We start from the raw sequence: 217,661 nt of genomic DNA on the forward strand, positions 1-217,661 counted from the left end.
ACATTGCAGGGGGTATTTGGAGTGATTCTTAAAATACATTTTAGGGTTCTCTGTTAGGGCAATCTTGAAAAATGGCATTTTAAGTTCATAAAAATATACTACTTTATAAAGTCATTTTAAGTATACAAAAGTACACTCTCAAGTATACAGCAAGTACACTCATCAGTAGGGCTGGGCGATATGGCCTTTTATAAATACCGCGATATTTTTAGGCCATGTCACGATACACGATATATATCTCGATATTTTGCATTACCCTTGAATTAACACTTTGATGCACAAAATCACACCAGTATGATGATTCTATATGTCTACATTAAAACATTCTTGATCATACTGCATTAATATATGCCAATTTTAAACTTTCATGCAAAAAAGGGGATATCACAACTAAGTCAAAGTTGACATAACTGTATTTATTAAACAACGAGTGGCTCAAACATAAAATTGTCAACAGAAAGTGCACGTTCTGTGCAAAATTGTCACAGAGACATTTCAAAACAAGACATTAGTGCAGGATGCAACTCACATGGCATTTCAAAACACAAAATTAAAGTGCACTTTTTGTACATAATGCCACTACAATATTTTAAAACAAATAGTGCCCTTTTGTGCATGTTGTCATTAAGATGACATTTCAAAACAACACTAAATTTAAGTGCACCTTTTGTGCATAATGCCACTAAGATATTTAAAAAAAAAAAAAAAAAAAAAAAAAAAGTCCGCGAGTTTAACGGTATGGTCATTTTCAACACCGCACAGACTACAAGCTGCGATATATCGAGTATATTCGATATATCGCCCAGCCCTACTCATCAGTATACTACTAGTGTATCAAGTCTATACTTCTAGTCCACATTTTAGTTTATTTAAGTATACTTTATGAAGTCATTTTAAGTTTACAAAAGTACACTTTCATGGATACAACAAGTACAGTCATCTGTATACTACTAGAATACTTGGTATATACTTCTAGTCCACATTTTAGTTTATTGAAGTATACTTAGAGTATACTTTTATTTTTACTTGTTCTACTAGTTTACTTTTTGTTAAACTTTAAGTATACTTGTACTTTTGCTGTGCACATTACTTGTAGCATACTATCTATATATACTTGATATATACTTCTTAAAGTATTCTTAAAGTTAACTCATACTGTACGTACACTAGACTGCAATGTACTTACAAAATCACAAGACAGAATGTTGACAACAACTATGATACATTTATATAACATTTTAAAACATACAATACAGTGTATTTACAAATGCCCATTTAAATCATTAAAGATGTGCATTTAAAAAACAAAAAAGCCTCTATCAAATGAAGTCCTTTGCTAAAAAAAAAGAAACAAAGAAAGGAAAAAGTGCACATTTGCATGTAAAAATGTAAACATAATAGTCTTTCCAAGATCAAGTCCTTCTTTGTCAAAAATGGTAAAGGAAAAAGTGTGCGTTTGCTTGTAAAAATGTAAATAAGATAAAGCTGAAGTCCTTTCTTGTCAAAAAAGGTAAAAGAAAAGTGCACATCTTTGCAACAAAAAATGAATAACTACATAAAGATAATTAAAACTATTTACTGTAAACTTTTAAACTCCAGCACTATATGATCTTGAACATGTAAGTTTATAACAGGGGTAATACCTCAAAGCAAATGTGTGTAGTGAAAATCATTATTAGTCTGCTAAATTAAATGTAAGCACAAGTCTTGACCTTATTCTGCACTTGGATCAAGATATACTAAATATTAGTACTTTGGGCAGAAAGAAGTAAAAAAAAGAAAAGTATACTAATGTACATGTATAAGCTTCAGTATTAAAGTACAAGTCTAAGTCTAAGTAATAATGTAATTAGTCAAAGACTATTCTTTATGCTTTTTGGTATAAGCCAAGTATACTTCACTAAACTTTTCTCAAGTATATAAAACATAGTATATAAAAAGTATACTGCCTCAGTTTTAGTATAAAATAAGTACTGTATACTTGTAGCACACTTTAAACTAATTTTTGCTAAGGGTGATTTTTTGTTTTCTGTACTCCCTTATGTTTTTTTTTTTTTTGTTTGTTAGTTTTTCTTGGTTAATTGAAGCCCACACCGTTAAAATATGATAATTAATCCCAACATTATACTGAGAGGTCCTCGTTTTGTTAATTATTTGTTGAAGTCAGCAATGATATTGTTGGTTAGATTTAACTGAATGACTGTATAATAGGTTGGTTCGTTGAGTGTTTAAGCTTCATTCACCCCCGGGGCGTCGGTCAGGACACAATAACGAGAGCTTGAATGGATGAAGTTTAACTATTTAGTCAATAGTTGCAGGCACAGGTGAATAACAGGCATGAGGACGGATGAAACAATGGGTACAGCTCTGAACAGGTGTATGAGTGTGGTTGTCCAACAATGACGCACACCAACACTTGAACACTGCACAATGGACTTTAAAGAAGAAGAAAACTAACTAACCGGAGTTTACTCTCCACTGCAGATGCTAATGATCAGTGCTCATGCTGTTATGACTTAGCCTAATAACTTAAAACATCTAGAGCCTTTCTAACAGATATTCTGTATATTTATAGTAACTTGGACAGGATTTGAGCATTGATTTACACATTTGTGACATTTTGTCCTTTCTCCATTTTGTAATTCTTTATTTTATCTGTTTTATAATTCTGTGGCATGATTTGCTTTATTAAAGTTGCATTTGAAATTAATAGAACATTTGTCGTCTTACTTGTAAATTAGTTGATTGATGTTTGCCGTACCTTTATCAATGTATTCATGTACCCTAGAGGTACCGTACAAGTACCCATGGTTGGAGAATTTCTACTGAAGTTGTAATTTTTCCCAAAACACCTTTTTCTGCTGCAAACAAATGTATTTGTGTATGAACTATGAAGTAGTGTCATGGTTTGATTCGTGTCCAACTTTAGACATTTTGGTCAAAGTATTTACATTTGGCACATTTTGTTGTAAAAAGTGCACTCTATGGGTTGAAACCCGTCTATTTCAATTATATTTTACTATTGGTTGTGAATGGTGGTTTGTGACAGTGTGGTGGCTTCTTAGGTCACAAACCATCACTGTTAGCCCCACCCCTTTTATAAACCTCTACAGAGTCACCTCTACAACTAAAAACTGATAGCTTTTGTCCATATGACCTCAGATAGAGATTTGGTGTGTGCAACTCTAACGTGGCAAAGATCGAAAAAGACGCAGTTATGAAGTATTCTGCATCAAATCAGCAACAGGCGACAATCCCACTGGATATAAATAAACAAACACCACATGGAAATACATATTTATTTATTCTTAGAGCCGTATTCTTACTATTGCAACAGTACATCTTACTATTGCTTCACAACGATAGAAAGAGCCGACGTTGAAGGATTAAAAACAACGTCAAAATGAACAATTGCTAGTTATCACTGTATGACACCTCCTGCTTAAAAAGAAACAAAACTTAAAAAACACCTTTTTTTCTGCTGAAAACCAATATATTTGTGTATTAGTATTTAAATTTGGCATATTTTGTTGTAAAAAGTGCACTCTGTGTATGGGTTGAAACCCGTCTATTTCAATTAAATTTTACTATTGGCTGAGAATGGTGGTTTGTGACAGTTTGGTGGCTTCTTAGGGCACAAACCACCACTGTTAGCCCCGCCTCTTTTATAAAAACTAGGACATGTAGACTATAATCTGCAGTGAGTAGTTTGGATTGAAAGAATAGAGTGAATAAATAGGTACAGTACACTGAGTATTGCATAGCTAGTTAGCATAGCATAGCATAGCATAGATTGTTCTTTGGAGATTTTATCGTATAGACTGGGCATGTCTTAACTGCTCCAGAAGCCCCGCCTACAATCTAGGCTTAAAAAAAAAATAAAAATTGAAGCCCACACACGTCAGCCTCAGGGTTTAGTTACTTTCTGAAACCCAAAAAGTCAGAAGTTTCGTGAGGCCTGCTTTCATGGTCTTCTGTGACCCTTCTGCTCCATTGAGCAAATATTCAGTCACCATTCATAATAAATAAATCCAAACATTTCGATCAATTCCATTAAAAGAAATGTATATATTTAAGCATTTAGGCATGTGGCCAAAGAGTGAGGATTAACATAATTACTGACTTAAGTTGTCAAACATCGTTTAATAATATTGCATTCAAGTTCCAGGATCTTTTCTATAAAACACAAAAACTAAATGTGCTTTATTCAGTGATCATTCCTCCCAGAGGTAGTGTCTCTTATGTTTTCAGTAGTAAATCCACTGGAAAGTTTCATTCTGTTTTTCTTCCAATGGACGTCTCCCAGGCATTGTCCGCTTGTTGCTGTGCGTTAGTAATCTTGACATATCGATCAAAGTCCTGCCTTTGGAACATCTTTGACGTGGAGCCTGTTTACGGTCCTTTCGTTTAGAAAAGTAGGGGTTGGGAGTCCATCTTCACGACAAACCTCCTGGGAAAGAAATCACTGCTGTGGGAATGTCACAGAGCTCAAAGTGGCACCTTGTAGTTGCTGTCAGGTAAAGATCATGCACATCCCGAGTGTCAGAGGTGAAAGTAACGGATTACAAGTACTCAAGTTACTGTAATTGAGTGTGCTTTTATGGGTACATGCACTTTTTTCAGTATATTTCTAAATCAGTTATTTTACTTGTACTCAAGTATGTTTTAAAAGAAGTAATTTGTTACATTTCTACACCCATTGTTACTGAGTAAAATTATTATTTTTTTGTTTCGTTTTAAAGTTATCAACGGACATTGTGAAGCTACAAAAAAATGAACTGACCAACCAGATTAAACGTAATGCGTGGTGGCAAAACAGCACTGAATGACGGTTATTTTCTCAGTTTTACAGTTTATAAATTTTGCTAATCTTAGAGCCTAAAAAAAATAATAACAACAATAACAATAACAATAACGATTTGAATTCTCTGGTGTTTGATTTTTTTTTTTTTTAATTGTACATTTTGACAGACCTTTTATTTAAATAAACTAAATTCCAATTGTGCAAGATTTTGTCTCTTCCTTTTTAAGTTCATACATGAGATATTTTAATGTATGTAAGGGAACCATGGCAAGATTAAATACCAAAAATAAACATGGGTGGTGAGAGTAGCTTGTAACTTTTACTTTGCGTACTATTTATTAAAATACTTTTTACTTGTACTTGAATATTTTATGCATGCCTTACTTGTACTTGAGTACAATATCTATCAAGTAACAGTACTTATACTTGAGTAGGATAGATCAGTACACTTTACACCTCTGCAGAGTGTCATATCAAGATGCTCTTACACAATCCTTAACACACACACAAGAGCAAGAGTTTAGTCCATGTAGAGTGCTCCACTAACCAGTCATCTCCAAAAAGTCAAGGCTTGCAGTTCCAAGGCCACGTATCCCTTCATAGCTTCAAACCATCGGCAACTTCATGCTTGTTAACGAACGCCACTGCAAACAAACCGTTCCCTGCTTGTGTTAACTCTTCACTCTGACTCCCCTCCTACCCTCAATTTCCACTCCCAGCATTATCCGTGTGTATTCATAGACCACGTAGGACACGCTCACAGCGGGAATGACTTTCAGGAGGTTGGGGGAAATTCCACGATAAAGTCCGGAGACACCCTCCTGGATCAAGATGTTGCGGAACAAGGCCAACATGGAAAGTTTAGGGGTTCCTTTAATGGAAGCTGGTGAGACAGGAAATGGGTTTCAGAACAAAGAGTGTAAAGAAATGCTAATTCATGAGGTTTATGCATTTTAAAAATTATTACTTCAAGTTTATCCAGATCATGTTTTAAAAAATATATGTATTTTGCGAACCTGTTAAAAAAAAAACATTTTTGGAAAACATATATTATAAATATGAAAAAAAAGAAGGTTGATACAATGGATCCAGTCTGGCCATCAACAAGAAAATGATCGTGCTCCAGCAATGGTTTTCAGTTTCTCTCTATATAAATCTTCTTTAGTAAACTACACAACCTCAGGTTTCTCAGAGGTTTAACATCTTACTTGCAGCTTCCTCAGTCACCACTGGTGTGTGAATGTGTTTCATTGTGTCAAGTGTTTAAAGACTAAGACTCCAGTAACCGAAGGGTTGGGTGTTCAAATCCCGCTCTATCCAAGACATTGTTGTTGTGTCCTTGGGCAATTCATTTTACCCACTTTGCCATTCGTAGTAATGGGTATGAATTGTGCATTAATGTTGGTGGTGGTCAGAAGGGTCGTAGGCGCGAAATGGCAGCCACGCTTCGGTCAGTATGCCCCAGGACAGCTGTGGCTACACTGTAGCTTACCTCCACCAGTATGACTGTGTGAGTGACTGGTGTGAATGAATAATGGTTTCTGTACGCGTTTTGAATCTCCTTGAAAAAAGCGCTATATAAATCCCAGCCATTATTATAATCACAGCTTTTCTCACCTTGTGCCTGCATTCGAGTACGAACCAGTGCCAGCGGGTAACTTGCAAGTTGTCCGCAAGTGCTGGACACAGCACCACATCCGACCAGTACCATCACGCCCGGGTCTACCATCCCCCTGTTTCTGTTCAGCCAAGAAAACTTTAAAGTCTATAGAATGAAAAAAGGTAATTAAAGAGTGAGCAGTGAGTGTTGCACAGTACAAAACCTTTTAAATGTCTCTCAGACCTCGTAAACGGCCAAGTCAATCCCAGCGTAGGGGACGATACTCAGCAGGTTAGGAATATAGCCCTTATAGAAGGCAGTGACACCTTCTCTCTGTAGAATCTGTTTGGCACAGTCTGTGATTCCTGAGTATTGACCTGTTTTTCTAAGGGTTAGACGAGTCTTTAAAACCTGTAAGAGGGGAAAAATGGAGGATGGATCAGATTGACGACATGTTATATCTCATTGGCGTAGAAGTCGTACTATGTATGTACAGTTGTGTGCGAAAGTCAGGGCACCCCTTTAAAAACAGCATATTTTATATATTTAAAAAGTTATATTCATATTTACTGTCTCTCTGGTATATGGGAAAAAAAAGACAATATTGTCAGGAAACATTAATGCATAGTTACATTTTATAAATTGAACAAAATTACAAAAAGGAAAAACATAATTTTGGCATGTGCAAAAGTCGGGGCACCCTACAGCATCAGTACCTTTAGTACTTAGTAACACCCCCTCTGGCAGATATCACAGCTTGTAAACGCTTCTCATAGCCAACAACAAGTCTCTGGATTCTATTATTTGGGATTTTTTCCCATTCTTCCTTGCAAAAGGCTTCCAGTTCTGCAATATTCCTAGGACGTCTTGCATGCACAGCTCTTTTAAGATCTACCCACAGATTTTCGATAATGTTTAAGTCGGGAGACTGTGAAGGCCATTCCAAAACCTTCAGCTTGCGTTTGTTGAAGTAGTCCATGGTGGATTTGGAGGTATGTTTAGGATCATTATCCTGTTGTAGAAGCCATCCTCTTTTCAGCTTTAGCTTTTTTACAGATGCTGTGATATTTGCCTCCAGAATTTGCTGGTATTTAATTGAATCCATTCTTCCCTCCACCCGAGCAATGTTTCCTGTCCCACTGGCTGCAACACAACCCCAAAGCATGATGGATCCACCCCCATATTTAACAGTTGGAAAGGTGTTCTTTTCATGAAATGCTGCTCCTTTTTTTCTCCAAACATACCTTTGCTTATTGTGGCCAAATAGTTCTATTTTAACTTCATCAGTCCACAGCACTTGTTTCCAAAAGTCATCAGGCTTCAGTAGATGTTCTGTTGCATATTTTTGACATTGTATTTTATGATGAGGTCGTAGATAAGGTTTTTTTTCTACAGACTCTTCCATGAAGGTCTTGTTTGTGCAAGTATCGGCGCACAGTGGAAGGGTGCACCACCACTGCTGAGTCTGCTAAATCTTCCTGGAGGTCTTTTGAAGTCAAATGTGGGTTTTGGTTTACCTTTCTGACCAGACTACGAGCTGTTCTCTCCGAGAGTTTCCTTGGTCTTCCAGATCTCTTCTTGACCTCCACAGTTCTCCTCACCTGCCATCTCTTAATTATGCCTCGCACTGTGGAAACTGCAAGCTGAAAACGCTTTGCTATCTTCTTGTAGCCCTCCCCGGCATTGTAGGCATCAATTACTTTCATTTTTTCTGTCTTACACAGCTTCTTAGAGGAACCCATGGTTGCTGAGTGTTTGTACAAGGTTTGTGGAGTCGCCGTATTTAAGAAACCCTCAAATTGGCACCAGCTGGCACTCCCTAATGACAATTGTTGACACATGCTTCAGGACCAATGAGCTGGTAGAGGTCTGAGCTTGTAAAAAGAATCTGACACTTCATTTTTGTAATTTTGTTCAATTTATAAAATAAAATGTAACTATGCATTAATGTTTCCTGACAATATTGTCTTTTTTTCACATATACCAGAGAGACAGTAAATATGAATATAACTTTTTAAATATATAAAATATGCTGTTTTTAAAGGGGTGCCCTGACTTTCGCACACAACTGTATTTTCCCTGTGGTTTACCTCCATTGGATAGATAGCTGTCTGAGCTGTTGCTCCTGCTAAAGAACCAGCCACAAACCTCTCATGAACCCTCAGATTTCTTGATTCGTTACTGCCACGGATTATGTTTTTGATCTGTGCAGCATAACAAATGAGCAAATTGGTCAAAGAAATACATTGCATCCGTCCTCTAGGCCTGCCTTATCCTGTACAGGGACAGTCACTGACATAGACACACCCCTAGACAAGTCACTAGCCTCACAAGGTTTTATTTCTGCAGTCAGATCTGAGAATTCTAAAATTTAAACATACATAATTTTGGACTGCAGAAGGAACCAGAAAACCCAAAAGAAACCCATCCCCCAAAGAGTTCACATTCTTGGACTGAGGAGCGAAATCCCATTACCTCGAGTAAATCAACGTTTAGACCGAATTATTACAACACATTTATATTCTACCATACGATTACTGGAAATCTTTATTTAAAAGGGGGTGGGAAGGTCTCCAGCAGACCTCCATGACTTTGAGCAGGATAAGCAGGTATAGCAGGTGATAAGAAGGCAATAAAAACAGCACATTCAGACTGTAACAAAAAAACAACATTACACTGATGCATGAACCCACATGACAGAGTGCAGATGGATAAATGAATGCTCAGCAAGGTTGTTTTTTTCACCTGTTCATAGGCTGTGAACTTGATGGCAGTCTCTGGGGCAATCTTTAAAACATTGACTCCATTTCCTCTCCACAATGACCACGGGCCTCCTTCTTTCAACATGAAGTTAAAACTGTTCTTCACACTCCCTCTGACATCAGATGAACCATGAACCTGATAGAGCATGGGTTCAATGTCAGACTCATCCATTCATTACAACCACGTTTAGATCGTTTAGATTTAGATCAAAACTATATCCCAGCCGACCTGTCGGAAGACTTTGATGCGATCCAAAGGTGCCGTCCCAGTCCGAGACACAGACCCAGCCATGGCTCCGGCCAACAGCTGACGCCACACGTAGCCGGACTTCTTCTCCTCCTCTGAGAAGTCATCAGGTACAGTGAGCTGCTCGCCAATGTCCAACATCTACTGATGCAACACACGGAAACATTTTAAATGAAGGCACACATACACCAATGGCCAAAAATGGGACTTTTTTCTGGGAAAAAAGTGTAGTTAATCAATCCATCTATTTGAGTGTAAACTGTTATCCATTTCCTTCTTCTGTCTGTCGTTAACTCCTCCAACACCGTTTGTCCGATTTTGACAAATAAGCTATCAAAACGTTCAAAAAATTCCTGAGATTTAAGCTTGTACTTTTATAATTTCTAACTTTTAAACTTTTTGACATATTTAATATTTTATGCAACTGCATTGACTTTTCAGCGTGGAGTGGAGAGCTCCAGTTTTTACCTTAAAATCTTTGCAAACAAATTGTCAACGTTTTCAATCTTTTTCCATCTTTTTTTCGATTGTTACAGATCCTTCAACGTATTTCAACAATTTTCATCATATCTTCTGCATTTATTCACAGAGGGTTCACTGGCTAGGCTAAAACTGGGCTAGCGCTAATGCTGGGCAAAAGCTAAGTTATTGCTAGGTTAATGCTATTGCTAGGCTACTGCTAGGCTAATTCTAGGTGAATGCTAAGTTAATGCTATTGTTATGCTAATGTTAGGTTAATGCTAGGCTAATGCTAGCTATTGTTTATAGCAGGGTAATGTTATGTTAATGCTGATGCTGGGCTAATGCCAATGCTAGGCTAATGTCAATGCTAATGCTAGGCTAATGCCAATGTTTATGCTAGGTTAATGCTAGGCTAATGCTAGGTTAAAGCTAATACTAATGTTAACTAATGCTATGCTATGCTATGCTAAATATTAATGCTTAGCAAATGCTAGCTAATGATAATACTCGATAATGTAAATGTTAATGCTAGCTAATGCTATGTTAATGTTAGCTAAAGCTAATGCTAGCAAATGCTATGCTAATGCTCGCTAATGCTACCGCTAGGCTAATGCTAATGCAGTGTTCGATGACGCGGACCAGTACCTGCATCCTCAGTAGCATTTTTTTAGGAAATGCAAATATTCTAGTTGAGGATGTTCCAAGGTATTGTGCATTTCACAATCTGATACAGTTACTAATGTGGATGCTTCTGTACGTGTTAACTCACCATTGAGCGCTTCCAATAGCGAGCCACTTCCTCCATGTTAGTCAGAGGGTTGAAAAGGAAATAATCTCGCCACTCATGCCAGTCAATAGTCATGGTACCATCCTTGTCCATGCTGGGTAAAGAAACAAACAAATTAAGCCTTCATGTTTACCATGTTGACTTTTTAACACAGTTTAGCCAGATGATTCCGGAGCAAAACAAACAAGTATTTGAATTCTGGGAGTAAATTGTAGTACATCAGGAAAATAATTGTATTTCTAACATCTCTGACATAAAATAAAAGTAGAAGTTAATGTTTGATTGATCTCTTAACAATAGCATTACTCTTACCGGAAAATACAACATTACCTGAGAATACAATAGACTAACAATATAAAAATCATTATGGAGAATAACTAATTTATGCAACTTTTTATAATGTTTGAATACAATGGGCTCAATTTCTCCAAGTTGGTTTTGTGACCTCAAAGCAAGAAATATGTGGAAGAGTTTTTCCCCCCAGTTGTGTGTGGTGCTTTGGTTGCCTTCCACCAACAGACATATTGTATGACAGCTTCATTAGTGTTTTTATATTCACTGTAGGAGTAATTGTGATTGCAACAAAGCAAAAAAAAAAGCAGATGATAGGCGATAACAGACCTCAGCAAAATGCGTGTTGCATCCTTCATGCTGACGCTCACACCCATGGAACGCAGACAGTCTTGGATCTCTGCTGCATCGATGTGACCTGGAAACACGGACGCAGCAAGTTATTATGAAACGTCATAAATGCACAGATTTATTTCTTTACTATGAGCATTCTGACCATCGCTGTTCTTGTCCACTCTGTGAAACATAAGTTTCAGCTGTTTTTCATGGGCCCGAAGATACTGGGTGAATTCCTCAAAGTCTAGCACTCCATCATTGTTGGTGTCTCCAGCAGCGACCATCTAACAGCACCGAGAGAAATAAAAACCAAACATTTGGTTACATTTGCCTGGAATTCGGAGTCGTTGTTTTGAGTTCATGGAAAGCTCAGAAGAGTGATATTCTACAACCTAAACCGTGAACAGATCAAGGTAAAGACAGCAAGACAGGACCTTCAACTAGCAATCCTTTGCTGATGGTAAATCAAGCATGGAAAACATCTGATATGTTTACCTCCTGCAGTGACACTCACAGGACAACACACGCAGAGAAAAACAAAGACATTCATGCACACATTTACTCTTACAGTTGATTTAGAGCAGACATGAGCAACTGGTGGCACGAGGTTCATGTTTTCTGCAAAGTCTATTTGCTGCAACTGATATCAAACATTAGTACTACACAAGAAAACACATAACAATCGACCATGTGGGAAGAGATCAAGTGCAGCAGCGCTGAGAGAAAGGTCAGCCATCTCAGCTTTCAAGACCCTTCTTCTTACGACTAAAATAGCCAGTGAGCTGCACTCCACTCTTTTCAAATCAAGTCAAAACATAAAGTGTTGGATGACGTCTGGCCGTGATTTGACAGAATTAGCAGCAGGTCAACAAATCGTGATGGATAAAAGGCTGTGGTGGTAAGAGAAAGAAGATGGAAAAAGATGGCAAATTATGACCTTTAGGCTTTTCTACTAAAAACAAACACCTGAGAGCCGAGGCAGGGCCTGTGTTCAAAATACCAAGTTATGCTGGTGATGTTCTTCCTGACTGCTGGAGTACAAACATACACTCAGACCCCGGCGCACAGAGTGGAATGATCAGAAGAAAGAGGATAAGATCTTACACAGAGTTAGAAATGTAAGAAAGGCGCAAAACCAATCCACTAAAACGTGATATTGCGTTTATTTTTTCTTAAAGGGGCAGTATTATGAAAATTTCACTTCATAATGGTTTTGCTACAGTGACATACAACCCTTTAGCCTCATTCAGAGGGCCAAAGTTGAAAAAGTCATGTTTCCTCCCTCCCTTGTTACTCCGCAATTTGTAAAAAGTCAGCTCCAGCAAGTTGGATTTTTCTCGCCTTATGACTCATAAGGTGGAAACTCCTCCTCCTGACTATCCTGGCTCCTCCTACCCTGCATAAGAATGTGAGCTTCTCCCTCTCAAACTACCTCACAGGTAAAAGAAACAGCAAAGGCAGGTTGATATTACAGTTAATATAATTACGTTCAGTATATAGATATTCCGAGGCACAGTGCGAGTGCTCACAATCAGTTTCATCACTACTATGTAGTTGGGGTCCATAATACTGGACCTTTAAAGATCGTTTTTTAAATTATGAGGCTTCTTTTTTAATTAGATTTAGGGTTTGCTTTGCTGTAGACTGCAATATCTACCATATGTTTTTGTATTGAGCATCTCTTTGTTTATTCCATGAATTTTTATTTTTGTGACATCCAAGGCCTGACTATGACTAACCTTCATTTTAATCTGTGATTTCTCACATCTGTATACCATGTTGGCACTTTTCGTCTTTTTCCCATCATGTATTTGTTTTTTTCTACAATCACATAATCCAAACCAGTCTCTCATTTTAGCAGTTTTGCCTTTTCTATGGTGTTTAGGCTTGTTTCTGTGAACAAGAATGTTTAATAAGTTTAATATCATTTTTGCATAACCTTTGTATCTCTCGATTATACTCAATTATATAAAGATAACTTTGGCAGCAAATGTAGTTTTAGTCCTTAGATTTTTCATTTTTCTCTTTCGACAAAAAAAAAAAACACCAGCAATAAGTCACTGGATTCCTCACCAAGTTCTCCTCTGTGAGTGGTTGGTTATAATGTGTCTGTGTCCATGGCAACACTTTGAGTTAAACTTTGTCATTATTTGTCATGATAATTTAACCTTATCTAAAACCTGACTCATTAAAATCTTAATTCGTGGTGAATTTTTTTTTCAAAACAAAAGATGTGAAGCAGTCAAGCATGAGGGGTCCAAATTTTTGATATGATTTGTCTTGCTGTTGGAACATAGTCTGTTTTACTATACATCTAAATTAATTTTGCATTAAATCCACATAAAATGAGTAATTCCAACTTTGGGCAGTGATTGCAACATATGGGAGAAAATTCTGTGTGGTACAGGAAAAAGACGGGTGCTCGATGTGACCGCCTAGACAAGAAACTGTAGCGGAAGTGGCCCCTATGTAGGATAGGGCCTCGGTCAGAGCCATTTGGACTGAGGTGGGAGTTAAATGACTGTAACCGAAGTAGCCCCAATGTGGTATGTGGAAACTTTTTTTTAACAAATCCCTTTAAATGTTGCTTAAATCCTACTTTTTCCAAAGATTTTTTAGAAAACCCTTGTTTTGCCAAGCCGGCCCGCAGCTCCATGATGTCAATGCGTCCATCTTTGTTGAGGTCGAGCTGATCAAACAGCTCTGCCCAACGCTTCTCTCTCTCTCTGTCGGAAACGGACGAATCACTGTCCTGACAGTGAGCCCAAGTAAAGGAAGTCCTCAGGGGTCCCATAACCAATCAGTCAGCTGGTGAGAGAAAAAGAAGAGAATCAACAACATATATTCATGTAAAAAACAAACAAATGTATACAACCTGGTATTCACATTTGAGGTGATCAATGTATAAGATCACATGAGTTCAGATTGGATTTCATCCCATGTGACAGTTTTTAATTGTTGACAAAATTTTAAATATGTTTTTGATGTCGTTTTTGTTGACAAATTTTTTTTTTTTTTTTTTTAAAGGTATAGTCTAATTATTGTCTTGAAAAGTATGACGGAAAGTTTTAGTCAACAAAATTAACACTGGCTCAGTCCTCGCTTTTTAAAAGACTTTGGTGTGGATAATAATAATATTCCCTCTTTATGACTTGTCTTTATGACTCCTTAAAATACGCCATCATAAGCCAATTTATTTACTGCAGTAATTATTCTGTTAATCATTTTTAAATGTGGTTAACACCCATATAACAAGAAAACATGATCATTTTGTAAAAACACTATGATGTAAAGTTTTCTGGTAACACCGCCCATCACTAATATAATCACAATTCCAAGTTAGTAAAATAAATCCAAACACGTCTTTTGGTAAAGAGGTAAAACGTCTTTTCAAACAAACTGAAATACTTTCCAAAAAACATAATTGTGTTATACTTTTTTTTTTTTTTAAGAAACGGCCAAGATGTAGATATTTTTATCTTAATCTAAAAGATAATGAACTGTTCAAAACGAGCTAAATGTCCTTTGTGTGAACACTCAACTCAGAACTGTTGGAGAGAAATATTTTAATTAAGGTTCAGTGCACCTTGTTTTACTACATAATAGTGTATTATTTAGAGCATTACTTCACAAACTAAAGCATTCATTTCCATCTCATTCAATAAGTAGAAACATAATCATACCTAATAGATGAAGAACACAGATTATGTTCTTAAAAAGTCTTATTGAGATTTCTGAAAAGAGAAAGTATGGAAAGCAGCGACTGGGTTTCAATAACAACATTTCACATCCAGAAAAGGAACAAAAAAAAAATGAATTTAATAATTTTAAAATCTAAAATTAATCATTTAGAAACATTTGGCTCCAAATATTAATGACTTCTAAGAGAGATTATGTGTCTCTAGAACTGCAGCTTGTGTGGTATTTCAGGTCTGAGAAGCCCTTTTTATTAAACGTGCCCCAAAAAGGGAAATAACAGGGTCACAGGAGGCCAAGCTTTACTGATGCACATAACGACCAAGAGCCGACTCATATTACTGAAGGTGTTAATGTTGGCGTTGGTATAAAGGGAACTCAGTGTGTGTGATGGATTCTATAACCACAGACTGTTCTGACGCAGTGTGTGACGGACGGGTCAGGTAAAGTTCTCAGAATCCGTTTATCCACATCCAATTTTCAACACCATCAGAGACCATAAATATCCTGTCGCGGAATTAAACGTGCCTTGTTGCTGTGGCCTTTTTAAGATGGATAATTTACTCCATTACTCAAATTAATGCAAAACACAACAGATGAGAATCCATGGAATAAATCTTTGCAGGTTTCTGATTCTGAATATATATTTTTAAAAATCACAAACTGAAAAACTCAGGAAAACAGGTGCCATGTTACTGCCTCCTACTGTTAGAAGTACATTTCTACTCCAACTCTTCAGAATTAAAACATTCTACATTCTTTGCAAAAACCTGAGACCCACTGAATACAGTTCTGCGACCCAAATTCCTCTCCCAACCCACCAGTTTAGAACCTGTGTGCTAGATAACAATAATTAAAAATTCAGTTTTATTTGTAATTGTTTTTTGTGTTTTCAGGTTTCCAACAATTCTCTCTTGAAAAAAGAATGTATGTGTTAGTGAAACAGCCTGACTAAATAAAAGTTCCATGAAGTTAGAGCTGGGCAATATTTTGATATTCAAGACATGTTGAGTTTTCTCTTTTACATAAAGGCTGACATTGTCATTATTATGACATGGTACCTGTCATTGGCATGAATAAGGTGTCATGAAGGCTGTCATTAAGTCCATGCAGGATTTTCTTTTTAAATTTCATTGAGGACTAATTTTTATTTAATTTTGAGAAATTATGAGAATTATTTTTTTTTTTTAAATGTCTTTTGAACAATTTCAGATTTAAAATGACTGCAAAGAAGCATGAGGAAATTGCAATCCTCCAAATATTGTGGAGTTTCATTAAATGAGTGTATTTAGAGGGACTGATGAACCTACAACTGAATTATTTGGTAATTTACACAATAATTAATGTTGAGTTTTTTTTTTTTTATTTATTTATTTTTTTTTTTAAACTTTCTCCTACGGGCCGAATTGGATGGCCTAAAGGGCCTAATTTGGCCCCTGGGTCATGAGTTTGGCAAAAGTGATCTGGACCAAAGCTATAGAAACAGTAAGGATTGCAGTTTAAACACACATGATGGATTTGTGGTTTTCAGTCTGAGTAACAGATACCACAGCACACCTTCGGTGGGCTGTTTCTGCAGCTAAACCCAGAACTATCCTGTCAAAGACTGTCAAAGACAGGATAGTTCTGATGCAAAGGTCCAAAAGCCTGATACCTGCTGTGTTTAGGTTTCCTATAGGATCCTGGTGGAGCTCCACGGTCCGTAGTGAACTAATCCTCAAAGTGCATGTCAGCACTCACACGCTCTGTTAGTCTGTCTGTACCGTGACGTAGTGTTTATCTCCAAAAAATCCGGAATCCAGAGCAGGACGTAGATGATCCGAGCCTCAATAGCAGCTCCGGGTTCGGGTTCAGGTCTCAGACCAGCAGCCCGTGGGTCCGTGCTGAGTCCAGCGATCTGAGACCTGCAGACAGACGGATGGACGGTGGTGGTGGTGGTGGTGGTGGTGGTGGTGGTCTGCGTCCCTCGGTGGTGGATCGTCCTGAGCACTGGGAGGAATGGGAGCTCTGGGAGCTGAGGAAGCAGGAAGCAGATTCTGAAACTGCAGGCGGGCCACACAGAAGTGTTGTGAGACTGTAGTAGTGCTGGGCAAAAAAAAAAAAAAAAACCCAAAAATAAATAAATCGATTTATCGAATTCGTAGATAATTAAAAATATTTTTATTTTGCAAATTTGAGTTAAAAAAAAAAATTCTTCCCCCGAGTAGGCTATATGTGTGCCACAGGCATGTTCAATGTTTTATTCGCACTATGCTGAGATGCTAAGGGAAGAGTTTATTATTATTTTTAATTGTAATGTTATATGTTATAAAATATGTAGTTATCTGATTTCTTAATCAGAAAACTACTTAAGCTACTGTGAAGTTGATGTTGCACTTTTGTTTAAACCTGTGTTAAAGCTTGAAATTGTTGAATGACAGAGCCTCATTTACCTTTTATTTTGGGATTGTTCTATGCATTTTAATGAGGACAATCACAGCAATAAAGTTGCACTTTTGACAATAAATATGTCTACGGTCATTTTTAAGTTCATTGAAAAAAAAAAATCGAAAATCAAATTTTTCTTTAAAAAATTGAAGATTTTTTTTAGGCAAAATCGCCCAGCCCGATTCTGTAGACTTCATGATGAGTAACATCATCTAATCACTGCAGATGATTTATTTACCTAATCAATAATACTCTATTAATGGGACTGATTGATACAAGCAATATCTAAAAACTACAGTTTAATTATTTACATTTTAGTTTAGCAATAGCTATAAACCAGTGTTTTTCAACCTTGGGGTAATGACCCCATGTGGGGTCACTTGGAATGTATAGTAAATAAAAAAAAAAAAAAAAAACATTATATTTTTCAATTTAAAAAACAACACACATTGATAAAAAACTGTATTCTGTAATTTCACTTCCTCAAATATGTATCTCTCTATAAAAGCAAGGAATCTGTGTTCCTCAAATACCTCTACGAATCAGGCTCAAATTGACCCGAGACTTTCAACATGGCTGCTGCTTGGTTCAAGCGTGCAACTCGGATTTGTCGCCCCATCCCCAGAGTCTATGGACTCAATAATTATGTCATCAGTCCTTGCTCTACAGTGATTATGTCATTAGTTGGAACATTGGTCCTACCCACAGTAACGATATCACATTTACAAATTCCGTGTACATCTAAATTAACTGTGTTGGATTAATGACACTAAACGAGTTTGGACAGAGTCTGTTCTGTTCTGAGGAGATCCACGAGGACAACAAACTGGAAACGGAATAGATGGGGTTCAACCCAAAACATATGAAAACACAATAGTGATCACTACACATTTCACAAGAAATCTAAATGTCCCTGACGTCCCACCTTCAAACACAACCTCATTTGGCCATCTATGAAAAAGCTACTTAATTAATAAAATACAGTATGAAAATATTTGTGCTGGCACATAGTGTCACTGTGTACAAATCCTGGTAACTATGTATTTGTAGCACATTATTATATGATTATAACAATTAAAAATTAATTCTAGAAATTTGTGATATTAAAATGGGGTCACGATTCAAAAAAGTTTGTGAACCACTGCTATAAACTGTACAGCAGTAGCATTCACTGAATTTGGACTATGTAAAACTTTGTCTCAATTTAAATGAAATTATATTCTATTTCTACGCTATAAACAAATACAATTCAGTTATCAAAAAATTGCATAAGTGCATTGTTATATTTCAGCATGTAGTTCTTATATTGCACATTTTCTAAAGGAATAAAAAAAAGCCTTTTAATCAAGTGAAATATTGTGTAACTTTACTCTGCCAGACATCTTTAAATGGAAATTAAAAATGTAATAATGTTTACATGGAACTTTTGTCTAAAATCCTGAACCTTTATTAAAAAAATAAGTTTGTGGAAGGACTTGAAGGTTTAAATTTATGTGATTTGTTTTATATTTGACATTTGAATAACTACAACTCACAGTAGACTAAGCAGGAAGTAGCACAGAGCATTTCTGTTAGTTGTTTTATTAAAACAGAGATCATTTAAACAAAGGTGAATGTATTGCAAAATCCCAAAGTGTATTTGAGAGGAAAAGTAAAGAGTTGCTTGAACTCCTGTTGTAGAATCAATAGTGTGTACTTTTTAAAATCCTCCATTTTTCCTCTTATATCCCAGTCAATCTTCAGTGGGCCTGCTGTTCTAAACCCAACATATTTTAAAGTATATAAACATGAGTCATACAAGGCCTGTCATTGTTTTATTGTAGTCTCATGTAGATAATAAAATAAATTCTCTTTCAAACAATCTGGACTTCTATTAAAGATAAATTCTGAATGTAACAAGAAAACATTATTCCTTTAGTTCATTCAGTTGCAACCTCACGACTCATAATGGATCGTGTTGTGTCTCTGGTGGGAGTTTGTGTAACATCCAGGATTGATAAATCACCAAAAACATCCAAATGAACACAAAAATGTGCTTTAATTGTCCATTTGTTGAATGAGTTCCTATTTGGAGCTGGATCCAGGATGAGCAGCTGCAGGTTTTCCTTTCTTCTCTGCTCCTTTAACCACAGTCAGTGGTTTGTGGAGGGAGGAGCTGGCCTTGTGGGCCACCTCATGCTCGATCTGGTTCCTGATAGCCACCTCCAGGCCCTTCAGGTAGCACGCCAGAAGGTAAAAGATACAGAGTTAGTGTTTGAAATGTGCAGACACACACACACACACACAAAAAGCTCTGCTGTCACACTTAGTGAAATGTGCTTTTACCTTCTTCAGCTTCTGTTGCTCAACCACCTGAGCCTTCTTAGGGGCAATGGCTCTCGCTTAACAAAGAAAATAATTATTTACTTTTTTTGGAGCATTTATAACACAGAAAAGTAGAGTAGCTTTACTGATCATGTAGTGGGGATATATAGTCATTGCAGCTCAGACAAAGTGCAAGAAAAAAAAGACAACAGAAGGCAACACACAGATTACCCAAAAGACACCTGAAAAATAGTGCAACGAAGGAAATAAAATAATTATTAGATACTATACAATAAAAAATACATTAAACATAAAACATACATATATAAACCCCAAAAAAATTAAAAAAGCAATGAAAAACAAACAGTCATTACTTAGTGTCTTACAATTATGAGATAGTATAATTGGTATCTCAAAATTATCACTTAGATTTTTTATAAATTATTATTTTACTTTTTCTATTTTTTCTTTTTTTAAACTGGCGATATTGGGCTTCCATAGAAAATCCACCTCACAATATAAAATTAATAAATAAAATAAAAATAAATAAAAAAAATTTTGACTTGTTAAAAAAAAATATATATATTCGAATGTAATTAACTTTAAATTAAAATGAAAAATTGGTGCGACATCTCCAGAAATCAATAACATGTAACGTAATATCCAAAAATTATAAATTGTGCAACGTGTGCGACGCTAATTTTATAAACGGACAACGTGCTTTGCAGCTCACGTCACGTGGTGTATGGCGTCTACGTCCTTTAAACTGTTCTTTTTTATTGTTTCTTTTCCAGGTGATATATCCGCTACTTACCTCCTTTCTTTGGTCCTTTTCGTTTGTTTACGTGCTGTTTTTTGGCTCCTGGGCGCTGAGCTTTAAATTTCTGTGAACCCTGAGCCATTTTTACAACACAGGAAGAAAACAACGCGATACTTCTTCGTGTTTGTTGATGTTTCGCTTTGTCGCATTACCGCCACCTGCCGGTTTAACGTCAGATTACAGCCAAACACAGCTCCCACACCTTATAATTTAATATTTATTAATTGATTTTTTTACATCAGGGAAAATGTTCATTAATCAACAGAAACAACTGTAAATAAGACAATGAGCTTGAGACTAAATTATTAATTTGTCATCCTGAATACATATGATAGATCAGTGTTTCTCAAATGGGGGTACGCAATGGCACGACAGGGGGCACTACAAAGAGAGAGAGAGAGTGGAAAATCAACAAAATGAAAGCAATGAAAATATGGTGTTTAATAATGTTTATTTTTAGTAAAAAGAAAAGAGCATGAGGTCAATTCTCTTCGTAAAGTTATCACATACTCTTACTTGGAGCTGGGACAATATACTTTATATTATGAAACATTACCTGTATTATTTTTGATATGGTGCAGTTATATAAAACTTAACACACATGGACAAATTTATCTGAATAGAACCATAAGCCTTAAGGCTTTAAAACTCCAAAAACCAATGGCTGCAAATGATTATAAATATTACCTGAATCTATAAAACCAGCGATTCTCAACTGGTCACTCAGGACCCAAAAGCGGGTCACAGACCTGTACTGGGTAGGTCGTGGACAGCTGGTCAAAAATAAATACTTAATGTCTCTCATATTGGACTTGTCTTTTATTTTGAAAGAAACTCTTCTTTTGACGGGCATGCTGTGGAATGTATGTTGCACAGAAAAATATATAGAAGCATGTTTTAAAAAAAGATTACATGTGTTTTCTTGAAAAACTAAATTTGGTTGGTAGAATTCTAAAAAAAAAAAAAGAAGAGAAAAGTGCATTGCGTTTTAATGACTGTGGAAAAATGTGGGTCCCAGGGTGAGACCAGTTGAGAACCCCTGTATTAGACGATCCATTAGATAAGGCACAGCTATACACACAGTAATCCCTTGTAAGAAAACAAACCAGATTGTGGTAGGAATCAATAGTTAAAACAAAGTCAAATCACTATTTAAAAATGGAAGCAGTTTTTTTCCACCGAAAACACGACACCACGCAGACGAAACCATTTGGTTTTCACTGATGTTTTATTCTTTTTTGATGTGAAAGAGAAACTTCTTATTCCATGACTGCACTTTACGGCATTATATTCATATACGTATATATAAAAAAAAGCAGTTTGAGCCGTTTTCACGTTACAAAATTAATCCCAGATCGAGTGATTATCAATATACTTGCACTTTAAAGAGGCTGCCTATAAACAACACTCCTTTCACAGTCATCGCAGGCCACATTAACCCCGTTATGGTACACCATTGTCAGCTTTAATCAGATCAATGGGGGAAACCAGTCAGTGGCGACACCTGATAATAAGCATGGTGAAATATACTTTAGTAAATATACACTTGCATTAGCCGCGTGTACAAACATGGCATAATGCAGGAATATTTTGGCCTAAATACGACCATCTCTGGCAAATTAAAAGTTGTTTAATCGAGACTTAATCAGTGGAAGGTGGAGAAATTTTGTAGAGATTTTGCTTCTACAGCCTCGCACACCAGTACTTGTGTTCATACATGTTTGACAGAGAGGTAGCGCGTATGGTCGAGGCCCTCCTCAGCTCCATCAACTACCAGACTAGTCACTAAAAATTACAACAGCATGAATGAAAACGACAAACCACAGCCAAAGAGTAATATTCAGGGTGTACAGGTGAACAGAAACCTTGGTATTCTTTCCCCAGTACGTGAAAGGAAATGATATGCAGCGGTTCCAACATCCGCTGAGTTGCTACATACGTCTGAACTTTCATCTAAAAAAAGTGACAAGATGAAACTGTACAAAAGTGGAGTTTTCTTCTTATTCTTTTTTTTTTTTAAATATGCAAGCGTACAACCTGCCAGGCATCTTTGCGAGTTGTGGTTGAATGAGTGACACAGGTGATGATGATGAGAATGGTGAGTGAAAGCGAGGTGAGTTTACATTAAAGCATTTCTAAACGGCGTGTAAGTGTAATCTTTGCTGTAAATCTGCTGGTTTCTGGACTGGATTGTGAAAATGTGCAGAAAAGTTTAAAGTTGTGCATGTGTTTAAAAGTTGTCTGTGAATCCCAGTAAATTTAAAATGTGTCTGGATTAGGGATAAAACATTAATGGTACATTAGCTTGCGAATTTTGAGAATATTAAAAATTAGGAACATTTCAGGGACGTATTTATTGGAATCAACAAAAATTTGAAAAATGTCTTGGAATTTTCAAAGTTTGAGACTTTCCATGGGAATTAACAGGAAAAAACTAGGAATTTACTAAATTTGGCCCTTAAGAGGGATGTTAAATATAGTTCTCAACCTATATTTTGGCATTATCTAAAATATCAGCATCAATTATTTAAAATTACCCCCAGTTCATGGTAAATTTCCAGCCCTTTGCAACCCTAATCTGGAAGTATATTTGGATGATTTCTAGCTTGTTGACTGTATTCCAGCTCTGAGATTATATTTTTATCAGACATTCTACCAAACTAAGTGGACATTCCTGTTTTTAATCATTTAAAATCAAAATTCCTAAATTAGGGAATATGGTATATTCCCTTAGCTCATGATAATATTTAAAGTTATTTAATTTTCACTATCCTATATTTATTAGAAAACATTTTTTTTTTTTTTTTAAATAACTCATTTCCAAGATGGAATCAGTGAATGTTTCCAATTATGGCATAAAAATAGTGTAGGAACTTTAGTTCTGATAATTCCCAGTTTTAAAAGGTGATGAACTGAAAACCTTTAGGGTTTAATTTGAATGTTTAGGTGGAATAAACGAAATAAATGCATCCAGTGGTTAACATGTGAACACGTTCTGAACACATTTAGCGTGAGGGAGTTGAATCCCAGATGAAAGAATTGAATAATGTACGTTTTTGATTCAAACATTTCAGTTTAAGCTTCTGCTTCCAACCTTAAAACAATGTATCCAGGGTAATGAAAAGCCAACTGTGGCCGTTTTTTTTTTTTTTTTAAATACACAAAGTGTCCACAGAGCCCACAATTAGAGGGTAGAGGCTGGGGGGTCGTCTTGTAATTCAAAGGTTGTGGGTTTGAACCCAGGATTTCACCTGTCCATGTGTTGAATTATGAAACCTAACATTGAGCTCAGGTAAACTGGAAAGCCTAAATAAGCTGCGAGAGTTAATGGGAAAGTAGACTGTGGGGGGTGGACTGGTGCCCTGTTTAAGATGTACACTGCCTTGTTTCTGATGTGGAATGAGATTAACACAGTAGACTCCTGTAGGGGTGCAAAACATGAATGAATGAAATATAGAGACAATAAAGTCCTTCTTTTGTGAACTGTTCCTTTAACCTTTAGCCACAAACTTATATAAACTTAGAGTATAAATGACAACTTCTGAGTTTCCATGTGTTCCATCTTCATATAACAGGAATGAACACGTAAACCGACCAGCTCTAACTACTGACAGGTGAGGTAGATAACACTAATTATCGATTCATAATGGATGAGTTCTTTAAATAGCAATAAAACAATACATCTTCAAAGGTTTGTCGTGTAAATTTGACATTTGACCAGATTGTGATCACTGTACGACAACAACACTGCAGCTTCTGGTGTGAATTCTGCTCTACATTGGTCAGATTGGACCTTTAAGTGCTCCAATAAAGGGAAATGAACATCTGACAGCAGGTGACAGGGTTGGGGTCAATTATAATTAATAATGAATTACAATTGTGGCATTATTTAAATTGTAATTGAAAAAAACTGCTTTTGTTTAAATCGTAATTGACATCAGAAAATTTACTTTTTAATAGTAATTGACATGGAAATCCTATAAAGATTGTCAATTATATTTGAGAACCATGTTACAGTTCTATGGCGTACACATCATGTAATGATCATGAAAATATGCTTCATATTAAGTTAACCTGTCACTTTTGTTGAGGATCATTTAAAAACATTAAAAAAATTAATTGACGGCTATACCGACAGTAAAAAAAAAAGGCTGAAACGATCACACCAAAAACATCAAAACCTATATTTTCATTGATTAGGAAGCCTAACAAGGTAACGCAGAGATGAAAAACTAATTATTGTACATTCTAAAGCTGATTTATCATAATAGATGCTAACAGAAAGCTAACACGAGAAGAAGGCTACGCTTTATGGGGGTTTATTTATATCAAGCTCTCTAATTGTACTTGAAATTTAATAATTAACGTAATTGTAATTGACTTTCAGCAGAAAAATTACAATTGTAAATTGAATTGTAATTGGAAAAATGCCAGTCCCTGTAATAATCATTGAGTTGTAATTGACCCCAACCCTGGCAGATCATTATGTTGTGCTCAATGAAAAGAGGAAAACAGGAAATGATGTGTGAAGGGTATTTCAGAGGCTGCAGCTGATTAATGACGACTAATTCCACTTGTTTTTGTTCGAAGATTCAACATTTAAATATTTCGTCTCCCACCACTGAGATTGTATATGGGCTAGAAATGGAGATACGTCTTTTCTGCACAAAACAGAGCAAATTAAATGTTAATATAACATTTTCGATGGCAGAGTTTAATCCAATAACAACACGTTGGGTCACAATAGTCGTACCTTTTAGTAGCAGGAGTTAGTTTTCTACATATGTACACACTACTGGCAAGAATATAAAATATCATATTTACAAGTGGATAGCAGCATTTTAGAGACTACTTTACAAATAAAGAATCACTTCCATTTTGATCTTGTTTGATTCCTTTGGGTCATCTCCTCTGTGATCACTCATAGAATTAGTTTTGCCGAATATGATTGAAGTTGTTTGAGTTCAGCTGAGCTTCTTCTCTTGTTCAAAACCTGGCCACAGAAACACTTAAAAAATGAGATAATGTGGAAAAGGAAACAGGCGTGTGTCTGTTTGACTCCCTGCTGTAACATTTGGAACATTTGCGTGTTTGTGAGAGACAACCAACAACCAACAGTGATTTAAAACCTAAAGTGAACCATGATGAGTGTCCTGTTATGAAATGAGTGTCTCTTAGCGTGTTGGGGTGATGCGTGTGGCGGGTGTGGCTTAGAGGGCCGTGAGGCGCCCGGTGAGCGCCGCCTGGAGCTCAGAGGGGAGGAAGACTCCCAGCTCTGTGATGATGCCGCCTGTGATGAGCTGGTGAGGGGTGACGTCGAACGCTGGGTTCCACACTTCAATACCTGCAGAACAGAGGACGGATCATCAACTTTAACACGCGTTTCCCATCATCTTAAATGGAGATCAGCAAAGGTCTGTGACAATATCAAGTTTAAAGGGTTAGGGCTGCCAACTTTGGTCATTTAGTCGACTAATTGGTCAATGCCATCGTGGTCGACCAAGACATTCATTGGTCGACCAGCAATGGTATTAGTTTCAATACCATTTAAAAAAGAAAAAAAAATGCAATGCACTTATATAGGTGATAAGGATTAAATATCAAATATAATTTATTCAATGCCTAAACATGATTCTATGTCCAACAACAGCTGTGTGTGTGAGTGCTGGCTGCAAAAAAAAAAAAAAAAAAAAATCAGAACAGAGGGAACAAGCATCCACTATTGAATCAACCTTTTTTCTGTACAAGAACATGAATTATCCTTATATTTGATAAGTGGATTTTGTAAATAGATCCACTGCTGTCTCTGGCGCCGCGGGGCACTCTGCGCACCTGTGTTTGACGTGCGTTTGTTTCCCTGTGCGCTGATCTGATGTTAACATCCTCTACACCTGCTCATTCATTCTCCATTTTTTTTTTTGGTCGACTAATTACTACATGTGCCATAGTCTTGGTCAACCAACCATTTCCTTGGTTGAGTACAACCCTAGTTAGGGCTGTCACTTTAACACGTTAATTGTGATTAATTAATTACGGGAAAAATGAACGCGCTAAAAAAATAACACTGTTAATATTATTATTATTTTACCACTCCAAACAGTGCGGAACCTTATTATTTCAAGAGTTCCTGGTATACCCATAATACACAATAACAGGACGGGAGACTGTCGAGCTGCTCAGCTTCGTTTGTGTTCGTTTTGGCTTTTAAAAATACCAGGATGGAAAACTAAAGCAAATTGTGCAAGAAAGAGTTGCCTTATCACCAGAGCTTTGCAGCCTTCACTATCATCTGTATGTAGCGGCTAGCACAGACAGCTAGCACGGACACTCGGACAGTGCTATCTGCTACATGGTGCAAGCACGCCATGTCTGACAAATGAACAAACTCACTGGATAAATATTATTATCTGAAGGAGAGAGAAAGGTTGGTGTCAGAAAAGTGTTCTCACTGTTTATGATGTGCTATCTTCTCTTACCTGGGGCGGCGATGGGGATTCCGTTTATACTGGTGAGCTCCTCGGGGGGGCGCACCTCGATGATGATGTCGCGGCCGCTCTCCAGGCTCAAGTCGCACGACGTGCTGGGTGCGGCCACGTAAAAAGGGATCCCGTGGTACTTTGCTGCGATCGCCAGCTGATACGTCCCCACCTTGTTGGCTGTGTCGCCATTGGCAACCACCCTGTCTGCTCCCACCACCACCGCTGTACGGGAACAACGGAAACATGGAAAGTAAAGATTAGTGATCAAGCAAGAGGAATTTTCTTCTAACGCATTAGATAACTCCTGAATCATACATTTCTCGTCAAATAATAATAAATTTGGACTTAAAATAAACCCTTGCATATTAAACGAAAGGGAATCTATTTAAATCTATGAACAAAAAAATGCCATTGATACGTTATTAAATTTTGTTTTGTTCTCAAGAATGTTTTAAAGGAAAATTTCACAAAAGACATGGGAACAATCAAAACGTATAGTTCATAAACTAAAACATCTATTTTCACTATATTTACAGAAAAAAACGTATTTTCCAGCATATAGGACGCCTTTTTTTTTTAATTAAACGTTGACGGTGTGATTTTTTACAGTCAGTCGTTCACATGTGTCTAGTGAAAGCGTCTGTTGGAGGCAGATTATATTCAATCATAAACAGTCACTACTACAACAGAAAGACTGAGCACTGTAACAGACACTGAACATCACAGTGAACTGAACGTTTAAATACGAGCTTTGGGTAATGTATGAAAAGTGAAAGCACAAACAGCTTTATTAACAAGACAGATGGTTCAAAATGCTGCAGCACGTGTACTGACTAAAACTAGGAGAAGAGATCACATTACTCCTGTATTAGCCTCTCTGCATTGGCTTCCCATAAAATATAGAATAGAATTCAAGATTCTTCTTCTCACTTATAAAGCCCTAAATGGACAGGCACCAGTCTATCTCAAGGAGCTTGTAGTGCCATACAATCCCCCCAGAACACTACGCTCTCAAAATGCTGGACTACTCGTTGTTCCATTCGTCTCTAAAAGTAGTATAGGAGGAAGAGCTTTCAGTTATCAGGCCCCACTTCTCTGGAACCATCTACCAACCACGGTTCGGGGGGCAGACACCCTCTCTACCTTTAAGGTTAGGCTCAAAACATTCCTCTTTGGTAAAGCTTTTAGTTAGGAACCAGCTCATAGCTCATAATTAAGATGCAATAGGCATAGACTGCCGGGCGGGTCTGGCATGCTCGGTTGGAGAGAGGTTGAAGAGGGCGTTAAGAGAGAGGTCATTTAGGTTAGAGAGGGACCGGAGAGGGTCCCATTCCTCTCTCAAACACTCCCTCTATGTCTGCTTCTTCCCTTGTGTGTTTGCTCCTGTACTCCTTCTGGCTTTTGTCTTGCAGGTCCGTGGGATCCTCAGTGGGGAGTTACAGAGACTCAGCGGCTCTGTCTCCACCCTTTCCTCTGCACACACCCAACACAGCATAACGTGGATGGCTGTTCATCATAGGAATGGGATCCACACAAGGTTCCTGCTGCTTAACAGAAGGTTTTCCTTGCCGCCATGATGTGGGTGTGGGATACATATGTATGTGTATATACGTATATATGCATATGTGTGTATCCATAAAATGAAGAGTCCGTCCTTAAGACTGCTCTACTGTAAAGTGCCTTGAGATACCATTGGTTATGATTTGGCGCTATACAAATAAAGATTGATTGATTGATTGATCATGCTCCGTATGCAGGACGTTGTCCGGGTAGAGGGAGAGAGTGACAGTTGAAGTCATATATCTGTTGAATAAATGTTTTTATTTTCTATGCCTGAAATAAGACGTTTGCTTAAATAAAAAACAAATAGCGGGAATAAATGAAAGTTTCTGGAGCGGGGAGTGATGCTGGCACGTATGCATTCAAAGTAAGAGTGTATAAAAAGTACAATAATGTTTAAAATGTAACATATCTCAGCCAGTTTTTAATAGGATTTAATGAACAGCATAAAGTTGTCAAATCACCACGTTGAGTTTGTTCAGAAGCAATCGTGTCCGACTCAGCGTCCGGACTCGACGTGATCACTCCTAGGGCGATAGTGCACGGTAAAAAAACGGACAGAGGGAGCGTGTATTATTAGTCTGGATGCAGAACAAAAGTGACCATGAAAAGCTGTAAATGGACTGATATGGAGACGTGGGGCAGGGAGGAGGAGACTTCATGTGGAAATGGAAACCTCTGTTAACTGGAGTACATCAGCACGCCAACCTGCCGGTTCTGATTGGCCGAGTCGTTTGAAGGGCACCATGATCAGCCAATAAAGTGCTGCCTATGTGACGGTGCGGCCTTTATGTGGATTATTGTTGGTAAATTGCAAAAATATTGGAATGCGGTCAATATTATAGCCTGGATAATGTGGTAATTAATAGATCTGTTCTGCAAACTGAATTTAATCTCTGAAACTCTAACAGTCTCTTTTGTGCTTTGCTTTTTTCACATTCTGTGCAGCGACCGTTTTATATTCTTTATCCTTTTTAGGTCACACAGATGGAAACAAAGGTATCTTTTTTATCTGTGAAGGAAGTCTACAGCTGCGTCACATTCAAAGTTTTTTGGTTGACTTGGCACATAGTGGCTTTGGCACACGTTAAAGGGGCGGGGCTATGTTATTGGAGAACTTACCGAGTCAAATCGTCTTATTGGCCTGATAACACAATGATGAGATTTGCCTAAAAGGTTATTAGACTGATAATTATCATGTTTCCCTCGTTTGGATAAAATAAAAATAGCGATTTCTCACCTGTGATGTTCATTTCTCTCATGGTGAGGGCAGCCATGCTGTCAGTAATGAGCGTAGCAGGGATTCCTTCAGCGACGGCCTCATATGCAGTCAGTCTGGATCCCTGGTTGTACGGCCTCGTCTCTGTGCAGTAGACGCGCTTCAGCCTGCCCAGTGAGTGTAGGCTTCTCACCACCCCTACACACACACACACACATTAATACAGATGCACCTCAATAAATATACAACTAATCCCCTGTGAGAGCACCACCGATCTCACCCAGGGCGGTTCCATATCCAGCTGTGGCCAGCGAGCCCGTGTTGCAGTGTGTGAGGATTGTCACCGAGTCCCTGGGGACGCCCGACAGGATGTGCTGAGCTCCATAGTTACCGATCTTCTTGTTGTCATTGACGTCGCGCTCCAGCATGTCTTCGATCCAGGCGATTACACTGCAGGAGGAAGGGGATTAAGAAAAGGCTTCCTTTGTCCCAATTATATCTGTAATCGTGTAACTGATAATTAATTACAATTATGGCTTAATTGTAATTTAAAAAATCTGTTGCTGTCATAATCATATATAAGTTTAGATAATTGACTTTGTATTTGTCATGAAAATGCCATAAAAAATGTCAATTATACTTTAACGCTAAACTGAGGAATATGTGGTTAACAATAATTAAAATATGTTACATATCAAGCTTTCCCACATTTTAATACTTTAGAAAAAATTAATCCAGGGCTACGCCAACACAATAAAGGCTCAGGCACCCACACCAAAATATTAAAACCTATATTTTTTTATTGATTAGGAACCTAAAAAGGTAACCAATAGATAGGAAATAAAATAGATATATATTTGTTTCTAAATCCCACCCCTAACCCAGTTCTCTCTTGTCATTTGCAGATGTGTTTTTCTTTCTGCTGTTGTTTTTCCTCATTTATTAATGTCCTACACTTTACATATTGCACTAAAATCCTATGTTAGTATTTAATTTTGTTCTTATACTGTGTTGCTGCAAATGTGTATTTCCCCTCTGGGGATCAATAAAGGTGTTTTCTATTCTGTTCTATTCTACTGCATTTGATTTAGGACTCATTATCAATTGAGATGCTAACAGGAAGCTAACACAAGAGGAAGCTCAACTTTTATTAGGTTATTTATTATTTCAGGCTCACTAAATGTGATCAATTGTAATTGAACTTTAGTAATTGAGAACATGAGGCATTTGGAGTTTAACTAAAAAACGTCCAATTGGTCAAAGCAGACATTAGTTCTCCTTTCCAAAATCGTTCAGCCTTAATAGGTACTGTATGTAATTTCCTCCATATGATAAATGTCTTGGACTTTTATATCATAAGTTGGGGGGTCCGGTTTTAACCACCTTAAAGTAATACACTTGAGGGCTGCTGTGAGCAGTATATTCAGCAGATATTTCCTCCCTCTATCATTTATGCCGTTGGGTGTTACGCCTAGAAGCACTTTCTATACTTGAAATACTTTTCTCCAGAATAATACACTCAACTTGGGACATGCTCAGAATATGTGAGTGTGGTTAACCACATGTGTCCCACACTTCCTCCAACAGAAGCTAGGACGTGTTTGTGCCATTTTCAACATTATTTCTGGAGTTCTACAGAAACAAAGCTCGTTTTTAATCTACCTTTCTTTGAGTGGCTCCGGGTTCTTCTCCATGCTCTCATTCTCAGCGAACTCCATCAGCTCGCGGGCGGCTCGGCCCATGTTGACGGCAGTGGGTCGGGCTGAGGTCAGGTGACACAGCGACTCCCTGATGAAGGTGACGGGGTCGTCGCCCCCGGCGCCGGCCCGCAGCTCCACCGCCAGGCTGAGGCAGCCCACGATGGCGATGGCCGGTGCCCCACGAACCTGAAGGAGAGCAGGAACAACAGTTATTTATGCTCTTTCAATCAATCTCAATCAATCAATCTTTATTTGTATAGCGCCAAATCATAACCAATGGTATCTCAAGGCACTTTACAGTAGAGCAGTCTTAAGGACGGACTCTTCATTTTATGGATACACACATATGCATATATACGTATATACACATACATATGTATCCCACACCCAACATGAATTCATCATGGCGGCAAGGAAAACCTTCTGTTAAGCAGCAGGAACCTTGTGTGGATCCCATTCCTATGATGAACAGCCATCCACGTTATGCTGTGTTGGGTGTGTGCAGAGGAAAGGGTGGAGACAGAGCCGCTGAGTCTCTGTAACTCCACACTGAGGATCCCACGGACCTGCAAGACAAAAGCCAGAAGGAGTACAGGAGCAAACACACAAGGGAGTAAGCAGACATAGAGGGAGTGTTTGAAAGAGGAATGGGACCCTCTCCGGTCCCTCTCTAACCTAAATGACCTCTCTCTTAACGCCCTCTCCAACCTCTCTCCAACCGAGCATGCCAGACCCCCCCCCCGGCAGTCTATGCCTATTGCATCTTAATTATGAGCTATGAGCTGGTTCCTAACTAAAAGCTTTATCAAAGAGGAATGTTTTGAGCCTAACCTTAAAGGTAGAGAGGGTGTCTGCCCCCCGAACCGTGGTTGGTAGATGGTTCCAGAGAAGTGGGGCCTGATAACTGAAAGCTCTTCCTCCTATACTACTTTTAGAGATGAATGGAACAACGAGTAGTCCAGCATTTTGAGAGCGTAGTGTTCTGGGGGGATTGTATGGCACTACAAGCTCCTTGAGATAGACTGGTGCCTGTCCATTTAGGGCTTTATAAGTGAGAAGAAGAATCTTGAATTCTATTCTATATTTTATGGGAAGCCAATGCAGAGAGGCTAATACAGGAGTAATGTGATCTCTTCTCCTAGTTTTAGTCAGTACACGTGCTGCAGCATTTTGAACCAGCTGAAGTGTCTTAAGCGACTTGCTCGGGCAGCCTGCTAAAAGAGAATTACAATAATCCAGTCTAGAGGTAACAAAAGCATGGACTAGTTTTTCGGCGTCGCCCTGAGACAGGATAGATCTGATTTTAGCAATGTTACGGAGATGAAAGAAGGCAGTTCTTGAAGTTTGTTTTATGTGAGAGTTGAAGGATAAGTCCTGATCAAATAGAACCCCAAGGTTTCTAACAGTTGTGCTTTGTGCCAGAGTAATGCCATCTAGGGCAGTTAGGCTAGCATAGGTTTCTCTAAGGTGTCGCGGGCCCAGTACAATGACCTCAGTCTTGTCTGAGTTGAGAAGAAGAAAATTTTGGTCCATCCAGGCCCTAATGTCCTTTAGACAGGCCTCAAGTTTAGATAGCTGATTTGTCTCACCTGACTTCATTGATACATACAGTTGGGTATCATCAGCATAGCAGTGGAAGTTAACAGAGTATTTTCTCATAACATTACCAAGGGGGATCATATAGATACAGAAGAGGATTGGACCTAGCACAGAGCCCTGAGGAACCCCGTAGCTTACTTTAGTGTACACAGAAGACTTATTATTCACGTGTACAAACTGGTACCTATCAGATAGGTAGGACTTAAACCAGTTTAGGGCAGTCCCTGTGATTCCAAGTAATTCCTCTAATCTCTCTAGTAGAATATAGTGATCTATAGTGTCAAAAGCTGCACTAAGATCTAATAAAACCAGGACTGAGAGTCGTCCTTCATCTGAAGCCCAGAGTAGATCATTAGTTACTTTAACTAAAGCAGTCTCTGTGCTGTGTTGAGCTCTAAAGCCTGACTGGAAGTCCTCGAACAGGCTGTTGTTTTGAAGAAATTCACAGAGCTGAGCTGCCACAACTTTCTCAAGAATCTTTGAAGTAAAAGGAAGATTAGATATAGGCCTGTAGTTTGCTAAAGTGCTGGAATCAAGAGTAGGTTTTTTGAGAAGGGGTTTGATTACAGCTACTTTAAAGGACTGTGGCACGTAGCCTATTGATAGAGATATATTTATTGTCTCCAACAAAGATGGGCAGACTAGGGGAATAACTTCTTTAAACAGCTTAGTTGGGATCGGATCTGAAAGGCAGGTCGATGGTTTGGAGGATGAAATAATAGAGTTAAGTTCCTGAAGTCCTATATGTGTGAAACAGTTTAGGTTAGGCCTATTTACATTTAATGGTACAGCAGGCCCAGGTGAAGGCAGGGAGTGGCTAATTTTATCTCTAATCTTGTGAATTTTATCGTTAAAAAATGTCATAAAGTCCTCACAGCTGAGGGCTAGAGGAATCATGGGCTCAATAGAGCTCTGACTTTGTGTTAGCCTGGCTACAGTGCTGAAAAGGTACCTCGGATTATTTTTATTTTCTTCAATTAGTGAGGAATAGTATGTAGATCGACTATGTCGTAAGGCTGTCATGTATTTACTATGGCTTTCTTGCCAAAGTATTCGTGACTCCTCTGTTTTATTGGAGCGCCACATTCTCTCTAATTTACGGGTTGTTTGTTTGAGTGTGTGAGTTTCAGAGCTAAACCACGGAGCTTTCCTCTGACGTTTAATAGTTTTTTCCCTCAATGGGGCAATTGAGTCCAAGGTGGATTTTAGTAGACTAGCAGAGCTATCGACAAGCAGATCCAGTTGAGAGGGGTTATAATTAATATCATAGTTATTTATTGGATGGTGCACTGAGTTTAAGGCAGCAGGAATGGCCTCTTTAAATTTAGCCACAGCACTGTTGGATAGATTTCTACTTGTAACTATTTTATTGCACAGTGCGAGATCCTCTAGGATAATGTTAAAAGATATTAAAAAGTGATCTGATAGCAGAGGATTTTCAGGGTAGACTTTTAGTTCATTAATATCAAGGCCATATGTTAGAACAAGATCAAGAGTATGATTTAAACGATGAGTAGCTTCATTAATAGTTTGAAAAAAGCCAACTGAGTCTATTAGGGACATAAAGGCTGAGCTCAGGCTATCACTATCTTTGTCCACATGGATATTAAAATCTCCTACTATCAGTATTTTATCAGAACTGAGGACTAAGTTTGATATAAACTCAGAGAATTCTGATAGAAATTCAGAATAAGGGCCTGGAGGACGGTAAATTATCGCAAATAAGACTGGCTGGCAGGTTTTTGATTCGATATGAGATAAATTTAGAACCAGGCTTTCAAAGGAAGTGTAACTGGCCTTTGGTTTAGGATAGATTAGGAGAGAGGAATGATAAATAGCTGCTACACCACCTCCACGGCCTATGTCTCGTGGCATATGAGTATTTAAATGACTGGGAGGAGTGGCTTCATTTAAACTAACATATTCATCTTGATACAGCCATGTTTCAGTTAAACAGAATAAATCAAGGTTATTTTCTGAGATAAGGTCATTTACTAGTAGAGATTTGGATCTCAGTGATCTAATATTTAATAGAGCACATCTAATGGTTTTATGTTTTGGTGTTTCTAGATTTGAGATTTTAATTTTTTTCAGATTTTTATAATTGATAGCTCTTTTATTTGATTTTATGTTAAAATCATTGTGAAATATGGGTCGGGGGACTGACACCGTCTCCATAAAATAATATTCATCACCATCACAACAGTTGTCATGGCGATGAACACAGCTATCCTGATAGCAATGGGAGGGAAACTGTCCTAAGGCAAGCGCAGAGGGGCGTGGAGGACTCCCCCTCTGTAACATGGTCTCATTCATGAGATGTCATAACAGAAGCTGTAGCTATCCACCTTAATGCTCCTGCTGCATCTTCTATATGAGTGTGTGCAACTTCCTGTTTGCTAACCGCTCAAATTCTGATAAAGAAAGTGGTCTTTGTTGGGTCTTTATTACCAAACACAGAACAACAACTTTCACTTCCTGCCTTTCAAAACAAGAGCTCAGGTTTTAAGATATACATAAATACAGTATATATATTTTTTTCTTTTTTAAAACAACAACTGGAGCTGAGCCAGATGTTTCCTTTCTCCGTTAAGCCCAATTTTACTCTGCACATTGTATTGTGATTAAATGAGAGAAACACATCACAGCAAATGTTTTTGACCTGAGAATTAGGAATATTGTGACAAATGAGTCAAATTTCATTGATTAATTGATTTTTATTTGTTCTTGGCTGTCTTCCAACATATACATTACAATATAAAGAATAAACATTCATTTAAACAAGCAAAAATAGAACGGGCTAAAGCAGTAACTGCTTATCAGTGCCCATCCACAAGCATGTTTGTGTAGAATATATATATATATATAGTTAATGTCTACTGTAAAGATAGTAATGTTAGTTTCAATTTATTTTTGGTGATTTTAGCTAGAGAGGCTTTTTTAGTTTTTTGTGATGGGGTAGGTGTGTATAAGCTTTAGCTTCAACCTAAACGCTTTCGGCTGATTAGTTAAACAATTGTGTGTTGTTTGTTCTGTTTTGGTTTTTTCTGAAGACTGTTGAAATAAAAAAATCAAATTCAAAATATATCTATGCCAGGGCCAACTAATGCTCTTACAATAATACATTTTAAACAGATTTAGCCCCTGTTTACCCTGTATTTTTAGTTTAAATCTGACAAACTAATGACTTCTCACTATTTAATTATACTAATTTGAGCTTCAACCCAGATTATCTTTCAATAATTTAGCAAATTAGGTTTAGCTGGGGCGACCGTGGCTCAGGTGGTAGAGGGTCGTCTTCTGATCAAGAGGTTGGGGGTTCGATCCCAGTACCTGACTATGTGTCGAAGTGTCCATGGGCAAGACACTGAACCCTAAGTTGCTCCCAGTGGTCGACTAGTGCCTTGCATGGCAGTCCTGTCCCACTGGTGTGTGAATGTGAGAGTGAATGGGTGAATGAGCTGATATGTAAAGCTCTTTGGGACTGCTTCAGTGTGGTTGTAAGGCGCTGTATAAATCTAGTCCATTTACCATTTAATGTGTGTTTAATGTCGGAGAAGATAAATTGTTTGATGTAATCTACTTAAACTCCTGTTTGAGAGGGGGAATGCACTGTACATTCATGCTTCTCAGTAACAGTAAAGAATAAGTGCATAGAACATGACATCGTAGACAACAATATAGAAAGAAAAAAATAAATAAAGAGGCACTGTATAAAGGAAATAAAAAAGGTCATGTGATGTGACTGATCCAAAGGCCACAATATAGGAATATCCTCTCAGCATTATGGACCAATCTGAAGATTAATTCAGTGAACATTGCACATTTTTCTTTCATTTTGTGTTTGTTTTGTAAATTATTAGAGTCTTTATTTGCATGTGTTTGGTCATTTTGCATGTTTTTAAAGTCATTTTGTGTATTTCTGTTGTCACTTTTTTTTGCCATTCTGTGTATTGTTTGTTGTTTTGTATGTTACGAGTCATTTTTTTGTTCTCGATTTGTTTACTTTTCTACTATTATAGCTGTATTCTGAATTTCAAAGTAAATTTGTCCAACTTTGTTGCCCCTGTGTGCAGTCCTTTGTACTTTTGTATATTTTTTGAGTAATTTGGCAGTTTTTAAAAAAATGCTTTTATTGTCATTTTGCGCGTTTGCGGACCACACAAAATTAAACCGAGGGCCGTCAGTTGCCCATGTCTGGTCTAGGTTAAAGAGGTCACAAAGCAGTCAGAATTTTAATCTTTAAATAAATTATTTATCAAATTGAATGAGTGGATAGACTTCTATGTAATATGTACACCTAATGCTGAATGTCGTAAAAAAAATTGATTTAATCAAATTTGTAGATAAAAACAATTTTTATTTTGCAAATTCAATTTTAAAATTTGTATTTATTTTTTTCAAGTTTTTTTTTCTGACTTATTTGCGTTCCGTCCTTGTGGGTTACCGTAGCGCAATGTGAGGATTGTTCTATGCATTTTAACTCTTGAGGACAATCACAGCAATAAAGTTGAAAACTGAATCAAAACTTGGATTTTTCTGTGTTGCGGCCCCCTCTAGGATGTGGGGTCAAGGCTTGAGGGGCCGCAACATAAACAAGACGCCACAGAGAAATCAAAGCTCTATCAAAAGTATTTATTAACAAAATTCTGAAAGTATCCACAGAACAAACTAAAACGGACTGGAGACCATGGCCATACTGAACATAAGTAGGGAGGACACTGGGCCAACCATATACAGGACCGTCGTCCCAGCGTCCACCCTCTAAACGACAAAAATATACAAAAAAGACTAAAACTACCTAAAGACGAAAACAGGACTACCAGAAATCTCCAGTCCAAACTGAAACAAACTTACAAACATCTCCATTGGGGAGCTGAAGAACTCTCCCCACATGTCTGCTGCTGGTCAGTTGTTGTGCCTTACTCCTTCTGGTCCTCTCAGCCCTTTATAAGCTCCTCCTCCCTCCTACCTGATTGCTGATGTGAGTCAGGTGTGTTAGGAGAGAGGCGGACGAGCAGGCTGAGAGGCCATGAGGCACCAGCTGTGACATTCTTTGAAAAAAAATAAATAAATCAGAGATTTTTGGCTAGGCAAAAATCACCCAACCCTAGAATTTACCAAATAAAACCATCAACTTCATTGTTTGTTGTAGTTTTTTTTGTTTGTTTTCGTACAATAAAATTAGATCTTTTCCTGTCAGATTTACAGTTATTTCAAATTATCAATCAAAAAAATGTTCCATATCCTTCCAGGAGTCTGACAGGGTTTGTGCTCACCACCATCTCCATCATCATGATGACATCATCACCCTCCTGCTGCTGATGATGATGGTGATGATGATGATGATGGCACATTCCTTCACTCACAGATCAAACAAGTATCTGCTGCTGATGAGAGTAGCAAGCAAAGCAGCTCTGGAGGATCAACATCTGGTTGACGTTTCCAGCTGTTGTGCACATGAACACTGTGCACGTGCTGAGTGTTTGAGTAGTTTAAGAGCAAAAAACATGGCAGAGGTCACTAATTATTCATCAACCACCCCTCCCTGAGACAGAGGAGGGGGTGGACTCATGAACCCCTGCTATGGGTTCCCCCAAACCAGAATACAGGCCGTGTGCGGACGGAGCACAAAGGAGCGTGCACGGTGAGGAGGGTGAGGGTGTGGGGAACCAGGGGAACCAGGAGCACCCCCACCCTCACCCTCCATCCTCCACATCCACCTACCTTCATGGACTTGATGGCCTCAAAGGCGTCCTGCACCGAGCGGATCTCATCGTAGACCGTCTGGTGTGGCAGCAGCAGCTGGTTGAGGATCTGTAGAGACCCGGTCCGGTAGCGGATCGCTTCCAGCGTCATGACCGACAGACGACGACAGGAAACCGGGAGGAGGAGGAGAAAGGGAGGGGGGAGAGAAAGAAGGGGGGTAGACCGGCTGCACACACACGCGCTTTTCCTACACGTTCGGAGACCTTCGTAGCGGATCTGTGACGGTTCACAGAGTCCGGAACCAGGAGCAGACGCAGATCCTCACAGCGACAGACACCGAACCACGTGTTCACCCGAGCAGGAAGCCCTCTGCTCCGAGGCCACGCCCACCTCCGTTTCGTCGGGTGTTAACCCCCAACAGCGCGCACACACACACACACACTCACACACTCACACACACCCTTTGTCTGGGGGAGATTTCTCGCTCTCAAACCTTATTAGCATAAGACCAAAGAGCTCGCGCTTCCCCCACAGCACAGCACGGACCAGGAGCGGGAAACATCTGAGACATCTTTCATTGTTTCCACACCTTCACACACCTTTTCACTTTACATCATCAATACGCCCTCTGTTGACCTCATTTTAATATTTTACTATATTTACTAATCATTTTATATCTTAACTCAGTGTTTTTCCACCAGGGCAGATGTTGGTGCAGGTCACCTTCATGGTCCACTGGTTCTTCACCTGGACTCAATCAAACCCTATGGGTTCGTCGGTTACAGTTCAGCAGTAATAAAAATGGATTCTGTGATATATCGCGATGTTTCTCCGCGCGATTATCGTATGATCAAAAAAGTCAATTGATTTTTTTTGATCGATTAATTTAATTGGGCTAACATATGCACACTTAAAAAAACACACAATTGAAGAACTTAACATAATTTGTTGTTGGAGCAAAAGTTAAACTTTTTTTAAAACTTAATATGACAGTTAGAAGAAAAAAAAACACCACTTGTTTTTTATATTGGTACTTGAATTACAGTTGATTAGTTACCTGTTACTTGTTCTTGCAAGTTTAAAAAAAAATTAAATAAATTGTATTTCTTACCATTTTGCACTTGTAAAGGGGAAATTTGTAAATATTGATGTCGCAATATATATCGTATTGTTTCGTATCGGGATATATCGTATTGTGACATTAATTTGTATCGTATCGTCAGATTCATGGCAATGCACACCCCTATTCAGCAGGGATAAATGTAAAAATGTGTTACACACATTACATTTCCATTGTTATTAGCTTAATAAAAGATAAATAATGCTAATGTTAAATTCTATTTGTGTATATATATATATATATATATATATATATATATATATATACAGTATATAGCATTTTGAACAAAGCAAAGAAATGGGCTCAGACTTATGTGTGTGTATCTGAATGAAATATATAGGCCTACTTACTGTATGTTTTGGAAAATTATATTTTTGGGATTTTTCAATTTAAAAAAACAAAAACAAAAAAACTGATCCACAATCAGTATATTGATCCCCTCTGGAAATCAATGGAAACTTCCATGTTGTAAGGTCAATCTTTGGTTAAAACTTTGTCAAAATGTGTTTAGTACAAACAGCTTTTAATAAAAAATGTGAAGTAAAGATAAGAACTGTTTGGTGCACCAGAAAAGGTTCCCCAGCAGCCAAACCTAGAGCAGCATAACTAGAGAAAGGCTCAGCGTAGCCTACAGAGGCATAACTATACACTTTATCTAATGATAAATCTTAAGTTTAAAGTTAAAACTGCAGAGCACAGACCTCTGGGTGCTGGTTCCATAAGTGAGGAGCCTGATAGCTGAACGCTCTCATTTCTATGCTACATTTAGTTTCTTTGGGAACATCCAGTTAACCAGCAGACTGGGATCCAAATATTTATGCCAATATTTATGTATATATATATATATATATATATATATATATATATATATATGATACAGTGATTTAAAATTTGTCAACATTTCTGGTTCATTTCAATAAATAATTCTCATGAAAAATTTCTATTTTTTAATATTTCCCAAGCTTAAGTTCCAGTGGAAATTTGCCAGATATTTTACGCCCCATTGCAACCCTACTGAGATATCTACAACTAAATTATTTGGTAATTTATGCCAGGGGTTCTCAACTGGTCTCACCCGGGGACCCACATTTTCCCACGGTCATTAAATTGCAACCTTTTTGTTACATTTTTTTGTTCAACCAACCAAAAAGTAGCATTTATATTTACCAACATAAATCTATATGTTTTGCTGTGAAACATGCATTTCACAGCATGCCAATCAAAAGAAAAGTGTCTTTCAAAATAAAAGACAAGCCCAACATGAGAGAGTATTTATTTATTTTTGACCAGCTGTCCGCGACCCACCCAGTACAGGGTTCGTGGCCCACTTTTGGGTCCCGACCCACCAGTTGAGAATTGCTGATTTATGCAATGATTCATGTTTTCTCAGTCATTTTTACTTTTCCCTGCGGGCCGGATTTGGCCCCTAAGTTTGACACCTATGTACTAGAGCTTGGTCCTAAAGAGCCTTCTTTACATGCTAACTGGAGGATTTTATATTCTATTCTAGATTTTACTGGAAGCCAAGTATGATCTCTTATACCTGTTAATAATCAAGCCATAGTTCAGAACTTTCAATAAGTTACTGGAACATCCTGAGAGTAATAAGTTACTATAATCTAGTCTAGATGTAACAAATATGCAGATTATTGTTTAGTGTCACTGCAGGATGTTCCTGATTTTAGAGATACAAAGTCAGTCGTTGAGACTTGCTTAATATGATACATAACATGTTTGTGTGAACAGTAAAACCTAGTGTCAAACTCAAGGCCCGAAGGCCAAATCCAGCCGTTTGGAGCATCCAATCCGGCCTGCAGGAGAAAGTAAAAATGACAGAAAAAACATTAATCATTGTGTAAATGAAACTCAACACTCTTGGTGCTAATATTGCATAATTACAGTCATTTTTAATGATGTTAAACTGTTGAGAAAAACAAACCCCTCAAAATTCTTACAAAATCCTTCAATTTTCCTCAAATTGTGGCACATTATTTCCCTTAGTTAAATAGAAATTTGTCACAAAATCTAGGAAATTTAAAATAAAGATTCTGTTGTGACTTATGTATATCACCTATTGCTGGATATTGCCTGTTTCTTACATATTTTGTATTTTATGTATACATAGAAGTGCAAACTAGGGCACAATAACGTTGAAATTATTTGTTTTTCCGCATCAAATCTGTGGCCCTCTTGAGATCAAACTGCTCTGTATTTGGCCCCTGAACTAAAATGAGTTTGACATCCCTGAGTTAAACCAGGTGGCTTTGACAGAACAAATCTGGGATTGTCTCTTCCGTTAATCACAGAACTTTATAGTTTGCTTTGTTTTAATTCTAAATCTTTGACATGATTCAGTCAAATCTTAGTACAATATTGCTGTTACACAAATACATCTTTGGATGATGAGAAATTACCTCAACCAACAGGTTTAACTCTAAAATAATTCAAAATAAAAATAAAAACATAAATACGACAGGAGACGTTGCTGCCAGTTCATCATTTAATTCATGACAAAACCAACCTCATACATGAGATTAAACAGCTTTAAATATCAGGCCACTCATCCTTTACCATTCTGAGCAGCACCAATCCTCATGGCTTAGTTTCAAAAATAGAGCGGGATGATATTCTTCTGTGTATATTATATTTGTACTGATTGCCCTTTAATGACTTAACGTTCATTAAAAAAAAAAAAAAAAAAAAACATTGATTACAGCGACAATACAACATTCCTTTCAAATGAATGAGCAGAAATAACACGGTAAACAAACAGGTGATTAAAACTCATGAAAAATGTTGGGAAAAGATGTGTGTGTGTTTTAAATGTAAAGGAGTGTGAGCCACCAGTAGAAATAGTACTAATTGGGTCTGTCCAAGTCCGAACTATTCACACACACACACATGCACTAAACACATGGAAGACACTTTAGAGGTGATTTGCTTGTTTCCATGACAACAGGACAGCCAAGGAGATGTAGAGGGCAGTGTGTGTGTCAGTTGCTTTCCTCCCAAAAATCAAACTAAAATATTCTCGAAAATGCCTTACACAGTAATGATCATACAAACGTAAAAAATAAAATAAAGCATCTGCTGTTAGTTTAATCATCATGAACTGCTGCGAAAAAAAAAAAAAAAACTCCCAGCGACACGGATTAATTCTGACTTTGTGAACCTAAACACTGTTATTGTAGCTTTGTTTATTTTAGATGAACTTTAAAATAACGTATGTGAACATTTGCATATATTTAGTAACTACTTAGTGATTATATGGACCTCTATTTTATTTATGTACAAAAAAGTGATTGCACCTTGCTGTTACCATGGGAACGGGATGCAGCCAGGTATGAGCACAAGGAATCGTGGGACGATGCTACAATTAAAAGAAGGTGATGTCACCTCATGCATAAATAATTACACATTTTGGCTTCTACTGTATGCTGGATTGGTGTAAAACATAGGCTATTAAGAAATGAAGCCTGCAGACGATGGTTTGTGGCAGTTTGTGCTGAACTGAGCGATTAACATTTTAACATTTGTTTCCTGTGAATATTCTTTACAATCAGGTAGTTTGATGTAAATCCAAAATGCTAAATGTGAGTAGGTTACTTTTCTAAATATAAAATATATGACTTAAAGCAGATTAAGTAATTAAATTACAGCTATGTGTATCTTTTTGGGCAGCAGACTGAGCTCATACACCATATAATGCACTGGCAGTTTACAGATTTAAGAGAGGTCATTTGCCTTTAATAAATATATGGCGTAGAGCTTCTTCAAGTACATCTGTGGTGCTGTAAGAAAAGCAAGAAGACGTGGGAATCCCTCGGACAAAATGTGAAGTGTAGCAGAGTGATAAATAAATACTAGTGCAACTGCAGCCACTTCAGATGATTTTTGAGGGAGAACTTAAGTGTATTTGCTACACGTCCATAACTGCAACATAAAATTCGTGTTGACTTCTTATCAAGACACTCAAAAGTCAGGGGAGAGAGTGTTACATAAACAGAGGATAAAAAGCCATATTTAACCTGGGATTATTTGTTAATGGAGCTAAGCAAAAAAAAAAAAAAAAAAAAAGGGTGGGATTATTGCAAATGGATGATTATCTCATGTGCCTCTGATCAAAAAACTATAAGCAGCCCATCATCAACACCAAAAAGTCAAACGTGTGTGTACATTACACACACACAGGGAGGTCTATATAAATTAGTCAGATACATTCCAGCAGGATTATTAGGATGGAAGAAATTAAAGGTCTCATAATGGGGATTTCCTAACAGCACGAGTTCGGACTTCTGGATTAAAAAGGTAGAAAGGGAAACTGCGAGCAGAAAGAAAAACAGCTGAGAAATAGGATGAAAAAATCCCAGCAAATCTGAGGCTCGGCCACATTCATGTTCACACCTCCTCTTCCCAACCCCTACAGGCGACTCAGCGTCTGATCCACTCGTCTCCTTGGTGACATAAACACTAATCCCTCATTATGGGATGTAGGCAGCTGTACCCCGAAGCTTCTCTTTTTTATTTCCATATCACTGCACGGCAAAGGGAGCAGATTACTGTAATCTGGGAACACTGGAGCAGACAGATTAGATTAAGCCCATTACACACACAAAATATGGAGAAAAGGGGTTAAAACACCTCGGTTCATTTTTCTAAACATTTCAGTGCACATTCACACACACACACACACACACACACACACACACACACACACACACACACACGCGGACAACAAAACAGTCAGAGCTAATGTGGAAGGTGAAAGTCTCACCTTAGATTATGAAAAACAAATGATGAATAATCACGTTTCTTTGGAGTCAGTTTTCTGTAGTGTTTCTCATGTTTGAGTGCAAATAAGTAAACATTTATTTCACCTCTTCCCAAATCTAAGCCCCATCCCCTATTTTAGGAGGCAGGAGAAAACCCAGTAATAGGAGTGACTCACAGTTTGTGAATCTGATTCGATCACGAGCAGCACAGTCGCACTGACGTTTGACAACTGTACACAAATGTAGTGTTGTGTACACCAGTGTGCAAAGAAAGAAGGAGTGTTAACAGTGCTCCAGGCCTATCCCAGAACCTTCAGTCTCAGCTCATCCTGTACGTTTTCGTCGTAGCGACTCCAGCTGAAACACAAAAAAACTAATGTGAGCTGAATTCAAACATAGAATAGACATCTCCCATTTAAAGCAAGCCAAGGTCAATTCTAATTACATAATTGGTAATTAATTACAAATGTGACATAATTATACCTGTAACTGTAATTGAAAAACATGTTGCTGTTGCAATTGTAATTGATATCAGATAATTGACTTTGTATTTGTAATTGGCATGAAAATTCTATGAAAATGTCGTTTACAATTTAATTAAATCATGTTAGTTCTGTAACTTAAACATACGTAGTTAACAATTATTGAAATATGTTTCATATCAAGTTTTCCCATTGCCTGTCAGTTCACAGATCATTTTACCATTTAAAAAAAAAAAAACCTCGGAGTATATTGACATAAAAAAGGCTCAGACGCCCACACCAAAAACATTAAAACCTACATTTCTCATTAATTAGGAAACCGAACAAAGTAACCAAATGGTGAAGAACAAATTGGATGGTAGATAATATTTTTTTTAGTGCATTTTACAGCTGATCTAAGGCATGGGTCAAACCCGACCCATTATTGATTGATTGATGTCTTTATTTCGAACATGTAAAATGCTAAAAGAACAACAGTTTAAAAACAATGATGAATTACAACAGCAGAAATAGAGCTTTGATGTGATCCACCAACACTTACAATCAACTTACATGTGCCAAAAAAGGAGTAGGAAGAAGTGTCGACTTATTTCATCCTACCCCATTAATCACTACCGATTTGACTTTTTTTAGGTACAATTAATAATACAATTATTTACCCATATCTCATTAAACAAACAATCTACATATTCACAAATACTCCATAGCTAATCATCAAAACAGAAAAAAACAACAACAACAAAAAACATTATTAGAGATGCTAACAAAGCTAACACAAGAGGCAGGTTACGTTTTATGGGATTATTTATTAAAGGATCAGTAATTACGATTCATTTTAATTGAACTTTAGTAATTGAGAACGTAATTGTAATTGACTTTGAGGGAGATAATAATAATTGTTATTTTAATTGTAATTGGAAAAAATGCTGTTCAACGTAATTTTAATTGAGTTGTAATTGAATATGGACGTATTGAAGCCAACCCTGTAGCAAGCCCTACCTCGCTTTCCACCATCTTCATCCTGCCTAGCGCATCCTTGGCAGCGTCCTGCATGAAGACAGAGAAACGTTGGTTATTTTATGAGGGGACACAAACAGAAACCAAGAATCCTGAGCTGAGATTTTCCACTCACCCTGTTGCCTTGGCTTGAATGTTTCTTCACAGACTCTGAAAGTCCCTGGATAAAGCGGCGCAGAACGGTTTCATACTCTGAACACGTGGCAAACACAAATGCAGGTTAATCACAGGTCAGCAATTTACATAAAGCTTCATTTTAGCCACGGTCAATTAAGAAAACTCTGACTCCATTTGTCATTCAAATAGTAGAAGGTTTAATTCCAGCAAGTTCTTTTTGTCTTCTTTTAAAAAAAAAAAAAAATGTTAAAGTTGATACCCGGAGTTTCAGAGAAATCTATGTTTATGTATGATTCTTTTGAAATTCATAAAAATACCAAACTAGTCTTTTACTATGGTCTACTGCCGGTGGTCATTCATATACATTAATGTAAATAAGTCCCTCCTTCGTCCAATAGACCCCTATACAAATGGAAACGAGCGCTGTGATCGCCCAGCCAATAGGCTTCGACTTCCTGTTTTTGAGACTGTCAATCAAAGTGAATGTGGAACTATGCACGGAAACAAGGCCGCGCGTCACAACAGCAAACAGGTGATCGACCGATGCGACTTTATTATGTTCCACGATGGGCGTGCAGAAAAGTAGAGGCGTGGCTTCTGGTAGATTGCAGAGGCAGTGGGAGGAAGTGGAGCTGTTGAGGGCGGGACATAGAGACGTTTCTCAGAAACTCCAGATATCAGCTTTGAATTTTCATTTTTTTCAGACTACTTTTTCAGGAAATTTACTTTGATCTCCTGACATGTTTCGGCTGCCAACTGTCAGTCTTCCTCAGAGGCGTCTGCTGATCGCTTTGATGTGTCATACTCATTTTGATGTCAGACTTAGTGTGAGTAGTACATTGGTATGCCATTTTGAACACAGCCTTAGTGGCAGAAATGTCTTTGTGGTCATTTATATAAACCTTCTTCAGCTTTAAACACACAGGATGTCCTTATATGTGGGCGTCACCATTTTGTAGATTTCAGCCAATCAGTGTTTGAGCATTATGTTGTTGTCATGTCAGGATTACTCTTTGTATTTCCGCTCCCATAGAAGGTCTATGGTGAAAAAGTATTTCAATCCGATGTTTCAGCGCTTAGCGACGCGTTATCCAGGTTCTTGGACGTAATTCATAAAAAATACCAGGAACAAGGAAGACACCCCAAGACGGGGAACTCTACATTACCATGGGAACCATTGGATGCCTTTAACCTCATCAAGCATGTGTTTAAAGTGCTTTTTATTGCTTATGCAGCTTCTTTATCGCCTCTCATTCCTACTAGTATAAAAGTTACAAAAAATGTCTTTCAGTTGAGCTGTCATTTGTCACTTAAGGTAATCCCATTTCCCCTTAAACCAAATGCATTATATCTGAAATTCATTTTTGAGATCTTACTATAATTTACTGAAATCCTAATGTGCCACATGTATGCATATATCAAACAAAAAAAAAAAAAATTTTGAAATGAAATTTTTTTCAAATGAAAATAATGACAATATAATGGTTAACTTATTATTATTTCATTGAGATTGTTGAGAATGAAGTGTTTTTTAAAGATGGAACGGGTTTGTGTGTGTGTGTGTGTGTGTGTGTGTGAGCTACCTGTCAGTAGAGAGGGAGAGGCCCGTTCCAGATGTGCTTTCTGCCAGTGCAGTCTGTGTGTCACCTCTTTGTGCTGATGGATGAGATCTGATGGTGGATCCCTGCGACTCTTCCTGTACTCTGCAAGCTGACAAACGTTACAGTGAGACATACGTCTGAACTCTGAAGAGTTAAACAGTGAACGCACACGCACACACACACACACAGGTACCTTCCTCTCCAGCCGCTCCTTGTCATAGTTCAGGAGGCAGAAGCTGTGGAGCTTGTAACGGGGCGGGGAGTGGTTGCCATGGCTGCGGCCAGGGGCTTCGTGTCTGGGTTTGGATCTTGGAGATGGCGCCTGGTCAAAATAACCCAAAAAAACCCGGTAAAAATCAGTTCAGTTTTTTTTACATTATGAAATAAGGTACATTTTGTGATGTTAATCACATCATAGGCAAATTAAAACATTATTTAAAAATGACTTGAACACGATCAGCTACTAAGTAAAGTAAAAATAAGTCTGAAGAGGAACAACCGATCCAAGCTCTAAGTGTTTGTAAACTATTATACCATAACCAATTTTCTCACTATAATTAGATCAGTTACGTACATGCACATGGTATTAAATAATTCACTAATGAGCAAAAATAACAGCTGATTCCTCAGAGGTAAGCAAAAAACATCCTGATTGAAAGGTTGATTAATGCTGGAACAGACAGTTTACGTTTTAAACACAAAGAAAAAGAAAAACAATGTAGGCGTTTGGATGTTGCTGAAAGGTCAGAAACATCGTCAATGAGCAACAGGGTTCTGGGTTTGAACTTTATCATCACCAGGGGGTCATTTTATGCTGCATGGGACTTTTCAATGTCAATAGTACAATAGCATGTTTCAAAGTAAATTGTTGTCTCCAAATGGTCTTCTAAAGATACATATAATAAACAATTTATCAAAACAGTGTTTTCATTTACAGTCATATCTCACAGAGGTTTTACAGACGCCTACAGTAAACAGCATTTTTGATAATTGTGATTAGGGTGACTTTATGTCCGGTTTTACACTCTTTTCACTCATTAAAATGTCCAGGTTTCCGGGGACCCGAGTAGCATCTAGGGGAACACGTTAATTTAAATGACCGTAACTTCGCTAATATTTGCTCCATCGGAGAAATTATATCAATTCAATCAATACAGCCTACACCTCATCACCTCCCCGTTTCCACAGACAGACAGAATAAAGCTCAGAGACAACAGACAACATGGAAGCATGTGATGCTAACTTTCACAGTTATTTATTGAAGTGTATATTTAATGATTTAATTATGTTCTGTAAGCCTTGAGTTTTTTCAACTTTTTTATTTCTAGGAGATGTTTCAAGAAAAGATTGTTATAATGCATAATAAAGGTGATTGACTTCAGTCATTATTTTTATTTTTTAAGTATTTGTTATAAAGAAAAAAATTGATTTTTAGACCTTATTGACAATAACAACTTATCTACTATTAGGGGTGTCCCGATCCGATATCGTCCAATATCAGCATGAAAACGAATATTGGATATCAGATTAAAATTTTTTTTTTTGCAATTAATTTTTTATTTATTTTATTCAAGTGTAGAATACTGTAGATATTATGTTGAAGGTTAAAATCTATGTCATTAATTCGTTAATAATAAATGGGTCAGTTTTTCTCATACCTACTGTTGCTGACTATTGTTCTCTGTTTCAGTAACATCACTTGATCAATCCTTTTCTAACATTCCTCACTACAAAATAAGTAATAAGTTTTTTTTTTTTTTTTTTTTTAAAATAATAAAATAACAATAATAATAGTAGGGATGCACCGAATATTCGGTAACCGAATATATTCGGCCGAATATTGCAAAAAAAAAAAAGCAACATTTGGCCTTCGGTGGAGTGAGTTAAAAGCAAGGCTGAATAGTAGCGTGTGACGCAATCAAACAACTTGCAAACTTGCAGTGATTTTGAGTCGGAAAAGTGAGTGCGCGTTGCTGCAGAACCAGAGCAGCAGCAGCAGCTCCTCCTTTCCGCACACAAACACAGCCAGACTCATTTCCGCTCTCCGTTGTCCGTCACCGCGTAAAAGTTGGAAGCCAGCCAATTCCTCAACTGACTACGTTGTTAGTGCTGCGAACCACAAATCCGTAAACATCCCCATCGTTTCCTCCTCAGTTCACAAGCAATGTCGGGTCTCGCTGCATAGGCTGGTGTAGCATTAGCACGGAGTGCTAACAGCTGATATGTGTGAACAACGGCCGTGACTCCGGTATTCGGCCAAGTGTTTATATTTTATTCGGCTTCGGCCACAAATCTTCATTTCGGTGCATCTCTAAATAAAAGTATGTATGATTCACGCCGATATCGTATTGGATCAATATTGGTAAATTGTATTTTGTCGTTGCATGGTAGATTCAAGAACACGTGGAGTACTTTGAGTATGAAGAGGTCGGCCCAAGTGTCCTCTTTTTGGAAAGTCAAAATATGGTCACCCTAATTGTGACTGCATACGGACTGATAATCTCATATGCATCAAAGGTTAACTGATATTTCTGCTCACCCGCTCCCTTGGTTTGTCTGGAGGTGAAAGCAAGGACACCGGCTCGAGGACGACCCACTTTTCAGTCACCGGCTGCAGGTCGACCCCTGACAGCGGCTTTCTCATCTTCGCCCTCACCTCCAACTTCCCGCCTGTAGCTCTACGACCATCCATCACCTACAAAACGCACACAAAAGTGGACTTAGAACTCACATCATATGGAGGTCTCTGAAGTAAGTGTAAAAACCTGAAAGGTCATAAAGTAATAGCAGTGGTGGGAGTCTAATGTCAGTGGGATTTCGCTTAGCAGGATACTTTCAGGGCTAATTTGGGTTTTCTGCGTCAGGTTAGTTAATAAATAATCACCCAGTATCAGTGCAGAATGACCCGTGAAAAGTGTTCATCCTTCAAAGGGGATGTAACAAAGAAAGTTTGGGAGCCACTGAACTAAATAATCCATCAATCAACCTTAATATTAAAACTCAAAGCATATGGAGGTTAAAACAAAAACTCAATAAAACCACATAAGATAGCTAAATAAATAAACAGAGATCAGTTTGAAATGCATGAGAAAGCTAAATATATAGAGGCATAATTACACCTTTATAACTATTGTCTACTTTTTCTGTGCAAACTGGAAACTCTGATTTGTTGTATGCCGTCATGTCATGCGACTTTTTCTTGTGAATGTGCAGTGAAGCAGACTGTAAAGGTCAGGTTAAATCAGTGGTTAGTGACCAACCTTTTTCTTGTCGTGACCCCATTTTTACATCACACATTTCTGACCGAGACTTTTTGTTCTCTAAAATTAGTTTTTTGATCATGTTTGTTATACTGTCTTATAAATACAGAGTAGAAAAGATTTCTGCACAAAGTAACAATAAGCGCCAGCTCAGATATGTTTATACTGCATTTTATTTTAACTAGATTTGTAATGAAGAACAAGTGAAAGTATAGAATACAGTTGTTTGAGTTTGTGTGGTGTATTCATTTGATTTTTTTTTTTTTTTTTAAATCTAAGCTCTTTGAGCTTTCTGCCTCTTCCTGTATTGTAGTTCTATTTCTGTGATATTGTGTTTTTGTAATTGTGCAAAAATAAAAAAATACATTTTTAAATAATATTTAAAATATATTAATTTATTTCACATTTTAAAATGTGTTTAAAAAATTATAAATCAAAAATGTTAAAATATTAATTTAAACATTTTTTTTTTTTCATTTTATTATTACGAGACATTTATTCCTAGGCAACCCCACATGGGGTCAGGACCCCAAGGTTGAAAAACGCTGGGTTAAATCATTGAGTTATAATCTGGCTTTGTGACGCCTCCTATTCAGACTAAGGATGCTGAGATACAGTCAATAGACAGAGAAAAACCCAGGGTATGTATCCACATGTGAGTAGTGTTAATGTCTGTGTGCTTTCCAGGTGTTGGACACTCACCTCAATGATCTCTCTGATCTCACAGTGATTTTCTAGAGCTTCTAGCTTCAGCTGAGCAGTGCCCACCACCTTGTCATTCTTAAACAGGCCTCTATGCACACACACACACACACACACGCACACGACTATTACACCAGCACTAAATGTATGCATCAAGGAAATTAACTGGTTATTGGTACAGGATAGACTTCTATATTCATTATTATGTTTCTTCAGAAATGTTACTGTCACGAAAACTTACCAACGCTACCAAAATAAAATGTTCAGCTTGGACTTACTTATTTATGCAACCAGACACGTTTCTGTAAATAAATGTATTTTACCTAAAGTAGCAACAAATCACATGAAAAGAACATTTGCTTACAGAGGAATGTATGAATGGAATCTACTTCCTAAGCAAATAGTTCTGATGGAAAACCATTTTAGATCCCAATTTTTTTAAATTTATTTATTTAATTATTATCTGTACCTTTGTGATTTAATAATGTTTTTATTGTGATTTAAATATGTTTTTATAATGCCAAAGATCATTTGATTCTTATTTTTTTAATGGGATTGTAATGTGTCTGTTAAAAATACCAGGCTATATTTTTATATTACTTGTACATTAAATGATAATAATGTTGAGAGCTGTTGTGCCAGTTATGTACTTTGAAGTCCAGGACTTAGTTTATTTTTGTGTAATTGTATTTTTCTACGGACCTCAGGAAAAATAGCAGCAGGTTTCGCTGTGGCTAATGGGGATCGTAATAAATGAACCAATAAAATACGAAGCTAAAAGGATATTTGAAGCATAAACTAAGAGGTTGCATGATGTTACCCCTTATGGATGATTTCAAACTTGATGCCTTTGGACTGAACAAGTCTTTTGAAACCTCGATGGGATCGGTTGATGTTGAGTCTGAACTGCTCTTTGAACTCTGGACTGTTGGTGTTCTTCACTGTGCTGGTTTTGTCCCTCTGCGCTTCCTCCTACACATACACACACACAAATGAATAAAACAGGGCAAATGATACACATAACAATAGGGGAGTCAAACATCTGCAATCAGTGACAGATTTGTACCGTGCTTGGAAAGGGAAACTCAAATTTCACGCTTGCATCCAGATCATTAGGGGTGACACCTGCAGGGAGAGAGAACAGTCTGCATGGTCAAAGACAGATGACACTGTGGAGTTATTTCTGTGTAAATTATGCTTTCAGGACCTGGAGGAGCAGGTAGGTTGACGCCTCGGATGATGTACAGTACCAGCTCGTTGTCGGTGAGGTTGTCGTTGATCCTACAGAGCAGAAAAACAGCCATGATGACTAACTCGAACCAAAAACAACACTGACACACAGCCAACAAACAAACAACGGTGACTTCTTGTCAATGAGTCACAGCCACAGGCCGCTCACTGCCAGCTTTGGAACCACTGGAACAGAGCCAGCGTGAGTCACTGGAAGTCTCACTGACTCATCCCAACACTTGGGGAAAGTGATGGTTAACATGACTAGATATGTTTTTAAATAAATCATTGACTTGGGCATATTTACAACATTTTGTCGAAAGGGGCATTCACATTGATAAAAATAAATCTGACATATTTACATCTGCATCATATGTTCATTAATATATACCGTCCCTTTTCTAAAGAAAACAAAAAGAAAACTGGCCTAAACATTTGCTAGTTTCAGCAGCTCTCTCCAACGTTCAGCTATATTAGATGACAAATGTAATTCATTTACACATTATTAAATCATAACTAGGGTTGGTAACCTCCCATGGGAATTGAGGGGAATTAATGGAAATCAACAGAGAGCTGACAAAATTTAAGGTTGGCCCTTTACAGTGATGTAAAATATAGTTTGGAGAATATATTTTAGCATCGTTTTGCATTAAATAAAGAGATTATAAGAAAGTATGCATGAGAATACAAAGAGGCCATTGGCTGAAAGGGGTTTGAACAGTTGAACAGGACATTTTTTGCTGTTATTATTTAATTTTATAAGGGCCCAGGCATTTAATATTTTACTCAACATTGATGGTTTTGTTCAGTGAAATGACTGATTGCTCAAAATTATAATCTAACATAATCTGTTCTTGAAGAGCAAATATTGGAAATCACATTTTTGACGTTTAAGATCGTATTCCTTTCTGCAAGTCCTGAAAAATATAATGATTATAAGACTGAAATAAAACTAATTCCAATAATGAAATTCCCATGAAAAGTTTCTATTTTTGAACATTTCCAAAATTCCTGAGCCTCAGTTCCCGTGGAAATTTACTAGAAATGTTCTGCCCTTTTGTAACCCTACTTAATCATACCTTAGTGCATAATTATATGTATTATATGTGCATACTATAATTTTAATGTACCTTTGGTATATTGTTTACCTTAGCCTTTATTGTATTTCGTAGGTTCAACATTTTATGGCATGTGACATGTCTACTCCTTAAACAGTGCAACTTCACACAACAACTTAAAGCAAAACTAAGTAACTTTTTCATCTTAATAAATCTTTTTCATAGTCCCTGTGAGGGTAATACAAGTGTTTATGGGGTGACTGGGGGGTCTTCCACTCCCCTCTGCAGTCTCTGGCCAGAAAACAGCACTTGCAACTTACCTGCTTCCGTCCCAGTGGCAGACGTACTGCTTTACGGCAGCCCAATACAAACTAATAGCGCGTTCACCTGCAGTCACTTCAATCGCACGTGATAAGTCGCTTGAACAAAGTGGTGCTATTTTATTTTTTTTGAACACTGGTGCTTTTTGATCACTTCATCACTCTAGTGGCGTCATTACCAGGGAACGTGAACCTGTGTGTGTCTCTGTGCAGCAGGGTGACAGGGGAGACCACTGGATAATCACTTTCCTTATCATAAACAGCTCAGTTTTTACCGTACAAATGAAGACACTAAAGGATGAGTTCACTCAGAATGTAGGCTTATTCAAGATGAACTGCTTTAATTTTGACCCAGTACGTTTAGGATGCCTCCCGCATCGCTGCCCATCTCAATGAACCGGGAGGGAGGAGGAGCTGCTGCCTCGGGGGTGCCGAGTGTTTACGAGAGTGACATAACCAAACGGGACCTTTAGGGGGAGCACTAAGCAAAAGTTACTTAGTTCTGCTTTAACAGATCCACCACGTTTTCCTTTTTGATACTGACTTGACAGAGTTGAAGGTCCTCTCTTCCGTATGGCACTTGGGCACTGGGTGGCCCTTGGCGTAAGCATCTCTCAGAATCTCTATGTTCTTCATACATTCCTCACATAGCTTATCAAACCTGTAGATGGATGTAGATAGAGCTCACATGCAGCACTCACATAAATTGGAAAATTCAGCTAAACATTAACATTTTTTCAACAAATATGCAATAAAATCAATGCCTTACTTCAAAGCCTCGGCCACGTTTCCCATGAGTGTGAACTCCTGAGAGAGCCGCAGACATTTCTGAAAGCCAAGATACGAAACAAAGAGGGTCAAACAAACACACGTCAGCGGCACATAATCACATTATCACACACCTCAAACAACCGGGATAGTGAAATTATGACGTGTGACATTTAAAGGTATGGTATAGTATCATCAGGTCCAAGGGTTTCAGACTCTAAAATGTTATAAAAGGTGTCAAAAAAACGTTTGGCTGAACCTAATCATTTTCTGTTGTGTTGTTTTTATCTGTGCAATTTATCGCTATTAATTCAAGATTTGTTGTTGTTGTGTGTATCTGTGTGTGAGTGTGTGTGTGTGTGTGTGTGTGTATATTCACCTCGTGCTGCTTTTTCAGTAGTTCCATGAGGCCATGGTACTTCTCACTGGAGCGAGGTGAGACTGGAGAGTTGCGAGATCGAGCCAGCGAGTAGTCGTCCTCACTGACTGGAGCGCCGGGAATCTAATACCAGAAAAAAATTAGAAGACTTTCTGTACAATGAAAAAACAAACCATTTACACCAAAAGCTCTGATGACTTATTCCACCTTTGAAAAACTCAATGACGTATTGTAACAAGAAATGTAAATGAAACAATTAGATAAATTACTGCTCGGTTTGTTTACTTTAAAGTCCGTGTAAAGTAGAAATACATTTGTGTGATGAATTTGTCACACCACAGAAACATGCGTCATTGACCACCCAGCCAAATTTGAAAAATGAAAAAAAAAAATTAAATTGCTAATTATATAAAATTTGATCTCAGAATCATGGAAAAACAAGCACTTCTCTCTATCAGAGAGAGCAGTGTGAAAGCGGCTCCAGCGTTCATACTGCTTCTCTCATTGGTTTTCCAAAAGTGCTCAGATCAGGACAAACGATGTGTCAGCGGAAAGGTCTGCTCCGCCCGAGTCCGAATATGTGCATTTCTCCTGGGTAGAGTCAGATCTGCATACACGTTTTATTCCCCAGAGTCCTAATATGTGGTTTGTTTGAGCTGGAGGCCGCGGAAGTTTGGTGTGCTTCAGCAGCAGGGTCGGGTTTATGCTAATGATGGCTCCGTTTCGTATGATTTTTGACCCGTCCATTAAATCCTGAACACAGAAATTTGAAACATAGTTTGTGAAGCCTAGCTCCACAATGAAATTATAAATGGTTGAATGGCTTTTCACATGTTTTAAGGAATTTATGACATATTTAATGTGTTTAGAAGAAAATGGCTGAATTTGCTTTACACGAACTTTAAGGGCTTCATTGTACGATTGTGTTATTTTCTGGTGATGAACAATGAGACAAACTGAGAGGGACACAAACACACCATACTGAAGCCCTGAGTCAAGCAGAAAAAGATGAAATATAGAAATATGAATTGCATATATGGAAAAATGAATTGTGAAAGCATGCTGAAAGCATATACGCCTGAACAAATACACATACAAAGTAAGAGGGAAGTGATTTGCTTTGACTCATTTATGTGTGAGGTGTTGTAACGCATAAGACACACCTCACACTGCTGCTGAATGTTCAACAAAATCTGCAATTCTTTATCATTTCTTCTATTCTATTACCTGTGTGTCAAGATAAGTAAGTTAGTAACCTTTGTAATGTCAACAGGAAGGCCAGACTTGGCGGCATCGATCATGGGGTCCAGTCCCTTGACGTGACGGAGGTGCTGCGCAGCGCCGCTCATGTCCTGCAAACAAAAAACGCAAAAAAATGTTTGATGCATGAACGCGTAAGCATATAAAGATGAGAGACAGACAAAAAAGGATAATGATAGCCTTAAGGATGCTTAGTGCAAAGTGAGAAAAAGAAGATTAAGAAAAAAGTACCTTCTTTTGTTTAGAATGTAGTGCTGCACGCAAAAATGCCTGTCGTCTTAGCAACAGGAAATCTAGCTGCTGCTGGGCTATAAAGGATGCATATGAGAGGAAACACTCATTAACTTCATATGAGACATTCTGTTTGTGCAGACAAGGTTCTGTACACATTAGGCAGACGCTAACACACACAAACGCACACCTTTGGCTCCCAGTTTTTGCGCTGAGGGGCCACCAGGGGCCGGGGGAGCGGGAGACTTTGCTTTCTGGGCAGATGGACGTACTGCAGGCTGCGGAAGATCAACACATTGTTAGATTATGGGTCAGGGTATGAAAGTAGAAATCGTTGTCAGAAACGTTTTTTGTTTGGGTTACAGGAAACCAAAAACAAAAAAAAAGATTTCAAAATAAAAGTCCAAATTTGTTTCTGTTTGTTTCCTTTTTTTGTTTGACTGTAATTGTTTAGGACATGAATAGGGATGTCACGTGACCAGGAAGTAAAAGTAAAAGTGTCAAAATAAAAGCCCAAGGAAGGAAGGAAGGAAGATAGATAGATAGATAGATAAATTTTGGCCTTTATTTTGATATGTCTTTTCATTTTTGGTTTCCTGTAACCCAAACAAAAACGGAAGTTCTCCCGTTTTATGGTTTGAAATGAAAAGACAAAAAAGGTGCAGTTTTTCCATTTTTCAAGCAGTTAAATCCTGTCTGACAATGATTTATTCTTTCATACTCTGATTATTATATCCATCATTCCTGATGAGAGCTGAGAGTGAAGGCGCTAAGGTGTTGTTATTAGTAAAGATACTATTGTTATCCTATTTTCTTCCATCACAGATTTTGGCACATTTCAACTCTCTAAGAGTTTGACCAAATTTTACAATTAAGATACCGTATCAGAACGTGTCACAGGGGTGCATGTACTTTTGTGATTTGTAACTTTTTGCAGTTTTTTTGTTCAGAAATGTTCCCATTAATTTCAATTAAGAAGTTCAGCCTTCGCAACTTGTTTTCCCTTAAGCTTTGAACTTCAGCTGTTCAGCCATTCTTCTTTTAGAATATTCAGCTGTCTGTCATCTTTCAACTGTTATCTTCATCTTTTCTCTATCTTCAAGTTTTTGACCTACAGCCCATAAAATGCAGTGACTTTTCAATCTGCATGGGTTTAATACAGGTAGAGCAAGTAGGTTTCCTTTTACAGTTTAAAACATATTAGGCTTTTTCAAGTGTTTTGAATGGCTGTCAGAGTGAAAGAGTGTGTGTGTGAATGTGATTGTTTTTATGTTTCAGAAGAATGTTGTTACACATAGGTTTAGAAAACTGATCAATCCTAGTCATTATCAACATACAGTTGATGGTTCTCCAGAATTCCAAAAAACTTCGGTGCAAATCCTTCAGTAAAGATTAATTCTTTAAATCTAATTTTCAGTTTGTGCAAAAAACATTCTGTGGGCCTGATTGGATGCCCCAATGGGCCAAATATGGCACCCAAACCTTTCTTTGCCACATTTGTTTTAGACTATGTGATAGATTGGTATCCTGTCCGTTGTGTAACCACCTTATATAGTCATGACTTTTACAGGATAAGCAGGTATAGAAGACAAATGACTGCCAACAGCATTTTTAAAATAAAAGAGAATAACTTCTGTTAATAAAAACCCATGAAATTCTTCCAAATTAATTTTAAATAATCCATGCAAATTCGACAAACAAGAACAGAATAACAGCCAATATTTCAACTCAACAAAAAAAAGCACCTGAAACTGAAATATAGTGTAAAAGTGAAATATGATCCAAGTTGTATTTTTGTCTGCATTAAATCGTCAAACTCACTTTGGCAGCTGATTTCTCTTCATCATCATCCTCTTCTTCTGCATCTGGGTCCTGATTGGCTATTTTCATGGCTGTTTCCAGAACTCCCACAAAGTTCTGCTCCTGAGTCCTCTCTGCACCCTGAAGTGGGGGGCAGCCTTGGAGGAAAGACACACTCGGTTTTACTTTACGACATTTCAGAGGACACTAACATACATTATTCTGTATATAACATCACTGTCATAATGTTACCTGGGGGCACAGGTAGATCAGATAAGTTGACATTGCGACCAGCTTTGAGTGATTTGATGGAATCCTGGTATTGCTGTTTAAAACATTATAAAACAACTGTTAGGGTTTCACATTAAAATATATACTATTACACACATATTTAGTTTACAAATTAAATTAGTTAAAAACAAAAGAATGGTAGTGTTGAAAGGAATGCATTTGCAAACACCAATCCTACCAAAGGAACTTAAAATCCATCAAAGACAGATTATTATGTTTATTTCCTTATCTGATGAGGAATTTTCAAATTGGAAAATATACAAAGGAGTACATTAATGTTTTCAATTACATTTATGTCTTCAAAATCATTATTTTTACCCTGAAAGACAATTATGTTCTCAATTATTAAAGAGCAATTACAATCAATCACAATTACTGACTCTGAAATAAATAACCCCATAAAACATCTCTTACGTTAGCTTTCTGTTAGCATCTCTTATGATAATGGGCCGGTTTTGACCCATGTCTTATATCAGCTGTAAAATACACTAAAAAACAGCATCCAATTTGTTTCTCATCTCTTGGTTACCTTGTTAGGCTTCCTTATCAATGAAAATATTGCTATTAATATTTTTGGTGTGGGCGTCTTTTTTCTGTCACTATGCACCTAGATTTAAATTAATTTTAAATAGTAAAATGATTCAAGAGAACAGACAGGTAAACTTGATATTAAACATATTTTAATAATTGTTAACTACATATGTGTAAGCCATAGAACTGTAACATTGTTCCCCAGGTTTGCGTTTCATTAAATTATAATTGACAGGTTTTTAAAAAAATAGAATTTCCATGACGATTACAAGTACAAAGTCAATTATTTGAAATAATTTCCAATTATGACTAAAACAGTGGCACTTTTTTCAGTTACAATCATGATTATGTCATAATTGTAATTAATAGTCAATTACACAATAATATCTATAACTGATCCAACCCTGACTAAGGGTTGTGTGTACCTTGACAATGCGCTGGTGCATGCGGGACTTGCGCTCATCTCCTTTGCTTTTGGCCCCCTCTGCTGCTGACTTATAGATGTCCATTCTCTGCTGCAAGGCTTCTGCCACACTGCTGGGGGCCGGCAGCTCTTCACAGAGCCACAATTAAAAAAACACACACACAAACATATGAATGAATTAGACTAAACAGGTACTTACGTGCTTAACTAATACAGATAATGATTTGGATTCAAGGAGAGTGACTTTTTTGACAACCCTAAGAACTTTACATCCATTTACACAACAGCCATACTGAATAAGGCACGTGTCAAACTAAAGGCCCGGGGGTCAAACCTGGCCCTTTAGTCCATCCAATTCGGCCAGCAGGAGAAAGTTAAAAGGGCAAAATATACATTTGTTATCTAAATGACTAAATAGTTCAGTTGTAGATATCTCAGCCTGACTATACAAACATTCAATGAAACTCCACAATAGTTGGAGGATCGCAATTTACCCCATGCTGTTAGCACATGACTGCAGTCATTTTAAATCCCAAATTTTTAAAAGAACTTAATTTTACTGAAATTATTTCACATAATTTCCACAAATTAATAACATTTATCACAAAATAAATGAAATTTAAAAGAGAAAATCCTGCACTGACTGACATCCGTCACTTAATGCCTGGATATTGTCGGTGCCTTACAAACTTTATGAATCATTTATACGTTGTGTAAAGTGCAAACTTGGGGACATTAAAGCAATTATCCGGAGGATGAAAAGAGAGAGAGAAAATTTAAATGCGAACATCTCGATGTCCCTCCCTAAAAAGCTCCACTTACTCCTCCTGCCTCTGCCAATCTACCAGAAGCCAAGTCTCTACGTTTGTGCACGTGCATAGGGTAACATAACAAGGTTGCAACGGGTAACATTGATAAATGTTTATGGGTCATCTTTATTCTTTTGGCGATGGACATTTCTGAGGTAAGAGCCTGTTTCCGTGCACAGTTTACGCACGCACATTCACTTTGATTGACAGTCTCTGCTACAGGAAGTCAAAACCTATTGGCTTACGATCGTGGCGCGATTTAGAATTTGTATAGGGGTCTATAGACGAAGGCGGGACTTATGTACGTTGAGGTATATGAATGACCACATGCAGTAGACCATAGTAAAAGACCAGTTAGGTATTTTTTCGCATTTCAAAAGAATGATACATAAACATAGATTTCTCAGAAACTCCGGATATCAGCTTTAATGTTTGAAATTGCTCGTTTCCCACTCAAAATGTGTGGCCCACTTAAAGATCAAACTCCTTAGTATTTGGCCCCTGAACTAAAATGAGTTTGACAACCCTGGATTAAGGAAAGCTCCATCTGTAGCCACAGGCCTGATGGGGTGGAATGTGAGAGAAGAACACCCTCTAGTTTATGATTTTGGCACAGTAAGACATTAGAGAAATGGTCACAATCATGCTAATGATTTTACTTAACATTTAAATGTTTTTTTTAATAAAAGAGGGCACCAGCAGTCTTACCAGCTACAGGAACCTGATCTGGGGTTGACGTAGGCGCTATAGGGGCAACGGGTTTGGTAGATGTCTGAGGAGTGGGTGCCCTGTGTTCACTCACCACATCTCCTGCAAACACACATATATGTTATTATTAAGTAAAGGAAAAAAACAGTTATGTGTCTTTCAGCACTCCTGACCAGGAGGAGAAGGCAGTGAGCTCAGGTTGATCTGTTCACCTCGATCCACAGCCTCAAGCAGCGAGTCCAGCTTCTATCGACGACATGAAAGAGAAAATAAGAGCACAAATAATTGTAAAGTCTCACATCTGGACAGATTCACTCAGATAAATAATGGTCACATTACTTTGGCTGTGCGGTAATGCTCTTTGGCCAGGTCAATATCTCCGTTCTGCTTTGCTTGAATGGCTGCTAACTTGTACTCCCTCTGTCTGGACAGAACTGCCTGCTTCAGCTCTAAAGGATGACAATTTAACAGCAGAAAGTTAGATTTAATGGAGAACAACATCAAAACCATCCCAACAACTCTTATGCCTCACTTTGTTATTTTTGGTTTCGCAAAGAACAAACAATTCCTGCAGATCCATGATCGCACAGGCTTAGTTAAGGTGAAGTTTTAAAGTTTGGGAGATCATGAAATTTAAAAGAACATTGATAAATGTTTCTCCTCTCACTCACTTTTCAAGTCTTTCATGGTTCATTAATTCTAAACCCCAATTTCCACTGGATGCGTAACTGCTGCGTAACAGCAACAGAGTTGATTCATTCCCATCAAAGTCAATGAGTTTATTTCCACCGCATGCGTATGTGGTCCGTCACAGCTGCATAACTGCTCTGTCATGCCGGAGCCCTCCGCACAAATGCGCAGCTCTTCCATTTTTGCCGGAGCTGTGCTGCATAAATTCAGCAAAGATAAGTCCGTGCGGGACAGAAATTAGAGCACAGACAGAATCAAATATCCGGTTTATTTCCAAAATAAAATACACCATGTTCAAGGCGGAACGTATTTCCATCCATTTTCAGACCCGCTTGCTCCTTTTCAGGGTGATGGGGGTCTGCAGATCCCTATCTCCAGCTTTCGTCAGGTACTAGGCGGGCCTGCACCCTGGACAGGGCGGCAGTGGATCGTGTTTCACATATAAATATTGACCTTATCCATGGTTGAATCACAATGATCTCCACAAAGGCAGAAGATCTACTGTACATAGCAGGACTGAGTGGATTTCCTTCTGCTCCTCTTGAAGGACACATTGAACTGTTTATATGGCTTTATGGTTCTCTTTGTAATGACTACAACTCACTGTTGATAATAATGTATACTTTATTAATCACCATAGTGAAATTCATCTTTGCATTTTACCCATTGGGGTAAGAGCAGTTGGATTGGCGTTAAAGGATTTGCTCAACATCCCACAGTGATGGCCTGGGTGAGATTCAAACTGGTGACCCTACGATTACAAACCTGCTTTCTTAACCAGTAGGCCACCACCACTTCCCACATTTTGCGTGATTACACATGAATTGGTGGGATCTCCTGAATCCTTGCTGCAACAGATACCCATCACAGATGGAAGCGGTTGAGATTGACGGACAGCAGATTACGGAGCAGTGAGGCATCCAGTGGAAATCCGGTGTAAGAAGCAGCCTGAGAAAACAACTAAGTTTAATCAAATTTGTTTACCACTAATCAAATTATTGAATGAACCTATTTCAGAATTACGACTGTCACAGCTATTTGATGATTTTGATATAAATATCAGAGATTTAACTTTTTTTATTTTATTTGGAAGGTGTAGTAAAAAGAAAAAGAGCTAATCTTCACAATTTTTCAGGCACCAAACTTACACTCGCTTACTTAAAGCAGTATGACCTCATTAGCGCTGGACCATTGCTATTGGTTAAGTTAGGAAACATCTTAAAAGTATTTAAATCAGGGGTCACCAACCTTTAAGAAGCTGTGGGCTACTTCATAGGTACCATATAGGCCGAAGGGCTACCAGTTAGAAAAGCACTTCTTAAATACTAGACATTTTGGTTTCACTTTAATTAGAGTGTAAGATTATGAGGAAGGCTAGTAGTAACTTAACTATGGTAGGAAATGTTGAGATTTTAACATCAAACACTTTATTTCTTCTAATTTATGCAATTATTTAATTTTCATTACATTTCATGGATGTTTCTATTTTACTAGCCACTAAAAAAAAAAAACTTTTAACTAATCGTGAAACATGTAAAATTGAATTCATATTTTACCAAAATCCACCTTCCCTTTTTCAAAATACATCATATTATATATAACATACCACTGACCATACACCAAATCTCTGCAATACTTAAAAATATCTGTCCTAATGTTTTAGTGAAAATAAACATTTAAAGATGGTTAATTTACTACAAAAACTTTATTAACAGTATTTAACTCTACTAAGTACTAGGGCTGGGCGGTATGACCAAAAATGTATATTACAGTATTTTTCAAAATTCTAACTGTTTCACAGTATATGACGGTATTTTTTTTTTTATGCATAATCAGGTGTTTTCTACTGATTGAGAGAGGAATTACTGCAGTAGACTGACTTAGTATGGTCTGTTTTACTGTCATGATGAGTGAATATTGTAGAATACATCCACACTAGTAGTAATACAAGTTTGCAACAGCAGCCCAATGGCTCTTTGCCGCGTTAGCTTAGCTTTAGCTTGATTTCTAGCTTTAAATGCTGCATACTCAGTGTTGTGGTGGTTACTTATGGTGAATAAGGTAGAGATTTGTTTGCAGCTCCACCAGGACTTATTTCCGCATTATAGGAATTATAAATTGCGATCCTTTGCTCTTTTTTTTGTGTATTACGGTCAAACTGCCAACATGCTAAGCTAACCATGCCTCCGTTTCCGTGAGTGTTGTTCTCCTGTAGCAGAGGCATGCGCACACGGGCACATGCTCACATGCAGCTTCAGAGCTTTCAATTGTGTCTTTATTCATTTGCACGTATGACTTACACCACAACTAACACCAGAGCGCTACCTTCCCAGTGTAGCGTTCCGAATGTTGTTCCGAATGTCAAATTCACCGGTACGGCAGTATATTAAAAATTTATATCATAACGAAAATATATACCGGTATTCGGTATGAACCGGTATACTGCCCAGCCCGACTAAGTACCAATTACATCTGTATTTATCTGTGTGAGTTTGAATCCTGGAAAATAAATCAAATTTCATATGTAGCTCATTGGTGACTAGAGCTCCTGAGGGCCCCTCACATGGTCCATGCGGGCTACCTGGGGCCCGTAGGCACCGTGTTGGTGACCCCTGCTTAAAATAAAAACCCACAGTCTTACATAGTGACTTGTGTGTTTTTACCTGAGTGCTCCGTGTTGGGCGGGCCGGGGGTGAGGGGTGAGATGGCAGGAGTGTCAGGAGTGATGGCAGCACCTGGATAAGGAGGAGGACTCAGGTGCTGTGGTTTATTGTTGATCTGAGGCCCTGGAGGAGCCTCTCGTAGAGGTTTTTGATTGATGGGAGGGGTCTGCATCACTGGAGGCTCTGGCCTTCTCGACTCTTCAGCCTGTCCTGGTTCTTCCACTGATGGAGGTTCCACTGAGACACTTGACTTTCCTCCGACCGCAACAGGTGGAGGCATCTCCTCTTCATTGATTGGCTTTCCTTTCTTGGCAGAGGTTAACATGGTCTGTAACGTCTAAAGTGAATCAAAAAGGAGAACGTCATTTAAAAACAGAACTAAAAGGACAGGTTATGTATGATACTAAATATAGGTGTTTTTTTAATTACCTTCAACCCACGCTCATATCTTCGGACTTTGCTCGTCTCGCCTGCAGCCTTCGCATTAGAGATGGCAGTTTTATACATTTCGATTCGCTCCATCAGGCTGGACTCCACCCCACTGGGAGGAGTGGAGCATGATGTAGAATTGGCTTTTGGAGCAGTGGGAGTGACGGCAGGAGGTGTGGGAGCAGGAGGCTGGTCTACATCATCTTCTAACACTTCGTTTAGCTCTGCCTGCACATGGACGCAAGAATGGGAACAAAGTCATTTAAAATATCAAGTTTCACTTATGGAATAACATCAAAATCAATCCTTTTTTATTCGAAGAATAGGAATTTAAAGGAATTTGTTTGGACTAAATTAATGCATGAAAAAAATCAAATTGGAATATCATATGAACTACTCCAATTCGTCTATATATATATATATACATATATTTTACCAGGAAATCTTCGTCATCATCCAAATCTTCATCACCCATATCCTCATCATCTAGATCCTTCATACACAGAGCAGCCATTCGCTCAATTTCTGACATGGCAACTGGAGCTGAGCAAAAAAACAGACACATTTTAAATCTCAATGTGACTTACCTGCTTTAATTAAAGATAATTTCAAAAGAACAAAAACAAGTGGGCTCTAAACAGACTTAGTAGCTGTTCAGAATTAACAAAACACGTCAAAACTTTTTAAAATAACAATAAATGATGCCTAAAAGCAACAATATTAGGATTTATTTATGCTTGAATTAAAACTATTGCCATTTTCTCCATGTAAAGAATGGGGATTGCATTATGGAGGACATGAACAAATCTCTAAATGTTACTGAAAGACATTAAAATAATAATTTCAAAAAAAAAAAAAATATATATATATATTAACAAGTAAAAAAGTGTAGTAAATTGAGCATAAATACAGGAACTGGACACCAAACTGTTAGAAAACAAAATCATGAGTCTACATGTCCGAAAAGAGTAAAATGTTGAAGTCATTCAATGCAAAGTAATTTTACTAAAGACAAAGGCTGAGGGAATGTTATTCATCTCACCTTTGCCTTCACCTTTCCTCCCCTGTGGTCTCTTTCCGCCTCCGCCCCCCCCGACAAGATTCAGCAGCTCGGCTTCCAGCTCGTCGTCGTTCCCCCCGTCATCCAACCCTTCGCCTGGGTTTAGGTCCAGGAGCAGCCCCATCTGAGATGGACAATATGACAAAAATAACCAATTCGTCCGAAAAATACATTTTCAAAATTTATACCAATATTTTTGTAACAACTATGACAGTCATCAGTACCATTCAGAAGTACCAACATAAAATCTCATTTCGGTGAATTTGCATATTAGCTAAATATTCAGTTTCACCCGTGACATTTATATTTTACATATAGATTTAAAATTTAAGATTTACACTTAACATTTAGATATTACATTGATATATTTTTACGAGAAAAAAATATCACAAATTTCACAAGTATTGCTGTAAATCTGGTCAAAAGTACTATAAAAAATAGCACTTTTTTTTTTTAAAAACATGGTTTCAATGTTGCTGTATATTTTAGCATGCAGAACTTTAAAATCGGTGCCCCATGTATTCTTTAATTAATATCTAGAAACTAAGCAATGCAGAAAACTGTACCTCTTGGACTCATTTTATGCCTACTGTAGAAGTAGCATCTTGTCTATATTATCTATATTAGTAAGTGGCTTAGGTGGTAGAGGGGTCATCGTCTGATCGAGAGGTTGGGGGTTGGATCCCAGTCTATGTGTTGAAGTGTCCTTGGGCAAGACACTGAACCCCAAGTTGCTCCCAGTGGTTGACTAGCACCTTGCATGGTAGCGTGAGTATGAATGAGCGGATATGTAAAGCACTTTCTGTCTGTGATGTTTATTATGCTATATAAATAAACATTACTTACTTACATCTATTACAGGGGTCACCAACACGGTGGTAGCCCCGCACGGACCATGTGAGGGGCCCTCAGGAGCTCTAGTCTACTAGAATCTGATTGACTTTCCAGGATTCAAACTCACAAAGATATATACATATGAGAGATGTAGATCATGCTTCACAAAGTTACTTACTGCTGATAAAGATTTTGTATTAAATTAACCATCTTTAAAAGTTTATTTTCACTGAAAGATTGTGACAAATGTTTTTACGTATGGTCAGTGGTGCGTTATATATAATATAAGATAATGACATATGTGGACAATTGCAAGGTGGATTTTCTATGAAAATTAATGGAAATTAAACAATTGCATAAATTAGAAAAAAGAGTTGCAATTAAATTGAAACTGTGAAAATGTATTATTTAAGAAGTGCTTTTCTCACCTTCAAACTATACAGTACCTATGAAATGGCTCACAGTTTCAGAAAGATTGGTCACTGATCCCTGATCTATTACTTCTAATATCTATCCCAAACTCACACAAATTTACAGACAGGAGAGTCAATAAAGTGACGTCATGGCTGTTACCTGTTTGGCTCGCGCTGCCCCCTGACCACGGGGAGGAGGGTTCCGACTGCGGCTCATGATTTAAGCAAAAACCTGTCAGTCAGTGGAGGAAAGATGAAACCAAGAGGTTTAATTACAAAGATTACAAACGTTAAATAAAGCTAAATGTGGTCAACTTTCCATTAGGAATGTAAAACTTCCCAATGTTAGCTGATATGTTCCTGTAAGCTCAAAGCTTTTTTTAAAAAAAACAAAATATAAATAATTCTTATAACTGTTCGGACATGTTTTACCTTTGACTGAGGAGTTACCGCTACTGGAGGGAATACTTGTCAGAAACAACGGCAAAGAAAACAAATCTGCGGAGCGAACCAGATCACTTTAGTGTGGAGCTATCAAAACAAGGGATTTTACTTCCTACATCTGGTCTCCCATGGCAACAAGCGCCACACTTTACGGCCGAAAATGATTATTGTCGTAAAACCGCAACGTAATGACGTGTTCAGGGACTTTATGGAAAAATACCAATAAAGGTTTTTATTTTCAACAAAAGGGAAACAAAAACAAGTTTGGAAGATTTGCAATGATTGTGGACTAGCACAATCTTTTTTTGTTTTTTTTTATTTTAAAAAAAGAGAAAATCGGCTTTTCCTCACTGTATATTGGGTATAATTTAGCTGGTTTTACACAAAAAAAGAAATATATATATATATGATTATAATACAATTAATTAATTGTATTTCATTATTATTATCATCATTATTATCATTATTTTCATATTTTTTTCTTTTTTTTGTTACTCAGAGTGTACATAACATATTTGTACATGTGGGACACATTATGTTAGCGTACTGCTTTTCATTTCCCATTGTATGACACAAAATAAATAGACCCATAATTTGATCGTTTGTATACAGTATGCAAATTACAAATGTTCAAGTAAAACAATTAATTAATTAATGCAAGAAATTTAAACTGATTCTTCCGACATACGTGAATGCAGCGTTGGAAAAGCAGACCGCGGGAACCTGTTACTTTTAATTTTTTTTAAAAATTCGTAACAGAAGTAAAAACTAAATTAACTCACTTTAACTACAAAAATTCCAGCAGGTGCGTTAACATGACACGTGAATAACATTTTTGAGCTTGTTTGTGTGTTTTCTTGGTGGTGAATGCGGTGTGTCGATAGTCAGGGTTTTTGACTGATTATTAGCTAACAACAGCTAGCATTTCGCTTTTTGTTTTGTTTTTTTCTCAGGAGAAACAAGAAATGGTGAAGGGAAAGGCAAAGAGCGTTGGAACTAATGGTAAATACAAATATTAAACCATTGTTTTGTGGGCTTTTAAAGTTTTGAAGCACTTTTATTCTTAATTTATAACCCATGTTTTTTTCCAACGAGTGACGTAGATGTAATTAAAGCAATGAGTAATTATTGTCTGTTTGACAAGTGCTCTACAAAAATACATCAATACATATAAACATAATGTTGTAATAAAATATATATATAGAAATTCACTTTTTTCCTGATAACATTAACAGTAGATGCAGGAAACACAACACACACACACACAAATATTGCCCACTAGTGTGTGACACAATGGCTTTCTGTTAAAAAAAAATCCCCTAATGCTAATAATTGCACTAAAATATGATTTGTCTTTGCTGAGGCAACAACGTACTACCCACATGTTGAGAAACCCTGGACTGCATTCATATTATTAACTTTAATTTAACACATTTTATTTAATCTTTAATATCGATGAATTAGATGTGGCCTTAAAATATATCATGTAACAGTTCTTTTAAAATTAAAAACTCACCTAAATGGGTTGCTTCCCTCCCTGATACTAAACTGTTGACATTTTTTTTTGGTAACATGTTTTTTTTAATTGTTATTATTATTTGCAATGTCTTAAACTTAACCAAGTCTTTAAGCTTTAGTGCATTCGACAAGGGGACTAATTCATTAGTGTGCTGTCTATAGCCAAAGTCAACATTTTTTACTAATCTGATGGCAAAACGGGGAAAAAAAAATGTTGCAAATGAAAGATTTGACTGTGTTTTAAGATAATTTGCCAGCAGCGAAATCTCTTCGGTCCAGAAAGAGGGATGGTAAGGAAAGTGAAGCGACTCCTCTTACTGTTGATATTCCACCTCCTGTCCATCAAAAGGTAATTTATCCATTTCCAACAGCAGTGCAGAGGAACAACAAACTGTGCTGTAGGAGATTATCACTAGGTAGCAGTGTGTACCACAAAAAGGCTGCATTGTGCTACTTGGTAAATAGTTTGGTGCACATTAGGATGAACTGTGGGAAAACACTGAGCTAAATGAAACTGTACACATATGCACACATAAATTATCAATGAATTTCTTTATGCTCAAATTATTTAAATAATGTATTGTTGGAAAGAGGTTGTGAGTATCCACATTAGGATATCCACGATCCGAAATATGCCGATACTAAACAATACAATATACACCGCACTATATTACTAATTTCACCTTTACAAGTACAAAATGGTATGAAATTTATTTCATTTTTTAAAAAACTTGTAAACAAGTAAATGGTAACTAACTGTAATTCAAGTACAAATATCAAAAACAAGTGGTATGTTTACAAAACTGTCAAATCACATTTTCCACAAAAGTTGAACTTTTGCTTTGACAACAGATTCTGATAAGTTCTTAAATTCATTAAGAAGAAGAAGAAGAAAAAGTAACTACATAAATCTATAAAAGTGCCCAGTATGTTTTATGTAAATAAAATGCATAGAGGAGTGAGGTAGTTTAACAAGGTCCTATGTGGTTCACTGACACCTATTGGCCGGATTTTTACATGCTATGCATATGTTGGCGCAATTAAATAATTTATAAACATAAAAAACATGATTTAAAAAATCAATTTGGACATTTTTTGGATCGATACAACAATTGGGCGATGAAATATCACTATATATCGCAGAATCAATTTTATCTTGCGTCTGATTGTCAAAACAACGTGATCGCCTTTCCCTAACTCCTTTTGTCTCCTAACACCTTTCCTTTTTTTTTTTTTCCTAACGCCTTTCCTTATTCCATTGACGTCATCCACGGGATTAAAGAAAGAAAGTGTCTATTTGTACGGTTGCCGTACAGACAACTCCCGGTGCTATTGGTACGGTTACCAAAGTACATGTACGTAGCGTCTTAGGGTTAGGGTTAGGATTTAACCCAATATTGCAACAATTTTTAGGGTTAGGTTTAGGGTAAGGGTTAGTCTTTGTCACGTGACCTAAACTGGCCAAATAGGGGCGGTATATTGATTCAGCAACCTTACACATAGTCACTGCCTTAATGAAAAGTGTATAGGAAAGGAGATAAGAGGGACTATTCGGACGTACCTTTTGTCTTTGTGTTTTTAAAATGTCAGTTATGGTCCCTGACAGCTTTAAAAATTATCTTTTAAAAATAATTAACAATACAAGTTACAGTTTAGAGTATTTTTGTACTTTGACAGGACTTACCAAAACATTCTCTGTTTGAAATTCTTAGGACACTGAAGGAAGCAACACTGCAATAATCAATGCTCTATCCCAGTCCGCTGTGAGTGAGTGCCCTCTGGAAACAAACCAAGAGGAGGAGTGTTCTCAACCTAAACAAAGAGATGACACAACCAATGAGAAACTCACAGGAATGATCCATAAAGATACAGAAGAACCTTTAGGAAATGTGACTACTACAATCCATGAAGAGACTACTGCCCACGAGCACAACAGTGATCCCCAGCTTGGAGTCCCTCAAGTTCATACTAGTGATGTAATGGAAAAGCAAAAAGAAGAAGAAGAAGCTCTACAGAAAGGTCGTTTACTCCAGATTGTGCTGCCAGTCCTTGTTGAAGGAGATGGATTGTGTTTGACTACTGAGGAGAAGCGACTGTGTGTAAAGGTTAATTCTCAGAGTAATTTGTACGATGACAAGGATTCTGATCAAGTCAAACCACATGACAATTCAGTGTTTGACGTTAAAGAACCAGCAAAGGAAGCAGCTGTGAGTTTACCAGCCAAGAAGAAGAGAAGGATGGGAATGCGTGGTCTGACAGAGAAGAAGCGCAGCCAATTTGTTCCAGTTCAAAAATGTGAAAATGGGCAGAATCAGAACATTTGTGAGATGATGGAAGAAAAACAGAGTATTGATATCTCAGCTGAGCCACTTCCCATGGAAACCAGTGTGGATTCACCTTCCACACATCAAACCGTACCAGTAGACGACAACTTGAAGAGAGGAAAAGAGCTACAGCCTGTTAACAGCCAGGAGAAAGACAGGTCAGCATCTGTTTGGATGACTTTACACTAGGGTGGTTCACAAAATTAATTTTCAAAATATGTTGCCAGATCACTTTTTGCCTTGTTCACATTGACATTGTGAACATCTGCACCAAAAATGGAGTCAATCGCTGCACATTTAGGGGTTGCACACTTTTCCACAATGTTGACGTTTTTTTCTATTTTCAGGAATAGTGTTTGAATTGTTCTAATGTTTCTACTCATTAACTCTAAATACAGGGGTATAACTATTAATGACCATACTTCCCTTTATATTGTTAAAGTTTCTGAAATCTGTGAAAGTCAATCTATTCTTTGGTTGAGCATTAAGAATTGTTATATTGACTACCTTTTGGGTACAGATGTTCAAAATATCAATAAGAACAAGGCAAAATGTGATCTAGCAAAATTTGGAAAACTTTTTTTTATGTCATGTATTTCAATTCAGAAAACTGAAACAAACACATTCATTGTAACATCAGAAAAATGGGAATTGATGTGTTATATAGAGGTTGCATTTCTGCAAATCTAAACTATCAGGTTACTTTACTATTACGTTCACTTTTCTTGGACTAAATCTCAACCTTGCCCTCCGATGGCTATATTTGGGATTCCTGACGCCCTCACTTTCATTTAACCTTCCACAAAAAGGCAGAATAGCTTTCACATCCTTAATAGCAAGACATTCCTTATTGTTGCACTGGAAGTCTGTAAATATCTGTCTATTTACCAGTGGCTCAAGGATGACTCATGTTTTTTTTTTTAAAGCTTGAAAAAAATTAAATACACACAGTGTATGTACAGGATTTTTTTTCCACAAATGGCAACCCTTTATTTCCTATTTCACTAATATAGATGAACACACAAACTGAGTCTGACTGTCATTGATGTTCTTTACAGTGGTTCTTAATATTTAATGACTAGAGTACCCCATTTCTCTTATTTCTGAATCCAAGTACCCCATTTGTCTGACTACAACATTTTGCTATTTTGCTTAGAAAATTAGTTAAAAACAACTACAGAGCATAATGATGGAATAAATGAGTGATAACACACATTTTAAAGAATCTCGTTTTGTAAATAAGTGGAGAGAAACAGTACTTAGTGCAGTGGTGCCCAACCTTGTTTGGATCGTGACCCCATTTTGATATCAAGAATTTCTGACGCCCCAAAAGACATTTTTTCTAGAATTAATTTTTTATGATATTTGAGCTCAGATATTTTTTTTTTTTACTGCATGTTAGTTGAACTAGATTCACAAAGTGAAAGTATAGAAATACAGTAGTTTAAGATTGTGTTGTTTTAATTAAAATAATAATAATGAAGTAAAATTCTATTTTAATTTTTCAGAAATTTCAAGCGACACCATTTGAACTCCAGGCGACACCACATGGGGTCTCGACCCCAAGTTTGAAAAACACTGATTTAGTGGCTCCTGAATAGATTTATTTCTGTAGTTTTTATCATTTCCGGTCATATCATGCCTGGGGTGGGACCAAAACTGACACTTTATTTGTTATTTTCCACTTCTTTCTTTCCCAAGGGGGGTTTGTTCATTGTTTGACACGGTATTCTGTTCCAATTTAATTACTTTCCAAATGTATTTGTGGCTTTGTGTGTGTCCATGTATAAAAACAAAAAGGGAAATTGTATTTTTTTACTGGAAGTTGGTATTTTTAGTCACAGAAGATGACTAAATTTGATTTGCGACTTTCTGTTTTTCACCAAACACAGCACAACGACTGAAGTCCACGCTCCTGTGAAATCATCAAGTGAAACAAACACTGTCTGTGAGAAAGAGGGGAACCAGTGTGAGGCTGAGGAACAAATCCTAACCCAACATCCAGAGTCAGATCCGCCTGCTGAGGAACCGGAGGAGAAACATTCAGGGAATCACAAGCTGCAAGAACCAAACAGGAGCGAAACGGAGAGTAGAGAACCTGAGTGTGAGATCCAAGCAGAGAAAGATGGTTCCTCACCAGCACAATGTTCCCTAGAGGACAGTGTTTACACAAGTCACAGTGAGAAGATTGGCAAACAAGAGGCCATCATTGCTGCGGTTACAGGAGAGGAAGTATCTGCACCTACTGCAGACACTCAGGCCACAGAGGTGAACTTTGTCCAAACGGAGGTGAACGAGGCCGCAGTGATGCCCAGCGTGTCCCAGAGAGAGGAGAAGGTGAGTCTCAGCATATCACAGCTGAATGCTACGTAGATCATGAGTTGAAAACGTGTAGCCCTGATTAAGTGAATTAAAAATGCAATGCTAATTATATGTATATTCAAACTCATTTGAAAAATTCCATAATTTTATCAGTTTAAACTGTTCTCACCCTGTGTTGAATGTGGGGGAAGTTTCGTCTCCTTCAGTTCTCGTGAGTTCAAAGGTCAAGGGGGATAAATTTGCCTTGGATGACAACGAGTGACAGATTTAGATTATTTTTATCGTTAGAGCATTGATTCCTTGAAATATTTTTTTTGTGGAAACGTAGTATCGGTCTCCAAGGCAGATAGGGCGAGTTCGCTGCTAATGCTGCACTCGAGCTGAAAATTCAGTTGGTATTTTCATTCACCAGGGGTCACCTGTGTGGAAGCGAGGGGACTGCCCTTGCTTCCATAGTGCTGCAGAGTTGCTCCCATCGTCTTTTTGAAAGTGGACGGATCGGCCGAAAGTGACATCAGCGGAAAACCCTGGTCCCCCCTCGAGTCCAAATATATGTAATATTAATAATATAAACACTATTAAAACACTAAAGATCTCTGGAATAACATTAAAAAAGGCTGTTAGGTTGGAAATATCAACAGAGTTAACGAGCTTGTTTACATTTTTATTCCTCTCGACCTATGACCCCCCCAGGGGCCTTTTCACTGTTCCAGTGTGAATTATGCCATAATTGTAATTAATTACCAATTACGTGATTACAATTATAATTGACCCATTGTAATAAAAAGGTTTCTTGCAAATGTATAAATGAGACTTGGATTTTGTCTACTTTTATAATAAGGGGAGTGGATTTTGAACCGTCAACCCTCTATGAATATATGAAAATACTTAACAGACCGTTAACATGGCAGCTATTTCATTGGTTGAGATATGACCAACATTCGTTCTTTATTGCCTTGTAACTGACAGTTCCAGGACTTATGAATCTAATGTCTGTATGTTTACTACTGACATGTACTGTTACATTTATTGTGCTAAGGGTAAGAATGAAGATAAACCTGCAGCTGGATCTTCCCCTGGGAACGCCGTCCACAAACAGACCAAGATTACCACAGAACCAAATGGATCCGTGTGCTCAGAATACGTGTCGGACTCACAGCTGAACACCATTGATCTGATGTAAGACAGTAGGAAGGAGGCAGCAGTGAGAGGCTGGAATAGAGCGAAGAATAGAATTAAAAAAAAAAAAAAAAGGTTTCTATGTTTAACTAAAAGTAGCTTCTGAGAGCAATCATAGAGGAGAGTTGACCTGAAATACTTAGTGAATACTTACATACTGAGGGAAAGAGGTGATGACATTAGCGGCAGACTGCGGGGATTACGCCTGATTGTCATGCAAGTAAAACTTAGAATGAGGCCTCAGTGATGTGATGACAAATGACATTAATATATTACATAACCTGATATTACTGCTGCCAAATGTGAATTAAGCTGGTGCGGAGACAGATGGAATACAGGTGGTCACATTTTTATGACGTTTCTATCTTCTTTTTAATGCTTCGTCTCAATGAAAGTGTTATAATATTGAGTGCAGCAGTGTCAGTGATGTGCTTTCTGCAAATGAGCCACAAGAAAACAGAACAAACTGGATTATTTAAATTTCCTGAAGAAAATGCAAGTTAGGATGCAGGTGCTGGCCCGCGTTGCACTGCATTAGCATGAACATTAATTAGCTAGTATTAGCATGACCTAGCATTAGCCTTAGCTAGCATTAGCATTAACTTATGCATAAATTAGCATTAACGTTAGCATAAATTAGCATTAACGTTAGCATAAATTAGCATTAACTAGCATTAACATTTACAGGTGCTGGCCTGCATCTCACTTCTCTAGTTTAGAAATAGCTAATGTTAGCATTAGCATGAACATTAATTAGCAATAGCTAGCATTAGCATGAGCTAACATTAGCCTTAGCTAACATTAGCCTTAGCTAACATTAGCCTTAGCTAACATTAGAATTAACTAGCATTAATGTTAGCATTAACTAGCATTAATGTTAGCATTAACTAGCATTAGCATTTGCCTAGCTATAGCACTCACCTAGCATTAGTGTTTACCTAGCATTAGGTGGGGTACAGTCGCTCCAGTGGTCTGTGTCATTGTGTCCTTGAGCAAGGCACTTCACCCACATTGCCTAGTATGAATGTAGTGCGTGAGTGAGTGTTGGTGGGGCCGCTGATGCACTATGGCAGCCTCGCTTCCGTCAGGGCAGCTGTGGCTACAATAGTAGCTTACCACCAATAAGTGTGGAGTGAAAGAATAATGCCTTAATTCTGTAAAGCACTTTGAGTGTCTATGATAAAGCGCTATATAAAATCCAATGCATTATTATTATTAGCCAAGCAATAGCATTAACCGAGCATTAGCTAAGCATTAACCTAGCAATAGCTTAACATTAGTAATAAAGTTGAAATGGGTTGAAAAGGTTTAAAAAGGAAAACTTTCTCTGGAACTTTCTGAACGTTATGATAGCTTTTTTCAATTCTAGGCAAAATAGGGGAATTCTGAGCAACAAGCAGAGTGTAAAAATATTTTAAAAGGTGGCTTTTTAATGTGCATTCTTCATTCTTTGAGGCTTTAACTCACCATTTCTGGCCCAGGAGTCGATGCTTTATCTCACTGAGTTAATTAGCGCGTTTAAAATGTCACCTGTAGCTTCACTAATTGACTAAGCCATTCACCTGTGCGTAAGAAAGCAGCTGTTAGCATTTAAAGAGCAGATTTCAAACGGATGTAAAAAATTCAGTTATTCAGACCAAAATGCACATATTGCATCTAGACAGCATTTGTTTTTAACAATGATTTATTGGCTCCATAAGTGGAAAAACTGATGTTTCAAAATGACATTTTTGCATTGACACCAATTGTGTGCATGAGAGAAAAAATTTAAAATGCTGTAGAAAATTCAGCTTTTGAGATAAAATTCAGATATTTTCCAAACATCATCTAAAACGACTCCTAAATTTTGTCATTTATATAAAAAAATGTATGTAGCAAGTATATGTTTACATCGCCATTTACAGGCAAACATTTTGATGCACTGTAGGCTCAATTTTTGATAAATCAAAAATCTGTGTGGATGGTTCGTGTGTAAAAATGTGCTGTAGCACGTTTGGTTTCAGTGGAGCAAAAATAGTTGTAGTACAAAAGCTTCTACAATATTGAGGCCACATTTTGGTGAAAATTGGAAATCTGAAGTTGCACATTTGGTCGATTTGTATTGAATTTTCAAAGTTTTGAATTTTAGAGTCTTGCTGTAGTGCCACCTTTAGGACTATTGACCTGTTTTTGCAGCTGAGGTCCTCTAAAACATGGGAAAATGTGATGATTGTTAGGCGTGTTTGCACATGGGAAGTAGAGTATGATTTTCTTTGAAGAAGAAGAAAAAAAGATCAACTTCCAGGATAAAAATAGGTTCCCTGCCCCTAATAAAAAAAAATACATTTTAGTTTATTATTATTATTATTATTTGCTGATGCCCGTCTGCAATGATGACCCTACCCTTGAATGCTACGTAGCCCTGATTAAGTGAATTAAAAATGCAATGCAAATTAATGTATATTTAAACTCACTTTAAAAAGTCCATAATTTGATCAGTTTAAACTGTTTTCAACCTGTGGGAAGTTTGTTCTACCTATTTATGTTGCTCCCCTATTGTTTTTTCATAGCTTTTCCTTATGTCTTATTTCTGTTTAGGGTATTTGCTGCTGTCCGCACTGTGACTAATAATGTGTAAACTTCTACCTTCCAGTGAGGACAAAGAGTTGGAGAAAAGTCAGAGATCTGATGCTTCAGTCCATCACGAGGACTCCACAAACCTAATCTGTGGGCTCATCAAAGAGCTTTCCTCCCTAAAGTGAGTGAAATGTCTTTATCTTTAAGCATATTTATTGCATTGTTTTCATTTTGTGCAGGTTTTTTTTAACCTTACTGACACCCCATGACCCTGTAACTTTTATTTACTCCAGCAAAGTTAACCTTCTGACCTTTGCTCCCATTGGTCAGTTTGAGCCCCATCATGTTCCTGTCTGTGCTGTGGGATCATGTCAGGACTAGTTCTGATGATTTAAGGCAGTGGTTCTCAACCTTTTTGCTGTCCTCACCCCATTCATTCTGTCACACACAAATGTCTGGTGACCCCAGAGACTTATTTTTTTCTGTAAAATTTGTTTTTTGATCATGTTTGTTACAAATACAAAGTAGCCAGTATTAGTGCACAACGTGACAATTAGTGTCAGCTCAGATCATTTTATACTGCATTTTATTTGAACTAGATTTATATTTGAGAAAGTGAAAGTATATGATAAGATACAGTTGTTTCAAATTGTGATGTTTTAATTTGTAAAATAAATAAATAATTTATAATCTTTGAGCTTTCTGCACTGTATGTCTATTTCTGTGATATTATGTATTGTGTTTTTAATTCCTTACAATAGATCAATAAAAAATAAATACAATTTTTTTTAAAAAAACAAACATAATCAGTAGATTATTTCATTTTATTATTACTAGACATTTCAGGTGACCCTGTTTTATTTCATTTCACATGGGGTCACTACCCCAAGGTTAAAAACCCCTGGTTTGATATGTGTAACCAGCGAAAACTCTTTTTTATTAACTCTTCAAGTCTCTTTACTAGAAATTATGTCCTAAAGCAGCCCATGTAGGTAACAGATTCTCTATTAACTGTAAAAATAAATCTGTATTTGGCGTTAATGTTTAAAAAAAAAAAAAAAATGAAATCTCTAATGTGTGTCTGTCATAGTTGTGTATATAAGTATAAGTAGGAGATGTTTCCTTATTTATTTCTTTATATCATGTATTGTTTTTTCATTATGTAAAATAGATCATTTTGAGTAATTTTTTTTTTTTCACTAATGATTAAAAAAAATAAACTTTATCATTACAAGACATTTTTAGGTGACCCCATTTTATTTCACGACCCCAAGGTTGAAAAACGCTGATTTAACACTTTGTTAGAGCTGTGCATTGAGGAGCTTCATGATCAGTCAATATAATAAAATCTGGCATTATATAGAAACACACATATTGATTTATTTACAGAATAAAAATGAGTGAATTTAAGGACGAGAAAAGCCAGGTTAGACTAAATTACTTCAATAAATCTTTGTACGTCTGTCACTCACTTTTTAGGAACGTTTTTGTCTAAAAATCAAGTCTTAAGGAGAACAATGTAAACACAACACTGAAAAACATGCTTGTTCTTTCTTTAAATGTTTCAGTCGGAGGGTAATGGCCACTCATCGAGAGCTGGAGAACCTGCGGCGGAGCAGCAAAAGTTCAAGAAGTTCAAGGCGTTGAGGATTTACCTTTTTTTTCCCTCCAGGCTTGGTTCAGCAGGTTTTTGTTTTATAAAATGTTCAAACTTTTCACTGCAAACATGTTTGTATGTTTGTGAAAATGTGTAATCCATTTTCAATCAGAGTTGTTTGCTCAATAAAGATTTGCTGTGTTTGACTGTTAATATTATAATAATACATTGGATTTTATATATCTCTTTATCATTGACACTCAAAGCACTTTAAATTGACGTGCATTATTCTTTCACACCACACACAGTGGTGGAAAGCTACTATTGTAGCCACAGCTGCCCTGGGGCAGAATGACAGAGCCGAGGCTGCCATAGTGCGCTATCGGCCCCTCCGACCACCACCAACACTCACACTCTACATTCATACTAGACAATGTGGGTAAAGTGCCTTGCCCAAAAACACGAACACAATGACTTGGATAGAACTGGATTCAAACCTTAACCCTTCTGTTATTGGACGACCCACTCTACCACTAATCCACGGTCGCCCTTTCATATGTTGTCTAATTTATAACTCTAAGTGCAAACTTGGGAATATTAATATGGAAATTGTTTTCCTGTATAGAACCACTGATATAGACGACCTCCAGTGACGTGTCTAGTCGATTATCTTTTTAGTAATAAACCCAATAACCTAATCAGTAGAAACACCATTAAAAAATATGCATTAAAAGGTAAGACACTAAGTCCTGTTCTGTTCAGTCCTCACGAGTTTTATTTTTTGTAATCGGAGGGTTGCCGGCTCATACCTCACCTGGGCCATCACTGGGATGTTTAGCAAGTCCCTTAATCCCGAACTGCTCCCTAGGCACCGCAAAAATGGCTGCCCACTGCTCCTCAGGGATGGGTTAAATGCAGAGGACAAATTCCATGTATGTAACAACATTACATGGCCAATTAAAGGCGAAATCCCCGATTTAATCTTAATCTTTAATATTTATTGATTAACTCTTTGGATAGTTTGTACTTCACAGATGAAACACCTAATAGTGAATATAATGCAACACAGACATTCTCAACTTGTGGGTCAAGTCCATAAAGTGATTTATAGACACTTTCCAGGGCTACGATAAAACGGTTTAACTTTAAGATCTTGTGCTTTTATTTTGAAGGGAAGTTAAATAACAATATTTTCACATTTCTACCAGTAGGTGACAAGAATTTAAAAATACAAGTTTTTAAAAAATGTGTTAGTATTTACTTATTAATAAAATGAAAAAAACTGTTTACACAACTAAGATGCACTTTTATAGAAATTAAGTAGCAGCTCATTAACATTTTGATATTTGGTTCCCTACAATCATTACATGCTTGACATTTTACTTTCAGCATTTAATTTATTTTTCCCACCGAATGTCATATTGGGGTATATTTTTTGCTTCAAAACATGAATTTTCACATTAGAAATGTAAAACATTTCCTATACTTGGTATTGTTAATGAAAGTGAATTTCCCACACATGTAACTTTCCATTTAAGTTTCTGCACTTCTGAAACAATGACAAATAAAAGTGACAACATAAGCATTTAAACAAATAAGATATTTATAAATACTTCAAAATAAAACAGCATGCATCAGCAACAACAAAAGGTTGAGCTCGGAACAATAAGAGGCTCATCATATATAAACAAAGATAAAACACTGACATGCATTGCTCGCATGATTGCTGTGATGATATGGAAAGTCTGGTTTTTTTTTTAGACAGTAGACGTGAAAGTGGAAATCATGTGACCACGTTTTAAAAGCATGTCAATCAAACGTACATTTTTCTTTTGTAACACGTTGCTTTTTTTTTAAAAAAAAAATGTCTCAAACGCAGTCATTTGTGTGTATGTATGTGTGTGTGTGTGTGTGTGTGTGTGGAAAGTACAAGTGAAAACAGCATGCACACACACAAGTCAGAGCAAGTAAAACAAATATATATAAATAAAAAAAAGACAATAGTTTACACAGCAAGCCAAAGCACACACACAAAGAAAGCCACACTAACTTAAAAATAAGTGAAATCCCATTAAATAGGGAGAGAAACAACCTTTTTGCGGTCGTGCGTTCATCGTCTGGACTTGGAGTACACGGAGCTGTACGCGGTGTCCACTTTAGGACAGAAGCGCTTGGTGTGGGCTCTGGCCCCTGTGGCCCCACACAGAGGACACACGTACATCTTCAGGTAGGGACAGAGAACATCTCCTGCCTGGTTCTTCAGCCAGTGGGATCCGTAGACCTCCTCGGACTCCCCGTTGTGTCTGCAGAAGCTGCAGAAGGCGCGTCCAGGAGGAGTCTGGAGCGGATCTGGATCGGGTCTGACACGGTTCATCCTCCGCAGGTCCCTCATCGATCCACGGGCTCCACTCGCTTTGACCACGGCCTTCACTTCTTTAGGAGACTCCGGTTGACTCTGGAGACTCTGGAGACCCTCTGGCGCAGCGTCCTGGGCCCGGGGTTCTTTAACGCGCAGGGATATGAGCGCTTTGACCATGTCGCTGTAGTCCTGATGTCCATGGTCCAACTCAGAGGAACTATTCTGGGTCAATATGTTGCTGAAAGTGTGTGACAGTCCCAAGTAGTCTTTCCACGGCTGGAAATAAACGTCCTCGGACGCCATGACGCACGAAAGCTTCTGGGTTGTTGTAATTGATAATTGAGTACAAGTGTTGGTTAGAGACGTGATCCCAGCAGCCAATTAGGTGATCTGATAGTAGAGACACACTAGGGCCGCTTGTATCCAATCAGAGAGCGCGAGAGATGTCACCTGTTGCAGCAAAACAAATACTCAGAGGTGTAAAGTGTACTAATATATCCTACTCAAGTACAAGTGCTGTTACTAGATCCAAACTGTACTCAAGTACAAGGAGTCATGCAAAAAATACTCAAGTACAAGAAAAAATGTTGCTCAATTAAATAGTACTCAAATTAAAAGTTACCATTTACTTAAAAAAACAAAAACAAAACTATTGTAGCGAGAAAGTAATAACTTGTGAGGAATAGAGATATTAAAAAACCCCAAATTGAGAACAGTGACAAATGATCAAGATCACTTAATATTTTCAAAAACAATGTGAAATGTATAATGTTGAAGAAATATGAGACAGAAATGTGACTGTATTGTGGTTTCAAATGAGTTTTGACAATGACTGCTTTGCACTTTGCGTTTGTTTAATAAATGTCTGCTTTGCAAAATAGGTTTTTACTTCTTTCTGCTCCTTTTCATTTATCTTTGTTTTCAATGTGGAAGAGAAAGAAATATGTTTGAATGTCTTGAATGAAATAAATAAAACTACATTTGCGTACTGGTGTATGTCAGCCAAAACTCCCCATGTCCCCATGCAAAGCAGGGGCACCAAGCTCACTTGTCCGGCTCCATTTATCCTCAAGTGGGCATGATTAAAAAAATCATCCCAACATTTTAATGACTCATTTAATGTTAATGAAGTTTCTATTTATAAACACTGTGCTACACCTTCTGTAATAAAAACCTTAAACAATGATGTAAAGTCACTTTCAGCTGCAGATCCTTTGAAAACAGTAGCTTTGTAAAGATATAAACCAACCATGCTGCAAGTACATGTTCAGCATTATATAACATCATGTTGACAGGATACTATTCTTTCAAAAAGCAAAAAAAAAAAAAAAAACATTTACATGAAAGGTATATTTTGTGACGAGCGCTTTAAAATGACTTGTTATAATTGGCTTTATATAGACAAAGTTTAATTGAAAATTTTGTTGAATGCAAATGCATTTCTAGACTCATGATTTATGGACATGAAATAAGTTAGTATAGTTTGATTATAATAAGAATGGCTTGGTCTTAAATAGCACTTTTTTCGAGGTGACTCAGATCGCTTTACAGAAACCATTATTCACTCACACCAGTAACTCACATTAGTCACCAGTGGTGGTAAGCTACGCTGTGACAAAAACCTCTGCCCCGCCAACCATCAGCATTCATGCACAATTCATAGTACGCAATGTGTGTATAGGACACAACGCCAACTGATAGAGCGAGATTCAAACCCCCAACTCATCGGTTATTGGACGACCCACTCTACCACTGAGTCTGGTTCTGTTTGTCCACATGTTTTGTTTGAACAAGTCCTCTTCAAGCTCCCCTGAGGCTCTGCTGACAGCCCAGTGTAACTGGACAGAAAGGTAGATCCACTTCCTTCCAGCTATCGTCAGTTAAACCTCAGCAAGTTCACTTTTATTGCCTCAACATCAATTTTGGGTTGTCGTCCTCCTTATGTCATTGCCACAGTTTTGATGACTAAGGGGGAAAACAAACAGTTGGTGTAAAACCACTCATTGGTAAATTACTGCTACTTCTGCTTTGTGTTAATTAACAGTCACTTTGAACAGCCTTGTTCATTTGGTGTAATGAGACAAATGAGAAACACCTTGGTTTGATGCAAACATTCTTTATTAAACGGAACGGTAAAAATGTCGTGTTGATCTACTACAAATGTTTTATTTAAATGACCAATCTACACGTGGAGCTGGAGGCGTGTGCAGCAACTCGTATGTCATGGCGTCCCATAAGTCATGATTACCTTCTCTAGATCAGGAAGGAGGAGGGAAAAACAGGCAAAGTTGTTAAAGTTGAATTCATTCATTCGTCATATGGATTCACACTGTTGAACTAATCTCTTATTACCTGCTGTTGTACGGGAGACCAAGCTCAGAGTAAAGCTCAGGAGTGGTCGGCGTTTTAACTCCAACTCTTCCAGTGGCTGTTCCCATCTGTGTGGATGTTGGAGTAGCATTGAAGCAGCTTTTGTTCATCCCCAAACTGGAGTGATCTAGATTCAAAAGTGCTTGTTTGTGATTATATATATATATATATATATATATATATATATATATAAAATTATATATATTAAAAAAGACGAGTGCCACTCACTGGAAGCGTTGCTCGGTGATTTACATAGATACTGCTGCTTCACTAGAGAGGCTTTCTGTAGCTTAAACTCCTGCTGCTGTTCTCAGGAGTGAACCAAGTAACAAATAAAAACATATTAAATCAAATTAAGTACAACTATGTAATCCTACCTCTGTGAATGAAGTTGAACATTCTCCATGAGGTTAGTTAATTTACTTTGCCTGAGCTGGCCAGTGCTCCATCTCCAGTAGCTGTGTTCCACCATCTTGAAATCACCTGATTGATGACGTCACACGGACCCATTGCCTGTAAACATCTCATTGTTTTCTGTTGGAGTGAAGCATTCAGCCTGTTTGAGATAATTTAGCAGCTTTTTCAGTCAAATTGTCAACATGTGCTCTAAAAAAAAAAAACAGGATAATTTAAAGATGCCGATGTAACCCTCATTTGTTTATCTCTGATTGCAGGGGGCGACAGTTCCAACTCTGCGGTTTGGTAGTGGACAGTGCAGCAGAGAAGAAGAGCTCTCCTCAGGGACCTTTAGTCTCCCTTAAACAGTGCACGGCTAATGCTCTGGTGGCTGAAGTTGGTGAGTAATCACGGACTGTTGAAGACCTGAGAATAGGACTCTCACGTAGGAGTTTACTGTTGGCCAAGTCCCTTAGGAGAGCTCTGCTTCTCTGCTTCATTGTCCACTACGAAACCACCAAGTTGGAATTGTTGCCCCCTGTGGTCACAGATTTTTTTTCGGGTCACAACTGTTTTTATCCTCTTTCGGTAAACAAAAAATGGTAACATCGGCATCTCTAACTTTTCCTGTGTTTTAGAGCAACCAAAAGCAGCACACGCTGTCATTTTGACTGAAAAAGCTGCTAAATGATCTAAAAACAGGCTGAATGCTTCACTCCATTAGAAAACAATGGGATGTGTACAGGCAGTGGGGCCGTGTGACATCATTAATCACATGATTTCAAGATGGAGGAACACAAGTTCTAGGAGTGTAGAGTAGTCCCTTTTTTTTATTAAAAAAAAGGCAATTAAATTTATATGGTGTAATATAATGTGTTTTGTTAGTCATAAAAGTAGTAAATTTCAAAGATTATAGGCCAAATTTGTAAAAACAGTGGAGGAATCCTTTAAGGAGGTAGAGTGTAATTCTCACCTCACGGCTCAGTCGGATGGCAGCATCAGTGAAGGCCTGTCGCTCCCTTTCAAAAGTTTTCCTCTGACAATCAAACTCTGCCCAGTGCATTCGGACACGTTCCCACTCTTCCAGAAAGTAGGAATCAGCCAGCTCAGAGGGAACAGTTTCATTAAGGCTGTCCTGCACAAGGAACACAGAGTGTGTGTAAATCACTTCTCTGAAGAAAACTAGTTATAATGTGTGCGATTGTTTCATAGTTGAACCTGCAGCAGCTGCTGCTGCAACCGAACCAGCTGCTGAGACTCTTTCAGTTCAGTTTCCAGCTGAGCCAGAAGCTTGTCCTGGTCGGTGCTTCCAGTGGTTTGACCTGCAATCAGGGAACAGTTCGTTGTTTTCAAAGGCTTTGCTTTACAAAATAAAACAAACAACTAATGAATGCTTGCTGTTGACATTGAACACATCACACTGTTGCTTTGTTTTGTAAGTCACCATCAGACAAGCACATCCTTTTCTGCACTTCTCTCCAACTGTGAACCACTCCTCCAGTCACATGTTCACCAAGTGCCACCTCAGCTTGATCCAATGATTTCTCATCATTTTGGCAACTTTCACCCGAGTTAAAAAAAGTCTGTGAAAGAAAATACATATATATTTTAACGGTTCTTCTTAGTGTTGATACTGATACACTGCTCTGACTACAACGGCTATGGTACAAGTACTGTAAAGTTTTAGTGTTTTAACAATCACATCTCAAAAGAATTAAATGTTTTTCCCACTACAACAATTTAAAACGAATAATCCAAAAGTAATTTAAACTTTTAAAATGTTGAGTTGATCATAGCTGAAGCACCACGACAGAACAGCCACTATCTATTATTACACTTGTAAAGTTAAATGTGATCCAATTAAAAAGTTCTGCTTCAAGTCGAGGTTCTTAGGAGTGATTCATTTACTGAGAGTGTTCATAGTGTGAGGTGGTAAACACTGATGGACTGGTGACATATTCGAGGTGTGACCTGAAATTATCCCAGTGTAGGCAAAGTGGGCTCCAGTGCCCCGCAAAACTTCCCACAATAAATACAAATTAATGTAGGTTATGGTGTCCACCTCATTTATTTTTAAATTATAATTCACCCAATTAAAAAAAGTAATTATTTATTCTTATCATTCAACTCAAAAAAGAGGACACCAAGCAACAACAGAATAAACCAGGGCTTCTCAACCTTTTTTTTTGCTCAAGTACCCCCTTTCTTTAATTTCTGAATCAAGTACCCCCTCTGACTGCAACATTTTGCTCAGAAAACTATGAAAAAACAGCCAGAGCATAATGATGAGTGATTAACAGGCATTTTAAATATCATTTTGAAAAATAAATACAATGAAACAGTATTTAGCATCTCATGAATAGATGTATTCCTATAGGTTTTATCATTTACGGTCATCTTTCACCTATTGTGGGACTAAAACCGTTTACTATTTTCAGTTGATATTCTCATCAAGATCATTATTATCATTACAATGAATATCATTTTATTAAAAAAAAAAACAAAACCCCATATTTTTAATCCTTTAATTTGTAAATCTTTCACTCTCTCTCAAGTACCCCCTGTAATGCCATTGCGTACCCATAGGGATACACGTACCCCCATTTGAGAAACACTGAGGTAGATACAGTAAGTACTTTATTAATTGAGTGAAAGTACAGTTACTACTTTTAAAAAACTACTCCAATACAAGTAGCAGGAGCTCAGTCAAAATATTTCTTAAAGCTGCAGTATGTATAATCGTGAGACTTGTATGGAATCAACCACACTCCCCCCTCCTCTCTTGACAAGGTGTTTACAGTGACTTTCGCTAAATCTGGCGACTTGTTCTTTCTTCACAATGCCCAAAGCAGCAAGCTTTCTCACCCCGTTTACCCCTTCCCATGTGTGTAATATTATTTAGCAAAACCTGAAATGGTTCCTGACCTGCTCCATGTTGACCCTGAGAGCGTGCAGCAAAGTGGTGAGGCTGTGACGCAGCTTCATTGCTTCTCTGAGCTCCGCCTCTCTGCGCTCCAGCATCAGACGCAGGGCTGCCTCTTCTTTCCTGAGTGTGTGAAAATGAGGAAAAGAGCTGCCAACATCTGGACTTTAAAGCATATATCTGGATAATACCCTAATTTACATACAGTGGTGGGTTAGCAGTTAAAGACGTGGACCAGAAAGCAGTTGTAATCTGATCCTGATCAACACACTCACCGGTGATCAATAATGAGGTCAAAGTGATAGTACTTCATAGGACCCAAAATTACATTTCCATTTTTTTCTCCAAGTTTAACCAGAAGTAGCAAAAGCAGTGACTCTTAAAGGGGCAGTATTATGAAAATATCACTTTCCAATGGTTTTACTACAGTGATATACATTCCTTTAGCCTCATTCAGAGGGCCAAAGTAGATAAAGTTCTGTTGGTGGTCTAAATTTGTAACAAACACTAAATGTTCTTTACAATCCATATTATATATACTTTAGTTTAACTGGGAACAAAAACATTTTATCATGTGGAAAGATTTTAATGAGCATTTTAGAACATTTTTGTAGATAAGTAAATGTAAAGATTCAAAGATTAGAAACATATTTTACCAAAGCCCGAAATGAACAAAGCCATGATTGCACTATTGAAATAAAACTGACATCCAATGGCCATTCTCTCTCTCTCTCTCTCTCTCTTGAATCTTTGAAATATTTTGAAAGGGTTAAAAGAAAATGTCGGATATGATATTGTAAAGTCAGCACTAATAGTGTCAATGATACTACCTTGACTAAACAATGGAATTAATACACTTAAAAATGCAAAATCCAATACAAACACTTCAATTTTCAAACATATCCACAACATTGCACAAAACAGAAAAAAAGACTTTAAATAACTTCATGACCTGTCAAGTAATTTTGTCGATGTAGACCTCAAGAGTTTGGTTGATGGTTCTCTTCTGCTTTTGCCTCCAGGAGGACAATTCAGCACTTCTATGGCTGGAAAGCAACAAATAGAGTATGAAGTGTTTTAGAATTATTCTGATGTAAGTAGCGCTGGGCAATATATCGTGATTTAAGATATATCGAGTTTTCTATTTTGGTATTGAAGAAAATAACAATTTCACCTATATCTATTTTGGTACATATAGTACAGTCAAACAGTGTCCTTTACAATTTTCCCATATTTCGGCTAAATATATATATGTGTCATTGCTTATTTTGTATTAAAATACTTGTTTTTGGAGTTGCTGCTTTCGTTACTTTTCAGAACAGCATGAAAAGCACAGATAGATGAATTTCTGAGTGCGTCCTAACTCAGACCTTCTCCTAAACAAGTCACACTACAGAACTCACTCACATGTGAGGAGAAAAAGCCAAACGTGGTACATATTGTTAATAAATGTGCCAGTGTGGCATTATTCATCAGCAAATTAAACCCAGAATTGTCTTTCTTTTAAGACTTTGAGTTGAAAACATTGAGATTAATATCGTATATCATCATTTGAAAAAGAAATATAGATATGAGTTTTGGTCCATATTGCCCAGCCCTAGATGTATGCAGATGACTGACAAAGCCTCACATGGTCCTTTGACTCTGTGTCTGTCAGTCAGCTGAGACAGACGCTCCTTCAGTCTGTTGCTGTGAAGCTCTCTGTGTCGCAGCTCTGCCTCCTGATGGTTACACTTTAGCTGTAAGCGGGTGCACTGCCAAAAAGGAAGGGTGCAAGTTATAGAGAGTGGAGGTCTTAGGATGATGTTCTCAGTAATGCATGCAACGTACTTTATCTCGCTCACTTTTCAGCATGTCCTGAAGTCTGGCTACATGTTTATCCATCTCTTTCAACTGCTCCTTGAAGACAAAAGGTGAGAATCAGAGTTTTAGGTTTTCAAATGTCAAATTAGGGACAACTGGGAAATTAAGAAAGTGTTGAAAGTATATAGTTAAGTTTATCATTCAAAGATTTTCAGAAATCACTACGTTGTCAATCAATTAAATACCATGTTTTAGCAAAAGAAACCAGAGCGCGAACCTCCAAGTGCCAAATATTCTCATTGCCATATTTTGGCAGTTATCTGGATGAGTGATCCTGATCATGGTACCATGATCATTCACACTTTAAAAGCTTAGAAATAATGTATATCCTCATTAATAATGATACAGTAGGTTGAAATGTATGGGTAGCCCATTTCTTTCAAAAAAAAAAAAAAAATGTGATAAATTGTAACATTCGGATTTGATGCGGATGCAAATGTGGAGTAATTGAGGAACCAAATTTCATAAATATCGATTAATTACGAACTGATATTAGCTTTTGGAATTTAACCAATGACAAGAGATAGTATTTGTTATTTATTTTTTAAACTGATCGATAATCAGTATATTTTTTAGTCATATTATATTGAAGATTTTTACCATGTTAATACAATATTTACAAATTCTTACATTACAGAGAGATGTTCATACATGGTCTTAATGATAGAAAACAATAAAAAACAAATAAAGGTGCAATAACAAAAAACAAACTAGAACAATAGCTTCTTTAGCTTTGGTAATCATTATACAACAGTAGCACAGGGTACTTAGAAATTAGTCAAGTCATCACAAGAGTCCAAGTCCTTAACAAAATATATAAATGGTCCTCAAATCTTCTCAAATGTGTGTTGTTTGGTCTTATTAATATACAGTATGTGATTCTCTCCAGTGGCAGACTAGGCAGCATCTGTTTTAACCACTAGGAGGCGCTGGGTCTAATCACATTGTTACAATCAGTGAACTGAAATCAATAAATGTAGTTTCAGATTTGCTAAGATTAGGTTTTTGTGGATACAAAGACAATAAAAATATTTCAGGTTATATTAAAACAACCTGTTCTGAAATAATCCTCCCAATCAAATCTTTTACTTCTTTCCAAAATAGTTGTATCTGATTACATTCCCTCATGCAGTGTATCAATGTGCCTTCAGAGCCACACTTTATACATGTATCTGGGATGTTTTTATTATATTTGTTTATTTTTACTGGTGTGATGTAAATACGCATTAACCATTTGAATTGTGTCCGTAGCCACCTATTAATAGACATTGTGTGTGTTTTACTGCATGTCATTTCCCAATCCTATTTACTAATACAAGCCTGCAAATCTTCATTCTAATTGAGTAACTTATTGATTGAGTTTTTCATCAAATTGTAAAAGTCTGAGATAATGTCCTACCTTGACTTTTTCTTTACTAACAGTTTTTCTTATTCAGGTTATTTTGATTTGTATTAAAACTTCTCAATTGCAAGTATTTAAAATAATGTTTTATGTCCAAATCAAACTTTGGTTTTTTAGTCCCCCCAAAGACATAAAAACATCTGATTGTGGTAGATAAAAGTTACCCATTATTTTTAGTCCCTTGGATGCCCAAGTTTTAAATAATCAGTATATTGATCTGGATCCCTTCTAGAATGTCTTGGAATTTTCTATTGTGTGGTTCATCTTTGGTAAAAAGATTGTCAAAATCCTTGAAAGAGTAACTAAACCCCAAAACCACTTTTTTTCTGATGAATAAACATATATTTGTGTATGAAGTAGTGCTGTTGATTGATCCTGGTTCAACTCTCAACATTTAAGTATTTCAATTTGGCATATTTTGTTGTAAAAAGTCAGAGTGACTGCCCTCTATTGGTTAAAACCTCGCTATTACAATTGATTTTTGCTATTGGCTGAGAACAAGATCATGTGATGTTTTGGGACCATCTTGTGTCACAAGCACTGTTAGCCCCACCCCTTTTATAAAAACTAGCACCTGTGGGCTCTACAATCTGAATAGAGAGGTATAGTGGGCAGTGTTTGGAATAACAGCGTTTAAAATAACGGCGTTTTTTTTTTTTCCAGTAACGGGGTAATCTAATTACTTTTTACAACGCCGTTATCGTAATAAACTGTTATCCGAAATCGCCCCTGGCTTCATACGCAGCTGTAGTGAGGAGGTGGGTTAAAAACAAGGTGAGCGATTATGATTGGCTAAGGCGTCGTCATGTTTCACGGTAGCCAATCAGAGCCAGTGTTTTTACACCTGTAGCAGCACACGCACCGCTCATACAACCACTACAGATTTGATGGTGATCGTGGAGCAGTCTGATGAAAAGTTGTCATTTTTAAGGTGACGATACAAACACTACTTTAAATTAATTGTGGTCAAAGACGAGAACGTGTATGTGAAGTGTTCATTATGTCCAGGAGTGAAGACTTTGTCCACATCCGTTGTAAGCAACTCAAATTTAATGAAGCACCTCACAACGACACACGTATCTAAAAAAAATCTGAATTCTTTGACATATAGCAACTTCTTTTTTTTTTTTTTTTTTTACAGTAACACAAATAGTTACTTTCTTTGGTAATGAGTTACTTTTATTATAGAGTAATTTAGTTACTAACTCAGTTACTTTTTCGATCAAGTAGTGAGTAACTATAACTAATTACTTTTTTAAAGTAACGTTCCCAACACTGATAGTGAGTAATGAGTAGCTAGTTAGCATAGCATTTTATAGTATTGACTGGGCGTGTCCTAACTGCTCCAGGAGCTCCGCCCATAATCAAGGCAATTTTTTAATTTTCCTCCTAGTGGCAGGTCAGGAGAAAGCAGGGGTTTAGTTACTCTTTAAGTACTTTTAAAATAATACTGCTAACAGACAGAGAGACAAACAAACGTTGGTGAAAGTATTACTTTCTTGGTGAATGTAATAAATATCACAGGAAGTTGTATTCTTTGACAGTGTTGGTTTCACAATCTGCTGTTCCCCAATAACTCATTATTTTTGCAGTGAAATTAATGTATTTAAATGAAACCTATCATTGCAGCATGGGCCTGTCTGATTGTTTTTTTTTAAACTCACCCTTAGAGAGTCGTCTTGGTCTCTACGCTCTGCTTTCTCAGCCCAACAAGAGGCACGGTGATGGGACTCATTCATGCAAAAGTTACTGGAATCTTCATGTAAGCCAACGTCTTTGAAAAAGTTGGAAAAAAAATGAATAAACCAGGCAATAGAATGATATAATTTTTATCTATATTTTACCTGTGTACTCCTGTCCTCTTTCACCTGTCCTCAGCCCAAATCTGGAAGCCATGTCTGAAGTTAAAAAATGGGGAACATCGCAATTCTTGCAACTCTGCTTAAACTTCACAACAGGCAACTTCTTCCTCACTGGGATGAGAATTTGTCCTCAGGTGTTGTCAATTCCACTGATTATCACCTGCAATCATCGCAGAGGTGGATTGAAAGCAGCGTAACAGTTCACAAAGGACATAAACTACCAGGGTAAGGGTTATGGGGAAAGTAGTTCAGAAAGGAAACCACAATGTCTGTAGTTGTGCATATACATATTAAAGTACTTTAAAAACACACCTTTAAAATGGTTTGCACCATTTTCTCAACCTTGATGTTATTGAAGGTCTCTACTTGAAGCTTGACCTGTCCCTGTAGGATGATACTAAAACCAGGACACTATAGGTTACCAGAGAGGTACTGCATGCACAGGCTGTAATATCACCAAGTTTATCATTGTACCGGTTGTTAAAACTACTTTTACATTTTATTCCCGTTTATTGTTGCGCGCACATGCACACTACCAAAAAGTGAATATTTGCTAAAAAGAAATGATTTATTTTTGTTTTCAAAGTGAACGGAGGTAGCACAGCCCTCAGTGAACATTGATTGACAGCTCCAAGCGGAACTGTGCAGCGCTGTGGGGGCGGGGCTGCTGTAACTGGGCGTGTCTTAACTACTCTAGGAGCAATGTCCATCATCAAGGCATCTTTTGAATTTGGCAGATCAGCAAAAACTTTAAAGCATTTGGTTGAAAGTCAAAATAAACAAGAAAGAAAAATTTAAGACAATTCTTTAATATGCCATTTGCAAATAAAAAAAAAAACCTCAAATACTTTAAAAGAAGTACATTCAATTAGTTCCAGTAGCAAATTGAATATATATATATAGCTTATATATATATATATGGCTTATATACAGTATGTTATGATTTGCAGTGCTTTTGGAAACAAATTGCAATTGTACATGGATTGAACCTTTTCTGCTATGAACACATCAGATCATTTCAAAGCCACTCTTGCTTTTGATACTGGTAACAACATGGGACACACACACACACACACGAAGTCCATTAGTGGTTAGGGATAAAAAAAAAAATTAAAAAGGACAATATAAGACAAAATACTGTCATAATTAATCCCAGCCTCTGTACGATGCTAGTGTTTTTTTTACGTGAAGATGCTAAAAGTGATTGAAAACAAGTGTATACTGTTGTGCAACAACAGATATAAATCAATGTTGCCAGCAGGTTGGGCAGGTTCAACTGCATTAAAAGTCAGGTATGTAACACCAGTTAATCCACACTAATCTCTTGGCATTCATTTCTGCCTTTCCAGTGAATTTGAAATTGAACACTGAATAGGATTTTTAAGAGGTGCTTTCCTCCACTTTTTAAAAATATATTTCTTGGTTGTGATAGTCTGTTACCACTTTTTTACAAATGCGAGAGCACAGATTTGTGTACTCAAAATACAGATTACCTATTGATTCAATTAAAGATGCTACGGGTAATTAAATAAAACAACTTTGCTTGTTTATTGTCCCTTGTGCTAATGTATCAACTCTGATTAAAGTATTTCCATAAATGTGACATTGATTGTTCACAACTAAACTGCCTTGATAAATCAAATCGAATTAGTTCAGGAGCATGTTGTATGAGTACAAGTACACATCCTGGTATCGCGTCCGATACCATAATCAGTGCATATAATACGAAGATGGAAAATGTACAGTATGTTCAGATTTTCTCACATTGAAACCTATTTGATGCCCAGATGGTATTTCTATCTCAGGTAGATCTGTTTACATGTGAAAAACAACAAAGGCTTCTGTTGCAATAGACATTTATTTATTTCATATATTATCAAATAATTTGTATAAATTGCATGAACACACATTGATTATAGATGACAAACATTACTACAGATTTGCTTCCACTATTCGACAAGTGTAAGAAGGCCTTAATCAGAGAAATGTATAGAATACAAAGCAACCAACAGTATAAGGCTTTAAATATGGATAAGAAAATGGAGGTGAAAAATGTTTTTTTTTCTGTACCATCATTGTGTACCTTGAACAGCTTTAACTTTATGACACCAATCAGCCACTAATACCAATGGATGAAAGAAGATCTGTGTTTTCATTATATAGGGTTTTAAAAAAAGGCACATCACGATCTTCATTTATGTGTAATTATTTTCCGAATGATATACCTTTACAGTGGTAATTTCCTTCGTGAATCAAGCTAATTAGACACAGACAAAAATGGAGTGAGCAAATTGAATAGAACATGTTTAAAAATAAATACCCAAATTAGCCTAATCTTCAATCAAATGCTTTTAAAAACACTGTTCGGCCATATTTTATTATATCTGATGAGATGGAGGTGATACCATGAGTTTTAGGGCAAAAAAGTGGATCAGTTACTATCCATCCCCTGAAACCCAAAAGTCCTGAGTCCAAGGAGTAGCAGGTCGCTCTTAGATCTACAGTGACATCGTTTAAAAGCGTGGAAAGCCTTTTGATTGGCGAGTTCAGAGATCCTTCATCTTCTCATTTACTGTTGACAAAAAGAGACAAAATGTCAGAACTGCTGGATTTTCCCTCGACCTACGTACAAACTGCAAACAGATTAAAGCCAAAATAAATGTAATTAGAAACAAAGGCTTATCAGGTGACAAATCAAAATGCCTTTAATAAATGGGCCCTTAAGAAATGTAACAAGAATGCAAACTAGAGTCAAGGTTTACTGTTAAATTGAATTTTATTTCCTTTGTTGTATTTATACACTGCAATGAACAAACAGTCTTTTGAAAAGTGCTCAAAGATCAGATGACAACATAACTCTAGGATCACATATATAAACTGTACACTACTTGATGTAAATGAGTATTCATTTAAAAAAAAAAAAACAGACCTCTGGAGTTCCTTTGCAACACAAGAACCTCTATAAAGACCTTGTGTGAACTAAAAGTGACTTGTTCTTCTTAAAGCCTGACTTCCTGAGTTGAAGTAAAGAACACAAAGCAGTGCTTGTTTGCAGTTTATTCATCCAACATTTTATAAGCTTGTGACCAAAACACACGATGACAGATGTCAAAATATAACTAAGTGATTCCTAAAAGACGATAAGAACATTTCAGTTTGGTGTTTGGAGTAAAAACATAATTTTAGATCCTATGCAAACCTCTTTTTTTTACACTATAAATTAAAAAAGAAATCTGAGCAACATAACTTGAATTTTAAAGAAAAAATACAATACGATAATAACAATAGCAATAGCTAAAGAAAACATCTGTTCATTTGTGCCCTTATGCATGTAAAAAAAGCACGCAGTATGACGTTTTTGAGTGTCTACTAATGCCTATTTCCCCCCAAAAGCAGATTAAACGTAGCGTATATACAGGCTAAACAAGAAGGTGACTTTGCTTTGTTCTGTGTAATTAACAACACAGCTTAACCCCACCCACCCCCAGTTCTTAAGTCTCAGAGAAGCAAGTGGATGGCGTACCTCAGAACAAGGAGCAGGATTTTGGGGGTCTGAAGGGATTATCGCTGGAGGGGATGCCCATCAGAAGAGGATCCCTGGTGGCATTTTGCAAGCAGAAGTTTTTCAGATCATCAGCAGCCTGGGACACCTGCAGAGACACAGGACACGTGGCTGTGTGTGACTGTGTGAAAAACAAACATCCCTCAGGAAGGAACAGCTCTAAATGCTTAAACCCACATCGGCCACGTTTACATGAGCGCTATAATTCCCCTTTAATTTAGAATAAAAGTTAAATTCTGAATGAAAAAGGCTATTTTGATTTGAAGTTAAATCCAAATTAGGTGGTTGGTTAATTCAGATTCAGTCAGGGTTGGAGTCAATTATATTTTTAAATTACAATTACATTTACCGGTATTTTTTCCTATTACAATTCAAATTACAAATATAACCACCTCCACCAGCTTGATATCTGCTGCACTGTATATATATATTTATATTTATCCTATTTATCCTTTATTCTCTATCTATCCTTTATTTATCCCTCATCCTTTATATTTATCATTATTATTATTATTATTGTTGCTGGGTTGTTATTTGTTGTTTTGTTTTTATTTCTTTTTGTTGTTTGTTTTGTGCACCAACCACCAAGTCAAATTCCTTGTACTGTCCTTAAAACTGTACATGGCCAATAAAACATTTCTGATTTCTGATTCTAATTTTTCCCATGAAGGTCAATTACAATTACGTTCTCAATTACTAAAGTTCAAATTCAATTAATCATAATTACTGAGCCTTTAATAAATAGCCTCATAAAACTTTACCTTCCTCTTGCGTTAGCTTTCTGTTGTGTCATTTTTGATCCATTTCTTAAATCAGCTGTAAAATACACAAAAAAATATTATCTATCATTCAATTTGTTTTTCATCAGTTTGTTACCTTGTTAGGCTTCCTTATCCATGAAAAATATTGGCATTAATGTTTTTGGTGTGAGTGTCTGAGCATTTTGTCTCTCAGTATAGCCCAAGATGTATTTTTTTTAAATGGTAAAATGATTCTCAAGAGAACTGACAGGTAGTGGGAAAAGTTGATCTGAAATACATTTTAATAATTAACTACGTACTGTATATGTAAGCCACAGAACTGTAACATGGTTCCACAGGTTTGAGTTTAAATCAATTGTAATTGAAATATTTTTTAATATAATTTCTATGACAATTACAAAGTCAATTATCTGAACTCAATTACAATTATATATGTTATACTTGTAATTAATTATCAAATACCATTATAACTGACCCCAACCTCACAGCTGGCTTTGAAAGTACGGTCGTCTGCCTACCTTTATGGCTACTCTATCTCCCTTTTTTCTTTTTTTAAAAAAAAAAAAAAACAATGTTTGAGTTGATGTATGTACGTTTCTACATGTTTAAAATCAATGAATAATACTCTATCTCCCTTCTTCTCCTGCTCAGCTGACCAAAGTGAAACAGTACGATATCATCAAACATGGTGAATACAACTTTCTAATAGGGATGTGAATCTTTGGGTGTCACACGATTCGATTACGATTCTTAGGGTCACGATTCAATTCAAAATCGATTCTCGATCCAAACGACTGTTGATTCAAAAACTGATACAATGCATAGTGTGTTAAGGCAAATTATGGCATCAAAACAATACAGTTTGTATCAGATAATTTTAAATAAACGGATTCCAATGACGTAATCACACAAAGGCAAACTTAAGTCAAAAGGTAACACCCAAGCACCCTCCCCTTGAGGGTTGGGTGCTTGGGTGTGGGTGGGTGGGGGGGCGAGATGCTGGTGGGGGGCCTTGGGGTTGGGGTCGGTGGCGGGATGCGCTGGGTGCTCGGCTGCTTGGGGCTTCCTCGGATGTGTGTGTGGGGGGCGGTGGCTGCCTCTTGGCCTGGGATCTTGGGGGCGCCTGGGGGGGTGGCCTGGGGCTACCTGGCCCCCACTCTTTCTGCTGGCCTGGCTGCATCTGCGGGCCCGAGGCAGTTCCTGGGTTTGCGGTAAAGGTTTTTGCACATATACTGGTATCCCATGCACTGGCACGCCTTGGGATGTGGGATAAAACTCATACTGTGCTTAACTTTAGACACTCCCAATCCCAAATACCTGCTTTAGGTACTACCACTCACTCATTCCCCCTGTCCACAGCCACCACCATTATAGCTAAGCTTCACACTTATCACTATACTGGCTTGATTACACAACATAATAAGCACAATATATTCTACAACTTCACATCTCACCCTCACTGTATAACAATCTATTCTTCCCCACCCTTTTTATTTCCTATCTTGAGTCTCACCTCCCTGCTCCCTTTCCCCTCCCCCTCCACTTAGGTGCAACACCGCTTTTTATATCCTCCCTATAATAAAAGATTTCTTACCCTTCCTTAGGGAGGGCTGATGATGGTCACAATTAAGCAATAAAATAAATCAATTTATTTTATTGCAATAACAAAACATGCATTGTTGTCTCATAATGATTGCACTTCTTGTAGTGTTGACCTTTGACAGCATGTGCAGACAAGGAAAAAAAAAAAAAAAAAAATTGAATTGACACACCTTTTTGACTTAAAACATTTAACTTAATTAGGGTTGATTTTAGAACACTTAGTACTGAGGTGTCAAAATCATTTTAAGTTTAGGGGCCAAATACAGACCAGTTTGATCTTAAGTGGATATATAAATGATTAAGTATATGAGTGTATCAATCTCTGCAGGAACTTCACTTAAATGTCCCTGATTTTAGAAATTTGGGGAAATTGAGAGTTCTTTCAACAATTAGAGATTAAAAAAAGACTGCCTTCATGTAATTTGGAGGGCTTGAGATATCTACAACAGAATTGGTTTGTTAACTTACAAAATGTTTTTTTTCTGCCACTTTTTACTTTCTCGAGTGGGACGAATTTCATGCTTTAAAGGGCCGGATTTCGTCCCCCGGCCATGACTTTGACACAACTGGTTTAGTAGGTCGGTAATATGAGGAATGCTTGGTTTAACCCATTATTTCATAACATTATTAAGTTATTACACGATTGTTTTCACATGATCAAAACAGTTGACTTGCCGTGCTGTGTGAGTACCAGTGCTCTGTGTATAGCCAACAAAGCAGTCATACAGTTGTATGCAAAACTTCAGGGAATGCTGTGGAAATCTAACAACAGACTGTTACTCTGGAGTCAAACGCCTCACAATTTACATGGAGGATAAACTGGCCATCACTTTAACTTTGCACTGGGAAGAAGAACTTTCAAGTCAGCAACTTACACATGTATGATGTATTTTAAGGGCATGAAAAACAACCAGTAACATTTTGTATTATGTGTATTATTAGAGAAAATCTAACAACTTAACATCATTAACTAAAATGACAAAGCTTTTTGTGTTTACAAAGATGTCTTTCTTGGTTTACTCCACATTTCCAGTAATAGTCACTATGACTGCATGTCTTTCACCTGTTGCATTGTAACCTTATTGACATTACTCAGTCCCTGCAGGATTTTGCGGCCAGTTTCTGTGATTGTTGCGGCCTAAAACGCCTGATTTTACAGCAGCTTTTTAAAAATAAATCCGGCACAAGTTGCAGCTTTTTTATTTTCTATAACTTTAACCAAAGTAGTCAAGTTGGCAAAAAACCTGATTGCCTTGGAATTATTTCATAACAATACAGAAAAGAGCTCAGATTCACAATAACTTAACAAGATATGGATTATTTCCATCACAGAGAATATTATAAATAACCAGTTTGTTTAAGTTTTTGAAACAAAAACAAAAAAACCTAAAAAAAAAAAAAAAAAAAGAAGACAGTCATTAACATCCCCCGCCAGAATGATTGTCCTTATAACTCCCAACCTTTTCCTAAATCTCCTAAGTCTAAGAACTTAGATGTATATATAAGAAATTGTCACATCACATATGAAATTACTATCTTACATCAGAATATAAAATTTAACTTTGAAGATACCTCGAAAAGAGTAAAAAAAATGGAACAAGGGCAATAACTCCGGAAAAAAAGCGCTTCTCATTTTCGAACTCCATCAAGGTATTGATACTCTGAAGCCTCACACTGAATTTGGTTATCCTATCTTAAACAGTTCCTGAGAAAAGCTGTCCCATTTAACTAAGCTCAAACCTATATCCTTCCAGACTTTGTGGAGGGGATAATAAATGTCTCTTTTCCTGTGAGAATCTAATCAATGCACTCATGACTTTTGCTACAAACACTTTTGCTGTAGAAGAGTCTCAATTGTTCTGCAATTTGTAAATTTGTGTGTGGAGATAACCACCACGGGGCACAAGCAACAATATCATAATTTGCAGGCTATAAAGCACACTCTTTTATTGGCTGCGTTACAATAATTTAGCAATTTTCTAAGAAAAATCCACACAAATGCCGCAGCCTGACATAGGCCGCACCCTATTGGCTGATGAGGGTGACCTTCAGACAACTCGGCCAATCAGAACGGGCAGGTAGGCGGGCTGCTGTACTCAAGTTAAGTTTAACAGAAATTTCCGTGTTTAAACTGATAAGTTTCCTTTACTACATGAAGTCACCTCCTCACTGCCCTACGTCTACATATCAGTCCATTTACAGCTTTTTATGGTCACTTTTTACTGGAACCAGACTGATACACCGCTTCGTCTGCTCTACTTACCGTGAACTACCATGGAGCAATCACAGCGAGTCTGACTCTGAGTCAGAATATGGACGAGATTGCTTCTGAACAAATCCAATGTGGTGATTTGGCAACTTCATGCTGTTATGCTACTATTACAAACTGGCTGACTGTTACTGTAGACGGAGCGGCGATCAGAACATCCTGGATACAACCTGTATCCAGGATGTTCTGATCTCCGCTCCGTCTGTCCATCCTCCTCACGGAAGCGTCTCCATCAGCCTCAGAGTCCAGAGCACCGATCAATCATGAACAGAAGAGGTTGTATAGGGTGGTCAAATAAACTTAAATGCATTGCTATTTATTTACAGCAACATCTGTTTTCAAATTATTATTATTATTATTTACCTTTATTTTTCCAGGTTGGTCACTGAGAACCAGTTTTTATTTGTGGTGATGACGTGGCCCAGAGGCTGCATCAGGGAAAATAATTAAGTTTTGGCGTAAACAAACGTTTCTAAAGGAATTACTGGTTGTTTACCAGAATTCGGAATAAGACCATTAGTTGTCCTTATTTGACCACATCATCACCAACGAGCGCTGGATTAAAAAACATCCAATACTTTACAGTGTAAACCAACCAGCATTTAGCTATTCTTAACTTGAGTCTATTTGTATGGTATAAGGGCAGAAACATGGGAAGGGGCATGTTTTGATTTAAGACAAAAAGAAAAAAAAAAAAAAAAGACTGAACCCTAACCATGGAAAAACTTTAAACTTGATCAAATTTTCTACTTAAATACAAAAAGTATATAAAATACTGGAAAACACCAAATAAAACTTAAATTCAAACAAAAACAACCCAAAACATTATTTTAACTTAGTTCTGCACCAATTTACACAGCTACAAGCATAAAACTGCTTTTTAAGACAGAATCTGAGGCCTTTTTATTCCAGCCTTTAGTCCGTGCCTCGTAGGTACACATTCACAGTCAGCAAGCCACCTCAAGTACAACCGTTTCAGGGGTAACTTATGGTTTACAAAATAAAAGTCCGTTGGAGCAACGTTATTAGAATGTTACATTCGAACAAAATCTCATCAGAGCTACAGAAGATAGGATCATTTAAATTAGGTTAATTTAAACTAAGTTGATCAAAACGTAATCAACAAACCTGCTCAGATTCAGTAATTCATTGATCCCTGAGAGGAAATATTGGTGACATTAATGCTGTTCTCATACATCTTTATGACACAAATAACTAAAAACAAGCAGTCAGAATAATTCATGTCACCACAACTTATAGCTACCTTTTAATTGTATCTTACTTTATTTATGACATACATTTTTGTTTAATTATGAGTTATTTTTAATTTTCATTTATTAGTATTTATTTTGTTTCCTCACAGGAGTAAAAAAAAAAAAAAACAATATTTTCTTTAAAAAATTATAAATATTTCTAAAAAAACGGAATTAAAAAAATTCAAGTGGAAAACACAGAATGGGGGGGGGGGGGGGGGGGCTAGAGTAGCTGCACATTTGTCTCAGCAATTACAGTCATAGGTGTGATTTATCAATTCATTGTATTCTTCTATCTATCCACCTTTTATTGAAAAACCCAAATTTCACAAGTATTGTGAGAGCTGATATTGTAGGTTTTATATGCTTTGAAGCTGATTTAATTGTGCACAGCAAAATGTTTAGTCTGGGATTTGTGCTGCTCATTTAAGTTTTGTTTGGAAGTCTTTATTTTTACTGAATAAGGTTACATCAGATTGAATTAGCCGAACAAGCTAATATTTGAGGGTTTTCTTTTACATTTATTTATTCATTTAATAATTTGATTACTGTTGGATTTGGTGATTTGATATAAATAAAGATAATATCGATACATTTCTTTGGTTACTTTAATTAATGGATACAGACACAGACCTTCTTTAAAAGTATGAAAAAGCCACAAAGTGAGGAAATGAAAAAAAAATGATGCATAAATTTCTTTATTTTGATTAATCGAATCGTAGCACCCTGAATCGAAATCGAATTGTGAGGTCCCTTAGATGTTACACCCCTAAAAGTAAGGTTAAAAAAAAAAAAAAAAAAACTACTTTAGCTTTACTTCACTACTTTTGGCCCTCAAAAAGTTATAAATTTAAAAATGTTCTGTGCCAGCGGCGCTCACACCACGCCCCCTACTTGCTGTGAAAAATTCCTGGTGAGAACCCTGCATATAATATTAATTGATGTATGTAATGTTGAAAATGTCATGAATATAAGTTTTCAAAACTGAATGAAAAATGAGACCGGGAGATAATAAGTGCTACTTCATTCCACTCCCTTTCAATCAGTGTCTCATTTAATGTTATCTACAATATTTGTTTTAATATATATCATGTCATTAGCCATGTAGGCTAGAAATGGAAAAGTGCATGTGCACATTCTACTAAAGCTTTTTCTGTTTGTAATAAATTGCTCGAAATAAATCAATACTAAATATGTCGAATGCCACAGCACACCTTCTCTATTTCAAGGATTTCATTTTTGTTTTGTACAAAAAAAACAAAAAACAAATAACTTTTAGGTTGACAAATAATCATGATTTCAATTGACTAAAACAATCGTGATTATTATTTTCTCTAATTTCTCGCACACTCAATCTTTTCATACAATCTAATGTGAACGCACTACATGCTCATTTTGACATCAAACTTAGTAGTAGTAGTAGTAGTAGTTAGGATGCCATTTCAGGTACGGCCTCTGTCTCAGAGGATCTGCTGTTGTCACTTTATGGCAGATGCCACAGCACACCTTCAAAGGTACAGAACAGACGACCCGCACAACATTAGTCATGTGTTCATACGCAATGACTGAATGATTCATTATTAGCACCTACAGTGATCCTTGTGTTGGTGAATCTCAGACTAAGTAACAGAAAAAGACACTTTTGCTAACTTTACACACCGTCTCGCTGCTTTTGGGCGACATTAGCCGACTTTGTTTACTTTGGCAAACTGACCGTGAAACGCGGAGGAAAGCCGTTCGCTGAGCAAACACGGTGTTGTAGCAGGACACACACAGCAGTGAATTAGTGTGTATGTCTGTGTGTCACTTTGTAAAGTCCACTCTGACTCTGACTGTGACTCTGACGGGAACACGGTGAGTCTCCGCCATTCAACAGGCGGCTCCGCTGCTTTCCTACCTTGATCCTCCGGACACTGGCCTCCAACCGCAGCTGCTTCACCGCCCTCTGAGCGATTATTAAGTTGTTGCTGGCATTGTTGTTGGACATGACGGCGGCCTAAATTACACCGAGGAATGTTCTGTTGAGAAAAACAGCCACGACACGGCAGAAATGATTAACCCCTACCCTGCAGCTCAACGACTGACTGGGAGTCAACGCTCACCCCCCAAGTGTGTCCCGCCCCTTATCAGGCACTACGCGTTTTGATTGGATAAATCATACGTCCAACGTCGAGTGAGCCCAAAGCCACGCCCCCTGTGAACACAGGGTCTTTATTGTGTTTCCTAGAGAGCAGAGCTGGAGGGTTCCCAAACAGGGGTACGTGTACCCCTAGGGGTACAGGAGCACGTTGGCGGGGGGAACTAAGATTGATAAATTAATTAAAAAATATTCGGGAAATGTTCCCAGTTTTTTTCGAGGCTATTTTTTGGACAAATTCACCACAAACTAACACTACTATCACTCAATAAAAGACAATATTTTTTTTGTAATTTGTTGAAACATGATTATTTTATACTGTAGAGAAAAGGCACAGAGCCTTAGACATGACATGGTAAAAAAAAATAAAAAATACTAATTCGTGGCCAAAAAAAGTATAACGTGTGCACAAAATATATTTACTGTATTTCCATTCCAATTTTTTACCATGTCATGTCTGGGTCTCCATAAAAGGGGGTACTTGAGCCAAAAAAGGTTTGAGAACCACTGCTAGTATGGGGGACCAAACCTGCCAAAATTGAAAATAAATAGATAAATGAAAGTAAAAATAGATATTGAAAAAAAAAAGTGAAAAATAAAACACAAATACATAAATGGAAATAACTATATAAATACACTAATACAAAAATGTAAAATTAAAGACAAAAATTTTAACATTTAATTTGAAAATTAAATATTGATAAAAAATAAAAGTGGAAACAAATATCAATATATAAATAAATAAAAGTGCTCTGCTCTCTGATTTATTAATTTCCTGCTGCAGACACTGTTAGCAAGAAATGTAGCAAAACATATAATGCAAATGAGGGGGCTGTCCTAAGTGTTTGGTTACCAAGAGATAAAACCCACAGATCTTCTTTTCCATCACCTTGCTTAACCTGTTCACGAGGAAAAATAGGGAAATAAACATGTGATCACTTCTTGTTGTATTTGGTGCTATATAAAGTTTAATTGAATTGGAGACGGAAAAGAAACATCTCACTGGAGCTCGTAATTCAGAGATGCTTTATTCACCCACGTCTTGTGTAAACATTACAGCTAATCAGTGCAAATTAATCACATTTATAAGCAGTACCTTATTAGTCTTATTAATATTTGCTCATTATTAGATACGTAAACTCCTCTATTTGGGGCAAGGCCTCATCCTTGAAGTGAAGTTGGCAATCCAACCAGTATCTTGGGATCTTGTTCACAAGTGAGAGTACTGATCAGGACCATGGACTTCTCCGCTGAGGATCTTGCCCCCGCGACCCGGCGAGCAGTGGAACCAAATTTCTGTTCATTGATTTTATTTTTCATTGGTAATATAGTATTGCATGCATTTGAAAAGAAATCACAGTTGGCCATAGCCTTGTGTTATAGTCAGAAGTTGCTCACTCAGGTCAGTTGGCCCCTAAAACAAAGCAGAGAAAACAGTTGATTTCCAAAACGTTGATCCTATTGTTAAGATGGTTAATTTGCTTATTTTGGTTTCATTTACTCACATTTGATTGGTCCAATTGTAATTGAATCCAAAATAGTAGAGCTAGAAACAGAACGACGTTTCCGGCCTCTGCAAGGCTACAACAAACAAAGATAGAAGATGGTATCAAACAAGGTAGATGGCCGGGGATGGAAAATGAGGACAGAGATAATGGAGACTTACTGAAACACAGGGACCCTGGTTCCTGTTGCAGAGGGAGAAGCTGCAATGGAGAAAAACATTTCTGTTTTTGCCATCGAGTAGGAAGATCAGGGCAGAGAAACGAGCCTGTGTGGATCTGCCATTCTCAATCACTGAAACCTGACTGTTATCAACTGGACACCTGTCAGGACGGACAGAGGAGATCATCCACAGTGGTTAGATCGGATTGCATCTCAAACAGTAAATCTTCCAGGACTGAAGCACCTACCTGTTCCGGATGAGAGGGTATTGTTGATAGGAGTTTGGGTATTGATCGTGAGATGCGTAGCAATCCTCCAGAACGACGGCAAAGCCTGGGTCTCGGTCCACAGTGACGCCTACGTACAACATTGAGCCCACAGGAAGGGTGACCAAGCCTGGTGGGTATCTGTCAGTGAATTCTGAATTCCGGAATAGAGACATGTGGGCTTCGGCTTGTCCACCCCAACCTGACATAGCTTCTTCTTCACTGCAGAAAAAAAGCGAGGTGTCATTTTTACAAGATTTGTTTAACCTGACTTGGGATGTCCAATATTTATTTACTTTTTTGCCAACATGCCGATACTACGGTGGCCGGTTGGTGTTTGACGATTCACGGATACAAAACACAAAGGCAAACAAAAAAAATGCAAATGGCAAAACACAAATGCAAAAGCCACAACATGAATGCAAAAGCGACAACAAAAATGCAAAAGCCACAGTACAAATGCAAATGGGAAAAAACAAATGCAAATGGAAAAACACAAATGCAAAAGCCACAACTAAGCTAACAGTTGAAGTCTTTCAACATCCGTTGTAGAGATGCTTCCGTTCATTTTGTAGCTTTTGTATCCGTGTTGTGGCTTTTGCATTCGTGTTTTTCTTGTTTGCATTTGTGTTTTTTTGTTTGTCTTTGTGTTTTTGTATTTGCGAATTGTCTGATACCTACCAGCCACCGTACAATACTGTCCGACATACAGTTTCTGATTCTGATATGTACTGATATCAATATATTCTGCCTTCCCCCCAAGAACCATTTTTATGTCCCATCAAGAATCTCCAATCCAGGCATTATATAATCGTACTTTCTTTTTTGGCAGAAAACCTGGTAATGCTATGGACCGTTATTACATTTTATGCTAATATCGGGCAGGTAACATCAGTGGGCCAATATTATACACTTCTAGAGTCTATTAAATGAAAAAAAAAAGGCTTTAAGATTAATGCTACTTTGTGTTTGTTATATAATTTTTAAGAGCCCTCCCTGTTCTTTCTTTAAAACATAAAATCATTTCAACAGCTTTATAGGCTTTGTAAATTACTAAAACTCGTTATAATATACTTCAATCTCATTTCACTTTAGGGACTACACACTACCCAGTTTCATGTCAAGTGGGTTGGACTAAAAAATATCCATTGGTGACCTGTCCTTACTTTACAACACAGGACGATCTAAAGAGTGTGTAAAGTACTTGTCTTAGCGTTTACTTACATCAAAACAGGTCTGATTGCTACATCAAGGCTGCTTTCTCCATTAAGGGGATAAATGCAGGAGAAAGGAAGTCTCATTGGAGTCCTCAGTGATGTGTTCATCATTGGGTAAATGAAAATGTTGTTGGTGTAAGTGACATGAGTCTGGTTGGACTGAAAGACAGAATAATCCAATTAGTTGCAAACATCAGATCTCCATTCAGCGGATTGGCCGAAAGGAAGATAGAATTCTTACCCTCATCATGTTTCCACAGGACTCTGCTTGAGTCTGGGCTTCATACCAAACATATCGGCCACTAAATCTGACAGCGGTGCAGTTGCGGTCTGCCAGGTGGGCAGTAAGCGCATTCAAACCATGTTGGGCCATGATATTCCTTTGCAGTCCTATTTGCAATCTATGGCTGTCACATGTAAGATGGAAAGCATCAGGCTGAGGATGTATCACTGAAAATATAGAAACATGTTATTATAAAAATGAACAAAATACAAGATAAATAACATGAAATGCGACTATGTGCACAATTATCAATCAATTTTTAGATTGAAAGAATTTTTCAACCTAACATTTTCAACATTTAAATGGTTCGCAGACCTGTTTTTACGTAGTGACAAGAAATGAAAAAAATTAATTTAAAAGATCTTCTGCTTTATTTATGTAGTACTCTTTATTCTTCCTTAATAAAAGGCAGCCATTTATTACTTGAGTTCAGTTTTTCAGCTTCTAGCTATTTATAATATTAACGATTTCAACTTTAATTGAAGTTTCTGAATGAAAATATCCAGAAAGAACTAATTTCTCTTGCAAATACCTAAAAATATTACTTAAACAGCTGTTTATAATATGGTCAGTAACAGACCATAACATATGGTTCATATATTAGTGTAAAAGTTTCTTAATATTGAAAAATGTACTACATTTATTTCAGAGCTTTATTTCAGTGGTGCTGATTGGTAAATATCAAAGTTTAATATCTGAATCAATAAAAATAAAAGTCTCACCTTCACAAACAACACTAGCATCCTCATGGTGATTACAGTTATGGATACCAAAACCTAAATGGCTACACTCTGTTATGGACAATTCGTTTCCAGAACAATGGACATCGTCCAACCAGATGGGTCCACTGCCTTGTCCAAAAGCTGCATTTGTTGGTGCTGAAAGAGCTCTTCCACAGTCCAACTGTCTGCACACCACCTCAGCGTCATTCAGGCCCCAGGAATCATCACACACTGTCCCCCACTGCCCATTATGGAGGATCTCCACTCTGCCAGAGCAGCGACCATCAGAGTTGACCAGCCTGACTGGAGCAGCAGCTGAAAAAAGAAGAAGCACAAAGCACAATTACAGTCAAGTAAACATAAAAGTGTTTAAGAAAGCGTATAAATTAAAAGATATTTATTTTCTTTTTGTTTTGAACATTCACACATTGTGTTTTTATGAGACTCCTCTTTGAACAAAAGAAGGCCCAGCCCAGAAGATAACTGTGCTTGCTTTTTTTTTTACTTTTGAACAGATAGATAGAGATATAGACAGGGACAAAACCTTCTTGGTCTGGCCACCTGCATGTGTGCCTAGTCTCCTAAAATCTTACTTGTGACTGTAACTAGAATAAACCTCATTGAAAAAGACCAGATCTTGTCATCAGTTCTCAGAGCTGTTCAATTAAAAGAACCGAGAAAAAAAGAGAAAGAAAAACCTTACAAAATGATCATCTCTTGTCCACATGTTTAACTTGAAACTGCCTCTATATCACATTACAGACAAAACACAACATTTTTCCAACAATATTCTTTAACAGCACCTTCACAGACGACTCCAGCATCCTCATTGTGACCACAGTTGTGAGATCCGACCCCTTGGTGGCGACACTCTGAGAGCTTTGATTCACTACCCGTGCACATCACGTTATCCAACCAGATGGGTCCTCTCCCTTGTCCAAAGTGTGCATGCATCGGTGCTGAGAGGACCCTGCCACAGCCCAGCTGTCTGCAAACCACCTGAGCATCATTGAGGTCCCACAGATCATCACACACTGTTCCCCACTGGCCATTGTGGAAGATCTCTACTCTGCCAGAGCAGGAGCTGTTTCCCCCATTGACCAGGCGGACTTCTCCCTCTGTGATGCTGGTATTTGCAGATGGTGTTGTGGCGTTATAGGGAGGGTGGGTTGGTTGTGTTGTTTCAAATGGGGGCGGAACTGTGCTGGTGCTTGCTGGAGGAGTAGAAAACAAGCTTTTTGTGAATTGATGAGACATCCACAGCCTGCGCTGTCTTCAACACAAACAAGTTACAGTGGATTTGGTTTTCTAAGCATTTTTAAGAAAAGAAACAAAGTGATTTTCACTTAACGTAAGAAAAGTAGCTGAAATGCAAAAATAAAATATACCTTCACATACAGCACTGGAGTCCTCATGGTGATTACAGTTATGGATACCAAAACCTAAATGGCTACACTCTGTTATGGACGATTCGTTTCCAGAACAATGGACATCGTCCAACCAGATGGGTCCACTGCCTTGTCCAAAAGCTGCATTTGTTGGTGCTGAAAGAGCTCTTCCACAGTCCAGCTGTCTGCACACCACCTCAGCATCATTCAGGCCCCAGAAATCATCACACACTGTCCCCCACTGCCCATTATGGAGGATCTCCACTCTGCCAGAGCAGCGACCATCAGAGCTGACCAGCCTGACTGGAGCAGCAGCTGAAAAAAGAAGAAGCACAAAGCACAATTACAGTCAAGTAAACATAAAAGTGTTTAAGAACGAGTATAAATTAAAAGATATTTATTTTCTTTTTGTTTTGAACATTCACACATTGTGCACTGTTTTCACATGACCCTAAGGTCAGCGAGCAGAGCAGAGCTACACTGCCCTGTGATATATGGCTAAATCACGTTTTTATGAGACTCCTCTTTGAACAAAGGAGAGCCCAGCCCAGAAGATAACTATACTTCCTTTTTTACTTTCTGAACAGATAGATAGAGATATAAACAGGGACAAAACCTTCTTGGTCTGGCCACCTGCATGTGTGCCTAGTCTCCTAAAACCTTACTTGTGACTGTAACTAGAATAAACCACAATGAAAAAGACCAGATCTTGTCATCAGTTCTCAGAGCTGTTCAATTAAAAGAACCGAGAAAAAAAGAGAAAGAAAAACCTTACATAATGATCATCTCTTGTCCACATGTTTAACTTGAAACTGCCTCTATATCACATTACAGACAAAACACAACATTTTTCCAACAATATTCTTTAACAGCACCTTCACAGACGACTCCAGCATCCTCATTGTGACCACAGTTGTGAGATCCGACCCCTTGGTGGCGACACTCTGAGAGCTTTGATTCACTACCCGTGCACATCACGTTATCCAACCAGATGGGTCCTCTCCCTTGTCCAAAGTGCGCATGCATCGGTGCTGAGAGGACCCTGCCACAGCCCAGCTGTCTGCAAACCACCTGAGCATCATTGAGGTCCCACAGATCATCACACACTGTTCCCCACTGGCCATTGTGGAAGATCTCTACTCTGCCAGAGCAGGAGCTGTTTCCCCCATTGACCAGGCGGACTTCTCCCTCTGTGATGCTGGTATTTGCAGATGGTGTTGTGGCGTTAATGTAGATTGGTTGTGTTGTTTCAAATGGGGGCGGAACTGTGCTGTTAATTCCTGAATCTCCTTCATTTGTCCCGTTCACCTCTGTGTAACAATTCACAATAAAAAAAAAAAATAAATAAAAAAAAATAGTTGATTTATAGAAATATTTGCACAGAACCAGATAACAATAACAAACACATTTTTTTACTGGAAACTAAATATATTAAAAAAAGAAGAAACAGTGGGTGAAATGTAGACATGCCAGAATTGGAACAATACCTGCACAGTATGCCAGGGAGCAGGCGGTAGGTGGCGCAAGTTTGTAGACAAAGTAGTTTGAAGGGCAGCGTTTGACTTGGATGTTGTGGGTGTTGAAAAAACAGCAAGAGTTGCTCCACGTATTGCACACTGTGCGAGTCACGATGATTCCTGTCTGTGTGGGATGTGGCTCCTGAATCCACAATGGAGCATGAGTTCCACAACTATGGGACTTTACACAATACTCTGGAATGCGAGCACTAACATTATGAAGGAAGAAGCGATACCAGCCTTGCCAGTTTCTATTTTGATCACAGTGAATTGGGCCCATGGAGACATTTGTTGAACGCCAGTCCTCGTTCAACTCAGTATAGTGCACACAGGGGTCAACACATTGATTGGTGCCGTTTAGATGGACAAAGTCCATGCCTGATGGACAATATGGGTGTACAGATCGAGACCTAATATTAAAAGAAGGCTGCAAGCATTCAAATGAGCCTGGTATGTTAGAACAAATCTGAGGTGGCGTGCAGGGTAAATCAGGCTGGGAGCACTCATCAATGTCCACACATCCCTCCTCTTTTGACCAGTGGTAACCTTGTTTGCAGCAGGAGGAGTCACTGCAGAGTTTAGCATTGTAGCAGGTAAGACCATCACCTACAAAGCCATCATTACAGACACATGAGAGGGTTTCGGCTAAGAAAGAGTCTCCTCTCTCTTTGGACCTGGAGCATTCGGCTTCAGCATGGCATTGAACACAGCTGGTAACCAAAACCCCTGCAGAAAGTAAGAAATTGCATGTAGTTTTTATCAAACTTAGGTTGATTAGGCAAGGCAAGGCAAATTTATTTGTATAGCGCATTTCATACACAAGGCAACTCAATGTGTGTTACATGATAAAACATTCAATTGTTTAAAATCAATAAGAACATTTAAAATCATCAGTAAAATCAATTAAAATCATCAGTAAAATCAATTAAAATTATCAACAAACACATTACATCAACAACATGACCAAAAATCTCTCTCTCAATCATACGCAGTAGAGAAAAAAAGTGCCTTTAACTTTGATTTAAAAATGTTCACATTAGATACTGACTTCAGCTCTGCTGGCAGTTTGTTCCACTTCTTTGCAGCATAACAACTAAAAGCAGCATCACCATGTTTACTGTGAGCTCTGGGCTCCACTATCTGACCTGTGTCCATAGATCTGAGAGACCTGCTGGGTTCATACCTGACTAACATGTCACTGATGGATTCTGGACCAAACCCATTCACAGATTTTTACACCAGCAGCAGAACTTTAAAGTCTATTCTGAGGCTGACTGGGAGCCAGTGTAAAGACTTTAAAACTGGAGTAATGTGTTCTGATCTCTTTGTTCTGGTTAAGACTTGAGCTGCAGCGTTCTGAACCAGCTGTAGCTGTTTGATGCTCTTTTGGGGGATTCCTGTCAGAAGACCATTACAATAGTCCAGTCTGCTGGAGATAAAAGCATGGACCAGTTTCTCCTGATCTTTCTGAGTCATTAAACCTTTCACTCTGGAGATGTTCTTTAGGTGGTAGAAGATGTTTTTGTGATAGATTTGATCTGACTGCTGAATGTAAGATCTGAGTCAATCAAAACACCAAGGTTTTTGACTTGGTCATTACTTGCATAATAATTATTTAAAATAGTATGTTTATTAAAACAAATGTTTCCACAATTAGAGACATCTATCAATAAAACAATACAAAAGAAAGGGAACTTAGTTGCATTTTAAGGTTAAATTTGGTCATCAAGGGGGTAGGACAAGAAAAAAAAAAAAATAATTTTAGCGGTTATTCCAGACACATTTGGTATTTAAAAAAATATTTTCAATCAGTATTTTCTCCAAATTCATTTAGATTTGGTGTCAGGACAAGTACAAGTTACTCATCAACTAAATGCGTCAACAATTTGCTCATGGATTTTATTCAATTTAATGGCTGGGACATAAAATGTCCTCCAATTCTGGAATGACCCATTTCACAGAATAACAATAACAATAATTCAGTTGTGCCACTTCGACACATATCATGCATGAGCTGCGACAGCTTGAGTTTTACAGTAACTATGCACTTTCATGTGCTGAAGTCTCCTTGTGAAAAAAAGCCCATCCACACTTTTACTTTAGCACTGTTCAAAATCCAAGAATCATGATTTCAAGACAGTGAATTGCTGTGATTGTTCTGGTAATTTGGAAATCATTTATTATGTTTCACTGTTCATCTTTATAGACTAGAAAGCTATTTCATGGATTTCAGCATATTTTTACATCCTGGTTGGATGTTCTTTTTGTCCCTATGCTTATAGTATGTAGATTTTTTCCATATAATTACATTCATCGATTGTAGAAATTAATGTCTCTGAATGATGTCTTTAAAAGGCTTGAGTCAGGAATAGAGCTGGGCAATATGGACAAAAATTCACATCTCAATTTTTTTTCTCAAAATGGTGATATACAATATCAATTTTGATATTTAAACTCAATAAAGTCCTACCAGAAAGAATATTCTGGGTGAAATTTGCTAATGTAAAATTCCACACAAACACATTTATTAACAAACTGCTGCATAATATGTTCCACTTTTGGGTTTTTCTCCTCTAAAGGACAGCATGTGTGAGTGAGTTCTGCAGTGTGGCTTGTTTAGGGGAAGGTTAACTCCTAAAACGAGTATTTTAATGAAAAAATAAGCTATAAAATAAAAGTATATCATTATAGGCTATATTGTAATTTTCTATTTCATTGAAATAGAAAACTTGATATAGCTTGACTCTCAATATATTGCCCAGGTCTAGTCAGAAATTTAGATGAATAATACTGTTTTTTTATTTTGGAAAATTGCACTATGTTAATTTTAATGTTTTCATTTGTTTTTTTTTTTGTGTTTTTTTTTTGTTTTTGTTTCTTTTCAACCACTATAAACGTAGTATAAATACAGATGTATCTTCTTTCCTTTTGGCTGTTCCAAACAGTGATGCAAAAAAAAAAAAAAAAAACACATCATTTGATCTATAAATTGTATTATTAAGTTGAAAATAGATTAAATACTTTTCATTAAGTGTAATAAATTCCATCTTTAACCTGATTGCAATGATACCCGACACATATTAGCAATAAGAATCTGATTAGATATGCAATATAGCAAACTGAAAATGCTGGATATCTTACCTGAAGTCAGACTTGTAAATATGTTGAGAAGAGTGAGTAAGAACAGCCCTACAGGAGCTCCCATCTCAAACGCCTATGCCACACAAATTTTTTGCGATGAAAACAACAGTGATTATTTTCAAACCACATTTGAATAACATTTGATTTTGCACAGCATCTCTTTCCATTACCTGTAGAGACAATGTTGGACTTCAACGGTGAATTAAGGCACAATGTTGGACTTCAACGGTGAATTGAGGCACAATGTTGCAGCAACGGAAAGGACAAGTTTTTATAGTCGGCTTTTGTTGGCAGAGGATAAATGTGACACTGGTAAAATACTGTGACTCCACTGTGACCTAGTCAAGTACTGGCTGTTCTCCAAAAGAAATATTTTATTCATTCACCTGTGCTGTGACTCATTGATGTTAAGTGACGTTGAGCAAGACTGATTAACACTAGAAGTCCAATTGAGGGGTCATTTGATCTTTATACCTATAAAGCCCACAGAAGGGTCATTTGACCTGAAGATTTTTACCTAACACCTTCTCCTAAGCTGCAAACAGACGCTTTCGTTATGTAAACAAGGCACCACAGGAGGCGGAGCCACTTTTTTTCAGTTCTTGCTGAGGTTTATTGATGAGGAGTGTGTGACATGAGAAATATACAAAAGAACAACTGAGATTTGTTTTTTTTGTTTGCTTTTATCATAGTTTAGGAAAACAGGAAAATAGTACAAAATACAAGTAATAAAACAAATTTTTACAATTTTAAAAAAGTATGCATTATTAGGTGTGTGTGTGTGTGTGTGTGTGTATCATTTCAGCTCTCACTCCCTCACTCAGCATTGGTCGGAATATACCTGGCACTGCCATATATGTTCTTTCTACATTTGCCACATGTGTATTTGTAGCAGTCAACACATCGTACTGAGGCACAATTTTTCATGCATCGATGGTTGACCTGACACTTGGCCCTTTTCCCAGGACAAGGTGTGGGAGGTTGTTGAAGAAAAAGTTGCTCCTTGCATGCCTTCTTCGTACCCACATGAGAGTTAGACAATTCTGTTGCAAGCTCCAACAGGAAGTCTATCCGTCTCTCCTTCCTCCCGGTGCATGTTTGATAAAGCACATATGCATTCAGTGCTGCCATGTCAATCATGTTGTAGAACACTGCGACAGGCCATCGCCGTGTTCCTGTGCGCACACTGTACTCCTGGTCCATTACATCTACGCCGCACTTTGTGGTGTTGTATCGGGTGATGGTGTTTGGCTTCCTTTTGGTGGTATCCTCAGTCTCAACCATGCTGTGCATGCTGCTGAGAACGTAGACAGTCTTCTTCCGTTTGGGCGCATACACTGTCAGTGTGGCACCAGTGGTTGAAAACACCTAATAAATACGACAAATTGTTATTTTCACAGCACATATGGAGTGCCCCCGTGGTTCGGGGCCCACCCACTTTTCTGGTTATTTCTAAATGTATCGGAACATAGTTGTGTGATATCATTTCAAAGGCAATTCAACGTAGATTGCATTTTTACGTCACACAATTTCATTTGTTTTACTCAGTGGAACCGAGTCATTTCACTGAATTCTCAGGAACGTGGAACGTGCTATTCGGCGCTGAGAAGTTCCGCGGGCCCGGCCGTAGTTCATCAGAACTTGTTTTTTACAACTGCAGCATACACCTTAAATGTTCCAATCTTTTTTCATTGTAAAACATTGAACAATTGTGAAACAATACAAATGTGTTGTTTTAAATGCACATGAGGTAGTTATCTCAAATATAAATGAAAAGTTGAGAGCATTGCTGTACAAAATACTAAATTATACCATCCTTTAATCTTTCCTTTTTTCAGATTTTAAAAACAAACAAAACTTGTGCAACAGGTTGCATTGCAGACCTGTTTGAAGCTCTTTTCCAAAAATAAAGTACACCGCAGTGTTTTGGTTTTGCAAATAAAGAAAATCACAAGGTTTGAGGTAGATAATAATAAATAATAATCTACAGGACAAACTAACAAAGCATCTTAAACCACCACTAAAGTGTTTTAAGTTTTAGATTTCTTTGTAGTGCAAAAAATATATAATAATATTAATGTCCAAATGCAGCAGCTTTGTGGATATTTAAATGTAAAAATATCAATCTAAATATAAATTGCAACACCTTACAGGAAAAAAGCTGCTAAAAGTCAAATGTTCTACAAAAAAGCGTTTTGTTTGCAGTGCATCCTTTGTTCATTGTCATTAGTTTCCCTCTTCATCTTCCCTTTTTTAAAAATATTAATATAAGAATAAGTCAGGTTTTGTTTCCCTGGATTATTCTTTATTTGCCTTTTGTTGTTTTTAGTTGTATGGAATGTTTCATATTCCTGAACCATTTAAACAGATTTGCTTCATATTAATTCAGTGGTTCAGAAAGCTATGATGGGCTCCATTTGATTAAGTTCAATGTGACAAAATACAACACAATAAACTTAAATGCCATCTCAAACTTTATCGTCAACCACTTTGAAACTAAATAAGATACATTGTCATTTTCACAGCACACACAATGACACACCGGTGTTGATGAAAACAAGACCTGCAACACACCTGAGTGGTGAATTCAATGCGGTTTGTCTAGTTTACAGAGGAATTTCCCTGCGAATTGTGTTAACTGTGCCAAGGATAGGTTTTCAATCTAAGCAGTCATTGTGCAAGTGAGAGCGATGTGAAGAAATTGTCGGTGGTGACAGTTCGGCCCTTGTTCATGAATGGTTCCATCAGCCTCATTACTACACTTTCTGACAGTCTCTCCCCACTAGGACGACTGGGGTCCTTGTCAAGATATGGGAGGACATTGCAGATGTACTTGGATTTCAAGTCACAAGTCACCCAAAATTTGATCCCCAACTTGTCAGGTTTTGTTGCAATGTACTGCAGGAAACAGCAGCGAGTCTTTGACGGGAAAAGCTGTTCATCAATAGTGATGTGTCGACCAGGGTTGTAGGATGTGATGCAGTTGGTGACAAACAATCCCCACACATCGGAAATTGCAGCAAACTTATAGGATCTCCGCTCGCTCACTGCGCGTGAACATGTCATCAAAGCGTATGTGTCGCATGATGTCTTGGGGCCGGTTTCGGGACATAGTAGCAATGATCCGTGGGTTTCCCAGGTTTGCTGACTAGCTGAAATGAATTCTCATTTGAGAGCAAGCTATAAGCTATTTCTATGAATATGCAAATTTGGACCATTTCACACCTGACCGGTGACCCTACATGACAATGTGAGAAATGGTCAATGAACGATCCTCTCAAAACTCCCCTGTTTGTACGCCTCTTTTTGTGCCACAGTCAGACAATTGAGCAACAAACAAGTGAAATCTGCATTACAGTTGATGATACTCATATCCAATGTGAGAAGCAGTATTATAGTTAGAGCTCCTCTGCTTCCTACTCTTGTATGTTCTCTATTTACTTTTATTGTTGATAGTTTTTTATTTTATTTACTTTTTTTAACACCTGTAAAGTGTTTTTGAAATGTGCTTATAAATAAAATGTATTGTTATTATTGATAGTAAAGCTAGATTTTCGAGTGTGAAAAGCACTGTATGCGTTCTCACTTTGAAAAGGTAAATTTACGAGGTATACCATTCTCTAACCAGGTCCATGATTATTTTCATCAAGATATTATTTTACAAATTTGAAGCGCACAAGATGGACAGGCCGATAAGTGAAACAGCACTGTTTAGCTGATTGATCACTGTTGAAAAGTCAGGAAAAACCTGATTTTTTTTAACTTGTGTGCAGCATTAGCTTTAGCAGCTAACTCATCATTTCTACTTTGGAGGCCTAATTCGGAAGTACTGAACCAGAGCGAGAGTGTGAAAAGGCTTGTAAGGTGTGAAAAATTCCTCTCCCCCTCCCCTGCTGAGTCCTCCAGCAATGATCACATTGCTTCATTTACAAATGAAAGGATGGTGATTGCCGGTGTCAGGTTGAGCTGAGGATCTTTTGACCCATTGGACTTAGAGGGTGTCTGGAAAATCCTGGGACTGGCAAAAAAAAAAAACAATGTGAGCATTATTGCTATTTCAATGAAGCTTGAAATGGCATACAATTTCTGTGATTTAGCAAAAACAATTTTCTTCAACAACAGTGTGCACAACTATTCTGAAATATCAATATTTTTTCCAAGCACAGGGTGTACAGTGGAAAAGATATATTAGAAGTGTTGCAGCTGTTCCCTTGTTTTTTTGTGTGTTTTTTGTTTGCATTTTTATCTGATAGCTTGAAAAACAACTTGAGCTGGTTTGTGCGTACATACTAGGAACACCTGTTGAAAACATCTTGTCCAGATCAAACACTGAAATATCTTAGTTGACCAATTCCTATCTTTACAGCCACTTGATTAATTGCCTTGGGTTTTTTTCCAAGTATGCCGTCGTCCTCAAACAATGATTGTGTAATTTCGGCAAATCTATACTTTTATATTGTATTTGCTCAATGATAAGTGGCTTTTATCGTTTCCAAGAAGGGAGTGTTTGAGAGAGTTTACAGTATTTACACAAAGGTCGACATACGAGAAGCAGTGGTGTAACTATTATACAAAGGGTGGTCAGAGAATGGGCAAGGCTTTATTAGGGTCAAGGAGAAGAGTGGGTGGGGTGGGTTGTCTTTTGATCGGATCGTTTTAAGTTCTATCAAAGGCGATGTCTGTCCACGAGTGCCCAGAATCTTTGCATGTTGCAACACTTCATGTAAGCAAGTACACCTCACAGCAAAATGGTCCTGGATTCAAGTCTTTGGGGTGGACACTTGGGTACTTTCTGTGAGGAGATTGCATGTTCTCCCCGTGGGTTTTCTCGGGGTACTCTGTCTTCCTCCCACAATCCAAAAACATGATTGTTAGGTTGATCAGACTCTCTAAAGTAGGAGTGAATGGGATTGTGAGTGGTTGTTTGTCTGTGTATGTTGCCCTCCGAGGGAGTGGCACCCTGTTCAGGGTGTACCCCCGTCTGACGCCCAATGAAAGCTGAAGATAGGCACCAGCAAACCCCGCGACCCTGAGAAAAGGATCAAGCGGGACTGAAAATGGATGGATGGAAGGGAAACATGTTAAGTTGAGGTTTCATTTATTCCGACAAGGTTTTCCAGGAAATGTTTTGACTGTCAACAGGAGATACAAATATATTTCTTTGAATTCTTTATTTTTCAGTTGTCTGTGTACTATTTTCACAGGTTCCTTGTGATGTCTCCTTACTCAGTCATGTGCCATTGTCTTTATTTTAACCTGTGTGTCTGTGTGTGGTGGGCGGGGTTTGTACGGGGTAGATGTAACTTAATCTATGTAAAAGCACTTAGAGCTGCTTCACCAGGAACTGTTTCGACTGTCAACTGTCAGTCTTCGTCAGACAAAGACTGACAGTCTTTCAGCAAATAAAAATTTGCTGAAAAACCTGTTCTGAATAAACGAAACCTCATCTTAACACACTGTTCAAAAAGAAGACAAAATGAATCTCGCTGGATGGAAAACATTCAAGAACATTTGTTTCCAACATATTCTTAACACCTATTAATGTTTCAGAGCATCTGCACCTTTTTTGAAATATAGAGGGTGCATTAGTGGCGCTGAAAATTACAGATCCAATGTGACTCAAACAAATACAGTTAATCAATGTACAGCTGCAATAACCTGAGACAAAAACATTAATATATCTTTCATGCACAATGTTGATTTTTATGAACATACAAATGCATGATTTATATTAAAAAAAAACAGGGATAAGGTAATTATTCTAATCAGGATCAGACAACTATGGTTGTGCTTTTAAATATCCAATAAAGATTGAAACTATCACGTAACAACATGAAAGGACCTGTGACGGCCAGGAAAGCACTACTTCCACTCTGTAGCTGTGCATTCTGCATTGTTAAACCGTTCTCAGGTGAAGAAGTCTTAAACAAATATACATTCAGTATACTTTCTCCATAAGAGTGAAGGCCTGACTGTTGACCTTCCATTTCTTCTCGCCTTGCTCAATCACTTCGGCATTTGCGACTTTCTTTGAACATTTGCTTCTGAAATATATTTCTTTGAATTCTTTATTTTTCAGTTGTCTGAACTATTTTCACAGGTTCCTTGTGATGTCTCCTTACCAAGATCCTCCTCACCCAGTCATGTGCCATTGTCTTTATTTTAACCTGTGTGTCTGTGTGTGGTGGGCGGAGTTTGTACGGGGTGGATGTAATTTAAACTATGTAAAAGCACTTAGAGCTGCATCACTATGTATGAAAACAGCTTTTATAAATAAAAACTGATTGATGTTCTCTTTTCTGGGCCTGACACTCTATTGCTTTAGATACATGCCTGTCTTACAACATTCACACTGCACAATAGTTTCAGCAGGGCTGGACTGCTGTGTTGATATATGGCAAATCTCGTTTTGTGCCAACCTACCTACAGCCACCTGCGAGCAGAGGTGTAAAGAGGGATCTAGGCGTATGTCTCCTTACCTAGATCCTCTGCATGTGCCATTGTCCTTTTTCTGTCCTTATTTTAATTTGTGTGTGTGTGTGGTGGATGGGGTTGGTCTATTTGTAACTATGTAAAAGCACTTTGAGCTGCATCTTTATAACTTTAGCGCTTTTTACAACTAAACATTGATTGATTGACATATCCTACTGAAGTAAGTACTGCTACTGGACTGCAAGTACAAGTAAGTCCTACATAAAATACTCAAGTACAAGTAAAAATTAACTCAATTAAATAGTACTCAAAGTAAAAGGAACTAGTTACTTTCACCCCCCATGTTTATTTTTGGTAATAAATCTTGCCACGATTCCCTTGCACACAGTAAACATCTCATGTAGAAAATTAAAAAGGAAGAGAATTATATGTATAATAGAATGTATAAAATAAACGGTTTGTCAAACTGTACAATTCATTTTAAAATAAAACACCAATGAATTACATCCAAAACAGAAATATACATATAAAAAACGCTAAATTTATTAACTCTAAAACTATTGATTTTGTTGTTGTCTGGTCATTTCATTTTTTGTAGTTTCACAATGTCCGTTGATCATTTTAAAACAAAAAAATATTAATTTACGGTTGGGTGAAGAAATGTAATGAATTACAACACTTCTTTTAATACGTACTTAATACAAGTAAAATGATACTCAAAAAAGTACAAGCATTCATAAAAGCAACTCAATTACAGTAACGTGACTACTGTTTTTAGGGCCAAGAAAGCCTGGATAAAGTTTACTTATGACAATAACTTATGATAAACTACACTGAGAAATAGAACAATTATTGTCATTTGTCCTCAAGCTGTTTAACAAAAGTACCAGGTTTAAAAAAAAAAAAAAAAAAAAACATTGTGCAAGACTTTAATAATTCACAAAAACACACTACTCAGTGTGGTAAAGACTGCTTTCATCAGCTGTAAAATCTAACTATGATCATGTGTCGTTGGAGCCGATCAAAGCCTTTTCAGGGCCAGTACACACAATGAAAATCCTCTGCACTGTATTGACAGGTAATGCATGCTATTATTCTGCTATTATTTTATAAGATGAAAATGGCAACGATTATAATTAAGGTTTTCAGCCAATGACACAGTCAGTGAGAGACAACCATAATGGCTAGTCCACCTGTCTATAGAATAAAATAATTGCTAAAATATCCTGATATACAATTTTTTTTTACAACTTTAAACATTGTGAAATTGCATGAAAAGTTTGTTTTTCATGTCAGATATTTTTAAAATACAAGCTTGGTTAAAAAAAAAAAAAAAAGAACCCGTTTAAATTATACCAGGAGACCAGTGTCCTCTGGGTGTGACACAATAACCATACAGTGATATTATTTCACAAACATACAGGCAAACATTCAGTAAAAAAAAAAGCTGCTCCAAAATTAGCATTATGTTTACAGTTAATACACAATTGCATTAATAACGTACACCACCCGTCAAATGGACTAATTAAAACAAGACACTTTTTACATTATAGTCACTTTTTTTAAAAACACATACATTTGCATAGAAAATGACAGATTTGTAAAATGTGACCAAAACATTTAGTTCCTCTGTAACAAACTAGAGGGACAAAAGCATAAAACTATCAGTACAAAGTGATGTTTCAGTTCCGCTAACCAATGATCTCTGCCAACACGTCGATAGTCCGGTCTGCAGACTCACAGCTCAGGTCTTTCCTTATTCAGTGGAAGAAAAAAGGAAGTTCCCATAGAAATCATCCAAATGTTCCCAAAGTGGGACCTCTGTGTGGTATGGGTACCTTAAATGTTTCCTCCTTTCACTGTGATTGGACCGTTTTATTCTCTGGTCCGTGACTCCATCTGCAGAGCAGTTTGAACACAGTCTGCATGTCTGAAGTCCTGCAGGTCAGCAGACATGAGGACTTCCAGAACAGAAGGCTGAGAGAAAACCACAGAGAGCCCATCATTAGATAATAACTGTTTAAACTTTTAATAATCCGATGAAATAAATTTCTTTTATTGATCCTTAATTGGATAAAATCCTGTTCATAGTTGTTCCTGTTTTAGGAGCGTGAGTCACCGAGGTGGGAACAGAGTTAACTGTGGTAAAGGTATGCATGATAACATTTTAAGAAATTAATCTTATTCCAGCTCATATTTAACAACAAACGATCATGCTTCTAACTGGTGATTGGCTGTAAATGGGCTCTGTATGACATTAACTACATTGCCAGTAAAATCCTGTCCTTCCTTGATTAACTGCAGCAATAAAGTAGATGAACATAGACTAATAATTAATAAATGCAACAGATGCAAAGCAAAATGAACAGATGAAAGAACTTTGTTAACTAAATCAAAGCACAATGAATCAGCACCGATATCAAAGTGAACATAAACTAAACACCTTTAGGAATAATAGTGATACAATAAACCAGACACGAGCTACTTTTATCATGGTGGGGGCCACAAAAATGTGACTGTCTGATCTCAGGGTCACATTAGTATTTTTTTCTCAGATTTTTGTGTCTTTTTTTGTTGTCGTTTGTGTTTTTGTTTTGTATACATCTGTATTATATTTGTGCATTTGTATATTTGTAAATATATATAAAATTTTTATTATTATTTTCATACTTTAATGTGTGCACTTGTATTTTTTAATTAACAGCCTTTTACTTAGTTATGTATGTTTTCTTGTCTTTTCTTTGTTTAGCGTTTCTTTTTATCTGCACTATTTCTCAGGCCTCTGTAAAAAAGTTATTTCCCCCTGGAATCAATAAAGTATATCTGATTTTGATTCAAATTTTTCTTTAATTTTGTATATTTTTTTGAGTCATTTTGTGTTTTGCTGTTTTTGGTATTTGTTCGGACAATCTTGCAGATTTTTGTTTTCCTTCTGTGTATTTTTGTTGTCTATTTTCTTATTTTTTCTTCCTTTTGTGCCTTTATTTTGAAGGCCGCAGAAAATCACACTGAGGGCCACATGTGGCCCACAGGCCATCACTTTTACTTGAAGAAAAAAAGATGAAATTATTAAATGCACTTCACTTCCTTTACTTTCGAGTCATTTTGTGTTTTGCTATTTTAAATATTTGCTGTTGTTTTGTAGTATTATTGTAATCCTCTTGTTTTCCTTCAGTGTAATTTTGTTGTAATTACGTTTTTATTTTTGTGATCCTTTTGTGTATTTTTCTGACTTTTTGTACAATTTAGGAGTAATTTTTTAAATTTTTTTCTATAGTTTTGTGTATTTTTTCTATAGTTTTGTATATTTTTTTTTCTATAGTTTTGAGGATTTTTTTCAACGTTTTGTGGATTTTTTCTATGTTTTGATAATTTTTGCCCATGACGACTTTCGTTGCCAAGTGATGTCTGGTATGTTGTACACGTTATACAGTATAAGTGAAATTATTTTGAATTGTAACCATGAAAATAATATGTATTTTAAAGATGTTGCGCCCCCTGGTGGCTACCTCAGACTGACCTGCACTCCAGAGAAAATGAATTGAACTTCTCGTAGTTTGAACTGTCTCAGCAGGTCTCTCAGCTCGCTGACCACTGTGTAGTCTATGACACTGACATGATGGCAGTCCAGCACCACAGACCGTGGAGGAGACACTGAGACAACAGACAGTGTCAGTGACATTAAACATAAACATATACTGTACATACATGCACGTCCAGGTGTGGACTGGGACCGAGATTCTGTCCTGGCATTAGTGTCCAGACCAGTCCACTACTATATCAGAGGACGTAGTCAATAATGCTCAACATGTGGCTTTTTATGTTTTAATTTTAATTATTATTCCCCCAAAAAACTTTAAAAAGGGGGAGACTATGAACCCCTTTTTACCCACAGTATTTCTTTTGGCTATTTATGCCCCTTATCAAAAAGTTCTGACACTTTTTTTTTTAGACTTTAGCTACCATTTGCCAATACATACCCCCTCTTTTTTCCTGTTCCCTAACCCTGTCCATTTTTGACACTTAAAATAAGGTCATTTTGACCAATAAATACCACTTATTTCCCTTTTCCCCCTACATTTTTCCTCTTTTTCTTCCACATTTTGCCACATTTTGATCATTAAAGTGACCCTTTGCTCGGTATGGCAGATCCAGTCCACCCCTGTGACACATCCTTACCCTGCAGAGCCTGAGTGTGAATGACGTGGCTGAGATATTCTGTGGCAGGAAAACTCAGCCCGCTGCCCAACTCCATCACCAGCAGGCCTTGATCTGACACCTGAGGACGGAGACATCTTCAGCTGAGTCAGGTCAAACGCATTTATGAAGCATTATGATTCTATAGCCAATAAAGTACATCCATGATTCCACACCAGTGGTAGCTGATCCATACATACAGAGAATATTATTTTTCTGGTATTCTTATAAGCCTATATTTTAAAAAGACGATCACAGTAATGAACTGACCCACAACCAAAATCATTTTTTTTTTTTTTTTTTAATGAGACCTACTCTTTAAAATATGATGATTATAATAAATTGATTTAACTTCTATAACAAATCCTATGGACTGGTCACAATCTTTAACAGGGCCATATATAAGTTGTAGAGTACTCACGTTACTGTAGTTGAGTTGCTTTTTTGGGTACTTGTACTTTTTTGAGTATATTTTTAAATCAGTAATTTTACTTGCACTTAAGTACTTTTTAAAAGAAGTCATTTGCTACATTTCTACACCCAACACTTACTGAGTAAATGATTAATATTTTTTTGTTTTAAAATGATCAACAGAAAATGAAATTAAACTTAACGCATGGCGCCAAAGCAGCATTGAATGCCGGTTATTTTCTCGGTTTTAGATTTAATAAATGTAGCCATACTTTGAGCCTGATATTTTTTTTTTATTATTTTGAAATTAATTTGTGGGTGTTCTTTTATTAAATTAAAAAAATGCACATTATGATAAACCTTTTATTTTATACAGATGCCTTTGTGGAAAATAAATGAACAATTATCATTTCTTCCTTTTTAAGTTTCTACATGAGATGTTTGCTGTATACAAGGGAACCGTGGCAAGATTTATTCCCAAAATAAACATGGGGGATGAAAGTAATTAGTAACTTTTACTATTTCATTGAGCTGCTTTTTACTTGTATGTCAGTATTTTATGTAAGACTTACTTGCACTTGTACTTGAGTGCAATTTGAATCAAGTAACAGTACTTCTACTTGCGTAGGATATATCAGTAATCTTTACACCTCTGGTGAAGAATACACAATAATATTACTGTTATGGTCATACAGTGTGTGTAGTTGCAGAAACGCGTGACATTGTTTGGGATAAGCAGGTATAAAAGGAAGAAATGCATTAATGCATTTAGGGTTACAGGGGTGAGGATGAGTATTAGTGTTCATTCCATGGTCAAAAACAGACGAAAAGCAAAAATATAAATGATTTTCTTTCTGTTGGTTTTAAAAGGCAAGGTTTTTCCGATCAGTTGTCTTTCAAACATTATTCCCTCATTCCCTTCCAGAACACGACCCTAATACCTTTATCTGAGGTCTGGCCGTGCTGTAGAGCAGCAGAACTCCAGACACAGCGACTCCTCCGATGATGCCGTACTGCACCTCCCAGAAGCTCATAAGAAAGGTTACACAAAACGGCAGCAGATCCAGCTCTGCAGGAAGCAAGTACCACCGCAAGTTTACATTTAACAAGTAGGATTGAAACACTAAAGGTTGGACACCCACTGTGAATTCTCCACATCTTTGCCACTACCCTGTAGTCCACCATGGGAGCCACGGCACAGATTATCACTGCAGCAAGAGACGCTTTGGGGATGTAGTAGAAGGCTGGCATGAGGAACGCCAAAGACAGCAACACAATGATACCTGAAACACAAAGGAAAAGGTAGAATGTTTTAAATAAAACAGGCTTGTGGTCAAACTCAAGGCCCGGGGGCCAAATCCGGCCCCTCAGAGCATCCGATTCGTCCCACGGGGGAAAGTGAATATCAAAGAGAAAACATGAATCATTGTGAAAGTTACCAAATAATTCAATTGTATATTGCAGTTGAAAGAACTTGAAATTTTTCCAAAAGCCTGCAATTTTTTCTCAAATTATTCCACAAAATCTCCCCAAATTAGATAAAAATTGGTCAAAAAATAAATAAATCAAAGGACATTTAAGTTTCTGTCACGTATTGCTTAGATATTGTTGACGCCTTCCATACTTTGTGCAATTTATAACTGGAAGTGCAAACTTGGACACATTAATGTTGAGATTTTTTGTTCTCCAGCCTAAAACCTACGGTCCACTTGTTATCAAACCATTTGGCCCTTGAATTAAATTGACTTTCACACCCTTGGGTTAGGATTTTATTTATTCAGACAACTTTTTTCAGGAGTTTTACTTATGTACTTTAATGTCCTGAGATGTTACGACTGTCAACTGTCAGTCTTCATCAGAGGCATCTACTGATCACTTTCATGTGTCCTTACGAGTTCTTTATGGGCGTGGCCAACTTGACAGTTCTGTCAGGTTCGCAAAAAGAACTCATAAGGACACATGGAAGCGATCAGTAGATGCCTCTGAGGATGACTGACAGTTGGCAGTGGAAACATGTCAGCAGTATTAAATAAATATCAAAGTGTATTTCCCGAAAAAAGTTATCTGAATGAATGTAACCGTAACATATTATTTAAAAAAATAAGATAAACTTGCTGGAACTATTGATCAACTTCTAGTCTTGGGTTTTAAACCTCTGCCTGTGCAGAGAACAAATTGGGCTGTACGTATGTGACCCAGCATTAAATTTAACTCTACAAATTTCTAGGAGGACAATAACAACAGTGACTTTCAGAAAAAAAAAAGCTTTCCAAGTACTTCCAGTTGATCCAAAACACCTAATCACTGATAATGTCTCCAAACTATTTGTTTACATATAACAGCAATAATTTAAATAGTTGCCTCTGACACAGACACATTATATATATATACTGTATATATATAAAAGGGAAGAATACATTATAAATAAACCTTTTCTCTCACTTACTCGTGACGATCCCTCCGGCTGGCGTGCAAACTCCGGTCTGGGAATTCACTGCAGTCCTGTGTGTGGGAATAATCACGACTGTGAATGCTTTGTTCATGACATTTCTATTCAAAAGTTCCTCTCCATACAAACACAAACCTCCCAAAGCTGCCAGTGACGGGGTACGCCGACACGAAGGAGCCCATGACGTTGGTCACGCCGATGGCGAGCAGCTCCTGGTTGGCGTTGATCCTGTAGTCGTTCTGACTGGCTGAGAGGGAAGCAGAGCGGTCAGACACAAACATAATAGTTCTACCTGTGTGGAAACATTCAGTATCATATTTTTTCACCAATTGTCACAGACGCTACGGTAATAATGAATAATATTTTAGTTTGAGAGCAAATATTATCTGCAGTCATGGTGGAGTCGTTAGGTGTAAGCACGTCACTGTGATGTAACCTTTGCTCACATGAATGAAAATGAGGATTTACATTTTATTTTAGGTCAAGTTTCAGTTACAGCCTTGTTTGATCACAAGAGGGCCAAACTCAATAAGTCTAACTTATTAACATAAAGTTTGAAAACTGCATGAAAAATGGGAGTGGGAGATAATAAGTGCTACCTCGTGCTAGTATATTTATGTTTATCTACAGTATTTATGTTAATACACATCATGTATATTAGCCATGTAGGCTACAAATGGAAAAATGTATTGTACACACATACATACGAAAGCATTACTGTTTGGATTACATTGCTTAAAATCAATAAATAAAAAAAAAAACTTCTCTTGTCAAAAAAAAATGTGCAATTTTCACTAAAACTCCCAAATAAATGCTTATAAATCACAGAGAATCCAATAAGGTGCCATCATTTAGTCACTTGAATTTTACTTGTTCTACCATAGCACATTTTGACATTGATCAACATTACTTTCTGCAATTGGAAAATATGTTTAAATAAAGCTGCAGAATACACAAACTTTTCCACAAATCATAAAGAAATGCAAATGGGTATGCCGCAAAACTTAGAAATATACAAAACTTGAGTAAATGAATGCTTTGGCATGAATGTGTCCACAGCACTATGAACTACATATTCAGAGTAAAATCATCTAATTTTTAAATGTATTTGAAGGACAAAAGGAAGTTCAAATTAACAGAAATTAATTGGAAAAAGAAGCAGCATCTAGAATCCAGAAATCTAAAATAGAACATCAAAATCAAAGTAAAAATAACCTACATAAATGAGTGTATAAATCTGAACAATCATCTGACTATTGAAATTAAAACATGATAATTCTATCCTAATTTAGACATCAGGATAAGTTCTTAACTAAATAATAAATTCACGCCAATATTATTAACAAATCTTTTTACTGTCACCAACACGACAGCAGTGAATTACTGTCAACAAATGTCTTAAACTACAGATTTGTGGAAAAGAAACTGGTTATTGATGGCCATGTTGAAGTTTTGTACTTCATGCTTACCGTTATACTTCATTAAAATATGTCTTATTTTAATAGAAGTGCCATGAAATGAGATATTCGGCACTGTGTAAATTAGATTCATTTAATTTAAATTGATTTAAAGTGTATATGATATGCATGTTATTTTCTATGTCAGTTCTGTAGCCCATCATTTCTTAAAGGCAAGGCAAGGCAAATTTATTTGTATAGCGCATTTCATACTCAAGGCAACTCAATGTGCTTTACATGATAAAACATTCAATTGTTTAAAATCAATAAGAACATTTAAAATCATCAGTAAAATCAATTAAAATCATCAGTAAAGAATACACAAAGCTTATTGTCAGTGAAGTAGTTAAAATTTACAAACTTTACTAAGAACTTTTTGGTTGGCCACAAATGTTTGGGCAAAGTTTAACTTATTTGCAATTACAGTAAATGCAATATGAAATGAAAAAGGTCCATTGAGCTGATGTGTGCCATTGTCTTGATAAAGCTTCCTAAAATACTGTATTTACACACTTACCAAAGGCTTTTGCAATAGCAATACTTTCCAACAAGCCCATAAACGGGATCACGGCGAGGCCTCCACCAAAGCCCTGCAGAAACAAAAAAAGTCTCTCCAGTTTCTCATGAAACGGGAATAAATCACCTTTCTCGTCTCTTATTCTTACCTTGACAATCTCTCCAAAAGAGACAACGGTGCCATTGGCTGTGGTGTCAGAGGTCGGCGGAGGTTGGAACGGAGGAAGTCCCTGAGTAGTTTTTCCAGTGAGTGTGAACACATGATGACCGAAAGCATCCCAGGAAAAAGCTACCAAAGAGGCAGCGCTGACCACCAGGGCATTACGCACTGAAACGGATCAACAACAACAGAAAAACAGACAATGAGTGAGTGGATGTGGGCGTTTTCTTTATGTCCTGATGTTAATATTATCAACTAAAAACCCCAAAAATAAAGTAGTGTTGATTCTTGTCCAACTCTTGATACTTAATTTGTATCAAAGACTTTTAATTTGAAAGGTAAGCAGCAGACATTCAAGGACATTTGGAGATAAGAGATTTGGAAACCTGTCAGATACTAACAACTATGTAGATTACGCAGTTGAATATAATCATTTACTTCTGTAAATATGTTTGCTATGTTTTCTTTTTGTAAATCCCTAGATTTTGGAAAAAAATATTTTTCCGTCTCATTTTTTTGGTTCCCTTTTTCTTTGATTTATACAACTCATGTTTTGTTTTCTTTTGACATTATTACATATATTTTTTTTTATGTGTGACGATCATCATAAAAAAAACAGGTAAAAGAAATTCTGCACGTATCCTGAAAACAAAAAAAGCAATAAAATGTTGTTGGAAAAAGAAAATGCATGGAATATTTGTCACAAAAATGCTCATGAAGACTAAAATTCTTCAGCACTAATTTTGTGTAATTAGTGGTAAAGTTTTGTTTCTTGGATGCTAAATTAGCCAATCACATGTAAACATTGTATAGGAAGAATACATTTAACCAATACCAGTTAAATAATATATGTAGAATTAATTTTTACAAAAAAGAAAAGCCATACACAAAAAATAGATATATATTCATATCAACTGCACTGTCTCAAGATCAACAATATTGAGGCTTTATTTGTTTTTTAGGTCTATTCCACAAATATTGCAGATTTTTTAAATGTTGTATAAGATAAAATGGTGTCATTAAGTAACACGGTGCTTTTATTGTTGGGATGTCATTTTATTTTGTTTATTTGTTTATTTTATTGAGTTTAATAAAATTATTTAATTTAAATAAATCATATTATTAAAATTCTTTAATTTTACACACATGCAGATTAAACATTGTTATAAACCCTGTCTTTTTTTAACATAAACCTGTAAACCTCATCGATCTAGTTACCATGACAACTAGGTCAATTTAATAATAATAATGGCTTGGATTTTTATAGCGCTTTTTTTGAAGAGACTCAAAGCGTGTACAGAAACCGTTATTCACTCACACCAGTCATACCGGTGGTGGTAAGCTACAATCTAGCCACAGTTGCCCGAGGGCATACTGAATTTCCTCTTAACATCTCTTCTTCAAGCGTTCCCTGGGCAGGATTCCAGTGGAACCAGCTTTGTTAAAGTGAGCGGTGACTTTCAGGTTGTGTCAGTCAAAGACGGACACACCCAGAGACAAACAAGCCTGTACTGACTAGTAGCCACGGTCCACACCAGCTTCCTGGCCGCTCTGGAGGAGGTGGAGTCATCTTCAGAGCCCAAACTGGACTTCATGTAGGTCAGCATGACCAACAGGAGGAGACACAGCAGCCCCAGGACCACGTCACCCACTCTGGATTCTGGAATCTTGTAGAAGGTGTAATAAACTTCCCAGACAAACTCCCGTGGGACACCTTGGATTCCCAAAATATTCTATAGAAACATGGAGAGCAGATGAGACTAGTGTCAATATATCAACATGTTTTTAAAAAGCTACTTTTAAATAAAAAAACCTGTAAAAAAATAAAGGTGAAATAAATTCATGTAAAAATATTTTAAAAAGTGTCTTACATTTTTCAATTATAATTACGTATTCAATTATCCATGTTCAATTACAACTCAATTATGCTTACAGAAACCAACATTTTTCCCAATTATACTTAAAGTTACAATTATTACTTTCCCCTGAAAGTCAATTACAATTACATTCTCAATTACTAAAGTTCAATAACAATTTATCACAATTAATTGAGCTTTTAATAAATGACCACCTAAAATGTATCCTTCCTCTTGTGTTAGCTTTCTATTAGCATCTATTATGATAGTGGGTCAGTTTTGACCCATGCATTAAATCACCTGTAAAATAAACTAAAATATTCATTTTTCATCTCCTTGTTAAGCTTCCTAATCAATGAAAATATTGGTATTAATATTTTTGATGTGGGCATCTGAGCCTTGATTTTTAATTTCTTTAAAAAAAAACTGTAAAATGATTCTCAAGAAAAATGACAGGTTGTAGGAAAAGTTGACGTGAAATATATTTTATTAATCATTAACTATGTACGTGTAAGCCATAGAACGGTGACATGGTTCCCCAGTTTTGCGTTTAATTACATTGTGAATGACAGTTTTTATAAAATGTTCATCACAATTACAATTACAAAGTCTGAACTCAATTACAATTCAATTACGATTACAACAGCAACAGGTTTTTTAAAATGACAATCTCAGCTATAAGTATGTCAGAATTGTAGTTAATTATCAATTACGATTGTAATCGACCCCAACCCTGGTGTCTGTACAGTTTTAGAAATCAGCTCAAATGACAAAAGCAGTAAAAATAAATAAATAAAGAGTATAACCATAGCAGCAAAGCTTTTTTTCTTATATTTTGATTGCAAAACTAACAAAAACAAATGAAAAAAAAAAAAAGACAAAGAACATGACACGACAGGATGGTTATTCAGCGGGTTAGCTGTACAGTTTTAAAATCATATATACATGGAAAACAAAACAAAAAAAGAAGATGACGCATGCGTGTTTAAGCAGCAAAGTTTGTGAAAGTTAATTTACCGTCAATCAAATTCACTCCACTATCAAACAAACCTTTATGACGTTTAAAAATTGTGCAGAATAGAATTCGATGCTCAAGGAAATCAGCTAAAGTTTCAGGCTGTGTAAAGGTCCCACCTTGACCTGACTGAAGCCAATGGTTACTGCAGCAGCGCAAGTGAAGCCTTTTATCACAGGATATGAGATAAAGTCCAAGAGGAATCCTGAGGAAAAATAGGAAAAATAAATGATTGACACAAAATTTTTACACAAATCACACAATTTAAATTAGCAGCAGATTAAACTGATAACTGAGTGTTAAAGGCAGCTTTGGTGGAATAAAGTCTAGTAGCTCTCTCTTTAAAAAATGAATACAATTAAAAATATATAACTTTTATAACAACAAGGCCACAAAAATGTGACCGTCAGATCTGAGGGCCAAGTTATGAGCATTCATATCAGTATTTAGAATAATGACCAATCTGAACATTAACACAAGATTATTTTTGTAATCATCTTAAGTGTTTTTTGAGTCATTTTGTGTACTTTTGTTGTTGTTTTACATGTTTTTCTGTTATTTTGTGATCTTGTGTATTTTTGGAGTCTATTTATGTATTTTGTTGTGGTTTTTGTGGTCATTCTTTGTACTTGTTTTTGTTGTCGTTTTGAATGCTTTTCTCTTATTTTGTGCGGTTTTGAAGTCAATTTGTGTTGTAGGAGTCACTTCTGTGAATTTTTTTTATGTTTTCTAAACTTTTTCAGTGATTTTTTGGCATCGCCCTGAGTTTTTGGCATAAATATTGGGTATTTTTCTGTCATTTTGTGTATTTCTAATAGTATATGGGCGACCGTGGCTCAGGTGGTAGTGGGTCGTCTTCTGATCGAGAGGTTGGGGGTTCAATCCCAGTACCTGACTATGTGTCGAAGTGTCCTTGGGCAAGACACTGAACCCTAAGTTGCTCCCAGTGGTCGACTAGCGCCTGGCATGGCAGTCCTGTCCCACTGGTGTGTGAATGTGAGAGTGATTGGGTGAATGAGCTGATATGTAAAGCGCTTTGAGACTGCTTCAGTGTGGTGATAAAGCGCTATATAAAATCAAGTCCATTTACCAAGTCCAAGTCCATTTAGTATATATGGTAATGTCATTTAAGTGGTCAAGAAACACAGTTATTTTTCTTCTATACTTGAAGTCACAAAGGTCATGCAGTTATAATTATTGGATGTTTCCCACACTTTGTCCAAACCTTCACAAGTAGTGTAAACACAACTGAATTTAGAGTCTTATAAGCTTTCCCCTGACCTCTGACCCCCCCCCCCCCCCCTCACCTAATCTCAGGATTGCCATCCCTGCCTGAATGAGTCCACAGAGGAGGCTGAGCAGCGCAGCCCGATGCGGCTCACCCCCCACCACCGATGCACACAGCAGGGACATGATGGCCGTGGGACCCAGCGTCACGTCCTTTGAGGTTCCCAGGAGGGTGTAGATGAACCCCCCCATGAAGGAGGAGTAGAGTCCAAACTACGGGACAGACAGACAGACTAATCAGATTAACGTCTGAGCTGTGCCGTGATGACAGAAATGGTCACTTTAAAACGTTTTAATGTCACACTTGTGTGTCTAAAAGTTAAATCTAAAGTGACTAGTGACCTAAGTTGGTCCCTTAAGTGGAAATATTATTGAACCATGTGATTTCTCACCGCCAATCAGAAAAGATCTGATTGCCTGTATCACTAATTTTAATTCAACAGTTTTTAAACACTATACTATGTGCTTTTCATTGAGCGATGCAGCAACATTAAAGTATTCATTAATCCTAAATAAGCAAAATCTGAAATATAATATGATTAATTAGTTGAATCAGAAAGTAATATGTTTGTTGCTTTTTTTGGTTGTTTTTTTTTTTTAAACACAGCCACGCACAATGTGTCAGAACACAAGCCAAAAGTACCTTTAATACTGAGTAACTGTAATATTGAATGCTAGGTCTCTGACTGAGAGATTACATGGTTAAATTTACTCTTCTGAGCAAATTCTGCCCAAAAAGTCCAATTTTTGCAGAGTTAGGGTCAATTACATCTTCAATTATTCATGTTCAAATACTTTTTTTTTTAACTATGTCTGCACATGCTGTCTGCAATGACAAATTAATTATGATTAGGCCGATGGGCAGTTTTTTTCAATTACAATTAAAATAACGCTGGTCACCGTAATCATAATTAAATTGTAACTGAACATCAATGATTGAAGATGTAATTGTAATTGAAAAATGTAATTGATCCCAACCCTGCCTGCCTCTATTGTAACGTACATAAGCTGCAATAGATATGGGTATTTTAGTTGTTTATAGGCGCTCTTTAGATATCAGAACAGATCACTTTAGATATCTAAAGAGCATAATTAAAGGAGCATAGGGCAGGATCTAAAAATCAGACTCCATAGTGACACCACGGTCGTCAGGGTAACTGCAGCCGTCAGCCAAGCCGCCGCGGGAGCACGCATCAACTCTTTAGGACTGAAGCACAGCTGATTAGATACAGTAACTAAAGGATGGATACCAGATCGAAGCCCAATGGCACCGGACGGGTCAGGTTCAGACAGATATTTATAAATGGTGTTCGCGTTTGGTCACAGTGTCGCTTGCGCGCAGCATTCTTCCTTTTGTGCTGCAGCTGATGTAGCCCTGAATAATGCAGCTTTAACGGTATAACAGTGAAAGCAGGATCCCAGTGGAGGAAGGATGGAGCAAAGGAGGACAATTTTAAAGGAATATGCAGTTGAAACAATCCTTTTTCTGCCCAATAACATGTATTATCCTTATTTTTGATACATGGATTTTGTATATAGATCCAATGGGTCTTACATGCAGTGCGCCCGTTTGTGTTTGACATTTGCTTGTTACCCGTGAGCTGATCTGATGTTGACATTAACAGTTGTTAATAAAATCAGTACAAAATGTATCAATCTGTTCAAAGCAATAGGGAGAAATGTGTGTGGGATCATTCTCTTTGGTTGTGAGCGTTTCTTTTTTCACAAATCCTGCCCTATGCTGCTTTAAATCACCTGCACAGGAAGCTCGGCTACTTCTGCATAGGCCAGTGCCTGTGGTACAGTGGTGAGTCCCACGGTGAGTCCTGCCAGAAGGTCCATCTGCAGCCACTTCAGCCTGTACCGAGGCAGCCAGGAGAGGACGGGCAGCCAAGCCTTCAGCGTGCTGAGGGAGCAGCATCTCCGGGCCGAAGCCCCACCGAGCAGAGGCTGCTCCATCAGACAGCGTCAGGACCACGACTCAGTGACGGACGACCTGGAGTGGTGGAAAACAGGAAAAGTGAATTATGGTGTTTGGGAACGAATGTAGCGTTTTTAGAGGTTCAAATAAAATGATTTCATCTATTGGATCCAACAACAGACTTTGGTTACTATGGTAATTCACGTAACCATGTCTTTGCTTTTCAACCCCTGCGGAGCAGAATTAACTTGATTTATATATCCCTTTTATTAATCAATTAATAAATCTATGAAAACTATTTCTATAGAACTTTTCATGACGGTCAAAGTGTTTCATATTAAAAGAGGAACAAGAATGACATTTTCATAAAGCAATCAAATAAAAAAGTAAGACAGATTCAAGTTGCTTTAATAAAGTGATTTTCAAACTTGGGGTCAACTGGATTTTAGATCGACTCGCCTGAAATGTCTAGTAATTGATTTTTTTTAAAATTACTGAATAGAAATACATTTTTAATTATTAATATTTATTCTTTTTTCCAAAATAAAACGACACACAGTCTTAAACAACTGTATTCTATTGGTAAATGTAAATCTGGTTATTATTATTAACAGCATATATACAGTTAAAAAATAACAGTGTAACAAAATGATCAAATACTAATTCTAGAAGAAAAATGTTTTGCTGGAAATTCTTGATATTAAAATGAGGTGCTTTAATAGCACCAATCCAATTTTGTCTTTATTAGTTTATTTTTTTTATTTTTTGCAAAGTAATACAAACATTTACACGGTGTCATATTTATTAAAATGATTGCTGTTGCTGCATATTTATAGATAAATATATTTTTCAGTTCAAAAATATTTGCAATAAACTCAACTTCCATGAGAGACAATAGAAAGGCCCTGTGATTGCTCCAAGACAGAAAAAATAAAAATAGCAACAGAATAAAACGCTACATACCGGTACATCAAACACAAAAGTTTACAGTAAATGAATAAAGTTATCAAAAACATATAGTATATATAACTTTAAAACTATAAAAAGGCACAAAGGAATGGTGCTGTGTAATAAATATGTCAAAAAAACAAAAAACAAAAACAGGTGCATAAACACGCAAGTGTCATCATATGAACTGAAAGTTGTGAAATCATTCGTTATTAACGTCTTATAACAAACAGATTCACAAGTTCACTCCAAAGGTCTCGGGACTGTCACCCATGACCTTTGATGATCTTCTAAACTTCACCATCATAAGGTGATCACATGACAGGTTGGAGCTCTGCATACATGCACTGAGACCTGACACAATCTAACACCAGCTATAAAAACTGTAACTAAACTAAACTGTGTGTGACCAAAACAACAAGGCAGAACCAAAACAAAGAGACGTAAAAGCAGAGAGAGAGTGAACTGGGTGGAATAAATACATAAATATATACTTAAACACATTACAACTCATATCTTAGGTTCATCGAAAAGTATGACATGGAGAGACAGGAGGTAAATAAACATATATATATATATATATATATATATACAGTATATATATAAATAAACGGGCACATCAGCAGAAAATAACAGAATATCCAGAGTAGAATAAGCATTGGTTGAATAGAATTGAATAGAATAGACAATACAATAGAATTCAGTAAAGTAGAATAGAATAGACTAGAATAGCAAAAAAAAAAAAAAAAAAAAAAAAAAACATAAAAAAAGATCTATAAAATACATAAACCATTTTAGAGAAAAACAAAATAGGAATACATTCAATCTGCAGAGGCAGCATTTATAATACAGTGTAGGAACAAAATACAATAGAATGAAAAGGAAGACAATCATCTACAAAAACAAATAGTAAACGTAAAAACATTTGAGTTGAAGTTATTACCATTGAACAGAATAAAAGTAGAATAGAATAGAATAAAACAAAGGTTACCCGGTGCTGTTTTGTCTGTGGTCATATCGTGTGCAGTGATTCTTCCGCTCAGCTCTATTTTATTCTGTTTGAAACCACTTCCTTAAATCCATTCTGCTGCAGGATCCGGCTCCGAGTGGTCACATGACAAGACACGAGTCACGTGACCAGAGGTGGGTGGGGCTATAAGTTGTTGGAGGAAGTGAAAAGTGATGGCGTGATTTTTTCTCTCTCCGCTGATTATAGATAACTTAGAAATAATGTACGTGCTGTATTATTGTTAGTAGTAATTGTTATTGTATTGAAACGTATTCTCAATATCTTTTTTTTAATTTTAAACCGAGTGTGTTTATAACAGTTGAAGTCATGTTGCAGCATTTGTTTGTGCTTTTGACTTCATGTTTATTCGCAGAGGCAAAGAGAAGGAATGTGCTACTGATTATTGGTGAGTTCTTCTCATTTCTGAACGCGTTTATTGCTTCTTCTTTTTTTTTTTTTTTTTTAAGTTGTTGGTCACATACATTAGATAATAGCTGTAATTAAAGCAAGTAATTGTAGCTTCATAAATTAAATACAGAAAAGTTAGGTTTGGTGTGCATTTTATGTAGAGAAATACTGTTATATACTACATATAGATGAAACGCATTAAAGACATCAGTAAAAAATAACACAGGCTTTGAAAGTGGCCAAAAAATAACTAATATAAACTGACAAAACAGTAGGACTTTTTAAATTTACATTTATGTCACTAAACCTCTAAAGGTGTGCTGTGGCATCTGACTCCAGGATTTTTTTAAAAGCAGATTTAGATTCAGATGGAGTTACAGGACAGTGGTACACCTTTAGGAAAGTAAAAATGTTTACTTCTGACCTTTTCTTAAAGCAGAACTAAATTTGCGCTTAGCGCTCCCCCTGAAGGTTTCTTTTTGGTTATGCCACTGTCGTAAACACTCCCCACCCCCACAGCTACATACCGACCTTTGCTCTCCCAAGACAGTAGCAACCGATCACTGAAAAATCCTAATACAACAGTGATACTAAGGGTGTTTTCACACATATAGTCCCATGTGACCATGTGAACAGTATGAGGAAGAGAAACAAGTAAAATAAATGAATGATGTGGGAGTAATACGGAAGGCTGTGTGGAAATGTGTGTTTGTGTGCTGATGGATGGATGGATATTTGTGTGTGTGCTTCCTGATGGAGCGCTGGGTTGAGAGTGTGTGCGCGTGCCTGTTGCCGCGATGACAGTGCGTGTGATTGCTGTGTGCTGCTGCTGAGCTGTCACTGCATGGAGTTGCTTTGTTCCTCGGACAAAGGTCTTCTCTGCCGTTTGAGAAAAGTGAATTTGTAGACAACCGTGTGCAGCCACGGGGCTGGTCGTAATATAGCATTAGTTTGTATTGGGCTGCCGTAAAGCAGTACGTCTTGCCACCGGGTCGGAGGCAGGAAAGTTGCAAGTGCTGTTTTCTGGCCAGAGACAGCAGGGGGAGATGAAAGACCCCCCAATCACCCCATAAACACTTGTATTACCCTCACAGGGACTATGAGAAGGATTTATTGAGGTGAAAAAGTTACTTAGTTCTGCTTTAACATAATATTCTCTTAACTAGGGGTGTCAGAGTAATTTTAGTTCACAGACCAAATACGGAGCAGTTTTATCTTAAGTGGGCCACAGATTTTATGCGGGAAAAGCAGTAATTTACTATTTTTTTTTTTTTAAATGTATTTATTTATTTTTTAATTTACTAATTTCAAAGTTATTGTGCCCTAGCAAGAAAAGTACTAGTTTGTGCATCTGTAGCGGCAGATTTGAGAAGTTGTAACTGGAGAGTTGTGACTGTAAACAATAATTGACGCAAGTTTCACGTGTGTGTATTTTTTTATACACAAGATCACATCACAAGCCCTCCCATTTTGCAGCATATCGACCTTCATACTCGCTGGCCAATTTCAGCCCAGAGTTGGCCACAGACAAAGCACTGAGTAAAAATGACATGAAACATTGTATACTGCTGTAACTGAATACTGTGCTCAGTATTTTCTCATGTATAAGTAAATTATGAATTATTGCACAATATTCTATACATTTTTCTTCTTTTCATTTACAAATTCTTGTTTAATCCACTTGAAATTAAACTGTTCTTAAGCCCCTGAATTTGACTCAGCTTGAAAATATTGATGTAAAGTAGGGCTGAACGATTTTGGAAAATAATCTACGGTAATTGCGATTTTTTTTTCCTCAATATTGCGATTTAATATGCAATTATTTTTTCAAGGGCCTCTTGTCATGTATTTTTCAATGAACACAAGCAATAAATCAATCTGTTTCATAATAAACAATTTCAGATTTATTTAAACTTTAAATTAATATAAAATATACATTTTAAAGCACAGATTACAACAATAAAGCAAACAAATCTGTGGCTTTACCTCTTGAACATATCTAACTAACTTCATGTTTCATGAAACATGTGGACTGCACTTCTTAAATACTTTTTGAGCTTAACAGGACAGTACAACACAAAAAAATTAAAGACAATTGCAGCCTTTGCAATTAGAAAAATCGCGTTTTATGATATTGTGATAGTATCGCAAATGCAATTAATCGTACAGCCCTAACGTATAGCCAGCAGAATGACGTTACTCACACACTCTCCTCCTCCAGCGGATGATGCAGGTTTTGAGACGGACGTTTATAACAACTCTGTGGTTCAGACTCCTCACCTGCGCTCTCTGGCCAACCGTAGCGTCGTCTTCAGCAACGCCTTCACATCTGTCAGCAGCTGCTCACCAAGTCGCTCAGCCATTCTCACCGGCCTGCCGCAGGTAACACACACGACAGAAATCAATCAATGAGGCTGTCACTATATGATTTCAGCAACAACAAAAACTATATCCGGTTATGTCGGTGTAGTGTCCAAGTCCTTCACTTTGTTCGCTACTGGTTGCATTCAGGGATTGTTTTTATGTGTACTCAGTAATGGATTAAAGTCCAACTTTGCCTTTGATGTATTTACTGCTTTATTCCAATAATTCATCAACTCCTCCCTCATCTTTCCCTCCGTCCCTTCATCACCGAAACTGCCTGCCGTAACCCCCGTCATCAAAAAACCTGGTCTCAACCCTGACATCATGAGCAACTTCCGACCCATCTCCAACCTCCCCTTCCTGTCAAAAGTTCTGAAACGCTTTGTTGCCTCACAAATCACATCTCAACAATAATCACCTTTTTGGACAATTTCAATCTGGATTCCGAGACCAAACACAGCACTGAAACAGCCCTCCTCAAAGTCACCAACAACCTTCTTATTGATCTCACTGCTGCTTTCGACACCATCAACCACTCCATCCTACTTTCCCGCTTAAAATCCCTCCTCAATATCACTGGTGATGTCCTCACTTGGTTACAGTCCTACCTCACTAACAGAAAACAATTTATCTTCATTAACAACTGCTCCTCTTCTACTGCCCCCCTGTCCCAAGGAGTCCCCCAGGGCTCTGTGCTTGGTCCTCTCCTCTTCACCATCTACCTCCTCCCCCTCGGTCAAATAATTCCTCGTCATGGTCTCCTTTTTCACTGTTACGCCGACGACGTCAAATTATACATCTCCACCAGGTCTATCACCCATGAAACCCACTCCACACTTTCAAACTGTCTTTCTGATATCAAAACATGGCTCCAAGAAAACTTCCTGATCTTAAACAACAACAAATCAGACATAGTCCTCATTGGTCCAAACTCCCTCACCCAAACAGCCTCTGACTTTTTATGTATACACAGTGTTTGAGTCAGGATCTAGTACAGACTTTTTGTATGTTTCCTTTCAGCATCAGAATGGCATGTATGGGCTTCATCAGAGCGTCCATCACTTCAACTCCTTTGATGAAGTCCAAAGTTTGCCTCTGCTTCTGCGTCAGGCCAACGTGCACACAGGTAAATGTGAAAGTCACTGCTGAATACAGACCCTTTTTAAAAAATTAGAATATCATGGAAAAATTGTTTAATTTCCATAATTCCATTCAAAAAGTTAAACTTTCATAGATTATAGATTCAGGGCCCACAATTTAAACGATTTCACGTATTTGTTTATTTTTACATAATTTGGGCTTCCAGCTCATAAAACCCACGAAAACAGGATTTCAAAAAATTAGAATACTGTGATTTACTTCTCAGTTTTTACAGGAAAAATTGAGGAAAAGGACTGGACTGTGGTCCAAGGCCCTCTTTTCCAATATAAGTAAAGTGTGTCTTTTGTTCAGGAATCAAGGTCCAAGGGTTTGGAGGAAGTGGGTTTGATGAGCTGGAAGCCCAAATAAATAAATACTTGAAATCGTTTAAATTGTGGGCCCTGAATCTATAATCTATGAAAGTTTAACTTTTTGAATGGAATTATGGAAATTAAACAACTTTTCCATGATATTCTAATTTTTCTGGAAAGGGTCTGTACTTGTATACTTATAGTTGTGTACACTAATGTCTGTCTCATTTTGTTTCTTCTTCCTACAGGTATTATCGGTAAGAAACATGTGGGGCCTGCGTCCGTTTACCCGTTTGACTTTTCCTACACTGAGGAGAACAACTCCATCCTGCAGGTCGGCAGGAACATCACTCGCATCAGACTTCTTGTCCGCAAGTTTTTTCAAACCCATAAAGAGGAAGCGTTCGTTAGGGAGACGAAAAACAGTGACGTGTACAAGGAGGAGAGGCCCTTTTTCCTTTATGTTGCATTCCATGACACCCACCGATGTGGACACTCGCAGCCCCAGTATGGAGCTTTCTGTGAGAAGTTTGGGAATGGTGAAAGTGGGATGGGTTGGATCCCTGACTGGAAGCCACAACATTACACACCAGAACAAGTGAAGGTCTGTCGTTAAAAATCTACTATTTGTTCTTATTAATTTGCATAGAAACTCCCCAAATACTTCTTAGAAGATTATCATTATTAACTGTAACCTTTAATCAGTACATGTGGATGCATGTTTCTTTACCTTCACCTGAAAAAAATATTCAACAGTGCAGCACGACTGGCGATTTATCACAAATACTGGCTTTTGTGGTCACAACTCGGAATATGTGATTTTTTTTTACAAGTTATTTCCTTGGTTGTTAATGTAACCCAGTTGTTTCTAACCTTTGTTAGATTGTGACCCCATTTATGATATCAAGATATAATTTCTTGTGACCCAAAATGCTGTTTTTTCCTGGAATTAGTTTTTGATCATGTTTGTTAAACTGTTACAAATACAGAGTAGCCAGGATTAGTGACAAGTTTTACCAGCTTAGATATTTATTTTATTTTTTTTACTGCATTTTAAGTAAAATTAGAGCTACATTTACTGTATATTTGACAAAATAAAAGTATAGATGTATATTTGGTATATATGTTTTCATTTGAAAAATAATAATATCAATAAATTTTATTGTATTTTTTTTATTAACTTTTCAGACGACATCATTTAAACTCCATGGGACCCCACATTGTGGCCCATCCCCAGGTTGATAAACACTGTTGTAACCCATCCTGTCCCTTCAGGTTCCTCCTTTTGTGCCCGACACTCCTGCAGCTCGAGCCGACTTGGCTGCACAGTACACGACAGTCAGCAGGCTCGATCAAGGTAAGAGTTAAACTTGAATCATCCCCGTAGTAGGGCAATTAGAGTTCTCCTGTAAACACATCATTTATACAGTGTGAATACATTGCATCATTGTAGTGAGATTAAGGTTTTTTGGTCCAGTAACCTTATTTAGAATCAGAAGATGCCTCCCTTTTTAACGTTTATTTGACGCTGTCGGTCGGCTGAGAACATATTTTACATAATAATCTTTAGTAAAAGAATAAATATCCATTCAATGCCTTGTGTTTACATATAAACGTGTAATTTCATTCTCTGTTGGAGCTTACGGTGGGTTTTTTTTTTCCATTCTGCAGGTATCGGGTTGATTCTGCAGGAGCTCAGAGACGCCGGTTATGACAACGACACGCTGATCATCTACAGCTCCGACAACGGCATCCCATTCCCAAATGGAAGAACCAACCTGTATCGCTCCGGGACAGCAGAGCCCATGCTGGTGTCCTCTCCAGAGCACAGGGAGCGGTGGGGAGACACTAGTCAGGCCTACGTTAGCTTACTGGGTGAGATGTGAGGCTGAGGGGAGCAGTTATAAACACAAGTTAGATTTTTTTGCACACACTTTCACTCATAAGGGCAATTAAAAGAAGCAAAGGGCCACTGTTATTACAGTGAGGGCCACATTAATAACATTCATGTCAGGATTTAGGAAAATTCTTAACGTTAATACAGGAAAGAGCAAAGGTTTGTCTGTGTTTCTTGTCACTTTGTGTATTTTTGTTGTAATGTGTATGGCCTCATTTTGTCTTTTTTTAGTTTTTTGTGGGGTGGGAGGGTAATTTTCTGCATTTCTGGTTGTTTGGGACTCATTTTGTGTGTTTGTGTGCTAATTTGGTGTGTTTTTGTTGAAAATATATGGATTTTTGGGCTCATTTTGTGGGTTTTTTTGTTTGTTTGTTTTGATTTGTTTTAGGGTCATTTTGTGTATTTTTGGGGGTGAATTCTATGGTTTTTAAGGGGTAATTTTAGTGTATTTCAGGTTGGTTCTGGACTAATTTTGTCTGGTTTTATTGATGTGTATTTTTGGACTCATTTGTGCATTATTGTTTGTTTTTGGGATCATTTTGTGTGTTTTTGGTTGATTTGGGGCTTATTCTGTATATGTGTCTTTTGAAGTTGTGTGTTTTATCATAAGCATGCAAGTTCTCCCAGTGCCTGCGTGGGTTTTCCCTGCAGGTTGTGGGTGTCACACCGTGGGTGAGGATAACAGTTAACTCTAAGTAAATGAATTGGGTGATTGAGTGTTTGTCTTTGTGCGTGGATGACCATTATTCCACGTTCTGTCCTTTGTTGTTGGTTTGGTAAGATGTTGAACATGAATTCACAATGTTTCTCTCTCTTCCATTTTCTAATGTTTTCATGTTTTTTTTTAATGTGTTTTGTGCAGATATCACACCCAGCATTCTAGACTGGTTCTCTGTCTCCTACCCATCCTACAGCCTTCCAGGCAGTCCAACTGTTCCAGTTCACCTCACGGGTCGCTCTCTGCTGCCTGCTATGGTGGTTGAGCCCAGCAGATGGAATACCGTTTTCTCCAGCCAGTCTCTGCATGAGGTAACATCTCACAGTTCAGTCACGCATGAGCCCTTCACTGTGGAGGACACATGTTGATTCTGTAATTAGGAAACAATATCCACAGCACGTTGGAATTATTTGATAGAAAATCAAACATGAGATACTAATCCTGGTCCTCGAGAGCCACTGTCCAGCATGTTTTAGATGTTTCCCTCTTTCAACACACCTGATTCAAATGATCAACTCATCCGATAACGTCTGATAACGACCCTGATCATTGGAATCAGGTGTGTTGAAAGAGGGAAACATCTAAAACATGCTGGATAGGGGCCCTCGAGGACCAAGATTGGGCTCCCTAACTAATGTATAAAAATTCAGAGTTATGGAATGCTAATTATTACAATAAATAATAGTTGTTAGTATAATATATAATTATTATAACCTTTAATATTAGCATTGATAATATAGTGATATTGATAGTAATTATAACATTCATTACAAGATAAAGAAATAAACATAAAAAGTACAGGTGGGGCTAGATCTCACGTGACGAGATTTTGCGATAAATTAAACTTTTAAAGTTCAAAGGTATTTGCACTTAAAAAAGAAAAAAGGTGTTATTTGTTTTTTCATTTTATTTTGACGCTCGAAAAGCTCATAGATTAACTTTTAATTCAATAGTTATTTAAATTTTTTATTTATTTATTATATCATTCATTTATACAGCTAAGTCCCATTGAGGATGTGGTCTAATTTACAAGAGACTTGTTTTGGGCATAATATTAATCATTTAAAATAGCACACTTAAGAGTTACAGAAAGACAAGTAAAGTGCAGCAAAAATTGAAACGAAGTCAAGTTCTAGTAGAACAGGTTCAAATACTAAAACACAACATAACACAAATATGATAATAAATAAAAACAATGTAGATAAAGTGTAATAAAAAATCACGGGGTCTGTTTGATGCTGAGGTGGATGAGAAAGCAGTCAGTTTTATGCTTATACGTTATAAATATTTAAATAAATAACTTGAATAGCTCATTCTTATTTTATATGATGAGTATTACTTTGATTTGTATTTTTTTATTTGGTTTTTCTTACACACCGTCACTTCTCTGGCTTCAATTTCAGGTCACCATGTACTACCCTACTCGGTCTGTACACCAGGGGGCGTACCACCTCCTCCACAATCTGCACTACCTCATGCCTTTCCCAGTGGACCAGGACCTGTACGTGTCACCGACCTTCCAGGACCTTCTGAATCGCAGCAGGCTGCACGAGCCCACGCACTGGTTCAAAAGCCTCCAGCAGTATTACTACAGGGAGCGCTGGGAGCTGTTCGACAGCAGGTTCGTCCCCCAGCACCTAAAACACATCATGTGACTCATTATAATTAAACTTCAGTCCATTGAAGACTGACTCGTGCTTCATTCAAGTCCAAAGCAGGGTTTTTCAACCTTGGGCTGGGACCCCATGTGGGGTCACCTAAAATGTCTAGTAACTGTGTGACAAAGTGGGTGAGAACACAGCATTTGTCCCATTAATTTTACAACTTGTACTAATTTAGCATTGCTGAGTATTAGTTAATTCATTCATGTGTTCTTTGTTTTTTTTACCTTGCCCACCATGTGTTCCATGGACTAAAGGAGGGCGGAACCTATCATTTCCTGTATTTATACCCTAGGTGACATCTCCAGTGATGTCACTAGGTGAGACCAAGTAGGAGGGGTGGAAGGTAAAATTATGTTTGAATGATTAATTGATAAGTTATTCAAGTAAACATGGTTATAAAGAGGTATTATTTAGCACTTCAGTAGTGTTTAAGTATGACGTGTTTGTTGGGAATGACTTGTTACTTACCTGATTTTTGGGGGGAAGTACTTGGAGCTTCCTGCGCTGATGGACTCGTGTTAATAGGAGTCTATTTAAGCAGTTGGTCTGTGACTGTTGGGGAGAATGGACGTCAGTGTAGCTTTGATGGCAAACAATGGTTAACACTAGTCCACATGCTACATGATACATTGCATGTGAAACTTGGAGTCACCTTTAAATAAACACCTTTTTTATATCTGGGTCAAGTCATTCCGAGCCGCTTCAGTCTCACTTCCTAACAAACTGATAAATACATTTAAAAAATTACAAATTATAAACACATTTTTGTGAAATGTTTTAAACTATTATTTTTCAAATTAAGACACCCAATCTTAAACAACTGTATTCTATACTTTCACTTTGTCAAATGTTTATCTTGTTCAAATAAAATGCATTAAAGAATATTTGAGTTGGCGTTCAGATACAGTATTTGTCACGAATCCTGGGTACTCTGTATTTGTAGAGCAGTATAACAAAGTAATTCTAAAATTCTAATACAAAAAATGATAAATTCTGGGAGTCAAAATAATGTCTATGGTCACCAGAAATTCTTCAAAATGGGGTCAGGATCCAAAAAAGGATGGGAACCTCTGATCTACAGACTCCAATTAACCTAACATACTGCACATGTTTTTGGATGATTTTTAAAAAGTCGCTGAGAACAGCTATGCAAGCATGGGGAGAACATGCAAACTCCACAGAAAAAGCACCCATATGTCCCTGAGGCTTAAACCCAGGACATGCAGACGTGCTAACATACAACTGCACCATGCTGCTGAATTTTAAATCGGAAAAGTACATTTATTTATTAATTTTTTTTCCAAGCTTGAAATGTAATTATATTAGAGGAATAGTAATCATATTTTCCAACCACAGGCAGGACCCACTGGAGACAACGAACCTGGCGTCTGACCCGTCCTACAGAGCCGTGCTGGACAGCCTGAGGCAGCAGCTGCAGAAGTGGCAGTGGGAGACGGGCGACCCCTGGGTCTGCGGACCAGACTATGTCCTGGAGGACAAACTAGAGCCACACTGCAGACCGCTCTACAATGGACTCTAATGATGCTTTCACTCATCCTGATTGACATGATGCCGGCCCTCAGAGACCAGTTACCTTCTAAGAGACATGACATTTGTATTTATTTAATTTTTTTACATCCATGCTGCTGATAATGCTCAGAAACAAACTTAATTTAAGTTGGTTTTATTTTTTTCAACATTCTTTTAATTGTATTACTTCGAGTCCTTTGTGAATATATATAATTTCATCACTGAGGTCAGTGAGCTTTCATATCAGTTTCTATAGTTTTTTTTAAAAAAAACATGTTTTGTTCCTCCAGACGCTCATGCTGCGCTTCAATGAGAGACAGCAACTTTACTACACACAGCCTGTTTTTGTTGTTATTTACTGCACACAAACTGATCACCTGATTACTGATGCAAACTGAAGTTTAGGAGTTGTGAAGCAGGCACCTCATCTTCATAAGGGTTTGTATTCATGCTAAAAATGTCCTATAATAGTCAAAGTGGAGAGATCGCAAATAAAGTAACTACCGTGTTTTTATGTATGCCTGAGGGATGAGTAAATGTCTGTCTTATTTATTATTATCTTAAGAAATGACAGAAAACTGTCAGAAAAAAGGGAAACACAATGAATCCAGGAGGCTGCAATTACACCTGGGGTTGACAATATCTAAAGAAAAACAACAATAACTCAAAATGAATTGTGAAAAAAAGTCCTAAAAAATGACTACTGGAACACAACATCATTGTGAGACAAAATGAGCAGGTGATAAGCTGCACAACAGGACAAAAGCACCAGAAAAGACATGGCATGATCACCTCTAATACAAAATAAATAAAACCACATTCTAATATGGCAACTTTAATCTGACTACATTAGAAAAACAAACTGAAAGGATGCACAAAACGTGCAAGAGGGAACAGTGAGTGACAAAAAGGCTTTAAAAGAGATAAATGGCATAAAGTGACTGGGGAAAGGATTAAAATGATTACTCACACATAAGTAATATCAAATAAAAATGTAAACACAAAGTTAAAACAGGATCAAATAAAAAAAAGTGACACATAATGAAAAAAAAAAGGATTTTCAAGTAATAAAATTGACCATAAACTGATCAAACCTGAATCAAAACACGTAAAAATGCTCAGGAAATGTTAATGAAGCGCCATTAATTGACGAAACAGGGAAGTAATGAAGACAAGTAAACAAAAGACACTCAGAATAGACAAATAAACGCATAAATATTAACACTATAAAGCATCAAAGTTGAATTGAATTATAACAGAAAGAGCAGAATGTAAAAAAATGAAGAATAAGATACTAAACTTAATACATTTCATTATAAATAAAAGACAACAGAGGGGTCCTAGAGGAGGCTGTCCTGCAGCTAATCATGCTCTTTTAGAAAACAACGGTTGCACATTAATCAATTAATCCATTTTTATTTTTAAATAAATAAATTGTAATGTATTTTGTTCAGTTGGTGCAACACAAACACTGCTGTTCCTTAAAGCCTGAGAACGTCCTGATGTTTTAATAACCTGCCAATTTCTTTCTGCTGATGGAAATCTATTTCCCTGTGACCCTGGGAGCGCGTCACAGACACACACACACACACACACACACACACACACACACACACACACACACACACACACACACACACACACACGCGCACACACACACACACACACACACACACACACACACACACACCCCTCTGTGGATTCATCACACCATCTAAAACTGATCAACAAAGATCATTGACCGCCCACCTCAGCTCTGATTTGACGAACGAGTCACGATCCACGTGCCTGTGATCCATAAAAGCAGCGGAAAGTTTCCAGAAGAACAAACTCTCCTCTCTGTCCACCAGGTAACGCACGCACTGCGTCTCCGTCCTGCGTAAAATAAAGAAGTCCCCCCCGTTCCAAACATGGAGAGGTCGATCAGGCTGGCCGTGATGTTCGTTGGCGTCTCTTTGCTCATCTCATGCCATCCAGTCGAAGCCTGGTACAAACAGTCAACTGGTCCCAGTTACTACTCGGTGGGGCGAGCCTCCGGTTTGCTGTCCGGGATCAGAAGGTCACCGTATGTCCGGAGGTCTGACACCGAGGAAACGCTGATGGACAGCGGGGAGACAGTGGGTAACAACGTGATCCAAGACACCACCCGGCAGATCTCCATCCAGAAGAACATGGTGAGTTCATTCACCCTGCGTGGACAGGCTTTCCACTGAGAGTCGTGCGTAAAAGTTATTTTCAGCACCATATGAACCTCAGATAAATTAAACCCATATATTAAGATTTGTTAGATATTAATTCAAGTTTACTTAAATATATTTTGACTCCCTGTTGAGTCTAAACAGACTAAATAAAGCACAGACATTGTGCGTAAAGGACGGTGCTAAAAACACGTGCGCCCTACTAAAATTGCTTCCTCTTTTATTTTGTCTTAGATTTGTTCCTAAATTAATGTACATAATATCACTTTGGTTTAGACTTCTAACATTAAACCAACACTAAACACGTCGTTTATTGACCAACGCGTGCGTAAAAACGCACGGACAGTGCGCCATACTGTTCAAATCATGACAGCTGCATAAAAATGGCCCATAAATATTTACTCCAAGTAAACAATTTGAAACTTACTATAAAATATGAGTTGTGGAAATATTTTAAAAACAATAACTTATCCAAAACTTCATGCGTAAAAGCGCACAAACTCTTGCATAGTAATTTTTCCGACAATAATTTATTTCATTCAGTCACAGAAGAAAAAAACAAAACCTTATAAAAGAGGAATGACAACAGCTTTTTTTTTTGTTGTGCGCTGCAGGCAATCTGCGTGAAAGATATTTCCCCAAACCTGAGGAGCTGCGAGCTGCTTCGGGACGGGACGGGAACCTTCCAGTGCAAAGCCGACGTCTTCCTCACCCTGGACTCTCTGGACTGCCTGTCTGCGTAAAGTCCCGATCCACAGACTCCACGCCAGGCGCAAAGGAACGGACCGGATTGTGCGTGTGTGTGGGGGAGGATTCGTTTATATTCAACGATGGATCGCTGCGGACTCCGAATGTGTCATTTAATTTGAAACAGCCACACCAGACGTTGTTTAGTTATTTTTATTTGATTGAGTATAAAGATAATAAAAAGAAGAAAAAAAAAAAACCCCATGTGCGACATGTCACCTGAAGCCATGTTATCTCCAGTTGTTATAATGTAGCCATCTCTGCGTTGATGAAATGTATTAAATGTCTGAATGGGTGCAACTGCAGAGCAGATATCCTGGAGAGCTTTCATTTATTTTATCTATTAAAAAAATGGACAAACACTGCTCTTGTTGTCCACGTTTGTATTTATATCCTCAAATAGAGGCAGAAAAAACATCAACTATATATTTTTTTTATAGTTAACATTTGTTTTGGTGCAGCACAAAAGTTGATCCCGATCTAGACATTTGTAAAACCTGAATTAATTTAAAAAGCATGCATGTGTCTGTGACATACGGAAGCGGATTAGGGCAAATTTTTTTGATGGAGAAAATAAGAAATGTCGAGATTCAAGTGCAAATTAAAGAGAACATTTCAAAAATAAATTCAAAAATATAATATTGCGATGAAAGTCGAAGGTTTGCTATTAAAGTCAAATCTACGGAAGCAGACTATGGCCAATTTTGAGTTCAATTTCGACTCAATTTCGATTTAATCTAGACATTTTTGACTTTATCCATGTGGTGAATTGGCCCTCGTCAGTTTCTGTAGATTTGACGTTATTAGCAAACCTTCAAGTTTTATCACAATATTGTTCATTTTGGATATTTTAAATTTGAATGTTGTCGTTTCGACTTTAATCTCAACATTATATTTCAACTTTATTCTCGAAATTTCAAATTTTATCCGCGACTGGCCTAAAATGATTTTCTCCCTTAAAACTGGCCCTGATCCACTACCGTAGGGACACCACTCAGAGAGAACATGCAAACTGAGGAGCTCTGGCTAAAGTGCCGCTAACCTATACACCACCAAACTAACCGTGTCATGAAAGAAGAGGAAAATTGACAAACAGAAACATTTCAACCATGAAGTACACACAAGCATTTTATCATACAGGACCTTTTTAATGTCCAATCATATGAGCTGGTGGAGTTAGAGGAGGAGCATAAGAAACTCCCAGAAGAGTCTCCACAATAGCTCAATATAATGGGGTCTGACATCCGTGTGTGTGTGTGTGTCAGTGAAACAACAGTCATGAGATCTTCCAAAAGAGTTACAATCACAGTGTTAAAAAAATAAAAATAAAAAATTCTCTCCGTGTGTTCAAAGTCAGCTCAGGTCGTCAAACTCAATGATTCACAGTGATTGGTCTCATTTGGAAGGGGTGACGCACGGGATCGGCCAGCAGTGATGGATGAGGGGAAAGCACGCAGTGGTACACGAGTGAACGCTACATAGGAGAAGTTAACGAACAAACAGTAAATCCTCACGCCCCCACTCCGTCCCCCAACACACGCACACAAACACGCACACAAACAAAGGGACATCAGTCTTCATAAAAGCTACGTCAGTGTCTATAATTGGATTTTTATACAATAGTACAACATATCTATTTCCATTTGTTTGAGCACAACAAACTAAGTCGACAGCTTACTTTAACTAAACTTGGATGCAAACAAAAGTCGCACACGATGAGGTGGTCATTGCAGTTCACGTCATCAGACACCAGATAGTCCAGTCCAGCCGCTGGAAAGACGTAAGAAAGTTAAAAGAAAGAAGAAAAAAGAAGAAGAGCAAAACTCAGTAATGTTGACTTTTAAATAACTGTAATTAAAATGTGCTTTTGTGGACTGTGGTTTGAATGTGCTTAATAAACTATTTTTCAAAGAATGGTCCTCCTTCCAAACCCCTCCTTAATATTTAAGGCTTGAACCTATAAAAGCCAGTTATTTAGAGGTCAGCGTGTTGTGATTGTACAGGCACTGGTTCTGTCAGAAATGCCTTGAATTGAAGTAGAGGAGGTCACAGCAGCGACACCGCCTCCAGGTTCTCCTTGATTATCATGTCCATGACCACCTGGAAGACGACCTGGATGTTGGAGGTGTCCGTTGCCGTGGTGAAGTGTTGGTAGATGAGCTTGCTGGGCGTGGCGTTGAGCGAGACAAAAGAGGTGGCGATGAAGCGAGCGGCTGAATCCACATCGCAGTCGGCACCTGAAGGAGAGAAGAAGAGGGAGGAAATCAGGGTTCCTGGGAATCTATGTGCGTGTGGAGCAAAGAAAATGCTAACGTTATAGCGACGCCCTAAAGCAATGGTTTTCAACCTTTTCAGCCCACAACCCCAAAAATAAAGGTGCCAGAGACCGGGGACCCCCACTGTACATGAAGGTGGTTGAACACAGACATTAAAGAACGGTCATGTGGAGACAGGGCCATCTATGAGGGGGATTAAAGGGGAGAGCTTTTTGGGGTCCATCCATAAAGTCAGCAAAATGATGGTCCAACGTTCTATGAATTTGTGATAAACACATTTATTTATTTGAATAATATCCACTGTTATCCACTCAAAGCGCTTTAGATTGATGTGCATTATTCTATCACTTCTCACACATGGGTGGTAAGCTACTATTGTAGCCACAGCTGCCCTGGGGCAGGCTGACAGAAGCGAGGCTGCCATAGTGCACCATCTGCCCCTCTGACCACCACCAATACTCACTCACACACCACACTCATACAAGGCAATGTGGGTAAAGTGCCATGGATACAATGACAATGACTTGATTAGAACGGGATTCAAACCCCCAACTCTTCGGTTAAAGGACGACTTACTTTACCACTGATCCACGTCGTCGTCTTAATGATGTAAATTCTTGCTTTATTCAGAAATAAAAAGGGTTAAAAGTGACCAAAAATGGGATTTTAAAAACCAGAGAAATTGGTACTCAAGATTCTTCCTTTCGCTAACGTGGGTTCAAATCCCACTTTTGACATATACATTTTTCATTTTAACATATTTAACACAGCAATTTCCACCTTTAAAAATACATATCCAACAAAAATAAACAATTTAGAGTATTTTCTGGGTTAGGGTTAGAGAAAGGGTTAAAATAAAAGGGTTAGCGGGATAGCTAAAAATAAATACGAGCTAAAATACAACTGACGGAACTTTAAGTCACGTAGTGCACCTATCACGTGACCTAAACTGGCCAATGAGGGGAGCTGCATATCCACTGAGTGACAGTTTATGGATACACTTAACGTATCCATAGCCACAGCCTAAAAGTAACAATAATAGGTCAACATACGCGATATTAGGTAGGAAAAGTGGTTGAAGGCATTATAAGTGCCTAAAAATAGCAGAAAACACATTTTGATTTGATGGAAAAGTGGAAGAAATGAGTAATGTAGCAAAAATGTATTAAAAGGAACACAAATATGGGAAGGAAAAGGGATGAAAATATGGCAAGTTTGATGTAGTTGCAGAAAAAGGGTAAAAATAAGCAAAAAATAGGCTCAAGTTGTTCTCCCGGTTCCAAATAGCGTCCTGACCCCAAGGTTGAGAACCCCTGCCATAAAGCATGGATAGGAAGCCTTAACTTTCCATGATGTAATTATTTATAATCAATTTCAATACTTCTGTTTTTCCAGTTTACTGTTAAATGAATCTATTGGGTTCAGAATGAGAAGCAGTTTCAAATGAGGTAACAGCATTTCTCAGTCCCATCCACTTCTGAACATGAACTAACTGAAATGAGACCAGACAGTGTCTTCGTGTCAGAGCCGAGGCCTGAGATCTGGGCCTCAGCTTGTTACACATCGTCACAGAATAAAAGGAACAGTTAATCAGAGTGAAATAGACGGTTTGTTTTACTGGCTGACCTCAATCCAGACTCTGGTAACATTTCTATTAACATTAGCATGAACACAGCCATCATGGGGGCCAACCATGGAGAAATGCTCTGTTAAAGCTCTAAACTGTTGGAGAACCACAGCCATAGCCAAAAAGGAAAACATAATGTAAAACCTTCCAATGCAGTATATACAAATACATTACAATATATAAAATGTCAAAATTCAGAAATCCATGCAAATTAGATACCTGTAAAATCAGCTTGGATTCACAAACGACATCACTGAACTAACGCTTTAAAAAAGAACATGTGATTCAAATCGGGCTGTGTTAAAAATGTCATACTAACGTACTACTCATACTAAGTCTGACGTCAAAATGAGTATGTAATGCGTTCACATTAGTTAGTACGGAAATACTGAGTATGCGACAAATACCCGATGGATTTACTATATGGGGAAATTTCCCAAGTATGCACGGTGGGCACACTAGTCATACTCAACCGTACCATGATGCATTGCGAGCGGACATGCGCACTACCGAAAAATTAATATTTGCTAAAAACAAAATTATTTTTGTTTATTTTTTTTTCAAAGTGAACGGACACGTTTTGTTTATTGGATTATGTTAGGGTTATATTCTCAGTACGAAGGTAAACTCAGTACGTGACACTAAAAATCAAACATCCCCTTTTCAAAACAAAAGCATCTCTTCTTGACTTCCTTTTAGTTTTTTTTGTAAATAGGGCTCTTGTTTTGAAGTTCACCAGAAATGTAGTCAGTAGCACAATGGCGGGTGCCCGAAAATCTCCAAAATGTCGGCATGAAATGTGTTTCTGTGAGTTTTATGGATCAAATGAGCACATGTTGATATCCTACTTGGTCACTTTCTCACCTAAAATGTTTTCAGAACTTTCAAAGATGATGAAAATGAGATATTTAGCCTCAGCGTGCTTCAGGTTTTTGTCGTTCAATGCATCTTGGGAAACTTGGAAGTATACTTCAATGGGAACGGTCATTATTCTAATCATACTTATAGTATATAGTAGACAGTATATACTCATTGAGATTGTTGTGCATTTCAAACAGTCTTGATTTCATTTTCAGCCCAATTTATTTGAGACACGATACACCACACACTGCACACACCCGCCTTAGATGCTACCTACTGCCACCTACTGACATGGAGGACTCTTACCGCAGTCTTACCTTTAAACTGTGGCAAATAAAAGCGCAGATGTCGCCCGGAGTGCAAAATCTTGTCTTGAAAAAGGTCGATTTTGTTCATGAATAAAATCTGCAAGAAAAACAAAACAAAAACAATAATCTGTGAGCGCACGAAGTCCAGGTCAAAGGTGGAGTCTCTACCGAGAGAAGGAACTCAATACGCAATCACACAAAAAGGAAAACATGTTGATTACATTCCGTGATGCACATCTGCAGCGCTGCAATAACTGCCACATCCATAAAACTAATAACGAACACATTTATGATCAATTATACATTTTCACCTAAAATGCACTAATCAATAACTGTGCTGGAAGATCAATAAGCGTGTTGCACGCATCAGTGCACAGTCAATCCTTCATGAAGTCTCCAGTGACGAAGCTTTCATAAACCTTTGTTAACTCAATCTAAATCAGGTCAGTGGCGTCGCAAACGTTGGACTCGACCAATAAAGACAACGAGCGAGTTGCCTTCACGTACACACGCACCTTTAATAAAGTCGGAGCTCAGGTGGAGCTGGTTTTCAACATAAAGGACGAACAGAGACACATCTTTGTGTTTAATCATCACAGCCTCAGCTGAGAGTTAATCGAGGTGGAGGTCACAAATTTTCCTCCCACAGAGGGAGAAAAAAGAAGGTAACATTAAACACTTGTTTAATGAGCCTGTTAGCAATGTTAATGCTCAGTCCCACACACAACCCTGCGCATTAACCCGTCACACACACATTTAATCATCCATTTGGCTCTAATGGAGCCTAAAATACATTCATAATGTATTCAGAGAAACTCAGCATATTAAGATGTCCTAAAGTTTCCTCTCCGTCAGTTATTTTTAATGACATAAAGCTACAAAGAATGACTGGACCATTAAACGGTTATTGTAAAGACACGACGGGATGGGTAAAGTTCATATTCTGTAAACAAGGGGTTCTCAACCTTGGGGTCAGGACCCCATTTGGGGTTGCGAGACACAGAGGGGGGTCGCAAGATGCCATCAAGAAACTAGGACTATTTTTTTTTAACAATTTGAGCCCATTTTTGCTTATTTTCACCATTTATCTGCAACTAAACATTTTTTTTTTTTTACAATTTTTTTGCTACACTACTCCCATTTCTGCCACTTTTTAAAATCAAATTTCAAGGGCTTTTCAGCACATTTTTTCAAAACTCAAGATGTTTTCTATACTAATAAAGCCCTTTCCACCTAATGTCACATATGTTGACCCAGTATTGTCACTTTTAACCTCTTTTCACCATATTTCATGCATGAAATATCGTGAAAAGAGGTTAAAAGTGACAATAATAAGCAAGCTCATGATTTGCCAGTTTAAACAAATTGTTCCTACTTTTCTAACTACGTTACCCTAACCACCTCCCCATCATTTCTGCCACTTTCAAGCCAATATTGACACTTTCAACCCTTTTTACCACTTTTTCTGTCCGTTTTTGGCCACTGTGAATTTCATTTTTTTTTATAAATGCAGTTTCACCACATTTTTCATCATTTTTGATCATTTTCAACCCATTTTTCTTCTGAATAAAAGAAGGATTTACATCTTTAGGATGACTATATTTTATGGCGCAAATAATAATAAACTTCCTGGATAACAATTGATATTATTCAGTTAAATACATAAATGTGGTTATCACAGATTCCTATAAAAATGGACCATGATTTTGCTGACTTTATGTTCTTCAATGTTGGTCTCTGGCACCTTTATTTTGGGGGCCACTGGCTGAAAAGGTTGAGAACCACTGCTGTATAAACAACCTTGAAAAAAACTCAGACTTTAATCCCTAAATGTTAAGGACAACTGATTGCAGTATTTCCTCAAATTATGAACCATAACGGAAAAACTGAAATAATAGATGACTCATTCACTGACTTTATGATGTTACAGTATATATAGTAAGTTGCTGCACTTTAGGAGCCTCCTTCACATGCAGGTCCAGCCTTGACCTGATGGTTTTCTAATGTTATTCTGTCACATTGTTTCTTTATTCTTTACTTCTGTGTCAGTAAAGCTTAACTATCAGAATCAGAATTCCTTTATTAATCCCAGGGGAAAATGCTTATGTTACAGCCACAGAAAAGGAAAAAAAAAAAAAATCACAAATAAAAGAATAAAAACGTTAACAAAGACGAAAAAAAGAATAAACAATAAATAAGTTTTTTCAGAGAAAAGATCAACGTTTCCTGTGTTTAAAACAATGCTAATATTAGCCGTTGACCTGTGTGTCGACACGCAGTGAGCTGGTGTTTTATGCAGGCTTCAAATTCCATTTAAGCGGAATAAATCCCACAAGACAATTACATGCTCATTGTAACGAGATCAGTTACTGGAAACCAGGATGGAAAACGGCTCGTCCAAAGCTCGTCCTAATTACAAGCTGAGTGACAGAGCGACAAAGGACGGATGCTGCGATGTGTGGATGGAAACAGCATTAATCAAACACATTATAGTGTTATTCTTGTACGATGGTGCCGTGGGGAACAAACAGAGATCAGCAACAGATATTTAACTCCAATCGTCTACGATCCCCCAGTGAGAGGAGAATGAGTCCCGAGCGGCTCAAACATTTGGTGTCATGAGGTTTAAAAACAAAAAGTTTTATTGTAACAGAAAAGCAAATTTAAACTTTGTTTTCCATGTGTGAAGCACTCTGTGGGAAAAAAAAGCTGCTGCTTTTCAGCGAATAGGCCGTTAAGCTTAGAGTGTGGGTTTACTACAGTAAAAAATGTGTATTTTACGTTGAAGGTGGGACTGTGTGTCTGTATGTGTCTGATGGACTTAAGGGTTGGTCGATATGGACCAAAACTCTTAAATCTGTATTTTTTCTCAAAATGAAGATACTTATTTTTTAATCTTATCAGAAAGAAAATTCTGGGTTAAATTTGATGATGAAAAATGCCAGACATTTATTATATGGTACATTTATTACAAAACAGCAGCACAATATGTGCTACTTTTGTCTTTTGCTCCTGTAAGGCAGTGTTTCCCAACCAGGGGTACGCATACCCCTAGGGGTACGTGAGCACATTGCATGGGGTACATGGAGAAATAAAGAATTTATTTCCAAGATAATAAAAAATATTAAATGCCTGTATAAGGGGACACAGTCAAAGACACAGACAGGTTGATTATTGGTTTTGTATATATTTATTCATATTACTTATTATTTTTATTTCTTCTTATTTTTTTTCCTATTTTAACTATTATTTTTCTTTAATAACAATATAATCACAATATGTTAGTATTAATAATACAGTATTAATAATACAAATGCTTACCATAATATAATTTCTAATATTTATCATTTTTATTGCCTTGAAGGCAACATCATTATATAAACATGAAATAAATGCTTAATCAAACAAAATGTGCAACGCATTTTGTAAATAATAAATTTGTGTACATGCACCTGAGGTAGAACTAACAAGTCTGACATTAAATGAACAGCAGGGTATGAAATTAGGAAAATATTATGGGAGCAATTTTTGCATTTATTTCCTTATTTATATGGAAAATTATTTTCTGAAGAAAAAAAAGGCACATGAAAACCAAAAATAACTACTTTTCACTGTTTAATATAAACCACTGCTTTCTTTATTTTATGTCTGATAATAAGTTACATAAAGTTATGGTTGATAAATATCTCACTGATTTCCTCTAATTAAACTAGATCAGACTTGATGATTTAATTGTGAATTACTGAGAGCAGTACTAACAGGACATGTTGGTGTAATCATCACAATAGTTACATTACCGTCTCATGAGGCCAGCTTTGTCTGTCTTATTTTACACGACGTGTGACATGTTGGCTTTTAGCCTCTATACAAGTTTTAAACCTTACCATGAGCAAATCAGTGGCCCTTTACTGTAATTTGTATTGTATTGTATGCACTGTATGTATTGTGAAGCACTTTGTGACTCCTGTCTGTAAAAGGTGCTATATAAATAAATATTACTTACTTACCTTTGTGGTTTGCTTCTATTCATTTTCAGTTCACATTAAAGTAAATTATCATGGTACTCACGCGTCACTCTTTTCTATTTCTTCACGAAACAACCTGAGGTGCTGAGCACCAGACTAAAAAAGTTACGTGCACCCCTGGTTATGGTAATCCAGCTCTTTTTATTATTATTATTATTGAATATATCTCTCATTCATTTCTTTGCAAGCCTGTTCATAGATGGTGTTGGCTGTTGTGCCACTTTGAAATAAATCCATAACTTTTCTGTCCATAAAGTTTTCTTAAAACAAACGCCTCATATCGAACTGTATGTTTATTAAAGTAACAGGAATGTTTCCTCGCTGTGATGGTGCCCATTGGAATTTAACCGTCACTGAGTGAGATTTGTGTAAAACTTGAGAAGGAAACAATTCAAAAGAAAACATTGCGTTAATGTATTTAAGTCTGGAGGTGTTGAACATTCCTCACCATAGATGTGCTGCGAAAAAAGACGTTATTGCAGATGGAGGAAAAAAGCCTCTTGCTCTCCTGAAGGCGATTCTGCAGGGAAACGTAAAAACGACATTAGGAGCTCAGAGGAGTTATGGAGGCTGAGGAATGACATGGATCGGTTTTCCTCACCATTGCAGGATCCTCCATCAACGTCATGTCATATCCACTGAGCGACACCACAAACAGAACGGCCCGAACATCCTCAAAACAGCCAATCCACTTCCTGCGCTCAGTTCTCTGACCTCCAACATCATACATCCTGAAGAAGAGCAAACAAAGATGGGAGGACAAAGAAGAAAGAGAGATATTTTAAATTCAGGATGAGAAACCAAACATAAGAGATCGTCTCTAACAGTAAGAAATAATGATAATTTACTGCTTATTCTTTTCCAGACCCTATAAAACTATAAATATAGGGATGTCCCGATACAACTTTCCCACTTCCGATACGATACCGATATTGCGACCTTGAGTATTGTCCAATACCAATATCAATCTGATACGATATATGCACTAATACTTGTTTTGTAGTGTGGAATGTTAGAAAAGCCTTGATCAAGTGATGTGACTCAAACAGAGAACAATAGTCAGCAACAGTAGGTATGAGATAAACTGACCCACTTATTAACTAATTGGTTACATATATTTTAGCCTTCAACATAATATCTACAGTATTCTACAATTGAATAAATATATATCGGTGATTTTAGATGCAGTCCAATAAAATCCGATATTCGTTTTCTGGCTGATATCGGACCGATATCCAATATCAGTTTTAATATAATTTAATATGATAAAAATGTAACATGAAATAAATAATATTAATTTATTAATATTTTAATATATATATATATTTATATATATAAATATATTTACATTCAATTTATATATATATTATATTTAATTCAAATGAATTTATATATATATAAATATATACATTTTATATATTTATTAATAATAATAAATAATTAAAAAATAAAAATTTAATATGATTTTTATTTTTAGTATGATTTATGGAAAACAAACGCCAAGATTCTTACCCACAGGTTTGATGATGTTGAAGAGTGAACCGGCTAATGTAGGGGAGTGTTTTGTACTGTGACAAGAAGATATTCTGTTTTTTTTTTTATATATATATATATATATATATTCAGCTGTAAAAAAAATTTGGACATTGAGTTTTTAACTTCAGTGATACAGTCAATTAGTGAACTCAGCATACCAGGTTGACAGGGCTTAAAAGACAGATACCACTGCATATCATCAGCATAAACATGAAAGGAAACACCATTTCTCTGGATTTTGTGCCCCAGGGGAAGCATATATAAAGGGAAAAAAAAAGGGTCCTAAGATCGACCCCTGAGGCACACCAAAGTTATATAATAAAAGAAAATTATGACCAACTGGAGTGAATAACACTTGTCGTCTATTTATTATCGTCTCATTGTTCCAAACTCCTTGTCATTTATTAGAGAGGTTGTATAAGCACTATTAGATTGATCAATAAAGGAAATGTTATTTTATTAGGATTTATTTAGAAATGACAGAAACAAACTTAAATATCTATCGTGTTTAAAAAAAAAAAAACAAGGCTGAACCTGAGTCGAAAAAAGATGAATCTAAGCTGAGAAACTTTCATTCTTCTAATGTCAACATTCGAAACTGAGAGTTAATAAAGTAATGCAGGTGAGGGGTCAAATTAATAATTTGATAGTGAAGGTAGCAGCCCTGTGTGTGTGTGTGTGAATTTAAGTGTGTGAGTGCACACACTGTTAAGTGTAAAAAATCACATCCCATCGTGACTGACATGTCCTTTATCAGGGTTGAATTTCCCGTAGAGAAGTGTGATTCGTATCCGTCTGCGTGTTCATGACCTTCCATACAGATGCTGCCGCTCGCTGCAGTCCGGCTCTAATCAATGACGGTTTGTATTGGCTGCTGATAAGGTCAGATATTTCACAAATATGTGATCTACACTTACACAGACCCACGGGAAGACGAGCGAATCACAGGCCTCCGTACACCTAAAGGGGAACCCTTTTTTTTTTTTTCAATTTTCACAGAGGCAATCACAACACAACGCCACAAAGAGCGAAAAGGTCAACGTTCTCTGAGGCGATGAGAGGGAAACAACATGAGTAAGAGCTGAGAAACACCAAGGAGAGAGCCTCCGATCAGTTTGTCCCATTTTATCCATTTTCAAAGCCAGATGTGACATTCCTTCCATTTCCTTTCCACTCTAACGTGTGCAAACGAGAAAAGGAAAATAAGTAGAAAAATAGACACAATTTATACACAAACTCAGCAGGAGCTGACAGATCTCATATCCTTAGTTCTTCATAACGAAGATTGAATACTGCGGAGTTGCAATAGTCAGAAAAACAAGCAACGAATCAACATGTTTATGTAGTCACCTCATTTTCATGCACAGAGAGAACATGTCAACTCTACACAAAGTTCTGAAGTGTCCATCTTGAAATACATCAGCCTGTTATCTTTTTATTCAAAAGAGCCAATGTCATAACACCAATACGTCAATATATGAGCAGCTTTGAGAGCCAATCGAGGGGATTTCTGTTATAATTAAAGACTTTTATGAACTAAAAGAAGTGTGGTGAAACCTTTTATCGCATGACCGCAAACTTATTTGGTCAAGTCGTCATTAAACGTTCTACTTTTGCCATCAAAATTACATATTTTCTTTAATTGCGCTATGAGTCGCGCACTTATGCACAGACGTGATTATGTACTGGTATTCCTATTATCTCCAAAAAAAAGGGACTAACATGGAAACGCGCACATAAGTTTTATATTCTTTATAGTAGAGGTGGTATGATAAACTGAGTTCACAATACGATACGATAGATGACGATCGGCACCCGATAACGATTACAATATTTTTGGGAAGGAAAACATTTTAGTCAGTTAAATCCATATATGAGTATTGAGTCGACTATAATTATTTTCTTCTCATGCTGCTACCAGGGGTAGGAGGATATGCTGAGTACATACAAAACGAGACAATAATGAAGGCACGATAACGATACAATATTTTGGAGTGGAAAAAAAGACAAAATTGCAGCAGGAAAAAAGAAACATTTAATTTGACTTTGACTCTGTAAATAAGGATTAAAAACAAACCATAATCAGGTGTGTAGTAGGGATGTAACGATTAATCGTAAGGCAGTTAAAAATCGATTCATAGGTATCATGGTTCACATCGATGCTCTGAAAATTGAATCGCAGTTTCACTTTTTTTAAACAGCATCTATTTATCCTTCACGTCCAAAAGTGTAGGCTGCGGGCGGAATCTGGTACTACTTTCTTTCTGGCCACGTTCTACTCTTAAACATGTTCATAAATGATTCCTTACCCCTTTAGCACCAAAAGAAGATCTGTAATATTACGTGAATATTTGTAAAAGTCACGTTTTTCTATTAGCTCTGTCTGCTAGCGTAGCAACTCTTCTTCACTGCAATAATATCTGCATACCAACCAACCACTGGGTTACCCACGCCCTCTGCTGGTCCAAACAAATATCTGACGTAAATACAGTGCAGACTGCACTTTTAAAAATAAAAATAACTATTATGCGGTTTTGCATTGTTTACTATAGAACCAGAATTTAAATTAATAGGCTTCTTCTTCATTTGTATTATTCCTTTATTTATTTCATTCAAGATTTATTTTTAGTTAAATTGCATTGTTTTGAATAGTTTATCAAGGGATTCTTTTGACAATGAAAAATAAAAGGAAATAGTACAGTATTTTCTAGTTTTTTTCCCCCAAAAAAATAAAGGAATATTTTTCAGTGATCATTTATGTACAGTCCCATTTTGTAAAATACATCGTGAGAGAATCGTATCGTGAACCCAGTATCGTGAATCGAATCGTATCGGGAGTTGAGTGAATCGTTACATCCCTAGTGTGCAGTAGATCATGTGAATTATGCTTATCTGACCCTCGACAATACTTCTTGTGATGTTTTAATTTGTTTAATATGTTGTCACATGATACATCACCCCCTCTTTAGTTTATATTTATGCTCTGGCCTGAAGCTGATGTCACAAATGTATGTTTCTATAATAATTCAGCAGCGATTTAATTCTTTATTAATTAATTGGTTTAGTTTACTTAATTAAGATCCCATTAGCTATTCTACCTGGGGGTCCAATAAAATTGTACATGCAAAAAAAAAAAAAGATAGCATACAATAAACATAATAAAGCAATTAAAAATTAGCAAAACAAATACATTTAACCTAAAGCAGCTTCACTAGTCTGCCCTTAATTTACACATACATACAAAACACATACATACTGTATATCTTTCTGAATACAATATATAATATTACATATAATATAAACATATATCTAATGTCTTAATCTCTTATCAACACATACAACATTAGTATGGGTAAATAGGTGACGACCCAAACCAGTTTGATTGGTGGACCGGTTCTGGCCCGCAGACCTCCAATTGAGTGACCCTGCTTAAAAAACGGTGCTGGTGCATATTGTTCGTCTAACTTGTGTTTATAATTGGCATCTTGGGTAGTTGTAAATGTCCTGGTTAGGACCACAACACCTCATCTGTGAAATGAGTTAAATAATGATTATTGCCGTTCATTTAAAATGAATTAAAATATTGTAAAAAAGACAAAAGGGCTAGAGCAAGGTAAGGGCTAGAATAGAAAACAAAATAATTAAAGATGGAGGATGACATTAGAATATAAGCAAAATAAGAATATAAACATATCTGATATAAAAAAAAAAAAAGCACCTGAAAATATAAGTAAATAACCTCTGCAGCGATTTACATGCCAATTTTAACATTTCAAAGTCATCCCCCACCAATGTGAGCATCCTCTGAGGGATTATAAACATGTAGATTAGAACTATAGATGAGAAAAACGAGCAAGAAAGCCAGGGCGAGATTTATGAGTTTCCAGGACACGCTCGTGGAGGAAGGAAAAACAACACGCTTCACTCATTTCTTTAAGGACTACAGTGTACACGTCTTCTTCTCATTAATAGAAACTTTAAACCAATAAAAACGCTTTTAATGTATACATAATTGTGCCTTTACTGTGTTACTCTGAAGTGAGCAGATGAAGAATACTTCTCCTGTCACTTATCTCCCCTCTGTGCTGTCCTCGCCCTGTGATTCTCGCCCTCATCTGCACTGGTGTATTTGTAATTATGAGAGCAGTTAATGTTAATGAAGCAGGGAAAAATCTCTGGATCCTAATTACACCAAAAGGGCAAAGGTCAAGGAGGAGGCTGTGATGAGGTGTAAATCAGTGACTGATCGCAGACACACAAACGATTGAAAAGCGTCTGTTTTCTGTTTATGTGAAAGAAATAAAACCTATAAGATAAGAAGAGTCATCACCTTTTAGTATTACTGCAGGTTGGTCATGTGATCTGTTAGTTACATTCCATGGCTGTGTTTTAAATGTCATATTAACATACAAGTCATACTAAGTCTGACGTCAAAATGAGTATGTACTGTATGTTTTCCTTATTATTATGAATTTTATATTTTGACAGCGCTATGAGATGACATTTGTTGTAATCAGCACTATATAAATAAAGATGTATTGGTTGGTTGATTGATTGATTGATGTACTGTATGTACTGCGTTCACATTAGATAGTATGCAATGAATGAGTACGCGAGAAATACCCGTATGTATACTATATCGACACATTTCCTAAGTGTGCATGGTGGGCACACTAGTCATACTCAACCACCCCATGATGCATTGCGAGCATAAAATTGCGTAAAATCGTCCTTTGACCGGCTTCAGGCTAAAAATCAAACATCCCCTTTTCAAAATAAAAGCATCTCTTCTTGTCTTCCAATAGTTTTTTTTTTTTTAACACTTTTGTAACTAGGGCTCTTGTTTTGAGGTTAACCGGGAGTTTTGTCAGTAGCACAATGGCAGGTCTCCGAAAATCTTTGAAATGTCGGCATCAAATGTGTATACATGAGTTTTATAGAACAAATGAGCACATGTTGATATTCTACTTGTTCACTTTCTTGCTTAAAATGTTTTCAGAACTTTCAAAGGTGGAGAATCACTGGAGATATTTAGCCTCAGTGTGCTTCAGGTTTTTAATCGTAAGTTCAAAATTCTTCTTCGGTCATAGTACTAATCATCCTAACCATATAGTATATAGTAGACAGTTTAGTCCTTATCTTACCTCATGTTTCCACTCAGGTGTTCTCCATCACCTACTTACCTCACTCTTTAAGGAGTGGCTGAGCAGTGAGTGAGGGCTGTTGCACCAGGCACTGTTTTTCTAACCCAGTCAGTCATTTTGTTTTGTGGGGTTTGTGCCAAAGAGACAAATCCAAAGTTAAAGCTGCTATCTGGAGTTTCGGAGAAACGTCTCGATGTCCCGCCCTCAACAGCTCCAGTTCCTCCCCTTGCCTCTGCAAACTACCAGAAGCCACGCCTCTACTTTTCTGCACGCGCATCGCAGAACATAACAAGGTTGCATTGATATAGGTCTATGGGTCAGGTAAGAGCCAAAATCATATTTACCTGTTTGCTGTTGTGACGCACGTTCTTGTTTGCGTGCACAGTTCAACATTCATCTCAAAAACAGGAAGTGGAAGCCTATTGGTGGGCGCACACGGCGATCGTTTTTATTTATAGGGGTCTATAGGACGAAGGAGGGACTTATATACAATAATGTATATGAATGACCACCAGCAGTAGACCATAGTAAAAGACTAGTTAGGTGTTTTTTTTGCATTTCATCAAACATATCAGGAGTTTCTGAGAAATGTTTATCAGCTTTAATAGTAATGTAAAAAAAATGGCTAAAGTGTTGGTAAATCTATACTTTGCGTTCAAATATTTTGTACATTTGCACAGAAAACCGTGATCTATATTTTTGAATTATACGTCTAAAATAAAGATTTGATCTGGTAAACCACAGGTTTGAGTGTTCCGTACGGATAACATCCTCTGGAAAATAAACTTTGCAGTTTACATGCTCCATCTCAACCAACAGAGGCAGAGTAATTCAAAACAGTCACAGGTCTAATATGCCTCACAGGGAGACGTGTAGCAACGCTAAGGCGATAAAGAGGAAGGTGCGCGGGGCGCAGATGCTGCCAGAGAGGAGAAAAGTCAAGTGTGAGCCAACATCAGAGCGACAGTCATTGAGCTGAGGGAGCAGACGCTACACCTCCAATAATATCAGCTGTATAACAAAATGTGACAAAGTCTTAAAAATGAACTGAAAGAAGTCGCTGATGATGATGATTTTAAACTCCACTGTCTGAGTGGAGTTTACAGGTTCTCCAGGGTTTTTGTGGGTTGATGTCAGCTGACGTAGACCACCTTGTACAAGAAATTATTGATCACACTTTTTAACCCACCCACGAGTGATCATCAGGGTTGGATTCAACTATAATTGCAATTGCATAGATGATAATTACAATTATGGTGTAATTATAATTGTAACTGTAATTGAAAACATCTGTTGCGGTTGTAATCATAATTCAATTGAAATTGAGTTCAGATAATTTACGTTGATCATGCCTTTTACATGATCTTAAAAGGCATGAAAATTCTATAAAAACTACAAATGAATTAAAGGCAAAACTTGGGAACCATATTAAAGTTCTATAACTCACACTTATGTAGTAAACAATTAATAAAATATGTTTCATGTCAAGTTTTCTCATTTCATTTCAGTTTTCTTGAGTATAATTTTATCTTAAAAAAACAAAACATATATATATATATATACATATATAAAGGGCTATATCGGCTCAGATGCCGACACCAAAAACATTAATACTAATATTTTTATGGATAAGGATGCACAACAAGGTAACCATGAGATAAAAAAAACATATTTTTAATGCAAATGCACCGTTTGATAAAGGAAAAATTATTCAAACACAAACTGTCTCCTTCCTCTTTAAGCTCTTTAAGATTTATTTTACATGGAGGAAATAATTAATTTAACTTATGCTAAGCTCTTCTTCATCTACCCCAAGTGGTTTGACACGTGCACACGCACACACACACACACACTAGAATGTAATTATCTATTTTCCAATAAGACTGCATGTGCGTAACAGCGTCGAGGATCAGGACTAGTCAACATCACCATCAGAGTTTCACTGAAAAAATGTAAATGATTTGAATAGAAACTGGAATTTTTCCTTGGGGTGAAGTAAAAATGACGTTTTCAGGGAAAGTTACAGATTTCTACACTGAGAGTTAGAAATGCCAGAGATTTGTGAACCCAAACAATAAAGCATTTAGATGTGCTTCCATGTGAAGTCACGCGTTGATAGACTATCTCTTTCTACAAAGTTAGTATGCTAAACACAGCTCACATGAAAAGCTGAGGTAAGGTTGTTTTATTGTTGTGATTGCAGATGTCAGGTCGAAATGAAGGACGGGGGGATATTAGGTTTGGATGAAGGTGTGGATGCTCCTTGGCTAGATATTACTAAGAAAGATGCCGACAGTCACCCAATTCCCTGAAGACGATGACAGGTAATGAGACAACAAGAGGAAAAAGAGGCGAGTTACGTCAGAGACGATATGCATTACCCGTGTTTTATAAACCACAGAGATGTCTGAGATGAGTGTCACTGTAAAGTTCCACTTGATGTGTCATAGAAACCATTTTTAGAAGCAAAAAATGAAAAGTGCTCATCTGCTCACATGAAGGAACTCACTCCCACATGTCCCAGAATGTACCATGGACTGGTATTCACAACTGACTTTTGACACTTAGAACTTCTTTATACGGCCTCGAAAAACAAGCACACAAATAAATGGTGGAATTCATTTCTCATTGATTCAGATTAACAATGTCTGATATAAATGAACCAAATTTAAACCACAAATCTGTCATTTTTCCCCCTTGTAAAAATGTGGAGAAAAGAAGAGAAAAACAACAAGATGGAGATTCCAGTCAGAATAATTTAAATTAATATCGACAACAAAAGCAACAAGCTCTGCTCTAAGTAATAGTAATAATAATAATAATAATGGCTTGGATTTATATAGCGCTTTTTTTTTTTTAGAGGAGACGCAAAGTGCATTACAGAAACCATTATTCATTCACACCAGCCACTCACATCAGTCATACCAGTGGCGGTAAGCTACATTGTAGCCACAGCTGCCCTGGGGCATACTCACAGAAACGTGGCTGCCATTTTCCGCCTACGGCCCCTCTGACCACCACCAACATTCATGCCCAATTCATACTCATTAATACGAGTCAATGTGAGTAAAGCGCCTTGCCCAAAGACACAATGGCAATGACTTGGATAAGGGTGCAACAATTAGTCAACATTGTCGACAAACGTAATAGTCGAGCATCTGAACGTTGTTTTTCATGAGGAGTGGCTCATCTCACCTTCTATATATCTGTGTTCAGAGCTGTATGCACGCTACGCCCTCAATTTAGCCAAGAATGGCTCCAAAAACCTTGTTCCACAAGTCAAAATAGCCTCCAAGTCTTTTGTCAACAACTTTTCCCCTCACACACACAGACGCTGCTCGTCACAGTAAAGCTGCCGTGCAGCGACACACCGCTACCAGACCCCCAACAAAGTCGACCAGTCTAAGTTCCTCCGTCAGATCCACCCAAAGTTCCACAAACACATCGACATTGATGAACCTGCAGCAACGATTATCAACTGGAAACAGGACTAAAGCTAACTGAGCTAAGCTAACTCACCGAAACACAGACTGGGCTAAGAGCTAAAGCTAATGACTTCATAAAAATGTTTATATTAAAGAGTAAAAAGACTATTGGAGTTATTTTTGTTTTTCAAGTGCTTTTTTTCTTAGAAAATAATTTCATTATGAATTAGGAAATAAATGAATTGCATACAATAACACTAATAGAATGACCCACATGCACAGCTTTCTGAGTCAGCAGCTATTGTAGCATTGTATAATGTGTAAATGCTATTACTGAACCAGGTTCTATGATGATGTGTTCAATCTAATTTGTGTTTGTAAGGAACCCGTTTGAACTTTAAGTTGGGAATAGGTTTATTTATTGTTTATATTTATCATCATTTTTATCGTTACAATAAAAAATACCAGAAATTATTGGGATACATTGTTAGACTATATCACTCATCACTAGTCTGGGAGTGTTTCACCCTTGACACAATAAAAAAATAAAAAAAGCTTACCTGCCCCAAGCCAAATTTGAAAGATTCTAGCAACATAGCGCAAATAATTGTACGATTGTTCATCCAATAAGTCGATTAATCATTTCAATAATCGATGATGAGTCGACTATTAAAATAGTCGTTAGTTGCAGCCCGAGACTTGGATAGAGCAGGATTCGAACCCCTAACACCAGTTATTGGACGAACCACTCTACCACTGAGAGTCTGTTATCGGCTGCCTGGGCAGGTTTCAGTTATTTTCTGGTTATACATTTTTTTGCAAACTGTAGAAACTTTTTATCACTTAATCGGTCTAAACATGCAGCATGGCTCAAATAAAGTGTGTTAAAGTGCAGCGATGTACTGTAGATGTGTTAAAAACCCGTCTAACAAGTGCTCAACATTGGTTCGAATCTTCTCCAATTTGCTGTTTTCCCAAAATGTGTGGAAATGATACACTTGTTTTCTCCAGCGTGACATATTTATGTCCCAGTACTTATTTCCTCCTGTCTGTAGAACTGGTTTAGGACCACTAGAAATAAATAATTTAATTCCACGACTTTTGGGGTACTGTATTCTAATTCTTGCCTCCTTTTCGCACTTCTCCTTAATTTAGATTTGAAACATTTCTGGTGTGAGACAAGGAATTATTCAGTTTTAATGGTGTGAACAATGATTGTTATAACAGCTGAATCAGACTTTAAATTACTATGTTAAATATAATGTTTTATTTTTTTAATGTGAGATCAGGAGCTGTGGTTAAAGGTTGACCTTTGATCAAAATAAAAATGTAATATCTACTGATCATGATCCCATTTGAAATGAAAAAAATAGAAGTATCAAAAAAGTACTGACGTCCACTGAAAGACAATTATATATAAACGTCTTTCATGAAATCTTTAAAATGGTGATGCCCACATTATATGTTATATGATATTATGTGCGTTTGTAGTCACTTGCAGCAACTTTTAGCCTTAAAGACATTTCTAACACAAATTAGCAACAAAGTGTTAATATTCAGCTTAAACCGATCAACTACAGTGCATTCATGTGATGGGTTTTTGTATTGCTTTAACACTGCAAACAAACATTGATTTCGGCATTGATTCGGATCTGCCTTGTTTTTGCTTGATGTAGTTCTATATGTATTTTTTTTTATCAATTAATGAATTAAAAAATTTAAATGGTTGGTATATGAATATATTTTTACCTGCTGACCTTTTCTTCAACATCGCAAAATTAAAGTAGTTGCAGCCTTTGACAGGAAACTTCAATATGAAATCATTACGAACGCATTTGTCCAAAAAAAAAACATTTTTTTTTTGACTCTGTTGAGCCCTGCAGTAAAATGGCATCGCTCATGTTCACTTTAAAACACACAGTTGGTGTTTTTTTTTCTCGATGAGCTCTCTCTTAAGTCATTAGGAAGAGCATCAGTCATTCTACAGCGGAGGAGGAGTCCATTATTATCCATCGCCCTGCTGTGACCATCACAAACGGCAGGAAATGAGTGGACCCTCAGAGAGGTGATAAAGAATCTGGTATTATACACGTCTGCCTCATTGATCACAGATGAATACGGTGGTTTGACTTGAGCCTCCTGAGCCCTGAAACCTGCCCTCTGCTGCTCCGCTGATAAGACGTGATGTGTGTGCAGCCTGAAGACAACCAACAGGTGCCTTATTGACATATTGAATAAAGACGTCCATCTTCATCTCACATCTCCCCTGGCTGTAGCCAGAGATAAGGGTAGGACAGGAGCAGAAGTAAAGTAAGTTGAGTCTGTGAGGAACTGGAAAGCTGTTCTACTCTCTTTAAATCGGACGTTTTATTGAGCAGTTTGTTGGCTTTTTCATGCACCGTGAAATTATGTTAAAAAAAAACCACAGTAAAGGTGTTTGTGTGAGAACAGCTGAATTCATTTTTTTTTTATAGAACAAAGTATATAAAAGACACATGAGACCTGGGCATGTTCACACTGGTGAATCCTTTAACAACTCTAAGCTTTATTTACCAAATCATTGTTAGAGGGTGATTTGCTCCTTCCTTACTGCAGGGCGAGCTCAAACACCTCGCTCCAATTTGATGACGCGTTCCCACTTTGATGATAAATTTGAAGCTGGAAAAGCCACGCCTCTAGGAAGCTCTCTGCCGTGATTGACATGTAAACAGACACGCCCACGAAGGGGAGCATTTCAGCGTCCTTTGCGCAGTGCTATGTATGTATTTTCTACAGTCTATGTATGTACTGGTGAACGCCCCGCCCCCACGCTCTGTCTGGTGTTTATAAAGCAGCATGAGCTCTGCTACGGAGTGGGTGGGAGGAGGGTGGGCCATCCTCTGGCCCTATGTCACCGTACGGGGAGGAAGAAGTCAGTGTCCCGTCTATAGACACGCCCACTCATGAATATGCATAAGTAGGCCGCAAATCAGCCTGTTTGTGTAGAGTTGCTCAGAAAGTGACTTTTCAGAGGCTAAAACTCTGGAAAACAGATGAGTTTGGGAAAATAAACCTCAAATACTATGTTTTTGGGGTTCTTAGAACAATAGGAGATGGGTGAAAAATAGCATGATATGGGACCTTTAATGAACACTGGTTCAATGTCCAAAGGACAAAGGACTAAAATAAAGCAAATTGAGCATAATCATGAATCATCTTGTCTGGATGAACCTGGTTCTTTACTTACGCTGATCCGTCATTTATTCATTTCCAGTATCTACCTGCTTTATCCCAGGATCAGACCATGCTAGTCTGTCACTCATATACAGGCATCAGTCATCCAATCAACCTAAAATGCACAATTTGGACAGAAAACCCACACAAGCAGAAGGAGAACATGCAAACTTCACACACGAAAGTCTCAGATCTTCATCTCAGGAAAAGAACCCAGGACCTACTTCCTGTGCGACGACACTAACGTGCTTCCTACAGCTGAGGTTTCCATTTTTTTTTTTTAAATTAAAAAGCTCTTCTACCTGAAAACAAGGTGGTTGACTTTAAACTGCGTCTCAATCACGCCCGTCGTCCTCAGTCGCACTCGCAGGACGTCCGTCTCTGTGGGGACGTAGTCTGGAGACGTGATGCGGGACATGTTATCGAAGAAGCTGCAGAGCAGGAGAAGATGAAAGGAGAAAATTAACAACTGGCAGACAAACTGGAGATCAAAAGAGGACTCAGCTATCAGTGACGCGGTGTCGGATCCAGCATTGTGTCGGCTGCCGGGTGAGGAGGGGTGTGCGGTGATAAGGCACACCCGGGGGGGCCGCAGCAGTTCACAGTGATGAATATTCACTGAGCTTTGCCATAATAACACACTGAGGCTAAGCCCCCAATCACAGATTAGCTCCTAATGCAGACAGTGTAATCAACTGTATCATGTGTGTACACACTGAGTGTGATCTTTACATACACACACATTTCTACCAATCCAAACTGACGGTGACATTCTCCTGCAGTCACTATGAATCAGTGACAGGGACAGCAAAACACTTCCTGCTGCTGCAAACACACACACACTTCCTGCTGGATGCGCACAAAGAGACAGTTTGTGAGAAGATGTCGTTGTATGTACGTTTTTGTTGACACGATAATTATTTTCTAGGTCAGACTTTTAAAACTACTTAATGAGTCCCAGCGTTTTTTCAACCTTGGGGTCAAGACCTCATGTGGGGTCGCCTGAAATGTCTAATAATTGGTTTAAAAAAAAAAAAAATGTAGGTAAAAAAAATTATTATTTTTTTAATAATTGTTCTTTTTCCAAATACACATCACACACAATAAATACCAAATATTCGTATCCTATATATTTAAACTTTCTAGTTCAAATAAAATGCAGTATAAAAAAATATGTGGTGGCACACTTGTCACTGTGCACTAATCCTGGCTACTCTGTGTTTGGAACACACTTTAATACACGTAATCAAAAACTAATTCTAGAATAAAAAATGTTTCTGGGGTCGCCGGACATTAGTGTTATTAAAATGGGGTCACAACCCAAAAAAGGTTGGGAACCATTGCACTAAACCCTGAGGTCATGGCTGGATATTTAAAAACATGCCTTTATAATGGGCGGAGCTCCTGGACCAGTTAAGACACGCCCAGTTTGTACCATAAAATCTCCATAGAACAATCTATGTTATTATAATTAGCTACTTTGTTTGACATGTTTTGTAATGTACCAGCGCTTATAGCTTCACTCGGACGCCTTTTTCCTACTTCATGATTAAATAAGTGTCCTATACTACTGTTCAGACATGTTACACTATATATAGGTTTTATACATGTATTCCTATGTGTGGATATATAAGTATGTATATATAGATTATTGTGTGTACATTAATAGTTTTATTTAGACGTGTATATACTCTTAAAAATAGATGTAACTGTTATGTAGACTTCATTATAAGGAGTTCTATACTGTACAGTATATACACTGAACAAAAACATAAATGCAACACTTTTGTTTTTGTTCCCATTTTTCATGAGCTGAACTCTAAGATCTAAAACATTTTCTATATCCACAAAAGACCTATTTCTCTAAAATATTGTTCACAAATGTGTGTTAGTGAGCACTTCTCCTTTGCAGAGATAATCCATCCCACCTCACAGGTGTGGCATTTCAAGATGCTCATTAGACAGCATGGTGCGCCTTAGGCTGGCCACAATAAAAGGCCACTCTAAAAATGTTCAGTTTAATCACACAGCACAATGCTACAGATGTTGCAAGTTCTGATGGAGCGTACGACTGGATGCTGACTGCAGGAATGTCCACCAGAGCTGTTGCCCGTGAATTGAATCTTAATTTCTCTACTATAAGCCGTCTACAAAGGCGTTTCAGAGAATTTGGCAGTACATCCAACCGGCTTCACAATCGCAGACCACGTGTAACCACACCAGCCCATCCAGTATGTTCACCTCCATGATCGTCTGAGACCAGCCACCCAGACAGCTGCTGCAACAATCGGTTTGCATAACCAAAGAATTTCTGCACAAACTGTCAGAAACCATCTCAGGGAAGCTCATGTGCATGCTCGTCGTCCTCATCGGGGTCTGACCTGACTGCAGTTTGTCGTCGTAACCGACTCAAGTAGGCAAATGCTCACATTGGATGGCATCTGGCACGTTGGAGAGGTGTTTTCTTCACGGACGAATCCCAGTTTTCAGCGTGTGTGGCGTCGTGTGGGTGAGCAGTGTGCTGATGTCAACGTTGTGGATGGAGTGGCCCATGGTGGCGATGGGGTTATGGTATGGACAGGCGTATGTTATGGACAACAAACACAGGTACATTTTATTGATTGAATGCACAGAAATACCGTAACGAGATCCCGAGGCCCATTGTTGTGCCAGTCATCCGCGACCATCACCTCATGTTGCAGCATGATAATGCACGGCCCCATGTTGCAAAGATCCGGAAGCTGAAAACATCCCAGTTCTTGAATGGCCAGGATACTCACTGGACATGTCACCCATTGAGCATGTTTGAGATGTTCTGGATCGGTGTGTGTTCCAGTTCCTGCCAATATCCAGCAACTTCACACAGCAATTGAAGAGGAGTGGACCAACATTCCACAGACCACAATCAACAACCTGATCAACTCTATGTGAAGGAGATGTGTTGCACTGTGTGAGGCAAATGGTGGTCACACCAAATACTGACTGGTTTTGTGACCCCCCCCCAGACCCTCCCAATAAAGCAAAACTGCACATTTCAGAGTGGCCTTTTATTGTGGCCAGCCTAAGGCACACCTGTGCAATAATTATGCTCACTAACACAGTTTTGGACACATTTGTGAACAATATGTGAGACAGATATTTTGTGTATATAGAAAATGTTTTAGATTTTTGAGTTCAGCTCATGAAAAATGTGAGCAAACCCAAAAGTGTTGCGTTTATATTTTTGTTCAGTATATATTCACACATAATAAAATATATTTTTTTTATTTAGTCATTTATCTAATTATTGTCTTTTGGCCTTTGTATATATGTGCATTTTTGACATGCAATGGTTTTGACATGTCTGGAAGAAATTAATAAAATGTAATTTTATACAAAATTTCAAAGTATATTATCTTTAGCAACGTTTCAGCACACTACTAGCGTCACTCTCATCAATAGCACTGTCTGTTTTTGTGCAACGTTACTTCCTGCTACTTAAAAACAGGAAAGAAAAAAAAACTAGAGCTGCACCGAAACCAAAAATCAAAAATGTAAAAACCAAGGCCGAAAACCCGAAAGAAATTATCATGAAAATTATTAGTCCTATAGCAATTATAGCTCTGAATGTGTATTAGCCTCAATACAATTAAAACATTGCAATTGTATAAATCAATATTATTGCTTAAAAAAATGAATACATTCTAAATATGAAAATATTTATTTAGCGCTGACATTCCAACAATGCATAATAAAAAATAAAATAATAAAAAGTTTAACTTGTCACCACTCAGACATTAAATATTGTTTTACAGGCCTATGACTGACTGGGCTGCTGAAAGAGAGTCAAATGAAATATGTTTTCTCATTAAGTGCATTTGTGCTTTAATGACATGCACTAGAGATGTAACGATTAATCGTAAGGCAGTTAAAAATCGATTCATAGGTATCACGGTTGATATCGATTTTCTGAAAATTTAATTTGAATTGTAGGCGGCGGGCGGAGTCTGCTAATACTTTCTTTCTGGCTGCCTTCTACTCTTAAATATGTTAATAAATGATTCATTGCCCCTTTAGCACCGAAAGAATATCTGTAATATTAGTTGAATATCTGTAAAAGTCACGGTTTTCTATTAGCTCTGTCTGCTAGCATAGCTTCTCTTCTTCACTGCAAGAATTTCTGCATGCCAACCGACCACTGTGTTACCAGCGCCCTCTGCTGGTCCAAACAAATATGACGTAAATCAGTGTAATCACGGTTTTTTTTTTTTTTTAAAAGTCCAATTGTTAAGGCACAAAATACATTTTCAGTTGCACTTTTCAAAAGAAAAAGAACTATTATGCAGTTTTGCATTGTTTATTATAGAACCAGAATTTTAATTAATAGGCTTCATTTTCATTTCTATTATTCCTTTATTTATTTCATTCAAGATTTATTTTTAGTTAAATTGCATTGTTTTGAATAGTTTATCAAGGCATTCTTTTGACAATGAAAAATAAAAGGAAAATAGTACAGTATTTTCTAGTTTTTTTCCCAAAAAAAAAAATTTGTCTACATTCCCATTTTGTAAAATAAATCGTGAGAGAATCGTATCGTGAACCCAGTATCGTGAATCGAATCGTATCGGGAGTTGAGTGAATCGTTACATCCCTAACATGCACGGTAAAATCTCACATGTGAATTTTTCTTTTAAATATGAGAACAGAACCTTTGTAAGTATTTACAAAATGTGACATTTATGGTTTTTTTTCTGACAAAGAAAAGTCACTGTGTGTGTGTACGTGTGTGTAGATTAGAGGCTAACGCTGATGCTCGGTGGTTCACACTGTGTCTGACAGTGTAGACATCCTGAAAAGTGAAGACTATCACTGTGCAGGGGATGAGAGCAGACGACCTCCTGCTGGCTCTCACAGACTCACTGTCATACCTGTGTACGCATACACATCTGAACACACAAAACAAACACTTGTTTCTTCTTTTAAGCTCTCTCCACTTTCACTAAGAGGCCTATATGTATTGTATGTATTGTATTATATTCAATACAGATATAAACACACTGTGTATTTTACCGCTTTACTCTACATATGGTTTACTCAATATGCATTGCTAAGTGCTATGGATGTGCTGCACTAATTTGCCTCTTTCGGATAAAAAAATCTAAACCATCACCCCTTTATAATATGCCAAGCACCCAAAATGGTGGTTTTTAATTATTTTTATTTTTAACTAACAGTTACACATAATAAATGGTGCAGTTAGACACAGAATAGGTATCATGTGTTTTACGTGAGCGTAAAAAAGGTGAATGTGACTATCAGTGTGGAATAAAGCTCTATTTAAAGTCAAGTTCATTTACATTTCATCGTATCATTATTGTTCATTGTTATAATCACCCATGAATTGAAAAAAAAAATAAATTCATCAAAAATTGTTATTTAAAAAAAAATGATATGGGGAGGTCATTTGTAAAAGCAGATAACCATGTTCTTATCATTTTTCAGTAAATGATTTAGTTCAGGTGATGTGAGTCAAATCAAAGTTGAGTGGTTTTTCAAGTTTGATTCCTGAAAATGATGAAAACAGTTATCTGTTTTTGGAAATGAACTCTTTATATATATAACAGATATATCAATTATAGTTAGAAGTTTGATACTAAAAAGTCCCTAAAGAAGTCTGTGGAAAAAACTCAAATACTAAATTAGTTACTGTTAAAAGCAGGAGTGGACTGGGACAAAAATTCAGCCCTGGCCCAGCCTTTCTGTCCAGATCAGACCATTATTAAGTCAGTGATGCTCAACATGTGGCTAATTTTAATTATTATTACCCCAGAAAACCTTAAAAGGGGAAGCATTTTAACCCCTTCTTAACCTATATTCTTTGGCCATTTTGGAACTACCTTTGTCCCATTTTCAAAAAGTAATTATCCCTTTTTCCTATTTTTTTGTCCATTTTTGCAAGTTCATTTTGACACTTTTAACCAATTTTTGCCCGTTCTTTAATTTTTGACCACTTTCTATCCAAATAAGCTATGAATACCAATAAATACCACTTTTTTTCCACATTTTTGCCCTTTTTCGCTATTGTTTGACACATTTTGCTCATTAAAACTACCCGTTGCCATTACATACCACCTGGTTCGTCTTTATTTGCCCATTATCTGACCACTCTGGACTGCTTTTGGTCCATTTTAGTCCCTTTACACTTTTTTATTGCCATTTTTGCCCCCTTTGGACAATACTTTGGACCATTTTTGGTCACCTGTTACCATGTCTGCCTCCACTCACTCATCAAAAAAAAACTAAAACGTAGCGGACCGGACCGGCCCATGGGTCGACGGCCCACCAGGACGATGCCCAGTATGCCAGCTGACCAATCCACCCCTGGTTAAAAGCAAGAATAGACAGCACTCGGCTGCATTTAATCTACTTCAAAGACAGGATTAGTTTTCCAAATTATTTGTCATTCTCCTGAAAAACAGGTTTGTGAGCAATTTTTGAGTCCTGACCCACCAGTTGAGAACCTCTGCTGTAGAAGCCTGATATCCTCCTCTTTGCTGATCCTGACTTTCAGTGACAGCCAGCAGATGGTTATGTTTATATTATAATTACACCCCCTGTATCTCCTCAGCATGTGTGTGATTGTGGGTGAGAACTCACTACAGCGCCGAGTCATTGAGCTCGTACTCGTAGCCCCGGGCGGCCGCGGCCCTGACGCCCTGATCGGCCCACAGAGAGGAGAGAGCCCGACTCAGGAAGGGAAACAGAACCTGTTCATCATCAAAGCATCGTCCACTGGACAGGACGGCGTGAGCGTGGACCTGTGAGCAGACACACAGCCATGGACCATCAACAAGGACACACAAACACACATGTGACATGTGATAGAACAGACGGAGGTGAAATGTCTTCAGGAGACATTTAAAATAATAATAACAACAACAACAACAACAACAACAACAACAATAGATAGGGCTGGGAGATATATTGAGATTCAAGATATATTAAGTTTTCTATTTTGGAGGTATAAAAAATTACAATATCGCCATATCGATACAGTATATATATATTTTTATAGCTTATTTCACATTAAAATACTGATTTTTGCTCCTTCCCAGAAAAACATGAAAAACAGTTACATGGATTGCTGAGTGCTTTTTAACCCAGATCTACCCCTTAACAATATATATATATATATATATACACACATACTGTATATAAACAGTGGTTAAAGACTAATATGTGCAAAACTAAATAAAATGATATAACAAAATAATAATAGTAATAATAATAATATAACAGTGCAGTAGTGCAGTAATGAGTAGTGCAGGTGAACATTTAAATTAAATACTATATGTATATGTACATGTACATTCACATGTATATTCTAGACTTCAGTGTTTAATGTCCAAATGCTGCTCTCTAGTGTTGATCTGTGTGTAGTGCAGTAAAAATTGTGTCGAATGAAAATCACAGCAGAAATGATGTTTTAAAAAAAGATGCTAAAACCTTTACAATGTTAAAGTATACACAAGAGGTCTTATACTGATGGGTCATGGCCCATTGGTTGGTTATTGGAATATTTTCGATAAGCATTTTTTCTGGGCAGAAGGAAAATAGAATATTTAAGAGGTTTCATCTTTTTTCAGACATCTAACTATAGTAGGTTTGGTAACATTTGGTAAGTAAAATTTAAAGCCCAATATAAACCTATTCATAAACTTATTTTATGAAAAGTGCACATGTTGTTTGAATGGTTTCCAGTAGCCATATGGATTAAAACTGCATCCTACTTTGTGATTAAAGATGCATTTTGACTTGACTTTAATCCTAAAAGTGCATAATAATAATTATTATTATTTTCAGGGTACATGATGGACTTTCTGTTTTAATGAGTTGGTGAACTGTGGTTTTTAGTGATGAATACTTTAAATGTAACTTCATTTTTCCCCTACAGGCAACTTATTTTAGTCCAAGAGACACACGTGACTGTATTTGTCCCACAATGGTTAATTTGTCGTACCGTCTACCCAGTGAGTAATTAAACATGAATACAGATTTGGTTGGCATTACCTTGTTTCTGTTGTGTGCCAAGTTGATGCGGAGGACACCCATACCATGGAGGACAAACTTCATGGAAGTCAGGAGGTTATCCAACACTGCAGGCTGCCAAACATCAAAGGTCAGAGGTCAAGTTCTTGAGAAAAGGCCCGCTTTGCAGCATTAACGTGTGGCGTGAAACCTGTAGTGTCATAGTGACACTAAATGCTGGTAGAGTTAAAGCCAAAGGAGGAGACGTAACATTGATGGACTGTAGGGTCTGCACAGCTAAACAAAAGTCTTATAACTGGGCCAGACCCAAAAAATCCAAGCATTTCTTAAAGAAAACATGTAAATTCAACATTTTTTTTAACCCTAATTCGAACACGTCTTTGTCAATGGCTGCATAGTCATTGTTAATAGTTATGAAAGGTGTCAAAAGTTCCATTATTTTCCCTGTAATTTCCACTGAGAGCCAAATTGTCCTGGTTTTGGATGGTTGGATGGTTTTGACACAGATCATCTAAGCAGGGTTTACCCTGGGGCTTGAACATAGAACCTTCTAGAACACGTGTCAAACTTAAACTTGTATAAATGAAACGCAACATTATTAGCAGGGGCTCACAGTTTTCCCACGTCTTATATCACGCGATTACAGTCATTTTTAATGTTAAACAAAAAACTCAAAATTCTTGCAAAATTCTTCAATTTTCCTCAAATTATGACATAAAATTCTCCTTAATTAAATAGAAACTGGTCAGAAAATCTAGGATATTTAAAGTGAAGATCTTGTTGGGCCTGATATGTCATATTTTTGTATTTTATGTAACAATAATGTTGAAATTACTGGTTTTCCCGAATAAAATGCGTGGCCCACTTGAGATCAAACTGCTCCTTATTCAGCCCTTGAAATAAAATGAGTTTGACACCCCTGTTGTAGCACATGTAAACCTTTACACCAACGTACTGCTCATGTTTGAGATTTTCACATTTAATTCAATGCAAAGATGTTGATACTAAAACTCTGAATTTCTAAATACATTTCCTAAATGCAAAGACAACTATTAGTTTCTTTGGTTTAATTTTTCATAGAAAATCCCTAAAATCAGTTTAAAAAAAAAAACTTGGTGGAGAATTTCTTTGTTGACCTTTATCAATGGTTTCCCAGCTGTTCCCACAGGACTTAAAGGGGACATATCATGGTTTTAATTCCTTTCTTTTTACATATAAATCATACAGTTGTGGTCTATATAAAGCGGAACTGCAATGCTTGGGTCTGAATTCCTCATTATTATAGCTCCACAGACCCCTTTTCTACCCCTTTTCTGATGTGCTTCTGAGAGCAACTCGTTTTGGTGCGGTCTCTTTAAATGCAAATGAGACACTCCATACCCCGCCCCCTCTTCAGGTGACACTCGGTTCAACTCCACCCTGCTCGGCCATTTTTGTAGTTTGATAGAAGAGATACGGCTATGTAGCGGCGCATAAACTTTTTATTCAGAGGTTATTTACACAATGTCAACAAAAGAAGACTTGTCCATCCAGCCTTACATGTTCGAGCCAGAGTCTGACCCGGCGGAGCGAGATGAAAATGAAGATGATGAACCTGCAGAACCCTAACAAGTGAGCTAACACAAGCACCGAGCTAACGCTAGCGTCGAGCTAACGTCACGAAATGCATTTTAATAGACTTTTCGGAGACAAAAACGGCAAAATGAAATGACTAATGAAAGACTTAAATTAAATCACGTAGGCCATATCATCAAGGATCTAAAACGAGCACACAGCGCTAACATATGAAGACGGTGCAACTGCTAATGCTAACAAAACAATGACAGGGACGTCTTATCATCACACTTTTTAGCGTTATTTACAGCTTACCGAAGTGCTCTGTTCGTCGTCTCCAAAGATAGAAGGAATTGAACCCTCAATCAGACAAAGTCTTTCGGCAAATCCTTCTTTATACTGGCGGAGGTTGCAGAAGCAGTCATCCTTGAAGTGCTTCGCACACACAAAAATGACCTTACCCACAGATGTGGGTACATTTATGTGAAAAATAAAACTCAACCAGGCACTTTGAAAAGGTTCTGATGCTGGGAGACGGTGTAATGAAGCGTGTGGGTTACTCCATCCAACAACCAAACATTTTGACTTATCCTCGGCATCCTTGAGCTTGGACTACAAAATAAAAGCGAGAAATAAAAATGGCGGATTGCTCGAAGTGTTGGGCCTGGAGTCGATGTCCTAAATTGGCAGTTCCGCTGCAAATACTGTGATGTAATAGTTCAAGAAACGTAATAGAGAATAGAAAAATCGAAACAGATTGAAAAATATGAGCAAAACAGAATATAAAGATATCTACGGAGCACCTGAAGAGACTTATTTGATTTTTTCTGTACTTTTAAACACTCTAAATATACAACAAAATTCATTTAAGGGCTAAAAAAGTGGATTTAGCACGATATGTCTCCTTTAAGTTTGTATTAATATATAATGACGAGAAGTCGTTAGATTCTTTATTTGTGAATCGATGTCTGAAGTTAAGTACAATGTATAGGACGGAGATCCAGAGGTCACAGGTTTCACTGTTTGGTAATGTGAGGCCGTTATCAGCACTACGTCACCTTTGAGGAAAAGTGCAGTGTGAACCGACACCAGTGTGTGTTTGTGTCCCTCTGTGAGACAGGAAGGAAGTCCAGGCTTTGTTTCCAGCCAGAGGTCAGAGTTTAAAACTTTGTTGGAACTGAAAATTCATCCACATTCAACCAGTGATCTGTTCAGATCCACAGCAGCTACATGGGAAGAATGGAGCTGAGCTGGAGGCTCTCATATGTAATCATTAACTATAGACACCTCTGTTTACTGTGTGTGACCCAGCAACTGAGCGTGAGTTCGTTTTTAATGTGGCTTCCCATAAAAGTTTTATTGTTTTTGTGAGTTCATTTATATTTTAGAAAACTCATTTAAAGAAGCAACTGAAACAACAACCAGGAGGATAAACACAAATCTGGTTCCTGGGAATTAGCACACACACGTGCACGCACACACACACTACATTTAAAGCCACGGCCTGAGGCTTCACCTCACAGAGGAGCCCACTTTATAACGTCTTCTTATTGCTCTCACACAGGCTGAACAGTCCTGATCCTGGTCAGTCAAACTGTGTATATACATTTAGATAACATATTTATAGCTGCAGAGCAAAGATGGACAACATTTATCACAACAGGGCCACAAAAATAAGATTGTTGATCCGAATACAACATAATCAACATCAATTTCAGCATTTAGAATAATGACCAATCTGAGCATGCTTTTGTCTGTATTTTTGTTGTTTTGTGCGTTTCTGTAGTCATTTTGTTCACTTTTCTATCAGTCCATATGTTTTCGTCGTTGTTTTGTATATTTTTTGAGTCATTTTGTGTATTTTTATGTGATTTTGTATTTTGTATGTAATTTTTTTGAGTTATGATTTTGTATATTGTTTGTTATTTTTGTGCGTTTTTGTAGACGTTTTTTGCGTTTTGTCAGAAATGTTAATGCTAGTTGTTCTTTTTTGTTTCTTTTCTTCACCTTCCTTCATTTTTTTATTTTTTTCTTCCTGTGATCATTACCTGCCCTCCCTAAGAAATGGTAAGCTAAACTTATTTAAGAGAGGGCAGTGTTACTCCGTAGATAGGGGGAGTCATTTTATGTATTTTTGTTGCTCTTTCCTGGTTTTATTGTAATTTTATGTGTTTTTGGAGTCCTTTTGTGTATTTTTCTGTAATTTTGTATATTGTTCCGTTACGTTACAGTTTATAGCTCCGCCCCCTGTGTTACATTACAGTTAATAGCTCCGCCCCCTGTGTTGCGTTACAATTAATAGCTCCGCCCCATACTAAACCATGACAAGATGGAGGTGATTGTCTTTGGTAACAAGGAAAAGAGGACTGCTGTTAGAAAGTATCTTGAGTCTCGATCTTTAAAAGCTAAAGACCAAGTCAAAAACCTTGGTGTTCTGATTGACATAGATCTTACATTCAGCAGTCAGATCAAATCTATCACAAAAACAGCTTCTACCACCTAAAGAACATCTCCAGAGTGAAAGGTTTAATGGCTCAGAAAGATCAGGAGAAACTGGTCCATGCTTTTATCTCCAGCAGACTGGACTATTGTAATGGTCTTCTGACAGGAATCCCCCAAAAGAGCATCAAACAGCTACAGCTGGTTCAGAACGCTGCAGCTCAGTTCTTAACCAGAACAAAGAGATCAGAACACATTACTCCAGTTTTAAAGTCTTTACACTGGCTCCCAGTCAGCCTCAGAATAGACTTTAAAGTTCTGCTGCTGGTGTAAAAATCTGTGAATGGGTTTGGTCCAGAATACATCAGTGACATGTTAGTCAGGTATGAACCCAGCAGGTCTCTCAGATCTATGGACACAGGTCAGATAGTGGAGCCCAGAGTTCACAGTAAACATGGTGATGCTGCTTTTAGTTGTTATGCTGCAAAGAAGTGGAACAAACTGCCAGCAGAGCTGAAGTCAGCATCCAATGTGAACATTTTTAAATCAAAGTTAAAGGCACTTTTTTTCTCTACTGCGTATGATTGAGAGAGAGATTTTTAGTCATGTTGTTGATGTAATGATGATTTTACTGATGATTTTAATTGATTTTACTGATGATTTTAAATGTTCTTATTGATTTTAAACAATTGAATGTTTTATCATGTAAATCACATTGAGTTGCCTTGAGTATGAAATGCGCTATACAAATAAATTTGCCTTGCCTTGCTCATAGTATGTTATAGTTAATAGCTCCTTAATAGCTCACATGGGGATGTGTTACGTTACAATTAATAGCTCCACCTCTGCATAATTGACAGGAAAGTATTTACAGCAGAGGAGTTTTTAAAGCTTTAGTCATTGCAGAGCTTTGTTAGTTTTTCTCACAAGATAAAAAAACCCAAACACTATTGTTTTACTGATGACGACACCTTTTAGGAGGTTTCTAGATTAATCACCAGAAATCTGACTAAATTCATTATGATTTTAGTCAATTCAATAGTATTGAGTCGACTATAATTAGTTCTACTTATTATACAACCACTACTTCAACTGGTAGGTATTAAATTGTACTTGTGAATTCTACATATGTACATTTATGTTAAACTTGTTTTATTTTGATACTTTTTGATGTATTATGTACAGTACTTGACTCCTTGCGTTTGTTGTTTCTATTTGTTTTTGGCTTTCAGACTGTAAGACAAATATAGAAATGACATTAAAATCTGACTGCTGATTGGTTCACTCCCCCTCTCGTCTGGCCCCTTAATAATAATTTGTGATTTCTGATTGGAAGAACATAGGTCTGATTGATTTCACTCTTTATGAGCTTTTTCTTCCAGTTTTTATGGTTTTTGTACTTTTCTCGGCACTAGTTTTCATTTAATCTTTGTTTAGTTTTAGTCTAGTGAAAATGCAAAGCGAGATCAGTGCCTACACAAGTGAATTCCTATTTTTCTCACAGACTGCAGCATTTCAAAAAACAGCAGCAGAGTCGAGTGTTCATCAACTGACGGAAGAACGAAAAACATCGCTGGACACGACTGGGCCTTTTGATGGGAACAGACTTCTTTGTTGTCACCAACGGGCAAGTTTTTGCCTGCACCCATGATCAGGAAGTATTTATTTCAGGATCAAAGTTGGATATGACGACACGGATAGTAACAGGAAGGGATTGAGTCCTAAGACACGTCAGTCAGACACAAAACGTGTGACCTCACGTAATGTGAGGTTGTGTGTGTGTGTGTGTGTGTGTGTTGGCTGTGGGAGGCAGGGATACTCACAGCCTGTGGATGAGTGATATTTTTCCACCTGAAAATAAAGGCGTGACCAGAGAACAAAGAGGAAATCCAACCGACACCAAACCAACAGGAGAGATGTGTAGCTGGAGGTGCTGATGTGTTTGTGTGTTATTCATGCATTGAAAGGACGCGTCAGTCATGCCTCCATGGTTGGTGTTTAACAATTTGTAAGAGGAGCGTTGATGAGAAAAGCAGTTTCACCATCTCACAAGGAAACGTGACACCATCACCAAAATAATAGTTGTACTTTTCGTACGTCACCATGACTCATAGGTCTCAAGTGGAAGTAATTTTCTGCAATTTATTGTACATCTTATTACAACACTTCATCCAGGGTTACGGTTATAAAACAACACCAATGAATTCAATTCAAAATTTAAAAAAAAAATAAATATCAGGCTCTAAGTATAGCTACATTTATGAACTCTAAAATTGAGAAAATAAACGGCTTTCAATGCTGTTTTGGCCCCGTACATTACGTTTAATCTGATTGGTCAGCTGATGATGTGATGCATTTGATTGTTGCCTGGTCATTTCATTTTTTGTAGTTTCACATTGTCTGTTGATTACATTGAAACAAAATAATAACAATTTACTCGGTAACGTTTGGGTGTAGACATGTAACGAATTACTATACTTCTTTTAGAACAAGTAAAATGACTAAGTGCCCATAAAAGCAGTTAAATTACAGTAATGTGAGAACCTGTGATCCATTACTTTCAACTCTGCCAATTTTTGAATGTTTAATCGTCATTCAACAACTACTTCTTCACCCTTTACCTCACTAAAGTACATTTGCTTTTGGTGTATGGGAGTTTAGGGATTATTTTTTGCATTATTGTATATTTTAGTTATAAAAAAAAAAAAGTACATTTGACACTTTCCATCTCAAACCTGATCATTAATGCTTGTGTGGGCAGGACTGTGTCTAAATACAAATATGCTGCAGACTGTAAGTATATTCCATTATATTTATGTATTTGATTAGTCTCCCTGCTCAGTGCTCACACACACACACAAACACACACACACACATAAATCTCATGGTTTTGTCATAATACATCTCTGCAGAGAGCCTGGAAACAAGTCTCTCCTTTTATAAAAATGCATTGACGCAAAGAGAAATCTATGACCTGCAGGACTGCGACCCTCCAGGACTGAGTAATAAAGTGACTTACTCAGCTTGTCCCCTCTGCAGCGTGGAGGAGCCGAGGAAAATAAAAGGTTACAGCGAACAAACGAGGTCTCTGTTTGTCAGTGTGAGACCTTCAAACAGCAGCTGCTGCACTTCTCTGCACAAACACTCCAACTGTATCCCTCTGTGAACCTCTTTAGTGCTTTAACAACTTCAGTCAAGTTTGGAGGAGCTGTGATCAGGTCCCTAGCTCAACACTTAAATATTTCAATGACAATAAGGGACATCGCAGACGCAGAATAAATACCTCGTCCATCGCTAAGATGAGAACAACAGCAGAAAAGAAAAGGTGAAGAGAGAGAGAAAATACAGCTGCGGGAGGAAAACGATCGAACCTTTTGTGCAAACAGGTTAGAGGAGGAGAAACTGGAGTGTGTAGGACTCGTGTTTCCACCGCGTCCCGAGTCCGACCCCTCGATTCGAGAGAGGAATGTGACTCAGGATCAGTTGTGAGCCAAACCCCTGCATACCACATGTGTCTGACCCCTGGATACCATGTGGGAGCCTCAGACTTCCACCGTAAAACAGCTTTATCACATCTCATCCATCATTCATTCATTTTTAACACGTCTGCAGCACAATCCACTCTGTTCAGACTCTCACCTGAAGAAACACCTCAACCTTGATCCAAAGATAACTCACACAGATGCTAAAGCAGCGACAATTTTTTATCAGATAAAATCATAGCGTAGGGCTCATAAATAAATCAAACATAATTTACTCTGAAAAGTAAAGTAAAAGGTTGAAATTGCTGCTTGAAAGTAGGCCTGGGCAATATATCGAGATTCAAGATATATTGAGTTTTCTATTTTGGAAATATAGAAAATTACAATATTGCCTGTAATTATGTATTTTTATTTCATATCTTATTTTAGTTTAACATACTAGTTTTAGGAGTTGCTGCTTACGCTATTTCTCCGAACAGGAAAAAGCCAAAAGTGGCACATAAATATGCCTGTGTGACATTTTGCATCAGCAAATTCAACCAGAGTTGTTTTTCTGGTAAGACTTAAAATAGTTAAATATATCTAGATTTATATCGTATATCGCCAATTTGAGAAAAAATATTGAGTTATGAGTTTTGGTTCATATCGCCCAGCCCTACTTGAAAGTTTGTTTTAATTTCATTTGTATCATTTATTAGGACAGCATACAAATACATTAAATTATTTAAAAAATAAAGATGTTTGTACCAGACTCTAGCTTAAAAGCTAATTTCCATCTGTAGTCGTTGGGGGCAGGGGTCAAGATGCAATGTATACAGTGCAAGTTATGTACTGTATATTCTACTGGTTAAAAAATGAATAAAATTACATGTAATAAATCTTCAAATTGGAATTGAATTCAATAATAGAGCAAAATATCTTGCTGTAGTTTTAATCTTCACTGTAAACACTCGCTTAATGACATTGTTGGAAAAGTTTTGCACATTGCATTGTGGGATATGGAGTCCCGTAAACATAGAAAAATGCATAGAAGCTTTTTTTCTTTTTTTACTTCGTTCGGACTGTGATTTCTTGTGTTTTTTTTGCCAGATGAGGAGGAAAGTGATTCTTTTGAGAGAACGAAGTAAAAACATTTCCAATGCATTCGTTTACAGGACTCCACCTCCCACAATGCAATGCACAAAACCTTTCCAAAAAATATCATTAACAGTATTTATAGTGGAGATCAAAACAAACTTTTGGCAGTTTTGAGCTGAAATGTTTGATTCATTGACCTTTAAGGCAAACACTAGGATTTTATCAGATAAAAACATATAGCAGCTTTAAAAGAGAAGTCTCCTCTATGTGTGAAGTATGATCCGTGTTGTTGACCTCTCGTGTGTGTGTGTGTGTGTGTGTGCACGTCACAGGTAGAGTGCAGTGTGTTTAATGCCCTCAGTGAGTGAGTGTGATTCCTCTCTGCACAAATGTCCATATTTAGGTTTGCTTGGAGCGTGGTCGACTCAGCGTGGTCACAGCACACGACAACTTGGCATGTTTACGTCTTGTTTTCACACGCATCCATTAGGAGTAAAACACTCCGTAGTGCAGGAATATTAAAGTGTGTTTAAAGGCATATTTGTTCCATTCAAATGCAAAAAACTATGAAACCTCAATACAGCTTTGTGTATGCATTTGACTGTAACTGCGTATTTCTGTTGTGTATGTGAGTATCAGTGACGTTCCCATCAGCCCTGCCTGGGATTCTTTTTTTTTTTAGCGTTGTACTTCAGACCACATGATCGAGACCAAGACTTGCCCAAGAGCAGAATGCACCACGACTTATGGGAGTCAATACTAAGCCATAAAAATCTATTTTAAAACCATGAGATGGTTGAACAGTTAAAGAGAATTCCCCCTTTAATCTTAATTTTCTTTGAAATACATTTGACAAACAAAAACAAAGTGTTTGCAACTCTTTCAAAGAACAACATGCAAAAATCTCAAATCCAGACAAATTGGTTCAACAAAAACCAGGCAAAACATAAAGCCATGGACGAGTCCAGATTTATCTAAAATACCTGAAAAATAAGATGTTTATTTGTCAGGCGAATGAGGCGTAAAGTAAGTGTTCAGAGTAGGGCTGGGAGATATATCGAGATACAAGATATATCAAGTTTTTTATTTTTGCGGTATAGAAAATCACAATATTGTCTATATATATAGATTATAGCTTATTTTGAATCTAAATACTCATTTTAGAAGTCTCTGCTTTTGCTATGTCTTAGAACAGCATGAAAAGCACAGTTAGATGGATCACTGAGTGTGTCCTAACCCAGATCTACCACTAAACAAGCCACACTACAGAACTCACTCACACATGCTGTCCTTTATAGGGGAAAAAGACACAAGTGGCACATTTTGTGCAACTGTTTGTCAAATTACAACATGAATGAATCAGAAACAGTTCCAGATGCTTCTCCTTATTACCACATTAATGAAGTTAAAGAATAGCAGATCAGAGCTGAGACCGAGACAGGACCAACACGTCCAAAATGTGGTCTTGAGACCAAGACCGGTCTTGAGAACTGCTGGTAGATCACTAGTTTATATAGCCTCTCATCTGAAATTCATAAATACTTGAATGTGTGTCACATGACTTTGTCCAAAGATATCAAAGAAATGTCCTTTCATCTTTAACTCCATATTTGTCCAGCGCACACACTCAAAACTTAACTTTGAAGCCTGCTTGAAACAGTGTGTGTGCGTGTGTGTGTGTGTGTGTGTGTGTGTGTGTGTGTGTGTGTGTGTGTCCCACCTTAAAGCTGGATAACTCCTGCTTGGTGAATCCATTGCTGTGGATGATCTTCATCTGTTTGACCAAAGTGCTTTTGCCGCTTTCTGCAGCACCTGTAAAAGAACCAAACGGTTTCGAATCAAAATCGTATTCATCACGATTTCAGTGTTTCCATGAGCTCGAGGCCCATCTTTGGAGGAGGACGGTCATGTTTGGGTCAGGGTTTGAATGAGAAAGGTTCAATCTTACCTAGAAGAAGTATTTTCACCACGTTCATCTCCCTCTTTGCGCACTCGTACAGCTCTCGGTCTATTTTGGCGCTGCGCGTCCTCGCACTTTTCTCCTCCTCTGTGACTTCGGTACCGAGACACAGTCCCATCCTGTGCGTTCATCTCCACACTCAGATCCGTTAGTTTCTGAGGCTGGGATCAGCTGCCTCAGCGGGAAAAACTAAAGTTCCGACCATTTCAAAAACATCCCAAACCAGAGCTTGGTCCAACCTCAGGGACTAAAGTTGCTTTTACGCACGCAGCTCCTGGCGCGTCTTTTCTCTACGAGCTGTGATGCAAATGCCGTAAAAGTGACTGCAGCCAAAATGAAGTCAATAATAAGAGAGTAGACACATAAAGAGAGGCTGTGGGTCAAAAAGTGCTGTGCCTCCTCAGAGGAAATCCACTTCTCCTGAAATGTTCCTCCTCCCACCGGGAAGGCGGGGACATGACGCACTGCCCCCGAGTTTCACCTGGAGAACCAAGACTGCTGAAATAGAAATAAAGCTAAAATAATATCACACGTTTTGTGAGTTTTTGTTGTTGTTTTGTGTGTATTTGGAGATATGTTACTTTATTTTGTCTGTGTTTTTTTTTTTTTTGTGTAGTTTGCTTTTGTTTTGTATATTTTTGTTGTAATTTTGCTGTTAGTGAATGTTTGCTGTTTTATGTATTCTTGTCATTTCGTGTATTTTCTGCATCTTGTTGATTTGTATATTTTTGTTGCCATTTTGTGTATTTTTGCTCTTCTTTTGTGTATTCTTGCTGTCATTTTCTGCATATTGCTGTTGTTTTGTGTATTTTTGTTTATTTTCTGCTATTTTGTGTGTTTTTGGAGTTGTTTTACTTTTTTTTGTCATTTTGTTTGTTTTTCTGTCATTCTGTATACTTTTGTTGTTTTGTGGGTTTTGAGTCGTCTAATATTTTTGGAATAAAAATGTGTATTTTTTGACATTTTGTGTATTTTTGCTGCTGTTGTGTAGTTTTTAAAAAAAAAAAAAAAAAAAATCTTTTTATGTAGTTTTGTGTATTTTTCTTGTCATTCCGTGCATATTCGGGTTGTTTTGTGCATATTGCTGTTGTTTGTGTTTTTGCTGTCATTTTGTGTATTTTCACTCTGTTTTGTGTATTCTTGATATCATTTTCTGCATATTGCCATTGTTTTGTGTATTTATGTTGTCATTTTGTTTCTGTTTCTGCTATTTTTTGTGTTTTTACTGTGTATTTATTTGTCCCTTTGTGTGCTTAAGGTCATTTTGTGCGTCTAGTTTTGGGCCCCCAGTTGCCCATGTGGGATTTCAAACTCTGAAAAAGTTTTCAATCAGGAAAAACATTCTAAGAGACATTAACACACAAAGAAGGCAAATCTGTTAACCTCTCGGCAGTTTGCATGCTGAAGTGTGAAAATAGATTAGTGCTGATAAAAGCTCTCATTGTGTGCATGCATCATGGAGCCTTTAACATAGAAGAGACTGAGATCCCTTATGATCAGCTCAGCTCCTCAGGCTAAAGATTAACGACACTTTTAAACTCACAATCATGTGATGAGTTGCTGATTTTTGGCGTAATTAAAAAAAAAGAGTCGACCGACCAATCAGCTTTTGTTGTTTCTAAGTGACGATGGCCTCATTTCACCGCCTCAGCGCAACCCGACTATGTGCTGATTCAACAAAAATTGTTGCACACCACAGGATGAGCTGAACAAAGCCTGTTTATTTAATAAAACGTGTTACAAGCTGAAAGAGTCTAAAAGGTTGTGAAAACAGCCACAAACGTGAATTAATACCAGTGATAAATAGACCACCATAACTTAACTATTACCACTCATACAAACCAGATCCAAGTAGCATCGTGTAAAAAATACAGACCAACACATAAAAGTGTACCACAGTGTAATGGACACAGTGGGATCTTGTATTCAGACCAAAGCAGATTGTCTTGTGAAAAATAAAACATTTCTTTTTTCTTTTTTTTTACATTCAAAAACAAATGTGACTGAAAACGAAGAGAAATCACAGCCCTTATATTTGTTATAGCTTAGAGGCACTACCGTTTTATAGTGCAAACACACACACACACGCACACACAGATACACACTCATGTCGGTGCAAATCCAGGAAGTACAAATTCACAAGTTGTGTTTTTACTGCAGCAATAAAGTGTCTTTGCCAAAGGACAAAAAGTTAGATTTAAAAACTAATGAGTGAAACATGTTTTAAAACATCAATTTCAAACTTAATGATGACAGGTTAAAACTCTCTGTTAAAAGCAATTAAAGTTAAAAAAAATTATGTTTAAGATTTTATAAATAATTTATGAACGATTAAAAGTTGTTGCTCCTGAACACAGAGTCAGAAAATTCATTATCAAATACACAAGACCGTTTAAAGGGTCAGTTTGAGGTGAACTGTAGGTGTATGGATCTTCTCTGAATCTCTTTAGGATGGAATAGTTCCCTCAGCTCATGACGTCCCTCACCCCAGATTCAAAGCTGAGGGTTTTGCACCCACTGATTGCTCCAGCCCTGCCGTGGACAGCCAGGATTCTGTCTGTGACCTCCACCCTCGTAATAAAGCTAAACATACCCATCTGGCTAAAAGTGAAGCTTGATATTAGTGAGCACTCTGTGCTGTCGCTCTGCTTTTCTCCTCCTGCTCCTTCCTCTTCATTGCCTCGATCACCGCTATCTCCTTGGCCTCCTTCTTCTGATTCCTGGCTTCAAATTGCAACCTGGACGCAGTAAAAAAAAAAAAAAAGGGTTAGTCAACAAAAATGGTCGAACATGTGGCCAAGGGATAGAATATGGCCTAAGGCACATCTCTATATGGCCCACACTTTTATGTGTTTTCAAAAACTTCAAGCAAGTCCAAATACCTTAAAGCTGCTTGGGAGTATAATTAGTTTTTTATCAGATAGAGACAGTATAGGGCTCATAAATCAATAAATCAAAGATCATTTGCTAGAAAAAAGATGTAAAACGTTGAAATTGCCGCTCAAAAGTTTGATTTGTTCTCCATTGTAAACACACTCTTATTGATGTTGTTGGAGAAGTTTCATGCATTGCATTTTGGGATCTGGAGTTCTGTAGACAGATGCACAGAAGTGTTTTGACTTCATTGTTAAAGTAAATTTGTTGTGTTTCTGCTCCAGACGAGGACAGTAATTCACTTGACACCATTTTTGTTCAACCGTAGTTTGCTCACTCTGCAAGACATTTAATTTTGGCCAGATTAACATCTTTCTGTGGGAACCGCAAAAATAAACATCGGCCATTGTTTTGCCTTAAATTCCAATCCATGGAAACACCAGAAATGTGTTGGGAAGTCACTCTGGCAGAGTTTTTGGGGGCAAACACAAGAAATCACAGTAAGAATGAAGCAAAAACACTATGCCTCCATCGACGGGACTCCACATCCCACAATGCAATGCATGAACATTTTCTGACAAAGTCAATAAGAGAGATTGAATATTAGATGTAACCTCAACTTTCAAGATAAAAGTAGATTCTAGTTTGTTTAATCAAACTTCTCACAGGTCCATCACCTTAAAAGTGCGTTCATACCAAATGCGTCTGAATTGACTAGATTACATTAAAAATCTATGTAAATAATGCAATCTTAAGCGACCTCCCTTCAAGCGATGTGATTTGCGCTATTCTGGCGACCAGGTCCTGCGTGACTTAGTCGCTCAAAGTTGAAAAACTCAAACTTTTCAAGCAACTTCAAGCAACAACTGCCCCGTCCTTCACTGTCTGTAAAGGCGAAGCAGCAGCTCCTCTCTCCTGCTACAGTAAGACGGCTGCAGCACTTCCTCTACTTACCAGGGCAAAATTAAAGCGGTTAACTGTTGAATAAGCCTACATTTTGGGTGAACTCACCCTTTAATAACCCTGTAAGTTGATCATTTACACCGTAAAAGCAATGCTGTCTATGCTAAATGCTGTAAACGTACGGCCAGAGAAGATGTGATCAGCCCTCTCGATGCTGTAGCCCTCTCTCTCCCCTGTCACCGGCTCTGCAGACACACACACTGTTCCCTTGTCATCACGTCACTGGAGCGATGAAGTAATGGAGTGACCAAAAAGCGCCACTATGTTCAAGCAACTCATTGAAGTGACTGCAGTAGTTACAGTATCTTAAAGATGCGTTCACATCGAACGTGACCGAATACATTCAAAATCAATGTAAATGACGAGACATCAAGCAACCTCAAGCAACCTACCCTCAAGCGACGCGATTCCAGCGACTTTTTCACGCGTCATGAGTCGCTGGAAGTCGCTCAAAGTTGTCGCAAAATCTAAACGGTAATGAGTTTCTGCCTACATCACTCCCCCGAGAAGGCTGCACAGGGAGTGCTGCACACTTCCTCAACTTACCAGGGCAAAATTAACTCTTGAATAAGCCTACATTTTGGGTGAACTCATCCTTTAGTAACCCCGTAAGTTGCATATTTGAACCGTAAATACGAGCGGAGCTGTTTATGATAAGTGCTGTAAACGTAGGGCCAGAGAAGAAGTGATCAGCCCTCTCGATGCAGCAGCCATCCCAGTGCTGCCTACGGCTCCGGAGAAACATACTATTCCCCGGTCGTCACGTCACTGGGGCAATGGGGCGATTTAAGCGACTGTAGTCATTGAAGTTGCATTTTGGTGTGAAGGCACCTTTAGAGAGTAACTGCAGCTCAAAACATAGCAGCACTCCTGAGGCATTCTAGCCTTTACCTCATCATATCCATCCCACAGCCAAACACAGCCAACATTATTACATGAGGCTTTAAAAAGGCTGGAATGTTAAGTCTCTCACCTGTTTTCTATGATCCTTTGGACGATATCATCAGTGGTGAGGTTGTTCCCACTGTCGATGACCCTGAATATCCCCCTCTTCTTGGGCTCCTAGGGGAGGGATTATAAAGAGTACTGGGTCAAAGACAAGCACATGGACTCCCTGAGCACAATCTAATGAGAGCCTCTTGTCGTCAGATCAGGTCTCATCTCTTTATTACAACCTAGGCACGAACTGTTGATCGGAAATTGCTTGGCTGCTCAAAATGTGAAGATAGCAGGACTGTGAGGAATGTGTGGCTGAGGCACTAACTATATGCTACTTTTAGTCACTCATTAACCGTTGGATTTAAACCGCTCAGTGATGCTGAGCAGATACATTTTTCAGTTTTCACACGTGTTCTGCAGGAATTTGTGTTTTCTAAGACTTGGGAGTTGCAGTGACCTTAAATAGATAAATACCAAGCATGTACTTTACTTTTAATGTCCCTTTTCTATCTTTTTCTCTCAATTAAAATCAACTTAACTGTATTTATTTCTATAGCACCTTTCATACGTAGGACATGTTGCCCAAAGTGCTTTACAAGAACAGACAGTCAGCAGAGATCAATAAAAAGTACAGTGTGAGGAAATAAAATCAATTCAGTGCACAGCCAATAAAAAGTATAAAACCATGGATTAAAAAATACTGAGTTAAAAACATAATTAAAAAGAAAGACATTACAAAATGAGGATGATAGCGGGTTAAAAGCCAAATTAAAAAGATGTGTTTTTAGTTTTCTTTTAAAAACATCAGTGGAACTGAAAGATCTAATGTGGAGGGGGATTGAGTTCCAGAGTTTAGGGGCATAAAACAGTCAAACTGTAGATTTAGTGAGCATGGTGTACTCACAGCGTACGGGTCGGACTCGTCTTTGTCTGGGAAAACCTCCGTCTTACCGTGACACACCAGGTCCACCTACATAGTCACACAAGCACAAGTTAATCCTTAACCAACAAAGGAGCTGCAGCACTCAACATAAGCACAGGTCTTTGTATCATCAGTGAAATACGACACTCACTTTACAATGAAATCAAGTAATAAAGTGTGAATTTAACATGACATAAGATAATTCTGTTGAGTTCCGTTTCCAGTAACAATGTTTAAGATTATGAACTGAAATTCTGGAGGACAGTTTACTTTCCCTTTTTTTATTAACTCAATCAAGATCACTTTTAATTTTATCTAAATGTCTACAAGGTGGCACCAAACATAGAACTGCCCTCCAGTGTGACATTAAAGCTTGGTTTTTACATTTTTGAGTTGAAGCTCAACAAGACTCAAACAAATAGGCATTGCTCACGCTTTGTTCTCTTTTTAATAATAATAATTAGTGATGCACCATGTAATAACAGATTGACATTGTTATAGAAGGGGAAACTCACCTTAAAATGATCAATTAAATCTTTCCCCACTGCGTAAGGAGCACCGATCACCACCTCGGACACGTACTGCAGTGACACAGGACAACGGATTGTTTAAATGATGAAAAATACGTCTTTAACATTAAGTCTCCCAACACAGAGGGCATCTCAATTTACATTAGCGATGTCCCGATACAACTTTTTCATTTTCATTATTGATCCGATATCAGCATGAATCATACATACTTTTTTTTCCTCTCTCTCTCTTCTTTAATAAAAAAATAATAAATACTTATTTTGTAGTGTGGAATGTTAGAAAAGGTTTGATCAAGTGATGTCACTCAAACACAGAACAATAGTCAGCAACAGTAGGGATGAGAAAAACTGACCCATTTATTATTAACTAATTGGTTCCATAATTTTTAACCTTCAACATAATATCTACAGTATTCTACAATTGAATAAAATAAATAAAAATTTAATTTGAAAAAAAAAAAAAAAAAAAAAATCGGATTTGAATCCAAAATCCGATATTCGTTATCAGGCTGATATCGGACCGATAACCGATATCAATATCGGATCAGGTCACCCCTAGTTTACATGACTTTTTTCTTTTCATCATCTATGCTTTCATTGTAAAGTGTCTTTGAGTTTTCTGAAAAGCACTATATGAAATAAAGCTAATATTATTATTATCTCTGTTTACATATAAAAATGTTCCTTCAGTGTCAAAAAAACATTTTAAACTGGTGCCCAGTTTAAATGAGAGCATGGTGATGCATTGTTCCAGACAGTCAGAAATAAAAGACACATACTGCATACTGTGTGTTATGGTTCATTTTCACCACTGTACATAGTTGTGATTACTTTAGATTCAAATACCTGACACCAGATACTGCACTTTAGTCATTCCAGCAAGTTCTTTTTGTCATTTTTTTTAATAATATCTTATGGTTTCATTTATTCAGATAACTGTTTTTCATGAAATTTACTTTGATCTTCTGACATGTTTTGACTGTCAACTGCCAGTCTTCTTCAGAGGCGTCTGCTGATTGCTAGTGGCGTGCTAAACCCCTTAATGGTCAGTAATCTGTGTGTGAACTCACCCGACAGGCGAGGACGCTCAGCGTCCTCTCATGGATGTTCATGATTGGATAGTTCTTTCCTTTGTAGCGATTCACTTCCTACATCAAACAGAGACGCTTAGGATTAAGTCTTATAGTTTTAAACATTAACTGTGCCATTTTGTGTAAACATTCTGGTTTCAGTTGCTGCTGTTTTGTTTTGTTTTTTAAGGTGTGCGCTGCCTATGCTTCAGGTTCAACTTTATTTATTCAAATCTGAATGTGTACCTGGTCAAAGTGCAGACCCACAATGACGTAGGGTTTCTCTGCCTGTTTGTAGACCATCTCTAAAAAGTCAACATGGCCGATGTCTGTGAGGGGTTTTCAGTCAAGGCAGAACAGCAGCATCACAAACAACAAGTGACGCCAAAAACACTTTCAAACATACACATAAAAAAAAGATGAAAAAATTAATAAATACAATACCGTTTGAAAAAAATACATTTGTATCACAGTTACAATCAGATGATTGGGAATCGTGTGGATTTCTCAACGATAAGTCGTGGATACGAAAAAGGTCGAAGGCTCCGGCCACGTAGATGATGGTGTCTCCAGGCTGAGGCTCCTTTCCTGAAGCAAACTGGATGATCTTTTGAGATGTTTGCAGGAACTGGGACACTCCAGTCCAGGGACTGTTGCCTTTGGGGCCCTGAGTCAGCAAAATATGGAAATCACTGAATCCAACTCATCCTGGTATATTATTAGAACTAGGAGCTGAACGCAATGGCAAATAAGATCAAATAATGAGTAACACAGTAGGCTGTTATTTCCATAATATAATGTAAGTCTGACACAAGAATTGAGCTTGAATCCTGAATAGAACCTCAAGAACACGTGTCAAACTCAAGGCCCGGGGGCCAAATCCAGCACGTTAGAGCATCCAATTCTGCCCACAGTGGCAAGTAAAAAAGTCAGAGAAACCATGAATCATTGTGTAAATTACCAACTAATTAAGCAGTAAATATATCCAAATTAATAGACACATTTAATGAAACTGCATAATATTAGCAGGGCTCACATTTTCTCCACGCTCACATCACATAATGGCAGTTGTTTTTAATCTCAAATTATTAACAAAACTCTTAATTTTTCCAAAATCCTGAAATTTTCTTCAAATTATCCCACAAAATTTCCACAAATTACAGAAAAATGGGTCATAAAATCAAATAAATTGAAAGTGAAGATCTGGCAGGGACTGATAACTGTCACTTATTGCTTTGATATGATTGGTTCCGTATATATTTATAGGTGGAAGTGCAAACTAGAGCACAATAACAATTAAATTACTCATTTTCCCACCTATAATCTGCGGCCCAGTTAAGATAAACTGCTCTATATTTGGCCCCTGAACTAAAATGAGTTTGACACTCCTGCTCTAGAAAAATAGCAATTCAATAGCAATTCATGAAATCTATCTAAAAAATTCTAGTTTTAAATACTATCACAGGTGCAGTGTGACAAAAGCTAAACTTTACTCATCTACAGCTCAAAGAGTTTCAAATATGAGTTGTGCATCCAGTAGATATTCACATAAAGTACCTTTCCAAAGTCGTCTGTATGCTGCTGGTAGTAGGCGTTGTCCTGAAGGAGGATTATTAGAGATTAGCAGAACAAAGTAATAACCAATCATATCAAAATTCTTAACACTGACACAGACTCACCATGTTGCTATGGTGGGCTTTGGTCATTAGAAGCATTCGTCCGACTAAATCCGTGGTAGAGACCCCCTGTGTGCGTTTGCACTCCCGGTATCGGCCTTCACGCTTCACCTCCTCGTATGTATCCTTGCCGTCGACTGTTAACGTGATGTCATCTGTGGAGAACCAATCAATGACATAATTGCATGAACTGATGTGTTCATGGTTATAATTCTGCATTAACGCACCTCCATGAACACAGGAGTCACAGTTGTATTTGTCTAGAGTCTCCAGGGTGGTGACGTATGGGGCCCCTTCCACGATCTCATCCACCCACTTAATGGCCCGAACCATCTTGTATCGTTCTTCCTGAGTAAAGACCGGAGGACCCTTGTGCTTGGAAATTTCCTCTTTGTGATGGAAATGTGGGAGAAAACATTGTTATAAGTATAGGTTCATAACAATATATACCAATAAATACACAACGTAACATAATATATATATAAATAATAATAATGCAATGGATTTTATATAGCGCTTTATCATGAGATTGGTCAATGACAGGCTGGTATGGTAATATATACTGTATCACCTATCCATTTTTAGACCGTTTTCAGGGTCACGGGGGCCAACCAGTGCCTATCTCCTGCTCACGCTGGGCGCTGGGTGGGGGTACACCCTGGACAGGGCACCAGTCCATTGCAGGGCAACACAGACAGACAACCACTCACACTCACATTCACTCCAACGGGCAATTTGGAGACTCCAATCCACCTAACAGTTACGTTTTTGGATTATGGGGAGGAAACCCATGCAGCACGGGGAGAACATGCAAACGCCACACAAAAAGCACCGCCGCAGGGCTTGAACCCAGGACCTTCCTGCTGTGAGGCGGACGTGCTAACCACTAAGCCATTACAAAATAATAATATACATGAGAGAGAACATACAAACTGTAAAATGGACCACTTGTGATCAAATGCCCAACCTCAGTGGCTATAATCAAAAGCATTGCTTTAAATAACAACAATAAAATCAATAATGCTTAAAGCTACTGGAGACAACATTTTTTAAACAGATAAAGACATAGTGTAGGCCTCATAGATCAATAAATCAAAGATCATTTGTGCGAAAAAAAAAGATGTACATTTTAAAATTGCCAATCAAAAATTTGTTTTAATTTCCACTGTAAACACTCTCTTATTGACATTGGCAAAAAAGTTTCATACATTGCATTGTGGGATGTGGAGTCCCGTAGACAAATGCATAAACGCATTTGTGCATCATTCTTACTGCGATTTCTTGTGTTTACTGTTACCCAAAAAACTATTTGCCAAAGTGACTTCAAAACACATTTGTGGTGTTTTCATGGAGTGAAAGCTGTTGCTTGTCTATGTTATAAATCTGCGTTTGAACTGTTTTTATGTTTCCTGTGTAACCCCACTGCCTCTGACCCAGGGCATCATTGTAAATGGGAACTGGTTCTCAACTGACTTTATTTATTTATTTTATCTTTATTTTAATGCATTAAAAAGTTTACACAAAAAATTCAGAATTTGGACAAAATTTAATGACTTGCCAAGTGGAAAAAGATGTAAAAGGTTGAAATTTGTTTGTTTTGATCTCCACTGTAAACATTCACTCATTGACATTGTCGGAATTGTTCAGCGCATTGCATTGTGGGATGTGAAGTTCCATAAATGCACGCTTGGCAGTGTTTTTCCTTCATTCTTTAGAACACCTCACTCTGCCCGACCTTTAATTTCGTCCATATTCGATAGTTTCCTTGTATTATAAACATATGCCTTTGTTTTACCACAACTTTCAGTCTGTGAAAACACCAGAAATGTGTTTAGAAGTCACTTTGGCAGAGTTTTTTGACGCAAACACAAGAAAACCCTGTATGAATGAAGTAAAAACACGTCTATGCATCAGTCTACGCATGTTTACAGAGATCAAAACAAAATATCTACCAGCAATTTAAACCTTTTACATTTTTTTCGAAGAAACGATCTTTGATTTATTGATCAATGAGCCCTAAACCGTCTTTATCTGATAATAAAAAAAAATCTCCAGCAGCATTAATTTATATATTTTGACATTTAATTTGGTTAATAAAAGCTGGTTGACGTGTGATTTAAAAGAAACAAATACCTAAGTGAACTGTAGGCTGTTTTTGATGATCAAAGCTTACCGTCCGTGTGCACTCCCACTATGAGGTAATCTCCCATTGCTTTGGCCTGTCGCAACTGGTTGGAGTGACCGTAGTGCACCATGTCGTAACTGTGGACACGGAAAAGGAAACGACGCTGACAGAGTGAAAAACATAAACACACATGAACTTTAAACCAATTTTACACATGGAATATCCAAATCTTTCTGTCACACCCACTTTTAGACCTCTACCCCCTAAAATAATGCCATATACTTTTATGAATTTCATGAAAAACTCAATTTATTCTCCTCTCGTTTCTCCTTTTTGTCCGTTTTTTAGCAGGATGCCCTCAGTCATGCTCGTCCCAACGCTGCAGGGTTTCTCTATTAGAATCCAGACTTTCGGATCCTCAGTCAAACTCACTTGCGTGTATGAGTTCAAGGTCAGAATAAAGTACAGTTGGTGTAAACTTTTCTACTACTTTTATAATTTAATGGACAGAGACCGCAATCACAAACTCAGGCAATAAAGCTCTTTCATTGGCTGCAAGTTAAACATTAGATTAGATTAGATGGACTTTATTAATCGCTTGGAAAAGCATCATCAGGGAAATTACATTTCCAGCAGCATTACAGAAAGAAAAGAAAAGCAGTAAACAGAGTTGAAATAATATATAAATGCAAAAATACAGAATATGGAGAATATACGAAAAAAACTGAATATAAACAAATAATAAACATTACAAATTATATTTATATTACATTATATATATATTTACATTACATTATACAAACAGTTTTAACATCGCTTTTTACTCCTATGCTGTCTATTTACAATTTTTTTATTAGTTTTCTCTGCTGCTGTATGACATTATTGCACCTCCAAATTGCAACCTGACTGTTAATTAAGCTTTTTTTTTAAAAATATATATTATTTTAATTTCCACTCAATTTGCAACTAATAAACTCGGCAAACTCTGCAGCTACAACATGAGCTCTTAGTTAAAGAGTTTCCACAACCTTTAGGATGTTTTTTGGATGGATTTTGCAGTATTTATGAGGTCAGACACTAATGTTGACTTACGGTCAATTCTATAATTTAGTGTTGTATGAATTCTAGCCCCAGCTTCTGCTCAGGCCAATCAAGTCCCTACATTAAAGCCTTGTTTTGTGTATTTAAAAGTTTTTTTTTCCACTAAACTGAAGCAGAAGCTTAAGTTACTATATCCCAAACGTATCAAACTGAAGGCCCGGGGGCCAAATCGGGCCCTTTAAAGCATCCACTTCAGTTAAAATAACGAGAAAACAAGAATTATTGTGCAAATTAACAACTAATTTGAGTGTAAATATTTCCTCCACTCATATTTTCCCCATTATGTTTATATCACGTGATGCCAATCATTTTTATTCTCAGAATGTTGAAAAAACTCAATTATTCTACAAAAATTGTTTACAAAAATCAAGTACATGTAAGGTCACCTATTGCTTGGATATTGTTGGTGCCTTGTATGCTTACACACATTTCTTTTATTAGTGGAAATGCAAACTATAGGACAATATAATGTAGACTTACAGTATATTTGCTTGTTTCATATGATCTGTGACCGACTTGATATCAAACTGGTCCGTATTTGGCCCCTAGATCAGTTGTCTTGTGTACCCTTTGAGCCTTTTTGTCATACCATGAGTACCCCCCCCCTCACTCATACATGTTCATGATTCTCCAAAAGTAAAACATAAAACAACTGAATATTCAACGCAAGTCATTTTATTTCATGTTCATAAATTGAACAATTAATATTCAGGCATTATCTTCTTATTTAACTCAAATTGAACATATAATGATGTTGCCTTCAAGGCAATAAAAAAGATAAATATAAGAAATGATATTATAGTAAACATTTGTATTATTAATACTAATATATTATGATTATATTGTTATTAAAGAAAAAATAATAGTTGAAATTACAAAAAAAATTGGAAGAAATAAAAATAATAAGTAATATAAATAAATAAATACAAAACAAATAATTAACCAGCCAGTGTTATAAATAACTTTTACAACATTTATCACAAAATGAGCTTCTTTGAATATGTCCCCTTTAAACAGGCATTTCAATTTTAAAAACAAGTCATAGCGCACATGTACCATTTTATTAACGGACTCATGAAATGACTGAGAATATCTTTTATTATCTTGGAAATAAATTCTTAATTTTTTCCACGTACCCCCTGCAATGTGCTCACGTACACCTAGGGGGACGCGTACCCCTGGTTGGGAAACACTGTCCTAGATAAGCAGCTATAACATAACACCTGCAGCTCAATGAGAAAGTGACAAAACAATGCTAGCTCCAGATTAGCATGAGAAACTTTCTGCTACTGCAATAAATAACATAATGATCCTGCTTTATGCAATGAAGTAAAGTCCTGTTGGAGATTATACTATTAATACAATAGTATCTGATTATTATACTTATGGCATTCAATTGTCATTATTTACAACTTATTAATGCACGTGTCAAAATGTTATTTTAAATGGTTGGTTTTTTTAAAATGATAAATATGTTCTTCAGAGGCACAGATTATCTATTTATTCCGCTCTCTGTGCTAAGGCTCAAAGTCTTGTTGCTATGTTACCCCCTGCTAAGCCACTTGTTAGCATTAGCATGCTAGCACCGATGGTATTACATAACAATCGTACATAGATTGTAGACTAAAAAGAAGTGGATTTTAATAACTGGGATCCAGCAACTAGTCAGTGACCGATACCCAGACTCACCATCCGTCACACCACAGGCGGACTATCCGCTTTCGCTTCTCCGGACTACACGCCGTGCCGGCCGGCTTACTGCAGCCGGCTTCCTCCCGCTGGTCGCTGGTGGTGTGGTGACCGTTTTTGATCATGTCTGTGGCCGGAGACCGCACGGAGGAGAAGCCCAGGGAAGTAGCTCGTGGTCTGGGTCGAGCAGTGGTAGGAGGGTTCCTGCCCTGAAAGGACGTCCGACGGTTGATCCCTGAACCGGCCAACGCCTCCGAGCTGACGTCACAGCCACACAGCGACGCATGGATTGCATAATCAACGAGAGTATCCACTTTCAGCAGTAAACATGTTTTTAATGATTTGTAAACTTGCAATTTGCCAATAATATTGAAGAAAAACTAAAATAAAAAAAACAGTGAACAACATTGTAAACAGTAAATATGTTTTACCATACATACAATGGCAGAGGCGAAAGTAAAGGATTACATTGACGTCACTGTAATTTTTTATGGGTACTTGTACTTTTTTTGAGTATATTTTTAGATCAATAATTTTTCTTGTACATTTTAAAATAATTTGTTATTATATTTCTACACCCAACCGTTACTAAGTAAATTATTGGGAAGAATGTAAAGAATTGTACATTTTGACAAACCTTTTATTTTACACATATGCCTTTATAAGTAAATTAAGTTCCAATTGTGTAAGATTTCATATTTTCTTTTTTAAGTTTATACATGAGATGTTTACTGTATACAAAAGAACTGTGGCAAGATTTATTACCAAAAATAAACATACTAGTTCTTTTTTTATTAGCGGGTATGAGCTTCCATGGTAAACTCCTCTAGTTTATAAATCCTGATAATAATTCAACTGCACTGGAATAAAAAACTGCTGCTACGTACAATAATTACCTGTGTGTGTGGATTACCTGTGTGTGTGTATATATATATATATATATATATATATATATATATATATATATATAGAGCAGAGACTATTTTAAATTCACAAGATGATTTACAATATTGAGCTCATACAATATTTTTGTAACATGAATAAAGACCCCCCAAATAATGCAGTTTGGAAATAAAACCATGTATTTATTTGACTAATTTTAAGCAATTTTAGGGCATCACCTTTTCAACTTAAGTGGATATTAAATGTATTTTTAAAAATCTAACATCAATATAACTATTTAATTATTCCTTTTTAAAGTGCAAAAAATACCCCTCTGTAAATTGAAAGCAAAAAAAGACTGAAAAACACTAAAACCAAATCATGTCATTCCCACAAACTGTTATTTTGTCATTGTTTTATAATTGTAAGTCAATTCAACACATTTTTTTTTTTTTTTTTTTACACACCAAAGACTTACATTTTTTCTTGATTTATTGATTTACAAATACAACATTCATATTTGCTCAAATAACAACAAACAACAAATCTCTGTCAGTTTTAGCACTGCTTTGAGTGTCAGGAATGCCCCACAATGGGTAAACAAACATGGCTACATTCTGTAATCTCAATACACAAAATGCAATTAATAACACTTCAGTGTCTTCCTGAGTCACACGTAGTAAGAGTCAACTACATTTGGTTGTTCCTACTTCACCGTAAACAATAATACCACAATTTTTATATTTATGTGTAAAAAAAAAACCACACAATTACAAATAATTGGAATGTCAACTTTCATTCCAACACGGTCGTAACTTAAATATAAACATCAATAACAAAATGGGAAATATGGGGGAAAAAAATCCTGAGTTAATGTTAGAGCAGAGGGAAGTCAAGAATCGGCATAAAATTGTAAAGATCAAATAAACTATTGTTAACTAAAAGTGATCAGAGAACAGTTAAATCTGAACTAAAGTAACATGTATTGAAGCTTCCAGTGTGACTCTAGGTTAGCCCCTGTGGTTTAACTATTAGCATGTTTGTTATACACCCTATTATCAATACAAACTAAGGTACAATACCCTTATGAGTTGTTTTTTTAAGCAGTTACATATTTCTATTACACAGAAACTCTTTTAGATACGTAGCTCCCTTTAACATGTTCATTATGTGCCATGTAGAATTAGTAAATACAGCTGATCTTATATGAACTTTAGCTCTCTCTATTATCCAATCGGCTTCTTCAAATATGAACTTTAAGGATAATATTAGTAACTTGACTCTGGAATGTTATCAGTTCATTGGCACCTCGAGTCATTTGACTTTTCTAAATACTTTCATTTATTATCTATCTATGGGATAGTAACATAGGCATAGCAGCCAGAGGCATCTTTGTGTCTTTAATAATAAATGAACTTCACAAAGACGCCCCTCTCACAATAATAATACCAAAATAATCATATATTCTTTTTTGCAGCAGCAGATGTGAGTGTACATTTTCCATGGCTTGGTACTTGAAATATCAGAACGTCAATGAAACACACTTAAGCTTGTTTTTCCTTTGGAAATGTCAGATTTGAATGATGAGTTGGCAGTTTCTCGGTGCTGGGTTATTATTTGGCTCTGACCTTTTCAGCTGCTTCCATAAACTGCCCCGTACGACAGAACAGCTGTGTAACAAACTCCTCTCATTCATGTACCAAACAGTTTTCAATGCAAAGTGTCATTGTCATTAACAAGTAAACACAAACACAAACAGCACCTTTGTTGTCAGGGGCTGATTTTCACCCCCTGAAATTTCCAGTTCTATCAGTTGACTTAAAGTGATTTTTTCTTTTTCCTTCGTCCTTTGCTGTAGCCTCTTCCAAACCAGCCGCCCTGCACAGACGAGCCTCCGTCCGTCGCCTCCTCTGGATCAGCAGCGTTGTCGTCCGCTCCATCAAGAGGAACGATGACCTCACGGGTGTGACTTTTGACCTCCTCTGGCTGCAGAGGAGTAGCTAGACGGAAGATTGGATCCTCTGCCCTGATGACAGAGAAACATAACTCATTAACGGTCTTTTTTATTTTTGTCTGTCTGCGTGTAAATTCCATCTATGAAGTGAATTCACATGCGCAAACTTCTGTGGAATGAGAAAGAGTGACTATTTGGAATAAAGGTCTCTCTATGTGGAGGAGTTCACCATGTTAGCATTGAGCATCCCATTGTAATAACTCTACATATCTTTTCAGTAAATCAGGTTGTAGAGGTTTGACCTCAGGTGCAGGGGTGTCCAACTCATTTTAGTTCAAGGGCCACATACAACCCAGTTTGACCTCAAGTAGGCCAGACCAAAAAAATCCATGTTTTGGTGAAGGAAAAATGCAAAAATTCAAACAAAACCCAGAATGTTAAACAATTGTAGAACAATTATTGACTTTGCAACTCATTTTCTAGAAATTCAAAATGTAATTACCAGAACACTGTGGGATAATTTTCAAGCTTTTTAAAATACTTGTGATTTAATATCACTGTAAATAATTTAGTATTGCAAGTCCCATTGCATTTTATCTTCAACTTATATGGTAATTTATAAAATGTCCTGTTTTTGCTGTAATTTCTACTTTGAACAAAATCTTCCTGTGGGCTGGACTTGATGATCTGGTGGGCGGGCCTTGCGTTTGACACAGTTGTGTTAAAGCGATACAAAACACATTATGCTCCGTAGATAAAGGGTCATTCTATGTAGTTTCAACAAATTTTCAGGACATTCCATGCAATTAAGTCTAAAAAAAAATCTGAAATTTTAACCAATTGTGATTATTCAATAGGCACACCATATATTTTTAGTTTGATTGGTTAAATACTTTCAGAGATATGGCAAATTCAGTGAAGGGGGTATGTGTTGTAATATGAGTTTATTTTTCTTCCATTTTCAGCTTCCAATATCTCAGGAACTACAAATAAATTTGGTAAATAAATACAGCTCCACCTACTCTCTCAGAATATACAAAAATATCTGTTATTCATCCTATCTGGTGGATATAACAGTCCTTCAAAATTGGAAAAAAGTTTGTTGGGGTTTCGGGCTGGAACATGTTTGGGCCTTCAGTAAATAACTTTGCATATGCCTATTACTATTAATACTGTTTTTATTGTTTCATAACTGCATGTGGGAATGTAAGAAAAAGAAAATCACATCTCCATTTTAATTTACAGCATAAAGATGACTCTTTCGTGGGATCAAAATTTTTTTTTTCTTTACGCAACTTCTTCACTTTTATTTTAAACGCCAACTTTGGGTTATTTCACAACTCGCGAATATTGAAAATTTCAGTATTTTTTGAGACGGAAATGTGTGGGTCATTTGTTAAAATGGCATGGAATGACCGTAAAGCTTTGTTATTAACTTGTATCTTTCATTTATTTTAACTTTTAGCCTTTAAATACACTTGATATCCCTCAATATGTTGGCATTGCCATCTTGGAGATTTCAACCAATCAGCATTCACAAATCATGTTATGGTCACGACAGGTTTAATCTTTGTATTTCCGCTCCCATAGAAAGTCTATGGTGAGAGTGAGATAGCGTTTCAATCTAACGTTTTAGCATCATCCAGTTCCTTGGATGTTTTGTAGTTATTCTGTTTATTTTTTTAAGAATGTTTTGGGTTTTTTATAGAGTAGTAACTAAGAGTTATTTTTATTGAAGAGAAAGCTGCGTTTGTGACCCTGTGCCCAGAGATCAATTCTACTGGCGAGTCTAGAGCTAAATCCCATTTTTGACACTTTCAGATAATACAACTGCTTTAACCAGGCAGGCCTCACACACACAAAAGAAGCCCAAAAATGCTTTAGTTAAAGAAAATTCTTGCTTTATGACATATTAATTTATAATAAAAAAGTTGGAAAAAGAAAAGAATAACTCTGTGTACAAATATTTGAAGATCCAATATTTAAAAGTCATAAACACTTTAAAATAGGAAAGTAATGATTCGTTTCCCACCTGTCATATGAAGGAACCTGAAGGTTTAGCTCTTTCATGAGAAGACTCATGACATCGTCACACTTGGAGTGAATTTTCAGCTCGGCCAGATCATCTTTGGGTGTCCACTGTGACAAAAGCAGAGCCACAAAAACAAAAAAAAAACAATCAGCCTCATTTTATAAACGAGGGGAAAAGTACCTTTAAAACCAACACTGAACAATCTGACCAAAAAAAGAAGACATTAGGTGTACCTGCAGGTTGACGATATAGAGCTTGGGTCTCTTGTTTGCTGGTCTGTTCATAGACCACAGACAGGAATACTTCTTCAACACCTAGAGGAGAGGGAGGCAGACCAGGGTTGGGGTAAATTACAGTTACATTTTCAATTCTCCATGTTCATTTGCAACTCAATTATGATTACAGTGACTGACTTTCTTTCCATTTACAAATAAAATTACAATGATCATTTTCCCTCTGAAAGTCAATTACATTTAAGTTCTCCGTTTCCAAAGTTAAATTAATCACAATTACCGAACCAGAAATAAATAAGCCCATAAAACGTAACCTCTCTCTTGCGTTAGCTTTCTGTTAGCGTCTCTTATGATAACGGGTCAGTTTGACCCATGTCTTAAATCAGCTGTAAAATACACTAAAAAATATGATCTATCATCTAATTTGCTTTTTGTCTCTTGGTTACCTTGTTAGACATCCTTATCAATGAAAATATTGGTATTAATGTTCTTGGTGTGGGTGTCTTTTTCTTCAAATATTAAAATGCTCTCAACAGCAAAAAAAAAAAAAAAAAAAAAAAAAAAAAAAGCCAAATATTTTTCGATTTTTATGTCTTACAATATACAACCTTATCTCTGAAATGTGGGTGTTTTTCCACATATTTTTTCATTTTTCATACCTTACTGGATTTTCACTCTGGTTTAAGTGTGCTTAAACATTACATTTGAACTAGTTTTTAGGTTTTAGTCATGACTAACCAGTATCACGTGACCTAAACTGGCCAAATAGGGGCGCTGCGTACGGATAAATAAAATGTCGGTATATTGATATGGCAACTGTACGGATAGCCACTGCCAATTATAATTGACCCCTACCCTGGGCAGAGCACACATTTATTTAGTTTGGTAATGTAAGTAATAAACAGAGTGACCAGAAAAAAGCTATCACACTATTACAAATATTAACAAACATTCCCACATAAAAACATCCAGACAACCTGTGCCACAGCACATAAATGTGGTTTTAAAACCTGAAGAAGGCAGTTTTTAGCATCTTCTCATCCATAAAAACTTCTTTTTAGCTCCAAACAAAGTTGAAAGCGAGTAAATATCTCAACTGAAGTGCACTCAGTGTGCTAGAGGAACCCCACCTTTAGGCTGGAGCCCAGGCAGAGAATGACGTCTGCTGCCTCGGCGGCCTCCACGGCTCCTTTCCAGTTCAGGGGTTGCTCCAGCGTCCCACGCTCCCTGAAATGCACTATGGTGTCTCTCAGCTCGCCGCCACAGTGGCAGCATCTGCGGCCGGTCATGTGTCGATGCAGGGACGTTCGCTCTGTCACGTCAAACAACCTTACAAACTCCCGGACCGGAGAGCAGGACGTACAGACCTAGAAATGAGAACAAAAATAATAATTCCAGTATTTCCTCACACTTTTTGAGCACACAGAATCAGAACCAGATCAGGATCAGATATACTTCATTGATCCCAGGAGGAAAAGAAAAAAAACGTACATAACTAAGTAAAAAGATATTTGTTATATTTTCTTTCTTCTTCATTGCTTTTCTTACATTTATAAGTTGTTTGTATGTATTGTTATGAATTGCAAATAAAAACAAAGTTTAAAAAAAAAGACTGTTAAATAGGGAATAAATACAAGTGCACAGATTCCAGTAAAAAATAATTCAAATGTACAAATATATAAATATAATAGGGATAAACACAAGTATAGTGTATAGGTATAGTATAATAATAACAACTATAAAAGCTGACAAAAGAACCAACTTGACACATCTAAACCATGTCACACATTTCCCTTTCAGCTTGATGCTCCTTTTGTATCGAATCCAGTTGCAAAGTAACATCTGTAAATATACTGATAGTAGATCATTGCATCTGGAACATGTTCTGTTTTTCTATTTTAATCACATTGCGAAAAGATCAAATGCATCTGATCACATTTGATCTGTTCTTCTGCATTTGCAAAGTCTGGGCTAAACATGTACACACACAAACATAGTAAAAGTATTGTTAAATAGAAAAAGAAAAATACATTCAAAGCATTTCTTTAGAGTGTGGAAATGTTTAGAATTAAAAAAAGGATGACAGTTTACGTAGAGAAAAGAAACTTCTCCAATAAAATGAAACATTAAAATGTTCTGTCAACAGGCTGTGGCTGATTCATACAGAATTTAAATGCAAACAGAAACTCACCTCGATAAACATGTTTCCGTGGAGCTCTGATAAGGCTTGTCTGGGGAGACCGCTGCGTACGTGAAGCCCGTCGCAGTTTTGAGACACAACGTGCTTCACCTATGTTAACAAACGCACAGCAAATGTCATTGAAACACGATGACATCATAGTTAGAGCTGACTATTTCTCATACCATCATTTCCTTGTGAAGCATCCTGACACACATGTGTGTAAAGGTTGGTTGTGCTTTACTCAGGTCAGACGAGCTGTTCAGAAGTGAGAGACTAACATCAGACTTAGAAACAGGAACACAGGGCTTTACTTTCATTGGGAAACTCACCTGACGGTTCGACCCTTTTGTAGCTGTGTCCACACCCCGTTGGGACCTCTGTAGTCTGGGATCGAAGCAGCCTGACATCAAAACATCATCAGCATTTGCTTAATAAGACGGTTAAATCAGACCGTTCTAGGATAGATTGTCTTACTGTGCTGATCCCTGCTCCAGTGTAAACTACCAGGTGGTTTGCTTGTTTTATTGCAGCAGCGAGCTGCCTCACTTTAGTTTGCAGCTCCTCTGCATTATCAAACACCTGCAAAAAGAGAAAACCCTATGCCTTTACATCTCTGATACACAATTATCCTCATCGTCACCCTTTAAAGCTGCTGGAGAGGATGACATTTTTTAACCAGAAAAAAGACTTAATGGCTAAAATTGCTGTTTTAAGGTTTGTTTTGATCTCCACTGTAAACACTTGTTGACATTGTCGGAATGGTTTTGTGCATTGAATTGTGGGATGTGGAGTCCCGTAAGTCGACGCATAGAAGTGTTTTTACTTCATTCTTACCGTGATTTCTTGTGTTTTTTGATCAGACAAGAAGGACAGTGATTCTCTTGTCACCATTTTTGTTCTAGTTCGTTACTAGAGCCGGTCAAAAAAAAATCGATTCATTCGATTTATCGAATTTGTAGATGAAAACGATTTTTATTTTGCAAATTCGAGTTTTAATTTTTTTTTAAAATATATATATATATATATATATATATTTTTTTTTTCCCCACCACAGTTTTTTCAGACTTTTTTGCATTCTATCCTCAATGTGAGCCAGCCCACTCTTTGTTTTCATGCGTTTACCCTTTGAGTAGGCTATTTGTGTGCCACAGGCATGTTTAATTTTTTATTCGCACAATGCTGAGATGCTAAGATGTTTATTATTTTTTTTAATTGTAATGCTATATGTCATAAAATATGTAGTTATCTGATTTCTTAATCAGAAAATTTAAGCTACTGTGAAGTTGCTGTTGCACTTTTTCTTAAACCTGTGTTAAAGCTTGAAATTGTTGAATGACAGAGCCTCATTTACTTTTAATTTTTGGGATTTTTCTATGCATTTTAACTCTTGAGGACAATCACAGCAATAAAGCTGCACTTTTGACAATATATCTGCAGTCATTTTTAAGTGCATTAAAAAAAATAAAATCGAAAATCGAATCGAAACTTGAATTTTTCTTTAAAAAAAATCGGCGCTCTAATTGTTACCAGTCTTCCCTGTAACATCACCTCACTCTGCGACACATTAAATTTCAGCTAGATTCAATTGTTTTCATGTAAACCCCAACATAAACATCTGTCATTGTTTTACTGCAACTTTCAGTCCATGAAAACACCAGAAATGTGTTGGGAAGTCACTTTGGCACAGTTTTGGGGGGAAACAGAAGAAATCACGGTAAGATTGAATAAAAAAATAAAAACACTTCTATGCATTCGTCTACGGGACTCCACATCCCACAATGCAATGCGCAAAACTTTTCCAATTTTTATTTATTTATTGATCTATGAGTAATAATTTTCACAACTTAACTGCAACTTAGTTTGTTGGTGTGAGTTTGTATAAGTCTGCAAAAAGATGGTGTCAGACAAGCACCAGTCTGACAAGTAAGTTTGATAGTGTATCCTACGATGATGAGTCATCTGGGCGGAGCTTGTATTAAAGCTCTTGCTCACCTCTTCCTGCTTCCTCTTAAGAACACTCCTGCAGCGCTGCCTCCTGCACAGTTCCTCTGCAGCGTCTCTGTGCAGCAGCAGCATAGCAGCATCTTCCTCCGATCGCTCACTTTCTGCTTTCCGCAGAATTTGTCCAACCTGGAGGAGAACCCCAAAATTAAATGTAGTGATTCAATGTGATTACAACAAGTAAAAGGCACGCATTCAGTGTCCTTGAAACATCACTTTGTTTGTCTAAAAAAGCAGGGCATACCTTGAATTAGCCCTGGGTAATATATTGAAATTGAAGATATATCAAGTTTTTTTATTTTGGCAATATGTAAAATTACAATATTGCCTATAACGATACATTTTAATATTTTCTATTCTACTACTATTACTACTTTTCAGGACACGGAAAGCACAGTTAGATGGATTTCTGAGTGCATCCTAACACAGACCTTCCCTTAAACAAGCCACACTACAGAACTCACTCACAAGTGCTGTCCCTGAGAGGAGAAAAACACTAAAGTTGCACATATTGTACAGTGCATTTGAAACATCATACTATCTCACAAATTTGAAATTGAATAAAATATTGATAGGATTGCAGTTATCTATCACAAATCCAAAATTGGTTATTAAAAAAAACACATTTTCCAGCACTGGTAATCATACTACAAAACTATCTAGGGGAAAAAAAATTGTTAAAAAAAATTAAAAAAAAACATTTCTCAAAATATTTTAATATAAAGCTTGTTATTTTCAAACTATATAAATTACTAATTTTATTATCCATCTATATTTATGCTAACTTCAATGTCATTCCTCTAATCTTTACATTCTACCTCTGAATTTAAATAAAGTGTAATAAAAACTGGAGGAGTCTCAATATTTGTTTAAAATTACCAGTTGGGCCTGGGACACAGTAAGTCAGTTCAAGGGTTTATGCCAATTATATATATATAACATAAAATATAAATAAAACTTCATAAAATACATATAAGCGCATTTAAATGAATGAATAAGTTGGGGAGTTGGTAAGCAATGTTTGGATTGGGGTTTCAGTTAGGATAAGGGAAATGGGTAAGAAGTGTATATAAAAATATTATAAAAAATACAATTTAAACATTAAAAAGATGTGATAAATTAATTGATTAGCTAATGAACGAGGACAAACCTTTATTTTTGTTGTATTTTGTCAACAGTGGTGTTAAATTAAAATATTCTAACTTGGAGGGAAATAATAATGCAGGGAATACAATAAATAAAACTGCTAGATGAGGGTCACCATAGTTACCAGTTAACATGGACACTAGTTGAGCAGGAGCACCAAGTCAAACCAGAACCTACTGCTTTAGCCTGTTAGCTTAGCAGTATAGAATTTGCTCTGAATGAAGACTGTTAATCTCACCAGTCTGAAGATATTCCTCTCGCTTTCTCTCTGGAGGATTCGGGCTTTTTCCGTCGCTTTCCGTTCAACCCGTAAAGACACACCACCGTCCTCATCCTCCGCCATTCCGGGACAACCCACGACCAACCTGGTCAAGCCTCTTTCTGACCCAAACACAGCTCGTAGCCCCAGAGACCAACAACCAGACCGGAAGTGGACCGCTTAATAACGGAGAGAGGTGTGAGCAGCGCCCCCTGCTGCCCAATGGGCGCCTCAACGTGATCCCCTGCATAATAAATTATAACCTATAAATCATGACTATTCCAACGTTTTTACTTTGTTTTAAAGCAAATAAGTAGTTTGTTGACTCAAATAGATTGGTGCAAAGTTCTCAGGGAAGTGAATAATGAGGGGATTAGATGGAGGAAAAAACATTTAATCACAGTTCTATGAAACTAAACAACGTACGTGATATATAAAACAACTAGAAACAAATAACTTTACTTATTAGAGCTGGGCAATATATATCGTGATTCAAGATATTTTGAATTTTCTATTTTGGCAATATAGAAAATGACAATATTGCCTATATTGAGACATATCTATTTTTTTAAAAACTTGATTTTATTTATACAATCACACAGTACAAGTATTTATTACTATTCATAATGTAGTATCCTCAGGTGGTAGAGGGGTCATCTTCTGATCGAGAGGTTGGGGGTTCAATCCCAGTCTATACCTGACCAATTGTTCTTGGGCAAGACACTATACACATTTTTATAGCTTATTTTGTATTAAAATACTCGTTTCAGGAGCCGCTGCTTTTGTTACGTCTCAGAAAAGCAGTTTGACATTCACTGAGTGCA

General features: G+C 37.2%; 15 protein-coding genes across 27 annotated transcripts; 3 read left to right on the forward strand and 12 right to left on the reverse strand.

Moving 5' to 3' along the window:
- Window positions 1-3,285: 3,285 nt before the first annotated feature.
- On the reverse strand, window positions 3,286-17,034 carry LOC114465203 (calcium-binding mitochondrial carrier protein SCaMC-3-like). Of its 5 annotated transcripts, none has more exons than XR_003674289.1 (12): window positions 16,640-17,034; window positions 13,889-14,097; window positions 11,450-11,573; window positions 11,284-11,371; window positions 10,645-10,756; window positions 9,396-9,554; window positions 9,150-9,302; window positions 8,495-8,608; window positions 6,648-6,815; window positions 6,422-6,569; window positions 5,352-5,687; window positions 3,286-4,450 (listed from the first exon to the last, which is right to left on the reverse strand). XR_003674289.1 is itself a non-coding variant. In XM_028450062.1 (12 exons), exons 2-12 carry the CDS (start codon window positions 14,081-14,083, stop codon window positions 4,437-4,439), a joined length of 1,458 nt encoding a protein of 485 aa, XP_028305863.1. In that variant the 5' UTR covers window positions 14,084-14,097; window positions 16,640-17,034; the 3' UTR covers window positions 3,286-4,436. The 5 variants fall into 5 exon arrangements, 4 of the variants coding, with proteins under 4 accessions (XP_028305863.1, XP_028305850.1, XP_028305872.1 ...); XM_028450062.1 differs by having other exon boundaries at window positions 5,505-5,687; XM_028450049.1 differs by lacking the exon at window positions 3,286-4,450 and having other exon boundaries at window positions 5,144-5,687.
- Window positions 17,035-19,213: 2,179 nt separating this feature from the next.
- c1h19orf53 (chromosome 1 C19orf53 homolog) lies at window positions 19,214-20,688 on the reverse strand. Its single transcript, XM_028453504.1, has 3 exons — window positions 20,531-20,688; window positions 19,738-19,793; window positions 19,214-19,623 (listed from the first exon to the last, which is right to left on the reverse strand). The coding sequence occupies exons 1-3, from the start codon at window positions 20,616-20,618 to the stop codon at window positions 19,477-19,479; spliced, it is 291 nt and encodes a 96-aa protein (XP_028309305.1). The 5' UTR covers window positions 20,619-20,688; the 3' UTR covers window positions 19,214-19,476.
- Window positions 20,689-21,751: 1,063 nt separating this feature from the next.
- mri1 (methylthioribose-1-phosphate isomerase 1) lies at window positions 21,752-39,363 on the reverse strand. Of its 2 annotated transcripts, none has more exons than XM_028457061.1 (6): window positions 38,821-39,363; window positions 31,457-31,680; window positions 30,075-30,244; window positions 29,816-29,992; window positions 27,013-27,237; window positions 21,752-25,880 (listed from the first exon to the last, which is right to left on the reverse strand). In XM_028457061.1, exons 1-6 carry the CDS (start codon window positions 38,950-38,952, stop codon window positions 25,747-25,749), a joined length of 1,062 nt encoding a protein of 353 aa, XP_028312862.1. In that variant the 5' UTR covers window positions 38,953-39,363; the 3' UTR covers window positions 21,752-25,746. The 2 variants fall into 2 exon arrangements, with proteins under 2 accessions (XP_028312862.1, XP_028312868.1); XM_028457067.1 differs by lacking the exon at window positions 38,821-39,363 and adding an exon at window positions 37,951-38,032.
- A 3,154-nt stretch (window positions 39,364-42,517) lies between these two features.
- Window positions 42,518-68,337, reverse strand: cc2d1a (coiled-coil and C2 domain containing 1A). Of its 3 annotated transcripts, XM_028455126.1 has the most exons (28): window positions 68,204-68,337; window positions 67,932-68,003; window positions 66,507-66,648; window positions 65,901-66,007; window positions 65,465-65,692; window positions 65,036-65,372; window positions 62,022-62,131; window positions 61,856-61,928; window positions 61,683-61,784; window positions 60,167-60,294; window positions 59,172-59,244; window positions 58,941-59,077; window positions 57,310-57,397; window positions 57,120-57,196; window positions 56,885-56,980; window positions 55,629-55,751; window positions 55,251-55,309; window positions 55,026-55,142; window positions 53,081-53,154; window positions 52,940-52,998; window positions 52,694-52,845; window positions 51,874-51,964; window positions 50,451-50,606; window positions 48,105-48,233; window positions 47,894-48,020; window positions 46,309-46,385; window positions 46,176-46,223; window positions 42,519-45,051 (listed from the first exon to the last, which is right to left on the reverse strand). In XM_028455126.1, exons 2-28 carry the CDS (start codon window positions 67,986-67,988, stop codon window positions 45,019-45,021), a joined length of 3,000 nt encoding a protein of 999 aa, XP_028310927.1. In that variant the 5' UTR covers window positions 67,989-68,003; window positions 68,204-68,337; the 3' UTR covers window positions 42,519-45,018. The 3 variants fall into 3 exon arrangements, with proteins under 3 accessions (XP_028310919.1, XP_028310927.1, XP_028310909.1); XM_028455118.1 differs by having other exon boundaries at window positions 42,518-45,051; window positions 47,894-48,233; window positions 61,895-61,928; XM_028455108.1 differs by having other exon boundaries at window positions 47,894-48,233.
- A 564-nt stretch (window positions 68,338-68,901) lies between these two features.
- Window positions 68,902-79,808, forward strand: LOC114468906 (histone acetyltransferase KAT6A-like). Of its 4 annotated transcripts, none has more exons than XM_028456054.1 (8): window positions 68,902-69,020; window positions 69,169-69,217; window positions 69,979-70,082; window positions 71,446-72,215; window positions 73,950-74,394; window positions 75,419-75,558; window positions 78,191-78,295; window positions 79,683-79,808. In XM_028456054.1, the coding sequence occupies exons 2-8, from the start codon at window positions 69,181-69,183 to the stop codon at window positions 79,759-79,761; spliced, it is 1,680 nt and encodes a 559-aa protein (XP_028311855.1). In that variant the 5' UTR covers window positions 68,902-69,020; window positions 69,169-69,180; the 3' UTR covers window positions 79,762-79,808. The 4 variants fall into 4 exon arrangements, with proteins under 4 accessions (XP_028311855.1, XP_028311885.1, XP_028311876.1 ...); XM_028456064.1 differs by having other exon boundaries at window positions 68,937-69,020; window positions 69,979-70,023; XM_028456075.1 differs by lacking the exon at window positions 69,979-70,082 and having other exon boundaries at window positions 68,934-69,020.
- A 2,013-nt stretch (window positions 79,809-81,821) lies between these two features.
- On the reverse strand, window positions 81,822-82,404 carry nanos3 (nanos homolog 3). Its single transcript, XM_028456689.1, has one exon. It carries the CDS (start codon window positions 82,371-82,373, stop codon window positions 81,822-81,824), a length of 552 nt encoding a protein of 183 aa, XP_028312490.1. The 5' UTR covers window positions 82,374-82,404.
- Window positions 82,405-84,170: 1,766 nt separating this feature from the next.
- On the reverse strand, window positions 84,171-92,980 carry LOC114469350 (afadin- and alpha-actinin-binding protein). The gene is made up of 11 exons (XM_028456787.1): window positions 92,869-92,980; window positions 92,689-92,798; window positions 89,590-89,658; window positions 89,390-89,513; window positions 87,762-88,805; window positions 86,281-86,419; window positions 86,055-86,158; window positions 85,810-85,971; window positions 84,669-84,744; window positions 84,423-84,567; window positions 84,171-84,323 (listed from the first exon to the last, which is right to left on the reverse strand). The coding sequence occupies exons 5-11, from the start codon at window positions 87,855-87,857 to the stop codon at window positions 84,236-84,238; spliced, it is 810 nt and encodes a 269-aa protein (XP_028312588.1). The 5' UTR covers window positions 87,858-88,805; window positions 89,390-89,513; window positions 89,590-89,658; window positions 92,689-92,798; window positions 92,869-92,980; the 3' UTR covers window positions 84,171-84,235.
- Window positions 92,981-94,725: 1,745 nt separating this feature from the next.
- LOC114469771 (guanine nucleotide-binding protein G(I)/G(S)/G(O) subunit gamma-5) lies at window positions 94,726-104,442 on the reverse strand. Its single transcript, XM_028457575.1, has 3 exons — window positions 104,231-104,442; window positions 96,410-96,536; window positions 94,726-95,458 (listed from the first exon to the last, which is right to left on the reverse strand). Exons 1-2 carry the CDS (start codon window positions 104,318-104,320, stop codon window positions 96,411-96,413), a joined length of 216 nt encoding a protein of 71 aa, XP_028313376.1. The 5' UTR covers window positions 104,321-104,442; the 3' UTR covers window positions 94,726-95,458; window position 96,410.
- Window positions 104,443-105,478: 1,036 nt separating this feature from the next.
- LOC114471079 (uromodulin-like) lies at window positions 105,479-114,998 on the reverse strand. The gene is made up of 13 exons (XM_028459658.1): window positions 114,840-114,998; window positions 114,670-114,742; window positions 111,499-112,254; window positions 110,887-111,321; window positions 110,012-110,326; window positions 109,427-109,837; window positions 108,624-108,938; window positions 107,860-108,068; window positions 107,626-107,777; window positions 106,384-106,623; window positions 106,137-106,296; window positions 105,976-106,051; window positions 105,479-105,884 (listed from the first exon to the last, which is right to left on the reverse strand). Exons 2-13 carry the CDS (start codon window positions 114,731-114,733, stop codon window positions 105,874-105,876), a joined length of 3,144 nt encoding a protein of 1,047 aa, XP_028315459.1. The 5' UTR covers window positions 114,734-114,742; window positions 114,840-114,998; the 3' UTR covers window positions 105,479-105,873.
- A 6,716-nt stretch (window positions 114,999-121,714) lies between these two features.
- On the reverse strand, window positions 121,715-138,438 carry slc26a11 (solute carrier family 26 member 11). 2 transcript variants are annotated; one of them, XM_028453472.1, is made up of 15 exons: window positions 138,310-138,438; window positions 136,205-136,445; window positions 134,470-134,662; window positions 133,282-133,367; window positions 131,808-132,024; window positions 130,281-130,459; window positions 130,133-130,205; window positions 128,294-128,405; window positions 128,156-128,211; window positions 126,852-126,992; window positions 126,651-126,778; window positions 125,281-125,380; window positions 124,622-124,755; window positions 122,940-123,078; window positions 121,715-122,856 (listed from the first exon to the last, which is right to left on the reverse strand). In XM_028453472.1, exons 2-14 carry the CDS (start codon window positions 136,406-136,408, stop codon window positions 122,977-122,979), a joined length of 1,725 nt encoding a protein of 574 aa, XP_028309273.1. In that variant the 5' UTR covers window positions 136,409-136,445; window positions 138,310-138,438; the 3' UTR covers window positions 121,715-122,856; window positions 122,940-122,976. The 2 variants fall into 2 exon arrangements, with proteins under 2 accessions (XP_028309273.1, XP_028309266.1); XM_028453465.1 differs by having other exon boundaries at window positions 121,715-123,078.
- Window positions 138,439-138,471: 33 nt separating this feature from the next.
- Window positions 138,472-148,871, forward strand: sgsh (N-sulfoglucosamine sulfohydrolase (sulfamidase)). 2 transcript variants are annotated; one of them, XM_028453491.1, is made up of 10 exons: window positions 138,472-138,550; window positions 138,701-138,733; window positions 140,957-141,117; window positions 142,120-142,225; window positions 142,799-143,154; window positions 143,826-143,907; window positions 144,222-144,425; window positions 145,310-145,476; window positions 146,569-146,786; window positions 148,186-148,870. In XM_028453491.1, exons 4-10 carry the CDS (start codon window positions 142,132-142,134, stop codon window positions 148,367-148,369), a joined length of 1,305 nt encoding a protein of 434 aa, XP_028309292.1. In that variant the 5' UTR covers window positions 138,472-138,550; window positions 138,701-138,733; window positions 140,957-141,117; window positions 142,120-142,131; the 3' UTR covers window positions 148,370-148,870. The 2 variants fall into 2 exon arrangements, with proteins under 2 accessions (XP_028309292.1, XP_028309284.1); XM_028453483.1 differs by having other exon boundaries at window positions 138,474-138,733; window positions 148,186-148,871.
- A 1,307-nt stretch (window positions 148,872-150,178) lies between these two features.
- npb (neuropeptide B) lies at window positions 150,179-151,503 on the forward strand. Its single transcript, XM_028454770.1, has 2 exons — window positions 150,179-150,533; window positions 151,172-151,503. Exons 1-2 carry the CDS (start codon window positions 150,270-150,272, stop codon window positions 151,298-151,300), a joined length of 393 nt encoding a protein of 130 aa, XP_028310571.1. The 5' UTR covers window positions 150,179-150,269; the 3' UTR covers window positions 151,301-151,503.
- Window positions 151,504-152,169: 666 nt separating this feature from the next.
- Window positions 152,170-192,666, reverse strand: gnav1 (guanine nucleotide binding protein (G protein) alpha v1). The gene is made up of 9 exons (XM_028452620.1): window positions 192,248-192,666; window positions 192,020-192,111; window positions 181,769-181,861; window positions 180,356-180,516; window positions 174,022-174,150; window positions 161,003-161,132; window positions 160,850-160,921; window positions 156,386-156,473; window positions 152,170-153,541 (listed from the first exon to the last, which is right to left on the reverse strand). Exons 1-9 carry the CDS (start codon window positions 192,375-192,377, stop codon window positions 153,351-153,353), a joined length of 1,086 nt encoding a protein of 361 aa, XP_028308421.1. The 5' UTR covers window positions 192,378-192,666; the 3' UTR covers window positions 152,170-153,350.
- Window positions 192,667-194,146: 1,480 nt separating this feature from the next.
- Window positions 194,147-206,424, reverse strand: pcyt2 (phosphate cytidylyltransferase 2, ethanolamine). Its single transcript, XM_028456993.1, has 12 exons — window positions 206,149-206,424; window positions 203,407-203,495; window positions 201,461-201,622; window positions 201,237-201,388; window positions 201,115-201,156; window positions 200,086-200,224; window positions 199,804-199,886; window positions 199,558-199,635; window positions 198,473-198,538; window positions 197,940-198,005; window positions 197,070-197,158; window positions 194,147-194,997 (listed from the first exon to the last, which is right to left on the reverse strand). Exons 1-12 carry the CDS (start codon window positions 206,271-206,273, stop codon window positions 194,880-194,882), a joined length of 1,209 nt encoding a protein of 402 aa, XP_028312794.1. The 5' UTR covers window positions 206,274-206,424; the 3' UTR covers window positions 194,147-194,879.
- A 1,080-nt stretch (window positions 206,425-207,504) lies between these two features.
- Window positions 207,505-217,047, reverse strand: sirt7 (sirtuin 7). Its single transcript, XM_028448640.1, has 10 exons — window positions 216,817-217,047; window positions 215,424-215,561; window positions 213,906-214,010; window positions 213,761-213,831; window positions 213,614-213,686; window positions 213,441-213,539; window positions 212,380-212,616; window positions 211,250-211,330; window positions 211,017-211,123; window positions 207,505-209,056 (listed from the first exon to the last, which is right to left on the reverse strand). The coding sequence occupies exons 1-10, from the start codon at window positions 216,919-216,921 to the stop codon at window positions 208,849-208,851; spliced, it is 1,224 nt and encodes a 407-aa protein (XP_028304441.1). The 5' UTR covers window positions 216,922-217,047; the 3' UTR covers window positions 207,505-208,848.
- Between the last annotated feature and the right edge of the window lie 614 nt (window positions 217,048-217,661).

Source organism: Gouania willdenowi, chromosome 1, assembly GCF_900634775.1.
Source record: "Gouania willdenowi chromosome 1, fGouWil2.1, whole genome shotgun sequence".
NCBI lineage: Eukaryota > Metazoa > Chordata > Actinopteri > Blenniiformes > Gobiesocidae > Gouania > Gouania willdenowi.

Coding starts and splice junctions, on each gene's coding strand:
- LOC114465203 (XM_028450049.1), bottom strand. CDS start 14,083: ATGGGACCCCTGAGGACTTCCTTTACTTGGGCTCACTGTCAGGACAGT. Junction 10,757..11,283: donor GCAACACGCATTTTGCTGAG/GTCTGTTATCGC, acceptor TTCTTTACCCAG/CATGGACAAGGATGGTACCA. Junction 6,570..6,647: donor TTGACTTGGCCGTTTACGAG/GTCTGAGAGACA, acceptor TTCATTCTATAG/ACTTTAAAGTTTTCTTGGCT.
- c1h19orf53 (XM_028453504.1), bottom strand. CDS start 20,618: ATGGCTCAGGGTTCACAGAAATTTAAAGCTCAGCGCCCAGGAGCCAAA. Junction 19,794..20,530: donor AAAAGGACCAAAGAAAGGAG/GTAAGTAGCGGA, acceptor TTCTTTGTTAAG/CGAGAGCCATTGCCCCTAAG. Junction 19,624..19,737: donor AGCAACAGAAGCTGAAGAAG/GTAAAAGCACAT, acceptor TGCTACCTGAAG/GGCCTGGAGGTGGCTATCAG.
- mri1 (XM_028457061.1), bottom strand. CDS start 38,952: ATGACGCTGGAAGCGATCCGCTACCGGACCGGGTCTCTACAGATCCTC. Junction 29,993..30,074: donor TGGATATGGAACCGCCCTGG/GTGAGATCGGTG, acceptor GTGTGTGTGTAG/GGGTGGTGAGAAGCCTACAC. Junction 25,881..27,012: donor AATCCCCATCGCCGCCCCAG/GTAAGAGAAGAT, acceptor TCTGTTCTGCAG/GTATTGAAGTGTGGAACCCA.
- cc2d1a (XM_028455108.1), bottom strand. CDS start 67,988: ATGAGCCGCAGTCGGAACCCTCCTCCCCGTGGTCAGGGGGCAGCGCGA. Junction 61,929..62,021: donor AGCATTACCGCACAGCCAAA/GTAATGTGACCA, acceptor TGTCGTCGATAG/AAGCTGGACTCGCTGCTTGA. Junction 52,999..53,080: donor CAACCTACCTGCTCCTCCAG/GTCCTGAAAGCA, acceptor CTCTCCCTGCAG/GTGTCACCCCTAATGATCTG.
- LOC114468906 (XM_028456054.1), top strand. CDS start 69,181: ATGGTGAAGGGAAAGGCAAAGAGCGTTGGAACTAATG. Junction 70,083..71,445: donor CACCTCCTGTCCATCAAAAG/GTAATTTATCCA, acceptor TGAAATTCTTAG/GACACTGAAGGAAGCAACAC. Junction 75,559..78,190: donor CTGAACACCATTGATCTGAT/GTAAGACAGTAG, acceptor TCTACCTTCCAG/TGAGGACAAAGAGTTGGAGA.
- nanos3 (XM_028456689.1), bottom strand. CDS start 82,373: ATGGCGTCCGAGGACGTTTATTTCCAGCCGTGGAAAGACTACTTGGGA.
- LOC114469350 (XM_028456787.1), bottom strand. CDS start 87,857: ATGCTGGAGCGCAGAGAGGCGGAGCTCAGAGAAGCAATGAAGCTGCGT. Junction 84,568..84,668: donor ATCACCGAGCAACGCTTCCA/GTGAGTGGCACT, acceptor TTTTGAATCTAG/ATCACTCCAGTTTGGGGATG. Junction 84,324..84,422: donor GGTCTCCCGTACAACAGCAG/GTAATAAGAGAT, acceptor TTCCTGATCTAG/AGAAGGTAATCATGACTTAT.
- LOC114469771 (XM_028457575.1), bottom strand. CDS start 104,320: ATGTCCAACAACAATGCCAGCAACAACTTAATAATCGCTCAGAGGGCG. Junction 96,537..104,230: donor CCAGTGTCCGGAGGATCAAG/GTAGGAAAGCAG, acceptor GTGTCTCTGCAG/GTGTCCCAGGCTGCTGATGA.
- LOC114471079 (XM_028459658.1), bottom strand. CDS start 114,733: ATGGGAGCTCCTGTAGGGCTGTTCTTACTCACTCTTCTCAACATATTT. Junction 108,069..108,623: donor TGCTAGTGTTGTTTGTGAAG/GTGAGACTTTTA, acceptor CTATATTTTCAG/TGATACATCCTCAGCCTGAT. Junction 106,052..106,136: donor ACCAGGGTCCCTGTGTTTCA/GTAAGTCTCCAT, acceptor TGTTTGTTGTAG/CCTTGCAGAGGCCGGAAACG.
- slc26a11 (XM_028453472.1), bottom strand. CDS start 136,408: ATGGAGCAGCCTCTGCTCGGTGGGGCTTCGGCCCGGAGATGCTGCTCC. Junction 130,460..131,807: donor GGTGTGGACCGTGGCTACTA/GTCAGTACAGGC, acceptor GATCCGTTTCAG/TGCGTAATGCCCTGGTGGTC. Junction 124,756..125,280: donor TCACACTCAGGCTCTGCAGG/GTAAGGATGTGT, acceptor CTGTTGTCTCAG/TGTCTCCTCCACGGTCTGTG.
- sgsh (XM_028453483.1), top strand. CDS start 138,655: ATGTTGCAGCATTTGTTTGTGCTTTTGACTTCATGTTTATTCGCAGAG. Junction 144,426..145,309: donor GGCCTACGTTAGCTTACTGG/GTGAGATGTGAG, acceptor TGTTTTGTGCAG/ATATCACACCCAGCATTCTA. Junction 145,477..146,568: donor CCAGCCAGTCTCTGCATGAG/GTAACATCTCAC, acceptor CTTCAATTTCAG/GTCACCATGTACTACCCTAC.
- npb (XM_028454770.1), top strand. CDS start 150,270: ATGGAGAGGTCGATCAGGCTGGCCGTGATGTTCGTTGGCGTCTCTTTG. Junction 150,534..151,171: donor TCTCCATCCAGAAGAACATG/GTGAGTTCATTC, acceptor TGTGCGCTGCAG/GCAATCTGCGTGAAAGATAT.
- gnav1 (XM_028452620.1), bottom strand. CDS start 192,377: ATGGGACTGTGTCTCGGTACCGAAGTCACAGAGGAGGAGAAAAGTGCG. Junction 192,112..192,247: donor GGTGAAAATACTTCTTCTAG/GTAAGATTGAAC, acceptor GTTCTTTTACAG/GTGCTGCAGAAAGCGGCAAA. Junction 161,133..174,021: donor GTCAACCACCTTGTTTTCAG/GTAGAAGAGCTT, acceptor GCTCTTCTTCAG/GATGTATGATGTTGGAGGTC.
- pcyt2 (XM_028456993.1), bottom strand. CDS start 206,273: ATGATCAAAAACGGTCACCACACCACCAGCGACCAGCGGGAGGAAGCC. Junction 201,623..203,406: donor AGTGGGAGTGCACACGGACG/GTAAGCTTTGAT, acceptor TCCATCACAAAG/AGGAAATTTCCAAGCACAAG. Junction 199,636..199,803: donor TGGGTCTGCACTTTGACCAG/GTACACATTCAG, acceptor TGTTTGATGTAG/GAAGTGAATCGCTACAAAGG.
- sirt7 (XM_028448640.1), bottom strand. CDS start 216,921: ATGGCGGAGGATGAGGACGGTGGTGTGTCTTTACGGGTTGAACGGAAA. Junction 215,562..216,816: donor AGAGGAATATCTTCAGACTG/GTGAGATTAACA, acceptor GTTCTCCTCCAG/GTTGGACAAATTCTGCGGAA. Junction 213,687..213,760: donor CAAAAGGGTCGAACCGTCAG/GTGAGTTTCCCA, acceptor ACTTCTGAACAG/CTCGTCTGACCTGAGTAAAG.